General features: G+C 44.4%; 2 protein-coding genes and 1 long non-coding RNA gene across 4 annotated transcripts; 1 reads left to right on the forward strand and 2 right to left on the reverse strand.

The window, feature by feature from the left end:
- The first annotated feature begins 69,992 nt into the window (after positions 1 to 69,992).
- Positions 69,993 to 73,861, forward strand: LOC115478473. The gene is made up of 2 exons (XR_003943530.1): positions 69,993 to 73,020; positions 73,070 to 73,861. It is a non-coding gene; the product is annotated as an uncharacterized LOC115478473 (long non-coding RNA).
- On the reverse strand, positions 73,014 to 152,399 carry CCDC50 (coiled-coil domain containing 50). 2 transcript variants are annotated; one of them, XM_030215832.1, is made up of 12 exons: positions 152,239 to 152,399; positions 124,619 to 124,681; positions 118,950 to 119,079; positions 117,704 to 117,794; positions 109,344 to 109,452; positions 101,230 to 101,658; positions 100,687 to 100,820; positions 94,505 to 94,549; positions 89,668 to 89,772; positions 86,260 to 86,339; positions 80,799 to 80,896; positions 73,014 to 75,313 (listed from the first exon to the last, which is right to left on the reverse strand). In XM_030215832.1, exons 1-12 carry the CDS (start codon positions 152,285 to 152,287, stop codon positions 75,297 to 75,299), a joined length of 1,350 nt encoding a protein of 449 aa, XP_030071692.1. In that variant the 5' UTR covers positions 152,288 to 152,399; the 3' UTR covers positions 73,014 to 75,296. The 2 variants fall into 2 exon arrangements, with proteins under 2 accessions (XP_030071692.1, XP_030071693.1); XM_030215833.1 differs by having other exon boundaries at positions 100,705 to 100,820; positions 152,239 to 152,398.
- An 18,637-nt stretch (positions 152,400 to 171,036) lies between these two features.
- On the reverse strand, positions 171,037 to 189,401 carry LOC115479128 (osteocrin-like). The gene is made up of 6 exons (XM_030216888.1): positions 189,346 to 189,401; positions 187,794 to 187,911; positions 181,811 to 181,909; positions 175,097 to 175,314; positions 172,922 to 173,021; positions 171,037 to 171,398 (listed from the first exon to the last, which is right to left on the reverse strand). Exons 3-5 carry the CDS (start codon positions 181,907 to 181,909, stop codon positions 172,934 to 172,936), a joined length of 405 nt encoding a protein of 134 aa, XP_030072748.1. The 5' UTR covers positions 187,794 to 187,911; positions 189,346 to 189,401; the 3' UTR covers positions 171,037 to 171,398; positions 172,922 to 172,933.
- Between the last annotated feature and the right edge of the window lie 98,957 nt (positions 189,402 to 288,358).

The raw sequence follows: 288,358 nt of genomic DNA on the forward strand, positions 1-288,358 counted from the left end.
AAGTACCTTCTATAATTGGAACTGAAGAAGTTTGTTGAAAGTATATATTAAAAAATTATAAAAGTCATTAAAAAAGCTTTACAAAATGGAGATTTTTGACCAATGATAATATCAGAATCCAAATAGAGCCAGCATTGAGAAATTTTGTCTGCTGCCGAGCTTGGAGTTTTGAGGTGTTTTCCTCCTTTAACAACCAAAAATTTTTTTACATTACAGAAGTCTCACACAGTGGCGTTCTTAGGGGCGCTGACACCCAGGGCGGATTGCCGATGCGCCCCGCCCTCCCGGGTGCAGCGCCCCCCCCCCACCCCGTGCAGCAAGACCCCCCCCTGGCAAAAGGACACCCCCCACCCAGGCAAAAGAACCCCCTCCCCCCGGGTGCACGCCGCTGGGGGGGGGGTGCCACGCGCCGGTCAGCGGCGTTCGTTTCCATGCTCCCTCTGCCCCGGAACAGGAAGTAACCTGTTCCAGGGCAGAGGGAGCATGGAAACGAATGACGCTGACTGGTATGCGGCACCCCCCCCAGCGGCATGCACCCAGGGTGGACCGCCCCCCCCCCCCCCCCTTGGTACGCCACTGGTCTCACAGTGAGGAATTTCTTAAAGAATTTTCAGCTTGATATTTGGTTATTCATAAGGTTATTTGCTGAAATTTTGTCTATTCTTTGGGGTTCTAAATGGAATGTTGTTACTCTTTGATGAATGGAATCTTGTCAATGGGACTCGATATACCACATTTCTGTGGTTTTTGCAACTACATTCAAGGCAGTTTACGTGGAGGGGCATAATTGAACAAAAACGTCTATCTCCATGGACGTTTATCTCCGAGAATGGGTCCGTGAAGGGGCGGACCGAACCGTATTTTCGAAAAAAATAGACGTCCATGTTTTATTCGACAATTTGTGAGCTGGGCGTTTTTGGTTTTCAGTGATAATGGAAAATAAAAGCGCCCAGCTCAAAAACGAATAAATCCAAGGCATTTGTTCGTGGGAGGGGCCAGGAGTCGTAGTGCACTGGTCCCTCTCACATGCCAGGACACCAACCGGGCACCCTAGGGGGCACTTTTACAAAAACAAAAAAAAAAGGTAAAAGAGCTCCCAGGTGCATAGCACCCTTCCCTTGGGTGTTGAGCCCCGCAAATCCCCCTCAAAACCCACCGCCCACAAGTCTACACCATTACTATAGCCCGGCACCTACATGTGGGTACAGTGGGTTTGGGGGGCTGTTTGGAGGGCTCCCATTTACCAGCACAAGTGTAACAGGTGGGGGGGGGGATGGGCCTGGGTCCACCTGCCTGAAGTCCACTGCACCCCCTAATAACTGCTCCAGTGACCTGCATACTGCTGCCAGGGAGGTGGGTATGACATTTGAGGGTGAAAATAAAAAGTTGTGAAACGGCATATTTTGTGGTGGGAGGGGGTTTGTGACCACTGGGGGAGTCAGGGGAGGTCATCCCCGATTCCCTCCAGTGGTCATCTGGTCATTTAGGGCACTTTTTGGGGCCTTATTCGTGGAAAAACAGGGTCCAGGAAAAGTGCCCTAAATTCTCACTAAAAACGCATATTTTTCTTCCATTATCGGCGAAAGGCGCCCATCTCTGATCGCCCGATAACCACGCCCCAGTTCCACCTTCACCACGCCTTTGACATGCCCCCATCAACTTTGTCCGCATCCGCGACGGAGTGCAGTTGAAAACGTCCAAATTCGGCTTTCGATTATACCGCTTTATTCGTTTTTCTGAGATAAACGTCTATCTCCCGATTTGGGTCACAATATAGGCGTTTTTCTTTTTCAATTATAAGCTGGATAGTATATGCAGGTACTTATTTGTACCTGGGACAACAGGGGTTAATTGACTTGCCCAGAGTCACAAGGAGCTGCAGTGGGAATGGGAATTGAACTTAGTTCCTCAGAATCAAGGTCTGCTGCACTAAGCACTAGGCTACTCCTCCACTAGCAACAGTCCATGTAAAAGCGCAGGCTTCTGTTTCTGCGAGGCTGACGTCCTGCACGTAAGTTCAGGACGTCAGACTCACAGAAACAGAAGCCTGCACGGCCGTGTTGCTGATCTGCAATGGCAGGCTCCCACAGGAGGCGGCTTTAAAGATAGTAAAAAAGACCCTTGGTCATCAAACAACAGAAGATAGAATCTCAGTGGACTTATTGATGTCTTTTGCTACTTTGGTACTTAAACACAATTATTTTGTATTTGATCACACATTTTACTTGCAGAAGAAAGGAGTGGCTATGGGTACCGCAGCGGCCCCCAGTGTGGCGAACTTATTTGTCAACCAGTTTGAGGAAGACAACCTATACCAGTCTCACTGGTATACAGATAACATCATTAACTGGCTTCGTTTTATAGATGATATCTTTTTTGTGTGGAAAGGGACGGAAGATCAATTAGAGCAGTTCCTACAATGGTTGAACAATAAGGATAAAAATTTAAAGTTTACGATGAACAGTAGTTGCACTAACATTTCATTCTTGGACACTTTGATATATAAGTCAGGCGGTACACTACATGCTACGGTGTATCACAAACCCACCGATCGCAACACCCTTTTGTCATGGAATAGTCATCATCCACATAAATTGAAGTGGGCATTACCAATCGGCCAGTTTTTGCGGCTTCGAAGAATCTGCTCTACAGATGAGGCTTTTAAGACTCAAGCGTCTATGCTTAAATTAAAGTTGCAAGCAAGAGGATATAATCAAAAATGTATACAACAAGCATATAAAAGAGCATGGTTTGCTCAGCGTCCATTACTTTTATTGAATAAGGATAAAGAACAAATGGAAAAAATGGTTTGTGTATTGGGCTTTTCTACGCTAGCCCCTGAGGTGGCACATTTAATTCACAAACATTGGCAAGTGCTCACATTCCATGCAGCATTCCAAGAACATCCATGCATTGCATATACCCGGGGCAGAAACTTGAAGGATCAGTTAGTACATACACATCCCCACTCGGTGGTTCAAATAAAAGCATTAGGATGTCATCAACCTTGTGGACAGTGCCAATTTTGTGCACAAACTGAGCAGATTACACAATGGACTTATGCCAGGACTCAGCACACGTATAAGATTGAACAACAAACTACTTGTCTGTCTTCATATGTGGTGTACATTATTTATTGTCCTTGCTCATTATTCTATGTAGGTCGCACGATTAGATCTATGCGAATACGATTGATAGAACATAAGAGCAGGGTACATACGAAAATGTTAACAGCTCCATTAGTACCCCACTGCATAGAATATCGGCATACCTTTACTGACCTTAGATGGTTCATTGTAGAGCAGGTTTCGGAACTGAGCGGGGGAGGGGATCGCATGGCAGCCCTAACTAGAAGAGAACAATGGTGGATTCATAGGTTGCAGACAATGAGTCCTCATGGGCTCAACGAATCGGTGGAATGGAATTCCATGATCTAACTATAATGTCTAATTTTAGGGTACTTATCTGATCTTTGGAATTTAGTTTTCTTAAAACCCTAACAATCGTTTCCGATTTGTTAGGTATTTGTGCAATTCTTGAATCTGCTCATGATAGGTTAAACTAAGTAAGATGTAACTGAATTTATTTACTTATTTTATGTTATTCCTGGGGTTTCCACCAGGCCTTGATGATAAATAACTATTACCAAGGTTGTATTTTTGTTGACACAGTGACGTCATGATAACGAGACAGCACCGTGCAGCCTTTAAAAAGCGCCTATGTAAGAACAACCGAGTGCATCTGGAAGAATTATCGATGTCCGGAAGTACAGACTGTTGTGAAGGGAAGATGGGCGAGTGTTAACCCGAGTCCCTGACGAAAATGTTGAAACCCGCGGTGTCGGGCGTTTATTGAGGGAAAGCCAAAGAAGGACTCCAACAGTAATCTACACGGAGAGGAACTTAAGATAAGTCCTTTTAAACAGTTTTTTGATTTTGATTTAGAGCACTTGTAGCAGCGAGCACATGTAGTTTTGAGCACTTTTTGCAGTGAGTGTTCGCAATAGCACTATAAAATAGTTACCTAAGGGAGTGTCCGATGAGGAGACGCTATGCCACTAGGCTAAAAAATAATCATTATTGAATGTGCCGGAAGTGGTGTCTTCTGAGGATTCCCAAACATATTCTAGAGTATATTTATGCTTTTGAATCTTCAGATGTTTGGGCTTATGTTATTTTACAAGTACAGAAAATTAATAGAAAATATAGAAGAATTCCTATAGGTATATGGAGTGTATACCACCAGTTCTTTGTCTTTGGTTTGGTGTATTGGCTAGTGGAATAGCAACATTAACATTCCATGTAGAATCTCCAATAGTAGCAACATTCCATCTAGAATCTCCAATAGGGAAAGAGAACTGGGACTTGATATACGGCCTTTCTGAGGTTTTTGCCACTTCATTCAAGGAAGTTTACATAGTATATACAGGTACTTATTTGTACCTGGGGCAACAGGGGTTAATTGACTTGCCCAGAGTCACAAGGAGCTGCAGTATAAATTGAACGCAGTTCCCTAGGATCCAAGCCTTCTGCACTAACCATTAGGCTACTCCTCCACTCCAGATCATCATAGTTCTGTCTATTCAGTGCAAATGTCTAAGCCACATTACATGCAAATTTATCTCATGCATATTCATTGTGGATATGTGGAAAACCAGACTGGATTTGGTGTATCCCAAGGGCTGGGCTGAGAAGCCCTGTCTAAGCCAACCCTGCCTAACAGTCTCTAAATATACTGAATGGTTTTGAGTAATTTTTTGAAATTAATTTTGTCTCTCTTTACTTACACACGCTAAATTAACTTAAATGTGTTGACTTTTTAATAGGAAAATGCTAAAGAGAGACATAGGAAAGAGTTCTGTGGCAGTGAACAAATTCTGCATTGGAAGAATCACAGGAGATAGAAGCCCCGGCAGAAGGAAATGATTCAGAAATGTGATGGATACGTGGATAAGGAAGTGGAATTCTCTTTTAAAGTACATTATGCAGATGCTTCAGAAGGACATGAAACATTGCAAATCTCTCCAGGTCTTTACAGGAAGGTACAAGATCAGTCAGAATACGCTTGGCTTCCAGCATCCTAATGCTTCTTTTCATTACTTTGCTCCATTGCAAGGGTTCTCAACCCAATCCTTGGGACACAACCAGGCAGTCAGGTTTTTAGGGTACCCACAATGAATATTCATGCAATAGATTTGCATACAATGGAGGCAGAGCATGCAAATTTCTTTCATGCACGTGCATTGTGGATATCTTGAAAACTAGAGTGACTGGGTGTGACTCCGAGGACTGGGCTGAACTCCTGCTCTATTCACATTCTCCAAGGATCACTTCTGGCACTGGGTTTTATTCTATTACATTTTCTGGGAAAGGGCAGAGCTTGCTGAGGTAGAGGTACCCAGCTGCTTTCAAAGCAAACCTGCAGCTTGGCCCCCAAAGTACATGCCTAGTCCCTAGTCCCCCCCCCCCCCCCCCCCTCAGAGTTAACTAAACTCAAGCATGGAGGAGTAGCCTAATGGTTAGTACAACGGGCTTTGATCCTGGCAACCTGGGTTCAATTCCCACCACAGCTCCTTGTAACTGTGTGCAAGTCACTTAACCCTTCATTGCCCCAGGTGCAAAATACCCCTTAGATTGTGAGCCCTATAGGAACAAAGAAAGTACCCGTATATAAATGTATACATCTTGTAATGCTACAGAAATATCACACTTCCCAGAATAATCCCCCTATGCAAAACAGATATCAGGCATGGAGGAGTAGCCTAGTGGTTAGTGCAGTGGACTTTGATCCTGGGGAACTGAGTTCAATTCCCACTGCAGCTCCTTGTGACTCTGGGCAAGTCACTTAACTCTCCATTGCCCCTGGTACAAAATAAGTACCTGAATATATGTAAACCACTTTGAATGTAGTTGCAAAAACCTCAGAAAGACGGTATATCAAGTCCCATTTCCCTTTCCCTTATGACATCACAATATCAGAAGTGAGCCAAGTATCGGGCAATCAAGCCATTGTGACATCACTGATGAGGTTGGCTCTTATTGGTGGAATGAGTGGAGGAGTAGCCTAGTGGTTAGTGCAGTGGACTTTGATCCTGGGGAACTGAGTTCAATTCCCACTGCAGCTCCTTGTGACTCTGGGCAAGTCACTTAACCCTCCATTGCCCCAGGTACAAATAAGTACCTTTATATACTATCCAGCTTATAATCGAAAGACAAAAACGCCTATATTGCGACCTAAATCGGGAGATAGGCATTTATCTCCCAAAAACGAATAACGCGGTATAATCGAAAGCCGAACTTGGACGTTTTCAACTGCACTCCATCGCGGAAGCGTACAAAGTTGACAGGGGCGTGTCGAAGGCGTGGTGAAGGCGGAACTGGGGCGTGGTTATCGGCCGGTCACAGATGGGCGCCTTTCGCCGATAATGGAAAACAAATATGCGTTTTTAGCGAGAATTTAGGGCACTTTTCCTGGACCCTGTTTTTCCATGAATAAGGCCCCAAAAAGTGCCCTAAATGACCAGATAACCACTGGAGGGAATCGGGGATGACCTCCCCTGACTCCCCCAGTGGTCACTAACCCCCTCCCACCACAAAAAAAATGATGTTTCACAACTTTTTATTTTCACCCTCAAATGTCATACCCACCTCCCTGGCAGCAGTATGCAGGTCCCTGGAGCAGTTGTTAGGGGGTGCAGTGGACTTCAGGCAGGTGGACCCAGGCCCATCCCCCCCTACCTGTTACAATTGTGCTGCTTAATGCTTAGTCGTCCAACCCCCCCAAACCCACTGTACCCACATGTAGGTGCCCCCCTTCACCCCTTAGGGCTATAGTAATGGTGTAGACTTGTGGGCAGTGGGTTTTGAGGGGGATTTGGGGGGCTCAACACACAAGGGAAAGGTGCTATGCACCTGGGAGCTGTTTTACCTTTTTTTTTGTTTTTGTAAAAGTGCCCCCTAGGGTGCCCGGTTGATGTCCTGGCATGTGAGGGGGGACAGTGCACTACGAATCCTGACCCCTCCCACGAACAAATGCCTTGGATTTATTCGTTTTTGAGCTAGGCGCTTTCATTTTCCATTATCGCTGAAAAACAAAAACGCCCAGCTCACACATTGTTGAATAAAACATGGACGTCTATTTTTTTCAAAAATACGGTTCGGTCCGCCCCTTCACGGACCCGTTCTCGGAGATAAATGCCCATGGAGATAGACGTTTTCGTTCTATTATGCCCCTCCACGTAAACCACTTTGAATGTAGTTGCAAAAACCTCAGAAAGGCGGTATATCAAGTCCCATTTCCCCTTCCCATCATACTTTGGTCTGTACATAATGAAGATCATTTCCCAAAGCCATGACGTGAATGTGCATCATTGGGTTATATGAAAATTGCCCACCCTCTAAGCAGGTAAAAGTGGAGTCTGATGGCTGTCAGGATCAATCACTTGCTTTGACTGCAGCTGCTCCATGCATCCCCCACCTGTCCTAAGCTACTGTTTAGTTCACCTAATGGCTAAGCTGGCCCTGGGTGTAGTTATATTTATATCACATAGTTTTGGGGCATTATTAATTTAAATTTAATTTTGATTTGTAACCCATTGTTTCATCCGTAGGTTGTAGAAAGCAGATAATGATATATAAAAAATTAATTGTACATAAAAAATTTAACAAAAAATCCATCTTAAATCCATAATTCCTAGAACATGACTAATTTATGGACCTCATGGACTCTTATTACCCTTCCCTCCTTTCCCTCGTCCCTTGTAATTACTATCCTTCCTATTCACCTTACCATACTTTGTCTGTTTGTTTTCCGGATTGGCGATTGCCTATACGGACTGATGTTAGCCACATTGAGCCTGCCAATGGGTGGGAAAATGCGGGGTATAAATGTTATAAATAAATAAATAACAAAGGTCCCTGTTTACTAAGGTACATTAGCATTTTCACAGTATATGGGGTGTCTCTAGCGTCAGCACATGCTAATTTTTAGCGTGTGCTAAAACCTCTACTGCACCTAAGGCACAGCTTTGCCACGTTAGCGCTTTTAGCACACGCTAAAAATTAGTAGGGAGAGAGGGATCAGAGTTAGATCATAGATGAACTAACCGTTAGATGAGGGGTGATATGATTGAGGTTTACAAAATAATGAGTGGGGTAGAGCGGACAGATGTGAAGCGTTTGTTTACGCTTTCCAACAATCATAGAACCAGGGGACACAAGATGAAATTAGAATGTGGTAGGTTTAAAACGAATCGGAGAAAGGTTTTCTTTACTCAGCGCGTAGTTAGACTCTGGAACTCATTGCCGGAGAAGGTAGTGACGGTAGCTGGCCTTGCTGAGTTCAAAGGGGGGTCTGGACAGATTCCTGAAGGAAAAGTCCATTGATCGTTATTAAATTTTGGTTTTTTCGCTAGGTTCTTGGGGCCTGGATTGGCCGCTGTCAGAGACAGAGTGTTGGGCTTGATGGGCCTTTGGTCTTTTCCCAGCGTGGCGGTGCTTATGTGCATAATATTCCTATGGGTGTCTACACGGTTAGAACACGCTAAAAATGCTAGCACACCTTAGTAAACAGGGCCCAAATAATTAGAAAAAAAACATAACTAAAATTTATCTAACAAACATTTAAAGATTACAAAACTAATTAAATATAAAGAAAAAGTTAAATTCCGTAAATGAAATAACACATGAAAATAGAACTGCTTTTGGTGCACATTTCTGGACCTTCTGCTCGAAATGTCCCTGAATTTATTGGGCTGAGGTGCCATCAACCAACATTTGTCATTAACCCCGGGGATCCTTGGCAAGGAAGTGAGGGCTGAAACTCTCTTTGGAAGTGGTACAAAAGTGCTCTGAGCTCAACTAGCAGGAGCTGAGGATGCACAATGGCTGAGGGTCGGGGCAGCTGTGAATGCAAAACTGGATAATGCATTTCAATGCATTCAATCAGAATGCAAAATAAAGTGTAGAGCTGATCTGCAAGACGCACAGTAACAGTCATATCACAGTTTTAAGGAGACACAACCCAACTGGCAACAATTCAATGCAACTGTTTATCATAATTGCTTTGATGGTGGCACAAGGAATGCAATTATTCTTACTGAATACTGGCCAATATTTCAATAAATAATTTGGCAGTATGGAATGATCAAATTTATTTGTGGACCTGCTGCAGACCTTTTTTTTTAAGGCATTTATGTGAATGGTGCTGCGATAACCACAAACTTTTGAATATTTGGCCATCAATAGAAATCAAACAAAATAAAACATGGAAAAGAAAATAAGATGATACCTTTTTTATTGGACATAACTTAATACATTTCTTGATTAGCTTTCGAAGGTTGCCCTTCGTCCTCAGATCGGAAATAAGCAAATGTGCTAGCTGACAGTGTATATAAGTGAAAACATTCAAGCATTACTATGACAGTCTGACAGGGTGGGAGGATGGGAGTGGGTCGGAGGTATGCATGGGGACATCAAAGCATATCATTGAATATTTGGCCGAAAGTGCAAGTCACCAAGGAAAGGGTTAAATCCGTGAAATCAGATAAATGTATTAAATGAAATAATGCTACAGGGTCAGTGTTTCACTCTTTTCTTGTACTGTCCAAGATTCAAAACTTTTTCAGCAGTGTTTTTTTTTTTTTTTTTTTTCCTAATAATGAATAGTTGGCCAGGAGGGAGATAGAACAGATTGATTGCAAAGACAAAACACTTGACACAGTCAATTCATTTTCATTCCTTCTCTTTCCTGACATTTATATCCTTCCATATGACCAAACGAAGAAAGTTAGTTCTTGTTCTGTTTTCCTCCTGGGCAAATTGCTTGTTTTTTTCCTTACATTTGCACCCTGTGCTTTTCCACTCATAGCGGGTTCAATGCAGCTTACATATTATATACAGGTACTTATTTGTACCTGGGGCAATGGAGGGTTATGTGACTTGCCCAGAGTCACAAGGAGCTGCAGTGGGAATGGAACCCAGTTCCCCAGGACCAAAGTCCACCACTCTAACCACTAGGCCACTCAATGTGGCCGTGCAGGCTTCTGTTTCTGTGAGTCTGACGTCCTGCACGTACGTGCAGGACGTCAGACTCACAGAAACAGAAGCCTGCGCGGCCGCGTTGCTGATCTGCAAGGGCAGGCTTCTACATAGAATGTTGCTAGTGGAATAGCGACATTAACATTCCATGTAGAATCTCAAATAGTAGCAACAGAATCTCAATAGTAGCAACATTCCATGTTGTTGTTACATTTGTACCCCACACTTTCCCACTCATAGCAGGCTCAATGCGGCTTACATATTATATACAGGTACTTATTTGTACCTGGGGCAATGGAGGGTTAAGTGACTTGCCCAGAGTCACAGGGAGCTGCCTGTGCCTGCAGTGGGAATTGAACCCAGTTCCCCAGGACCAAAGTCCACCACTCTAACCACTAGGCCACTCAGAAATAGAAGCCTGCGCGGCCGCATTGTTGATCTGCAAGGGCAGGCTTTTACATAGAATGTTGCTAGTGGAATAGCGTCATTAACATTCCATGTAGAATCTCAAATAGTAGCAACAGAATCTCAATAGTAGCAACATTCCATGTTGTTGTTACATTTGTACCCCACACTTTCCCACTCATAGCAGGCTCAATGCGGCTTACATATTATATACAGGTACTTATTTGTACCTGGGGCAATGGAGGGTTAAGTGACTTGCCCAGAGTCACAAGGAGCTGCCTGTGCCTGAAGCGGGAATTGAACCCAGTTCCCCAGGACCAAAGTCCACCACTCTAACCACTAGGCCACTCCTCCACAATGCCTGTGTTGGCTGCTTTTGTCTTTGGTCAACATTTGGAAGTCTATTAATGGACTGCTTAGATAGTTAGGGGATCTTTTACTAAGGCGCACCTATGCACATACAACATGCATCAAATTAGAACTACCACATTTCAGTGACAGTCTAACAGGATATAAAGTTGTATTCTTCTGTTTGTCATCCTCCTGTCTCCATGCATATCTCACCTATCCACCCCCATCCTGTTAGACTGTCACTGAAATGCTTTGATGTTTCACTTATATATACTGTCATCTACCAACATTTGCTTATTTCCGATCTGACGAAGAAGAGCGACCTTCGAAAGCTAATCAAGAAATGTGTTAAGATGATACCTTTTTTATTGGACATAACTTATTTTCTTTTCCATGTTTTATTTTGTTTTATTTCTATTGATTACCTTTAAAAGTGCACTAACATGGCTAACACACCTCTCTACTCATGTTTTATTTAAAACTACGGGTTTCTAACTAGTAACGGGTAAATGTGAAAAGTCTGCTCACGCTTTCCAAAAATACTAGGATTAGGGGGCATGCGATGAAGCTACAATGTAGTAAATTTAAAATGAATCGGAGAAAATATTTCTTCACTCAACGTGTAATTAAACTCTGGAATTCATTGCCAGAGAATGTGGTAAAGGCGGTTAGCTTAGCGGAGTTTAAAAAAAGGTTTGAACGGCTTCCTAAAGAAAAGTCCATAGACTGTTATTAAATGGACTTGGGGAAAATCCACTATTTCTGGGATAAGCAGTATAAAATGTTTTGTACATTTTTGGGATCTTGCTGGGTATTTGCTACCTGGATTGGCCACTGTTGGAAACAGGATGCTGGGCTCGATGAACCTTTGGTCTTTCCCAGTATGGCAATACTTATGTACTTATGTAACTCTCACAATCGTCACACTGTCCTTGCACAACTTAATTCAAAGAACCAAAGATTAGAGGCTTTAATAAACCTTCTGATTTCTATAAAGACCTGTGTCTTTTTGCCCAACTGAATCCGAAGTACATTTCCAAAACAGGCAATAAATATTCTCTTTTCAGGTTGGCTGACGCACTAGACTATAGCCTATGGGTTTTAAAATGCCAACTAACTTCCCTTGTCAGCTCATCAATTGCAGCTCTTGGCTTGTCTTCCTCTATGTATCACAGACCGTAGCTTCTCGGGGCTAATTTGTCAGGAGGTTATTTCTCGGGTCCCTGGTTAGTAACTTTCCCAGACAACATACAGCCTTCCGTGCCAACTTTAAACCAGGGTATGTTTGTAATGGCAATAACATTGCCTTTAATGGTTTGTCTGTCTTTTTCCCAGAAATTTAAACTACTAGGTGAATTCCTCCTTATGACCCTTCCCAACAAACATAGTAACATAGTAGATGACGGCAGAAAAAGACCTGCACGGTCCATCCAGTCTGCCCAACAAGATAACTCATATGTGTTACTTTTTGTGTATACCCTACTTTGATTTGTACCTGTGCTCTTCAGGGCACAGACCGTATAAGTCTGCCCAGCACTATCCCCGCCTCCCACCACCGGCTCTGGCACAGACCGTATAAGTCTGCCCAACACTATCCCCGCCTCCCAACCACCAGCCCCGCCTCCCAACCACCAGCTCTGGCACAGACCGTATAAGTCTGCCCAGCACTATCCCCGCCTCCCAACCACCAGCCCCGCCTCCCAACCACCGGCTCTGGAACATTCCAGAAACATTGACAAATCTTTAATAAGGATCATTTCCATCAAGTTTCTACATCACTTAGGGGTTTGATAACTTCAATTCATGCCACCTCATCTAGTCATATATAGGTATAAAAAAAAAAACCTCTATTCACATATGAAAAAGTATCTGCAGTAGTTTTCTGAGGTGGAAACACTGAAACAACATCATCTACATAAGTAACGAAAAGGATATTGATTGGATGAACAGATAGGTGAAAGGGGGGGGGGGGGGCAGGAATCCTGGTCCAATTAGCGTTGCATTGTCTCTCATTGGTGCTCCAATTTGTTGTAAGATCTGGGAGGGGCATCAGAATTATGTTTGGAGCGGAGGAGTGGCCTTGTGATTAGAGCAGCACTTTTGACATCCAGAGGTACCGGGTTCAAATCCCACTGCTGCTCCTTGTGATCTTGGGCAAGTCATTTAAGGGTCCTTTTACTAGGGTGCGCTGAAAAATGGCCTGCGCTCGTGTAGGCACATATATTGCATGCGCACAGATCCAGTTTTCAGCGCACCGGTAAGGTCTCATGCGTTAAACGGGCAGTAATTGTCAGCAGGCATGCACTGCCGATTACCGCCTGGTTAGCATTGGAAAATAAAAAAATATTTTCCGGCTCGCGTATTGGAAACGCATAAAAAATGAAATTACCACCCGGGCTATGCGGTAATTCCAAATTGGCATGCATTGGATGCACGTAGGCATCTAGGCAGCTTAGTAAAAGGGCCCCTGAATCCTCCATTGCCTCAGCTACAAAATTAGATTGTGAGCCCTCCAGGGAAATGGAAGCAGGGGCGTAGCTACGGGGGGCCACGGGGACATGGGCCCCCACAGATTATGCCCTGGTCCCCTCTACATTTGACCCTCCCCACCGCCCACACCCCGTCCCAGGTACCTTGTTTGCTGGCAGGGGTCCCCAATCCCCGCCAGCCGAAGAGTTTTCTTCAGCGCTGGTCGACTCTGGTGCCTTCGTTGCGGGATCATCTGTTTCTGATGCCTTACGTCCTGCACCTTGCATGTAGCCCCGTGCAGGACGTAAGGCGTCAGAAACAGATGATCCCACAATGAAGGGGCCGGAGTCATCCGGCACTGAAGAAGACACTTCGGCTGGCGGGGATTGGGGACCCCTGCCAGCAAACAAGGTACGTGATGCGGTGGCAGGGCGGGGGGCAGGGGGCAGCGGTCCAAAGTGGCAGGGGGGCGGCAGCAGGGGGAGGTGGCTAAACAGTGTCCCCCCACCTCGGGATCTGGCCCCCCTCCCATCGAGGTCTGGCTACGCCCCTGCATGGAAGTACATAGAGGGGCATAATTGAACAAAAACGTCTATCTCCACGGGCGTTTATATCCGAGAACGGGTCCATGAAGGGGCGGACCGAACCGTATTTTCGAAAAAAAATAGACGTCCATGTTTTATTCGACAATTTGTGAGCTGGGCGTTTTTGTTTTTCAGTGATAATGGAAAATGAAAGCGCCCAGCTCAAAAACGAATAAATCCAAGGCATTTGTTCGTGGGAGGGGCCAGGATTCGTAATGCACTGGTCCCCCTCACATGCCAGGACACCAACCGGGCACCCTAGGGGGCACTTTTACAAAAACAAAAAAAAAGGTAAAAGAGCTCCCAGGTGCATAGCACCCTTCCCTTGTGTGTTGAGCCCCCCAAATCCCCCTCAAACCCACTGCCCACAAGTCTACACCATTACTATAGCCCTAAGAGGTGAAGGGGGGCACCTACATGTGGGTACAGTGGGTTTGGGGGGGTTGGACGACTAAGCATTAAGCAGCACAATTGTAACAGGTAGGGGGGGAAGGGCCTGGGTCCACCTGCCTGACGTCCACTGCACCCCCTAACAACTGCTCCAGGGACCTGCATACTGCTGCCAGGGAGGTGGGTATGACATTTGAGGGTGAAAATAAAAAGTTGTGAAACATCATTTTTTGTGGTGGGAGGGGGTTAGTGGCCACTGGGGGAGTCAGGGGAGGTCATCCCCGATTCCCTCTGGTGGTAATCTGGACATTTAGGGCACTTTTTGGGGCCTTATTCGTGAAAAAACAGGGTCCAGGAAAAGTGCACTAAATTCCAGCTACAAACGCATACTTTTTTTCCATTATCGGCGAAAGGCGCCCATCTCTCCTCGGCCGATAACCACGCCCCAGTTCCACCTTCGCCACGCCTCCGACACGCCCCTGTCAACTTTGTACGCTTCTGCGATGGAGTGCAGTTGAAAACGTCCAAGTTCGGCTTTCCATTATACCGATTTATTCGTTTTTGTGAGATAAACGTCTATCTCCCGATTTGGGTCGAAATCTAGGCGTTTTTGTCTTTCAATTATAAGGTGGTCAGTGTACCTGAATGTAACTCACCTTGAGCTACTGCCAAAAAAGGTGTGAGCAAAATCTAAATAAATGTTTGTGTGTCAGACCTTGAACAAGTCTGGGGGAAGTACAACTCCTGCTGTATTCAGTATTACATCAGACCATGCAATGCTAAAGTTATTGTACCTAGTTTAAATGAATGGCATAGACTTGCTCTGAAGTTTCCGCTTGCCCTCGCAGACTAACAGCTCATCCAACTTTATATATTTTATAGCTAGACAATGAATCATAAAAATAAGCCAGCGCTATATATAACATATACCTAGAGAGGACAACAGACCATTGATTTATCAACTGCAAGCAATACATTTCTTCGTTCAGGGACTCGGGAGGCAACGCGGTCGTTGCAAGAGACTGGAAGATATTTAATCGGGCTCTTTTTTTCCCTCTCTTTTTATTACCTAGGCTGCATCAACCAAATGCCAGCCTTGAAATAAAACAAATTATTCCCAGTATAGGCAATGAAAATTCCAAAGTTCCAGCCATTCTGAAACATGTTACTACCGTCTGTTCAAGAAGGCTTCCATATATCCCCTGTGACCACATAGGAAAGTAACTTTGCAGTTGCATTGACTTCCTTTTACCAGCACAGTTTAAGTTTGGATGCTTAATTTTTAGAGCAATTCACTGCCAAATTCATCTTGTTTACTATAAGGAATACTTAATGTGGTGTGTTCTAACCTGCTCCTTACATTGCAGGATGCTGCTCTGTTGATAGTCCTTCCTGTTTAAAAAGTGATTGCAGCTGCTCATTTCTGTCCTCGCTCATGTTAAGTTTCGATCTTATGGAGTAGTCTACCAAAGGAATTGAGACTGGTGAATGCCTTCTATTCCATAGACTACTGGAGACATATTGAGAATGTTGCTGTTCACTTTTTGATGGGCTGCAACTGTTATGAAGAAATGTCTTCAATGGCAACCTGTTAAGAGAATGTGGTAAAAGCAGTTAGCTTAGCAGGGTTTTAAAAAGGTTTGGCTAATTTCCTAAAAGTCCATAAGCCATTATTAAGATGGACTCGGGAAAATCCACCTGTTTAGTTCATTCTAAAGTGTGTGCTCTTAAATATTGATGTACCGATCTACTTAACAAGTTTATTGGTTTCTTGTGAACCCTCTTGGCTTCATCAATTGGTAGAATTTTATATGTAGTTATCCTTTCACTTAGGGGGACTCATCTTCTAGGAAAAGGATCTAGGTGTCATCATTGATGATACGTTGAAACCCTCTGCTCAGTGTGCAGTGGTGGCTAAGAAAGCAAATAGAATGTTAGTAATTGTTAGGAAAGGAATGGAAATCAAAAATGAGAATGTTATAATGCCTTTGTATCGCTGCTACTGCATCTTGAACACTGTGTGCAATTCTCGTCACCGCATCTCAGCGGAATTAGAAAAGGTAGAGAGAAGGGCGATGAAAATGATAAAGGGGATGGGACAACTTCCCTATGATAAAAGCCCAAAGTGGCTAGGGATTTTCAGCTTGGAGAAGAGATAGCTGAGGGGAGATACGATAGTGGTCTATAAAATACTGAGTGGAGTGGAATGGGTAGACGTGAATCATATGTTTACACTTTCCAAAAATACTTGGACTAGGTGGCACACAATGAAGCTACTAAGAAGTACATTTGAAACAAACCGGAGAAAATATTTCTTCACTCAATATATAATTAAACTCTGGAATTCTTTGCCAGAGAATGTGGTAAAAGCAGTTAGCTTAGCAGGGTTTAAAAAAGGTTTGGCTAAATTTCCTAAAAGAAAAGTCCATAAGCCATTATTAAGATGGACTCAGGAAAATCCACCTGTTTAGTTCATTCTAAAGTTTGTGCTCTTAAATATTGATGTACCGATCTACTTAACTAGTTAATTGGTTTCTTGTGAACCCTCTTGGCTTCATCAATTGGTAGAATTTTATATGTAGTTATCCTTTCACTTAGGGGGGACTCATCTTCTAGGAAAAGGATCTAGGTGTCATCATTGATGATGCGTTGAAACCCTCTGCTCAGTGTGCAGTGGTGGCTAAGAAAGCAAATAGAATGTTAGGAATTGTTAGGAAAGGAATGGAAATCAAAAATGAGAATGTTATAATGCCTTTGTATCGCTGCTACTGCATCTTGAACACTGTGTGTAATTCTGGTCACCGCATCTCAGCGGAATTAGAAAAGGTAGAGAGAAGGGCGATGAAAATGATAAAGGGGATGGGACAACTTCCCTATGATAAAAGCCCAAAGTGGCTAGGGATTTTCAGCTTGGAGAAGAGATAGCTGAGGGGAGATACGATAGTGGTCTATAAAATACTGAGTGGAGTGGAATGGGTAGACGTGAATCACATGTTTACACTTTCCAAAAATACTTGGACTAGGTGGCGCACAATGAAGCTACTAAGAAGTACATTTGAAACAAACCGGAGAAAATATTTCTTCACTCAATATATAATTAAACTCTGGAATTCTTTGCCAGAGAATGTGGTAAAAGCAGTTAGCTTAGCAGGGTTTAAAAAAGGTTTGGCTAATTTCCCCCCCCAAAAAGTCCATAGGCCATTATTAAGATGGACTTGGGGAAAATCCACTGCATTTCTAGGATAAGCAGCATTAAATCGATTTTACTGTTCTGGGATCTTGCCAGGTACTTTTGACCTGGATTGGCCACTGTTGAAAACAAGATACTGGGCTTGGTCTGTCCCTCTATGGCAACTCTTATGTTCTTTGTTTTAACTTGTAAACATGCATTCTCTATTGTTGGATCAAGATTGTGGAATTCTTTACCTGTTTCTGCTAGATACAAAAGTGATAATTTGTTATTTGAGGGCAAGGACTGGAGGGATGTGAATGTCAGGACCACAAATGTGAGTGTTGGCAGATGCATACCTCAGTAGGGCACAGTGGAGGTTAGCATGGATCAAGTCTTACCCAATTTCTTTCACGTCAAGTCTCACTGGCTGAACCTTAAGATGGTGTCTTGGTCATAGGTGAGGGAAATATTGCTGCCTGGGCTCTTACGATGTTGAGCAGCCTACTTCTTGCAGGCATGGACATGCACGTCTTTCCATTTTTTTTTATTTAGGTCCTCAGCATCATAGTTTTTTTTTTTTTAATTTGTTACATTTGTACCCCGCGCTTTCCCACTCTTGGCAGGCTCAATGCGGCTTACATGGGGCAATGGAGGGTTAAGTGACTTGCCCAGAGTCACAAGGAGCTGCCTGTGCCTGAAGTTGGAATCAGACTCAGTTCCCCAGGACCAAAGTCCACCACCCTAACCACTAGGCCACTCCTCCACTGTTGCTACTATTTGAGATTCTACATGGAATGTTGCTGTTCCACTAGCAACATTCCATGTAGAAGTCGGCCCTTGCAGATCACCAGTGTGGCCGCGCAGGCTTCTGCTTCTGTGAGTCTGACGTCCTGCACGTACGTGCAGGACGTCAGACTCACAGAAACAGAAGCCTGCGCAGCCTTCTACATGGAATGTTGCTAGTGGAATAGCAACATTCCATGTAGAATCTCCAATAGTATCTATTTTATTTTTGTTACATTTGTACCCTGCGCTTTCCCACTCATGGCAGGCTCAATGCGGCTTACATGGGGCAATGGAGGGTTAAGTGACTTGCCCAGAGTCACAAGGAGCTGCCTGTGCCTGAAGTTGGAATCAGACTCAGTTCCCCAGGACCAAAGTCCACCACCCTAACCACTAGGCCACTCCTCCACTGTTGCTACTATTTGAGATTCTACATGGAATGTTGCTCTTCCACCAGCAACATTCCATGTAGAAGTCGGCCCTTGCAGATCACCAGTGTGGCCGCGCAAGCTTCTGCTTCTGTGAGTCTGGACTCACAGAAACAGAAGCCTGCGCAGCCTTCTACATGGAATGTTGCTAGTGGAATAGCAACATTCCATGTAGAATCTCCAATAGTATCTATTTTATTTTTGTTACATTTGTACCCTGCGCTTTCCCACTCATGGCAGGCTCAATGCGGCTTACATGGGGCAATGGAGGGTTAAGTGACTTGCCCAGAGTCACAAGGAGCTGCCTGTGCCTGAAGTTGGAATCAGACTCAGTTCCCCAGGACCAAAGTCCACCACCCTAACCACTAGGCCACTCCTCCACTGTTGCTACTATTTGAGATTCCACATGGAATGTTGCTGTTCCATTAGCAACATTCCATGTAGAAGTCGGCCCTTGCAGATCACCAGTGTGGCCGCGCAGGCTTCTGCTTCTGTGAGTCTGACGTCCTGCACGTATGTGCAGGACGTCAGACTCACAGAAACAGAAGCCTGCGCAGCCTTCTACATGGAATGTTGCTAGTGGAATAGCAACATTCCATGTAGAATCTCCAATAGTATCTATTTTATTTTTGTTACATTTGTACCCTGCGCTTTCCCACTCATGGCAGGCTCAATGCGGCTTACATGGGGCAATGGAGGGTTAAGTGACTTGCCCAGAGTCACAAGGAGCTGCCTGTGCCTGAAGTGGGAATCAAACTCAGTTCCTCAGGACCAAAGTCCACCACCTAACCACTAGGCCACTCCTCCACTCCAGTGGTAAACAGCATTCAGGTGTTTTGTCATATTTATTTATAGCATTTATACCCCGCTCTTTCCCGCTCGATAGCAGGTTCAGTGCGGCTCACAATGTACGAGTACAAAGTGTCACAGAGATAACACAATGTAAGTACAAAGTATCATAGAGGTAATACAATGTATGGATAAGAAGTATCATAACGAGAATACAATTGTATAGAGCAGGACAGGGGAGGAGATTGAGGTATGTATGTATAGTGTTAGTGGTGTGGATTTGGACTGTAAATTAAGTTGCCTATTTAGATGGAAATTTTCTGATTTCCACTGACTCCAGTCCCAGTAGCCCCAAACATCTTTCTATGGTAGAACATATTGATTTTAAGATTTGTTGTCTGGTTTATAAAACTTTGAATGGCAGGCTCCTGAGGATTTTGTATCTTTGATTTCGTTATTGGGGTCAGCTCTTACATAGTGCAGTTATTTATTTATGTACTTATTTATTCAGACTTTCTATACTGCCTAACAAGCAGTTCAAAGCGGTGTACAGTAATCAAACATATAAATGGCAAGTGACCGACTCACCTGCAAATGCGGAGTAGAGACTTCCCTCTCTGTCCCGCCCTCGCGTCAAGACGTGATGACGTCAGAGGGCGGAACAGAGAGAGGGAAACGGAGTCGAACTGTCGGATGCTGCCGCTGGAGCCTGGAAACGAACATCGCGCGCACCGACCTCCACCCTCCCCCCATCCCTGCCGCCGCTCCCGCCCCCTCCGTATCGGGCCCCCTGCACTGACCTGACAGCGCCTCTCAGCTCCGTGTGGAAGCGCTGCAGGCAGCAGCAGAGCGATCTGCTGCTGCCTGCAGCGCTTTCACACGGAGGTGAGAGGCGCTGTCAGGTCAGTGCAGGGGGCCCGGCGCGGAGGGGGGAGGGAGCAGCGGCGGCGAGGAGGGTAGCTGGAAATCTCGCCCGTTTTAACGGGCTTAACAGCTAGTCACAATCATAAAACATATATTCAAGGAAAGGAATAGGAGCTACAATAACGAATAGGAAAGAGGAATACAGGCAAGCATACGACTGAGATTGGACAAACGCCTAGGTGAGAAAAGGAGGAGGGGTGACTCCTAACGTGGAACCTTGCATCACGTAATGGTCCCAGCACAGACCCCTGGGGAACCCCACTACCTACCCTTCTCCACTGACGATACAGACCATTTAATTCTACTCTCTGTTTTCTACCTTTTAACCAGTTTTTAATCCACAATAGAACGCTACCTCCTATCCCATGACTCTGCATTATTCAAAACCACAAGGAAATAAAGGCATGCATAAAAGTCTCAGCTCATGCAGGCTAGAGAAGGTGAAAGCCACGATGCTAAGTTGTACCTTTATAGGGTTTGGGAACAGTCTCTTTGGCAGCTTTCCATGAGAGATATTTAGTCAGTCAAGCAAAGTGACGCAACTTCGGAGTGAAAGCGCCAGCCTATAAAATAATGAATCACAATACGGACTGATTCTAATTAATATCAACAGCTCTTTCATTAATCTACTCTTCCTGTCCAAAATATAGTTTGTGAGTGTCCAATTGTACCAACGCGTCCCTGCCACCCTGTGGTCCAGTTTGAGCACTGCAGCTGGCACAGTGATCGTTTTCTGCTTCTGGATCTTACATCTGATCAAAGGATGTTAACATAACATTCACTGCATCCAGTTATTCAGCAAGTATGAATGAACTCAAACAGGAAGACACCCTGGTTTCTTTTTAGAAAGGATTTTGTGAAGGGTGTGTCTAGGTAGCGAGATCAGTGTGTTACCAGCTGCTTTGACACACCACAGTGAAGGAGGAGGAGAAATCTCAGGGGTTACCTTTGGAGCCTGGCCTGTTTCTTCTGTTGTTCTTGTTCTGGCCATATTGGCATCTGTGGGATTCACAGTCTTTGAGTCCCTGGGAGGTGCCTCGCTGGGAATGAAGGGTGGGTGGGAGATCCACGCTGTTTCATTAGCTCTCTGGGAGTGGATTCCTCTGAAGCCACTGGCAGTGAGCAGTTGCTCTAGTGCTTTTGCCAGCCCACTGGCGCTGACATGCTGGGAGTGACCCCTGGATGAGAGGAGGTTTTGCCAGGTTGATAGGGGAGGCTGAGCAGGATGGCTGCTGTGGAGAGAAGCGGTCTTTGGAGTGAGGTGAAAAGTAGAGACTATGGGCACCAACTGAACATGAATAATCTGGGAACTTTGCAACCCTTCTCTGTATTCACTCTAAAAACTTATGTGAGGCCATCAGGATATGCAGCTTTCCCTATCAGTACCAAGTCAAACATTGTCTCATCAGATTACTCAGTTATCCGGTAACTGTGTCCAAGTCAAAACCAGTTTTTTGGAAGTGAAAGAAAATGAAAGAAGATGAGGACAGAGTTTAAAAATTGGAAGTTACCTGGGCACTGCCTATATTCAGAGTGGTGCCAAATTACCTCAGTGGATAAAGTTAGGACAGACTTTTTGATGTCCTTATTCCCTTAACTAGTAGGTTAATGCCCTATATCTGACCTGCATTTACCACACAGGGCACACCGTTACTGCATGGACACCGTGTTGCGTGCCTTAACCCTCTCCACTACCAGGTCAGGCATGCAATGCTGCCTGGGTGCTAACGTGCAGCATGACAGCTTACCTATGGTGGTGCCACCCATTCCCCCCCACCCCATCAGCTATCTCATCTGATCTAATCCCTGAAACTCCCCCTTTGATCGGCATTTCCAATTCCCCCAACTCCTGATCTGCTCCTCCAATCACCTCAAACCCCACCAAGATTCACTGATCACCAAATTACCCTCTTATGGAAAGCTGACCCATAGCATATTGCCAGGGATCAGTAATACTATTTTGAATACAGAGTTGGACAGGGTAGGGGTGAAGGGGATTGTTTCTTGTTCCTTGCCACTGGATCCCAGGACATACCTGCAGGTACAGTGGTGGAAATAAGTATTTGATCCCTTGCTGATTTTGTAAGTTTGCCCACTGACAAAGACATGAGCAGCCCATAATTGAAGGGTAGGTTATTGGTAACAGTGAGAGATAGCACATCACAAATTAAATCCGGAAAATCACATTGTGGAAAGTATATGAATTTATTTGCATTCTGCAGAGGGAAATAAGTATTTGATCCCCCACCAACCAGTAAGAGATCTGGCCCCTACAGACCAGGTAGATGCTCCAAATCAACTCGTTACCTGCATGACAGACAGCTGTCGGCAATGGTCACCTGTATGAAAGACACCTGTCCACAGACTCAGTGAATCAGTCAGACTCTAACCTCTACAAAATGGCCAAGAGCAAGGAGCTGTCTAAGGATGTCAGGGACAAGATCATACACCTGCACAAGGCTGGAATGGGCTACAAAACCATCAGTAAGACGCTGGGCGAGAAGGAGACAACTGTTGGTGCCATAGTAAGAAAATGGAAGAAGTACAAAATGACTGTCAATCGACAAAGATCTGGGGCTCCACGCAAAATCTCACCTCGTGGGGTATCCTTGATCATGAGGAAGGTTAGAAATCAGCCTACAACTACAAGGGGGGAACTTGTCAATGATCTCAAGGCAGCTGGGACCACTGTCACCACGAAAACCATTGGTAACACATTATGACATAACGGATTGCAATCCTGCAGTGCCCGCAAGGTCCCCCTGCTCCGGAAGGCACATGTGACGGCCCGTCTGAAGTTTGCCAGTGAACACCTGGATGATGCCGAGAGTGATTGGGAGAAGGTGCTGTGGTCAGATGAGACAAAATTGAGCTCTTTGGCATGAACTCAACTCGCCGTGTTTGGAGGAAGAGAAATGCTGCCTATGACCCAAAGAACACCATCCCCACTGTCAAGCATGGAGGTGGAAATGTTATGTTTTGGGGGTGTTTCTCTGCTAAGGGCACAGGACTACTTCACCGCATCAATGGGAGAATGGATGGGGCCATGTACCGTACAATTCTGAGTGACAACCTCCTTCCCTCCGCCAGGGCCTTAAAAATGGGTCGTGGCTGGGTCTTCCAGCACGACAATGACCCAAAACATACAGCCAAGGCAACAAAGGAGTGGCTCAGGAAGAAGCACATTAGGGTCATGGAGTGGCCTAGCCAGTCACCAGACCTTAATCCCATTGAAAACTTATGGAGGGAGCTGAAGCTGCGAGTTGCCAAGCGACAGCCCAGAACTCTTAATGATTTAGAGATGATCTGCAAAGAGGAGTGGACCAAAATTCCTCCTGACATGTGTGCAAACCTCATCATCAACTACAGAAGACGTCTGACCGCTGTGCTTGCCAACAAGGGTTTTGCCACCAAGTATTAGGTCTTGTTTGCCAGAGGGATTAAATACTTATTTCCCTCTGCAGAATGCAAATAAATTCATATACTTTCCACAATGTGATTTTCCGGATTTAATTTGTGATGTGCTATCTCTCACTGTTACCAATAACCTACCCTTCAATTATGGGCTGCTCATGTCTTTGTCAGTGGGCAAACTTACAAAATCAGCAAGGGATCAAATACTTATTTCCACCACTGTATGTACTGGAGGTGGGTAGGGGAAGATTGAGCTGGTGACAGGAAGGAGGGGCTTTACCTTGTGGGAGGGGTTTGGCTAGGGGGTTGGGGGGATTGCAGAACCAGATTAGGTGGATGGGGAGTTTGGGAGTGGTGTATGTAGATTTTCAGAAAGCTGCTTGCCCTGGGATTTGTACTATGGAATGTTGCTACTCTGAGATTCTGCAAAGAATCTTGTCACTCTTTAGGATTCCAGAACTTGCTATTCTTTGGGGTTCTACGTGGAATGTTGCTACTCTTTGAGATTCTGCATGGAATCTTGTCACTCTTTAGGATTCCAGAATCTTGCTATTCTTTGAGGTTCTACATGGAATGTTGCCACAATTTGGGTTTCTGCCAGGTACTTGTGACCTGGCTTGGCCACTGTTTGGAAAACTCTTATGTTCTTATGTCCTAAGGAGGGGCTTTACCTTGTGGGAGGAGCTAGGCGGTTGGTGGATTGCCGATCCAGATTAGGGGGTTATGGAGTTTGGAAGTTGGGAAGGGATGTTGATCAAGGAGGGGGTTAGGGGGATCAGAAGGGGCCTTGGATCAGAGGATTGGATCAGGGTTAGGTGCTCAGCGAGATTTAACAGGGCAGGAATCTCTCCTTTTCAATATCGAGCCCAATAATTCTACCATGGTTTGTCATCAAAACTAATAATAGTGAACCAAAAAAAAGGTGGGGATTGGAAATTCAGCAACATAGCTGAATTTCCTTTTCTTTTTTTTCTGGCCCATCAAAACTTATGCCACAGAATCCTACAGGAAAGAAATTCTCTGAAGCTGCCATTTCCCCCAAATTCTTAAGCAAAGGTGAGAAGCTGAGATTTGGCTTCTGCTGTGAAGACCTTCCTACATCACCAGGAGCACAACGTGAAAGGCCCAAGTTCCCACCTGGCCAAGTTCTTGCTAAGCTGGTGTGTGAAAGAATTAAACCCAACAGTCCTCTTGGATCCCAGGGCTCCTGACAGTGGAGACGTCACTGCTGGGGACATGAAAAACATTGCTGAATGATTTACAACTCTGGTCATACTGTAAAAACACAGTATCCTGTCAGACCAGTTTTAGCTTTTCAGTTCTTTGATCTGCTGAGGGTTGGGCACATGGTAAGGTGTTCAAGGAAGTGTCTGTTTTCTAGGGTTCCTTGCAATGCATGTTAAAAATAGATCAAAGAAAGAGATTTCAATATGCTAATGACCTAGAAAATAGGTCAAGTCAAAACAGCATGTGTGGTGGGTTTCCTGAAAGCGTAGAAGGTTCAAGTTGTAGAGTCTAATTGAAACGGTTAAAATTTGACAGGAGACAGGGTACTCCGTCTCTGCAACCTCAAGAATTCCCCCTACAGCAATAACAGGACACATTGTCTTGTCCTCTCCACTCCTTATAATAAGTTCACGACCTCCACCTTAATCACGCCTGGGCTTGTCTTGCCGATTTCCGAGTCTCTAAAAATATTAGGTGTACTTGTCGACAGACACTTAACTTTGGAGCAGCAAACAAACTCTACCACCAGACAAATGTTCTTCTCACTTTGGAAGCTAAACCGCATAAAACCTTACTTCCCTAGGGAAGTATTTCGAGGTTTAACTCAGTCTTTAGTCGTTAGCCACCTTGATTACTGTAATGGGATTTATGCAGGGTGCAAAGACATGCTCCTGAAAAAAATTACAAACTGCCCAGAACACAGCTGCTAGGCTCATTTATGGTAAATCGAAGTTTGAACGCTCAAGGTCCTTGCGGGAGAAACTGCATTGGCTCCCTGTAAAGGACCGAATAATGTTTAAAATTTGCGCTTTGGTGCATAAAATTCTCTACTGTGAAGCCCCTTTGTATGTGGATGTCCTCGTCAACTTACCACCTCGAAGCTCTCATAGCTCAGCTCGTTTGTACTTAAATCTGCATTACCCAATCTACAGTGGCCTCAACTACAAAACCCCTTATGCCTCCACCTTTTCCTATATTAGCGCACAACTGTGGAATGGTCTATCTACATTCGTGAAAGTTATCTCTGACCATCCAGCCTTCAAAGGATACCTTAAGACCTACTTATTTGGAAAGGCTTAGGGTCTTGACCCGCCCCGCCCCGCTACCCATTGAACTCTATTTCTCTCCTTATTTTCCCACCTCTGCTATCACTCGTCCCTTTCCCTACATTGCCATAGATTGATGAAGATTTAATTTATGCTTTTGTAATTTATTGTGAGCCACATTGGGCCTGCCCGTGGGTGGGAAAATCTGGGATATAAATGCTGTAAATAAATAAATAAATAAATAAATAAAGTGTGATTCCACAATTTTAAGATTAAAGCTAAGGTCAAGGAGTCGCTGGACCTCTCACTGGACGATAGATCAGATGTGAAAAAGAGACAGCTAAGAAATCTGATAGTCAAATTTTCCATGTTCTTCCTTGTGAGGCCATGTGGGCAATAGGAGGGCCAGAGAGAGTTTATCAATTAGCTGGGCAAAATGTATTGGGTACAAACCTGAAGCCGATAGCTCGGTGGTGCTGTGACAGTATAGCGCCAAGGAGGTTTGATTAACAGGAGAAGGTGCGGCACCACAAGGCTGAATCGACACAATGGGACGATGATGCTGTGTGGTCAAGAAGATTTATTAAAACCTTGACTCGACATGGGTCGTGTTTCGGCCCAGTGACCTGCCTCAGGAGTCTATACATAAAAACATCAATATTACATAAATAAATAAAAGTATACAATTTTAAAAAATGTCCACTGAAAAGGGTCAAAGAAAGCCTTACAATAAACAGCACTGACAGTATTCTCCTGGAATGTGACAGTACAGACCTGATGTATCTAACATAACTGAATCCAGAAATAATTTTACTGCAAGCAACTCACGCTACGAAGCAGCTGTAGTCAGGGCTAGCTTAACTATTAGGCATGTCTAGGTGGCCACCCAGGGCAGCAGCTTCTGGAGGAGCAGCAAAGCACAGCTGCTCGCTTGCTGTCAAAGCGAACAATAGATCCTCATAAATTGAAAGAACATTAGTGCACACAGTGTGGGTGGACAGTTTACCCGGGTAAACGACTCTTGGAAATGAGCTTCATAAGCCTTTTCTGTATGTAAAACTGCTTTTTTTATATGCAAAAAATAGGTCCTTATGATATTGTCTGGGGTCAGAGGAATGGAAGTAAAGAAATTTGAAGTGCTTTCTATCTTTTGGGGGGCAATCAGCCACAAAGAGTAGTGATGGGATCAAGACTTTGGAAACCCTGGTGTGTGGACAGTGGGTCCTCCAGAGGCCATTTTACCCCCATTGCTAACATCTATCTGCACTCACTGCGAGACGTGTTAAAAGCACGAAGGGATTTTATGCCATGTGTATGCAGAAGACATTCAGATCTTGTTTCCAGTCTTCGGGAACGGAGATGACGTCCTTTCAGCAACTTGTTGGTATTTTAGAATGGGTATTGCAAAAACTTCAAGTGAATGTATCAAAGTCAGAAGTGGTATGGGTGTGTAGGGATAACATAAGACCAGTTGGTTGTCGCGCTCCTCACCTGCTACGCACCTCATCCGCTCCTCGCCCCCGCCTCCGTGAAGGGCAGTGTCGGCCATACTGGCTGAGCCGATGCTCCGACACCACCCTTCTCGCCTCCTTGCAAATGCCGGCCATTGTGGCAGCACTGGCGCTCTTGCCCACCCCTGTTCCCGCAGTTTTGGAGTGTTGGCCATTTTGGCAACGCCAGCACTCCAAGGATAGTTCTTCTCTTCCGGGCGCGGGGCCCGGGAACGTGGGAACTCTGGTCACGCCTCCGATGCCCGGATTGGTCGCTCGTGCCCGGGTTCCGCCTCCTCCTGCTGGCTGGCCTATCTATGTCTCCCCTTGCCAGCTGATTCCTTTTGTTCCTGATGGTGGGGGCTATTTCAGGAGCGTCTGCCCTCCACTTGCTTCAGCTTCTACTTCAGTGGACTATTGATGGTGCGTACCTATTCTCAAGCTGTTACCTTTTCGTTGCTGACTTCTGCCTGGATCCTGACTACTATCTGCTTGCTGCCGGACCTGACCACCTACTGCCTGATCCAACTACTGCCTGAATCCAGTTACTTTCGCCCTGCTAACTGCGGCCGTCTGACTCCTGCCAATATCTGGAAGCCCTGTCGGCCGCCTGCACCTGGGGGCTCAACCCTCGGGAAACAGTGGTCATCACAGGTGAAGCCTTGGGGTTGCTCGGCTGCCCTACAGAGCGCAGGTCGCTCCTGTGCTCCGCCCGGGCACAAGGACTCACGAATGCGACATTGGTAAGGTAATGTTAGAGGGTATGCCAGTGCCACGGGATCAGGAAGTATAGAATTTAGGGGTGAAGACTGATACTCAGTTGACAATGGAATATTTTTTTTCTCTGATTCAGTTGCCCCTTTTGCAATTTAAGATGGTTCATCAACTGTGTCCTTATCTGGCAGCTGGAGATGTGCAGATGGTAACACAGGCTTTTATGACCATGTTTAGATTACTGCAATGTTGTCGTTTTGCTTTAAAGTATGCCTGACGCAAGTGAAACAGGACATACAAGAATGTGAGCCCCATCTTAGGCCTTACACTGGTTACCAGTTTACAATGTTCACATTGGTGTTTAAAGCAGTCTATGGGTTGATGTCAAACTGAGTGATCAATTATGTGAGTATGTACTAGAAATGGAACAGAAGATCTCGAGTATGCTAGCCGCTGGATCTACTTGTACTTCTAGGATTTGAGAGAGAGTTGCATGCAATGTCTGTATGTTAAAACTAGGTTTCCAAATGAAAGTCAGACCTGTGCTAATTATTTACAGTTTTGAAGGCTGCGAAGACGTAGCTTTCTCATCAAGCCTATCATGATATTTGACTTTGTCTGTTTCGATTGAGATTTTGATGATTTCAGATAGCATACGGGGTTTTTTTTTGACTAAAATGGATTTTAACTTATGGGCCAGATTCAGTAAATGGTGCCGAAACATAGGGACTGAAAAAATTCAGCGCTATTTGCTATTCCATAAAGGACGCGTGAAATAAGATTGAAGGGGGGGCAGACTCAAGAAGAATGTCAGGAAGTATTTTTTCACGGAGAGGGTGGTGGATATGTGGAATGCCCTCCCGCGGGAGGTGGTGGAGATGAAAACGGTAACGGAATTCAAACATGCGTGGGATAAACATAAAGGAATCCTGTGCAGAAGAAAGGGATCCTCAGGAGCTTAGCCTAGAATGGGTGGCAGAGCTGGTGGTTGGGAGGCGGGGCTAGTGTGGGCAGACATATAGGGTCTGTGCTGGGGCTGGTGGTTGGGAGGCGGGACTAGTGCTGGGCAGACTTATACGGTCTGTGCCGGGGCTGGTGGTTGGGCGGCGGGGATAGTGCTGAGCAGACTTATACGGTCTGTGCCAGAGCCGGTGGTGGGTGGCAGGGATAGTGCTGGGCAGACTTATATGGTCTGTGCCAGAGCTGGTGGTTGGAAGGCGGGGATAGTGCTGGGCACACTTATACGGTCTGTGCCAGAGCTGGTGGTTGGGAGGCGGGACTAGTGCTGGGCAGACTTAAAAAGTCTGTGCCAGAGCTGGTGGTTGGGAGGTGGGATTGGTGGTTGGGAGGCGGGGATAGTGCTGGGCAGACTTATACGATCTGTGCCAGAGCCGGTGGTGGGTGGCAGGGATAGTGCTGGGCAGACTTAAAAGGTCTGTGCCAGAGCTGGTGGTTGGGAGGCGGGATTGGTGGTTGGGAGGCAGGGATAGTGCTGGGCAGACTTATACGGTCTGTGCCAGAGCCGGTGGTGGGTGGCAGGGATAGTGCTGGGCAGACTTATACGGTCTGTGCCAGAGCTGGTGGTTGGGAGGCGGGGTTGGTGGTTGGGAGGCGGGGATAGTGCTGGGCAGACTTATACGGTCTGTGCCAGAGCCGGTGGTTGGGAGGCGGGATTGGTGGTTGGGAGGTGGGGATAGTGCTGGGCAGACTTATATGGTCTGTGCCAGAGCTGGTGGTGGGAGGCGGGACTGGTAGTTGGGAGGCGGGGATAGTGCTGGGCAGACTTATAGGGTCTGTGCCAGAGCTGGTGATTGGGAGGTGGGGTTGGTGGTTGGGAGGCGGGGCTAGTGCTGGGCAGACTTATACGGTCTGTGCCAGAGCCGGTGGTGGGTGGCAGGGATAGTGCTGGGCAGACTTATACGGTCTGTGCCAGAGCTGGTGGTTGGGAGGCGGGGTTGGTGGTTGGGTGGCAGGGATAGGGCTGGCCAGACTTATACGGTCTGTGCCCTGAAGAGGACAGTACAAATAAAAAAAGTAGCACATATGAATTTATCTTCTTAGGCAGACTGGATGGACCGTGCAGGTCTTTTTCTGCCGTCATCTACTATGTTACTATGTTATATAGAATAATCCATTAGGGTTATTCTATAGTCCATTAGGGACAGTGCAAAGCACCTGCAATAGAAATTGTAAACCACATAATTGCCCCAGGGATCAGTCGTGGTATATCACATGCTGAAAATAATAATTTAAAAAAAACCCCAATTAAGGTGGAACTTTTGATTGACGGACTTACGCCTGCTAAAACCTGCCGTAAATGCCGATGCCTAAGTTAGATGCCAATAAGTATTCTGTAATCCTGCGTGCAACTTTTCAGAATGCCCTGACATGCTCATGGCTACGCCCCCTGAAGTTAGGTGCTGTGCTTTAGGGGGCCTTTTTACAAAGGCGTGCTGAAAAATCACCTGTGGTAGTGGAGACGTGCATTTTGGGCGCGCGTAAAATCATTTTTCAGCGCCCCTATAAAAAAATGTCTTTTTAAAATATTTTTGACAAAAAGGACATGCGGCAAAATGAAAATTGGCACGCGTCCATTTTGGGTTTGAGACCTTTACCGCCAGCCATTGACCTAGCGGTAAAGTCTCACGTGGTAACCGGGCCATAGTGCCCAATACACGCATCCAAAAATAAAAATTATTGTTTTGGATGCGCGTATCGGACACGCACCAAAAATGAAATTATCACAACAGCCATGCAGTAGCCGGGCAGTAACTCCATTTTGGCACGCTTTGGGTGCGCATAGACACTTACACAGCTTAGTAAAAGGACCCCTTATACTACTACTACTACTACTACTATTTATCATTTCTATAGCGCTACAAAGCATACGCAGCGCTGTACACCATACACAAAAGACAGTCCCTGCTCAAAGAGCTCACAATCTAGATAAAACAGGTAAACAGACAGAACAATTAAGGGTAAGGGAATAAAGAGGTGAGGATAAAGGACAGGGCAAGTGAGTGGTGGTTAGGAGTCAAAAGCAGTGGTAAAGAGGTGGGCTTTAAGTTTGGACTTGAAAACGGCCAAAGACGGGGCTAGACGTACAGGCTCGGGAAGTCTATTCCAGGCGTGAGGTGCAGCAAGATAAAAGGAACGGAGTCTAGAATTAGCAGTAGAGGAGAAGGGGACAGACAAGAGAGATTTAGCTACAGAGCGGAGTACCCGAGGGGGGGGGGCGTAGGGAGAGACGAGAGTGGAGAGGTACTGGGGAGCAGCAGAGCGAATACACTTATAGGTCAATAAGAGAAGCTTGAACTGAATACAGAAACGGATAGGGAGCCAGTGAAGTGAATTAAGGAGAGGGCTAATGTGAGCATAGCGACTTTGGCGGAAAATGAGCCAGGCAGCAGAGTTTTGGACTGATTGAAGAGGAGAGAGATGGCTAAGAGGGAGGCCGGTGAGAAGCAGGTTACAATAATCAAGACGAGAGGTGATAAGAGTGTGGATAACTGTTCTGGTAGAGTGCTCAGAGATGAAGGGACGGATTTTGCTAATGTTATAGAGAAAGAAACGACAGGTTTTGGCAATCTGTTGAATATGAGCAGAGAATGAGAGAGAGGAGTCAAAGATGACCCCAAGGTTACGAGCTGATGGGACAGGGAGAATGAGAGTGCCATCCACAGAAATAGAGAAAAGGGGGAGAGGAGAGGTAGGTTTAGGGGGGGAAGATGAGAAGCTCGGTTCTGGCCATGTTATGTTTTAGATGTTGTTGGGACATCCAGGCAGTGATATCAGATAGGCAGGCTGAAACCTTGGTCTGGATGCTGGTTGAGATTTCAGGGGTAGAGAGGTAAATTTGGGAGTCATCAGCATAGAGATGGTATTGAAAGCCATGGGATGATATCAGAGAGCCAAGGGAAGAAGTGTAGATGGAGAACAGGAGAGGACCAAGAACAGAACCCTGAGGTACACCGATTGGTAGAGGGATATGTGCATGCAAATTTTAGTGGATGCCTACAAAATGTTAGCACCCACTTATTGATGGTTCAGAGCTCATTATCCAATTTATTTGCACACACATCTCGGAAGTGTGCCCACAGTTGCTCAACTTCGGGCACCATATATGGAATCGAGGGGTATTATTTTAATTATATTAATGAGATCTGATTGATTTATTTTAAAATAGCTATAAACCACTCTATCCGATTGTAGTAGGTAGTGTACAGGTTAGGTGCAGTGGGTAAATAATGAATTATGACATATATAAACTGAACTGCAGGGTGGATCTTCAATTTTCATTGAGGTTATATTTTGTTCTCCTTATGATTAATGTGAATTGCTTCAGGTCTTTTTGATAAAGGCGAATAATGAGTGTTAATTAAACTATACCTTGACAGCTGCTTAGGGCATGCTTATAAGTGGTATATTTATTTATTTATAACATTTGTATCCCACATTTTACCACCTATTTGTAGGCTCAATGTGGCTTGTATAGTTCCGTAATGGTGATTACCAGTTCCGGAAATAAAAAGAAATACATAGTTAAGGTAGAGGAGACAGAATGGAGCAGGTATTCAGGAAGGAAAGTTCATCTTATAATAAAAATCGGGATAACTTAGCTTGAAACAATCATGAATATTAAACTTCAAAATTAGTATGAGCAATAGGAAATAAAGAATTAGATATTGTGAAAGTCCAGTGTACATAGTTCCCAAAGACAGAGCCAGAGAAGAGTCAAGACTTGTGCATATGTTATAAAACATGCAAAACTCATGTAAAGTTTACTGAGATATTTGTGTTAGCCAAAGAGCAGGAGCCTGTGTTTGGCAGGCAGATATGTATACAAATTCCCTATTTAAACCAGACATAACCTATGCAAAGTTTCTGCCATACAAAGTAGGCACCCTGTTCTAAAGTTATCCTCATTGCTTATCAAGGTTCATTTTATTTTATTATCCACATAGGGTCAGACTATCAAAGCAGTATAGAATTTAAAATATAATATAGATACAGCTTTAGAACAAAATCAACTTCAAAACAACAATATACACCTGGACATTACATACACATAAGTAAATAAGTAATGCCACACTGGGAAAAGACCAAGGGTCCATCGAGCCCAGCAACCTGTCCATGACAGCGGCCAATCCAGGCCAAGGGTACCTGGCAAGCTTCCCAAATGTACAAACATTCTATACATGTTATTCCTGGAATTGTGGATTTTTCCCAAGTCCATTTAGTAGCAGTTTATGGACTTATCCTTTAGGAAACCTTCTAACCCCCTTTTAAACTCTGCCAAGCTAACCACCTTCACCTCGTTCTCCGGCAACGAATTCCAGAGTTTAATTATGCTTTGGGTGAAGAAAAAGTTTCTCCGATTTGTTTTAAATTTACTACACTGTAGTTTCATCGCATGCCCCCTAGTCCTAGCATTTTTGGAAAGTGTGAACAGATGCTTCACACCCACCTGTTCCACTTCACTCATTATTTTATATACCTCTATCATGTCTCCCCTCAGCCGTCTCTTCTCCAAGCTAAAAAGCCCTAGCCTCCTTAGTCTTTCTTCATAGGGAAGTCGTCCCATCCCCGCTATCATTTTAGTACTCAGCTTATGTGCATATATTATAATAAAGATTAACCTTGTGTTATGTGTGCTCACATACGTGTCTGATGTGTAATTATAGAGGTTTTTTTTTTTTTTTTACAGGATTGTTCTGGGAGGTGCAGTGATCATGATGGAGGAGTTTAATCACCAAGGATCGACCACCAAGGTGGAGAAACTGGATCTGCTACGGAGAGCAGAACTCAGTTTGGCGTCTACTGACCACTCTCTGACCCAGAATTTTTTTCTGCACCACATCATTTACATCTACCAATCACTAGTCGTTTTAAAGACTCACGAGGCAGGCATTGTTGCCGAAACACGGTGCCATGTCGAGTCCAACCTTATTCACAATAAAAGAGTATTTCTCTACACTCCATCTCCTTGGCTTTTTGGAAGAGTCTTGTTGATCATGCTACTTCCCCGTTGTTAGAGTTTAATTACCAAAATCTCAGAGAGGGTCCATTGAAGAGTGCAAGGCTGAAGTTTGGCTAGGGCATCTAATACCCTGCACCCCCATCCCAAATGTAGTGAATGATGATCTTTGTTTTGTTTTTTTATTGGATTAATTTCATTTTGTACTCAACTGAATCCCCTGAATGGCTGGAGATTATCCTTTAGGTGCACTTTAAATTGGACAATCTCAATGCTGCCAAAGAGTACAATGGAGTCAGTAAGAATGAATATTTTGTGGGTTTAACAAGACTGTCAACTGGATCCAGGTCCGCAAGACAGGGTTGATTCAGTCCTGGGTTCACCCTGTTGCATGCAAGGACTTGTAGTTTTGATTTTCCCATTGCATTCCCTAAGGAAAGAAAGACTACAAGTCCCAGCATGCACTGGTGTAAACCCAGGACTGGATCAATCCTGTCCTGTGACTCTGGATCCAGCTGGCAGCCTTAGTTTGGCTTCAGTCTCAAGGCCAGCACCCCTTCCCTCCTCCTCCACCACTAGCTTACCTGTTTCCCCACCAATGATTATATTTACTAAGGAAGCCACTATGAACTTCTGGATGCTGTGGATTATAAATGTTTGCAAATAAAATATTAAATAAATGCCTTCCGAGCCGCAGCCCTGCCCTGCCATTTCTGAGCCTTTCAACTGGTTGAAATGGCCCTTTAGTTTGCAGGAAATGCAATTCCACATAATTAGGACACCAGAATATTTTATTTTTTTGCCAAAACTCAAACCAATAAATTATTTACAGTCTTACATTTTAATTCTACATGCATATGCAAATAGTGTGCAAGATTAGTTTCCAGTATTATTACAAGAAATACACCTCATTAGCCACATCTCATCAATCCCTTGCCGTCAAAGTCTGTGTATCATAGGAGCCAACATTTCAAAATGATTGGGGGTGCTGAAATTTTTTTTTTTTTTTTTTTTACAGGTGGTGCATTCCCCCCTCCCCCTCATCCCCCTCCCTCCCCTGTCCCCCTCCCTCATCCCCCTTCTCCCTCTGAGTTCCAGGCCCCTCCTCCCTCCCAGTTCCAGGCCCCATCCCTCCCTCCCTCCTCCCTCCCAGTTCCAGGCTCCCCTCCCTCCCTTCGAGTTCAGGCCCCCCCTCCCTCCCAGGTCCAGGGTCGTCCCCCCTGCCCCCTCAGAGTTCCAGGGTCCCTCTGAGTTCCAAGGCCCCCCTCCTCCCTCAGGTCCCCCTCCTCCCTCCCTCCAAGTTCCAGGCCCCCTCCCTCTGAATTTTAAAAGTCATCTGATCTCGTCAGGGTTACGGCAGCAGCAGCGGTGAAAAGCATGCAGGCTCGGCGCTTAGTTCAGTCTTCCCTTCTCTCTTTCTCAGCTCTGGTCCTGCCCGAGGACCTAAGCGCCGAGCCTGCACGCTTTTCACCATGGAACGAAGGGAACTTCCGGTGGGTGAAATATTGGGGTGCTCGAGCACCCACAGCACCCTCAGAGTCGGCGCCTATGCTGAGTGTACAGCGCTGCGTACGTCTAGTAGCGCTATAGAAATGTAGTAGTAGTAGTAGTTTAGCACAATATATTAGAAAATGAGCAAAGTTTAACCAACACTCAATGTGTCCCTTTCTCTGTCCTTGCTTTGCCGGAAAACTTACTGTCACTTGTCCTTGACTGCTTCGTTTCTACAGTAGATTTGATGTTGACCCATCTATTAAGGCCTGCAACCCGCCACAATATGAATTACAACTCACCTTCCCTCAGAACTCTTGTCCTTTTCACTAGGTCCCTAAAAATAACTGCAGAGAGGGAAAAACAGTGGTTCTGTTGACTTCCTTTAGCTCTTTTCAGCAAACCGGTTTTTCCTGAACTGTTGCTACATAGTTATCAGCGGAAGAAACCAAAATAAGAAAACCTAAAAATGAAACCCCCACACACTCCCTTCCTGGTGTCTTGGACATGACAGATTGACAAAAACCTACCAGTAACCCAATTTCTGAACAGCTGAGTACAGTTAGGGTATTCCGCACATGCTTGTAAAGAAAACAGTCTTCTCCTTGGGCAAATATAAGGCGAACGACTCAAGATTTTATGTGTGGCCTGAAGCTTGGGTAAGTATGGAATTTTCCTGTTGCCGCAGGTACGTTTTCTTTAGACCACTTTTTTATACACCATGGAGTTCAAGCTACATTCATACAATTGAAAAGGCAGGTAAAATGTAAAGGTTTTTAAAGTTTGACTCCTGTTTGGCAGCAGATTCTGCCACAGGATGAGTTTAACTCTTAGGTAATGAAGCTAAGATCCTTCAGCTGCTTAGCCAGCGCTCTAGACACTGAGGCATACGAACTGGATTGCACATGAGCATTTGTGTACCACCGACATTCCGGTTCGTTGTACTCTAGGCATGAATTATTTTATGTTGGCGACTGCTTGCAGGCTTTTAAATTTCTGCTTCAACCCTGTTCATTGCAATTTATGGAAAAGGAGGAGGGGGATCTCATACTGAGTTGCACTGGAGACTCCACTGCTAGCAGCTTTGTCTTTATCTCATCAGTCCCACCTTCTCCCCTTTGCATCCTGGGAATTATAGAGGTAGAACACTAAACTATTGACGCTTGTTGAAACCTACAGCTCCCCAGGGTAAATGCACTCTGATAGGCCCCACCCCCAAGAGCACACAGCCTTTTTGGTTGGTGAGCTGCTCATCTTCTGTTGTAACCCACCCCTGGGTAGGAGTAGGAAAGGGCATACACCCTCTTTGACTGGTCAGCAGGTTGGCTCCTCTTGGAACTGGTCCCTGAGTTTAAGGGGATAATGTCCCTCTCGAACGAGCAGCAGTTCTCAGCCAGCCTCAGGGTGGTGGGAGGTGGTCAGGCATACACCCCCCCCCCTCTCTCTTAAGAGTCCAAAGGATCTTCCAACCTGGAGCCAGGGTTTTGGTTCTGTTGCCTTCATCTGAGAGCAAGTCTGCTGTGCAAATGGCAAAGGCCCGATGAAGTAGTTGAGAAAGTAGGACCTGTAATTTACAAGGTGGTCCAGACTTTGGACTGTTGCTCTGCACTTTTTGGAACCCATCCCCAAGATGGGGCCATAGATCTTTGGCTAGACAGCAGCTGTTGCTTCCTGGTGTTATGAGACAGCCCTTTCCTTCTAAACACTTTGATCCCTGTTTAAGTCATCATGTTAAATGGCTGAAATTCCATAATTCGTTGAACCATGAGTCATGAAGAGTTTTAACTCTAAACTGTTGGCTTATAAAAGGCAGCTCTAATCTTTTAACCACTGCAAAGATCTTGACCTGTCATCCAAATTAATGCTGCAAGTCAACTGCTATGGTTTTCAGTCAGTTGGCAGGGAATGTTACAGTGGATAAGAAAAATACGAGAAATTCAAGTAAATATGAAATGAAAATGTGTCTTACCTTTCTACAAGTAAGGCCTAATAGTACCAGTAATTCATCAATGCTTTTTAAACCACAGCTTAATGGTTAATACAGCAGCCTGAGAACCAGGGGGGAACCCACTGCAGCTCCTTGTGACTCTGGGTAAGTCACTTAACCCTCCGTTGCCCCAAGTATAAAATAAGTACCTGTATATACCCTCGGATTCTGTATAGCATGACTTAAGTGGTGCGCACAGATCTGGTCCTATTCTGGATTTGCGTGTGCAACTTAATTAGCTAACAAGCCAATCAATGCTGAAAATTGCCAATTAACAAGGAATTGACATTGATTGGCTTTAATTAGAAGGTATGCACAAAACATCTAAGCATACTCTGTAACGTGATGCGTGTAAATTCTAAATCTCATAGTTGAAAAGGGGGCGTGGCCATGGGTGTGGAATGGGTGGGTCGTGGGCGTTCCTAAAATCTATGTGTGCGGTTATAGAAGTCACCTGGTACACACCTAATTTGGCATCAGGATTTGCACCAAGTTTTACTTGGCGCAACTGCCTGTGACTGAATTTAGTCATGGGGATGGTCGCTCGGCCTGTTCTATAAACCGCACAGACATTTAGGCGTATTCTATTCATTTGTGTTCCGCCTTTAACCATAGCTACAATGCAGATCACATTAAGACTCACTTCAAATTAGAAGAAAATTACATGAACAATACTAGTAACAATATATCCAATACTTCGCCTGACAGAAATAGTACAAAACTTAATACAGTGAAAACCAATAATTTTTTAAAAACTTTACAAAACTGTAAGTAGGAAGGTACTTACGAGAATGGTATGGGATTTGCGTTACAAGATGTATGAGGGGAGACTTGCTGACCTGAACATGTATACCCTGGAGGAAAGGAGGAACAGGGGGTGATATGATACAGATGTTCAAATATTTGAAAGGTATTAATCCACAAATGAATCTTTTCCAGAGATGCGAAGGTGGTAGAGCGAGAGGACATGAAATGAGATTGAAGGGGGGCAGACTCAGGAAAAATGTCAGGAAGTACTATTTCACAGAGAGAGTGGTGGATACTTGGAATGCCCTCCCGCGGGAGGTGGGGGAGAGGAAAACGGTAACGGAATTCAAACATGCGTGGGATAAACATAAAGGAATCCTGTTCAGAAGGAATGTATCCCTGGGAGCTTAGCCGAGTTTAGGTGGCAAAGCCGGTGGTGGGAGGCGGGGCTAGTGCTGGGCAGACTTATACGGTCTGTGCCAGAGCCGGTGGTGGGAGGCAGGACTGGAGGTTGGGAGGCAGGGATAATGCTGGGCAGACTTATATGGTCTGTGCCCTGAAGAGGACAGATACAAATAAAAAGTAGCACATATGAATTTATCTTGTTGAACAGACTGGATGGACCATGCAGGTCTTTTTCTGCCATCATCTACTATGTTACCTGATGAATATTGACCAGAGCACTGTTCCAAATTTTAGCATTTTGATACACAAAAGAGCATTCCCAAACCGACTTTAATTTAACATTTTTCAATGAAGGATAATCCAAAATTAATCTAGATCTACTTCTCAGAGATGATCGTGCAGGTGGAATTAGATAGAAGCTGGGTCACATTCTCCAAACCTAAACCATAAAAACTCTTATATACAAAGCAAGCAACCTTAAAATTGATGTTTTGCTCCATCTTCAACCAACGCAGCTTATATAAAAGTGGAGAAGCTTCCTGAAATTTATCCAACTTAAAAATCAGCCTAGCTGATGTATTTTGTAAAAATTGCTGTCTTTGCTTTAAGTTCACGTTAATGGTACTGTACAAAGAATTGCAATCATCAAGATAGGGTGTTTTAGTGGCGTAGCTACGGGTGGGCCTGGGTGGGCACAGGCCCATCTATTCTTGGCTCAGGCCCAACCAGCTGCAGTGCCAGACTGCTCTCTTCCCCCCTCTCCTCTGCGGCATCCTGGTATCTGTGTTCCGGTCTCTGAACCCCGGTGTCGGTACAGGCATCTTTGGCACTTGCAGCGATTTATTCTCGTTGCTTGCGCCGGCCTTTTAGGCTTCCATCTGCCGCGTTCCGCCAGACAGGAAACAGGCAATGACATCAGCAAGGGTGGGACATGGCAGATGGAAGCCTGTGGGGCTGGTGTAAGCAGCAACAATAAATCGCTGCAGGCGCCAAGGATGCCCATACTGACATAGGGGAGGGACGGAGTTCAGAGATTAGAGCACGGATGCCTGGACGCCGCGGAGGAGATGGAGAAGATGTGGGGTAGGTGAAAAAAAATCTATGTTCTTAAAAAATATCTCAGAGAAAATATTTGTGGTATGGTGTGGTGTGGTTGGGGGGGGGGGGTGGGGAGGGAGCACGTGCACGTGGAAGAGCCCATCCAGTTTACCTCTGGGCCCATCCAAAATACCAAGTCTGGCTACGCCTCTGGGGTGTTTGCCAAACCAATAACATGCAAATGTCTAGATTAGGGCTGTTCAGTTTGGAAAAGAGATGGCTGAGTGGGAATATGATTCAGGTCTATAAAATCCTGAGTGGTGCAGAATGGGTAGAAGGGAATCGATTTTCCACTCTTCCAAAAAAATACAAAGACTAGCAGACACTCAATGAAATTACATGGAAACACTTTTAAAACAAGCAGGAGGAAATATTTTTTCAAGCAAAGAATAGTTAAGCTCTGCAATTCGCTGCCGAAGGATGTAGTAAATGGCGGTTAATGTATCTGGGTTTTAAAAAAGTTCCTGGTGGGAAAGTCCAAGGTCTACTATTGAGATAGACATGGGGAAAACCACTGCTTGCCCTGGCATTGGTAGTATGGAATGTCGCTACTATTTGGGATTCTGCCGGGTACCTTATGACCTGGATTGGCCACTGCTGGAAGCAGGATACTGGGTTAGACGGACCATTGGTCTGACCCAGTGTGGTTATTCTTATGTTCTTATGACTCTCAATTTACGTAAATTAAAAAAGAATTTTCATACTAGCTCATTAATATGTAACTCAAAAGACAGTCTGGAATCTAAAATTACCCCCAAAACTTCAGATCTGTCCTTAAACTGAAGAATCACCCCAGAGGACAGATTAATATTAACTGATGCAAAATTCTCTATGTCACCGAACCAGAAAAATTTAGTTTTCTGTTTATTTAAGGAAATTAGACTTCATCCAATTTTCCATCATATCTATACCATTCCTCACTTTGAAAAGAGTCTGTTGTAAAGTGTTATGTTCGGGGCATAGAACAAATATATCATTTGCATAAGTAATTGAAAAAATATCTAGATCTGCCAGATATGTATTCAGAGGACTCAAAAACATGAAAAAGTTACATAGAATACACTTAGGCGTATTTTTTTCAACACTAATTTTTTAGGTGTGATATATAGAATTTAGCCCATAATGTGATCAATAGAAATCAAACAAAATAAAACATGGAAAAGAAAATAAGATGATACCTTTTTTATTGGACATAACTTAATACATTTCTTGATTAGCTTTCGAAGGTTGCCCTTCTTCGTCAGATCGGAAATAAGCAAATGTGCTAGCTGACTGTGTATATAAGTGAAAACATTCAAGCATTACTATGACAGTCTGACAGGGTGGGAGGATGGGGGTGGGTTGGAGGTATGCAAGGGGACATCAAAGCATTTCATTGATATTCTAACAGGATGGATGTGGATAGGTGAGGGGTGGGGTGATCAACAGAGAAATACAGCTTTATGGTTTATAATGGGCTAGGAACCCCCAACAGAAAGGACTTAACAAGGATCTGGGGTTCCTAGCCCATTATAAACCATAAAGCTGTGTGTCTCTGTTGATCACCCTCCCCTCACCTATCCACACCCATCCTGTTAGAATATCAATGACATGCTTTGATGCCCCCATGCATACCTCCTACCCACCCCCATCCTCCCATCCTCCCACCCTGTCAGACTGTCATAGTAATGCTTGAATGTTTTCACTTATATACACTGTCAGCTAGCACATTTGCTTATTTCCGATCTGACGAAGAAGGGCAACCTTCGAAAGCTAATCAAGAAATGTATTTAGTTATGTCCAATAAAAAAAGTATCATCTTATTTTCTTTTCCATGTTTTATTTTGTTTGATTTCTATTGATAACCTTAAGAGTGGACTAACACGGCTACCACACTCCCCTGCCCATAATGTGTAAACCGCTTTGATTGTAACCACAGAAAGGTGGTATATCAAGTCCCATCCCCTTTCCCTTAATATTGGCACACAGCACTCTTCTCAATATCAAACGTCCTTTAAAAGCTGAAATGCACAGTTCTAGCAATCAAAAACTGGAGGAGCACAGAAGTGAGTGACAGTAGATAAAGACCTGAACAGTCCATCCAGTCTGTCCAACAGTCACATTCACTGACTACCTGTCAAGGATGGTACAACATTTAAAATTTGCACCCTGGTGCATAAAATCCTCTACGGTGAAGCTCCAGCTTATATGGATAATCTTATCAATTTACCAGCCAGGAATTCTTACAAATCTTCTCGTTCGTATTTAAATCTCTACTACCCCACATGTACCGGCCTCAAGTATAAAAACCAGTTACGTATCGTAAGGAGGTTGGAGGGTCTAAGCAGGTCAGGAGGAGGTATGGGACCAGACTACATTACCCACAAGGCCCTGAGAGAAGGAATGGGGGGGGGGGGTAGGTTCCAAAACCCGGTAGGGACACCATGTGGAAGGGAGGGGGAAAAGGACTGGAAAGAGCGACTGCTATGGCAGACGAGGGCCAGAAGGGGGAGCCGTGATGACAAAGCTCAATTCCCTTGGGTCAGAAATCGGTACAAGATTCCTTCCACCTGGGAGGGGGAGGAGGTCTCCAACCAACAACCTAGCAGAGAAGCAGAGTTAATGGAGTGCTTGGAGGAAGGAGAGTCTGGAGGGCCCAGCACACCAGGTTTGGAGGAACCGGTTGACATGAACTGTAATTGTACTCTGGGGCAGAATTGCAGGGATTGAAGGCAGTGGGTGGTCACAGGAGTCAAGTAGCTGTGTTGTGGGAGGTGTACTGCCATTCTACAACCACCCAAGTGGAAAGACTTTGAAAACTGAAACCCAGGCGGTTGGAACTGGGAGAACTTGGATTTAAATGGAAGGTTTTTTTTCTTTTTACTTTGTTTTGAAACTGAATGGGACCTTAACCCCCTTGAACTGAGATTTGTGGAGGAGGGGAAATAAACTGCTTGGAACTAAAAGCTGTGTCGTCTGGAAGGACTTTGTTTGTGGACTGCTGAAGGGAGCCTACCACCCCCTGAGGGTTTGCTACCGGGATTACAGTTATTACAGCATCTACCTTTCCCTATATCAGTGCTCGATTGTGGAATGGTTTACCAAAAATCAGTAAAAGCTCCTTACGATCAACCGACTTTCAGAATATCACTGAAGACCACCTTATTAAGAAAAGCTTACGCTAAAGTCCCGCATAGCATTAGTGACTCCTGAACTGTTACTGTTATACGGATGTATTGTACTCTTTTGCACCTTTCTCTTTTCTTCCCCTCTGTCACTACTCACCAACTACTTCAACCTAAATGTATCTGATTGTTCGTTATTAGATTGATGTACGCCTTTTTAAACTGATGTAAGCCACATTGAGCCTGCCCATGGGTGGGGAAATGTGGGATATAAATACTCTAAAGAAATAAATAATTCTAGACTAAATCAACAATGAACGTGATATTATATACTTGATCATGGTCTTTCTTTGGTTTTTCTGGGACATAGACCATACAAGTCCTCCTGGCTCTGCCCTTATGCTCCAACTACCGGAGTTGCCGTCAAATTTCACTCCAGCCTATTCAAATCCGTCTTGTCATTAGCAGGACACAGACTGTAAAAGTCAGCCCGACACTGTCCTCACATTCCCAATAATTGGAGCTTCCATCAAACCTCTCTCCAGCCCATCCTAAACTGGATCGCTATATGTGGGACTCAGCCAGCCTGGCACTGAACTTTAGTTGATGCGGGCCAGAGTTGCCATCTAAGGACCACTTGATATGCAAACACATATATAAAAAACAAAATTTAAAGGGTTGCTATCATTAATTAGAGGTCTTCTGTGTTCATCCCATGCTTTTTTTTTTTATTCCACCACACCACATCCCTGAGGATGGCATTCCAGGCATCAACCACCCTCTCCGTGAAAAAGATTTTTCTGACATTACTCCTTACTACCACCCTGCAACCTCAATTCATGTCCTCTAGTTATATCATTTTCCTTTCTCTGGAAAATATGTGCGTCTATATTAACACCTTTCAAGTATTTAAACGTCTGTATCAAAATACAAAACTAAAATACAAAACAACTTCTCCTATATAAGCGTACAACTATGGAATGGACTCCCATATGCAGTGAAAACAATACATGACCACCTAAACTTCAGGAAATCATTAAAAACCTACCTCTTCAAAAAATCTTACCCCACCGATCCAACATAAATCCCCACATCCAGCAACACACCATAATCAATGTCGCTTGATTCAATTCTACCTCATTTGACATCAACCGAAATGGCAAACGCCTTAAGGTACTTTGTAAGTCACATTGAGCCTGCAAATAGGTGGGAAACCGTAGGGTATAAATGTAACAAATAATAATAATAAGTATCATATCTCCCCTATCCATAGGAGCCAACTTTTCAAAATGATTGGGGGTGCTGAATTTATTTATTTATTTTTTTTTACAGGTGGTGCATTCCCCCCCTCTCCTCAGAGTTCCAGGCCCCCTCCCTCCGAGTTCCAGGCCCCCCATCCCTCCCTCTCTTCCAAGTGCCAGTCCCAACCCCAGCTCGACCTCTTCTCCCACAACAGTCCTCCCGTCCACTCCTCGCCTTCCTGCCGCCCAGAATTTAAAACTCATCTTTCTTACCTCGGGTCCCGGCGGCAGCAGTGAAAGGCGAGCAGGCTCGGCACTTCAGCCTTCCTTTCTCTCTCACTCTGGTCCCGCCCTTGCGGAAACAGGAAATGAGGGCGGGACCAGAGCTGAGAGAGAAGGGAAGGCTGAAGCGCCGAGCCTGATCGCCTTTCACTGCTGCTGCCGGGACCCGAGTTAAGAAAGATGAGTTTTAAATTCTGGGCGTCAGGAAGGCGAGGAGTGGACGGAGGACTGTTGAGGCCGAGGGCGGGCAGGTCGGGCTGGCTGGGAACTTCCGGTGGGTTAAAATATTGGGGGTGCTCATGCACCCGCGCCCAAGTCCCTATCCCTCCTCTCCTCTAGGGTACACATATTCAAGTCTTCCAGTATCTTCTCATATGTCTTTTGGTGCATTCCCCATATCATTTTTGTCACCTTCCTCTGGACTGCTTCAAGTCTTCTTACATCTTTAGACAGATGTGGCCTCCAAAACTGGAACACAGTACTCCAGGTGAGGCCTCACCAATGACTTGTACAGGAGCATCATATAAATACCTAAATTTCTCCACAAGGATTTGTTTTCCTGCCACAGTAAGATGCAGCCCAACCTTGTCCAAAATAGTCTCTTGTTTTTCCATGTATTGCCCCATTCTCCTGTGTACCTAAAACCTTCTTGATGACACCAGGCTTTGAGCCAGCTATTTGCAAACTTTTCTCTCCCTTTGCAAATGTAGGTAGTGCATCAGAAAAAGCTACTGTTTGAACCAAAGGTTTTAACCCCTCCCTTAGCTCCTGAAAAGCTCTCTGCACTGCAAGTGGGGTATTATTGGCCAGGTCATTTGTTTCTGAACAATGATACTGAGCATACTTTGGGGACAGTATACTACACTACACTAACATTTTTGCACACGTCAGGAAGTATTTTTTCACGGAGAGAGTAGTGGATGCTTGGAATGCCCTCCCGCGGGAGGTGGTGGAAACGAAAACGGTCACGGAATTCAAACACGCGTGGGATAAACATAAAGGAATCCTGTTCAGAAGGAATGGATCCTCAGGAGCTTAGCTGAGATTGGGTGGCAGAGCCAGTGGTTGGGAGGCGGGGCTGGTGGTTGGGAGGCGGGGATAGTGCTGGGCAGACTTACACGGTCTGTGCCCTGAAAAGGACAGGTACAAATCAAACTAGGGTATACACAAAAAGTAGCAAATATGAGTTATCTTGTTGGGCAGACTGGATGGACCATGCAGGTCTTTTTCTGCCGTCATCTACTATGTTACGTCGGTTTATGGCTGCTAAAAGCATTGATAGCACACATAAGTTTGATCGTATACATTAGCAGAAGGTTAATGTGTACTAATTAGCTTGTGAGAGTTTTAATATAAAAATCTATGCTAATGAGGTCATAAGATGCCAAACAGTTTGTTACCTATTAGTAGATTATGGGCCCTGTTTACAAAGGTATGCTAGTGTTTTTAGCGCGTGCTAACCGAAAGACACCCATAATAATATTATGGGCATCTACAAGGTTAGCATAGACAGTGTTAATAAGTGAAATATAAAATGTACAGGCTGAATAGCTCACACCTGAGTTGACCTTTCGACCAACCTTTTGGCAGATGCTAGCGACAATGATGGCTAATTCCGATTTCTTCTAGCTAGAACATTCGCTTTCCCCTAAGGCAGCATTTCTCAAACTGGGCACCGCGGCACCCTGGTGCACCACGGCAAACTCACAGGGATGCCGCAGAAGGAGAGACAAGCACATGCTGATTGGTTGCCAAGACTCGGGGTTATTGCATTTTAATGTGTTAACAGTGCTCACATTTACTTTTGAGCATCGGGACCTGAGGGGCTGATGCGCAAAACTAATGCAGAATGCAGAATGCTCAAAGGGATCAAGCGTGGGCGTTAATATGTGTTCTAAACATTGCCACAAATTGTATGGAAATGCATTTAAATGGATGCTAATGAAGTCAGTTAGTATTCCTTCCCAATGCCCAATGAAAGAGCTGTAACGCACGGGAGGAAATGATGGCCCATAACACTGAAAATTTACTGCTTGCTCAGGGGCAGTGCAGAGGGTTTTCAGGAGAAGATTTCTTGTCGGTTTTTATCTTCTTTGGCAAAAGGAAGAAAGCCTGTGTGAGTTTATGTTTATATTTATGCTTATCCAGGAACTTAATCTACTGCCCAATTTGCGATACAAGTCAAGGCAGTGTACATAGAACAAATCTACTTTAAAGAAAAGAATTCCAAAACTAAATAGGAAAGACACTATCATAGCAAGAACCACTCATCAACAAAAAATCATTAGAACGTTGTAACAGTAACAATCAAATAGCGCAAAGATTATTATTCAAGTCTGTCTCCCGTCTGGCAACCCATTCGTCTCCCAAAGGCAATGTTACAAAAGTGCGTCTTTAAGACCACTTTGAGCTTAGCTAAGCTGTCTTCTGAGTGCAGGGGTGTAGCCAGACCTCGAGGTGGGAGGGGGCCAGAGCCCAAGGTGGGGGGGGGCACATTTTGGTCTGCCGCCCCTTTCTGCTGCCTCGCCACCCCCCCTCCACCGCCTCGCCGCCGCTCTCCAACCACTGCCACCGCTGTATATCTTGGCTGGCGGGGGTCCTCAACCCCCCCCCCCAACCGAAGCACTGCCGCCACTGTACATCTTGGATGAGATCCGCAGTTGGAACTGTTCCTGCATTGCCTCTACAGGGAAGACGTCAGCAGCCTCCCTTCCTACTGCTGACATAGGCATGCTTCACACCTGCTCAGTTCGACTGAGTATCCACGATGAATGCCGATCTCGGCAACAGGAAGGGAGGCTCCTGGCTTCTAACCTCCAGAGGCAGTGCTGGGACAGTTCCAACCTCAGATCTTATCACCTGGCAGGGATTGGGCATCCGCACCAGCAAAGGTAAGAAATGTGGCCATGGGGGGGGGGGGAGGAAATGTGTTGCCCCCACAGTCCATCCCTGCTCCCCCCCCCCCCCCACCAAAATCCAATACTGGCTATGCTTCTGCCTACTACCCTCATCCACCAATGCAGAAATGAGAAATAAGATACCACTTCCTGCTCCAAGAGTCAGGGCACTCGCCAGAGTGTGATCAGTCTTCTGACTGGTATGAAAGAAAGTCAAACAAAATTTATGCAATGTTATGCTAAACAGCTTCTTCCATATTATACATTTTGGTACAGAAACTAATGAAAAGATGAATTTTTACATTATTTGAATTTGATTTGTGATCACTGAGGACATGTTTCCAGTAGAAACAAGTGATCTCTTCTATACCCATTGTAGCCTGATTTCGGTGGCGAAATCAGGGTCAGCTCTGATATAATCCAGATCCGACTCTCCCTCCCAAAGAAAAATAAAGATTATTCCTGATTTATATAAATATTTACAGACTCAAAGCACTGTCAGATAGCGTGGCTCCGCATTCATCGAATGAAGCAGCAAATCGGTGAATATCTACACCTGAAGGAGACCAAAAGTATGTTTTATAAAAATCAAGCACAGATAGTTCTGATTGTTTGAGTGATCACAAAGCAGATGCTCTAAAAGGTTAATAATTAAGGGGTTCCACAATTGGAAATAAGGAGGAGTGGATTCGTTTTCCCCTTTAGTGTCTATGGAAAAAGACTTTGATGAGTCAGACCCTACAGCTGTTGCCGTCATGGCACTTTCAATAGTTGATAACGCAAGGTATTGACATGTTGAGATGAGACGCACTGTATAGCCCACTCTTGTTTTTTCAAGCTCTATTCAGAAATTAATTCATTCATTAATTCCAAGTTGAATCTGCATAGCCATTATCTTTTGGATTATGTATCTTTTCAAGGTCGATGGTGACACATTTTTGCACTTCTAGATCTCTGGCTTTATTAACTGTCAGGGAAAATACAGACAATTGTAACCCCATGTTAAGAACATATTGCATTGAGCTATTTCATCAAATCATCCCCGTTTCTACCAATTGACTCCACAAGAGTACAGAAATCGCCTACATATTTACAACCTCATTTCTAAGTGAATACACGAGATATTAATCACTGCAATTTCATGGACTTCCTGTTCCCACACCTCCATCAAGAGCTTCTTTTCCCCAAAGAAAAGCAAGGTGTTGCATTACCCCTCCATCACCCCATCTCAACACACCCAACTGTGGTGTACAAGCCACCACCATATATGCTGGTATGAACCCTGTTCCCTGTATCTTCACCAACAGAAAAGGCTGTAAGAGACCAGAATTTTTTGTAGTAGGAAATTACTAAAATGGGACCATCCTAATCCATTCCAGAATTGGTTAAGTATATGCTTACTCTACGTGACTTCAGGAAGTTTAAGAATAAATGCAAAATTAACTCCAAACCAGAGACAACAGATCGATTCTCAGCCTTTCATCTAAGAACCAAACGAAGGGTCCCAGCTATGAGCTGAGGGCAGTTTATTTCTGGCCTGTTGGTTGACATTTTGAACCCCTGTAGGATAAGAGGGATTAACACACTATGATGTGACCACAGTGGACAACAAAACAAAGTAGAGAGACAGCAAGAGTAGCAGCTCTGGGAGTACATGCGAAAAAAATCCCACACAGGTAATTGTCCAGGAGAAAACCTTTATTTGCATGAGTATGAACCAGAGACTGTGTTTTGGCGGGGAAAACCTGCCTGCCTCAAGGGGTCATAGAGACACTGATGGATGTTGGAAATCGGTACAGTCAAATAACCTGGAGTGAGTACCATATATAAATGTAGACGGACGCTGCTCTCTGGGAATGGTAAGACAAAATGGTGCTGAAAAGCCCACAATGTGTCCATGGAGTCTCAACAGGACGCAATACCATTTTGTCTTGCCATTCCCTGAGAGCAGCGTCCGTCTACATTTATATATGGCAGTGGCGTAGCCAAGGGTGGGCCCAGGTGGGCCCAGACCCATCCATTTTGGGCTCAGGCCCACCCAGTGGTAGCACACCTATGATGGCAAGGATCCCCAAGACCCACCAGCTGAAAACTCCCAACAACTGTTCCTCCTGCATACCTTGTAAATAGCAGATCTTCACCTGCAGTGAGTAGCGGACTGATACATACTGCTCAAACCAGCCCCACAGCCTTCCCTCTGATATACTTCCGCCTATGAAGAAACAGGAAGTTGCATCAGAGGGAAGGCTGTGGAGTCAACTTGAGCAGTGTGCATTAGTTGCTGCTCGCTGCCGGTGAAAAGCTGCTATTTAAAAGGTATGCAGGGGATGTTTGAGAGACCTTATGGCATGCAGGCGAGTGAGGGAGACCACTCGTGGGACAAGGCGGAGTTCTTCTGCCCACCCATCTTGGGCCCAGGCCCACCCAAAATTGGGTGTCTGGCTACGCCCCTGATATATGGTACTCACTCCAGGTTATTTGGCTGTAGCAATTTCCAATATCCATTGGTGTCTCTATGCCCCGCCGAAACACGGTCCCGTGTCAGATCCATACTGGTGCAAATAAAGGTTTTCTCCTGGACAATTACCTGTGTGGGATTTTTTCGCATATGCCCCCAGGACCTGCTACTCTTCTTGTCTCCTCTACTTCGTTTTACTGCCTTTGTGTTCCTGTAGAGGTGGTTTCCTGTTCTCGTTGCTTTCTGACCACAGTGGAGATGTGACATCATTATAATCATTACCAAACAAGGAGCCTTAAATCTCCCACTAAAAAAATAACACATAGGACAAAGTAATCCTGTAAACCGAGGATCTGCGGGGCTCCAAGTAAAACTAAAACCATTCAATTTAGCTAATGAATTCTAATTTGCTTTGATATCATGTGATGTTCCTTCACCCGGTCTCTATTCTCATTCAGTGCATCTGAGGAATATGACCCTCCCTATTCCATTTTGCATGAAACTTGCTGAAGGCTCTCTCTATTTCTAAGTTCTGGGAACAGCACATCCATTGCATTGCATTTGCCCCTTACAATTTCCATCAGATCGCATCTTGAAACATGGCTGTCTGCACAGCTATTAACTGATTAGAATGCAATAGGGAAGTGCAAGCAAAGGTTTCATAGTCTTTAAATGGTTGTATTTGTTATGTTTAAGTTTTGATTGTATGGTTTTTGATTTGAATGTTTGTTTGTTTTATTCCTTTATTTTTAAGTCTGTAACTTGCTAATTTAGTAGGCATTTATGTAACTTTTTTTATTTTAAAAATATTTTGGTTTTGTGATCCATCTCCCATAACTATTTATATATTATATATGTATTTATTTATTACATTTGTACCCCGCGCTTTCCCGCTTCTAGCAGGTTCAATGTGGCTTACACAGTAAATAAAATAAAATTACAGAGTCTTGTGAAAATTACAAACTGTAATAAACATAATAAGTGTGGTATTAAGAATAAATGAATTGGATAAGGGAAGGTAAACAAAGATAGGATAGGCAAAAGGAATAGGGATTGAGTGGGGTGTGGTAGGAAAGAATGGAGAAGAAAAGGCTGGGGGATGAGTATAAGGAGGAAGGGAGAAGGGGTCTAGGGTATTATCAGTGTCAGACCAAAGTTAAGTGGGTGGGTAGATAAGATTAAGTTGGGTTGTTAGTGTAAGCTTGCTTGAAAAGATGTGTCTTCAACATTTTTCTGGAGGGTAAATAGACGTTAATTGTTACTTGTTAATTATTATATATTTTTATTTTATTTTTGTTACATTTGTACCCCACGCTTTCCCACTCATGGCAGGCTCAATGCAGCTTACATGGGGCAATGGAGGGTTAAGTGACTTGCCCAGAGTCACAAGGAGCTGCCTGTGCCTGAAGTGGGAATCGAACTCAGTTCCTTAGTTCCCCAGGACCAAAGTCCACCACCCTAACCACTAGGCCACTCCTCCACTCACAGGTACTCTGTTTGTAGTGGGCTCGCAATTTTTACCTGGGGCAGTGGAAGGTTAACAGGTCTTTTTACTAAGGCACGCTAGTGAATCAGTGTGCATTGCACCATGCAGCCTAAAGGTATAGAATGGGTTGTGCAGCATTAAGCACATGCTAATCAGTGTATGCTAAATCCATTAGCACACCTTAGTAAAAGGACCCCTAAATGACTTATCCAGGGTCATAAAAAGCCGCAGTGAGAACGGAACCTGGTTCCCATGGTTCTCGGACCACTGCACTAACGATTAGGTTACTCCCTTGCTTTTTTATTTGGTGGTGGGGTTGATAAAGTGTAACTTGGCATGGACAACTTACTGCTAATAAACTCATTAATTTTATAAGTTGAGTTTTGAGAAGGAGAACCATTAAGTTAATGGAGAAAATAAATAAAAAGCATAATTAAAACTAATTAAAGCAAATAATGGATTCTAAGCCAACTGAGCCAGGAACAATCAAAAACCCTTTGAGAGCTATTATCTGCAATATAAAATGGAAATCTTATTTATTTATTTATTGGGAGAGATTTTTTTTTTCCCAGGATTTGGTTTTAGTCAAGCAGAATGTAACTGAATTATTACCAAGAAACCGTGAATCTTAACTCTGCCCATAAAAGTTCACAAGCCAACGTTCAGCTGCTTTAAACACTGGCTACAGCAGCCAAAAAATTATCTGGATATTCAACTCCTCTGTATGGATACCAAGAGTAAGTAAAGAGAGAAAAACTCAACCCTTGCAAATGCATAATAGATGAGAAAATGGGGAGAGAGATGAAATGGGGCAGACCCTAAACCACCAACAAATTCAAAAAAGCCAAACTGGTTTTATCAATATGATCTATATATATAAAAGGCAACCCCAACGTTCTATGAAGCCTCCAGCCGGAAGTGTGAAGCACCAGAGATATCCGGTTTCCCCATGAGTGAAGGAAAACAGCACAGCACGAAATCCCTCTCTCTGTAACAGTGAAGGACTCAGAGGGGGGAGGAGAGAGATGCCCTCACTTTCTCTAACACAAACACAGCACAGCAGGAAACTTAACACTGAAGGACTCGACTCCGAGGGGGGAGGGGACAGAGAGGACAGACAGCACAGGGGAAGGAAGAGAGGGCAGAGGGCAGGGACACACACACTCCCACATGCACACTCTGAAGAAAACCTTGCTAGCCCCCGTTTCATTTGCATCAGAAACGGGGCTTTTTTACTAGTGTTTATAATAAAAGGACAAAACAGAATCAGATCTTTATGTAAAATGCTATAAGATCTCTTACAGTGCACAGCTATTCCAGACCAAAGCTTAAATCAATTCATCAATCACTAGCCGTGGGATCCAACCTTACCATCACTTAAGTTATTTTATTAAACACGGCAAACATATCTTCAAAAAATAAGACAGAAAAACAACAGCTCCCTATCTTGAAGGTGCTTCCCGTACTCAGTGCTAGCAACAAATTCGTTCCAGCAAAAAGTCAATGGTGTTTCGGTCTATGGCCTGCATCTGGGGTAGATGGAGGTAGTCGCCAATACGATCTAAACCACTAAGGGTGCAAACGTTGGCATGGAGAACCGCTGTCTCACCAGGCTGTATAGTTTTTTTTACATAAACATCTGATGCTGTTTTATACTTTTATTATAGTCATTATATTGACATAACTAATTTAAGAACGGAAGAGTAGCCATACTGGGTCAGACCAATGGTCCATCTAGCCCAGTATCCTGTTTCTAACAGTGGCCAAGCCAGGTCACAAGTACCTGACAGAATCCCAAGTAGTAGCAACATTCCATACAGAATCCCAAAGAATAACAAGATTCCGGAATCCCAAAGAGCCAACATTTAATGTAGAATCTCCAATAGTAGCAACATTCCATGCTACCAATCCCAGGGCAAGCATTGGCTTCCTCCATGTCCATTTCAATAAAAAATTATGGACTTTTCCTCCAAGAACTTGTCCAAACCTTTTTTAAACCCATATATGTTAACCGCTGTAACTACACTAATCAAGAAATATATTAAGTTATGTCCAATAAAAAAAGGTATCATCTTATTTTCTTTACCATGTTTTATTTTGTTTGATTTCTATTGATACACCTTCCGGCAAAGAGTTCCTGAGCTTAACTATTCGTTGAGTGGCCCTGTTTACATAAGAACACTAGTGGTTTTAGCATTTGCTAAAAATTAGCATGCTCTAACCATATAGATGCCCATAGGTATATTATGGGTATCTACTCAGCATGCACTAATTTTAGCATAAGTACATAAGTATTGCCATACTGGGATAGACCGAAGGTCCATCAAGCCCATTATCTTGTTTCCAACAGTGGCCAATCCAGGTCACAAGTATCTGGCAGAAACCCATATGGTAGCAGCATTCCATGTAGAACCGCAAAGAGTAGCAAGATTCCATTCAGAATCCCAAGCACTTAAGTACATAAGTGTTGCCATACTGGGACAGACCAAAGGTCCATCAAGCCCAGTATCCTGTTTCCAACAGTGGCCAATCCAGGTCTCAAATACCTGGCAGAAACCCATATGGTAGCAGCATTCCATGTAGAACCGCAAAGAGTAGCAAGATTCCATTCAGAATCCCAAGCACTTAAGTACATAAGTGTTGCCATACTGGGACAGACCAAAGGTCCATCAAGCCCAGCATCCTGTTTCCAACAGTGGCCAATCCAGGTCTCAAATACCTGGCAGAAACCTAAACAATAGCAACATTCCATGTAGAACCCCAAAGAGTAGCAAGATTCCATTCAGAATCCCAAGCACTTAAGTACATAAGTGTTGCCATACTGGGACAGACCGAAGGTCCATCAAGCCCATTATCTTGTTTCTAACAGTGGCCAAGCCAGGTCACAAGTACCTGACAGAATCCCAAGTAGTAGCAACATTCCATACAGAATCCCAAAGAATAACAAGATTCCGGAATCCCAAAGAGCCAACATTTAATGTAGAATCTCCAATAGTAGCAACATTCCATGCTACCAATCCCAGGGCAAGCATTGGCTTCCTCCATGTCCATCTCAATAAAAAATTATGGACTTTTCCTCCAAGAACTTGTCCAAACCTTTTTTAAACCCAGCTATGTTAACCGCTGTTACTACACCTTCCGGCAAAGAGTTCCAGAGCTTAACTATTCGTTGAGTGGCCCTGTTTACATAAGAACACTACTGGTTTTAGCATTTGCTAAAAACAATTAGCATGCTCTAACCATATAGATGCCCATAGGTACATTATGGGTATCTACACAGCATGCACTAATTTTTAGCATAAGTACATAAGTATTGCCATACTGGGACAGACCGAAGGTCCATCAAGCCCATTATCTTGTTTCCAACAGTGGCCAATCCAGGTCACAAGTATCTGGCAGAAACCTATATGGTAGCAGCATTCCATGTAGAACCGCAAAGAGTAGCAAGATTCCATTCAGAATCCCAAGCACTTAAGTACATAAGTGTTGCCATACTTGGACAGACCAAAGGTCCATCAAGTTCAGCATCCTGTTTACAACAGTGGCCAATCCAGGTCTCAAATACCTGGCAAGATCCCAAAAAAGTACAAAACATTTTATACTGCTAGGAAAAACTAGTGTGCCTTTGTAAACAGGGCCCTTGTTTTTTTTTAATTCGTTGGCGTGTTAGGGTCTGCCCGGTTTCCTCATCTGTATGGACAGCAGCAGGAACTGAAGATCCGGAGAAGGTGTTCAGAAGACAGGTAAATAAGGGTCATGATGCCCTAGTCTGAGCAACTTGAAATCTGTCTTCCTTTGTCTCCTCCACCTCAACCACAGAGGCACGTTTAGCAGGGCCCAAAATCTTGCTTCTCTAACCCTTTTCCCATTGCGTTCTAGGACACCAGGTTTCTTCCCGACCTTTGGTTGTGCGCCTCACCTGAAGTAGTGCCTGGAATGACATCAGCCAATTTCAGTCATTATTTCTTGTGGAGCATGCAACCAGCTCACCTCCTGTTGGGTTCCGGATATCGACATGCATTTTAAGAGGATGAGTGGGAACATGGGAGCTGACTTACAGCAAATCGGTCAATGCCTATACTTGCAAAACAAAGACAAGAAAAACAAGTGAATGAAAAAAGCTGGACGACAAGAAGCAGACCAACAAGCAGGGAATTAGGCTACTTATTAAAACACCTGACATAGCCACATTTCGCCTGTGGGTCTGGAGCTCTTTGAGGCTTTTCCTTCAACATTAAGCTGAGAGTGTAGGTGGATCACTTAATTTGTGTTATTTTCTATATTGAAGTAGTGAATGCACACCCGTATATTTTTTTGCTAGAGTGGATTTTTTTTCCAGGAAACCAGATACATTTTTGTAGAACCTTTGCAATTGGAAACTTTTCTGACCAAGAAGAAATTCTAAGGGATCTCTGTTTTCTATATAATATTTGACTTATAAGGGGTGTTACATGTTAAATGGAGTTCTTATGAAAGAAATTGACTCTGATGGCAATACATATTATTCCCTTTTTCTTCTTTTCACATCTCTTCTTCGCTTCATAATGTGGGCTAGATTGTAAAAATTGTTTTTACAGTTTATGGATATATTTTTTATTTAGTTTCTTTGGCTTTTACTTGTATTATTTTCAGGTGATTTATGTGAAGAAGAGACATTAAAAAAATGCATAAGCAGGTATTTGTTTTAGAGCTATACAACATAATCTACACAAGGGTTGTCCAACTTCGGCTCTCAAGGGCCGCAAGCCGGGCGGGTTTTCAGGATTTCCCCAATGAATATGAATGAGATCTATTTGCATGCCTCATCTCCATTGTAAGCAAATCAATCTCATGCATATTCATTGGGAAAATCCTGCCGAGGGTGAAAGTTGGACACCCCTGATCTACACTTTAAGGAAGGAATTCAATAAATGGTGCTGAAAAAACTTGAGTGTTAGGTGCTAGTTTATAACGAGAGCACATCCTTTATAGAATAGTGTCCAGTGAGGATGCCATGCCTAACTTTTAGACACTGTACTTATGCCTCCTAAAGAGCAGGTGCAAATGCCATCGCCCAACTTGAGTGCACTTCAGGTAAGTTCTGTAAATCCGTGTTCAACTTTTTTGAAATGCCCCTGGCCATGCCTCCTTTTCAAATATGTGCAATTGAAGTTAGGCCATAGGAGCCAACTTTTCAAAATGATTGGGGGGTGCTGAATTTTTTTTTTTTTTTTACAGGTGGTACATTCCCCCCTCCCCCTCCTCCCTCTCTCCTGTCCCTCCTCCACCTCCCTCCAAGTTCCAGGCCCTCCTCCCTCTCCTCTCCTTTCCCTTCCCCCACCCTCCCAGTTCCAGGGTTCCCCCCTCCCTTCCACCCTTCGAGTTCCAGGCCCCCTCCCTCCGAATTTTAAAAGTCATCTATCTTACCTCGTCGGGGTTAGGGCAGCAGCAGCGGTAAAAAGCATGCAGGCTCGGCTCGGTGCTTAGTTGTTTTCCCTTCTCTCTCTCTCAGCTCTGGTCCTGCCCTTGCAGAAACAGGAAATGAGGGCGGGACAAGAGCTGAGAGAGAGAAAAGGGAAAACAACTAAGCACCGAGCCAAGCCTGCATGCTTTTTACCGCTGCTGCCGCCCTAACCCTGACGAGGTAAAATAGATGACTTTTAAAATTTGGAGAGAGGGGGCCTGGAACTCAATGGGAGAGAGGGAGGGAGGGAGGGAGGGAACAAACTTCTGGTGGGTGAAATATTGGGGGTGCTCAAGAACCCACAACACCCACGGAGTCGGCGCCTATGAGTTAGGCACCATGCTTTATAGAATAACATACAGTGAGACGCGCACACAAATTTTTAAGGCTGCCAATTAACATCAATAATTGGTTAGCACCCCATTATTAATACTTCTGAGCTCATTAGTCAATTTATTTGCATACACATTTCTGAAGGGTTCATAAAGTTGGGCACAGAAATTTGTGCCATCCAGGGGTAATTGCTTTTTGAATATTTCTATGAAAGCAAATAATCTTCTTAGCAAAGTCTTCAAATGTTCCACTGTGGTTTCATCCGACAAAACCTTCACCCCTTAAATGTTTCTCATAACCACTATGCAGCACATTATCCCCCAGATTCTGTAAAGGCTGCTTAAACTTGGGTGCAGACCTCTGATCGGTGCCCAAAATAATTAGCGCTTTGAGTGAGAGACTAGCTCAGACAATTAAGAGCGATTAGATCTGCCTTACAAAAAGATCTTAGAATTTTGGTCCAGGCAGTTGGACTACTGTAATTCGCTATACTCTCAGGTTAATTGTAAATTGAAAAATCAATTGCGGTTCGCATTGATAGGTGTTTCACCTCGTTTGAGGGAGCTGCATTTGTTATCTATTCAACAGCGTGTTCGATTCAAGGTGATATGTTTAATTTTCAAAGCTATCTCAGGGGCAAATGCAGAGGGTTTGGTGGATTTGTTTCTAGGAGAAATCTTTGTTATTATCGAATACTAACATTAGGATATCCTGCAATGAAAAATATTAGATTAAAATCAATTATTGAAAGATCATTTCCTTTTCAGGGGGCTCATCTTTGACATATGTTACCTTTGAATATGAGATTACAATCTTCAAATTTCTTGTTTAGGAAGATGCTAAAGACTCATTTATATGAATGTTAAAAATTGCACCTGAATTAGTCTACTTTGTTTTTGTAAACTTTCCCCTTATTGTTAGGAATATCTTTTCTTTTTGGGAAATAGATAAAATGAACTTTCAATACCTGACTACTTCACCTACACTGTCAATTACTGAACTTTAACGCAATACCACTTGATTTCGTACCCCAGAAAAACTTAAACACTTGACTACTTAATTTACTTTGTCACGTACGAACTTCACTACAATACCACTATGTATTTCTTGATCCGGAATTGCCGATCGCCATTACGGTTACAATGTAAACCACATTGAGCCTGTAAATAGGTGGGAAAATGTGGGATACAAATGCAACAAATAAATAAACCATTGTGAATCCAATCAGGAATAATAGTTGGTATACAAGACTAGATAGAATGTAATAGTTAATAGGCTTCAATGATTTAATTATTATGATCATTTAACACCAATTATGATCGGGCACATATCTGGCTTGCACTATTCTGTAACAATGAATGCCTAAATTAGATGGCGCACTAACAAAAGGGGCGTGGCATTCACAAAAGATGCATGCAATGTTACAGAATAGTAGGGAAGCACGCACAATGTGTGTGTCAGGATTTACACAAGGTTTCAGCCGGCGTATAAGTCCTCACGCCCACAGTTGAGTGCCATTTATACAATCTGTCCCGTATGGCTTTTCTTCAGTGGTCAGTCCCTATTTCCTCCCACAAAGGCCAATCTTTAAGGAGTGATCTTGAAACTGTTGGACAGTCAACATTTTGCCTAGCTTCAGCCAATGATCTCTGTGGTTTTCTTAATCTACGGCTACCAACTTTGGAGGATCCCAAGCAAAGCAATGTCTTTGCAGTTCCAATCTGCTTCCAGTTTATGGTGATGGACCTAATCATTTTACAAAGAATATTCACACACAGTCCTTAGCGCTAACAAAATGAAGGGAAAGCCAGAGTTTCTTTAGATTCATAGCCCACTAGATTACAAAGTCACGCTCAACAGGAAACACTACAAAAAAAATACAATATACAGAAACTATGTACAAACAAAATGGTCATACATAATTAACTCAAGTACAATCAGCTAATTATAGCATGATTATATAATTATAACATTAACTCAAACATGTACCAAATAGCCATGATTTCAACAATCATAAATCCAAACTTCATGTGGAAGAGAATTCTAGACAGAAGGACCAAGTTTTGTGAAGGACGTCTCCCTCATATGGACATTAACCGAGCTGGTTGCAGTGACTGTACTACTTCCAACAATGAAGCTTGGGAAGAGCGTAATGACTGAACTGGAACACAAAGCTCCAAATGGGAGAATGTATTTAGGGCCCTAGATCCAAAGACATCTAACAGCTGAGACCAACAGTTTTAAATCACAATAGTTTGCTCTGGTTTTTACCAGGCCATGGCCATTATTGGTGTTGGGTGATGTAGTGACGTTGGTGCATACACTGATGACTAATACCCTCAATTATTGTAATTATTATTATTTAATGTGGGATATAAGTGTACAATAAATAAATAAATTATTGTAATTATTATGCAAGACTTCCCTAAAGGCAATTATGACACCTTCAGATATTTCAAAAAAATTGCCATCAGGCTACTAATGGGGAAAAGCTTTCTGATCATATTTCACTTATTCTAAAGTCTTTGCATTAGTTGCCAATGGAGAAAATCAAATTCAGAATGTTATGATTGGCTTTGTCAGGCCTTATGGATGCAGAAGTCATGTTATTCAGCAGATTACGTTAGTTGCTTGTGTCCCACAGAGGCCACTTTGGTCCTCGTACAGTTAACCTTCTTCTATTTCTTTACAAAAAGTGAAAGCTTTTGCATATTTGGAACGAGAGCTGTGGAATTCTTTACCCTTGGGCTCTACGTCAGGAGAATCATTTATTTAAAGTATGGTTGTTGAACATTAGGAGTTACTTGTATAAGGGATTATATATCTCTGATGGGAGAGATCAGTGGTTTATAATGCGTTTGTACTAGGGAGATGGTGTAGTTTTTAGAGTTAGGACACAGGAGATAAGAGGGAGGTGTAGGAACATATTTCAAATTTCTAAATTTTCCTTAGGGCATTTATGATTGTTATGGCCACATCATTTTATTTTTTTACACCTTAACAAATGTTTTGATTAAGGCTTGTTATGAAATGGAATAAACAAACCAAGGCAAACAAACATACTATCACACCCATGGCCTGTGATTATTTAAAAGCAATATTCATGAGCTGGAGTGTGGAAACTGACATTTAGACATTTATATTGCAGGAATGTCTTAAATCGCAATTTTAGGAAGCCAGGATCTACACATCCGAACCAGAAACACATGCATATAGCGAGGGTGTGTGTTATGGATGTGACTAGGGTAGGGCTAAATTACAGAAGTACATTCTCCATGTCAGAAGGGGAATATATGTTTATACTAGTAAAAAAAGACCCATTTCTGACTCAAATGAAATGGGCACTAGCAAGGTTTTCCTCAGAGTGTGTATAGTGTGTGAGTGACTCTAAGAGACAGAGAGAGTGAATGTGAGAGTGTGTGTGTGTGACAGAGAGTGAGACTGGGTGCGAGTGTGTGTGTGAGAATGAGAGTGTGTGCCAGGGCCCCCCCCTCTCCCAGTTCCACGGTCATCGTCCCCCTCCCTCCAAGTTCCAGGGTCGTCCCCTTCCTCCGAGTTTCAGGGCCCCCCCTCCCTTCCAGTTCCAGGATCGTCGTCCCTCCCTTCCAGTTCCAAGCCCCCTCCCTATGAATTTTAAAAGTCATCTTCACTTACCTCATCGGGTCGTATCTCGTCACTCATTAACCGGGAGGGCGGCTAATTCGCGAGGCAGGCAGGCTTGAGCCACTGCGGTAAAGTCAGGAGGGCGGCTGTTGAGCGCATCAGTGGCGTCAGGCAGGCTCGAGCCACTGTTTTTTTTTCTTTTGCTGTCAAGCTGTATGGTGGTTCAAATATGCACGAGCCAGTTTTTTTTTTTTTTTTTTTGGGGGGGGGGGGGGGTGGATCAGCTGTGAGCCATGAATGTTTTGTTTTCTTTTTTCGCGGGTTACATCATAATGGCTATGGTGACGTCAGCCTGTGCTACGGACCCTAGCACACCAACTCCGAAGAAGTCATGAACACAGGCAGCAAGACCCATAGAACATTGTAGGTGAGAATTATTATACAGGATTCTCCAAGATCAAGGCTGGGAGGTACAGCTGCTCTCGATGTCTAGGTTTACCTGAAGGCGCTCATTTTGTGTAGTGCTCTACTGCATAGGAGAGGTAGTCCTTTTATTCTGTGGTTTTGCCCCCTCCCCCCCCCCCAAAAAAAAAAAAAATCAACACTACTGACTGATCTTGGGCTCTGTGACAGTTTGGGGAATCATATGTGTAGGTTTCTAAGATGACAGACATAATTGTGTATGTTCTGAAATACCAGCATAGAAGATGGATGTTGCCATGTTGCCCCTGTCATTTTAGACGCCACCACTTGTAAAATGGCTGCTCCCACTGCACCTAGTCTGTGTGGAAATGTCCCAGTGTTGCAAGTATTTTAGAAATAAGCTCTATAATCAGCAGAAACTGACCATCCTGCACCCAAATTTGGGCAGCCTATATAGAAATTAGGGGAATATGATGAGCTTATAAGACCCATTTAGTCTCCCAAATAAATTTTGAGATCCAGTTACCAATATGAGCTCTGGATTTTTATATCTCTGCAATTCAGAATCTCTGTGCTTATCCAACATAATTTTCATTTGGTTATTGTTTTTTGGCTCCACTAATTAATCTGGAAACCATCCTAAGAAGAAATATTTTCTGATGCTTTCTTGAGTCTCTTCCCTCTTAAACCCTTTTCTACAATATCTTTTTGCACTGAAAAATATGTCTCTGTGTGTGCATTATTTATACCGGTGACATATCTGACTAATCACACCCCTCTCCCTGTCCTCTAGGAGTACGTGTTTAAGATCTAATTTTGGAGCAGACCCACTCCTGTGCTATTTTGCTACCCTCTCTCAATCTATTATATGATGAAGGCACCATCTAGAGAACTGGAGACATTTATTGAGTGAAATCTCACCGATTAATAAATGATCTATCCATTTATAGAACTCAAAAGTTCTTTCTTGCAGTCTTCAAAAGGCTTGATCTGCAATAGATCAAACTTGCCATATCCACATCACAAAGGCACAGCATAATTTGGCTCAACTTGGGATAATTCACATATGAGAGCTACTCAGTAGAACTATGTAGCTAGGGACTGGATATATTTGCAGACTGGTGTAAAGGTTTGGGAGGTTCCAGCATGCTCTATGTCTGTACAGTCACCTTCTCCTATGAATGCACATTAACGCTAACACATTCTTTTCTCTCTTGGCCACAGCGGCTTGACTCCAAGGCCTTGTCAGAAAGCTGGAGTTCCACCCATGCCTACAGCTTAACTGTTTTACAGTCTTAACAGAAAACACTGGAAGATATTCAAATGAAAAAGGGGCACCCATTACACCTGGATTGTCGCATTCTTTTTGCGCTTCAAGATTGTTATTGCCGTACTAAAAATATGCAGACACGCCAAGGGGTAAGGGAAGGGCAGAAATCCAACCCATTCACTTCTCACCTACTGCGCTAATAAAATACCCTAAGATCCCAGCTTTGCTATAGCAGGCACACAGAAGCAGCACAGACATGCTTGAAGAAAAAAAAATATCACAGCATAGGATGCTGAAAGACTTAAAAAGCAAATTCAGCAAGTTTTAGGGGTCCTTTTACTAAGGTGTGCTAACAGATTTAGCAAGCACTAATGATTAGGACTGGCTAAGTAAGACAAGAGGTCCATAGGAATATAATTTGGCAAATTTTCCATTACTCCTTACATAAGTACATAAGTATTGCCATACTGGGAAAGACCAAAGATCCATCGAGCCCAGCATCCTGTTTCCAACAGTGGCCAATCCAGGTCACAAGTACCCAATAGTAGCAAAATTCCACGTAGAACCCCAAAGAATAGCAAGATTCTAGAATTCTAAAGACTAACAAGATTCCATGCAGAATTTCAAAGTGTAGCAACATTCCATGTGGAACCCCAAAGAGTAGCAAGATTCCATTCAGAAAGCACATAAGTACATAAGTGTTGCCATACTGGGAAAGACCAAAGGTCCATCAAGCCCAGCATCCTGTTTCCAACAGTAACCAATCCAGGTCACAAATACCCGGCAAGATCCCAAAAATGTACAAAACATTTTATACTGCTTATCCCAGAAATAGCGGATTTTCCCCAAGTCCATTTAATAATGGTCTATGGACTTTTCCTTTCAGAAGCCGTCCAAACCTTTTTTTTTTTAACTCAGCTAAGCTAACCACCTTTACCACATTCTCTAGCAATGAATTCCAGAGTTTAATTACACGTTGAGTGAAGAAAAAGTTTCTCCGATTCGTTTTAAATTTACTACATTGTAGCTTCATCGCATGCCCCCTAGTCCTAGTATTTTTGGAAACCGTAAAGACTCTTCACGTCTACCCATTCCACTCCACTCATTATTTTATAGACCTCTATCATATCTCCCCTCAGCCGCCTTTTCTCCAAGCTGAAGAGCCCTAGCCGCTTTAGCCTTTCCTCATAGGGAAGTCGTCCCATCCCCTTTATCATTTTCGTCGCCCTTCTCTGCACTTTTTCTAATTCCACTATATCTTTAACAACTTTTACATTGTTTTATTTATTTTGTTACCGACTATAAACCAATGTATTTGCAGGGTTTGGTCTGCTTCTTTGCATTGTTTACTGCATAGAACTCTTTGGGAACCTTGTGGTATAGAATTGTAAATGCCTTGTAATTTAGCACACTCTAAATGCATTAGTGCACCTTAGTAAAAGGATCCCTTAATGTTCAATGTGTATCAGGTTAAAACAAACATTTTAAAAAATTCTTGGTGCTAATCTCGTCGCCAACCCTAGGAAAATACAATAAATTAACTGAAATGGAATATGATTGGCTCATACAGTGTGTGATGCCATTTGGGATGGTGAATCAAGCAAAGGTCATAGCGTGAGGGGTCGCACCTCTCGTAAACATTGTTATAACTGGAGTCTCCTAGGTACTGGGAGAGCAGCAGGATGTCAATTCCTCCTGATCATTTCGCCTCGCAACTCACTCAGAACTAGAGAGCTGCACAGGAACGGTTCCCGCGGAGACGGAAGCAGTTCTGCAGGGTTCCCGCGGGGACGGAAGCAGGTCCTGCAGGGTTCCCGTGGGGATGGAAGCAGTTCTGCGGGGTTCCTGTGGAAGTGTAAGCTGCACTGCATCAGCCTCTCATCTACCGAGTACCTTGAGTGTTGTCTCCTCCTCCTCCTCCTCTTCCTCCTTGCTTTAACAGCACAAATGTGGAAAGTCTTCCGTTAAGGAGGTGGTAGAGACACAAATTATGATGGAATTCAAAAAGACTTGGGATGAACACAGAGGATCTCTAATTAGAAAATGGAAGTTATAAAAATCCTAGCCTTAAATGGCTGCATGTGTGTGGATGTGTCAAGTGAAGCTTAAATGGTGACTCTGGCTATGATTAACTAGGGCCGATACCGGGCAGATTTGTATGGTCTGTGTCTAATATATGGCAGTCTGGTTTAGGATGGGTAGAAAGGGCTTAAACAGCAACTTCAGTGGCTGGAACATAAGGACAGTGCTGGTCAGATTTTTACGGTCTGTATCCCACAAATAAGAAGACGAATAGACTGGAGTGGGCTTCAACGAGAACTCCAGCAGTTGGAACATAAGTATAGGGCCAGATAGACTTCTATGGTCTATGTTCCAGAAACACGAAAGAAAGTATATAACACTCGTTGATTTAATCATGAATTGATAATGAGTGTGACTATTGGGCAGACTGGATGGACCGTTCAGGTCTTTATTTGCTGTCACTTACTATGTTACAATTAATCCTCTTTGCTCCCGGGCTGATGCGCAGACCTCAGGTCTGACACCTGACCTACTGGCACGTGCATGTGGTGACCTCTCAGCATACAGTGCCAGAAATCAGAGACAAATCTTACATGTGCACACCAGAGTGTTCTAAGTTTCAGCTTCCATTCCTTCCTTGCCTACAGTGATGTGGCTCAAATCCAGAAAGAGACTGAGGGAGCTGACCAGAATTTTCTTGTATGTGCCATTAAATTCTTATGGGGATGGGTAAGATTTCTGTCCCCGTGCAACTCTCTACTCAGAACCCGTCTCTACTTGGCCTACAACATCATGACCTCACTCGTATTATGAATAAATTCCCTGAAGGAGTGGTGGGCCCCAGTTCCTGCCTGAAAAACCAAAAGTTCTTTAGTTTTCATAAGCCCTTTAAATTAAATTTGAATATTGAGTGATAGGAGCAGTCCCTTACGCATAGCTCACATTGGTCCCTGGTTCTCAATTTATTTGGGTCTTATGAAGCTTATTCCCCCCCCTAGGTTGCTCAAATTTAGGTGTAGGACATGTTAGTCAATAAACAGTTTTCTTGAGTTGGTTGTCGTTTCTCCTATAAATTTTGAGTAATAACTAGTTTTCGCTTGTCTGATCAGGTACTTGTTGTGTTCTTTTATAAGTTTCTTCCAATTAGACCAATTTTCAGAATTTTTTTTGTTTTGAACCACATTCTCGCCTGTCCTCTACACTGGTGTTTCATCATTATTTATTTATTTATTTACCACCTTTTTGAAGGAATTCACTCGAGTAAGAATAAATCAAACATGAGCAATAGAAGATCAACATTAAATCTGGGTGATAATTTCTTGTTGGGTTTACATTTCACTTTTTCTGATACAATCTGATTTAGAACTATCTTACAAGTTTATCCCACCGTTGAATGAAGTTTAAACGAAGGGGGTGAAGAGCATATAAAATGTAATGGGCTGTAGTGGAGCTTTTCAGGGGGTCAATGACAACTTCTGAAGTTTCACGACACTGCCGCGCAGACTTCTAAAGTCTATGTCCTGAAAATGGCAAGGACAGATCTCGATCAGGTATACATATGAAGTATCACATCATATCTTATGTAATGAGTATCTTGTTGGACAGACTGGATGGACTGTACAGGTCTTTATCTGCTGTCATCTCTATATTACTGTACATGTCTGAGATACATACTTTTTTTTTTTTGGGGGGGGGGGGGGAAGAGAATTCTATAAATTGTGCACCAAAAAAGTGTGTGTGAAGCACTATTTTATAAAAGGTGCACACCAATTCCTGCACCCATCTTCGGGCACCAGACTTACGCATGCTGAAACCTGGTGTAAATGCCGGCGCCCAAGTTGTGCTGAGAAGTACTGTGTAACTATTCGTGCAACTTTTCAAGATGCCCCTTACATGTCCATGCTCCTTCTGAGTTACGCAACATGCCTTACTGAATAGCATGCAGTCAGATGCAGTGCAAATTTTAAGTGCCAATTAATTCAATACTTGGCTGTTTGCACCCAATTATTGGTAGTTAAGGGCTTGTTACACAAATTTGCACACGCACAAATTTGGGTGCCATATATAGAATCTGGAATCGAAGAAAATCTATGGTTCTCAATTTTTTGAACTAGTACTTATGTGGAAGCGTTTTCTAGATGATATTTTTTTTCTTATGGACTGGGTCAGAATTAATTCTGCAGAATTTTGTAGAATGGTTGAATACATTGGATGTGAATATCTCCTTTACGATGTCAAGCAGTAAAACAGCCATTTAATTTTTGGACTTGTGGGTATATAAGAAAGATAAGAAGCTTTTAACATCTCTGTATCGTAAACCTGTTAGTAGAAATACTTTTCTGCAATTTGGGAGCTTCCATCCCTATCATTTAAAGTTCAATCTCCCAGTAAGCCAATTTTTACGGATCAGGAGGGTCTGTTCTTCAGTTGAAGATTTTAAAATTCAATCTCAAGATTTAAAATCAAGATTTCTTGCACGGGGATACCCCAAAGCTGCTGTTAAAAAAGCATACACTAGAGCCAGATATGCTTGCAGGTCTTGGCTCCTGATGGAAAAGAACAAAAGTGATGAGATGGATTGTTTAACATGTGTATTACCTTTTACTGACATTAGCCAGAGAATAGCTCAGACTATTAAAACACATTGGCACATCCTTCAACTATATCCCTGTTTTGCAGAAAAACCGCTAATATCATACACTAGAGGTAGATCAATTGGAGAGCGTTTAGGATCTAATAAGTTCTTTGATTTACAAATATGTAGACCAGGAGGAAGTCATGGAATGTGTGAACATTGTCAGTGGTGCTCTCTGACGATTTCAGGTAGCTCATGGGCAGTCCCAGGCAAGAATAAAATTTTGAAATCTACCGCACAGACTAACTGTGAGAGCAAGAATTCGATATATGCTATTATTTGCCCTTGTCAGTTGATTTATATAGGGAGAAGCTCAAGATCTGTTAAAATCCGTCTTACTGAGCATAAATCTCGTATACACACTCAAAACCTTCAAGCCCCTTTGGTAGAACATTGGCTTCAAATGAATCATCAGGTAGAGGATTTGAGATGGAGGATTATCGAACAAGTTACTGATAGGCAAGAAGGTGGATCTGTTGCTAAGATCCTAAATTTTCGTGAACAATGGTACATTTTTTCTTTACAAACAGTTCAACCTAATGATTTGAATAGTGAGCTTGAATGGGCGTCATTGATCTAGACTCTGTCCAATAAGATTTGAGGTAGAGGGGGAGGAGCTATATATGTCATTTTGAGATAGTATTTAAATCTGGCAAAAAAACGCCAGCGCCATCTTTGTTCATATTGAAACAGGGCAGAGCTGGCGCTGATATATCAATAGGGTAAGTGTTCTACTAAATATCCTTCTTGTAGATTTCCCTTGTGAAGAGAGTGAGGGTGATCTACAGGAGAATAATGTGTTTGGATTTGTTTACATGCAGGGGTAGTCCCTTGAGACAGCTCGGTCTCGGGCGAAACATATGTCGGGCTGATGACCCCCGGAGTCCGAAAATAGATGGACTCTAAAAATTCTCTGAAAGCTAAGTCATTTTAAAATTCATAAATTAAGAAATTTAATAGTCTACACGATGTGATAATGGACCGATGAAGATGATGGATGTTGTTTAACGCTGCCATTACATTAAATATGATGGCAACGGACATCGCTGAGGTCATTTAAATATTGAAATTAGCTAAATGATTTAAGCATTTCATTTTTGAAGTATTTTTGAAGTATACAACAGTTGGATATTTTGAAGCTCATTTTATATTGTTATTTGTTCTCCAACAATTTCATGTAATTTAATAGCCTTCTATCTGTTTTCTACAAGTAAGGCATGAACCCTGCCCATGCTCCACTCAGACTCCACCTACCAGTAAGATATGCACAGGCGGCCATTTTTCATATGCAGAAGCAAGTTACAAGAAGCGAACCTCTTCCCTGAAGGATTACGAAACCTGGCCATGTCGGCGGAGGTTTGACTCGGGTGAAAAAAATCACTGCCAAAGTTAAGTAGTATTTAATATGCATCTCGAATGTTAAAGCTAGAAGCTGACTGAAAAATGCTTTCTAAGGATTGCATAAAAAGAAAAAAAAAAAAACTTACAAAAAAATTGCGTGAGCTACGGCTAGATCAATGATGATGTACACAGCGCCATGAGCACATGGGGGCGCTGTTCCCAAATGGTATATATGCTGTCAGATATTCTGATGATCCCCGTTAGTAAAGTAACCAAGTTGGTTTGAAGATTTAAAAGTTGTGGAAAATTTTGGACTGTGTAAAATACATTAGTATATAAAGTAGTAAGAGTTGGAAGTGTTTGGGACAGAAGATATTGATGTCATAGTGAGTCCCCATACCAGTACTGTATGGTCTCTTTAAGCATATTTACAGAACAGCATGTAGGTGCATATTTGTGCATATATATGTTAATATTATAAACATTTACATGCATAAATCCAGGCCAAGGTATCTGCCTGCCTGACTGACATTGCCGCCTGGATGTCTCACCGCCACCTGAAGATCAATATGTCCAAAACTGAGCTCCTTATCTTCCCACCTAAACCAACCTCTCCCCTTCCCCCACTCTCTATTTCTGTGGACAACACGCTCATTCTTCCTGTCTCATCTGCTGGTAACCTTGGGGTCATCTTCGACTCCTCCCTCTCCTTTTCTGCACATATTCAACAGATTGCTAAAAACTGTCGTTTCTTCCTCTATAATATCGCCAAAATTCGCCCTTTCCTTTCTGAGCCCGCTATCAGAACCCTCATCCACACTATCATCACCTCTCGCTTAGACTACTGCAGGTCTTCCACTCAGCCATCTCTCTCCTCTTCAAACTATTCAAAATTCTGCTGCACGACTAATATTTCGCCAAAGTCGTTATGCCCATATCACCCCTCTCCTGAAGTCACTTCACTGGCTCCCTATCCGTTTCTGCATATTCAAGCTCCTCTTATTGACCTATAAGTGCATTCACTCTGCAGCCCCTCACTAGCTCTCCACCCTCATCTCTCTCCCTACACCCCAGGAACTCCGTTCACCAGGCAAATCTCTCCTAATTGCACCCTTCTCCTCCATCGCTAACTCCAGACTCCGTTCCTTTTATCTCGCTGCACCTTATGCCTGGAATAGACTTCCTGAGCCATTACGTCAAGCTCCATCCCTGGCCACCTTCAAATCTGGGCTAAAGGCCTACCTGTTTGATGCTGCTTTTAATTTCTAACCTGTCACCTGCTCGTAACCTTTAACAAGTCTTCCTGTCTGTCCTACACTTATCCCTTATTTGTACTGTCTGTCCTGATTTAGATTGTAAGCTCTTTTGAGCAGGGACTTTTTCTTCATGTTCAATTGTGGTAGCGCTATAGAAATGATTTATAGTAGTAGTAGTATAAATGGCACATAAATATTGGCATCTATATTACAAAATTATCCCAAAATGTGGACACACGCACACACCAGGCTTATATGAATCAGCATTTTAAATATGTAAAATTTTAATAAGATGTATCCAAGTCTTTCAATAGTAAAGTATTTTTAACTAATACAGTACATACCATCAAGTTATGGGACACTGTGGTTACATGCAGTACACAAAGGTAGTTAACAGCACATGCTAAACCATTAGTAATTGACCTCCAAAATGTGACAGATGTGTGTAGAATTAAGCCACGACATTTCTTTGGTCATCCTTAGGTGAAATGCTATTACATTGCTTTGTTTAACATCTGTCATCAAGTAACGCCACAACACATCATTTGCATCGCCTTTTGCTTGGAAGAATAGAATCATTGGTATAATTGGAAGAAAGACTCGCAACCTTATTGCAGCTGATCAGCATCAACGATTAGCAGCTAGCTTCCGGGTGTGAGTTCTAGATCCTGTAATCGAGTACTGATACCAGAAAGGAAGAGACTGCAAAATCCTGGATACTAAGACAGAAATAGGGATGATCTTGGGAAGCGTTTTCTCCTCCTTCTTCCAAGTTCTTCTTCCAAGCTCAAGAAAAGGGCTCCTCCAAGACCTGAGTGATGAACAGACACAAAGCGACAAGACATATGGGGAGGGAAAAGACAGAAATTAACAGGAAACAACGGTGACTCCTGGAGAAATGCAACACTTCATCTCAATGCTGCAGCAAGACGAGATGGAAAGTGATTCAGAGGCACGTTAACCTTGGGAGTGTAAGAAGGAAGAGGATGAGGGGAAAATACAGGAGTGCTGCAGTACCTCCTTGCTTGAAGTATGGGGATGCTGACCTGTGCTATAAACAGCTAGTCAAAAATGTACACCCCCTCACTCTTAAAGTGGTTTCAAACACCTTAAACAGAAAGAGGATGCACTGACTGGGATGGAATTAAAGGCACAGACTCGAGGTATGGAAGTATAATGAAAACAGGAAGGGCTGGTTCCACAAGGCTCGAGGAATTACATTTCTCCCAACAGCGCTACCTCCTGCGTCTCTCTTAATGGTAGAGCCTCTTGGGTGAAGCCAGGTTGCAGATTCAAATCCCCATACCTCTGGTTGGAAAATCAGACTGCAGCATTGGCTGGTACTAAAGTGAGTGTGAAGCCCTTACAAAAGAAAGGGAGGGAGACACAACGAGGAAGATTTTGAAAACCCTTTCAAGATGACATATCTGTTTAGCAATATCGGAGCCTTCAGCCTCTGACTACAAGTTAAGCCACAAGCTTTTCTCTTGCCTCCAACAGCCTTCACTGCATATAGACGGCACCAAAAGCTAAAGAGAACAAGCTTGGAAAGGTTGAAACGAAACATCCAACAGTCAATACTTAAAGAGGATATCTGTCAAAAAACAAAACCCAAAAGAACAAAGACACAGACAACATGTAGTGAACCAAGATGGTTTATTGAAGGAAACGGACAATGAAGCTCTCTGGTCCCGCTTAATATAATTGGGAAAACAAAACAAGCATGCCACCCTATATCTACACTGAATACTTTGGTTAAAAATTATTCAGAGGACCTATGTTAAACAACTTCAAAAAATGAAGTCTCAACAGTCAAGATAAGATTGCATAGATGGATTACCGTGTTTTACATGCAAGGGAAGCTTATCTACACAGAGAGGCGTTATGTGGCTCTGGTGAATGTTGACTGAGGCGTATGGTCTAAAAGTCGTTAGCACCAAGTGTGCCATAGGAACATCTCTAGAGATTCCTATCGTTTCTAGAAAACAGCTAAAAATCGAACAAAGCAGCTTTTTAAAATTTGTGTACTTATTGGACATTATCGACATGCTCACATTAGCTAAAAGGTTGCTACATTTGCACTCAGGTTCTACGTATTCTAAGGTATTGCAAAATACATCGATAGCCTTTCGGCACTGGTTCTATAAAGACGTTCTATTCACATTATTTCTTTATGGCTCCTATCGTAAGTTTTCATTTTGGCAATAATGAAACACCCACACAGAGCCATCTCCAAAACTACGTTAACCAAGAAGCATTCAAGATTATTAATCGGCATAAATTTAAGGGTTCTTCAGCATTTCATCTCTAAAAATACTGAAAAACGTTCGCTGTTCCTTCACCTTTCAATGATGGACAGCTGGATCTTTTACTAAAAGGAGTCTCCCACATTGTGCAATGGGCCGATGCCTGTATCGCAACAATGACTTAAATCAAAGGCGGTTGATGTGCTTGTGCCTTAAGATTGTTTTGCTTGTTTCAGTAGTCTCAGCATTAATTTTCAAATATTAGACTTTTCAAATCAGAAGCAGAATCCTGCTTGTCCTCAAGCAAATATTTTGCTGTTAGAAAACAGTCAGGTACAACTTTTGGTTCAGGAAGGAGCAGAAACCACTTCAGGGTCTATATAAAGAAGTGCACTCTGGTCCATTTCTGTGTTTAGATGGAATAAAGCCCATTACGCATGCCCAGAACTTAAGTGTGCGTGAATTTAGGTTTAAAAGATTTATCAGCTTTTGTTTATTATTAAAATCCGCTGTGTAATTTCTTCTGAACAAAAAGGGTGGAATATAAAATGTTGATATTAAATTAAAATGAAGTCAGTTGATATTTTCTCAATACAAGCTAAGGTATCTTGAAGCGTCTCCTTTTGCCTGAAAAACATTTTGATAGTCTGTCGTCATCTGCCTTTCAGTGAACTGGTCCTTTTAATTTGCTGCATATTTCAGCAAAAGCAAACTTTTTTTTTAGCATAATTGTATTGCATTAAAAAAAAACAAAAAAGAGCAACCAGAAAAACAATTATCTTAAGCAGATATGCACCATCTTCCTTGCTCTGCTCCCTTCCAGTACTGGCAGCTAAGTGAATTTGTGAAAATCCATTTTTAAAGATACTGCTGTCAAAACGCCCCTGAATAAAGTCTCATACTGCCTTACGTATGTCCACAGTTGGAGCAGCGCTTTGTACAGACATTTGGCACAACATTAGAACATGACCTTCAAGGAATATAAACCCCACCACTCGGCTTTAAGCCAAAAGTGGATTTTCCACTCAGGAATTTCGTACTCAGAACTGCAGGTCAAATTAAATACTAACAGTTTTTTTTTTTAATTAAGGTTTTTGTTAGGTCATAGCAAAAGTGAGTCTTTCAGGAGCACTTTCCAGAGCCAGCATCTTTCTGTCCCCCCCAAGGTTACTGTATATCTAGTTAGACAATTCACAGGACACAATAACCAGAAACAAGGCAAATGCTAAAGAGATACAGCCTGGACTGTGGCTTTGGTACTGCAGTCCAGCGAGGAGGCCTACGAAGCTTCGGCATGTTACAGAGGTAACTGCCACTGCAGGAGACCAACTCTCCAATCCTCCACCAGCAAGAGCCCCTGTGTTACTTAGGCAATCCCCTCCTGGGGAGAAGATAAAGGGGAAAGATGAATGGACAAGACCCCCATAAATGTCATTAAACAAGTAGATTTTTGTCTTTTAAAAGATACCTCATTTATCACCCTTCATCACTACCTAATTATTGCTTTAAAAAAAATGAACAGTACTTCCACGAAGAGCAGAAAAGCAAGCTTTCAAGCCCTTCTCAGGGAAATCTCCTCAATTATGGGAGGGAGAAAGGAAACAAGAGAGCTTCAGCAAGTTAGGGAACCTCTGAATTCCTCTCTGGAAAAAAAAAACTGATTTACAGTGAGGCATAATTATCATCCCTGACATTGAGACACAGAAGATCACCTCATCTTACATCTACAGCAATAAATACAAATTCAGGAGGTATGTAAAAACAATTCACTAAAATATAAAAATAAAACCATTTAAAATAATTAAAACTTCCTTGTAAAAATGGCACTTCATCCAGCAAATTTTCCAATGAAAAATACATTGTACATCTTTTTAAAAATCTCTGGTAGCACTTTAAAAAAAAAAATCATCAGAAGAGAACCACTGGCCAGGTCCATACGGCAGAATCTAGTAAAGTTGTAGGTAGCTTCCAGAGGAGACGGGCTATTTTGAGAACAAAGTCCTTTAAAGCACTCGGCTACGGAAACCTGGCTTTAGATTAACCACGTGCTGACAAACTGGATTCATGTCCTTTCTTATCCTGGATTTTCTGCAGGCTATGAGATCTTTAATTGGGCACAAAATGAGTATTATTCAAGAGGAGCTTTCCAGATCACACAGACCCCTTTCATCCAAGGCCTATGATGTGTTCTTGAAAGCTTACGTGCATCATTTCTTTTCAAAATTCTTTGACCAAGAAAAAAAAAAATCTAACAAAAATTCTGCTCCATTTACATTTGTCTGTCTTGACTAGACTAAGCTCCGTCTCCTACGTGTAGAAATAAGTAGTAGTAGTACTGTATGTCGTAGACTGCAAAAAACCCCACAGCTTCCTGAAGGTGATGTGGGAGGTTGAAACAAGCAGCAAAGAGGTCTGCAGATTTCCTGAAGCAAGTCATAGCCTTCTGGTCGGTATACGAGTAGTGGGCATGTTTCACTTCAAGATTCTCATTTTGCTGCCCAGCGTGGCATCACTCAAAGAAATGCAAGAATTTCATGTCTAAAACAAGGGAGATTTCCTCTGAACGAGACAAGAGGATTAAGTGTAGCCTCGTTAAAATGTTGTTGATCACTATTTACTGCAGTGTGAGAGTCTCCCCCAAAATTAAACACACTACATTTTGTTTCTCATCAATCAAATGTGAGGGGGACATTAGGAAACTTACTATGACCACTAGGAGTTTGTCTTGGGGGGACCTTCAGGGAGGTGGCTAATGGGCTGCCTGCATAGTAATGCCATCTTTTTCCTATCGTATGATTAAAATGTAGTTCCTTTTCCTTTACTGTCCTTGTCTCATATATTCTTTAAACATTGCTCTGAAAGGCTTCTCAAGGGTAGTATATCAAAGCCTCAATAAACTTGAAAAGAATTTGATAATGATGACATGATCAGTACAGCAAGGCCCATCTAAAAACCTAAACATGATGACATTTGTGCTTCTAGAAAGAGCAAATAAAGAGAAAAATCAGAGCTGAAAAAAAAAATTATCTGCCACGCCATTGGCCCATTTCAGTGATTTAGGAGGAGACGGTTGGTTTTTCCTCCTCTTCCATGTCACCAAGATAACTACGGAACAGCTGCTAGGTTATACTGTATGGGTTAAGTATATACACATGGTATGGTCGTCTCGGTATGGAGAAGAGAGATGTCCTTCTCATTGCCAGGATCACAATCAAGGATGAGGTCCTTGGAATGCAAACCATGAAGTAGAAAAACAAATGTGTCTTCTGAATTCCTTTGACTTCTGCTACAGTTTGCCAGGATCGGTGGAAATTCCAGGTGAACCTTATTAACAATGAGAGGAACCTAGGGGGGAAAAAAAAAAAAGATTTAATCCACAGCTATTGAACAGACATTTGTCAGTCATGCCTAACAGCTTCTGCTCTCATGAACAGGGATTGGCATGCTGCCTAAAACGATCGCAACCAACTAAAAGGTGACAGTTTTAGATTGAACACTCAAGTTGACCCTACCCGTTTCAGGTTCTAGGACTGCTCCAATCCATCAGGGACAGATTAGGACTCTTTCACCAACTTTATTTAATCTTGGTTTTGCTGCATTCTGGGACTTTCAATGCTCATTTCCTTAAACACCAGGCTGCAAATCCAAGCCTATTCCGGACGAGGAGACAGCTGATGACCCTCAGTGTTTTACTTCAAATTGTCTACCCTCAGCCGTCTTTCCTCCAAGCTGAACAGCCCTAGCCATCTAGCACCTCAGTTCTGGAAAGAACCACCTCATCGTTCAGCATGTAGTGTTATTTCCATTCAAATAGACTGTTCTGTTGGCAGCACTTTGACTGAAACGCAACAGGTAAGAAAGCTGGTGTTTTTTTCCCCCCCTCATAAATTCATTGTAAGGAAATGAGACTTGCATTTCTTTATCAGAATATTGATCGAATTCACAAACCTTATAGGTTTTTATTAAATTTCTTCTGCCCAGGTGTGACACAGGTTTAGGAAGCATTAAAGAGAGTATGACCAATTCTCAGATTATTTTAAGAGAGGGCAATTTTCAAACGATAAAGGAGCAATACGCCTCGGTTAGGATACAGGTAAGTTTTAGGAGAATACACGATGCTGCCTTTCAGTTCATTTTGAGGAAGTGGGAAAGGACATGTGAGCTATTCCTCATTCTGTTCAAAACTCTTTTCGTTTTGTTTTATTGTATTTTGATTTGCAAATAATGGAAGCTGCAAATAAAAAGTGAATTTCAGGGCAGTTTTTTCATTTTGCATCCAAACATATACCTATTAAAAGGTACACACATTGTTGCATATACCCACTTTTTGTGGTGGCATTCCTGGTGGGGGGGGGGGGGGGGGGGGAGGCAGGAACCATAACACAAATAGTTTCACATTTCCAAAAGTACATAACAGTGTCTACAGTTACTTTTTCCTTTGGTGATTCTCAAAGGAAAGTCAGGTACACGTCTACAGGTCTGCAAAGTATCCATGAATAGTTTTGAAAATGACCCTCAATGTTCTTTGTGAATTCCGTGCACTGAAAACTGAAGTCGTCTTTTTAACGACATGTCTGGTAAAGCAGGATTCGCAGCAGTGGTTTGACCTCCATGTTTCAACAACATGTGCATGCTGGTTTGACAAGAGTCTGCTAAAAATTGGGCAGAACTTACTCTTTCATATATTCCAACCAATTGGTTTCAGGTAGTGAGGAGTTTAAAGGCAGTTACCATATGATTCTCAGGCCATTCAGACATTTTTCTCTTTAAAACGTTTCTCAACCTTGTCCTGGGATCTCACTGCCAACTAAACAAAGGAATCCTGCTCAGAAGGAAGGGATCCCCAGAAGCTTAGCCGGTGGTGGGAGGCAGGGCTGGTGGTCGGGAGGTGGGGATAGTGCTGGGCAGACTTATACGGTCTGTGCCAGAGCCGGTGGTTGGAAGGTGGGGATAGTGCTGGGCAGACTTATACGGTCTGTGCCCTGAAAAAGACAGGTACAAATCAAGGTAAGGTGTACACAAAAAATGGAACATGTGAGTTTATCTTGTTGGGCAGACTGGATGGATCGTGCAGGTCTTTATCTGCCGTCATCTACTATGTTACTATGTAAATGTTCAGTACGTGAAACTTCATCGCATGCACCAGCAAGATTTATGGTTTTCATTTTTTGAGAGAATTTTTGAAATTTTGTAATAAAATTAATGTGTTTATATCGCAAAGTGACTAAAAGGTGATTTGAATTTATAGATTTATAGTTCGATTACTTTAAGAATGTAACCCAGTTTGATTAGATGAATATTTACTGTGGATATTCCAAAAACTCAACTGCTAGTGGGGTCCACAGAACAGAACTAGGAAATCCTAACTTAAAACCTGTTTCCATACATTGTATTGAGCTGGATATATGAATTTTCTTCAAGAAACTCACATATCACAAATCAGGGTGCTTGGATACTTAAGCAACTTTGACCTGGTACTAAAACAGTTGGAGAGCTCTCTTTTGGGATATATAATTTTGCCCAAAAGAGAGCTGTCCAGCTGTTTTAGTACCAGGTCAAAGTTGCTTAAGTATCCAAGCACCCTGATTTGTGATATGTGAGTTTCTTGAAGAAAATTCATATATCCAGCTCAATACAATGTATGGAAACAGGTTTTAAGTTAGGATTTCCTAGTGAAAGCTGCTTAAATATCTAAGCATTCTGATTTACAAGTGATAATGGCTCTTTCTAAATGAGGGTCCTCTCCTAGTTGCGGACCCAAATCAGCAAGCAAAACCCCACAATCATCAGGGTTGTTCTCTATATCATTTGCGGTCTGAATGGAAAGGCAACCCCTTTTTATTGATCTCTGGGGTAAACATAGTTCTTTGGGTTTTGGCACTTGCTTTAGCTGGACTATTGACATGAATGGTCTGCTCTTCGTCATCTTGTGCAGCGAGTGTATATTGCTCAACGTTGCCCTCTGCTGGTTTCTGGGGAAGACTGCAATACGGAACAATGATCTCTGCAGCACACCACAGCTATTGCCTCTTTCCTCTCAGCAATCGCTCCATTTACCACAACCCTTTGTTGCTTCCACTGTTGCCGCCAAGCTGAGTGGGAGTCTTCCAACTGCACTGGTGCCAGTAGGGGGCAGTGCTCCAATACTGTGTTTTCAAATCACTAGGGACAGCCAGGTTCCGTGGAATCCTGCAGAATTTGCCTGTCACTCACTATTGAAAATGTGATAGTGAAAACAGCACCTCCCACTGGCAGGACTGTAGGTAGAGGCCTTCTGCTCAGTTTAGAGGAAACAGTGGTTGCTTCTCACTTAGCTAAATTGTACAGCGCTGCGTAACCCTAGTAGCGCTCTAGAAATGTTAAGTAGTAGTAGTAGTAACTCAGTCACTTTAGGGTCTACTCCAAGGGCACTCAATGTGTATGTTGCCAATGGAGAACCATGTCAAAAGCATGCTGAAATCTAAGCATGCCACATATAGCACTCTTTCGTAATTCAATTAGGAAAATCTGTCAAAAAAATGGATTAGATTTATCTCACATGAGACATCTCTGGTTAAACTATCCTGACTGCATACACCTGACTTTAATTCTGTGGGACCACTCGTCTCTGTTTGGACAAGGTCTGTACCTGAACATAACTCACTTTTAAGTACTAACTGAAAGACATAAGCTAAATTCCACTAAATAATTTGCTACTGAAAACAACTTCTGAAAAGTAGTTCAACTTTCCTTTCATCAACTTGATAGTGAAACTATTTATCAAATATCAAGGTTTCAAAAATTTGTTTTAGATTTTTCTTTACATATATGTTTTGCATTTGTTAATATATTTTTTGAAAGATAGCTATATAGCTAACAGATTTTGATGGACCATATGGTCTTTATCCATTTCAGTGATCTGATATATCCTTTTGTTGTCTGTCCTTCATCTGTATTAAGATGCATTATTTAAAATAGTTTCCAACACAGTGAATTATTTGCAAATGCTTTAATGCAGCACAAGTTTCTTTAATTTGAAAACGATCCTCTATATGCAGTACACAACCCTCTACAATAATCTTGCTGGTACTGTACTAAAAGGTCTTTCCTGCTGTGTAGAGGACAGGCTAGGATTGTGTTTTAAGAGAAAAGAAAAAGACTGAATTTAAAAAACTACTACTACTACTACTATTTAGCATTTCTATAGCGCTACAAGGCGTACGCAGCGCTGCACAAACATAGAAGAAAGACAGTCCCTGCTCAAAGAGCTATGTAATAAAAGTGAGCCAAGTATAGGACAATCAAGCCATTGTGACATCACTGATGAGGTTGGCTCTTATTGGTGGCCTGAGGCATTATGACATCACAATATTAGCTCTGGTTACAAGAGACTACTACTACTACTATTTAGCATTTCTATAGCGCTACAAGGCGTACGCAGCGCTGCACAAACATAGAAGAAAGACAGTCCCTGCTCAAAGAGCTATGTAATAAAAGTGAGCCAAGTATAGGACAATCAAGCCATTGTGACATCACTGATGAGGTTGGCTCTTATTGGTGGCCTGAGGCATTATGACATCACAATATCACCTCTGATTACAAGAGACTACTACTACTACTATTTAGCATTTCTATAGCGCTACAAGGCGTACGCAGCGCTGCACAAACATAGAAGAAAGACAGTCCCTGCTCAAAGAGCTATGTAATAAAAGAGAGCCAAGTATAGGACAATCAGGCCATTGTGACATCAGTGATGAGGTTGGCTCTTATTGGTGGACTGAGGCATTATGACATCACAATATTAGCTCTGGTTACAAGAGACTACTACTATTTAGCATTTCTATAGCGCTACAAGGCGTACGCAGCGCTGCACAAACATAGAAGAAAGACAGTCCCTGCTCAAAGAGCTTACAATCTAATAGACAAAAAATAAAGTAAGCAAATCAAATCAATTAATGTGAACGGGAAGGAAGAGAGGAGGGTAGGTGGAGGCGAGTGGTTACAAGTGGTTACGAGTCAAAAGCAATGTTAAAGAGGTGGGCTTTCAGTCTAGATTTAAAGGTGGCCAAGGAAAGGGGGCTGGGGGGAGGAAGCCAAAGGGTTGGAAAAAAGACACAATTTTAGGAAGATTCTTATGCCACAGAATGTACTTTCCAGATGTAACCGATATTTCTGTTAACAATTTGCTCAAGTTGGATGATTAAATAAAATGTCATCTAAAACAGGGTTAAACTCAAAGATTTTAGAATTAACAGAGAAACACAGCAGGTAAAAGCCAACTGGGGCACCCAGTCTGCCCAGTTCGCATTCTTTAAAGCAAAAAAAAAAAAAAAATCATACGAATTTAAGAATACTCAACTTTCTAAACAGAGTACAGTGTCATCACATTTGACAGATAATATCACTGGGACACTGTACATGATCTGCAACTAAATTGAGAATCTCTCAAAAATTCATTCGTTATGAAAAAACTGAGGGGCATGGAGACAAAGAAAATGAAAAACCACAAGTAGTTGAGATTCTTGCTCAAGAAAAACAGAAAGGAGAAGGAAAATCAACATTATGGTGCTTGAAAAAGCTCAATTAGTAACGAGAGCTCACAGGAAGGAGGGTGTCTTGGAAAACAAGCTCAGATCTGCTCTCTATTACCGACCGTGTCATCTTGGGCAAGTTTCTCCACGCTTGCAAAGTCCACTTGAAAACGAGACAAACCTTAATCTAGCTCTCCCAAAGCACATGCTGCTGAGCCAAGATGGCTGCAAGTTCATTTCTGAGATATTACTTAGAAACACACAAAGCGATCTGGTTTGCATAAATAGTGCTATACAATATAACCAATTTTTCTTCCTACCTTTATAAGCTGATTCTGATCTGTTAGCTGGGCGAGTAGAGCCGTGTTGAGGTCCCTTGAACTCTGCATAGTCAGTCAGTGTTGGAGGTGGAGGCGGTCTAGGGAAACAACCAATTTTAATAATCTTTTTATTGAATATATGCCAGATAGTTTTAAAAAATAGTCTTAACAAAATACATCATACCCCATCATCCCCCAAAACAAAACCCAATACTAGTACTACTACTTAACATTTCTAGAGTGCTACTAGGGTTAGGCAGCGCTGTACAATTTAACAAAGAGAGACAGTCCCTGCTCAAAGAGCTTACAATCTAATAGACAAGTGAACGGTCGGTCCGATAGGGGCAGTCAAATTGGGGCAGTCTGGATTCACTGAACGGTAAGGGTTAGGTGCCGAACGCAGCATTGAAGAGGTGGGCTTTAAGCAAAGACTTGAACACGGGCAGGGAGGGGGCTTGTTGTCAGAGGTACCATAAGAACATAAAAAGCAGTTACAAATTCCATCACAATAAAAATCTAAAAAGAAATTGGTCACTGCATCCCATAATTATGTCCACAGAGGCGAAAGGAAGCAAAACGTCCAGGCTTACTCTCAGCATCCTGTATCTTTTTACAGGCAATAGAGTCTTCAGAGCATTTTGCTAACACAACTCGTATCTTGCCATAAACCAGATCATATTCCACAATACATGGAAGTTAATCAAACCTCCTTGTATCCAGTTTTGAATTAGTTTTTAGACCAAAGGCAATGAAAATATGTACATTAAGATCCCCTTCAACAGGCAGGGAGGGGCTCTTTTTGTACAGGTCAGAATACCAGAGAAATCTTTCCCTGTACTGGTTCCCAAAGAGTCATCGCTTATCGATTATTAACAGAAATCATGTGTAATAGCGCCCCCCAAACTTAAAGACTATTAAAAGGAAGACAGACGACAACCTTCACAGAGGTGCAAAATCACTCCCCAATATTCAGCCAACAGCATTTTCGTTTTGCCAGAGTTAAAACTGGAAATTCAATGCCGGGCTCTATTCGGACTTCAGCATTGAAAATAAATAAATAAATATTTTTTTTGTTTGTTTTTTAAAGCAGACTGACTAATGCATAATTGGTTAAGTTAATATTAAGACTTAACCGGCAATGGGTCAGCAGATAGGAGAGCTATTTCTATGGTCATTTTTATCTCCTAAACCTGACTGGTTACATCTGAATACTGGGATGTAATTGAACTCCGCCCACGACATAGCCGGCTTGAAGTTCAGTGCAAAGTGGTTAGTTTCAGTGGCACTAAAAATGACTGGATAGCCACGAGCAAGCAAGTTAACTGATTGGCGGCCATTCCCAGCCGGTTAACACTTCGAATATCAGCTGAACTGGATTTAAGTTCATGGGCAGATGCATTCCAATTAAAACTGAATGCAGAAAAAAAAACATAATGTCTCATCCTTTCATCACAACATAACACGAGCAAACCCGCCACTATAAACACCCCAAACTACATCTTTCCTGTTTCAGAAAATACTTGGAGTCACAATTGACCGAAATCTCACACTAGAAAACCATGCAAAAAAAAAAACAAAGAAAATGTTTCATTCAATGTGGTTATCAATAGAAATCAAACCAAATAAAACATGGAAAAGAAAATAAGATGATACCTTTTTTATTGGACATAACTTAATACATTTCTTGATTAGCTTCCGAAAAAGTGGAAACTCAAAAGAGTAAAACCTTTCTTCCCAAGGGAAATATTTCGTAGCCTGGTACAATCAATGGTGCTAAGCCACCTAGATTACTGCAATGCAATCTATACCGGATGCAAAGAACAAATCATTAAGAAGATCCAAACAGCACAAAATACAGCAGCCAGACTCATATTCGGAAAAACGAAATACGAAAGTGCCAAACCCCTAAGAGAAAAACTAAACTGGCTCCCACTTAAAGAACGTATTACGTTCAAAATCTGCACTGTGGTCCATAAAATCATTTACGGCGAAGCCCCGGCCTACATGTCCGACCTCATAGACTTACCACCCAGGAACACTAAAAGATCAGCACGCACATTCCTGAACCTCCACTACCCCAGTTGCAAAGGACTAAAATATAAATCAACATATTCATCCTTCGGAGATCACTGAAGACTAGCCAACGAATCACAAGCCAGAACTGGATAAAATGTAACTCTCTATACTTGACTACCAAGGTCTACTCTACCACGAATGAACTCTAATGCAATACCACTTTATCCCTCATTCTGAATATGTACTCTTTTACTTGACTGCTTAATCTACTATGTCAATCATGATCTTTAATACCACTTGTATCTCTCACTCCGGAAATGGCGATCGCCATGACCGAACAATGTAAGCCACATTGAGCCTACAAATAGGTGGGAAAATGTGGGATACACATACAAATAATAATAATATCATTCCTTTATTATGTACTAAATTCATAAAAGTACCAACAATCACTGTGTTTTGGCTTCATGCCTATAACAGGGACTACATCGTTACAAAACAGATACACCACCAGTTCCTATTGGCTTTGGAGACTCGCTCTACAGCAGCAGTGAAACAAAACAGCACTGCCAAATTTTCAGCAGCTCCCGAGAAAATGTCACTGCGTAGCGTTTTCTCCAAAGTGAATCTGAGCTGGTGTTGCATCACCAATGCAGGTGTGAAACTGAAACACAGCCAGTGTTGGGTCCTTAATGAATTTTGTACATAATAATGGTATGATGTTTAGAACTTCCATCCTGTGGTTTTTTTTCTGGCACCTCTGCTTTTTGGGTTGAGTTGTGTAAATGGCATCAGTACAAATATACAAATAAAATAAATATAAATGAAAGAAAGGAAAAGAGAGACAACTCTCTTGTCCAAAAGGGCATACCATAATCCTAAATACTAAACAACGAAACTCTAATAAAACTAAACAAAGCCGAACTCCCTACACCTGACTACCTCATTTACTCGAACACGCGATACGCATTATACACTACCACTCCATTTCCCATGCCGGAAATGAACTTTCTATATTTGACTGTCTAACTCAATCTTCTATGAACTTTAATGCAATACCATTTTGTATTTCTAATTCCGGAAATGGCGATCGCCATTAAGGCATAATGTAAGCCACATTGAGCCTGCAAAAAGGTGGGAAAATGTGGGATACAAATGCAACAAACAAACAAACAAACAAACTGGTGCTTTTTCTATGGTGGCATCAGTGGAATGGAACAAACTGCCCTTACGTCTGAAGATTGATCCTCAGCTCAACTCTCAAGAAAAAACTTGAGAGCTTGCTTGCCTTGTTTGGCATATTTTGTGCCTGTTGTAACTTTGTCAACCAGTTAGAATCTGGGGACGTCATCAATTTACCTTGTATATTTTGCTGCAGAGATTTTTCTCTCTTTGATGTCTGTATTTTATTATGTACGTGTTCTTTATATTCCCGCCTTGGATCAAGGCGGTTAATAAATAAATATTCGAATTCTAAGCTATACAGCCTGACATTTCCATGAAACAACAGGCAAATTTATCAAGCCAACTTAAGAGGAGATAAAGCCAGGGAGAAAAGATCCACACGAAGCCCAACAGCATATTGTCAATGCAAAAATAACCCAGACACCCGAGGACTGAACCAGGGCCACTAGTGGACTCAAAACAGGATCCAACAGCAATCCCTGAGGGACACCACAATTAAGAGGATACCGACAGGAAGACCGACAATTGATATGATCCTGAAAACATTTAGAGGATAGAAATGATTGGAACCACTGAAGCACCTTTCTTCTACAATCTCTCTCACAGAGAATTATGATCCATAAGACCAAATTCATTTGAAAGATCCAAGCTCACAAGAATGTTCACTTTACCCACATCATTAAATTCTTTGACTTCATGCAACAATGCTTTAAGGCAACACTCAGTACTACGAATTTCGTGAAAATCAAATTGATATTGATATAGCGTATTGGTTGTGAGTAAACAGGCCCGAAGTTGTGGAAGAACCTTCTCAAGTATCTTAAGAAACAAATGGAAACTGGTCAATAGCTTGGAAGAGAAGATGATGGATCTAAAGAAGGTTTTTTTTCTTTAGGGGCTGAAGAACTGTCTCTTCCGCCTAGGACTATACATCCTCTGCAAGCTATATGTGGATGGAGCCCAAGGATAGAGTTCATAACCATGTAAACAGTACTGGGTCCAAAAAAAGATGAATGACATCTATAAATTTTACTTAGCTGGAAAAAAAGAAATTGACTTGAAAGATAACCAAAAGCTGGAGGAATTAACAACTTCAGGAAATTACTGAAAACCAACTTGTTTAAGAAGCCCTACCCCCAAGACCCAAACTAATCCTCTACTTCCTGCGACACAGGAAGATATGGACTGTACTAGACTTCTATCACCATCCCCTCATTACCTCTTTGTTGCCTTATACTAATGTTCTTACATGCCTATGAATTTACTATGTGTTTACATTATTGAACCGGAGCCTACCGCTACGGTATTGTGTAAGCCACATTGAGCCTGCAACTAAGTGGGAAAATGTGGGATATAAATGTGTTAAATAAATAGATCCTGCAGGTGAATGATCCGTATTCAAAACAGCTAGATCAGTTGGTAAGCTGGGTAAAAACAAGGCAGTGAATTGGCTGCTCTAACCATAACGCCAGTTGCTAATTTACCAAAAATTTCCTAGACTTTAGCCAAGAAAAATACAGAAGGCGCAGTAATGGCTGATAACAAGGGTGATGAAGGAGATTAGATATATGAAAAGAAGTATTCTGCAGAACTAATATGAAGTACCCAGTTCTCATCCTATATAATAAAGCTCACCTCCAACGTTCTGAGGCTGCCTGGTGGCTTCCGGTGGTGGTGTCCTTCATGGAGTAGATCGTGACGTCAGGGAGAGGGGAGGAGCCACGAGTGTCCAATGTGGAGGTGGAGGAGTAGGGAAACGTCAGGGACAGGGGAAGAGCCGCGAGTGTCCAATGTGGAGGGGAAGAAGTCCTACTCCTCCCCCTGCCCAGGAATCTGAACGCAGCGCCAGTGAGGGCCAGCGGTTCTGCGTCCTCCTCTCCTGCAGCCGATACCATGGGACATTGTCAGGTAGGTGAGAAGCTCGCGCGCGCTGCAGCACATGGAAGCGTGGAGCAGGACTTGGATACCGGCGATCACGCTGATCGCGGAAAACCTTGCTAGCGCCCGTTTCATTGCTTTCTGAAAGGGGCCTTTTTTACTAGTAATGAAAGGTCAACAGTAAATAGAACATTGCATATCTATGGTCTATCTTGTAAGTTCTGGTGCTACGTAAAGGGTGGCTCAATCTTCCTGCCCATTTAGTCTCCAGTTTGTATGCTCTGATTATGAGCAGGAGGCCCTAATTAGTGCCAGACACAATGATATTAAGGCGGACCACCAAATGGCTGCAGAATTCCTGGCATAGAACACACAAGCTTACCGGGCCGGCTTATCTTTTTTCGATCCGTGCACTTCGTAGCCATCTCGGGACCTTGGATGTGTGTGTTCGACTGCATGAGACTATGAACAAGGTTAAAAAAAACAAAAAAACAAACTGTCACCTGTGCATTTAGCCTCCTCATAGAAAGTAACCATAACTGAGAATAAATCAGACTAAGCTAATCTGTCCCATTGATAAAAGTGTGACTCGCACTAAAAGAATGTGAACCCTATCCCATTCCAGTTTTCAGCTTCTCAAAGCTCTAGCGTACTCCTGATATATCATACTGAAACAAACATGAAAGGGGTAATTTTTGAAAGTGGCCTGTAACTAAATAAGGACTCAGAGCAGTGACTCCCAAACTATGGCAGAACTCCTAAAATATCAAACATATAAATGGCGAGTGACCAAACTCACTCGCAAATACGCAGTAAAGACCCTCTCTGTCCCGCTCCCGCATCAATACGTGATGACGGGGGCGGGACAGAGAGGGTCTCTACTGCGCAAGGGGAGGGACGAAACCGCCGTTGCTACCGCTCCCCCCCCCCAACGTCGCTGCCACCACTCCCCCCACCCGGAGTCGCCGCCGCCGCCACCCACCCTCCACCCGGGCCGGGCTCTCACTCCGCTGTAGAAACAGCGCGGGAACGCAGCTCACAGCTCAGCTGAGCTGCCGTCGGTCTTCCTTCCCTGCCTGTGTCAGGGCGGGACACAGGCAGAGAAGGACGGGCAGCTCATCTGAGCTGTGTGCTGCGTTCCCGCGCTGTTTCAATAGTGAAGCGAGGGCCCGGCCCGGGTGGAGGGGTGGCGGCGACTCCGGGGGGGGCGTAGCGGTGACCTCAGAGGGGCAGCGGCGAGCTCGGCGGCGGGGGGGGCCTTGCAGCGGCGGGGAGAAGGGGCCTTTCAACCCCCCGTCCTATACTAGCCCGTTTTTTACGGGCTCAACGACTAGTCTTTCATAAACTGAGAAACCCCATTTTTGCCCCCTCTAGACCACCAGCAATACGGTAAGGCCAGGGGATGGGTGGAGGGCCTGAGTACGCTTCCAGGAGAAGGGGGGGGGCGCCTTGTGTTGGGGGGGGGGGGGATAGAGTGAATCCCAGTTGCTCCTGCCCATGCTGGTTCTGCTGACAAAATGGCTGCCAGGACATCTTTAGGCAGTCTCGCGAGACTGCCCCTGGAAGTTCCAGCAGCCATTTTCAGACTGGAGTCGTCATGGGCAGCAGTAATCCGCAGGACTAAATTTAAAACTGTGTTTGATTTTCAAGATCCTCAGACAAAATGGGCCAGAGTACTTAAAGAATAAGTTAGCCCTTTACACCCTTTTGAGATCTCTAAGGTCCTCTCAAGATCATCACTATCTGTACCCTCACCAAAAGACATTGTACGATGTGATGCCCACCAGTAAGCCTTCTCAGGAGTAGCCCCCACACTCTGAAATTATGGACTACCTTTACTTTAGGAAGCAGGTGAAAGCCCGAATCTTCTCCCAAGCTTTTAATACCTAGGGTGACTGACTATACCACTCATTCTACACCTGGACTAGCTTGTTACACACACTAACTTACACCAGTTCCTTATATCTTGCTTAACTGTACAAAGAACTTGCCTTGAGTTTAGTCAACCATCTATTTACCTCAACTGACTCTGTTCTAATGCATGCTTATTGGGTGTATCATTAGTATTTTGCTAACATTGTATCCCAACTGCCTAACTGTAAAGTTTGGAACCCACTTCCCAGCTCGTGTCACCAGCATGAGCCCAACACTCTAAATCCCCCCAGAACACAAACTTCTTTAACCCTCTATGGGTTACAGTATCTCTGGTATTTGAATTTCAGTGTTGTTAAATGTGTATATTTTTTATACTGTTTCATAGTAGTCCTGTTAGATTTCAATTTTACTTAATTTATGGTATTTATTTTTAGTCGTTTTACTATTGTTATGCTGTTAACAAAATTGTAAGTTTTATGTTAAATTGTACCTGTTTGTTCAACTGTTGTAGAAGGATTTTCCCACTCTCTTTGCTTATGTTAAGCTGCACCTACTGTACCCATTGCCTTGGGCGAATCTCTTCATAAACGTAGTTAATAAATCGCAATAAACATATTAAATATTTTGAATAATGCTGTGCTTAGTTATTTGGAATAGCAATTTACAAATTGAAAATTTAAATTAAAACTTAGCTCCCTAAGGAGGTCAGCGTTGCCTGTCTAAATTATGAGTGAGCACAGGAGTGGGTTAGAAGGCTGGAACTAACTCAAGCCAGAGCAATCTAGGCATCCGCCTGCCTACTGTGTGCTCCGACAATCTACTCAACCAATTAAACTACAGTCAAGCCAACAGGCCTTTATTTTTAAAGAAGTGCTCATTTGGGCCAGCTCTTAGCAGAAGAGATTAAGTGAGGTGGCCACCTTAATCCACTGTTCCGTTCCCCCTTCAAACTGTAACTGAAGAAAAATTGCTGCCTCTGAGGTTAATTAGATGCATTTTACAAGTGTAGGTTTCCAAAATGCCACACATGCAAATGTAAGTGCCGAACGCCATGTTACAAGTGTAAGTTGCAGCTTTTCTAGGTTGTTGTTTTCCACATTTCTGAAATAGGTGTTCCCACCCAGTGCCATACCGGGGGGGGGGGGGGGGGGTGCGGTCCGCCCCGGGTAAACGCTGCTGGGGAGGGTGCCGCGCGTCTGTCAGCAACGCTTGTTCCCTGCTCCCTCTGCCCCAGAACAGGTTACTTCCTGTTCTGGGGCAGAGGGAGCAGGGAACTAGCGAAGCCGAGAGGCGCGCGGCACCCCCCCCCCCCCCAGCAGGTAAAAATGTGCCCGGGGGGAGGTGTCCGTCCTTTTGCCGGGGGTGGGGGGGATCGCACTGCACCCGGGGGGGGGGGGGGGGGGGGCGCATCGGCGATCCGCCCCGGGTGTCAGCCACCCTAGGAACGCCACTGTTCCCACCACACTTGCCACTGAATATACATGCATTCCTACATGCAGAGTAAAAGAGGTTACAAGCCGACTGACCCTTTTCTAAAATACAACAGAACACGTCCCAATCTAGATATGTAGAAATCAGAATGGATAGACATTCTACCTGAAATGGGTCTTTGTGCCTCTTGTCCCATGACTTTACTAAATTTCTTCAGGAATCTCATGAAGGACTTTGTCAAACGATTTCTGAAAATTCATCACTCTGAACCTTCCCCCCAACACCTTTTTAAATACCAGAAGATCCCCAGCAAACACCGAGCTGTGGTCAACCACCAAGTGTGAATTAATGAGGTACAGCAGTAGCTGTTCAGTGAAAGACTCCAATGAAGCAGACAACATAAGCCACTGAGCTCTCTAGTCTAGATCGACTCTTATGAGAACGTCAATTTTCTGAGCAAATGATATTAAAATAGAAGAGGTACCTGCCATTCTGGTTCCTGCCTTCTCTTGTCTGAAGGCATCTTGTCCAGCATTTTGGCTCTCTTGTATGCTTTCTTCTCCTTGGCCATCAACAAGCGAGCTATTTCCTGCAAAGGTTTTAAAGAACGATCTGGAGATGTAACATGATGAACGGTAGAGGTACAATTTCATTCTTCATCAATGCCAACGGTCATTGTTAAAAGCCCCATTCAGTATGGGATCTCAAGGAACTAAGCCTTAACCAATGGATCTCACACTCGGCAATAGTGAGTCCCCTCCCCAATAGCATCATACTGGATCCAAGCTCCCCCACAATTTGAAATTACATAGTAACATAGTAGATGACGGCACAAAAAGACCTGCACGGTCCATCTAGTCTGCCCAACAATTTAAACTCATATGTGCTACTTTATGTGTATACCTGACCTTGATTTGTTTCTGCCATTTTCAGGGCACAGACTGCAGAAGTCTGCCCAGAACAAGGCCCACCCCCCAACCACCAGCCCCGCCTCCCCCCACCAGCTAATTCTGGAAAATTTACTCTCTCTCTGCCACTGAAATACAACATATATAAAAAAGTGGAAAACTTCTCTGGCTACTCAGATTTGGCTCTCAGTAAGAGAGGCAGGTGTCCTTTCCTCCTTTTGATTTTAAGATGAACAATAAATTTATATCTCGCCATATACCTTTCGGTTCAATGCGGATCTCACATTGAATAAGACTGGGCAGTTCCAGGAATAACAAGATATAACTTAACAGAGATAGAACGTCCCTAAAATACACATTCTATTCAGCATGATTTAACGTAAACTTTTTAAATAAATAAGTTTTGATCTGCTTACGGAACAAGTTAGAGGAAATTTCAGATGTCAAGAGATCTTTAATAGCCCCTATCCAAGTGAACCACTTGATATGAAAGGAGAGCGTCTATTTTTTTTAAGAGAAGAAAGAGTATAAAGTTCAAATATTCTACTAACTCTAGTTTTGTTTGTAAAAACAAGATGGTTCAATAAAATAAATGGGGATAAACCGTACATAATTTTGTTCACATGGCAAAAAAATTTAAACAGGACCCCGGCTTGCACAGGAGCCAATGAAGCATTACATAACAACATGAAACGCTATCAAATTTTTTTTTTAAATAGAAGATCAAACGTAATGCTACATTCTGTATAGTAAGAAGTTTCTTCAGTATCTGTTTGGAAGTTCACGAACAGACAACATTACAATAACCAAGCAAACTCAAAATTAAAGCCTGACCGAAATAGTTCCAAGTTCAACGTAAATTGAGGAACAGAAAGAAAGATCTTTGAGTGTGTTCATTTGCGTTACTAAATTACAGTTATGGTCCCCATTACTTTTTCAGTTGCTTCACTCTTAGAGCTATTGAAAAACATCGTAAATGAAATAGAACGTTGGATGCTAAAAAGCATAAACTCAAATTAAATTCAGACAACAAAGTTTATGTTAAATCGGCTACAGCTCTGTATTATGATATATAAGACCCAGTATCTGTTTTCTTCATCCATTAAGATTTTGGGGGTACGGTTGGACAATAAATTATCTATCATCAGCATAGCTGAAAAGATAGACTCCCAACTTTTATAAAACGTAACCAAATGAGTGCATGTAAACATTAAAAAAAAAAGCAAATGGAGACCCCTGGGGAACCCCACTTTGGCTGTGCCAATTCTCTGAACAATTAACATCAAATCTCACTCTATAAAAACGATCTTTAACCCCCTCCCTCCCGAAAACCATTTATAGACATTGCCAGTAATTCCCAAACTGTCCAAAATATGCAAAAGAATATCATGATACACCAAATCAAACGCACAAGATAAGTCGAACTGTAGAACATTGGCCTTCATGCCCTCAGCCAAAGTTTTATGAACATAAGTACCTAAGTAATGCCACACTGGGAAAAGACCAAGGGTCCATCGAGCCCAGCATCCTGTCCACGACAGCGGCCAATCCAGGCCAAGGGCACCTGGCAAGCTTCCCAAACGCACAAACATTCTATACAATCAAGCCATTGTGACATCACTAATGAGGTTGGCTCTTATTGGTGGAATGAGCCACTATGACATCACAATAGGTTAAATCACTGCTCTATGTAATAAAAGTGAGCCAAGTAGAGGACATAAGTACATAAGTAATGCCACACTGGGAAAAGACCAAGGGTCCATCGAGCCCAGCATCCTGTCCACGACAGCGGCCAATCCAGGCCAAGGGCACCTGGCAAGCTTCCCATACGTACAAACATTCTATACATGTTATTCCTGGAATTGTGGATTTTTCCCAAGTCCACTTAGTAGTGGTTTATGGACTTGTCCTTTAGGAAACCGTCTAACCCCTTTTTAAACTCTGCCAAGCTAACCGCCTTCACCACGTTCTCTGGCAACGACTTCTCTCTTTTGTGGTAAACGTGGTTTACTTCTGTTTTGTCAAGTGGGCAAGGAAGATAAAAAAAGGCAGATGGTCATTCTTGTTAGATTGTCAAGTGGGTGGGAAAACAGCAGACGGCAAGCTGCAGTGCTGGCATCAAAGACCATGCCGGCTGTCTCCAGTCACCCACACATGTACAGAGCCACTGCCCCAAAGCACTTTTGGGCCGATGATCAGAAGCAAACGCAAGCGCTAGAGGCTGTTGGCACCATACTAGCGACTGCGTTTGCTACCGCCCCGTGATGAGAGCCCCCCTAGCGCGTGAAACAACGCGCTCGCGGGCTCTGAACACAACTAGCATGCAAATGCATGCTAAACCTATTCATCCCCAATGATCGGCTGGAAAGTACAAGGGCTTACAGAGGAACATGGCACATTAACATAGGTGGACAGATCCTTGGTCAGTGTTATCTGATAATATGGAAGCGAGAAAGGGCAGTGGAATGAGACCAGCTTAATCCCTCACTGTGAAAAAGGATTTTGAGAATAAAGCGCACACACTGCGTAGACCAACTGGCCTTCTTCAGCAATCATTCACTATATTTTATTTTTGTTACATTTGTACCCCGGACTTTCCCACTCATGGCAGGCTCAATGCGGCAGGCATGGAGGGTTAAGTGACTTGCCCAGAGTCACAAGGAGCTGCCTGTGCCGGGAATCGAACTCAGTTCCTCAGGACCAAAATCCACCACCCTAACCACTAGGCCACTATAGGGTTTAAAAATAGCTTGAGCATGTGAAATTAACTTCTCTATATTTGTATTCAGCCAAATTAATTTTAATAACCCCTAAAGAATACAATTCGGTTTAAGACTGGGTAGGAGGAGGACGCTGAAAAACATGAAGACCTCCTTTAGAAAGGTGATACAATCTGGTGTGTGACTTAACGTAACCATAGCAGGGATGCTCAGACTCATATGCAATGTTTTAAAGAGTTTAGCACAATTAGGAACACTTATGCAGTCAATGGTATCAAGGCAACCGTACAAGTGACAGTTTTAAAAAATATATTTTTGCACCCATGTGTATATATAACTTTTGGCTGTTTTCAAGTAAAATGTCTATGGGGCCCTTTTACTAAGCCACGTAGGCGCCTATGTCAGGAAGTATTTTTTCACGGAGAGAGTGGTGAATGCTTGGAGTGCCCTCCCGCGGGAGGTGGTGGAGAGGAAAACGGTAACGGAATTCAAACATGCGTGGGATAAACATAAAGGAATCTTCCTCAGAAGGAAGGGATCCCCAGAAGCTTAGCCGGTGGTGGGAGGCGGGGCTGGTGGTTGGGAGGTGGGGATAGTGCTGGGCAGACATACGGTCTGTGCCAGAGCCGGTGGTGGGAGGCGGGGCAGACTCATATGGTCTGTGCCCTGAAAAAGACAGGTACAAATCAAGGTAAGGTATACACAAAAAATGGCACATGTGAGTTTATCTTGTTGGGCAGACTTGGTGGACCGTGCAGGTCTTTTTCTGCCGTCATCTACTATGTTACTATATGCGCGCTCAACGCGCATCAGTTTTGAGTTACTGTCAGGATACCGCATGGACCTCGTGGTAATTTCATTTCTGATGAACGTTTGGTATGTGTGCCTGAAAATATGATTTTCTCGGGTGCGGGCGGTAATCGCGATTTTACACGTGTAGACCATTACCGCCCCGTTACCACGCAAGACCTTACCGCTAGGTCAATGGCTGGTGGTAAGGTTTCAGAACCAAAATGGATCCACGTCAATTTTCATTTTGCCATACGTCCAATTTCAGCAAAATATTTTTTTTAAAAAAAGCATTTTTTACAGCTGCGCTGAAAAATGATTCTGCACACGCCCAAAACACGCGTCTACACTACTGCCGGCCATTTTTCAGCGTGCCTTTGTAAAAGGGCCCCTATATTATGTATTTAGAAAAGGAGAATGCTTAGGCCGACCAAGAGCACTTAAAACACATGTTTAGTTGTAAAATTCAGCTGTCAAAGTGGTGAAAAGTACTGATGCACACATAGTTAAGAAATCGATTTAAAGTTAAATGAATTATCAGCATCAGCTGCACTACTGAATAATAAAACAGTAGACTTTTTGAAATACAAAAAAAAAAAGAAAAAGAAAACCATCTGCATGATACAGAATTTGTAAACAAGTCACACGCTACCATTTTTCAATTTCTCAAACTTCAGACAAGTTCTGCAAATTACAGGGCGTGATGACATCCCTTTCTGTTCCACACAGCTGCACTTGGCACGTGGGGACACCGTGGTCACAAATTGAGGTCACCACATTTTAGAAACAGCCCATCTACCAGATATGCAAAGGAGAACTCCGAAGTGTTCCTCTATCCACATGGCTGTCATGGCTGCATCCATCCACCAGAGGGTGACAGAGAGAAAACAGGGCATGCACTCACCTCGTCCTGGGCCACCTGAGCTGCCTGCATATCAGACCTGGTAGCCTAAAATAAACAGAAAAAAAATCTAATTCAAACACACGCCTGAAACCCCCCAGACAAACCAGCGAAAAACGCAAGGATGCTGGAGAAGGACAGAAATAAAAGCTACTGGAAACATATTCCGTTTTGGGTTTTGATACATTTGTGTGCTTGCTTCTGGTGAAGGATAAAAGACAAAGAATAAATCAGTCTTGGTTCTGCACCAGCTTCAGCTGAAACAAAGTTACATTTGGAAACATCAATCAGCACAAGAAACACTACCCTCATCTTTACAGGCCAAATTACTGTCAAAATGGGACACTTGATTAATTCCGCCTCAGTAAACTCCGATTATAATAAACAAATAAAAGCATGCTGACATATTATGGTTTCTGCGCCAACCTAATTATCCCATAGATTTTTATTAAAAAAAAAATAAATAAATGGTTGAATCCAGCCAATCTGAGTCAAATCCAAAGTTGTACACCCTACTGTAGTAGAGTGTTGCAGGGTCTCAGTTTCAGTAAAAAGGCAGGACGGAGACAACCCTCAGACTACAACTGGCCTTCACCTTAGCCAGACACTGATCAAAAATACTGGATCAGAGCATAGGAGCCAACTTTTCAAAATGATTGGAGGTGCTGAATTTTTTTTTTTTTTACAGGTGGTGCATTCCCCCCTCCCCCCCCCCCCCCAGTTCCAGGGTCCCCCCCCCCCCCCTCCAAATTTTAAAAGTCATCTATCTTACCTCATCGGGGTTAGGACGGCAGCAGCGGTAAAAAGCATGCAGGCTCGGCGCTTAGTTCAGTTTTCCCTTCTGTCTCTCTCAGCTCTGGTCCCGCCCTCATTTCCTGTTTCCGCAAGGGCGGGGACCAGAGCTGAGAGAGACAGAAGGGAAAACTGAACTAAGCACCGAGCCGAGCCTGCATGCTTTTTACCGCTGCTGCCGTCCTAACCCCGACGAGGTACGATAGATGACTTTTAAAATTTGGAGGGAGGGGGCCTGGAACTCGAAGGGAGGGAGGAAATGAACTTCCGGTGGGTGCAATATTGGGGGTGCTCGAGCACCCACGGATCAGAGAACAAGTTGCTCTCACATTTGCAGCTACGTTTTCAGGTGTTTGGTCTCTCCATCTTACTTCTAAATTCAGTTCTCAAGCCAGTCCCCTCAGGACACACCTAACCAGTCAGGTTTTCAGTATATCCAGAATGAAAATGCATGAAACAGATTTGCACAGAATGAAGGTAGTGCATAGAAATTTCTCTCATGCGTATTCACTGTGGGTATTTTCAAAACCTGTGTCTCGAGGACTGGGCTGAGAACCCCTGTTCTAATTCATTGGGGGTGGGGAGTAGAAATACAATTTTCTGCCGACTGTATTTACCCACCCTTCCCCCCTCAGCAGAGTGAACCGTTTGCAGCACTGAAGCAGGGCAGGCCAAATTACTTTAGTTTATGGAGGGGTAACTTATTGGTTAGAACAGTGGGCTCAGAAATACAAGGGGGTTTAATGACAGGAGATGGCATGAGACTATCTGGGCTGAAGTCAGTGGGCGCAGCTTGCCATCATATTGGCTTGTCCAAAACGATAGCAAAATAGTCAGGTTTATATTGTTTTATTAAACCTCCTAGGTTTTGCATTCTCTGTTAGGAGGGGATTGGGGGGGGGGGGAGGTTATGGAGTTTGAGGAGGAGTCTGTGAAAGGGGGAGGGGCAAAACGTAAATGAAGGATACTGCAGGATCCTCGGGATTCTCCCCGATCCGCTTAGTAAACCTTTAAAAAGTTTACTTTTTAGTTCCACAATCGTTGAGATGTGGACCTTTTTACATATATTCTCTCCCCCCCACCGAATATCTTTAAATGTTTTTATCACTGTGGACTATTCTCCAGGACTCTCCTGCTATCCTGTACCATTCTTGTACTCCTTAAAAAAGTCGATTGCAGTGAATCCCCTTTGTTTTTTTGCAATACTCTATTGTGGATTTCAGTGCTGTGTAAATGTCATCTCCAAAAGACAGTTCCAGCAGCACCCATGGCCCAGGTGCGTCTGTCTATCCCAGGATTAGACTCTATCTGTCCGATGCAAAGTGATTTAACTGGGCAGAAAAGGCTCCTGCCTGGTTAAATCGCTTGTAGTGTGGACTGAACGTTGACCGGAAGGTTTCAGTCTCTCTCTCTGTGGCTCTGTCTCCCACACAGAACCCCCTTCCTCTTGGAAGCCTTTCACCACTCCACATGCTCTCTGACAGCTTTTCTATTTACTTGAAAGCTTCCCATATGTAGTTCCTCTGTGTACATCCCTATGCTGCACAAGCTGGCATGTTTCTAAATATAACCGAGATAAAATAATGAACAATGTGGATGAAGCAGCTGATAAGAACATAACATAAGAACGTATGAACAGCCATACTTGGTCAGATCCAAACAGTGCCTAAAAGCCAGGTCACAAGTACCTGGCAGAAACCCAAATCATGGCAACATTCCATCTAGAACCCCAGAGAATAGCAAGATTCTGGAATCCTAAAGAGTGACAAGACTTCATGCAGAATCTCAGAGTAGCAACATTCCATGTAGAACCCCAAAGAATAGCAAGATTCTGGAATCCTAAACAGTGACAAAATTCCATGCAGAATCTCAAAGACTAGCAACATTCCATGTAGAACCCCAAAGAATAGCAAGATTCTGGAATCCTAAAGAGTGACAAGATTCCATACAGAATCTCAAAGAGTAGCAACATTCCATGTAGAACCACAGAGAATAGCAAGATTCTGGAATCCTAAAGAGTGACAAAATTCCATGCAGAATCTCAAAGAGTAGCAACATTCCATGTAGAACCTACTACTACTACTTGACATTTCTAAAGCGCTACTAGGGTTACGCAGCGCTGTACAATTTAACATAGAAGGACAGTCCCTGCTCAACGGAGCTTACAATCTAAAGGACAAATGTACAGTCAGTCAAATAGGGGCAGTCTAGATTTCCTGAAAAGTATAAAGGTTAGGTGCTGAAAGCAACATTGAAGAGGTGGGCTTTGAGCAAGGATTTGAAGATGGGTAGGGAGGGGGCTTGGCGTAAGGGCTCAGGAAGTTTATTCCAAGCATAGGGTGAGGCGAGGCAGAATGAGCAGAGCCTGGAGTTCGCGGTGGTGGAGAAGGGTACTGAGAGGAGGGATTTGTCCTGTGAGCGGAGGTTACGGGCAGGAACATAAGGGTAAATGAGGGTAGAGAGGTAATGAGGGGCTGCAGACTGAGTGCATTTGTAGGTATATAGAATAGCAAGATTCTGGAATCCTAAAGAGTGACAAGATTCCATACAGAATCTCAAAGAGTAGCAATATTCCATGTAGAACCCCAAAGAATAGCAAGATTCTGGAATCCTAAAGAGTGACAAGATTCCATACAGAATCTCAAAGAGTAGCAATATTCCATGTAGAACCCCAAAGAATAGCAAGATTCTGGAATCCTAAAGAGTGACAAGATTCCATACAGAATCTCAAAGAGTAGCAATATTCCATGAAGAACCCCAAAGAATAGCAAGATTCTGGAATCCTAGATTCCATGCAGAATCTCAGAGTAGCAACATCCCATACTACAAATCCCAGGGCAAGCAGTTGATTCCCATGTCTGTCTCAATAGCAGACTATGGACGTTTCCTCCAGGAATTTGTCCAAACCTTTTTTAAACCCAGATCCACTAAACGCTATTAGTTTGTTTTGGACATACCAAGATGGTGGCTGCTGGGGCAACGGGCTTCAACTTTTTGACATCATGCCGTCTCCTATCATTAAACCTCCTTGGAGAAATCAGACCGCACCAGAGTTCAAACCTCATTTCACTTACAGAAGGGGTGGGGGGGCGGAATTACTGTCCCTGAATATCACCATTGCATAGTGCTGTATATGCTCAGTAGTACTACGAAACAAACAAAAAAAATCTAGGGATTATCACTAAGCTTAAACAACATATAAACTATATAAATAGTGGAGGAGTGGCCTAGTGGTTAGGGTGGTGGACTTTGGTCCTGGGGAACTGAGGAACTGAGTTTGATTCCCGGCACAGGCAGCTCCTTGTTACTCTGGGCAAGTCACTTAACCCTCCATTGCCCCATGTAAGCCGCATTGAGCCTGCCATGAGTGGGGAAAGTGCGGGATACAAATGTAACAAAAATAAAATGGATACTATTGGAGATTCTACATGGAATGTTGCTACTATTGGAGATTCTACATGGAATGTTGCTGCACCACTAGCAACATTCCATGTAGAAGGCTGCGCAGGCTTCTGTTTCTGTGAGTCTGACGTCCTGCACGTACGTGCAGGACGTCAGACTCACAGAAGCAGAAGCCTGCGCGGCCACATTGGTGATCTGCAAGGGCCGACTTCTACATGGAATGTTTCTAGTGGAATATCAACATTCCATGTAGAATCTCCAATAGTAGCAACAGTGGAGGAGTGGCCTAGTGGTTAGGGTGGTGGACTTTGGTCCTGGGGAACTGAGGAACTGAGTTCAATTCCCACTTCAGGCACAGGCAGCTCCTTGTGACTCTGGGCAAGTCACGTAACCCTCCATTGCCCCATGTAAGCCGCATTGAGCCTGCCATGAGTGGGGAAAGTGCGGGATACAAATGTAACAAAAATAAAATGGATACTATTGAGATTCTACATGGAATGTTGCTACTATTGGAGATTCTACATGGAATGTTGCTGCACCACTAGCAACATTCCATGTAGAAGGCTGCGCAGGCTTCTGTTTCTGTGAGTCTGACGTCCTGCACGTACGTGCAGGACGTCAGACTCACAGAAGCAGAAGCCTGCACGGCCACATTGGTGATCTGCAAGGGCCGACTTCTACATGGAATGTTTCTAGTGGAATATCAACATTCCATGTAGAATCTCCAATAGTAGCAACAGTGGAGGAGTGGCCTAGTGGTTAGGGTGGTGGACTTTGGTCCTGGGGAACTGAGGAACTGAGTTCAATTCCCACTTCAGGCACAGGCAGCTCCTTGTGACTCTGGGCAAGTCACGTAACCCTCCATTGCCCCATGTAAGCCGCATTGAGCCTGCCATGAGTGGGGAAAGTGCGGGATACAAATGTAACAAAAATAAAATGGATACTATTGGAGATTCTACATGGAATGTTGCTACTATTGGAGATTCTACATGGAATGTTGCTGCACCACTAGCAACATTCCATGTAGAAGGCTGCGCAGGCTTCTGTTTCTGTGAGTCTGACGTCCTGCACGTACGTGCAGGACGTCAGACTCACAGAAGCAGAAGCCTGCACGGCCACATTGGTGATCTGCAAGGGCCGACTTCTACATGGAATGTTTCTAGTGGAATATCAACATTCCATGTAGAATCTCCAATAGTAGCAACAGTGGAGGAGTGGCCTAGTGGTTAGGGTGGTGGACTTTGGTCCTGGGGAACTGAGGAACTGAGTTCAATTCCCACTTCAGGCACAGGCAGCTCCTTGTGACTCTGGGCAAGTCACGTAACCCTCCATTGCCCCATGTAAGCCGCATTGAGCCTGCCATGAGTGGGGAAAGTGCGGGATACAAATGTAACAAAAATAAAATGGATACTATTGGAGATTCTACATGGAATGTTGCTACTATTGGAGATTCTACATGGAATGTTGCTGCACCACTAGCAACATTCCATGTAGAAGGCTGCGCAGGCTTCTGTTTCTGTGAGTCTGACGTCCTGCACGTACGTGCAGGACGTCAGACTCACAGAAGCAGAAGCCTGCACGGCCACATTGGTGATCTGCAAGGGCCGACTTCTACATGGAATGTTTCTAGTGGAATATCAACATTCCATGTAGAATCTCAAATAGTAGCAACAGTGGAGGAGTGGCCTAGTGGTTAGGGTGGTGGACTTTGGTCCTGGGGAACTGAGGAACTGAGTTGGATTCCCACTTCAGGCACAGGGAGCTCCTTGTGACTCTGGGCAAGTCACTTAACCCTCCATTGCCCCGTGTAAGCCGCATTGAGCCTGCCATGAGTGGGAAAGCGCGGGGTACAAATGTAACAAAAAAAAAAAAAAAAACCACATGCCCTGTCTGAGGGTTACAAAAGCAGAGCTGGGACTATCAAACAGTTACATTCTCTGCATCGTCCCTTGCGCCCGGGCTATTGACGTCCCCTTCGTTTCATGTCCTACTTTAATTATCATCTTCACCCTCAGTTCTTCCTCCTGCAGCTGCCTGGCAATCTGTGCGTCTTGCAGTTCCAGCTGCTTCACATCAGGCCGCATCTTGCCGTAGGTAGCGTCTCTTATTTCTTTCGACCCTGTTCCTGGAGAACCAATAAATGGAAACAGCATCAAATCTCGTACAGTTGAAACCTAATAGACTGCATTTAATTCCTAGATAAAAATATATATATATATTTCCAAGTCTGACCACAGCGTAACAGTAGCAAAAGTAAATTGAATTCAAGCCTTTCACACTCACAACAAAATCAGATTAACAGCTAAGAATAATTTTTCCCTTGAAATTAAATCTTACAATGTAACCTCTTCTGGGGAAACCCTGCAACTTGTCCTTGATAGTAACATGTACATCAAAATTCAATAATTAAGACTGCTGCGTTAGCTAGTACTCCTAAAATATTCAACCGTTTGCGGCTGACGCACATTACCTGGATCTTGGCAACCGAAAGGGAGAAGGGTATCTAAGTGAGTCTCTCTTCTCAGTGCACTCACCCTTCCTATATTCGCTTCTCTTCAGTGCCTCAGAGTCGTGCCGCTTGCCATCCTGACAGGCTCTTGAGCACAGATCGTCTTGGCTGTGAGATCTGGGTTTGCCCGAGTTCGTCAACGGCTGCCTAGCTGCATGCTCAGCATCGACGTCAGCATCTCGAACAGATCTTGGAGGGGGTGGCCTGATGGGCCTTTCATTCCAGGAGTTTGATCTGTCACAGTGCTCTTCATGCCTACGAGGTCTTCTGGCCTCCTGATCTCGACAAGGTTTCCGTGGATTCTCTTCTACACATGGCTGCTGATCAGACACATCCGTGTAGAACCTGGATTGAGAGTGTTTGCTTTCACTCGGGGGTTTATGGTGCCTTTCATGACTCCGATGCCTGCGGGGTCTATCGTGCTCGTATTCCTTGTGCTTACCCCTCGAGCGGTCTGAGTGGAGCACCGGGGTTAGGAGAAGATGGGGATATGACAAACAATGAGGGATGCAGGTTAGTGATGCGAATGTTAAGGCAAATACAAAGACTGTAAAGATGTATAAGATTCAACATGAAACATCTAAAAAAATAAATAAACATACATTTAAATGATGATCACCCATGCGGAAAAGCAAACCTTGATGCAAGCAGCACGGCAGCTTTAAACACGACACAGAACTATGGAAATGGCACACACAAGGAGGCAGATAATGTGATGGAAAACATGAATCATCGCATTAATACATGTCAGAGAGGTCTGGACACACATCTAATTCCAAATCTAATAATTTGCTGGAGTGCCTGCGAGTCTGGAAACACATCTGGAAAAAAGAGGAAGATTATGTGGCAGATTTCCTTCTTCCTCCTCTCATTCCCACTGAAGGATCAGACTGACACAACGAGGGATCAAGCAATCAGGGGCCTTTTTTACTAAGCCACGAAGGTGCCTACGTGCGCCAGTTTGGAGTTACCGCGTGGCCAGGCGGCAATTTCATTTTTTACGCAAATTCGAAAATAATTTTTAATTTTCAGAAACGCGGCGAAAACTGGGCGGTGATCGGCATTCTACGCACGTAGACCGTTACCGCCCGGTTGCCGCGTGATACCTTACCGCTAAGTCAGTGGCTGTCGGTAAGGTCTCAGACCCAAAATGGAAGCGCCAATTTTCATTTTGCCGCAAGTCCATTTTCAGCAAAAATTTTAAAAAACGCCTTTACAGGCGCGATAAAAAATGGATCTGTGCCCGCCCAAAACACGCGGCTACACTAGCTTAGGCCGTTTTTCGGTGTGCCTTAGTAAAAGGACCCCTCATTGAAGTTATATGCTCCTAAAAACAAAAAAAAGGAAATATTGCCATGCATGAAAAAGAAAAAAAAAAAAAAAGTGTGTTAATGGGGGGAGGGGGGGAGGGGAAAGGGAACATGCTCAAAAAGTGTATTTTAGAATTCAGACAGATTCTTTTTTAGTAGTATTTGCTGATCACAGTAGCCCCTGAAGAACACAGTGCTTCTCCGTGCAGGGACAAGAGCTGGAGAGATCCAGGCACTACAGCAACCGAATGACTTCTTATGGTCCACTTTCTTGGGTGCTGCTGTTCCGAGACTTGCAGGGTGCACTGGACAAAACACAGGTCAGTATCCGGCAAAGGCTAATTACTAGTCTTGATATTGATCTGTGTTTTCTCCAGTCCACCAGCACCCGGACCCCCTCACCAAGGAAAACGTTACAACTGTCATCCTGCTGCCATTTGAAGAATTCTAACTTTTAAAAAAGGACCTTAATTATTATTATTATTTGTTGCATTTGTATCCCACCTTATCCCACCTCTTTGCAGGCTCAAAGTGGCTTACGATACATCATGAGTAGTGGAAGAGTGTTAGTAATATAAACATTTAGTATTGCATGATCTTAGTCAGCATGATGATAATAAGCAAAGAATTCCTCTTTCCCAAGTTAAAAGTAGAGGAGTGTGGTAGCCGTGTTAGTCCACTCTTAAGGTTATCAATAGAAATCAAACCAAATAAAACATGGAAAAGAAAATAAGATGATACCTTTTTTATTGGACATAACTTAATACATTTCTTGATTAGCTTTCGAAGGTTGCCCTTCTTCCTCAGATCGGAAATAAGCAAATGTGCTAGCTGACAGTGTATATAAGTGAAAACATTCAAGCATTACTATGACAGTCTGACAGGGTGGGAGGATGGGGTGGGTCGGAGGTATGCAAGGGGACATCAAAGCATATCATTGATATTCTAACAGGATGGATGTGGATAGGTGAGGGCAGGGTGATCAACAGAGACATACAGCTTTATGGTTTATAATGGGCTAGGAACCCCAGATCCTTGTCCCCATGCACACCTCCTACCCACCCCCATCCTCCCACCCTGTCAGACTGTCATAGTAATGCTTGAATGTTTTCACTTATATACACTGTCATCTACCACATTTGCTTATTTCCGATCTGAGGAAGAAGGGCAACCTTCGAAAGCTAATCAAGAAATGTATTAAGCTATGTCCAATAAAAAAAGGTATCATCTTATTTTCTTTTCCATGTTTTATTTTGTTTGATTTCTATAGATTCTACATGGAATGTTGCTATTCCACTAGCAACATTCCATGTAGAAGTCGGCCCTTGTACATCACCAATGTGGCCGCGCAGGCTTCTGCTTCTGTGAGTCTGACGTCCTGCACATACGTGCAGGACGTCAGACTCACAGAAACAGAAGCCTGCGCAGCCTTCTACATGGAATGTTGCTAGTGGAATAGCAACATTCCATGTAGAATGTCCAATAGTAGCAACATTCCATGTAGAATCTCCAATAGTAGCAACATTCCATGTAGAATCTCCAATAGTATCTATTTTACTGTCATAGTAATGCTTGAATGTTTTCACTTATATACACTGTCAGCTAACACATTTGCTTATTTCCGATCTGACGAAGAAGGGCAACCTTCGAAAGCTAATCAAGAAATGTATTAAGTTATGTCCACTAAAAAAGGTATCATCTTATTTTATTTGCCATGTTTTATTTTGTTTGATTTCTATTGATAACCAAGTTAAAAGAAATCTCCAGTGTACTGGTTTCAAATCTAAAACAAAACATGAAAAGGCTCAACTAGATCTAGAATTTGTTGGGTTTTTTTAACCTGGAAAAGAATTTTCACTTCTTGCCTAATTAAGCTATTATTACAAGCTGAAAACGGCTGAAACTGTTATATAGCGGGAATCTTACCACTCTGCGTGAGCTGACGGCTATAAGAGAACAGCCCCAGACTGGCAAGCCGGGGACAGAGTTCTGATTGGGCCTGAACAAAATCCAGGTGCAATAGAAGGGAAAAGTATATATATTTATAATTCCACTTTCCAGTGCATTTTTTCTGGCGGTGATCACTGAGGAACCCACCTCACAATAGCCAGGCCCCCTGCAACCAGTCACAGAATCTATGACAAGGCAGAATTGGTGTGTAGAGCCTGAGCTTTCTACTACTACTACTTAGCATTTCTATAGCACTGCTAGGGTTACGCAGCGCTGTACAAGTTTAAACAAGGGGAAGGACAGTCCCTGCTCATTAAAACTTGAGGTCCATGGGTCGATTTTAGCAATGGAAAAGGTGCCGGTACTCAAATGCGAGGCCACCCTAGAGGGCTGGGGTGATCACTGAGGGACCCACCCCACAATAGCCAGGCCCCCTGCAACCAGTCACAGAATCTATGACAAGGCAGAATTGGTGTGTAGAGCCTGAGCTCTTTCATTAAAACTTGGGGTCCATGGGTCAATTTTAGCAATGGAAAAGGTGCCAGTACTCAAATGCGAGGCCACCCTTCAGGGGTGGGGTGATCACTGAGGGACCCACCCCACAACGTCCAGGCCCCCTCCAACCAGTCACAGAATCTATGACAATGCAGAATTGGTGTGTAGAGCCTGAGCTCTTTCATTAAAACTTGGGGGTCGACGGGTCAATTTTAGCAGACAATGGAAAAGGTGCCGGTACTCAAATGCGAGGCCACCCTTCAGGGGTGGGGTGATCACTGAGGGACCCACCCCACAACGTCCAGGCCCCCTGCAACCAGTCACAGAATCTATGACAAGGCAGAATTGGTGTGTAGAGCCTGAGCTCTTTCATTAAAACTTGGGGTCCATGGGTCAATTTTAGCAATGGAAAAGGTGCCAGTACTCAAATGCGAGGCCACCCTTCAGGGGTGGGGTGATCACTGAGGGACCCACCCCACAACGTCCAGGCCCCCTCCAACCAGTCACAGAATCTATGACAATGCAGAATTGGTGTGTAGAGCCTGAGCTCTTTCATTAAAACTTGGGGTTCGACGGGTCAATTTTAGCAGACAATGGAAAAGGTGCCGGTACTCAAATGCGAGGCCACCCTTCAGGGGTGGGGTGATCACTGAGGGACCCACCCCACAATAGCCAGGCCCCCTGCAACCAGTCACAGAATCTATGACAATGCAGAATTGGTGTGTAGAGCCTGAGCTCTTTCATTTAAAACTTGGGGACCTTGGGTCGATTTTAGCAGACAATGGAAAAGGTGCCGGTACTCAAACGCTAGGCCACCCTACAGGGCTGGGGTGATCACTGAGGGACCCACCCCACAATAGCCAGGCCCCCTGCAACCAGTCACAGAATCTATGAGAAGCAGAATTGGTGTGTAGAGCCTGAGCTCTTTCATTAAAACTTGGGGTCCATAGGTCTATTTTAGCAATGGAAAATGGTGCCAGTACTCAAATGCGAGGTCACCCTTCAGGGGTGGGGTGATCACTGAGGGACCCACCCCACAATAGCCAGGCCCCCTGCAACCAGTCACAGAATCTATGACAAGGCAGAATTGGTGTGTAGAGCCTGAGCTCTTTCATTAAAACTTGGGGGTCGACGGGTCAATTTTAGCAGACAATGGAAAAGGTGCCGGTACTCAAATGCGAGGCCACCGTACAGGGGTGGGGTGATCACTGAGGGACCCACCCCACAATAGCCAGGCCCCCTGCAACCAGTCACAGAATCTATGACAATGCAGAATTGGTGTGTAGAGCCTGAGCTCTTTCATTTAAAACTTGGGGACCTTGGGTCGATTTTAGCAGACAATGGAAAAGGTGCCGGTACTCAGTACCCCCAAGTACCCCCTCAAAAAAAGCCCTGCTACTTTCTATCTTATGTATGTAAACACACAGGGGAGAAGGATGGATTTTATGAAGAGCCAGATGTAGAATCTTTAAAATGTGCTTCTTTATAAAGGCAACATTGGCACCCATATGTCCTTACAAAATAAACACCGAGATCCAGTATCAGTAGTCCACAAATTCTCACAAACCAAAGGTATAAATGTGTGTACGTACACATATATTTCATAATACAAACATGTGCATCATTCCACCCATTACTCCACCCCCAGGAGAGCTAGCCAGGCCTTTACTGGAAGAAGTAACTAACTTGTTAGTCTCACTCACACACACAAGGATTGACTCGGGCTGCACATACTGCAGCGGGACATGTTTATCCACTCCTACCCTAGCTGAGATAATATTTAACCATTTCTCTGACCTCATGTGCAACTTTCTTTAAATCAATCACCTTACTTTCTAACCCTCCTATATGTTACATCTTTGCTTTACCCTTCGCTATCACCTATAATGTTGTATTACGTATTGTGTTGACATTGTAAATAGTATTACCATGCCATATTTTGTATTGTTACTTGAATATTTTTACTGCTGTAATTGTCTGTTGCTCATGTTTGATCTATTCTTACTGTACACCGCCTTGAGTGAATTCTTTCAAAAAGGTGGTAAATAAATCCTAATAAATAAAATATTTTATAAACTTACACACATACTTTTTCCATCTGCCTAAGCGCACGCTCCCTGGCCAAGTATGTGACATCATATCAGAGCATGAACTTTGCCGCCAGTCGGGATTCTATGAGGTCATTTATGTGCATCATGACTAGATCCCGCCATTTCCAGGCCTTCCTGACGTCTAAAACTTGGCAGCTCCTTATAGAATAACCCCCAGAATGGCAGCTCACCAACAAAAGTGCACAGACACGCACACATGCACGTGTCACAGTGTGATTTTTTTCCCACAGCTCAGTCAGAAAGAATGTTGCTAGTGACTTTTCAAAACAAGAGAGCAGCTGTTAGTTTAGTAACACTGCAAACGTCTTCCTCCTTTCTTGTATTTATATCTTAATTTTTGCGCTCCACTAAGCATTGTAAGCCACTGTGATGTGCACCATTGAGCATCTGCAGTGGGTTCCTGAGCCTTAAATTACTAGCAGAGAACTAGATTTTCAAAAGTTTAGTCTGTTTTCTACACAGCATCAATTCAGTTTCAATTATACCGAACTAAAAAGACCGAGCCTGCAGCCAAACGGAGCCAGCGAGAGACTTCGCCCACTTTGGAAATTTTAGACTAAGACCTCCAAAACCACAAAGGTACACGTTTCAGCAACGGGGCTGCCCTCTGAACCAGCCGCCATCTAGGACAGAGAAGAGGAGAAAAACAACAGTTTCGTGATCCAGACACAAGCCGTGCCCCACAAAAAAAAAAAAATCAAAGCAACTGGTACCAGCTCAGAAGGGTCCAAGATCAGAATCAGAAGCCGGCCAGCGAAATTCAAAGAAACTTCGAAAGCGGCCCCCTAGATTTCATTGCCAAAGGCGGGAAAATAAATCAGGTAACAGGCAAGAGAAAGAAGGAAAAACAAAGTTTCTTTTTTTTTTTTTTAAACAACCTTCTTCACTAGTGACAGGAATAAAGGCTTACCTCAGAGGCAAAAATTCAGATATACCTACCACCACATAGAGAAGAACCCCACAGGGGAGACAAGTTACTCCATGCCACAATCAACCATCACCGTGCTAGAAAGACAGCCAGGGGAGGAAGGGGAGGGGAGGGAACCAGGGTCACTGGATATCCCCCTAGCTGGCAGATGAGGAACTCAGGACCACTGAGTATCATCTAAAACTAGCCCCAACACGGCTACCAGCACATACCCCTGGCTCCACTGTCACAAGAAGAACCTGGGACAGGAGCTACCAGCCAGCAATCCAGAGCAGCTGCACGATCCGTCCACCATCCGCTAGGAGACAGCGAAAATACTGAACATTCCAGGCTGCACGATACCCTTAAGGGGCGGTTTACTTGGAACTATTTTCTCTGTCTCCTTCCTCTGGTAGATGGACACAACCCATTAGTCTGGACTGGTCTGGTATAGATGACAAGGAAATGTGCGTACTTTTGCATTGAAAGTTATCCCAGGAACTCTAGGCATACGTGCGTTATGCTTGAATTTTCAGACTTATAAACTCTACCCCAACCCCCCTCTCAGTCAGGCCTCTTCAAGCAGTGGACACACTTGAACACACACAGGTTATATACACGAAGGTTAGAAAGATATCATGCAGACATTTGTAATAAGGTATTTCTGTGGGTATTCTTTAGCAACAGAAATACCTCTGCAAGTTATCCTCCAGTAATGGAGATGGGAAACATCTCTTGTCCAGATGTATTACAACAGTGACCAATGTATAGCTGTGTATTCTTCCTCTCAAGAGCTTTGCTAGTATCAAAAAATGGTGTGAACCACTGTTTGTGGGTGAGGACAGTGTGAGAAACTTCTGTATGAACCTAGCTGGGGGAAGGGGGGGGGGGGGGGTCAAACTAAGGAAACTGGGCAGATTAATTGGCCTTAAGTCTTTTACCTGTTGCCTCAATCTTTGTTACTGTTGCTACGTGTGGGTCTGATGAATCCTGAGACAGCAAATGAACTTGGCCTAAAACCAACTTCCAAATGACGGACAGATTATCTTCTAAACAGCGATGAAACCGGACTTGTTTGGAAGAGTGGGGAACACCAGGGCTGAATTTGGGAACCACTGTTATATATGTCACAGATGCTGTGTTGGGATTATTGTAGTGCAAACCTCAAAATATCTGGAATAATATTTGGGGAATTAGTGGTTCAAAAATAGGAGAGGAACCCACTCCCACATATGTCATTTAAACTTACCCACTTGTAACCAGTACAAGAGAGTCATGCAACGCTGCCACCCATGTCTATTCCTTAAACAGAAAGTCGCCCCCCTCCCCAGATATCCTAAAATGAGGCCTTTGCCCCAACTGTTACCTCTGGTCTCCTGATAGTAGCCATCTTCAAGCAGCTCGTGGCCCTGGCGCTCCGTGGCCTGCTTTGTCTGCCTTTTCTTCTCCCTTTCTTGCAGTTTCCTAGCGATATCCTGGCAGAAGGCAGAAAAGGAAGGAAATATACAGAGTTTTACATTTTGCTCATTACTGCTTTAGTGGAAGGTGACTGGTACCACCTAATACAAGGGCCAGCAAGCTTCTGGGGATGAATGCTTAAACAAACAAACAAAAGCCATTGAGGGAGGAGGCATATCCCCCCCCCCCCACACACACACACAAACCTATCCCCTTGATGAAACGCTGCTGTGCCGAAAGCTAATTTCATCATTTGTTTGTTACATTTGTACCCCACATTTTCCCACCTATTTGCAGGCTCAATGTGGCTTACACAATACCGTAAAGGTGTTCGCCAGTCGGTTGATAACAAATACAGGTTGTGTTGTGGTCCAATTAGGTAGGTACGTGTCAGGCACCGTGATGGTCAAAGGGAATGAAGATTGTATATTGTTCAATACGATCATTGGTTGTGCTGTGTTGCCGGGTGTAGGGATTTACGCTGGATCGGTAGGGTAAACCTTTTTAAAGAGGTTGGTTTTTAGTGATTTTCTGAAGTATAGGTAGTCCTGGATTATTTTTACAGCTTTTGGGAGTCCATTCCATAGTTGTGCGCTTACGTAGGAGAAGCTGGATGCATAAGTTGTTTTGCATTTAAGTCCTTTGCAATTTGGGTAATGTAAGTTTAAGTATGATCGTGATGATCAGATTCTGTTTCTGGTCAGTGGATCTATAAGGTCTGTCATGTATCCTGGGACTAAGCCGTAGATAATTTTGTGAACAAAGGTGCAGATTTTGAAGATGATCTGCTCTTTGACTGGGAGCCAGCGCAGTTTTTCTCGGAGGGGTTTAGCACTTTCGAAGCGTGATTTACCAAATAGCCTGGCAGCTATATTTTGGGCAGTCTGGAGATTTTTTGCAAGTAGTTTTTTACATCCCGCATAGATTACATTGCAGTAGTCTGCATGGCTTAGGACCATTGATTGTATTAGATTGCGAAAGATTTCCCTCGGGAAGGTTTTATTCGTTTAAGTTTCCACACTGAGTAGAACATTTTCTTTACTATTATCTACCTAAAGAGATCCCTCCATATGTCAAAAGTTTTAGAAATGCTCTCATTGGAGTGGAGGAGTAGCCTAGTGGTTAGTGCAGTGGACTTTGATCCTGGGGAACTAGTTCGATTCCCACTGCAGCTCCTTGTGACTCCGGGCAAGTCACTTAACCCTCCATTGCCCCTGGTACAAAATAAGTACCTGAATATATGTAAACCACTTTGAATGTAGTTGCAAAAAACACAGAAAGGTGGTATATCAAGTCCCATTTCCCTTTCCCTTATTGCTGGCAATTTTCAGTGGCTGGCATACCGACACCAGCTGGCACACATGCCCACGTGTTGTCAGCCCTTAAATTAGTATATCCGTGTTGGGTCTCATGCTTTACTGTTTTCTAAATTTAGAAGAATTAGAAGCCAAGTGTGACAATTTTACATGCAAATGCAGTTCTACAATGCTGCTAACTGGAGCGGTGCACATATAATTAAAGTGTAGTACTCGGAGTGTGGTTTGGACAGTCCAAAAAATGCACGTTTCCCTGATCTTGCATGGGAACACAAATCTCTATCTATATATCTTAAAAAAAAAAAAAATGTCCTCAATGACTTTTGCACTTCTTTGAAGGCACATGCGAGAGATAGCAAAATACTTGCTTCAGCCAGGGCTTTACAAGAACGATTGTAGGAGCTCACTTTCAGTTTACGCACAATTGCTATACTGTCTTTATAGTCCGTCACAAGGTAGTTTGACGGTTCATACAAAGGAAACGCTAACTAAAACACAGTCTTTACAGAAGAACAAAGAGAGCAGCCAAATTAGACAGATCTCGCATAAAAACAGGGGAACAGTGACCCATCAGTTAAAAATACAGAAATTGGGAAGGAACAACCATAAAAGGAAACCGACTAGCCCAGATGGCCATTGTACACCTTTGCGAAAATAAAGTAGATAAGATGGCAAAGAACTCAACAAGGATGGAGCTAGAGAATAAAAAAAAAGACAAAACAGCAGCAAAAAGACAACCCGACACGGCTGTGTTTCGGCACAAAGTCCTGCCTCAGGGGTCTCTTATGTTATGGCGCAACCGCTAAACAAGAGTGTCAAATCCAGGCTGTGGAAATCCTATAATATCTTCAGGAGAACAACACCGCTGAACTGCAAAAACGCCAAACCGGCAAATGTCAGGGGCGTGAATCCCAAGCCTGGATTTGACACTTGTTTAATGGTTGCGCCATAACATAAGAGACCCCTGGGGCAGGCCTTTGTGCCGAAACACAGCCATATCGGGTCATCTTTTAGCTGTTGATAATAAAGACTACTAGATATCCTCCTGGCATCCACCTCACTTTTTTTGTCGTTCATCTTTACACGAGGTCTTCCTTTTCGTTTGGCTAGGGAATAAAGGCCATCTGACGAGCAGAATCTAGTTGCGCACAAGGCTGAAAGCAAAGATTGGCTGCTTGTGTACCGGTTGATTGATTTGATGTCAGTGGGATCAAGCGATTTGTCAATAAGCAAGAGTTCCAGTAAAATAAGCCGAATGAGCTAACGATAAGATGTTAAAAGTTGACTCAATAAGCAAGTGGGAGCCAGTGTTCAGCGAAGAGCAAATGAACCAAGCGACTTCGGACATACTTCTCTGCAGCACAGAGCAAACGGACTACACTGGATATTCTGAATATATTTCCTAGAAGAAAGCTTTACATCTCAAACAAACTTATCACAAATCGATGTGACCGGGCACTAATGAAGGTCCTTATGGCCTGATGATCACAGTGGATTTGGCACAGTATATAAAGAAAACGAAAAGCTGGCCTTAACTACTGTTCTTAGATCTCCGATATTTAAAAAAATAAAAATGTAAAAGTTTTGCTTTTAGAAATTTGGCTGGTCTTGCACATATAATATTCTGGGATATGGATCCTAAATGTATAAAGCCCAGAACTTAACATGTATGTAGTGAAATTCAAAACTTGTACACAGAAGGCACCAAGTAATGTTGCTCTTTTTGTAAATGTGTATTTTTATAAAAATGTTTACTTCTGCTGCACATTTAGTAAAATTACATACATATTTTTTTTGTGGCCCTGTATGTATTTGTAAAAAGGTTCTGCATTTAGTGAGCCTTTTCTGAAACTTTGTGAACATTGAACTTCATCTTGGATATTCCATTTCTAATCTAGATACCTTATATAAAAAAATGGTGTTTTATGCCTACTGGTTAGAGCTTCAGGCTGTGTGTGTGTGTGTACAATTCTGGTCGCTGTATCAAAGAAATAGCAGAATTAAAAATGGTTCAAAGAAGGGTATATTGATATCTCCGTTGAAGTTAAATCTCATGCACTTTGATGGTTATAATGAATGATTATAGGTCTTTTGTATAATATTATGGAGTTCTTAGGTAGGCTGTTTAAATTCTGTATTTTGTCTTTTGGTTTTATATTGAATTGTAAACCGATTTGATCTACTCAAGTTTTAAATAAACATTAAAAGGATACAACCAGTGGTGTGCTGGAGACAGGCTCGCAAGAGTCGGTTGTTAAGTTTTTAAGAATTTTGGGAGCCGGTTGTTAAAGTAGGGCCCTCCATGGCTACTTTAACAACTGGCTCCCAAAATGTGGGCTTGGGCCCCCTGCTGAATTCTCTTTTACTTTACTGGTGGGGATGCTCAGCCCTGCCAGCCAAGTAAATAGACTGCAGCTGCTCCCCACTCCTTGTTTCCATCTCTGAGCAGCAGGCTAGGACTTCTCCAGCATGTGTGAGAAGTTTCAGCATGCTGCTCAGAGCAAGACGTTGGGAGTGGTGGCAGTCCATTTATTGGTTGCCAGCAAAGGTATGCCTAGCGTGCCAGCACGAAGGGAGGGAGGAGAGAGCGGCAAGTGTTGCTCCCCCCCCCCCCCCCCCCCCCCCGTCACCCTTGGCCCTTCCAACTGCAGAGCTGGCTACATCCGGAGAAAGAGCCTGTTAAAAATGTATCAGCACACCCCTGGATACAACTCCTCTCATATAAGGACAGGCTTAAGAGGTTAGGACTCTTCAGCCTGGAAAAAGACAGCTGAGGGGGGATATGATAAAGGTCTATAAAATACTTCGATTTTTACTCTTTTGAAAAGTACAAAGACTACGGGACACTCAAGGAAGTTACACGGTACTACTTTTAAAAACAAATAGGAGATATTTTTTTTCACTCAACAAATAAGAACGCTCTACAACTCATTGCCAGAGGATATGGTATCAGCAGTTAGTGTATCTGGGTTTAAAAAAAAAAAAAAAAAAGTTTTGCCCAAGTTCCAGGAGAAAAAAAGAAGCCATACGAGGCCAATGGAGCATCATCATGCAATGTCTGATGGCCCATAAGCTCCAATTGATTTGATGAAATATAGCACTGCTTACAACGAGGCGTAATTTAGAATACAGGTTCTCAACCCAGTCCTCAGGACCAGGGGCGTATCTGGACTCCGGCGGTAGGGGGGGCCAGAGCCAGAGGGAGGGGGCACATTTTAGCCCCCCCCCCCGCCGCCGAGCCCCCACCGCCGAGCCCCCACCGCCACCAATGACTCTCTCCACCCCCCTCCCGCCGCCAACCCTCCCCCGCTGCCGTTCTTACTTTTGCTGGCGGGGGACCCCAACCCCCGCCAGTCGAGGTCTGCTTCCACCTGCCGCTGCCGTAAAAACTTCTTCAGCCGGCGGGGGACCCCAAACCCCCGCCAGCCGCCCCGCGGTGTTTAAAATTCATCTTCGGCCTCCGTGGCCGTGCTGCTGTGATAGGCGCTGTTGAAATCCACTTCGGAGTCTGACGTCGTTGTACGTTGTACGTGCTGCGACGTCAGACTCCGAAGTGGATTTCAACAGCGCCTATCACAGCAGCACGGCCACGGAGGCCGAAGATGAATTTTAAACACCACGGGGCGGCTGGCGGGGGTTTGGGGTCCCCCGCCGGCTGAAGAAGAAGTTTTTACTGCAGCGGCAGGTGGAAGCAGACCTCGGCTGGCGGGGATTGGGGTCCCCCGCCAGCAAAAGTAAGAACGGCAGCGGGGGAGGGTTGATGGCGGTAGGGGGGTCCAGGGCAAAATCTGCGGGGGCCCAGGCCCCTGAGGCCCCACGCGGATACGCCCCTGCTCAGGACATAACCTAGCCAGGCAGGCTTTCAAGATATCCACAATGAATACGAATGAGAACTTTGCATGCACTTACGTCTCTGTTGTATTCAAGTTTATCTCATGCATGTTATTTTCTGATTCACTGTGGATATCCTGAAAACCTGAGCGGCTGGGTGTGTCCTGAGGACTGAGCTGAGAATCCCTGCAGCATTTCGCAGAGAGCACTGGTCAACTGTTAGAAAAAACTGGAAGGTACAAGCGGCTGACCTGCTTTCAGCTGGCAGCACTGAAGAGATTTATGGGGAAGTGACTGAAGCTGCTATTTCAGCAAGGGGTCAAGTGTTCCATTTTACTGATTGGTTCCTGTCAGGAAAGGAGGCCTGAACAGTGCAGTCATGCGATTAAAACACACAGTCATGAGAATGCTCTTAACAAGGCCTTTCACAGATTTTGCAAAAATCATGTTTCTCTAACATTCTACCTTCCAACAAAAACAGAAAGAGACAGACAAGAGACAGAGCGAGAAAGAGAAACAAGAGACAAGAGATTTCAGTGGCACATGGCGCAACCTAATGGCAGAGTTGGCAGAAGCCAAAACTGTGCATCAATTCCAAGTATGCCTTGGACAGATACTAAAGGAAAGGTGGGTGGGGGGGAATAAGAAGCCTAGGTATTGATTTATATGTGGGTTTATTCTTCTCCTCTTCTTAATTTACTAGTAAAAAAGGCCCGTTTCTGGCTGAAATGAAACGGGCGCTAGCAAGATTTTGCGCGGAGTGTGTATGTTTGAGAGAGTGTCTGTGAGAGTGAAAATGTGCAAGTGTGTGTGTGTGACAGAGAGTGGGTGTGAGTGTGTCTGCGAGAGTGCGTGTGTGCGAGTGCGTATGTGAGACAGTGAGTGTCCTTCCCTGTCCCCCCTGTCAGGTGTCAGGACTGGGGGGACTGTGGACAGTCATGAAGGCAGCCCCTACCAAAATAATGAAAGCAAGACCATTTGTATAATAATCACTGCATTCCAGAGAACAAAATGGAGCAAGTTCCCACATGCTATCTTTTGCTTTCTGTATTCAGTAGCTGACAGGCTTGCTAGACTTACCTAAGTGGCTACAGCTGCAATACAGTGAAAAGAAAGCAAGGAAACCTATGAGACGTAGATACGGCCGTCCCCTTGGCCTCTGACGCTCCTCCCTTCTTCTATTTGACTTCCCTCTGATAGGTCCGTCATTCGGTGTGACGCTCCTCCCTTTTCCTGTTTCAGTTCCCTTTGATAGGTCAGTTGGCCTCTGACGCTCCTCCCTTCTTCTATTTGACTTCCCTCTGATAGGTCCGTCATTCGGTGTGACGCTCCTCCCTTTTCCTGTTTCAGTTCCCTTTGATAGGTCAGAGCTGTGCAGCTGTGACACTCCTCCCTTCTCTGATAGGTCAGGGTGGGACAGAGATGTAGTGTGCTTAAAAATGGTTACAGAGCTTCGAACATACGAACTATTGAAGCCTCAGAGTGTGCTTTAGAACGTTGAGGGTGCTTTTTATGTGCAGATGGGGCGTGGCCTACGGCCCAGATGGGCGTGGCTGAGACTGAGGGTGAGTAGTCCGAATAGCCTAGCCTACCAGGCAGGGGCGTAGCCAGCCTTCCGTGGGAGAGGGGTCCGAGCCCGGGGGGAGGGGGCACATTTTAGCCCTCCCCCCGGCGCCGCCCCCCCCACCGCCGACATTGCCGCCCCCCCCTCCCGCCGCGAACCCGCCTCCGCTGCATCCTACCTTTACTTTTGCTGGCGGGGGATCCCACTCCCCGCCAGCCGACGTCTTCTTCTTAGTCGCTTCCCGCTCTTCAATTTGTTTGCTGACGTCCTGCACGTTGTACGTGCAGTACGTCAGACTCAGAGAACAGAACTGTTCTCTGAGTCTGACGTCCTGCACGTATAATTACGTGCAGGACGTCAGCAAACAAATTGAAGTGCAGGAAGGACTGAGAAGACGTCGGCTGGCGGGGAGTGGGATCCCCCGCCAGCAAAAGTAAAGGCAGACGGCGGCGGGGGCGGGTTCGCCGGGAGGGGGGTCCTGGGGTGAATCTGCGGGGGCCCCGGCCCCCTCAGGCCCCACGTAGCTACGCCACTGCTACCAGGAGGACAGGAGTTCAGGACAGATGGAGTGAGCTTCAGAACGTCTGAGGGGAGATTTTATTTATATAGATGTCTACTGATAACTCTGCACTTTTAATCTCTTTCTTTAGTACGAAAGGAATATGGTTCAACTGCCCAGGAAGGCAGATGATTAATGATGGAAGATGGCAGTAAAAGACCAGTATTAGGACAAACAGCGGTGGTCAAGCTTGTATAGCTGACAACTGGGAGATATACTTAAGTTAGACCTGTGTAGTGCAGACAACTGAACAGAGTGGATGGCTCAATTTGTCCTCGTTTGCCAGGGCTTACTATTTCTACCCTGTTTCCCCGAAAGTAAGACCTAGTAGAGGTTTTCCTGAATTGGTAGATATAAGGCCTCCCCTGAAAGTAAGACCTAGCAAATTTTTGTTTGAAAGCAGGGCCGCTGAGAGCTGGACAAGGCCGCCCCCCCACCCGAGGTCGCCGGGCCCCCCCTCCACCCACCCTCCGTCGCTCCCGGAACTAACCTTAAACGCCTCCTTTCACCTTCGCAGCAAGCAGCAGCAGGGCAGACCTCTCCTTCCTTCCGTACGTCGCCCTCGTGGACGTTACGTCAGGCGAGGGCGGGACACGGAAGGAAGGAGTGGCCTGCCCTGCTGCTGCTTGCTGCGAAGGTGAAAGGAGGCGTTTAAGGTTAGTTCCAGGAGCGACGGAGGGCGGGCAGGCCAACCCCGATCCAACCCCGATGTTTCACTGAAAAATAAGACAGCCCCTGAAAATAAGACCTAGCGCATTTTGGGGGGCAAAAATTAATATAAGACAGTGTCTGATTTTCGGGGAAACACGGTATGTTAATATCCAACAGATTTTTTTGTTTTGTTTTTAACTCACATTTTGCAAAAATTACAATATTGGAAAAAAAAACCCTGATGTCATTCTTCCTTCAGAATTTAAGTCCTTGTAAAATTAACTGCTACTGTTTTGAACACATAAATTTGGAGCTCAGGAATGACTCATGGCGCAATTATTCCTTACCTCATCCTTTTCCTCCTGCCTAAGTCGTTCCTCTGCTTCTATCACCAGCTTCTCTTGGATTTCCTGAGCAATTTCAGAGTCTTGATGTTCCCTGGGACAGAGAAAGGAAATGTTGCTCATGAAAGCTAAATTCAGGAATTTGAGCAAGGGAAAGAGAGAGAGAGAGAAAGTCAAATTCTGTGTGATTTTCCCCTCGTTTATGGCTATTTATAAAGCTTGTCTCCTTATCTGCTGTTGAAAGCGATTTAAGAGGACAGAGTTTGCTAAGATCACCTGCTCCATCATTTGACAACTTACATAAATTATCACTATGCTGAAAGCTCATCTCTTTAAGCAAGCCTACCCAAATGCCCCAACCTAATCTCGCCAACCTCCACCCCCAATTCTGTTCTGACTTAAATACCAACCTCCTATCCTTCTCTTTCCATCTCTCCTTAATTTTATCCCTCCTTACACTATCCTATCCTATCTACCCTCTTTTATCCTAGTCATATATTATCTAGCTCAACTTATCATACACTACTAAGCCCGACTTGACATTGTTTCATACTGTTTTATTAACATTCTATTAACTTTGTATTTCAAATTACTATGTAAGCCGCATTGAGCCTGCATTACGTGGGAAAGCGCGGGGAACAAATGTAATAATAATAATAAAAAATAACAACAATAATCCTAGGGTCACTGCACACAGTCTCCACCCTAAACCTGCCACCGGAATGCCCCTGCTGAATGTGGGCATGACTATAGGCAGGGAAATTTTAAATGGGAGGCAGGGCTGGTGGTTGGGAGGTGGGGATAGTGCTGGGCAGACCTGTACGGTCTGTGCCCTGAAAAAGACAGGTACAAATCAAGGTAAGGTATACACAAAAAATGGCACTGAGTTTATCTTGTTGGGCAGACTGGGTGGACCGTGCAGGTCTTTTTCTGCTGTCATCTACTATGTTACTATGTTACATGGGTAAAGGGCATCTAATTGCCCTCCAAAGGAAAACCAGCTTTTGGCATCTAAATCTATCACTGAAATTATGGCAGGAACCTCAAGTTCATTACTTCTTCATTTGGAGAATGTGACCTCACATACAGAGGACGAAGCCTCCAGACGTACCAAACTTAAGACCCAACGAAAACCGATTGAAGTACACTAAACGTGAGTGGGGGTTTGAGGAAGTGAGCGTTACAGTTGGCTTCAGGAGGAGTAATTCCCAGGACCTGGGGGTGGGGGGAGGTGGGGCATTTCACTCACAAGTCTTTGTGGCGCTTCTGGATCCGAGCTTGTGCCTTCAGGTCCTCTTCTTCCTGCAACTTCTTTGCCACCAGCAAGTCATGTTGTACCAGACGAGTTCGCTGAATGTTTGATGCCAAGTGATTCTCAACTGCAAAAAAAAGATTAAAAGTGCAGAGTGTCAGTAAACAAATTAAAAGGAGAGAAGGAATGAGAACAGTGGCTTTTAAGGAGCAAGAACAATGGAAGCATCTACAATGACCCAAGTTAGAGTTGAGCTCTCCTCCCAACAAAGACAAAATTGCTCCTATTCTTTTTCCCCAAGAGAAGACATCATATTTATACATCGCATGAGTCAATGCAACAACCTTAAGAATTTCCAATGAGTACCAGAAAAGCAGCATCCACAATTCACGCATTAGTTAAGTAGGAAGCACTCTAGGAAACACCACTATCTCCAAAAGAATTTTTAAAATCCCACCAAAAACATTTGTCAAGCTGCAGGCCATCATGTAGCACTTCTTTGCTACATGCTTTACCACCAAAAGCCATCCAGAGCCTGGTTCAATATCAACATGATCCAGCATTAGCTGAACCCTTATCAAAAACACAAACTCTGCCACCCAGTATCAAAATAAAACTCATATTCCTATCACCAACACTCTGCTCTCTCTCAAAAATTCTTAACAAAACACATTTCCATAATGATACATACAGATGTGTGTGATATTTCCCATCCAGGTTGATACCATACCCAACTCAGCTCATGAATAAAAAAGTAGAAGTGCCAGGTCACCATGTCAGTTAAGGGACCCTTTTACTAAGCTGCGCCAAAAGGTGGCCTATAACTATTATTAACGGCCACCCTTTTAATACCGGGGTAACGTGGACAATTTTTATATATCAGCAATAAAGGCCACACGCTAATTCTACTATTAGCACATGAGCCCTTAACTACACCTATTTTCAAGGTGGTAAGAGTTCGTGCACCAATGCCCACAGGCTAACCCCATTGGTGCTGAGCACGCCTAACTCTGCCCCTAGCACTAAAAATGGGTTATGCACTCCTACCAGCAGATGGAGTCTGAGAAACAGAGAGTTTCACATAAACCTATAAGTGAGCTGCGCAGTCCCCTGAAAGTCGGTCTACGAATAGCCAAGCAGAATCACCAAAGTGGAGAGAAAAGAAACAGCAACATGAACTGCTACTGCCCAGCCCAGTAATGACTACCAGCGCTGAAGAGTCATTCAACAAAACTGACCCCCTCGGGTAGATACCTTGTATTGTTGCCCTTCTCTCATTTTGTTTTTTTTTTTAGTATTCAAAGGAGCAACACAATGTTCTTGGACCTCTTAAGTAAAAGCAGCCAACTACCAACTCCTCATTCATTAACTTGCAAGGAGCACCACCAACGACAATACTCCATACCACTAACACAGATGATCTGGGCAGGTTCTTTGCCGGTTTAGATTAGCAGGTAAGACCTAATGTCTTCTTCCACAGCATCCCTCTAGACCGGCACAGATGGGAAGTACCAAAACAGTGGCCATCAACTGTGGGGCCTCCTAAGCCCTGCCTCCCACGTAAGTACTCCAAACACCACATCCTGATGGACCTGCACATCCAATCTATAATGACGCACAACAACAACAACAAAAAAACAATGAAGTCCACACCGCTGCCTTGCGGATGTAAGGCTGCTACTTCTACTTTAAGCAACAACAAGGCCAGACCTTTGTTCAGACCTGCCTGCAAAAAATCCAGAACCCGAGGCAATGATGCATTAAGGGGCTCATTCTGCCGACTGGCACACCAATCCTCAAAAGACATGCCATACCCGCACCTAAGCGATGGAAGTAGACCACAGAAGTGTAGCAATTACTGACGAAGAATAACCTCTCTTTCTCAAATATGCCCTCTCAAGAGCCAAGCCGAATTGGGTAGCAGCACCAGGCCCTGACACAGCAAGTCTTCCATTTGAGGCAACCAAAGCGGCTCCTCCACCAGGAGATGAACCGAGGTCTGTGCAGCCAATCTGGAGCCACCAGAACCACGGGACCCCAGTGATGCTCTAATTGCTGAATTACCCTGCTGACTAGAGGCCACGGCGGAAACACAAAAAGGAGCCCAGACACAGGCAAAGTCTGAAGTAGAGCATCCATGCCCTCTGCTGCTCCATCTCTCCTCTGGCTGAAAAAAGATCGAGGAACCTTGGCATTGCAAGAAGTCACCATCAAGTCCATGATGGGCAAAGGCCACTGGATTCAAACCCACTCCCCCGGATCTAGGAGATGTCCTCTGATGTAGTCTTCCTGGACATTGTCCACCCCTGCAACATGTGCTGCAGAAAGATCAGACAGATTAAGCTCCACCCAGGAGAGAAGCAGAGCAGCCTCTTGAGCCACCTATAGACTTTTCGTGCTCCCCTGCCGACTGAAATAAGCCACTGCCGTGGAATTGTCCAACAGGACTCGCACCGCCTTGCCTATGAGAAGGGACTGTAACAAGAGCAACGCCAAGCAAATGGCCCTGACCTCCAACACATTGATCGAGAATTGCGTCTCCTGAAACCAAATCACTTTACCCACACAGTGGCCCCCCCACCCCCAGCCCAGGAGACTGGCATCCATTATCAGCATCACTCACTGAGCAGTTTCCAGCCATGCTCATTTCGAGAGGTGACTGGGCCACGCCAAACACTAAAGGGGAAGCCAGGCCTCCAAATCTTATGACTGAGGTGACAACAGGACAGAAGAGCTGACAGTGGTCTCATGTGAGCTCTGGCCCATAGCACCTCCAACAGAACTGCTGCAACCTTGCCCCTAACGGAACCGGAAGCTGGACCCACACACCTACATTGGGAGGTCCGTCCAGGAGCGATTGCCAAGAGACCAGAATCTCTGCCCCCTCAACAACTTCCCCTCCCCCCAAAAAGGGCTGAGACCTCTGAAAATAGCAACTATGCTGAGTATCATCACCTCAGAGCCTCCCAAAATCTACCTTTCCCAGAGACACCTCTACTAGACTGTTTAGGTCTATCTTCTGGAAGCCAAGGAAACTTGGTCTCTCCTAGGCTCTTCACCAATTTATCCAACTCCTCACCAAACAAGAAAGACCCATGAAAAGGAAACTTGCTAAGTCTGGATATCGATGCCGCATCCACAGACCAGCCCCACAATCTCAACAAGCATCGAGCAGCCATTCTGAGCGTTATAGACTTAGGCAAAGTACGGAGAAGATCATAAAGAACATCAACAAGGAAGGATGAACCCATCGCAAGTTTAGTCACTTCCTGATCACAAGGGACCTATCATCTGACTCGATGCAAAAGATCTTCTCCGCCCAGTGAAAACAGGCCCGCTCAACAAAACTTCTGCAGATAGCCCCTTCCACCACCAAGGTCGCAACATCAAAACTCTGCTTTAAGACAGCCTCCATTCGACAGTCCTGAGAATTCCGCAGCGCAGTGTCCTTGCCCACAGGGACAGTATTATTCTTCGTTACTGCTGAAACCACAGCAGCCACTATTGGAGGACGTAGAGGTTCCCTGTCCTGCTCCTGAAAAGATTAAAAGGCGGACCATGTACCGGGCCACCCGAAAAGGAGAGTTCACAGCCTTCCGCTGGGTCTGAATGACATCCCTAATGTCTTGATGCATGTGTAAAGATCGCGAAGACTTCCTGATGCCTTTTAAAAGAGGGCCCACCATCCGAGGAGCTTCTTGTGAAGCCTCCTCAAATTTTAAAACAGAAGAAACCTGAGAAATAAAGTTCCTGGAACTCCTCCCAGTGGAAAATACGGACCACCAAGGCATCCTCCCCAGGAGGCAAGTCCTTCGTTCAACTATCAGCCCCTAAACCATGCTCTGATTCTAAAACCTCCTCATCTGCTCAGTCCTGATCCGCCTCTGACCGAGGAGAGGCACCGTCCAATAAATCCTCTACTCTCGCCTCTACCCACTGCTTCTTAGAGAGAGGAAAAGGAAGAGCAAGAGGAGAACAGTCCTCGTGTGCTGTTCCGTGTAGAGGTTGCAGAGACTGGCTGTGGCTGTCCTCTTTAGAGACAGAAGGCCCCTATACACGGCCAACACGAATTGAGGGGAAAAATCCACCCCCGAACACAGAGGACATCGAGGACTCCTATTCAGGGCCGGCGAGAAACATAGGTACCAATCAAGGGGGCTGATCTGAAGCTGGCGCAGTTTTCAAGATGGTGGTGGTTCCCACTGAAATCAGAACTGCCGCCATCGAGTCCTCTGCTGCCGACACTGAAGAGGTTGCCATCACAGCCATGCATGACGGCCCCCGCCTGTGCCTCTTGACTCCAGAGCCTGCAGAACTGCTGCCGCTGTCTCCCTGACTGCACAGACCGAGCAGTGACCCGTGAAATCAACAGCCTGATGCTAACAGATCGTACAGCGCTTCAGGCGCTAGGAGCATATGTCAGCTGTTGCAAAACTCTGAGGAACGCTAGGGAAACACAAGCGGCCCTGGAATCCCCCTCTTCCCCCCTCCGACGGTGACGAGTACACAGCACAAGCTGGCAGGGGAAAAACAGTAGGTTGGCTAAACTTAAAAAATAAATAAATAAAAACAGTTTAACAGCCTTGCCAACAAAGGCCAAATGCCTATGGGCAGACCCCTCAGCCTCTCAAGACAGCCTATCTATCAGCAGGCAGAGGAGGATAGCTCGGGCCCCAAGACAATTATCCAAGAAGGAGGAGGAAGGGACTCTGCCACCTGAGTAGCATCCTTGGGGCAAAAGAGACCCCCCCCTCCCCCATGGACCTCAACCTCTGTCTGTTCTCTCTCTGCGGCTGTAAAGTACTTTAAGCATTTCTTACGATGAGTACTTTTTGAAGTTTTTGAGCTAATTTTTAGATTTAAAAAAAGTGGGTTTGCACTGTGAGTAATGATATACCAATATAAAAAATAATATTATATAGTGCCTGATCAAGGAGGAGGTTGGTGTCGTAAAGCTTGTAGTTAAAGTTAAATACCAGCAAGTTACACCACTGAGATCTGAAAGTATATTATTACTGACCAATGTGGAAATATTTGTGTGATGCGTTAGAGAGTAAGTCATGTATGGAGCTATGGCTACTAATTTGCCTATGAAGCTAGAGGGAAGGTTGGTTTGTAGTCCACCGAGTATGAAGAGAGAAAATAAAGACCTCTCTATACTGAGCTCTGCTAAATGGCGAGGCCCTCTGCTTAATCTTTGGTGTGAGGAAGGCTTTATCCTACCTCCTGAGGAGGCTCTCATCACTTCTATCTAATACATATACATAGAAACACCTGATTCAGGACAGACTCTGAACTCTGCCCTTAATTCAAGTGTCAGATACTCTCTCGTCTAGAGTCTGGGGCCGTCACATTTATTCCTCTCTATATGCGTCTTTTATATCCACTGACGTCACTCCTGTTGATTAGCCAACAGGAAATGATATTCCATAATGCACAGGAAGAGTGGCTGGAAACTGGAAGAGTCTTGAGATACGTACTTGCTAAATGCTGGGAGGTGACAGTGGCAGCAGGGGTGGGGAAAAAAGTAAGCATAGGTCTTCCGAGTTAGTAGAACACCTCACTGAAAAGCTGCACCCACACAATATAACAAGAGCAGGCTTTGTTCCTCTGTGGGTGGATGAGATGAGAGCAGGGAAATTTCACAGAATGGGTCCAGCACTTACTTTCTTGTTCCTGCAGATTGTATGCCAAGGTATGATCCTCCAGAACTGCAAAGTCTCGACACACTACAAAACAGGGTAGGAACAGGAGAGAAAAATAAGACAACACAATGGGTTAGACGAACAGAAAATGACAGTAGATGAAGACCGTGGAGGGGCATAATCGAACGGGGACGACCATCTCTAAGGACGTCCCGGCGAAGGGGCGGGGAAACTGCTATTATCGAAACAAGATGGGCGTCCATCTTTCATTTCGATAATATGGTCTGGGACGCCCATATCTCAACATTTAGGTCGACCTTAGAGATGGTCGTCCCAGGTTTTGGACGATAATGGAAACAGAGGACGCCCATCTCAAAAACGACCAAATCTAAGGCATTTGGTCGTTGGAGGAGCCAGCATTCATAGTGCACTGGTCACCCTCACATGCCAGGACACAAACCGGGCACCCTAGGGGGCACTGCAGTGGACTTCAGAAATTGCTCCCAGGTGCATACCTCCCTTACCTTCGGTGCTGAGGAGTGGCCTAGTGGTTAGGGTGGTGGACTTTGGTCCTGGGGAACTGAGGAACCGAGTTTGATTCCCGGCACAGGCAGCTCCTTGTGACTCTGGGCAAAGTCACTTAACCCTCCATTGCCTGCCGCATTGAGCCTGCCATGAGTGGGAAAAAGCGCGGGGTACAAATGTAACAAAAATAAAAAATAAAATAACCCCCCCCCCCCAAAACCCACTCCCCACAACTGTACACCACTACCATAGCTCTTATGGGTGAAGGGGGGCAACTACATGTGGGTACAGTGGGTTTCGGGTGGGTTTTGAAGGGCTCACATTTACCAGCACAAGTGTAACAGGTAGGGGAGGATGGGCCTGGGTCCACCTGCCTGAAGTGCACTGCACCCACTAAAACTGCTCCAGGGACCTGCTTACTGCTGTCATGGAGCTGGGTATGACATTTGAGGCTGGCAAAAATTTTTTTAAAGTTTTTTTTTAAGGGTGGAAGGGGGTTGGTGACCACTGGGGGAGTAAGGGGAGGTCATCCCCGATTCCCTCCAGTGGTCATCTGGTCAGTTTGGGCACCTTTTTGAGGCTTGGTCGTGAAAAAAAATGGACCAAGTAAAGTCGACCAAATACTCATCAGGGACGCCCTTCTTTTTTCCATTATCGGCCGAGGACGCCCATCTCTTAAGCATGCCCCAGCCCCACCTTCGCAATGCCTCCAACACCCCCCCCCCCCCCCCCCGTGAACTTTGGTCGTCCCCGCGACGGACTGCAGTAGAGGATGCCCAAAATCGGCTTTCGATTATGCTGATTTGGGCGACCCTGAGAGAAGGACGCCCATCTCCCGATTTGTGTCGGAAGATGGGCACCCTTGTCTTTCGAAAATGCCCCTGCATGTGGTCTAACCAGTCTGCCCATCAAAAACAACATCTAAGCTCTACAAGCCCTTCCTCTTCCTCAGATTGTAAGCTCTTTGAGCAGGGACTGTCTTTCTTCTATGTTTGTGCAGCGCTGCGTATGCCTTGTAGCGCTATAGAAATGCTAAATAGTAGTAGTAGTAGAGGTTAGTGCAGTGGACTTTGATCCTGGAGAACTGAGTTCGATTCCCACTGCAGCTCCTTGTGACTCTGAGCAAGTCACTTAACCCTCCATTGCCCCTGGTACAAAATAAGTACCTGTATATATGTAAACCACTTTGAATGTAGTTGCAAAAACCTCAGAAAGGCAGTATATCAAGACCCATTTCCCTTTCCCTTATGACATCACAATATCAGAAGTGAGCCAAGTATCGGGCAATCAAGCCATTGTGACATCACTGATGAGGTTGGCTCTTATTGGTGGAATGAGTGGAGGAGTAGCCTAGTGGTTAGTACAGCGGACTCTGATTCCCTTTCCCTAAATCAGAAATATATCAAGTTAGACCAATACACAAAACAAAAAGAAACACACGGTGACTATATTACTCCATCTTTACAAAATACACGTCACCTTAATGGCATTAGTCACAGAGCTCAGTGGCATTGTCCCTCTAATATCTGAACTAGTCCAGTCAGACCTTACGAAGACCACTACAGTTTAAATCCTAAGCTACTCAAGGAGTTGAGAAACAAGCCAATATCTACTTGTAAAAACTGTAGCACATAACACATTCCAGGCTCAGAGCACATTGAAGTAGGAATCTCTTGTGATGGGAGTTAGAAATATTATTGTTACATACTGCAACTGCGATCTTACATACAAGAATTACCCTGGTTAGATCTCATAAAACACTGTTTCAGGAAACTTTTGAGCAGTCCGGGTTTTTAAATTTGTTGTTCATTACATTTTGTTATCTCTTCCACGCCACCCCCCCCCCCCCCCCCAAAAAAAAAAAAATAAAATAAAATCAGCACTACAGGCATAAAAATGCATTAAAAGGGGGTGTATGAAAAGACAGACCAAGCGCTTCCCTCCCAGCCTTGTTTCATCAAAGCCCTTCACTGTGCCACACGAGTTATTCTTTCAGCTTCTGTATCGTGCGGTGTGTGCACTCTGGGAAGGAAACACAGCTGGGCAGAAAAGATAACTTTATGTACTAAGGAAATGGCCAAGGTTGGCGTATGAGCTAATGAAATCTGACAGAGCAGAAAATGGCAGGGAGCCTAAAAAAAGGAGATTAAATCTGTTATTGTACAAAAGATTTCAGGAATTCAGCGGTTGCTGCCCATCCCTCATCAATCGGCAGTGCTTTCAATTAAAAGCTTATAATAACAGGGCAAGCGTTAATGTAAGACGTTTAAAAGCCCTCTTCTCCAAAAATTAACCCTCTGGGTCTATAATCATGCATGCTCATTTTCATCTTAGCACACTAAAATTGTGCTGAAGTTTTTAGGATAGTACCTGTTACATGACGTTCATGGGCTAAGTAAGTAGAAATTAAACCTAAACCAGTAACTGGTTAACACTGGAGTTAATCAGTAGTAATATGTACTTAGGTGTTATTCTCTAACCCTGGCACCTAAATTCAGTAGTGTGCAACTGTGAGAGGGGTGTGGGAAGGGCAGGGGGGGTGCAAGCACTGACAAGCATAAACTGCCACATTTAGGTGTAAGCACTTACATGCTCATGCCTAAAAAGTTGTGCATGTAACCGAGGACTTATGCCAGAATTCTATGATTATATACTAGAGTGGAGGAGTGGCCTATTGGTTAGGGTGGTGGACTTTGGTCCCGGGGAACTGAGTTCGATTCCCACTTCAGACACAGGCAGCTCCTTGTGACTCTGGGCAAGTCACTTAACCCTCCATTGCCCCATGTAAGCCGCATTGAGCCTGCCATGAGTGGGAAAGCGCGGGGTACAAATGTAACAAAAATAAAATAGATACTACTGGAGATTCTACATGGAATGTTGCTACTATTGGAGATTCTACATGGAATGTTGCTATTCCACTAGGAACATTCCATGTAGAAGGCTGCGTAGGCTTCTGTTTCTGTGAGTCTGACGCCCTGCACATTGGTGATCTGCAAGGGCCGACTTCTACATGGAATGTTACTAGTGGAATAGAATCTCAAATAGCAGCAACAGTGGAGGAGTGGCCTAGTGGTTAGGGTGGAGGACTTTGGTCCTGGGGAACTGGGTTCGATTCCCACTGCAGGCACAGGCAGCTCCTTGTGACTCTGGGCAAGTCACTTAACCCTCCATTGCCCCATGTAAGCCACATTGAGCCTGCCATGAGTGGGAAAGCACAGGGTACAAATGTAACAAAAATAAAATAGATACTATTGGAGATTCTACATGCAATGTTGCTACTATTGGAGATTCTACATGGAATGTTGCTATTCCACTAGGAACATTCCATGTAGAAGGCTGCGCAGGCTTCTGTTTCTGTGAGTCTGACGTCCTGCACGGGAGGGTATGTGAGGACTTATATGCTTTCCACAGAGAACACCTGCTACAGGTAAGTAATTTTGATGGCTCCAAGGATAGTAAGTTCTCACAGTACATGTCTCCCTAGCTACTGTCTGCCTTCCACAGAAAAAAAAAAAGGGGGGGGGGGGGAGAAAACAAGGCAATCCAAAAAGTAAATACAAACATACTTTTGTGGGCTACTATTCTTGAAAGGGGAAAAAAATGAGCCTAAGGGGAACGGAGTTGCATTCTAATCCCCAAAAAGATTCTGAAGGACTGACTAGCCAAACCTTGTGTCAGGAATCCTTTCCTAAACAGTACTGGGCTGTGAAATTATGAACTGATGTCTATGTTTCGTCTCTTCAAATTTCCTTTATGGAGACATGTGGGTTACTGATGCCACCGCAGCTTTAACATTGTTAACTGCGACAGGATTCTCACGAGTCAAACCTGCCACAGCATAAGCAAAGGAAATACATAATAGCAGATCGCGTTTGTTGATGGTAGCCCTCTACCCCATTTGGATCAAAATAATCTAACTTAGGTCAAGGATTTCTTGCAATCCAAATGTGTGCATGAGTCTTTACCTTTGTGGGCATGAGGCATAGAAAAAAATGTTGGCAGGAGACTAGACTGGTTAAGATGGAAATCTGATAAGACCTTAGGAAGAAACTTGGGATGAATGAACAAATCCACCCTGTTAAAGAAGTTAATGCAAGGTGGATCAGTTACTAGAGCCTGGAGCTTACTCAATCTGTAAGATAAAAGTCACTATCAGCGAAATTAAGACCTTCCAGGTATGGAGTGGCTGAAAGGGAGCTTTGTCAGCTGGGTTTCATACCATGCTGAGGTTCCATGACACTGAGCGAGCAGTGTTCACCTTAGAAATTTTTGCCAGCTGGGTGGCATGAAGGAATATCAGATGTGGGCAAGGGATTACCTCATAGTTTATAAAATGTTCTGTTAAGTTATCCGGGTGGTGAGTAAAATCAGCTGGGTGGCACGCACAAAAATGTTCTTGGGAGAACTTTGGAGAGGCTTCAACAGAAGCAAGCCTAACATGAATCCAACTAAAGGCCATACAGAGATGGGTTTCCTTTTACATTCTGGCAATAAGCACCAGTTGCAGAAAGGTGTACCTTAAGGGAGATGGTCATCGGATGTGACTCAGCCAAAATATGGAAAGCATTCAAACAGTTTTTATGTGGGACAGAACAAGGATCTAAGGGCCTGTGTCTCACCAGACTACAAACTTCCTCCATTTAAACTTATAAGACCATATAGTGGAATCTCTTCTGGAAGCCAGAAAGACTCGTGACACACTATCAGGTAAATGCAAATAATCTAGTGTCATCCTTTCAAAATGCAACTGAAGAAGAGGGACTCTATACTGGGGTGAAACAGAGTCTCTTAAGCTTGTGTGATCGGTGATGGGGAATTCACCAGTTGTATGGGTTTTCTTACGGCAGGTTCCACAAAGGGAACCATAATGAAGTAAATGATGGTGATCGTTTGTCATCTGAGTTTTAGGAGAGTTTTCACTATCAAGGGAATTGGAGGATACACATATAGAAGACCTTCCTCTCAAACAGAAGGAAGGTGCCTGAAGATGTGTCCCTACCCTGCCCCATACTATCCGTATTCTGAGTAGTGAAAACATCCATCCAGGGGGTGCTCCACTCTTAAAATATCTGAGCCACAGCCTTGTCCATGAAGATACATGTGGTCATAAAACATAACTCAGCTTGTCCACCAGGGACTTCTTCTCTGCCAAGCACGTGGCTCTGAGGGTCATTCCACGAGAAACGGAAAGCGGTCAGGATATGAACTGGGACAATATAGAAGATATGATCCTGTTCACCCTGTTTGAGGTAATATATCACCACCACCTGACTGTATCAATATAATTTTTTTTTTTTGCAAACCTGTAAACCTTTAGAGCAGTACTTTGCAAGCAGGGTCAAATATGCCACATTTGGGGTTGCGATCTGGGCAGCCACTACATAGGCATCACATTAGGATATGCCTTAGTAGGGTCACAGGCATTGCTTTGACCATAAACATGAGGTCACAGCCTCAACTAGTTTTAGCAACACTCCATACTGCTCTGAATTCCAGGAAATTTATCCAATAAAGTTTCTCTTGGTGGGACTATGAACCCCAACTGTGAAGCCCATGTACATGTGTTCAAACTGAGCGGGAAGCTCGTATGTCATGAGGGTTTAATACTGTAGGATTTGGAAGGGAATTCCTTTTGCCCCATTGTCATTTCTATTAGAAGGTCCTAATGTCCCAAGGTAAGAAGTAACCAGTTAGCAAGAGACTTGGAAAAGTGGACTGAACAAAAAGAAAAAAAGGGAATCGTAGTAGTATCCACAAGGACAGAACAGACAGATGAACAAATGTTTACAGAAATGAGGAAAGCTGGCAAATTGGGCAACATTATAATAATGGGCGATTTCAATAACCCCAATATTGGCTGGGTAAATGCTACATTAGGGAGCGCTAGGGAGATAAAAACCTTAGACGTAATAAATGACTGCTTCATGGAGCAACTGGTCGAAGAACCGTCAAGGAGGGAAGCTATTTTAGATCTAATCCTTAGTGGAATGCAGGGCATGGTACGAAAGGTAACTTGGATCCGCTGGGAATCAAATCTAAGCTGATATCGAAAGTGAAGTCACTATACTATAGCAGCATTCAATCTTCAAAAGGGTGACCATGACAAAATGAGGAAAATGGTTAAAAAGAAGCTGAAAGGGTCAGCCGCAAAGGTTAGGTCTTTAAAATCTGGAGCGGACAACGTGTAAAAATACCATCATGAAAGCCCAGGCCAGATGTATTCCACATATTAACAAAGGCGGAAAGAAGAGCAAACGATAGCCAGCGGTTAAGAGATGAAGTGAATGAGGCTATTGGAGCCAAAAGAGCGTCCTTCAAAGAATGGATAAAGGAGCTGAATGAAGAAAAAAAAGAAGCAACATACACAGTGCCAAGCTAGATGCAAAGCACCGATAAAAAAGGCTTAAAGAGAATAAGAAACTTGCCGTGGAGACAAACTCATAGTAACACCTTTTTCAGGTACATCAGAAGCAGAGAGTCTGTGAGAGAATCCATGGGACCATTATATTCATGAAGGATCCAAAGGGGCTCAGGGATGACAAGGCCACAGCGGAGAGACTGAATGAATTCTTTGCTTCGGTCTTTACGGAAGATGTAAGAGATCTACCTGTACCGGAAATGGTTTTCAAGGGTGAAAATGCGAAGAAACAAAAATCTCATTGAACCTGGAAGACATACTGAGCCAAATTGACAAGTTAAAGGATGATAAATTACTTGGACCAGATGGCGTACACTCCAGGGTACTGAAAGAACTCAAAACATGAAATTGCTGATCTGAAACCCGTCCTTTAAAATCATTCATACTACCTGAAGATTGGAACGTAGCCATTGTAATGCTGATTTAAAAAAAAAAAAAAAAAGTTTCAGAGATCTGGGAAAATTACAGACTGGAAAGTCCGATTTCAGTGCTGAGAAAATTAAAAAGTCATGGGCTAGGAGGCAATGTCCTTCTGTGGATTAGAAATTGTTCATTGGACAGAAAACAGGAAGGGGCTGGTGGTTGGGAGGCGGGGATAGTGCTGGGCAGACTTATACGGTCTGTGCTAGAGCCGGTGGTGGGAGGCGGGGCTAGTGGTTGGGAGGCGGGGATAGTGCTGGGCAGACTTATACGGTCTGTGCTAGAGCCGGTGGTGGGAGGCGGGGCTGGTGGTTGGGAGGCGGGGATAGTGCTGGGCAGACTTATACGGTCTGTGCTAGAGCCGGTGGTGGGAGGCGGGGCTGGTGGTTGGGAGGCGGGGATAGTGCTGGGCAGACTTATACGGTCTGTGCCAGAGCTGGTGGTGGGCAGCGGGACTGGTGGTTGGGAGGCGGGGATAGTGCTGGACAGACTTGTACGGTCTGTGCCAGAGCCGGGGTTGGGAGGCAGGGCTGGGGAGGTGAGGATAGTGCTGGGCAGACTTATACGGTCTGTGCCTGTGCCTGTGCCAGAGCCGGTGGTTGGGAGGTGGGGCGGGTGGTTGGGAGGCGGGGATAGTGCGGGGCAGACTTATACGGTCTGTGCCCTGAAGAGCACAGGTACAAATCAAAGTAGGGTATACACAAAAAGCAGCAAATATGAGTTATCTTGTTGGGCAGACTGGATGGACCGTGCAGGTCTTTTTCTGCCGTCATCTACTATGTTACTATGTTACTATAAGTAGGGTTAACATGCCATTTTTCTCAATGAAGGGGGTGTATAGTGGAAAGCTACAGGGATCAGTACCGGGACCGGTGCTATTTAACATATTTATAAAAGATCTGGAAATGGAACGACAAGCGAGGTGATTAATTTGCTGATGACACAAAACTATTCAACGTTGTCAAACACGCATATTGTGAAAATCGCAGGAAGACCTTAGGAAACTGGAAGACTGGGCATCCAAATGGCAGATGAAATTTAATGTGGACAAATGCAAAGTGATGCACATTGGGAGGAAGAATCCGAACCATAGTTACCTGATGCTAAGGTCCACCTTAGAAGTCAACACTCAAGAAAAAAATCTAGGTGTCATTGTAGACAATACGCTGAAATCCATTCTATTCTGGTCACCTTATCTCAAAAAAAAAGATATAGTGGAATTAGAAAAGGTTCAAAAAAAGAGCGACCAAAATGATAAAGGGAATGGAATTTCTCTCGTATGAGGAAAGGCTAAACAGTTAAGGCTCTTCACTTGGAAAAGAGATGGCTGAGGGGGGAATATGATCAAGGTCTATAAAATCCTGAGCAGTGTAGAATGGATAGAAGCAAAATCGATTTTTCACTCTTTCAAAAAGTACAAAAACCAGGGGACACTTCATGAAATTACATACAAATACTTTTAAAAAATTGTTGTACGCTATCCCCCAGATTCTACAGTGCGCTTAGATTATTCTATATACCGTGGGTAACTTAATTGGCTTAACAAGTTAATAAGCTCTGATAACAGCACTTAAATAATGACCACTGATTGGCACTGATTAGAATTTAGGCGTATAACTCGCCAAGCGTCTTCTGTAACGATGTGCGTCGTACTTCTAACATGCGGAAGCAAAAAGGGGTGTGGTTATGGGCATTCTAAAATCTAGGTGCCTAGTTATAGAATATGGCTGGCCTAGTCTGCCTAAATCTACGCGTCGAGATCTACACCAGGTTTTTGTTGACGTAAATGGATGTGCACCAATATCAGCGCTGAAATATCAATTAATCTCCTCCTATGTGTATTTGTTTTTCCCTTGTCCTGAGTTAAAGATACATTAAAAAAAAAGAAAAATAGGAGGAAATATTTTTTCACTCCAAGAATAGTTAAGCACTGGATCTCGCTGCCAAGGGATGTGGTAACAGCAGTTAGTGTACTGGGTTTTAAAAAAAAGTTTTGCACAAGTTCCTGGAGGACAAGTCTATAGTCCGTTGTTGAGATGGGCATGGGGGAAGCTGCTGCTTGCTCCGGGATCGGCAGCATGGAATGTTGCTATTAACTGGGTTTCTGCCAGGTACCTATGACCTGGATTGACTGTTGGAAGCAGGATACCGGGCTAGATGCACCATTGGTCTGACCCAGTATGGCTATTCTTATCTTCTTAAGACATTGCTTTCTTAATTTCCAATTGCTAATTACAAATAAGTAAAACAAGAATGCTGCATCAATTCCGGTTCAACACGAGCAGGGTAAGGCTTCTGTGGTTGAATATTGATCAAGGGAGTGACTCAATTGAAGGAGCAGGGATGAATGTTGAATTAGCTGATGAAAAATTATTTAAATTCCTAGAGGGAGAGAGCTTGCTTGATTTTTTTTTTTTTTTGCCTAGAGGAAGGGGTACAAAAAAATACACCAAAAGGACTAGGGGCTCTGGCAGGGGTTCCCAAACCTGTTCTGGGGGAACCCCAGCCAGTCAGGTTTTCAGGATATCCACAATGAAAATGCACGAGATAGATATTCATACTAAGGAGGAAGTGTATGCAAATCAATCTCGCGCATATTCATTGTGGATATCCTGAAAACCTGACTGGCCGCAACTCCCCCAGGAATCACTGGGCTCTGGAATCGAGCAACAGAGTCAACGTTTGTACCCTTGGGCTGAAGCACGAAGCTAGGCAGGTCTCAAGGAGAACGAGTCACATGCAACATTTAACCTGTAATAACAAGAGATTATATGCACTAGCAGGAAGTTTCTGCTCACTCCAGCTTACAGTCTGTCAGTACAATACAAAAGAAAATGCAAACACGCACACAACTGTGGCAGCAGAACACAGAGTGCGGCAGCAATCAAAATAAGCAATTAGAACATTAAGAATTGTTCAGAAAGGAATACAGAATAAAACAGAATGTGTCTGTATTGATTCATGGTGCATAGGTAGCTCTGACTGGCTTATCTCAGAAGATGTAGACTCAAGAAAAATGTCAGGAAGTACTTTTTCACGGCGTGTGTGGTGGATGCTTGGAATGCCCTCCCGCGGGAGGTGGTGGAGATGAAAACGGTAACGGAATTCAAACATGCGTGGGATAAACATAAAGGAATCCTGTTCAGAAGGAATGGATCCTCAGGAGCTTAGCTGAGATTGGATAACAGAGCCGGTAGTGGGAGGCGGGGCTACTGCTGGGCAGACTTATACGGTCTGTGCCAGAGCCGATGGTGGGAGGCGGGGATAGTGCTGGGCAGACTTGTATGGTCTGTGCCCTGAAGAAGACAGGTACAAATCAAGGTAAGGTATACACAAAAAAGTGGCACATTTCTTGGGCAGACTGGATGGACCGTGCAGGTCTTTTTCTGCCGTCATCTACTATGTTACTATGTAACTTGCACAAGTACATGAAAAACAACAAATAATGCTGAAGGGATTGGAACAACTCCCCTACGAAGGAAGGCTAAAGAGGTTAGGGCTCTTTACCATATATAAGAGACAGCTGAGAGGGGGTATGATAGACATCTATAAAATTATACCTGGTACTCAACAGGTTAATATGGAAACTTTTTATCCTTTGAGGTCAAAATATAAGACTGGTAGCATATTTAAAATATGCAGTCACTGTAGAAACTGCAGCAAGAACTTGTGGTCAAGACTAACAGTGCAAGTAAATTATTTTTTTTTTAAAAAGGGAGTTGTTATGGACAAATTTGTGAAAGACATGTCCACCAGAAATGCCATCTCTAACTTATGGAGGTAAGATATGTGGAACGGACCTCTCCATTATAAACTTAAGCTTGTGATACGGTTGGACAGATGTGGGATACAAGCCATAGAGGGTGACCAAGGAGCCCGATTTAAAGCAAAGTGGGAACCCATGTGGTTAAAATTACCATCGAAAGGAAGAAGTTATATTTTGAACTTTTAAGACAATGTGCATGCGGGGGAGGAGAGGGGAAGGGTGTAAGGGGGAGGAACTAGGCGAGGGCTTAATAGGGGAGTTGACTAATAAAAGTGACGATGTTCTTGCAGAAGCAATTTGTAATGCAGGTGTAAACTGTATGAACGTGCCGTTTATATGTTGAAATATGTAAATGATCATCAATAAAAATGATTGAAGATAAACTTAAGCTTGTCCAGGTGGCCTCTGATGGACTCGGTCCGTGGTTTGATCAGCATGGCGTGTACTTATGTAGCTCCTCGATGAAGAGAGAGGATTCTGACATTCCACATCATGAACCAGAAAACCGAGAATCCAAACTTGTGCCCTCCCTTGATTTAGAGGCCCTTTTACTAAGCTGTTAGGTGCCAGCATGCGCTTTACCCAGCAAAAAAGCGTAGGGCAGGATACGCTCTAGGTGTCCTGCAGTCATTTTGAAATCTGAGCAGGCGAGCCACGCACAAACTATTTTGGGGGAACGGGGTGTGTCAGGAGCAGAGAGTGGGTGTTCCTGTGTCAGCACATCTACATTATCGCATGATAACTGGGTAGCGCATTGATAAGGCAGACGCCCGAACTGCCTACAAATCGGATGGCTATAAGTTTTCATATAGTAATTTTTTTTTAAAAAGCACTTTTATGGCTGCAATTAAAACCTGCATAGGGGTGCACTAAAACCACTTTTTAACCGCACCTTAGTAAGAAGGACCCATTATTGAAAAACTGCATTATGACGATCAAAACCAACACCTTTCAGGATTTTAAAAATTAGGGGGCAGGTGTAATTTTGGACAGTTGATATTCAGTCTGACTGCTCCCTATTTCGGATTAAGTGGTATACCATGAATCACAAACCTAGTAATTTATACTTGAAAAAGCTCATGTTTCCCTCTGCAAAGGTACAATACAAATTGCAGAGCTGCACTGCAACCAAAATTATACGAGGTCCCCACCATCCTACGATATGTCCAAATATCAGTGGCTCATTTCTCTAAACCGAGTATTTCATATCACACAACTGAAAGCACTCATTTCTGTATCCGTTGTCGACGCAGCACTCTTGAAGTCCCCTCTCCCCAGGGCTTTGCCAGAGAACTGACTAAAAATGAAAACCTGAACAAAAGCAGATGGAATTTTTTAAATCGCTTCATCAAAAAGACACAGACCGTTATTTCCAGCTTGACAGAAGAAACTCTCTCAGCAGAAAGGTGATTTCCAGTGTACAAAGAAGCAAAGACTTGCATACTCGAGGCCACTTTTTCAGCACTCGGGACAGATCTACTATAATAAAACTCACCCGCAACGTTCTGAGGACACTGACGTCAGGGAAGCCAAGCCCTGACTTCCTTCAAAAAGGTTCGAAGGTTCGTGGTGGTGAAGCCACCAAAATCGCTCCGGGCCCCGCCCTCGAGGGCGGAGCAATGGCAGAACAACGAATGGGTTGGCAGGGAGGCGGAGGGGGTGGGACATCGCTCCAGGCCCCGCCCTCGCGTCAAACGTCATGACGTTGGGGGCGGAGCAATGGCAGAACAACGAAGGGGTTGGCCAGGGAGGGATGGGGGTGTTGGCGACAAAAACCTTGCTAGCGCCCGTTTCATTTGCTCTGAAACGGGCCTCTTTTACTAGTTTCTAATAAAAGCTTAGACTCTCGCCCTGAGGTTCATACCGGCCATCCCTTTCATACATGTAGCAAGTGTTTTGTATGGCTTGGCATTTTTTTTTTGCTGAATTAGTGAATCTGGCCCTCATTGCTTCCCCCCACCCCAAACACACAAGGCTATGTGATTCCACCATTAGTCTTCCCTTTGTCCTCCCTCACATTCCATTCCAGGACTAAGACAGAACCCAGCTCAGTTCACATCACTCTGTTGTCTGATGAAGTGGACGCCCAGCATTTCAGAAGAGGACTGTTCCAGAATTTTAAAAAGGCATGGGATAAGCATGTGGGATCGCTTAGGAAGAGTTAGGGGTTACAGAGGATGGTCAGACTGGATGCGTCATATGGCCTTTTAGTGGGGGAGTAGCCTAGTGGTTAGTGCAGCGGACTTTGATCCTGGGGAACTGGGTTCGATTCCCACTGCAGCTCCTTGTGACTCTGGGCAAGTCACTTAACCCTCCATTGCCCCGGTACAAATGTAGTTGCAAAAACCTCAGAAAGGGGGTATATCAAGTCCCATTTCCCTTTCCCTTATGACATCACAATATCAGAAGTGAGCCAAGTATCGGGCAATCAAGCCATTGTGACATCACTGATGAGGTTGGCTCTTATTGGTGGAATGAGTGGAGGAGTAGCCTAGTGGTTAGTGCAGTGGACTTTGATCCTGGGGAACTGTATTGGGCAATCAAGCCATTGTGACATCACTGATGAGGTTGGCTCTTATTGGTGGAATGAGTGGAGGAGTAGCCTAGTGGTTAGTGCAGTGGACTTTGATCCTGTGGAACTGAGTTCAATTCCCACTGCAGCTCCTTGTGACTCTGGGCAAGTCACTTAACCCTCCATTGCCCCTGGTACAAAATAAGTACCTGAATATATGTAAACCGCTTTGAATGTAGTTGCAAAATACCACAGAAAGGGGGTATATCAAGTCCCATTTCTCTTTCCCTTCCCTTTATCTGCAGTCATGTTTCTATGTTTCTAAGAGTGATTTACAAATTTAGGGCCCTGTTTACTAAGCCACGCTAGAGGCGAACTAGCATTTTTAGTGCGTGCTAACTGTATAGATACCCATAACATTCCTATGTCTACATGGTTAGCACACGCTAAAAAAGCTAGTGCATCTTAGTAATCAGGGCCCTTAATATATATGAACCATTTTGCTTTCAGATGCCACCAACCTGTTATTCACACGAAGTTGATACACTGCTGGATATAGCTTTTTCTGGGAGGAAGTGTAGTAAAGCTTTGGGGCCCTTTTACTAAGCTGCGTAGGCGCCTACGCACGCCCAACACACGTTAAGTTTGAGTTACTGCCCGGCTACCGTGTGGCCCTTGTCATAATTTCATTTTTGATGTGTGGTAATCAGCATTTTACGTGTGTAGGCCATTACCGCCCGGTTACCGCACTAGGTCAATGGCTGGAGGTAAGGTCTCGGACCCAAAATGGACGCGCGGCAATTTTCATTTTGACGGGTGTCCGTTTTCGGCACAGATTTTAAAAAGGCATTTTTTTTTACAGGTGCGCTGAAAAACGATTCTGCGCGCACCCAAAACATGCGTCTATGCTACCGCAAGCCATTTTTCAGCACGCCTTTGTAAAAGGGCCCTTGTATTTCCAGTAATCTGGCAGAAGATCCATAGCAATTTTGCTCAGTTTTTTTTTTTTTTTTTTTTTTTAAGGGTGGAGGGGGGGGGGGGTTGCTCATCCATCATTCACGGCGAGGCCCCGGCATTTATGTCAGATCTGATAGACTTTCCAACCAGGAACACAAAAAGGTCAGCACGTATATTCTTGAACCTCCACTACCCCAGCTGCAAAGGACTTAAATATTTAAATCAATATATGCATCCAGCTTCTCCTACATCAGCACGCAACTATGTAATGCACTACCAAATGTCATAAAAACAATGCATGACCTAGCAACCTTCCGAAAATGACTAAAGACCAACCTGTTCAAAAAGACATACCACAATGATCGATCCTAAATACCAGACAACGAAACTCCACCAGAACCAGACAAAACCGAACTCTGCATACCTGATTGCTTCAATTACTCTGTCACTAATAAACGTTAACGCACTACCACCGTATTTCTCACGCCGGAAATGAACCGATTATCTATATTACTTATTCTATCACTTATGTACTTTAATGCAATACCACGTTGTATTTCTCATTCCGGAAATGGCGATCGCCATTACGGCATAATGTAAGGCACACTGAGCCTGCAAAAAGGTGGGAAAATGTGGGATACAAATGCTACAAATAAATAAATAAAATTACTGCACCTACATGTATTTTGACTTTTCTTTTCTCTCTAGTTTGCTTTTTCACTTTTTAAATTTATTGAGGGGTTGGCAAGGACAATTAAAGTTGACGTGATTACTGAATGTCTATATAACCAAAGCACAGAGGTCAACAAAAAGGTCTTATTTCTATATGACAAAGGAAAATCATATTCATGCTTTCTCAACAATGTTAAAGAAAAGGAATCTCTGACCCGAAAAATGTTAGGTACTGTACGTTCTGACTCAAGTTTAAAAGTATGATGACAGGAGTGTGGGACATTCAGATCACCACAAATCACTTAGGGTCATCACGTGCCATCTCTCAAGGGCTCTTTATAGCTTGTTTCCAATGACAAGAAGTTCATCAGAGAAAACAGAACCTTTTGGTAAATAAAGATCAAAGGGCTTATGCAGTCTGCTCAGTTTTTACTCGGAAATTTCAACACGATACAATATAGATGGTAACGCAGCAAAAACGTCTCAGAAAAATCACTGAATCAATACATCCTGAACAAGGAAGCGGGAAAGGGAAAAATTCACAAAAACGAACAGCAAAGAGCGAAAAAGAAATGAACTTTATACCACCCTTAACTAAGGGGGCCTTGTACTGAAGCTTAGCATGTGTTAAGTGCTACTGTACGTGGCCCCTAGGTATAAAACAGGACATGTGGAATACAGCACATGCTTTTTAATAACAGGATCCCTAAAATGGTTATTCCAACCCAGAAAATTGTAAGGGAAATCCTGAAGCTGAGATACATCCAGAAAAACTTCACTCCCTAGAGGTTTTGTCAAACATTTGCATAGACATTTTAAACAAAGCGGCCCCAGCTGCAAGTACTGAGGGATTCAATTAGAGTAAAGCCCTTCCTTCAAATCTGCATTAACCTTAGAGACATTTGGAAACACATTTCCTTGCCATAAAAAAAAATCACTTATTACAAAACGTAAAAGAGGCCCGTTTCAGAGCAAATGAAACGGGCGCTAGCAAGGTTTTCGTCGCCAACACCCCCCTCCCTCCCTCCCTGGCCAACCCCTTCGTTGTTCTGCCATTGCTCTGCCCCCAACGTCATGACGTTTGACGTGAGGGCAGGGCCCGGAGCGATTTCCCACCCCTCACCCCCGCCTCCCTCCCTGCCAACCCCTTCGTTGTTCTGCCATTGCTCTGCCCCCAATGTCATGACGTTTGACGCGAGGGCAGGGCCCGGAGCAATTTCCCACCCCCACCCCCTGCCTCCCTCCCTGCCAACCCCTTCGTTGTTCTGCCATTGCTCCGCCCTCGAGGGCGGGGCCCGGAGCGATTTTGGTGGCTTCACCACCACGAACCTTCGAACCTTTTTGAAGGAAGTCAGGGCTTGGCTTCACTGACGTCAGTGTCCTCAGAACGTTGAGGGTGAGTTTTATTATAGTAGATATGCTTTCAATACCTTAATCTTATTTCTTGCAGAGGAAGGTCACTAGAAGGGTAACCGTAGAAGACAAACCAACGGTATTCCTCCATACACTTTTAGGGGGTAAATCAGGGGTTCCCAAACATTTTCGGTTCACAGCTCCCTTCCCCCGGCCACATGGGTCTCCCTTTCCCTGCAGCCCCCTCATCCCAGGAAGTCCAGCACACCATTCCCTGCAGCCCCTTCTCCTCCCATAGATTAGCATCCAGCTTTTCATATTTGAGTTCGCAAATGTGGAATGCTTTACCACTTGACCTGAAAATAAGTCACAACGTAATTAACTTTCGTAAGGCACTAAAGACTCATCTCTTTCACATAACATACCATAAGGACTCATAATGGGAACCGTAATTCACCATTGTTTACTTAACAATCGGATTATTTTCTCCCTATATCGTATTTTTTAACTTTATCATGCAATCCATGTTCAATTTATGATACCAATTGTATGTTTTCCCTTTTCCACCTGTTTATGATATCATCCATGTTATATATATATATTACTAATTGTATTTGTACTCTGAAATGACATAAGTCATGACGGAAAATTGTAAGCCACATTGAGCCTACAAATAGGTGGGAAAATGTGGGATACAAATAAATAAATAAATAAATAAATAAATAGGTCCAGCACACCTCTGCCTTCCCCAAATCCAGCATCGCTCGCTACCTTCCTTCCTGCAGGTCCAGGATCACTGCCGCTTCTTTCTCCTTGGCCCGCCGCCGCTGTAGTGCTTGCAGCTTACATTTTCGGGCCGCGATTCACACGGGCAGGGACTCTGGGGCCTTCTCAGTCTGCCACGTCCGGCCCACTCTGATGCAACTGTCCTATTGCGAGGGCCGGACGTGGCAGACGGATGTCCCCGCAGTGCCTGTGCGAATCACAGATGACCCAAAAATGTAAGAAAGCGCAGCAGCGGGGGAAGCAGCAGGAAGTGGCAGATTATGGACCCGCGGGAGGGGAAAGTAGGGAGCGATGCTGGATTGTGGGCGGCGGGATGGAGATCAAGATTTGCCGTGGCACCCCTGAGAGTTTGGGAAACGCTGGGGTTAAAAAATAGAATTGGGAAACTGCAATACCTTATTCATTCTTCAATAGCTCAATGGGAGACAAAAGCCTAATTCTAGCAGAGGTCAAGAACTTTTCCACAGATTCAGCAGCCTGCCTCTGAAATAGCAAATTTGTTTCACGTTGGCAGTCCTAGTAATCTGAAGATCAGGGCCTGGGATTCTAATCTTGAAATAGGCATTTCCACCTGACAAATCCTTCCTTCATGCTCATTCAGTTTAGCCACCGTCTCCATAGCGAAAACAGAAAGTTCTATCCAGAAACCACTAAGTAAACCACCAGTATGGGAAACGACCTTCCAAATACCAATTAAGGAAACATTACACACTGCTGTACTGACAGGAGATGACTCCAACACTGAGGAAAAAAAAAACACGTATCTGTGGAACTGCAACTTGATTCTCACCCAAAACTGTAGCAATTCCGGAAGCTGTCAGAGTACAGCAGTCCCAAAGAGGTCTGACAGCAAAAATAGGGGATTTATTTATTTTAGTTACATTTGTACCCCGCGCTTTCCCACTCATGGCAGGCTCAATGCGGCTTACATGGGGCAATGGAGGGTTAAGTGACTTGCCCAGAGTCACAAGGAGCTGCCTGTGCCTGGAATCAAACTCAGTTCCTCAGTTCTCCAGGACCAAAGTCCACCACCCTAACCACTAGGCCACTCCTCCACTGTTGCTACTATTTGAGATTCTACATGGAATGTTGCTATTCCACTAGCAACATTCCATGTAGAATCTCCAATAGTAGCAACATTCCATGTAGAATCTCCAATAGTATCTATTTTATTTTTGTTACATTTGTACCCCACACTTTCCCACTCATGGCAGGCTCAATGCGGCTTACATGGGGCAATGGAGGGTTAAGTGACTTGCCCAGAGTCACAAGGAACTGCCTGTGCCTGCAGTGGGAATTGAACCCAGTTCCTCAGTTCCCCAGGACCAAAGTCCACCACCCTTTATTTCCAGAGGTCTGATATACTGCCATTCATATCACAGCACAGCTAAGAGGTTAAACTTTACATGTTACAATTCAAATAAATTCACTGATCCCAAAGGTGTTGGCAAGGGGGCTTAATGTCCCAGACAACCAAGGGACCCATGCTGAAAACTACTGCTAGCGTTACGTTATTGTGTCAAATGCGCAAATGGTTTCAGCATAGGTAGTAACACACTGAAGCCATTACCACAGACCATATTAAAATGAATGTTAAAGTCATGCTGGGGGGGGGGGGGGGGGGGTGAACCACATAAAGGAATCCTGTTCAGAAGGAATGGATCCTCAGAAGCTTAGCCGAGATTGAGTGGCAGAGCCGGTGGTGGGCGGCGGGGCTGGTGGTTGGGAGGCGGGGATAATGCTGGGCAGACTTATACGGTCTGTGCCAGAGCCAGTGGTGGGAGGCGGGGCTGGTGGTTGGGAGGCGGGGATAATGCTGGGCAGACTTACACAGTCTGTGCCAGAGCCAGTGGTGGGAGGCGGGGATAGTGCTGGGCAGACTTATACGGTCTGTGCCAGAGCCGGTGCTGGGAGGCAGGGCTGGTGGTTGGAAGGCGGGGATAGTGCTGGGCAGACTTATACGGTCTGTGCCAGAGCTGGTGGTGGGAGGCGGGGCTGGTGGTTGGGAGGCGGGGATACTGCTGGGCAGACTTACACGGTCTGTGCCCTGAAAAGGACAGGTACAAATCAAGGAAAGGTATACACAAAAAAGTAGCACATATGAGTTTATCTTGTTGGGCAGACTGGATGGACCATGCAGGTCTTTTTCTGCCATCATCTACTATATTACTTGTTGGAATGTAATTGTATTTTACATGCATTGCCTGTCACCTATTATTTCTCTGTGATTACTCTGTGACCTCTGATGTGAATTACTTAGAGAGGTCACACAGCTATGCAACTTCCTGTGGGGGTTAGATGCAGCAGATGCAGCACATGGAGCACATGGAGCTCATGTTCTCTCCTAACCTGAGAGGATCTATGGTGGTGTGAGCATCCATTACCATCTAAGCACATGGAAGGAGCTGATAATACAAATGTATAGTAATATGTATATATAAGCCTGTCTGATTATAATCTAACTACAAACTGTGAGTAAACAGATGTTTTGTTACTTCAACTTTAAAGAGACTCAGCAGTGAATTATTCAGGGGTGAATGAGAGAGAGATGAAGAAAGAAATTAACATTTCTAAAGCTGAAGCTGTGTGTACTAAAATCTGCTAATTATTTACTACAAATAATCCAACAAAAGGGTTATGGGCCCAGGGCTCAGGAATTGAAAAAGAAGAGAAATATTACCAGGCAGAAAAAAAGGCCACATTTTTCTCTTAAGTTTTAAAGGAAAGATTCAGTCTGTCTCTCTCTCCCCCCACACAGCAGACAGAAGGCTAAGAAAATGGCTGAGGGAAGAAATTCACCATTGTTCTATTCTCTCAAGGTGCCTAAATTAACTGAGTTTAATTATCAGCAGTGGGAATTAAGATTCATATGTCTCCTTCGAGCAAAAAGATTAAATATATGCTTAGACCAAGACAGAACAGCTGAAAATATGACTGAATGGGACAATGCAAACTATTATGTGAAGTGCATGCTTTTGGAAGCTCTCTCAGAGAAACAAGCCATATTAGTGGAGGGAAAAGATACACCAAAGGACATTTTATATAAACTGAGAACTATGTATGCAACTACATATGCAAAGCAGCAACCAATTTGGTTGGCAGAGTTGAATGAAACCAAATTAAGGGATAAAAGTAAATGTAATGATCACATTATGCATCTTATGTCTTCATTTCAAAAGCTAGAACTTTCTGGAATTCCCATGTGTGATGCATTGAAAAGAGCATTTCTTTTTACCTCACTATCAAAGAAGTTTGATGTTTTTAGGTCTGTAAATGAGGCCATTGAAGGGCAATCTTTTGAACAGGCAACATCAAAACTAAGGCAGGAATGCATAATAAATGATTCTGAGGAGATGTGTTCTCAAAGCAAGTCAGAGAGAAATGAAACAAATTTCTTGGCAAAGAACAGAGGAAGGCGGAGCTATGGGAAAACTCCACCCAAGGGCAAGCTGATTTGCTACTCATGTGGAAAGGAGGGACATGTATCTAAATGGTGTAAGGAAACACAAAACACTCCCTCTAGCTCACCTAAGCCAATGGAACTAAAGAATTTTCAAACCAGGAAATGTATGAAGGACAAAGATAAACACAAGGGCTTTCTAATGGCAGAAAAATCTTTGACTATGGTAAATAATAATTCAAATGAAAGTACTTGGATTTTGGATTCGGGGAGCACATGCCATTTAACCAATTGTAAGAATTTCTTTCAGGAAATGTGTCCAGAGGAAGGTATTCTTAAAACTGCAAACGCAGGGACTGCTAAGATCCAAGCAAAAGGTATTGGATTCTTAAAATGCAAAGTGTCTAATGAAGTTAAAGAAATTCCTGTAAGTGATGTCTTGTATATTCCCCAAGCAGTTTGCAATATGCTTAGTGTATCTACATTAGATAAGAAGGGATTTGTGATTCATTTTGAAAACAGTAAGTGCACAATCTCTAAAAATGATGAAGTGTATGCTGAAGCTTTTATGCATAATGATGTTTATAAGCTGAACATTTCAGGTGAAGCCTCACATATGGCGCAAGTAAGGAAGAATGATGGTAAATGTAGTCTGGAAATCTGGCACAGCCGCCTGGGACATCGTGATTCTAAGGTGATCCAGGATCTTTACAGTAAGCAACTAGCCACCGGCATTCAGATAAGTGCAGATGCTGGTAAAATGGAGAAATGCATAGACTGTGTTACTCAAAAAGGTGTGAGACCCTCATTTCCTGCATACACAGGAAATAGGAGTAATAAAGTGCTGGACTTAATACACAGTGACTTATGTGGACCGTTTAATATCCCATCATTGGGAAATAACAGATTTGTGCTAATATTCTTGGATGATTTCTCTAGATATTGTGTGGCCTATTTGCTGAAAGAGAAAAGTCAAGTCACAGACATGCTGAAGAAATACGTAGCCATGGTGAGAAATAAATTTGAAAGAAAACCAAAGGTTCTTCAGACCGACAATGGTGGTGAGTTCACTTCACAAAGCATGCGCACATTTCTAGAACAAGAAGGCATTCAGCATATCACAACAGTAGCTTATACACCAGAGCAAAATTCTGTTGCAGAGAGAAAATTTAGGTCACTTGTGGAAATGACCAGATGTATGCTGTCAGATAGCAATCTCCCTAAAAGACTATGGGGGGAAGCCATTCTCACAGCAGTGTACCTACAAAACAGAATGCCAACTAAAGGCGCTGAGCGCACACCACATGAGACATGGCATGGTAGGAAGCCAAACCTGTCAAACATAAGAACATTTGGAAGTACAGCATATGCTCATGTACCAAAGCAAAGAAGGCATAAGCTGGATTCCACAACAGAAAGGGGCATTTTAGTTGGCTATGCTCCAGGACACAAAGGATATAGAATTTTGAATCTGAAAACTGGCATTGTTGGCATAAGACATGTTACATATTTTGATGAAAACAAAAGGGTTGATAAAGGCTGGATTATCCCAGATGAGCCTTATCATCCAGAATATGAAACTAGAACCATAATAGACATGCCAGTGTATATAAATGCCATACCAAGGCAGATGTCTGAAAGCAACTCATCTGTATCTAACGAGGAACAGGCAGAGGAAGCAGACACAGAAAGGATCATTGAAGAAGACAGTACAGTTGGAGAAGGGGAATCAATTGGAGAAGTACTCTCAGATTTAGAGGATGCGGAAAGGTCAGACCAACCTGTTGTCAGACGCTCATCCAGGGAAAACAAAGGTGTTCCACCCCCAAGACTGTCTTACCTAACAAAGTCAGCAGAAGCTCAAGAGCCCTTAACATGGGATGAGATTGAGAAAATGCCAGCAGAAGAAGCTGCTGAATGGCATAAAGCTGCACAAGAAGAAATTGATGCATTGGATAAAAATAATACTTGGATTCTTACAAAATTACCTCCTGGCAAGAAAGCTATAGGATGCAAATGGATATTCAAGTTAAAAAGGAATGCACAAGGAAAAGTGGAAAGGTATAAAGCAAGATTAGTCGCAAAGGGATATCTTCAAAAATATGGAGAAGATTTTGATGAAGTGTTTGCACCTGTAGTGAAACACACGACAATCAGAACACTTCTGAGCATTGCAGTCTCAAAAGGCATGCAAGTCAACCACATTGATGTGAAAACAGCGTTTCTTCATGGAGAAATAACTGAAGACTTGTACATGGAACAGCCAACAGGTTTCATAAATACAAAACAAAGACAGCTAGTGTGTAAATTAAACAAAGGTCTTTATGGATTAAAGCAAAGTGCAGAATGTTGGAATGAAAAATTGCATGAAATATTGACAAATTTAGGATTTAAGCAAGGTGAAGCAGATAAATGTTTGTACACTAGGTGCACAAATGGACAATATGCATACATTTTAGCTTTTGTTGATGATCTGCTCATTGCAAGCAAAAGTGAGCAAGAGTACAAGGACATTGTAAAGTGTTTAAACCACAATGTTGAGATAAAAGAACTTGGTAATGTGTCATACTATCTTGGTATAGAAATTGAGAAACAAAATGATGGTTCTTATCTTCTAAGCCAGAAGCAGAAAATAAATGAGCTTATTGAAAGTTTAGGTATGCAAGATGCCCAAGTTGTAAGCACTCCCATGATCACTGATTTTCTGAAGGATGAAACAGTAAGAGAACCTTTACCAGATAACATCCAATATAGATCAGCCATAGGTAAGCTTTTATATCTAGCTACCACATACAGGGCTGATATAGCAAATGCAGTAGGAATTTTGAGCAGAAGGGTCAGCTCACCTACCAAATCAGATTGGACTGCAGTTAAAAGGATGGTAAGGTATTTAAAGGGTACCATTGATTGTAAATTAAAGATTTCAGCCAATAGTAATCCAAAACTAATATGTTACTGTGATTCAGATTGGGCAGGGGATCATTCTGATTATAAATCCACAAGTGGATATGTGTTTATGTATGGAAATGTACAAATTTCATGGGCCAGTCATAAACAAAGTATTGTGAGTTTGTCTTCTACAGAAGCTGAATATGTGGCCGTATCGGAAGCGTGCAGAGAACTGATGTGGATTGAAAATCTTTTGCTGGATTTCGGAATAGCTGAAAAGAGACCAATCCAGATAATGGAAGATAATCAGAACTGCATCCGACTGTCACAGAATGACAAGGTTCAGTCACGCACCAAGCACATCGCAACGAAATACCACAACGTGCGAGAGTTGGTGAAAGAAGGGGTCATCAGTCTACACTATTGTCACACCAGTGAGATGACAGCTGACATCATGACCAAACCGTTACCCAGAGAACATTTTGTGAATTTGCGTATAAAGCTTGGACTTTGTATGAATAAATAATTGCATGACAGTTATGCATGAGAAGGGGTTTGTTGGAATGTAATTGTATTTTACATGCATTGCCTGTCACCTATTATTTCTCTGTGATTACTCTGTGACCTCTGATGTGAATTACTTAGAGAGGTCACACAGCTATGCAACTTCCTGTGGGGGTTAGATGCAGCAGATGCAGCACATGGAGCACATGGAGCTCATGTTCTCTCCTAACCTGAGAGGATCTATGGTGGTGTGAGCATCCATTACCATCTAAGCACATGGAAGGAGCTGATAATACAAATGTATAGTAATATGTATATATAAGCCTGTCTGATTATAATCTAACTACAAACTGTGAGTAAACAGATGTTTTGTTACTTCAACTTTAAAGAGACTCAGCAGTGAATTATTCAGGGGTGAATGAGAGAGAGATGAAGAAAGAAATTAACATTTCTAAAGCTGAAGCTGTGTGTACTAAAATCTGCTAATTATTTACTACAAATAATCCAACATTACTTGCGCGGGGAACTTTTTCATTGGCTCCAGGAAATCAGCACCCCTTCTCTCGCTCATTCTAGTCTGACCGCCCTTCCCTACGATGTGCAACAGCCCCAAACCACTCCCTCCTTTTCCCCCCAAACACTAAAAAATACCCTGGTTGTCTAGTGGACCCCCAGCCCCCTCCCAAACCGACTTCCCCTCCCCTAGTGTTTAAAAAAATGCTCTTGTGATCTAGTGGACTCCCTCCTCCCTAAGTTAAAAAAAAAAAATCTCTGGTAGTCTAGCAAGACCCCCATCTACACAAGCCTAGCCCCCCCCCCCCCATACTACAAAGGAGACAGGAGCGATTCCCCCTCCCAGCACCACCATCTGCAAGATGCTGGTACCCCATCCTGCCCGGCTCCCAACTGTGGTTCGTGACCTCAAATGGGGTCACAAACTCAAAACAAATGACTTCACCTGCCCAACTGCAAACACGTACCATACAAGTCCACCTAACACAGCGGGATTCAGCTACCTGGGCTTAAAATGGTGGAACTCCATTCCCATAGTCATAAAAAGCATCACAAACCACCTCCAGTTCAGAAAAGACCTAAAGACCTACGTGTTCAGGAAATTCTAGGAGTAAAATATGCACTAATCATTCTCTCCTCCTTCCTGTACACATTAATTGATTTGATTTGCTTTTTTTTTTTGTCTATTAGATTGTAAGCTCTTTGAGCAGGGACTGTCTTTCTTCTATGTTTGTGCAGCGCTGCGTATGCCTTGTAGCGCTATAGAAATGCTAAATAGTAGTAGTAGTAGTAGTCTCTTGTAATCAGAGGTGATATTGTGATGTCATAATGCCTCAGGCCACCAATAAGAGCCAACCTCATCAGTGATGTCACAATGGCTTGATTGTCCTATACTTGGCTCACTTTTATTACATAGCTCTTTGAGCAGGGACTGTCTTTCTTCTATGTTTGTGCAGCGCTGCTTACGCCTTGTAGCGCTATAGAAATGCTAAATAGTAGTAGTAGCAGTAGTCCTGAACAACAATACACAACACAACCTGTAACTGTAATGCATCTTTTCTTTTAAGAAATGAACAAAGACATATCTTCTCAAGAAATCCAAAGACTATTCCATATGAACAAACAGTTATCTTACAAACCACTGTCAAACACAGCATCGTGCAACCTTGTAAATGTAACTGAATCAATGTATTCTCTAACAACTGTTAAATGTAAGCCACATTGAACCGAAACTCGTTTTTGGATAATTGTGGGATACAATTGTGGGATTCGGTCATGAGAGAGAGAGCTGTCACCCTCCTCCTTTGGGCCTCCACTGCAAGTAGCTACCAGACACAGAATCATCAGACATTCAAGCCTTTATCCGGTCTTCTTGCACCGGATTCTATATTAGACTGGAACTGCAGAGGACCAAGTACCTGAGTACAGGAACTCCCATCCCTTGCTGAATACTTCTCTACTTTGGGTGGGAGCTAAGGCGTGGGAGAAGAGGTCTACTATTTCGCTGGCCAGCGACTAACGTGTGCATCTTCAAGTGTAAAAAAAAAATAAGGATTTGCTTGGAAAATTACAGAAACATCTACTAGAAATCATAGGAGCCAACTTTTCATAATTACTGGGGGGGGGGGGGGGCTAAGACCAATGGAAATAACCCCTACCTGGACTCGTACAAGGAATTTTCTCAATACTGGGGGGGGGGGGGGGGTGCTGAAGCACCCACAGAGCCGGCTTCTATGCCAGAAATGGAAAACAATGGAAGTTAAAACTAGAAGGAAAGATCTGAAGAGAAACTTTATGTGGAACTAGTAATACTTTATATGTAGATCTGGGGGCAGATCGAACGCTCCCCCAAACGTCTTCATGAGTAGGGCACTCTCTGTCCCCACCCCCACGGTTCAGGAAATCCTCCAAGAGTCCCCCCCCCCCCAGAATGTTTTTTTTTCTTGCAATGTTGTTTGTTGTACGGCTCTTCCCAAATGTATATAGTTCACTGCCTTCTGCAAAGAGTTTGCTAATCACGGGGTCTGTCTGTGCCTTTGAACAGAACAAGTACATTCCTGCAATAAGCATTAATTTCGGCAGCAGGTCCTGGCATCCTAAGATCTCAGTATTTCTGGGAAAGGGACGAAACACGCTAGATGAGGACGGGAGCAGAACCCACACCCCGATTTATAACGGGGAGGGGACGGGGCCCGATTCGGGATCTAATGATCTGGAGAAGCCCCTGTTGTCCTAAACTCCAAAGCCAAGGAGCAGCTCGTGCACTGGGCGCCTCATGCTTGTAGCTTGCACTAAAGTGACAGTGCACAAGGTTAGTGCTGCGTGCTCGCTGGCTCTCATCAGGAGCTCATCGGACTGATAAGAGGAGCAGGGGGAAACACGGCTGAAAGAAGGAAATTCCCAAACAGCATTACAAAACCCTCCTTCCCCCGCCAAAAAGAAACAAAACAGAACGAGATCCCTGAGATCGGCGGGGTCCGTAGTATCTGTGTTTTTCCCGGACCCGATAAGTAACCCCCTAACACCCCCCCCCCCCCAAATCACTCCCTTCCCCTCCCATAAAAAAAACAAAACAGAAAGACAACCAACCCCGAAAACCCTCACTCTCCCAGAAAAGCGAAAACAAACAAAAAAAAAGACATCCCAACCCCAAGAAAAAAACAAAACCAATCCTAAACTCTCCCCAAAACAAAGACAATAACCCCCAAAGATCCCCTCCCTCCAAAAAGCAAAACAAAGACAACTCTCAAATCTCTCCCCCCCCTAAAAAAACACAAAGCAAAGGGACAAACCCCAAATCTGCCCTCAAATCCCCCCCCCCAAATAAAAGAAAAAGGACAACCAACTCCACCGTTAAAAAAAAAGGGGGGGAAAGAACAGCCCCCACCTGCCCAGCATGAGAGACTCCCTCCCCCCCTCCTCCTACCTTCCTTCACTCCGGGCAGCTTGGACTGGTCAATACTGGGGTCGGTCATGGCTCCGACAGGCGCGACACGGGACAGTCCAGCCCGATCGTCTCGGACCCGCCGCCTCTCCTTCGGCAGGAAACGGCCGCTACGGGGCCCGAGAGCGGACACAAAGGAGGAGGGGGCGGAGCGGCGGAGGCAGCCGCGAAAAGCCGGAGTCCGGCCCCGACCGGGAAGGGAGCCAGGCGGAGAGTTCATTCACTTAACTAAGCTTTGGAACGATATGCAAATGAGGCCGCCTCCGCTCTGCGCATGGCTGCACCTGCTCCTGCTTGCAATGCTTTTCAAGCAGGTCCTGCAGATGCCAACCCCCCCCCCCCCCCCCCCGAATAGGGATGAAAAGGGTTTGCATAAGGAATCTAGCTCATGCATATTCATTGTGGATATCCTGAAAACTGGATTTCCTAAATGATGGGGGAGGGGGGAGACAACCTCAAGAGTGGCCCAGCTTAAAGCTGAAGATAAATTCTTTTTTTTTTTCCCTACCTTTGACTTCTGCTTATTATTTTTCTAATGGGACTGTCCCAGGCTCAGGTTTCTGCTTTCCTCTGTCTTCTCTTAACTTTCTTGCCATCTTTTTTGTTCATGTCCACGTTTTAATGTTACAGTATCAAAAGAAAAGAAAAATAGTTATCCAGTAACACTTAGCTATTTACTTTACACTAAAGTTACTTTAATTTATAGTCTGTTTTGCCCTGTGTTTTATACTCAGACTTTTTTACCTATAATATATCATCTTTTCATCTTCTCTCGGAGTTTCTTGTTGGGCAGACTGGATGGACCGTACAGGTCTTTTTCTGCCGTCATTTACTATGTTACTATGTTACCATTCACCTTCTCTGTGTCCCTGTCTATGCTACCCAGCATCACCCCTGCTCCTTGCCTCTATCTTCCTGCTATATTGAGCATCTCCCATCTCTGTGTTGCTATTTTTGCCCCCCCCCCCTCCACGAGCCAGCATCTCTCTCTCTCGCCTTACCCCATTCCCCACCCCACCTCCCAGGGGTCCAACAAGTGCTCCTTTCTCTTTCCTCACTCCTGTTCTGTCTCTGCGTTACAGGTCCAGCACCTCTCATTCTTAGAACCTGACATCTCTTCTTCTCCACCCCCCCCCCCCCCCCCACCATCTTGGCATCCTTTCCCTTCTCCTTTATCAACTCTCTCTCCCTTTTCTTCCATCTGTGTGCAGCATTTCTCCCTATCCCTTTCCTCCAATCCAAGTGCACCATTTCTTTCCCCCTCCCTTCCCTTCATACACATTCCCCCCCTCCCTACCTTTCATCCATGCGCATAGTGCAGCATTTCCCCCCTCTCCCTTCCCTTCCATCCAATTGCAGCATTTCCACTCTTTCCTGCCCGGAGCGCTGCCCTGCATGCATCCTTCCTGTTGGTGATCTCGGCACTGATTCAAAATGGCCGCCGAGAGTTGACGTGACCTCGCGAGACTTCAACTCTCGGCGGCCATTTTGAATTGGCGCTGAGATCACCAACAGGAAGGATGCATGCAGGGCAGTGCTCCGGGCAGGAAACAGGGGGCTCTTTCCTGCCCTGAAGAGGTCACTAGTCCATCAGGGCAGTAGTAAGGTAAGGGGACGGGGTGACGGGGAGGGGGGTGACGGGGTGTGTGATAGGGGGGAGGGGAAAATGTGACGGGGGCAGAGCGAGGGCATGAAAGGGGGCAGGGTGGGGTGTGTGGTGGGGGCGGGGCATGTGTCCTCTTTTTTGGGGGACAAAATATGGTAACCCTAAGTTAGAGTGGGATATGGGCCTGGGTCCCCTTCTTTACAGTGTACTGGATCGACCACTAGGCTACTCCAGGGACCTGCTTGCTGCTCTATTAGGACTGGCCAGAACATCTAAAGTTTTCATACAGCCTGATATGTACTGTTTCTTTTACATCTTTGGGGAGCAGGAGGGGGTCGGTGGGAAGTAAGGGGGGAGGGGTCATGCCTTAATCCCTCCAGTGGTCATCAAGTCATTTAGGGCAACATTTTGCGACTTAGTCGTGATCGAAACAAGTCTAGACTAAAATGTCTAACTTTTAGCTTTGGATGTTTGTGCTTTGTTCCGTTATGGCAGAAAACCGTCCAAGTTTTGGGAACGCCCAAATCCTACCCCAACACGCTCCCCCAATGGGGCCCCTTGTGATTTGCATGCACTGCAGAGAATAACATTTCAAATACGAATGTTAAAAATTTGCAATTTGGACATTTTTTCAGAGAAAAACATCCCAATGCCACTTTATGCCGTTTTTGAGAAGTTTTCTCATTTGAAAATGAGCCCCTAAATCATCTCGCATATGATATGTTTCTGATTACATTTATGCTCTTCCAAAATGTAGATTCGCTTTATGGTTTACCTATATAAACATTACTGTCTACTTTTCTTTCTCTCTTTTTCTGGGTTGACGGGTGAATTTTATTCGTATAGCGATTGAGAGCTGTTTAATCTTCCAAATGCTTGAAGGAGCTACTGGGACGTCCTTGGTTCTTTATTTTAACTAGGCTAACAGTTTTGATGATGGGAATACTGATTTGCTCACTTTTCATTGATTTTACTGCCGCTATACCATGCAGCGTCAATGCTAATTACTCTGTTGGGTATACTGCTTCAAGCTTTCTGTTTGTTTGGGGTTTTTTTAACATGATTTGATGTCATTCTTTTTGTAGTTTAGCCTCATACCGAACAGAGAGGGTAAAACAGCATACATAGAAAGTACACACACAAAAAAAGCAACACTGGGCCTTCAAGACTGAGGCAACAGGAGTATTTTATTGAAAAATGACCCGACATGGGCCGTGTTTCGGCGTTAAGCAACGCCTGCGTCTGGGGTCAGGGTTTAGATGTAAATTGTTTATAATGTATATGTGTCCAATGCCTCCGGAAATGGACGGGGAAAATCTTTAAAGCCAAGCTTGCCTGTCGAAAAGGACAGCCGCGATGTAAAGAACTCCTGTGTTAGCCTTGTCTGTTGCAAAACCGTCTCTCACCCACACACTCTCTCTCAAACATACACACTCCGAGGAAAGGGGGGCATGGAACACGGAGGGAAGAGGAGGCCAAGAACTCGGAGGGGAGGAGAGAGAGGGAGGAAAGGAGAGGGAGGGGAGGGGGCCTGCACTTCGGACAGAAGGGGGGCCTGGAACTCAGAGGGGAGGAGAGGGAGGGAAGGAAGGAGGGGGTCATGGAACTCGGAGCCCCCCCCCCCCACACACACACACTCTCTGTCTCTCACATACACTCTCTCACTCACTCTCTCTCTCACACACACACACACACTCTGTCTCTCACACACTCTCTCTCTCTGACACACACACACTCTGTCTCTCTCTCACTCATTCTCTCTCTCACTCACACACACACTCCATCTGTCACACACACTTTCTCTCTCATGCACACACTCTCTCTCTCTCTCTAACATACACACTCCGAGGAAAACCTTGCTAGCACCCGTTTCATTTGTGTCAGAAACGGGCCTGTTTTACTAGTATATATATATATATATATATTTTTTTTTTTTTAATCCAATGACATCTCCTCTCATTGCACCTCTGGATAATGGATGGCTGCCTGTGGGACTATCTGATGATGGCTGAGCCTGGGCTTCCCAGTCCCGCTCTCATCTCCTTTCTTCTACCTCATTGTCTTGGTCTTTGTTGTTTCCCTTTTCTCTTTCTACTTCTCATCATCTCTTCGTCTATCTAGCTGGCTGACGGAGGCAGTGAAGCATGAAAAAAAGTTGCAGGAAGTTTAGGCTGGCACAAAAGGAAAGGAATGTGTGTTATTTACCAGAGGTCTCATTTTATACTAATGCTATTAGTATTCTATAATGCAGTTGCACATTTTAACAAATTTTAGCCCTTTTGAAAATCATTTTTTTTCCTATGTATGCTGATTTCTCACAGTTTCAGACCTGGTAGTGCAGATAGGGCACAGAATTAGATTGTAAGCTCTGTCGAGCAGGGACTGTCTCTTCATGTTCAAGTGTACAGTGCTGTGTATATCTAGTAGCACTATAGAAATGATAAATACTAGTAGTGGTAGTCTTTGGGATACCGGAATCTTGCTACTGTTTGAGATTCCGGAATCTTGCTACTCTTTGGGATTCTGCATGGAATCTTCCTATTCTTTGGGATTCTAGAATACTAGGACTAGAGGGCATGAGTTGAAGCTACAGTGTGGTAAATTTAAAACGAATCGGAGAAAATTTTTCTTCACCCAACGTGTAATTAGACTCTGGAATTCGTTGCCGGAGAACGTGGTACGGGCGGTTAGCTTGACGGAGTTTAAAAAGGGGTTAGATAGATTCCTAAAGGACAAGTCCATAGACCGCTATTAAATGGACTTGGAAAAATTCCGCATTTTTAGGTATAACTTGTCTGGAATGTTTTTACGTTTGGGGAGCATGCCAGGTGCCCTTGACCTGGATTGGCCACTGTCGGTGACAGGATGCTGGGCTAGATGGACCTTTGGTCTTTCCCAGTATGGCACTACTTATGTACTTATGTACTTATATCCCTTATTTGTCCTGTTTGTCTGTCCTAATTAGATTGTAAGCTCTGTCGAGCAGGGACTGTCTCTTCATGTTCAGGTGTACAGCGCTGCGTACGTCTAGTAGCACTACAGAAATGATAAGTAGTAGTAGTCTTTGGGATTCCGGAATCTTGTTACTCTTTGGGATTCCGGAATCTTGCTACTCTTTGGGTTTCCGGAATCTTGCTACTCTTTGGGATTCCGGAATCTTGCTACTCTTTGTCTTTATCTCTTATTTGTTCTGTTTGTCCTGATTAGATTGTAAGCTCTGTCGAGCAGGGACTGTCTCTTCATGTTCAAGTGTACAGTGCTGCGTACGTCTAGTAGTGCTTTAGAAATGATAAGTAGTAATAGTAGTCTTTGGGATTCCGGAATCTTGCTACTCTTTGGGATTCTAGAATCTTGCTACTCTTTGGGATTCCGGAATCTTGCTACTTTTTGTCCTTATCCCTTATTTGTCCTGTTTGTCCGTCTTGATTAGATTGTAAACTGTGTAGAGCAGGGACTGTCTCTTCGTGTTCAAGTGTACAGTGCTGCGTACATCTAGTAGCGCTTTAGAGATGATAAGTAGTAGTAGTAGTAGAATTGCTGCAGAAATCTCAAGGGTTGACTGGAAAATCCTTTTTCTATTTTGCAAATGATAAGTCGGATCCTCAGAATACCAGTTTGTCTGAAGTTCTTATTTTGCCAGTGGCAAGATAACAAATTATATTTTCCATAAATTTCAGGTCCTGAAGGTATGGTACCAAGATATTCCAATAAATAAAAATAATTAGACTCGCTGAATATGTGATCCTGTGCCGTCACTGGCAAGGTAATTGCAGAGCTGAGCTGAAAATTCTCCTTAGAGATTTTTACAAGCCAGGTTGCGTAGATAAAGGACAGAGTCAGAGAAACAGTAACATTGCTGCCAGAAAAAGTGCCAAGATTTGATGCTGTGAGACGCTATTAAAGCTCTCAGGTTTCAGATCTGTGCTAATTAAAACTTATTTATGGGATGTAATTACTCTATGATTCCAACATATGAGGTGAACTTTCTGTTGGACGTATTGAAGTAAGATCAGAGAAAAGCTCCGTAGAGACTGAAAACAAGAAAGGAAAAAGGAGTGTGATGTTATCCCCACCTAATAGGTGTATTTCACAAGTAACATCCATAATGAAATCAACTCAATTTAGTTGTCAAACTTTGGGGCTCATTTTCAAAAGAGAAAAATGTCCAAAAAAGTGGCATAAATCTGGATTTGGACGTTTTTCTCACAAAAAAGTCCAAATTGGTATTTTTGCGACCAAATTTTAGGTGTTTTTCTATGCAGTCCATCTGCCTCGCCTCACCCTATGCTTGGAATAAATTCCCTGAGCCCATACGCCAGGCCCCCTCCCTGCCCATCTTCAAATCCTTGCTCAAAGCCCACCTCTTCATTGTCGCCTTCGGCACCTAACCTTTATACCTTTCAGGAAATCTAGACTGCCCCTATTTGACTGACTGTACATTTGTCCTTTAGATTGTAAGCTCCTTTGAGCAGGGACTGTCCTTCTATGTTAAATTGTACAGCGCTGCGTAACCATAGTAGCACTCTAGAAATGTTAAATAGTAGTAGTAAATGGTAGCAACATTCCATGTAGAATCCCAAACAGTAGCAACAGAACCTCCAATAGTAGCAACATTCCATGTAGAATCCCAAACAGTAGCAACAGAACCTCAAATATTAGCAACATTCCATGGAGAATCTCAAATAGTAGCAACAGAACCACTGCCCGTTCTTGACTGACTGTACATTTGTCCTTTAGATTGTAAGCTCCTTTGAGCAGGGACTGTCCTTCTATGTTAAACTGTACAGCGCTGCGTAACCCTAGTAGCGCTTTAGAAATGTTAAGTAGTAGTAGTAGATGTGTGTTCAAATCACAAGGGGTGTGTGTCAGGGGAGTGTTATTAATAGCTCTTAACAAGCAATAATGAGCACTAATTAGTAATAATTAGAATTTACACGCATAACTCGCTAAGTGCATTTTGTAATGAACTGCGCCTAAATTCTAATGCATGCAGTTCAAAAGGGGCATGGCTATGGACGGGGAAAGGGGCGTTTCATGGGCATTCCAAAATTTATGCGCATAATTATAGAATATGGCCCAGAGCACATAAATCTATGTGCATGGATTTATGCCACATTTTCATTGGTGTAAATGGAGGCACTGAGGTATCAGAGTGGCCTAGTGGTTAGAGCACGGGTTTTGCCATCCAGAGGTGGCCGGTTCAAATCCCGCTGCTGCTCCTTGTGATCTTGGGCAAGTCACTTAACCCTCTATTGCCTCAGGTACAAACTTAGATTGTGAGCCCTCCTGGGACAGAGAAATATCCAGAGTACCTGAATGTAACTCACCTTGAGCTACTACTGAAAAAGGTGTTAGCCAAATCTAAATAAATAAAGATTCTAGAATTCTAAAGAATAACAAGATTCCATGAAGAATTTCAAAGTGTAGCAACATTCCATGTAGAACTCCAAAGAGTAACAAGATTCTTTGGGGTGGAGGAGTGGCCTAGTGGTTAGAACACCAGTCTTGCAATCCAGAGGTGGCTGGTTCAAATCCCACTGCTGCTCCTTGTGATCTTGGGCAAGTCACTTAACCCTCCATTGCCTCAGGTACAAACTTAGATTGTGAGCCCTCCTGGGACAGAGAAATATCCAGAGTACCTGAATGTAACTCAGCTTGAGCTACTACTGAAAAAGGTGTGAGCAAAATCTAAATAATAGATAAACTATGTGTATTCTGTCTAAATCTAGGCATCGCTTACAGAATACACTTAGGTAAATTATTACTTTAAAAGGAGTGAAGCCTATGAAAACTGGGATTACTTTAATCCATGGGATTTAAATTAGAGACTTAAGTATATGTATTGTTAAATAACTTCTGGTTTTTAAAAGAGAAAGAATGTAATCAGATGTATTATTTCTAACTAATATTGGACAATAAGTATGTTTTTCAATGAAATGATTTGACTATACACCGTATTGGCCTTGGAGAAGCCAATCAGATGATCAATGTGGAATAATGAATTAGACGAGTAATATCTGGGGATAATCAGGTTAATACCACAGGGTTTTTTTTTCTGTTTACTGTTTAATTGATCTCCTTGTCTTGTTTCACTCTCCGTATTTAGTGATCTAAGGAAGAGAATAGAATTACCTGACTGAAATAATTCCTACATATTACTTTCTCTGTATTTCCAGCAAGTTGTTTTATCGCTTGTAAAAATTTAAATGGATATAAATAAAAAAAATTTAAAATTAGAATACACTTAGGTAGAAATGTTTACTGTGCAGATGTTTTGGCGGCCTTTATAGAATCTGACCCTCTGCACCTAATTTAGGTGTTGAGATTTACGCCAAGTAAAAGTACTTTTTGGTCATGTGGAGAGGCGCTCAACATTATTCTATATACTGCACAGAAATTTAAGCCTATTCTATAAAATTTAGGCATAATTTACAGAATATGCCTAGGTGTATATTTTTTCCATGCAGAATTTTCTGGCGCTATATATGGAATCTAACCCCAGTCACCTAAACTTAGGTGACCTTTTGGGAATTAGTCCCATTGTGTTCAGTCCTAAGGTGACTATTGTCGAAATCAGTATTGTAGGAAACAACAGCCAATCCCTAATCCTCAGAGGTAAAGTCTGAAGTTTGCCTAATCCCCACCCAACATGTGCCTTGAAGTAAGGAGATCCGTGTTCCAACGATTTCCTGCTAAGACACCCTGGTTGCCACTACAAAGTGACACCAGGATGACAAAAAAATGCCCTATTACATGCCAATCATCTCTTTGCCTGATCTCACTAAAGAGCTAAAAGACAATGCACATCAAAAACTAATATGATAACATCAACATCAGATTTCCTCCCAAATCCACATGTTATCAATGAAATGAATATAATAAATATGAATCAGTGGCAGTTGTATTATTATTGCATTTAGGAAATGAGACAATGTCCCAGAGGCTCTGCAGGCTGAAGATAACAGCTCCTATGAAATGGCCAAGAAACACGTCGATTAAATGTCTTCCTTCCTCAAACACAAGTCTGAATTGATTGATTGTGTTAAATGAAAAGTACACAAGCCTAACTGTAATTAATATACATTACCAAATGGCTCTCAGAGATGCCAAGGGTGAACTATAACAAAGACAGAAATTGAAGGCCAAAGAATAAGATTTTTCAAATGGTGCATCCAGGGTATAAATCTATGAGAAAGAATTAAGGGTAGTAGTATTTGCAAATGAAGAAAACACAGAGCATAAAATGATAATTGCTTTTCTGTGGAGCCTCTGAAAGGATACAGACAGGGTGAAAGCAATATGGGAAAATTCCTTGAGCTATAAAGTGACCTTGACTCAGTGACTAATAGTTTTCAGAGCACATGCGTTCGTAGATGTAGGGAATAGAGAGCGGAAAGGGGGAGGCAGTAACAGGACAGTGTGCCCAGATTTCTTTCTACTGGTCGGGCCACTTGACGTTTTCTTCTATTAGACTTCTCTCTCGTGAATGTAGTGATCAGGATCGGTGCACTGACACCGAGGCTCTAATGAGTGAGGGAAGAGTGTGAGAGACCCTTTGAATGGATCATTACCACCCGGACTCTTTACCGCTAGGTCAATGGCTGGTGGTAAGGTCTCATAGCTAAAATGGACGTGCGACAATTTTGAATGTAAGTATTAGGCCCGGCGCGCGCCTAATACTTACGCCTACACTGCCGCAGGCCACTTTATACCGTGGCTTAGTAAAAGGACCCCGTAGACTCCATAGACCAGTGGTTCCCAAACCTGGTCCTGGAGGCATCCTAGCCAGTCAGGATTTGGGGATATCCACAATGAATATTCATGAGAGATTTTTGCATGTACTGTCACCATTGCATGCAAATCTCTCATGAATATTCATTGTGGATATCCTGAAAACCTGACTGGCTGGGATGCCTCCATCACTGGGATTATAAAATGGAGGAAAAAGAGCCTCACAGAGCTCCTGGACAATATAGCTGTCTATTGGAGCTAAAACGGATCTTAAATTGATCCTCTGTTCATCATTGGCTCTGAAAAAACCTCCAAATTAGTACTACCACAATAGTGACAAATATAATGGTTCCATTCAATTGTTGCCCCACAAAATATTGGAACTAAGTGTAAAATAAACACTTATCTATAACTCTAGAAGACTTCAAACACTCTTCTTAAGGCGCTCCAAGCCAACGTGGCCAGCGTTTCGTAAAAAACTGCTTCAGGGCTTAGGTAGCGGTTTTCATAAAATTAGCGCTACCTAAGCCCTGAAGCAGTTTTTTACGAAACGCTGGCCACGTTGGCTTGGAGCGCCTTAAGAAGAGTGTTTGAAGTCTTCTAGAGTTATAGATAAGTGTTTATTTTACACTTAGTTCCAATATTTTGTGGGGCAACAATTGAATGGAACCATTATATTTGTCACTATTGTGGTAGTACTAATTTGGAGGTTTTTTCAGAGCCAATGATGAACAGAGGATCAATTTAAGATCCGTTTTAGCTCCAATAGACAGCTATATTGTCCAGGAGCTCTGTGAGGCTCTTTTTCCTCCATTTTATAATCCCAGTATGACATACTGATTTTTCTGTATCATTCTAGTGCAAGGAAAGTGTAGTATTTTGATATATTTTTTGAGTCTTACTTTTCCATACCTTGTATACTGTTTTTTAATGCCTCCATCACTGCCATAGACTCTTCTGTGACTTTCCTGTGAAGTCTTTGTCTTACTGTATATATATATATATATATATATACACACACACACACACACACACAATCCAAAACAACCGTTGTTCATTTACTATTAAATCTTTATTCAAATATTGCACTTAAACATTTCACTTCATTATCCATTTACTTATCATAAAATCCACATTACAAACCAAACACTCTTCACCATATTGTGAGTTTATCTTGTTGGGCAGACTGGATGAACCGTGCAGGTCTTTTTCTGCCGTCATCTACTATGTTTGTGTAGCTCAGTTCAATCCTGCTCTGGTCCCCTCACAATTATAATGAATTCAGCCTTAATAGGAAGCAGTTGCCCATCCCTAAAACAATAGGATTAGAGACCCTTTGGGCCTGTTCACGCAGGCACGCAAAAAATGAGCACGCAGTAACTGTGTAGACGCTCATAGGAATATTATGAGCATGTGCATGGTTAGCGCGTGCTAAAGACGCCAGCGTGCCTTTGTAAACAGGGCCCTTTGTTTGTAGGTGGATAGGAAGGTAAGTATAGATTTTTTTTTGTTAGGTGGAAAAGCTTTACTAGACTAAAAGTCAAGTAAAAACACTTGACTTTACCAAACAGAATTCCACCAATTGAAATATTTACAGTTTTGTGGAATTTTTCAGTCGTTTTAAATACTCCTCACTGTTTAATGGCTGTAAGTTCCTGGAATTGTTGGGAGAAGGGATATCCTGCTGCTCTTATTTGTAGGCCGAGCCTTAAAACAATTTCCATCAATGTTCTGTAGGCGTGGTACAGCCCTTTCTTTGAATTTTATCTTTGTTACAGTACAGGAGCTTGAAAAGGAAAGTAGCGGAAGCTGAACTGGTCAGAAATTGCATCTGACTGTTAACAGGTCTCAGGCTCCTTTATTCAGTTTTTGAAGTGTCCAGGACAATAGTATCTGTGTGGTGTCCTGTTATCTACTTCGTGAGCTTGTTATCGACAAGTCAATGACCCAGACATTTCCCATACATTACACAAACATCCAGTGGCGTACCAAGGGGGGGGGGGGGGCGGTCCGCCCCGGGTGCACGCCGCGGGGGGGGTGCTGCGGCGCGCGGCTGTTGTCCTGTCGCAGTCCGAGTTCGCAATTCGCATGTGTTCACGGCTCCCTCTGAGTCTGCCCCGGAACAGGTTACTTCCTGTTCCGGGGCAAACTCAGAGGGAGCAGTGAACACATGCGAATTGCGAACTGGGAGACAGGGCAACAGGCGCGCGCCGCGGCACCCCCCCCAGCGGCGTGCACCCTGGGGGGTGTCATTTCGTAGGGGGGGGGAAGAGGTGTCATTTCGCCGGGGGGGGGAGGGGGTCGTGCTGCACCCGGGGGGGGGGGGGGGGGGCGCATCAGCGTTCCACCCTAGGTGTCAGCTAGGGTCGGAACGCCACTGCAAATACCTTGGAGTGAGTCCAACTCAACTGGTAAACTCATACCCAGTATACCTGAATGTAACTCACCTTAAGCTACTACTGAAAAAGGTGTGAGCTAAATCCAAATAAAAAAATATTTGCACCCTAATGTAGCAGGACACCAAATGGTGATGAAGAGGATCGGGATTTGGGTGTGATTCTATGTGATGATCTTAAGGTCGCCAAGCAGTTAGAAAAGGTGATGGTGAAACCTTGAAGGATGCTTGGGTGCATAGGAAGAGGAGCGACCATTAGGAAAAAATAGGTGATGATGTCTTTTTATAAGTCTCTGGTGAGACCTTATTTGGAATATTGTGTACAGTTCTGGAAACCGCACCTTCAAAAAGACATAAACAAGATGGAGTTGGTCCAGAGGATGGCTATTAAAATGGTCAATGGTCTTCGTCTTAAAGTGTAAGGGGACAGATTTAAAGATCTCAATATGTATACTTTGGAAGAGAGGCGATTTTACGTTTTCTGTTACAGTCTTTAACTGCCCTCATTTTTCTCTGTTTCTATACAGAGCAACATTGTGGAAACCCAGCTCCTGAACTGACCCACCTAGTCCACCTAGTGGACAGGCAGGGCACTGCATCTGCAGGATGAGCCCCCCCCCCCCAAAAAAAGTAACCCCCTAAAGTTTTTTGCTGTTTTCTCAGCAACCACTTGGAATTTCAATGTGAAATTTTACAGCTTTATTTGGAGTTACTGTCTACATTTATGTGCTGGATGGAATGAGATTATCTTTAAACATGGTGAAGTTACAGACTTTTTAGCATGATCACCCAGGGGTCCTTTTACTAAGCTTCGTAAGCGTCTACACGCGCCCAACGTACGCCAAAATGGAGTTACCCTGACTACCGCGTGGCTATTGTGATACGCGCATCTGGAAAATATTTTTTATTTTTGGGTGCGCATAACGGACGCGCGCCAAGTGGCATTTGGCTCACGTAGGTCATTACCGCCCGGTTACCGCATGAGACTTTATTGCTAGGTCAATGGCTGATGGTTAGGTCTCAGACCCAAAATGGACGCGCAATGATTTTCATTTTGCCGCACGTCCATTTTCGGTAAAAAATTTAAAAGGGCCTTTTGTACAGGCGAGCTAAAAAAATGGGTCAGCGTGCATCCAAAACCTGTGCCTACACTACCAAAAATGGATCCTCGGGAGCTTAGCCGAGATTGGGTAGCAGAGCCGGTAGTGGGAGGTGGAGCTGGTGGTTGGGAGGCGGGGATAGTGCTGGGCAGACTTATACGGTCTGTGTCAGAGCCAGTAGTGGGAGGCGGGGCTGGTGGTTGGGAGGCGGGGATAATGCTGGGCAGACTTATACAGTCTGTGCCAGAGCCGGTGGTGGGAGGCGGGACTGGTGGTTGGGAGGTGGGAATAGTGCTGGGCAGACTTATACAGTCTGTGCCAGAGCCGGTGGTGGGAGGCGGGACTGGTGGTTGGGAGGTGGGAATAGTGCTGGGCAGACTTATACGGTCTGTGCCAGAGCCGGTAGTGGGAGGCGGGGCTGGTGGTTGGGAGGCGGGGATAGTGCTGGGCAGACTTATACGGTCTGTGTCAGAGCCAGTAGTGGGAGGCGGGGCTGGTGGTTGGGAGGTGGGGATAGTGCTGGGCAGACTTATACAGTCTATGCCAGAGCCGGTGGTTGGGAGGCGGGGCTAGTGCTGGGCAGACTTATACGGTCTGTGCCCTGAAGAGCACAGGTACAAATCAAGGTAGGGTATACACAAAAAGTAGCACATATGTGTTATCTTGTTGGGCAGACTGGATGGACTGTGCAGGTCTTTTTCTGCCGTCATCTACTATGTTGCTACTATGTAATGTAACACCTAACACTGTAGACTGGCTAACAATTACACCCTGTTGTATCGGTGTGAGTACTTATGCTGCGTTGGGAATCGTAAAAAATGACTTCCATTGGTTGCAGCATTCCCTCAGCCCACCTTCTGGCTTGTCCTTCAGGGACAGGCTGAATCAGTTCTATTTTATAAATTTTACTACTACTTGACATTTCTAAAGTGCTACTAGGGTTACGCAGCGCTGTACAATTTAACATAGAAGGACAGTCCCTGCTCAAAGGAGCTTACAATCTAAAGGACAAATGTACAGTCAGTCAAGAACGGGCAGTGGTTCTGTTGCTACTATTTGAGATTCTCCATGGAATGTTGCTACTATTTGAGGTTCTGTTGCTACTATTTGGGATTCTACATGGAATGTTGCTACTATTTGAGGTTCTGTTGCTACTATTTGGGATTCTCCATGGAATGTTGCTACTATTGGAGGTTCTGTTGCTACTATTTGGGATTCTACATGGAATATTGCTACTATTGGAGGTTCTGTTGCTACTGTTTGGGATTCTACATGGAATGTTGCTACCATTTACTACTAGTATTTAACATTTCTAGAGCGCTACTATGCTTACGCAGCGCTGTACAATTTAACATAGAAGGACAGTCCCTGCTCAAAGGAGCTTACAATCTAAAGGACAAATGTACAGTCAGTCAAGAACGGGCAGTGGTTCTGTTGCTACTATTTGAGATTCTCCAAGGAATGTTGCTACTATTTGAGGTTCTGTTGCTACTGTTTGGGATTCTACATGGAATGTTGCTACCATTTACTACTAGTATTTAACATTTCTAGAGCGCTACTATGGTTACGCAGCGCTGTACAATTTAACATAGAAGGACAGTCCCTGCTCAAAGGAGCTTACAATCTAAAGGACAAATGTACAGTCAGTCAAGAACGGGCAGTGGTTCTGTTGCTACTATTTGAGATTCTCCATGGAATGTTGCTAATATTTGAGGTTCTGTTGCTACTGTTTGGGATTCTACATGGAATGTTGCTACCATTTACTACTACTATTTAACATTTCTAGAGTGCTACTATGGTTACGCAGCGCTGTACAATTTAACATAGAAGGACAGTCCCTGCTCAAAGGAGCTTACAATCTAAAGGACAAATGTACAGTCCAAACTGCCCCAATTTGACTGCCCCTATCGGACCGACCGTTCACTTGTCTATTAGATTGTAAGCTCTTTGAGCAGGGACTGTCTCTCTTTGTTAAATTGTACAGCGCTGCGTAACCCTAGTAGCGCTCTACAAATGTTAAGTAGTAGTAGTAGTAGTACAGTCAGTCAAGAACGGGCAGTGGTTCTGTTGCTACTATTTGAGATTCTCCATGGAATGTTGCTACTATTGGAGGTTCTGTTGCTACTATTTGGGATTCTACATGGAATGTTGCTACTATTGGAGGTTCTGTTGCTACTGTTTGGGATTCTACATGGAATGTTGCTACCATTTACTACTAGTATTTAACATTTCTAGAGCGCTACTATGGTTACGCAGCGCTGTACAATTTAACATAGAAGGACAGTCCCTGCTCAAAGGAGCTTACAATCTAAAGGACAAATGTACAGTCAGTCAAATAGGGGCAGTCTAGATTTCCTGAAAGGTATAAAGGTTAGGTGCCGAATTAGGTGCTTATTTTATAAATTTTAACTGTGTTGGCTGCACAGATGTGTGATTCAGGCTTGTACAAAGGAAACAAAATCACACTTCCTTCATCACAATGAAGCAAAGTTTCCCCCCCCCCTCCCTTTAAGTAAAGGCTAAATTAGTTTTTCTCTGATAACGTAATGCCATCTGCTACTACTTGTAAGAAAGCACATTGACAAGTAGGAATCAAATCTATACAAAGTGCCAGTAAAAGTCAATTTATTGGACAGGTATTTTTGCATCCAGACATACAGCCCGATACAGTATCTCACAGACTTCACTCTTTCTTGCCGCCTTGGGTATGGCGTATATACAGAACAATGTCAGCTGAAAGAGCTTTTGGAGTACAAATGTACAATTCAGAGCAATTCATGTCTACAAGCAATCTGTACAACTATAGCATCCAGCTATTCTAGGGGGGGGGGGGGGGGGGTCTTTGAACTTGACTTTTTGAGGCACAGTACTGTAGTGGTTAGAAACTGGAATATAAACAGTCAGGGCCGGTCTTAACAAGTGCGGGGCCCTATGCAGACCAATTTGGTGGGGCCCCATCCTAGCCCCGCCCCTACCCTAGCTCCACCCCATTGATAAGATTATTCCATTTTTAGAACATTTTTTTATTTACGAAATTTCAAATAAAGACAAATGAAGCTAAACTTGTACAAAAAAAACCTGATTGAAATAATAAGCACAATGCTATCATGAAACCTCCCCTCCCCAGAAATTATTCAGTTCAAGTCCACTACAATTAGTAGCGGGCCCAAGCCGGGGGTGGATGCTGCGCCGGTGGTGGCGTGAACGGAGTGGCCGAGCCGCGGGAATGGGGATCATCTCAGGCGACTAAGGCGAGCAGCGGCGGAGGTCGGAGCGGAGGCACGAGTGAGGCAGAGTTGAGGCGCTGCGCGGGGCCCCCTTAGGCGTGCCGTGCGGGGCCCCCTTAGGCGCGGGGCCCTATGCGGTTGCCTTGGTCGCCTCTGCCTAAGACCGGCCCTGTAAACAGTGAAAGAAGGATGACTAGGAAAGAAAGGGACCCCTTTTTCTAGCTGCTCAAAGAAGAAACTATTTCTATACATCTTACAGAAAAAGAGGTTGTGCCAATGTACAGTCTGGAGATTTTAAAACTCATATTTTAGTCCAGAAATGAGAAGGAACACATACACCTTTGAAAGTACCCATCAGGTTTCAACACCTCAGGAAAACAAGATTATAATAATATTTTTCTGCAAAAAGAAAAGAGGCATGACCAGAACTGGTATGACCAGAAGCCAGCCCAGTAGTTCGACGGCTTATTTTTCCAATTGTTCAGCCACCAAGAACAAGGACATGAAAGACTTGGGTGCCACAGACAAAGGTTTGCTGCTATTTGTGAAAGAGATGGATGGGCAAGATAGATGTGACCCCACTGAGATCGTGGTCTTCACTGGTCTACCTTCCAACCAACTGCAATTGAACCTATTACAAATCTGCATAACAACTGGTCTTCACAAGTAACCTTCCTACTCCCAAAACATAGCTGAGGTTTGTGACTGTTGTCACGTCGCGTTCGCCGTAAGGAGAGGATGAATGTACTCTTAAAGGTCTCATCAAAGCAAATATTTTACCTAAAGGTGAGGAGAGATCTCTGGTGCCAGAATCTTACTATCCAAAAACCCAAAATTTTGAGTAAAAAATTAAGGGGCCCTTTTACTAAGCCACGTAAGCATCTATGTGCGCCCAACGTGCGCCAAAATGGAGTTAACGCCCTGCTGCCACGTGGTTCTTGTGGTAATTTCAATTTTGGCATGCGTTCAATACGCGCGTCTGAGAAATATATTTTATTTTTGGACGTGTGTATCGGACATGTGTCAAGTGGCATTCTACACGCATAGGTCATTCCCACACGGTTACTGCATGAGACTTTACCACTAGGTCAATGGCTGGAGTAAGTTCTCAGACCCAAAATGGACGTGCGCCAATTTTGATTTTGCCGCACGTCCATTTTCGGCAAACATTTTTAAAAAGGCCTTTTTTTTTTACAGGTGCGCTGAAAAACGGACCTGCGCGCGCCCACACTACCGCAGACCATTTTTCAGCGCACCTTAGTAAAAAGGACCCCCTAAGAATACCGCCAGTCTCAAAGTCCTTTCCTCACAAACTGGGCTTCTCAAACTCCAGGGCTACCAAAAATATTCCTACCAGAGCTGATGAAGCAGCCACTTTCAGTGATCTGGGGCCAAGGACTGCATCATCAGGCTGGGGAATACAGACATTGCGTTGGGTCATTCCATGTCAAGTGGTCTGGTGGTCCCTGCGCGACCATCACGGATTTCGATGAAATTTTCTGTGAACATTCATACATGTCCCCAATGAACATTGGTAAAGTTTTACGTTCGCCGATGCAATACTTGCTGAGATATAGTAATCTGTTTGACCCCATACTGCAGCCTTCGCGCAGGGGTCACCAGACCACTTGACATGGAATGACCCGTAAGTGTCTACGCATGCCCAATGTGCGCCAAAATGGAGTTACCGCCCGACTACTGCGTGGCTCTTGCGGTAATGTCATTTTTGGCACGTGTCCGATATGCGCGTCTGAAAAATATGTTTATTTTCCAGCGAGCGTAACGGACGCACGCCAAGTGGCATTTGATGCGCATAGGCCATTACTGCCTAGATTCTTTACCGCTAAGTCAATGGCTGGTGGTTAGGTCTCAGACCCAAAATGGACGCGTGGCAATTTTGATTTTGCTACACGTCCATTTTTTCTGCAAAAAAAAGGCATTTTTTACAGGCGCGCTAAAAACAATGGATCGGCGCACGCCCCGAACCTGCGCCTACTCTACCGCAAGCCATTTTCCAGCGCGCCTTTGTAAAAGGACCCCCTAAGATTTCCTACAGTGATAGTTAAACCAGTGAGAATGATTTTCAGGTTAACCATGACAACTTTCCAAAACTGTTAATCAATGTTAAGAGTTTCAGGTAAGGAAGCGGAGGAACTGGATAAATTCTGTACTGGTTTAAAAAGCCCCTGGACCATGGATGCAGATCAGATCTAGGTCACTGGAGCTGACCCTAATTTTAGTCAACATTCACCAAATGGGGATATTGTCTCGGTGAGATAAAGCAGGGAAAAGGCTATTTAGGATTTTGCTTTTTTGCCTCTGCCCATTCACACCACAATATAACAGGTATTCATGGGTCCTTTTACTAAGGTGCGCTGAAAAATGGCCTGCGGTAGTGTAGACGTGTGTTTTGGGCGCACGCAGAATTATTTTTTAGCACACCTACAAAAATTGCCTTTTTTTTTTTTTGGCTGAAAATGGACATGCAGCAAAATGAAAATTGCCGCGCGTCCATTTTGGGTCTGAGACCTTACTGCAAGCCAATGACCTATTGGTAAGGTCTCACGCGGTAACCGGGTGGAAATGGTCTACGTGCGTCAAATGCCACTTCACTTGCATAGCTGCTGCGCGCCAGAAAATAAAACATATTTTTCAGATGCGCGTAGCGGACGCACGCCAAAATTGAAATTACCACAGGGGCCACACTCCAATTTGGCGTGCATTGGGCGTGCGTAGACGCCTGCATGGCTTAGTAAAAGGGCCCCTCAGTTTCTGCTGACAGGAATTACATTTTGTTCCTAAATTCTTCCATCTTCCAGATAAGCCTTTAAGAAATATTAATTTCCATGCAGTCTAACATATGTATCTCTGTGCTCTTTGTAATGGAATGAACAGGCCTAGCGAAAGAAGGATCTGACTGATGAACAGAATTCCTTATTGTTGGAAAAGACAACCAGAAAGACATTTACATCAGGTCAACTCAGACGTCAAATCATTAGTCAACAAGGAAGGTTCTCTGAAGTGTCTCTTCTACATTTCTGTGACATTTCAAATCTATTATGGATCATCCAGGCGAGAAGAGCCTGAAAGAAAAAGAAATAAAGTCTATAATTTGGCCAGGTGGAGCTAGTTAATAAAGTTATTAAAATGCCTTAATAAAAATATTGGGTGTAAGAAAAAGCTGCCCTTTTCCCAGAGATGCAAACTCTGCTAGACTCCTGTATAGTACTGGATTTATTATGTAAGACTAAATTTCACAAGACATGTTTAGAGCATTGCCAGGACTGGGAACTTGATTGCATGTTGGGAACATATAAATTTCAGAACATATGGGCAGACTTATACGGTCTGTGCCAGAGCTGGTGGTGGGAGGCGGGACTGGTGGTTGGGAGGCGGGGATAGTGCTGGGCAGACTTATACGGTCTGTCCCAGAATCGGTGGTGGGAGGCAAGGCTAATGGTTGGGAGGCGGGGATAATGCTGGGCAGACTTATACGGTCTGTGCCCTGAAAAGGACAGGTACAAATCAAGGTAAGGTATACACAAAAAGTAGCACATATGAGTTTATCTTGTTGGGCAGACTGGATGGACCGTGCAGGTCTTTTTCTGCCATCGTCTACTATGTTACTATGTTTTCATGTGGAGGTGTCATATGGTTAAAAGGTGCATATCTGAGCCCCCCCCCCCCCCCCCCCAGCAGGCATCAAATCCACAGTGGACCAATGGCCTTGAAGCTCAACCCTCAGTCCTGTTTCGGGGCTCAGTATCTAAAAACGTATGGGTTCCCTTTGTGATATGGTATCACTTGATTAAAGGGCTACTGGCTGCCATGATCCTCAGGAATTCTGAAATCCTTGGTGAGCCAGTGACCCCAAAGCCTACTTGAAGCCTTGTTCTGGGGCTCAGTGTCTTACAAAAAGGGTCCAAGAAAGCTTTTCTACCACTGCGATACCTTGCCTTGATTACAGTTCAAAATTGACCCCCCCCCCCCCCACCCAGGGCACTGTCTTGGCCCTCCTGCCTTAAAACTTACCTCAATGGTACCTACTGCATTACAAAGCAGAAGTATCCACACTCAGTCCTGAAAACATTTTGAATTTTCTACCGCATGGTTCTTACCCAGCGGTAATCGGACGTTGACCCCCGTTGAACGCTTACCACCCGGTTAGCACGTGAGACCTTACCGCTAAGTCCATGGGTGGCGGTAAGGTCTCAGGCCAAAAATGGATGTGCGCTGGTTTTAATTTTGCCGCACGTCCATTTTCTGGCACAAAAAAATGCCTTTTTTCCAGGTGCGCTGAGGAAATGGACCAGCGCGTGTCCAAAACAAGCGCCTACACCAGCAGTCAGGCAACTTTTAGGTGCGCCTAAATAAAAGGACCCCTTAGATTGTGAGCCCACCTGGGACGGAGAAATATCCAGTGCACCTGAATGTAACTCACCTTGAGCTACTACTGAAAAAAGATGTGAGCAAAATCCAAATAAATAAATGCATTTTAGAAATGACCAGGCTGTAATGGCATTAAATAATTGTGAGATAGAACCATTTTGAACCGCTGGGAACTGCCAGACTCACAACACAGAACGTTGCCTAGGGAAAAACTCACCCATCCAGCCTGTTAGCCTCTACTGTTAGACAGGCGATTCATTCCAATCCTGTCTAGCGGAAGGACCCCAAATCGCCTTTTTGGTAGCTCCACCACTTTCCTGCGAAGAAGGAAATGGATGTATTAGAAGGAAGCATGTGGAGGGAAAGACTGCCTATGTACAAAGTGCAAAAAGCACTTGGAGCAACGTGCTAAGCTGCGGACATGAACGTCTGTTCATGAGCAAGCATAAATAATTGTAGATACAAAACATTTATAATATACACATGCAAACTGGGACTGCCTTCGCTTTGCTCAGATCGTGCCTATACACAGCTTGTGCAAATGCACATACTTTGGCATCACATGTAATGTTCACATCAGGGATATAGCTACGTGGGGCCACGGGGGCATGGGCCCCCATAGATTAAGCCCTGGCCCCCTCTACAATTGCCGCCACTCCAGCTGCCGACCCGCCTCTGCATCAGGTACCTTGTTTGCTGGCGGGGGTCCCCAACCCCCACCAGCCGAAGAGTCTTCTTCAGCGCCGGTCGACTCCAGCGCCTTCGTTGTGTGATAATCTGTTTCTGACGCCTTACGTCCTGCACGGGGCTACATAAAGGATGTGCACGGTGCAGGACATCAGGAGTTCAAAACAGATAATCACACAGCGAAGGCGCCGATGTCGACTGGTGCTGAAGAAGACTCTTCGGCTGCCGGGGGTTGGGGACCCCCGCCAGCAAACAAGGTACCTGGCGGCGACGGGGGAGGATTTTTGCGGTGGCGGCGGCGGGGGGGTTGCGGTTGCAGGGGGTTCCAAAGTGGCGGGAGGGTCGGCGGGTTTCCAGGTTGGCTGACTCACAGGCAGGGGAGATCGGAGAGGAGGCTTTTTGGGGGGTCAGGGGTTAGAAAAAAAAAGTTATGCGGGCCTCAGCCAATATTTAGCCAGAGGCCCCCTTTTGTGGGCCCCGGCTGAATATCGGCTGAACCTGCATAAGCTCCAGAGCCCAGCCTGCCCATAGTTAACCCTCAATATTCAGTACCAGTTCACGGACATGGCTCGGTACTGAATACTGGGGGCTAATTTCGCCGGCAACAGTAAGTGTTTAAAAAAACGCTGAGCGTCACGGGCTGAAAATCAGAAGGATACTGCTTTCTCACCCTCTTATCACCCAGCTCTCCCTGTTCCTCACCTATCCCTTTCCACCCTCTTCCTGCGAGACTGTCACTGGAATGCTTTTGTGTTTCACTTATGTATTCTGATATTTATCAACATTTGCTCATTTCTGATCTGAAGAAGAAGGGTTACCTTCGAAAGCTAATCCAAAAAATGTATCATCTTATTTTCTTTGTTATGTTTTATTTCTATTTATTACTTTTAAAAGTGGACTAACACGGCTACCACACTACTTTACTCAAACCAAGGATTGTGCTGTTCTAGCGAGCCATCTTGTGGAAGCCTATGTAAATGACACCCTTTCCTTCACACCAGTAACTGGAGTCTGTAGCCTGCAGATCTCACAGACTGGTTTCCTTTATAACCAAATGTTGAATTTACAAATCACAAAGACTTCCACGAATACATCTATTCTATTCTACTCATTAGTCTTTTATACCACTTCTACCCTTAATAAAGGTCCCAAAGTGGTTTACAAAAGAAATAGACTACAGGATACAATACCTAAAGAACCAGAATGAATAGAGAGAAAGGTATCAGTGAAATAGAAAATCTTTAAGCATTTTCTAGTTTATACAATATGAGTCAACAATCTAATAACCTCAGGAAGAGTATTCCCAAGTTGAAGCCACCTTGTAAGAAAAGGAATTCTCCAACGTTCTCTTTAACTGGACACCTTTAAAGGAGGGAAACTTAAGCTTAAGAATTCTTGACCATCTACCCTCCTCGTTCCAATATATCTGTTCCAGGAATCATATGCTGTATGGGAAATTTCTTGATCTATAGGTTGATTTGGGATCAACATCATAGATCATGATTTTCCGAGCCCTCTCTATTATCATGTAATCCCAACTCTTGCATCTCTGAGAAAATTACAGGGTGGAGAAGACCCTCAGCAAAGAGTCGACCTCTCTGACTTGGTACTGAGCTGTATCAGCTCCCTTCCAGGAATGTGAATGAAAGGGACCTGCTCCGACTGCAGTACAACATCCGTTTACTCTTTGAAAAACAAAACTCACCTCTGCTTGCCCCTGAGTTCTGTGGAGCCCACCGAAAGCCTGTCAAGGGGAGACCCGAAGCTGGAGAAACTTCTTTTCTTTTTGGTTTCCATCACATCGTTTTCCAGAGACACCAGTTCATCCAGGAGTAAGAGCTTGGTTGCCAGATCAGAGGCCAATTTCTCCTCACTGGTTAGCGATTGAGACTCCATATCCAAGACAATGGAGGGGTCAAATGACTGAAATAAACATTCCGCTATTATGGGAGAAGACGGACAACTCAAGCCGCAGACCAGGTCTTCTTTCTTTGGTCAAGATATCAGCATGAAGACACTCAAGATGGTTTCCTCCAACAACTTACAGAAGGAAATCTCAACCCAGTTCTTGGGACACCCCAAGTCAGACAGATTTTCAGGATACCCACAAAGAATATGCATGAGATTAATTTTAATGCACTGCCTCCTTTGTATGCAAATCTACCTCATGCATATTCATTGTAGATATCCCAAGAACTGGACTGAGGTCCCTTGAGACTTGCAGGTCTAATACAACTTGGACAAACTTACCCAGGTTTACAGTAGCAGACCTTTTATTTTACTGGTCAGGAACATTTGTCCAGTAAAGACATTTCACAAAGGTCACTAAACAAGCCATGAGTCTGTGATCTGTAAAATTAAATTCTCTCAAAAAGCACACAGGCAAGTGGTCTGCTAGATCCAAAACAGCAGAAAAAGAAAAGCAGACCCACGTGGTAAAATAAAACAAAATGTATTCAACACAGATACGTAAAATCAGCAAATAACTTTCCACTAACCTCTCAAGGGCTCCATCAGGGGCTTAACATGAAAGACATAGCACGAAGAATAAGTCTCCCAAGCAGTGATCTATCGCACTAACCAAACAGGGAAAACATTGGACTGTTCCTGATGGCTTCATGCTAAGCCCCTGACGCAGCTCGTGAGAGGGTGAAGCATGGCCAAGTTGGGCAGTTAGAGGAAAATTTTACATGCTGATTTTATGTATCTGCATTGATCCTCAGGAGCTTAGTCAAGATCGGGAGGCGGGGCTGGTGGTTGGGAGGTGGGGATTGTGCTGGACAGACTTGTACGGTCTGTGCCAGAGCCGGTGGTTGGGAGGAGGGGCAGGTGGTTGGGAGGCGGGGATAGTGCTGGGCAGACTTATACGGTCTGTGCCCTGAAGAGCACAGGTACAAATCAAAGTAGGGTATACACAAAAAGTAGCACATATGAGTTATCTTGTTGGGCAGACTGGATGGACCGTGCAGGTCTTTTTCTGCCGTCATCTACTATGAATACATTTTGTTTTAGTTTACCAAATGAAATTATCTTACATTCTGAATAAAATTCAAATAATTGAGTCCACAGAGTGGCATACTTTCCATCAAGCATCCCTGCAGTGTGTGTATGAGGGGTGCGGGTGGGGGTGAAAGAAAGATGGGGGTCTGTTTACAGCTGTGTTTGAATCTTCTGCACCCAGATTTAATGCTAAAAAATGCAGGGCCATGCACTTGGGTCGCAAAAATCCGAGGGAATGGTACAGTGTAGGGGGTGAAGTGCTTCAGTGTACGAAGGAAGAGAGGGACTTGGGGGTGATTGTGTCGGATGACCTTAAACCTTCCAAACAGGTAGAAAAAGCGACGGTCAAAGCCAGAAGGATACTTGTTGGGTGCATAAAAAGAGGGATGACCAGCAGGAAAAAGGAGGTGATAGTGCCCTTGAATAAGTCTCTGGTGAGGCCCCATTTAGAGTTCTGTGTGCAGTTCTGGAGACCGCACCTACGGAAAGATATAAACAGGATGGAGTTGGTCCAGAGGGCGGCTACAAAATTAGTAAGCAGTCTTGAACACAACAAATATAGGGACAGGCTTATGAACCTCAACATGCATAGGAGACAACTTTTCAAAATTATTGTGGGTGCTAAGCCCAGTGGAAATAACCCTTCCTTGGACACACACAGTGAATTTTCTCAATATTGGGGGTGCTCAAGCACCCATGGCACCCACAGAGTCGGCTCCTATGTCAACATGTATACGCTGGAAGAGAGGAGGGAGAGATGATACAGACATTTAAATATCTCAAGGGCATTTAAGAGCAGGAAGTGAGCCTTTTTCAACTGAAGGAAAGCTTTGGAACAAGGGGGCACATGATGAAGTTAAGAGGGAATGAGCTTAGGAGGAATCTAAGAAAGTACTATTTCACGGAAAGGGTGGTGGAGGCATGGAATGACCTCCTGGTGGAGGTAGTGGAGTCGAGGACTGTGTCAGAATTTAAAAAGGCATGGGATAAGCACATGGGATCGTTTAGCAAAAGGAAGAGTTAGAGGTTACAGAGGATGGGCAGACTGGATGGGCCATTTGGCCTTTATCTGCCGTCATGTTTCTATGTTTCTATGCCCCATGTTGCTTGGGGGGGGGGGGGGGGCCTTAATTTAAACTTAAGCTTCTAGTTCTGGAACATAACCTGTGGATAGTAGAAGGATTGTACAATCACTAAGAGGTTCTTTAACTAAGCTGTAGTAAGCACTCATGTGTGTTTACCGCAACAAAAAATGAATTACAGTGGGGCGGGCTGAGGCGTCCTGCGGTAATTTTTGGATGTGTGTGCGCTATCCACAAGCTGAGCAGGTCTGAGGGTGGAGAGTGGGCGTGCTCTGTGCTAAACAGCACACGTACACTGCCACGCGCTAACCAAGTAGCGCAAGCTCAGCGCACGAGTCCTTACCACCTACATAATGGGTTTGGTAGAAGCTTAAGATGCTAATAGGAAAATTAGTCCATGGCCATTAATACTAAAAAGAGAAAAATCGACTGCAGGAAAAATGACCTTAGCGTATGACCCGTGTTCCGTGTAAGGATGCGCTAAGGCCACTGTAGTTTGGTAACTCCTAAATCTATTCTTCTCCTTTTTCAAGGGTGTGGATGTAAGTTGTCACACTTGCGGAAGTTGCGTCGTCGTACTTTTACACTTTGAACTGCTGGGGTACCTAACATTTGTAGACCTACAGTGAGGCTGGTATTCAGATGCATTTCCAGCAGTCATGCAAGCTTCTGAGTAGAGTTTCTCTAGGCTGAAGGTAAGGTTTATTGTCTGAGATCTCTACCACACTAGTTGCTGGCGTTTAGGGAAGATGGCTCAGACTTGTAAGACTGACAGCTTGTACACAAAAATGTGTCATTCAATATTATGACGAAAGGCAGAACGTGCTGATTTCCTGCGAAATTATTTACAAAACAACAACAGATTTGTTGCACTGCCTTCAGGATAAGGCTCTGGAACTTGGTTAATTGAGGCATCTTCCAGAAAGAGGTTTAACACGTAATCCAGAAGCAGATGGCCGACAGGTCCACCCAATCTGCCCCCAGTTGTTCCCATCTATGTTGCTCTGGGTAAGGATAGCTCCCAACTCTCAGCTGAACGAGCTTGACCGCCACTATCCAAATCTGGTTTTATTTATTTATTTAAATTAATTAAATTAATGTATGAACTGCCCAATTTGCATTGGTTCTTGGAGGTATACAATGAACATATACCATCAAAAATCAGCATAGCAGTTAGCTCCTCAACCCAATTTCAACATCTCATTTGTTATAAACTTCAGCAAACAGAAAAGTTTTTAATGACAATTTTTTTTTGTTACATTTTGTACCCCGCGCTTTCCCACTCATGGCAGGCTCAATGCGGCTTACATGGGGCAATGGAGGGTTAAGTGACTTGCCCAGAGTCAAAAGGAGCTGCCTGTGCCTGAAGTGGGAATTGAACTCAGTTCCCCAAGACCAAAGTCCACCACCCTAACCACTAGGCCACTCCTCCACTGTTGCTACTATTTGAGATTCTACATGGAATGTTGCTATTCCACTAGCAACATTCCATGTAGAAGTCGGCCCTTGCAGATCACCAATGTGGCCGCGCAGGCTTCTGCTTCTGTGAGTCTGACGTCCTGCACGTATGTGCAGGACATCAGACTCACAGAAACAGAAGCCTGCGCAGCCTTCTACATGGAATGTTGCTAGTGGAATAGCAACATTCCATGTAGAATGTCCAATAGTAGCAACATTCCATGTAGAATCTCCAATAGTATCTATTTTATTTTTGTTACATTTGTACCCTGCACTTTCCCACTCATGGCTGGCTCAAAGCAGCTTACATGGGGCAATGGAGGGTTAAGTGACTTGCCCAGAGTCACAAGGAGCTGCCTGTGCCTGAAGTGGGAATTGAACTCAGTTCCTCAGGACCAAAGTCCGCCACCCTAACCACTAGGCCACTCCTCCACTCAATTCTGTTTGTCCATACCAGCATGCAACATGTTATGGGCAGTTGTGTTTTTTGTACCAGCCTGGTAGTATGCTTTACCAATTAATAACATGGGCAGAAAAGCAGCTTGGCTCCAGTACCTTCTGGGTAGATGAACATGCAGGCTGGCATATGGGAAACAACATCCAGGATGCCATCCCCCGTTCCATGTCTCTTCACTGTTCTTTCACCTTGTTCTTAATTCCCCTACAACGTTGAAATTCTAATACAGTACAATGTTCTACCACTTCCGCTTGTAGGTTATTCCCAGCAAGCGCCCTCTCTGTAATCTGAATTTATATGATTAAATTAACAGATAGTGAAATGAATCAAGACAATGGGTGTCTAGGACACGTGAGGGGTCCTTTTACTGTGGTGCGCTGTAAAATGGCTTGCTGAAGTGTAGGCACAGGTTTTGAGGCCGCGCCGATCCATTTTTCAGCGCGCCTGTATAAAAGGCCTTTTTAAAATTTGTGCCGTAAATGGACGTGTGGTAAAATCAAAATTGCCGCACATCTATTTTGGGTCTGAGACCTTACCACCAGCCATCGATCTAGCAGTAAAGACTCACATGGTAACCAGGCGGTGATGCCTAGGCGTGTCAAATGGCACTTGGCGTGCGTCCGATACAAGCGTCCGAAAATAATTACATTGGATGCGCACCAAAAATGAAATTACCGCAACAGCCATGTGGTAGCCATGCGGTAGCTCCATTTTGGCTCATGTTGGGCACGCGTAGACACTTACACGGCTTAGTAAAAGGGCCCCTTAGGTGGGAATTATATAAGAGGCTGCCTCCAATGCTGCTCTGATACTAGGCGACCAGATTTGATTAGAGAATACTAGTGTAATCTGGGATCAGTGCAACCAACATTTAGATGCCTGCAGTTACGCCAGCCATAGCTGGGGTAAGTATGGGCGCCAAAATGCAGCAAAGGTACCTATAACATACAGTATTCTGAAAGTTATGCACACCCTGCTCCCTCTAATCTGAACGAGTGTCCTCCAACTATATATAGTCCTGCCAGCGGGTGGTGCAGTTTCACGATCACATTTTCAATAGTGAAGGACAGACAAGCTCTGCAGGGCTCCAGGGAACTTACACGTCCCTAACAACCAAAACAGAATATTGAAACACCATTCCCCACTGGCAGCAATGTAGTTGGAGGCAGGGGCGTAGCTCCTGGGGCCACGGAGGCATGGGCCCAAACAGATTACTCCCTGGCCCCCTCTACATTTGACCTCTGTCGCCTGCCCCCCGCCGCATCATCAGGTACCTTGTTTGCTGGCGGGGGTCCCCAATCCCCGCCAGCCGAAGAGTCTTCTTCAGTGCCGGTCGACTCCGGCGCCTTCGTTCTGTGATCATCTGTTTCTGACGCCTTATGTCCTGCACCGTGCATGATCTGTATGTAGCCCCGTGCAGGACGTAAGGCGTCAGAAACAGATGATCACACAACGAAGGCGTCTGAGTCGACCGGCGCTGAAGAAGACTCTTCAGCTGGCGGGGACTGGGGACCCCCACCAGCAAACAAGGTACCTGATGCGGCGGTGGGGCAGGGGGTGGGCAGGCGTGGGCAGGGGGGTTGTGGTTGCGGTGGCGGGGGGGGGGGGGGGGGGGGTTGCGGTTGCGGCAGCGGGGAGTCCAAAGTGGCGGGGGGAGGTGGCTAAACAGTGCCCCCCCTCCCGCCGAGATCTGGCTACGCCCCTGGTTGGAGGACTCCTGATCAGCTCAGAGGGAACAGGGAGTCCTGGGAGCCTGCTTATGCCCCTCCCACGTTCCTCTTGCATACTTTAGCATTTACACATGCCCTTACAAAATCCCACCTTAAAGACTAGTGCTATTTTTTGGTGCATTTATGCATGCAAAAGGACGCCTATCCGCAGGTGCCTAGTTATAGAACCTGTCTTTCAAAAGAAGACGTTCACAATCTATGGGGCCCTTTTACTAAGCCACGTAAGCGTCTATGCATGCCCAACATGCACCGAAATGGAGTTACCGCCCGACTACCGCGTGGCTCTTGTGGTAATTTCATTTTTGGCACTCGTCCGATACGCGCTTCTGAAAAATATTTTTTACTTTTGGGCGCGCATAACGGACGCGTGCCAAGTGGCATTTGACACATGTAGGTCATTACCGCCCGGATTCTTTACCGCTAGGTCAACGGCTGGCGGTAAGGAGTCAGACCCAAAATGGACACGCGGCAATTTTGATTTTGCCACACGCCCATTTTCGGCAAAAAACAAAATGGCCTTTTTTTACAGGCACGCCCAAAACCCACGCCTACACTACCGCAAGCCATTTTTCAGTGTGCCTTAGTATAAGGACCCCTATGATTTTATGCTCCAGTGTTACATTACTCTCACAATGCAGTAATGGCAACCCTCAGTGAATTGGAGAATCACTTTCAGGCAACCTTTCTCTTACCTGTGGAGCTGCATCAGCCAGCAGAGCCCTGTTCACACTCCATTGTGTCAGAGCCAGAGCTAAGATGACATTTAGGATTGCAAGGTGACACCCAAGCATCTGGAATAAAGGACAAGCACTGGAAAAGTCACACATGGCACAAATCCACAACAATAAAAGAAATAAGAAAGATGAAAGACTCGAATGAGACTTTCTTAGGCAAGATTATTTTTAAAGTACATTTTCGAAAAAAAAAAAAAAAGACTATTTAGTCCACAGTACTGTATGATTGGACCACAATCAGTGGTACATGGTGGGATGCTGAACTTTTTAGGGGACTCATAGATCTGCCATTGAGAAACACTGTCTTCTGCAGATAAGTGGTTACAGTCTAAGACAACAGAACCTGGAGCAACAGGGAGTAAAGCTATAACAATCCACTGAATGTGTAATTAAACTCTGGAATTCGTTGCCAGAGAATGTGGTAAAGGTGGTTAGCTTAGCAGGGTTTAAAAAAGATTTGAATGGCTTCCTAAAGGAAAAGTCCATAGACCATTATTAAAATGAACTTGGGGAAAATCCACTGCTTATTTCTGGGATAAGCAGCATAAAATGTTTTGTACTTTTTTGGGGGATCTTGCCAGGTATTTGTGACCTGGATTGGCCATTGTTGGAAACAGGATGTTGGGCTTGATGGACCTTGGGTCTGTCCCAGTATGGCACTACTTATACACTTATGTAACACTGCAATCTGATTCATTTTTTCACCACAAAAGCATGATACAATTTCTTCATATTTTGTTGAATTACGTTGGTTGCCTATAGCGGCGAGGATTATGTTCAAATTCTTTTGCCTTCTATATCAGATCCTAAATGGCGAGTGCCCAATTTATATAATGGATCATATGGAATTTGATAGGAATAGAAGGTCATTTCTCAATTCACTTTTTGTCCTTCCATCTATTAAGGGCGTAAAGAGATTTAAAATGTTTGTTAGACTTCTTGCAGTTGAAACATCGAGGTCCTGGAGTGATTTTAATATTTGTTTTGCTGCCCAGTTATCTTTTTTTTCTTATTCAAGAAAAAAGCAAAAACCTATCATTTTAAGAAGTTTGTTAAAATTAGCTCTTCAATAAGATTCTCTAGGGGGTCTTTTACCTCTCCCCCCAAAATTGATAGTGCTGAATGATTGCAGCCTCTGCCAGTGGCGTTCCTAGGGGGGGGGGCAGTGGGTGCGGTCCGCTCCAGGTGCACGCCGCTGGGGGGGTGCCGCGCGTGCCTGTCCTCTGTTCGTTCCATGCAGAGAAGAAGCATGGAACGAACGGAGGACAGACGCGCGCGGCACCCCCCCAGCGGCATGCACCCGGGGGAGGTTCTTTCGCGGGGGGGGGGGGGGGGGGGTCGCGCTGCATCCGGGGGGCGCTGCACCCGGGGGGCTGGGTGCATTGGCGATCCGCCCCGGGTGTCAGCTCCCCTAGGAACGCCACTGGCCTCTGCATTTAGTTGGGAGCAGTTAGACATGTAGGTTTCCAAACTGATAAACATACATGTTTATGTGCTGCTACCACATATCTAGGTTCTGAAATACCAACTTAAACATCTAAGTTGTCGAGTTTGCTCCCCTGACATTTTAAACTGGGCCACACATGCCAACCTGCACATCTCAGTTTCTTTTCTTAGACTTAACTTTAGAAGTCTTCCAATGTTACGTTTTGCTGACCATTGTCATCCGCAAGGAGACGGGATGAGACAGGACAGGATTTTGAAATAGCTATCCTTTTGTAGTCCCCGAGGGGTGCGTTTGCGTGCTTGCATGGGTGGAGAAACGGAAAAGCGTGCCAGCCTATTACTTCTCCAACGACCACATCCTGCTTATTTGGATAGGAGGGCACAAAAATAAAATGCACAGCTTAAATACACACATTTCATCTGGCTAGTGCTTATTCATCGAAAAGACCAAACAGTCAAAAATAGGCCCCGGTATACTAACAAAAACAAACATTATGAATCTGGCCACACAGAAGATACTTGATTAACCGGTTGAAAATAGACTTGTCTAAAAATGGGGTTCAGGTTTTGAAGTAATGTAATAGCCTACCCTCCATTTTCCTTCCCTTCCACTTCTGAAAAAAAAAAAAAAAATGTTGAGCTTAATTCTAGCTTGACGTGCTGTCCAGGCTGTATTATATCAAACCTCAATAATATTTATATGATTTTGGTATACGGAAGAGGTCTAAGGCGGGGTAATTAACTGAAAAAGCAATTTTGTTAAAATAAATAACTCAGGTTAAAAATAGGTTGGCCTTTTTCAGTCTTAGATGTAGAACTGAGAAGAATCAAGGCCTGCTCTCTGCAATCTAGGAACTCTGGCAAATGTCTACATGGTCAGTCCAATTATGGGCTGAGTTGGTTGAACGTTTCTTACATCCCAGATTGGTGATGGTGTGTTGTTAATGACAGGATGGTCTATCACTGCCCTTGCCTAAGTGATGCCACTGCTGTCAGCTCCACAACTGCCAATGTTGCACATAAGAACATAAGAGTAGCCATACTGGGTCAGACCAATGGTCCATCTAGCCCAGTATCCCGTTGTCCAAACAGTGGGCAAGCCAGGTCACAAGTACCTGGCAGAAACCCAAATCGTGGCAACATTCCATGTAGAACCCCAAAGAATAGCAAGATTCTGGAATCCTAAAGAGCGACAAGATTCCATGCAGAATCTCAAAGAGTAGCAACATTCCATGTAGAACCCCAAAGAACAGCAAAATTCTGGAATCCTAAAGCGTGACAAGATTCCATGCAGAATCTCAAAGAGTAGCAACATTCCATACTACAAATTCCAGGGCAAGCAGTTGCCCCCCCCCCCCCCCCCATCTGTCTCAATAGCATACTATGGACGTTTCCACAGTGGCAAGGGGTCCACTCTCCCCTAGCTTCCATGTAATCACTTTTGATTGGTGTTTAGGGGCCCATGACCCTTTTTGATTTAATTCCAAGTACAGTAGAATTTTATAAGGGACCGTGATATAAGGGACATTCTGATATTGTAGACTAAATTTTTAGCCCCGGCTGAAAGGATAGGACATCCCATGTATTTCAGTTCAATTGTAGTGGACTTGGTTATAGTGGTCTTCTGGTTATAAGAGACATTTTGCACAGCCCCAAGGCTTCATTGAACCTTTTCCTTTACATATACTGTACGTTTTGTTGTTAACAATAAACCGAGGATGAAACAACAGTAGGCTGTGAGATGTGATTGAGTAAACAAGTTCGTTTGAATACAAGGGACCTGGTAAATAATTTTTATCAGTCCCCAGAAGTCCCTTATAATGAAGTTCTACTGTACACTGTATTATGGTTAAAAAAATAAAAAGAGAGACGGCACCAACCCAAAAGGAATCAAATGATTTCCCAAAAAAGCTGGTATTCTTACTATACTCCTTAAAAGAAACTTGATTTTATTATATACTAGTAAAAGAGGCCTGTTTCAGAGCAAATGAAGCGGGCGCTAGCAAGGTTTTCGTTGGGAACCCCCCCTCCCTCCCTCCCTCTCTCCCTGGCCAACCCCTTCGTTGTTCTGCCATTGCTCCGCCCCCAACGTCATGACGTTTGACACGAGGGCGGGGCCCGGAGCGATTTCCCACCCTTCCTGCCAACCCGTTGGTTGTTCTGCTATTGCTCCGCCCTCTAGGGCGGGGCCCGGAGCGATTTTGGTGGCTTCACCACCACAAACCTTCGAACCTTTTTGAAGGAAGTCAGGGCTTGGCTTCACTGACGCCATTTTAGAAAGATAGGACGCTGCATCTTTTCAGTACAGGAAGATCTCAAAGATAAACGGTACTGCTCCTTAAGAAGCTGTTGGCGAAACGGGAGCTCGCTGTAGGGCGTGCCGGGAGTCCTGTATGAGAAAGCAGCAGAAGATAAGTGTACCTTTTAAGTTGATTGAAATAAAGCGACACTATTAAGGATTAAAAAGTTAAAAAGTTTAAAAAGTATGCAGAGGTTTTTTGGCTAATGAGGATGCTCGTGGTAGGCTAAGTTTGCAGAGAGATTGAAGCCGCCAAACGAGTCAGTGAGCCCATAAATTTAAAAGATCAGCTCACTGAGCGTCTGAAGCCTTTTCCTCTGTAAAAAGAAAATAGAGGGAAATTGTCTTGCTTTTTGATGATATTTTGGTGAAAAGTGTGAGCAAGCTCCATATTGAGTATTAATCAGGTACAAATCAAGGTAAGGTATAAACAAAAAGTAGCACATATGAGTTTATCTTGTTGGGCAGACTGGATGGACCGTGCAGGTCTTTTTCTGCCGTCATCTACTATGTTACTCACGTTAGATTGGATGACTACTGGTTGAGCGTATTTTATGTTGCAGGTGCAAGCTCGTTGGAATTCTATTCCACAGGAGTTACAATGAATGGGTTTTCTCCAGTTCCAAAAGTTGTTGAAAGCTTTTTTTTTATTTCGTGAAGCTCTTTAATGGTAAACATATAGTTAATTAACCATCTATACATTGATTTTGAATGGGAAGAATTAATTAAATGACTATTAAGTGCTTGCTTGTAGAATGATTTTCAGAGGATATGGTTGGAGTATATGACTATATTTTATAAAGATGTGCAGGACGTCAGACTCAGAAACAGAACGAAGGAAGAAGAGGACCTCGGTTGGCGGGGGTTGGGGTCCCCCGCCAGCAAAAGGTAGGCGACGGCGATGGCGGAGGAGGGTTGGTGGTGGGAGGGGGGGGTCGAGAGGGTCATCGGCGGGGGGGGGGGGGGGGGTCAAAGTTGTTGGTGGTGGTGGTGGCGGCGGGGGGTGTTGGCAATGGCAGGGGGTCGGCGGCAGTGCTGGGGGTGGGGCTAAAATGTGCCCCCTCACCTCAAGCTCTGGACCCCCCTCCCTCTGAAGTCTGGCTACGCCCCCTGGTACCATTATACTGTCTGTGGCTGGTTCTCATATTTCTTTCTCCCTTGTCCCAGTTTCTCACCTCCTTGTTCTTCATAACACAAGAAGGCAGATTTTAGAAATGATGCCCATCTCATAAAAAGGATGTCCTAGTTATGGGCAAATCATATATGGACATCCATTTCTCATGCATTTTAGAACAGGATCTACCAAGAAATGGCCTCCAAACGATGGTTATGTCCAGCATAAAACTGCAGAGAAGTAGAGGACACTGGTTCAAATCTCACGGAAACTGATTCTAATTTTCTTTTTTTCTTTCTCCTTTTTAATTGTAAGCCTTCCAGGGACAGAAAAATACGCACTGTGGCTTCCCTTACTCCATTCACTGGATAAATGCTCAGTTGGAGCACCTTTCTGTAACCTGGATGGGCCTAAATACAGACGTCCATCTGTTTGGACATGGTCATCCCTTCCCCTTCTGAAACTGGAGTTGGAAATCTATATTTTGGCCTAGTCCCGCCCAAAACGCACCCAGATCACACCCCCTTGCCATATGGATGAGTGGAAAAAATAATGAGTGGAGTTGAACAGGTAGATGTGAAGCATCTATTCACGCTTTCCAAAAATACTAGGACTAGGGGGCATGCGATGAAGCTACAATGTAATAAAGTTAAAAAGAATTGGAGAAAAGTTTTCTTCACTCAACGTGTAATTAAACTCTGGAATTCATTGCCAGAGAATGTGGTAAAGGCGGTTAGCTTAGCGGAGTTTAAAAAAGGTTTGGACAGTTTCCTAAAGGAAAAGTCCATAGAACGTTATTAAATTGACTTGGGGAAAATCCACTATTTCTGGGATAAGCAGTATAAAATGTTTTGTACATTTTTGGGATCTTGCCGGGTATCTGTGACCTGGATTGGCCACTGTTGGAAACAGTTTGCTGGGCTCGATGGACCTTTGGTCTTTCCCAGTATGGCAATACTTTTGTACTGCCATTTTATAAAATTGGAATTTAGACGCTCATATACTATGGACATCTAAATGTTCTTTTTCAAACATCCAAAACACGAACAGAGCTTCTAAAATAACCACCGTAGCCTCGTTACCTTGGTCTCTGCTAGCGCAGTTCCTTCCTGTCCGTATTCAGCCAATTCAAGAGACTCCTGTAGCAGCAGCAGCAGCAGCGCCCAGACTTTGCAGCCTCCCAAGGAAACCTCCGGCAACCTGGGAACATAGTAACATAGTAGATGACGGCAGAAAAAGACCTGCACGGTCCATCCGGTCTGCCCAACAAGAACAGGCGGAAAGCAAAAGGCACATCAAACGGCCATGGCTTTACGTTAAGAAAACACAAATGTCACGTTGCAAGTCAACATCTACCTGAAAAGACAAACACAGGCTGGCACCGAGCAAACGGACACGTTCTTTCTTAGCACAGCTGACTTGGAAGGCAAAGGCCAATGAAGAGCAAACAGCTATTTGTGGTCATTACAAATCAAAAGGAAGTTATTGAACGAGGCCCTTGACGTACTTTCCCACTGCCACTAAGTGCTGTAGGTCTTACCACCATAGTAAAATAAACAACTACTCACCAATCACTCTGCTATGCGCCCCCGACAAACAAACTGAGCTATCCTATTACCTACTGCCAGCAAATTTTCAATGACTACAGCTACTCACTTGTGCAATGGTCTCGAAATGGTTTTAGTGGAACATGATAGAAGCACAGAACAAATTATAGCAGTGGAGCTGAGTACCAGGGGAGCCGGGGTTCAAGTCCTGCTTCTCTCGCTGACTTCAGGAAGTCATTGCACTCTCCACTGTGGCACTGTAAGCCCTTGGAGGCAGGGAAGTGACTATAAGAACGCTCCCTGAACTAGACTCTGGAAAGGAAGCAATTAAATCTAAAATCCAAACCCAAACATTTACTTTCCTGGATTTCCTCAGTGTAGTTGGTTACAGGAGCAGGACACTGTCTATCTCTATTTCTAAGCACATCTGTCTCCAAACTGACTAATGAAAGTGAAATAAATACAGACTGTTGGAACAGGGAAGATTGTGCAGAAAGCACCAGTTCCACTCACAACTTTTAATGACTTAGCAAAAAGCCCATTGCCAAGGGCTGTTGTGATCAGTGGAAGAGGAAGCCACATTGTTCACGCATGAGACGGTATAAAGCCGCACTGCATGTAAGCTATTTCAGCTGAATCTCACAAAACATAAATATCTTTTTCTAATGAAAATGTTGTCATTCAGAGAATGTCGTACATTGAGCATGCCGCATGCATCATCAGAAGTTTGAGATATCCTTCCTGTCACTCAAGTGAAAATAACTCACTTTTAGAGGTTTGCAAAAGGGTGCAAAATTCAGAGTAAGTGGATTCAGCAGTGAGCTGTCAGAGTGCTGTACATACAAAAAACACATTTCCTTTCCAATGAAATGAGACAAAACCTGTCTGACACACTTGGTTCTGTAGTTACCAGCTTTTTCCTTTGTTTCTCACATTGTTTTCTGCTTTAACGCTTTCCTTGTATATTTTTCCTCTTTCATTTCATTCATAGGTTCTGAGTTCAAGCAAGAGTAAAACTGCCCCCAAATATTAAGACAGGATGTCTGTGAGTCTGGCGTACAAAAGGAATTAAACACATTGCACTCACCTTCTGCAAACAAATCCAACCTGGAGGGCTTTTTTTTTTCCCCTCTGTTGGTTCCTCTTAAGTGAGCCCCGATGCTCCCAGCCAACATTCAGGGATTTATATCCCTGGCTTTCAGCTCCAAACTCCAATCCCTAACTTCCCTCTCTCTGACATCATTTCTAGAGATTTTCCACTGATCCTTGCCCTCACCCTTTCCCTCTCCCTCTTGTCTTCCAGACATCTGTGATATGTGGTGCTCTGATCAGGGTGATCTGGTGTTTGGTTGGATATTTTCTTAAAATGATTATTATTTTTACTAAGTTGTAAAACTGGGAGGGTAATGGGGGAGTGAAATGCATTATCACCTGCTCTGTGAGTTTCATTCTGGCACTGATGTTAATTATGCATGAAAAAGATAATGTACCGGGGAGAGGGGAAAGCAGGTATTGGGCAGAGAACAAGGGGTAAAGGCAGGGGCATAGCCAGACTTTCAGGTGGGAGGGGCCAGAGCCCAAAGGGAAGGGGCACATTTTGGTCCCCCTCCCTGCCACCCCCACTGCCCTATGCCCACTCACCGCCGCTGCTGCTACACAAACCTTGGCTTGCGGGGATCCCCAACCCCCGCCAGCTGAAGTGCCTTTTCCAGCGCTGGTCTCCGGAGCTGCCGCAATTCTTGCCCTGCTCTATCTTCCTCTTATGTCATGTCCGTCATGCTCATTTTAATGAAATCAAGCATGCGTGCATGCTCAGTTTCACTGAAACAAGCGTTCTAAATGTGAAGGGAAGAGAGAGCAGGGCAGGAAATGCGGCGGTGCCGGAGACCAGCACTGGGGAAAAAAACGCTTCAGCTGGCGGGGGGTTGGGGACCCCTGCCAGCCAAACCAGGGGCACAGATCCAGTTTTGGGGGTCCAGGCCCCTGTGGCCCCCCCCCCCCCCCCCGTAGCTACGCCAGTGGGTAAAGGTAGTAGGCAGTTTAGTACTTACAGGCAGAAAGCACTCAGGGGTCCTTTTATCAAGCTGTGGTAGAAAGGGCCCTGTGGTGGGGGGTCATTTTTTCCACAAGCTAGGATTACTCTTACCGTGTGGCCATGCAGCGGGGAGCACTTACCACCACCCACTGAGGTGGCAGAAAGGGGAGCGACTACTGCTGGGATAGCGCCACAGTAAAAATGAAAATGGCACACGCTCGAGGGGGAACTACCGCCGGCAGTTGATTTGGGCAGGCGGTACTTCCGGGTTGCCGCACGGCAACCCTTTTATAAAAGGGTCACTCAATTTCTGACTGTCTCTGGGCAACGTTGACTAAAATAGCAGATCCTGAATGACAGAATGGCCGATTTTTCATGTCACAGGTCCATAACCCTTTGACTAGAGTAGCAGATCCCGAATGACAGAATGGCCGATTTTTCATGTCACAGGTCCATAATCCGTTGACTAGAGTAGCAGATCCCGAATGACAGAATGGCCGATTTTTCATGTCACAGGTCCATAACCCTTTGACTAGAGTAGCAGATCCCGAATGACAGAATGGCCGATTTTTCATGTCACAGGTCCATAACCCTTTGACTAGAGTAGCAGATCCCGAATGACAGAATGGCCGATTTTTCATGTCACAGGTCCATAATCAGTCTGAAAAGTTACGGGTTTGAACTTCTGTAACTTTTCATTTTTTTTTCACATAAAAGGATGGGGTTTGGATTGTTGTATTAGAAACTGTTTGCTCTAGCAGAATTCATTAAAACCTCATTTTATGTTTCCAGAGACTTTCGTCACTTTTTCCCAGAGAGGATCACATTTTCTTATCACTAACACTATGAAAGAAAATGCACCATATGTTTGATGTTTGCATTTATATGTTTAATAGAAGCTATTTTCATGTGCTAATTGTACTTAACAGCAGGGGCGTAGCTACTACGGGGCCACGGGGGTCTAGGTCCCCATAGATTTGACCCTGGACCCCCTGCCGTGACCCTCTCGACCACCCTTCCCGCCACCAACCCTCCACTGCCGCCGTCGCGTATCTTTGCTTGCGGGGGACCCCTTCCAGCAAAGGTACGTGGTAGGAGAGGGTTGGCGGCGGGAAGGGGGGGGTCGAGAGGGTTGCGGCGGCGGCGGGTCAGCAACGATGCGCGGCTGAGAAGTATCTACCAGACAGATACTAAAGCTTTAAAGGGCCATTTTACTAAGCTGTGTAAGCGTCTACGCCCACCCAACATGCGCCAAAATGGAGTCCGACACGCACGTCCAAAAAATAATTTATATTTTCTGCCGCACGTATCGGACGCGCGCCAAGTGGCATTTGGTACACATAGGTCATTACCAGTCGGTTACTGCGTGAGTCTTTACCGCTAGGTCAACGGCTGGCAGTAAGGTCTCAGACCCAAAATGAATGCGCGGCAATTTGGATTTTGCCGCACATCCATTTTCGTCAAAAATTTTAAAAAAGCATTTTTTTTACAGGTGTGCTGAAAAATGATTCTGCACGCGCCCAAAACCCACGTCTACACTACCGCAGGCCATTTTTCAGTGCGCCTTTCTAAAAGAACCCCTAAGATTATTTGCTCATTCTGATCCTCCCTAATCTAGACTACAGTAATCCCCTATTACTGGATCTGACAACACTTCAATGGCATCGATTGCAATCGATCCGAAATAGTGCTGTGAAACTCATCTTATTAAAAAAATTGTTTGTGCAGCTCCTCTGCTCTGCAATGAACATTGACTACCAGTTTCATAGCAAATTCCTTTCAAAATTCTCATAATAGCACCAGGGGCGTAGCCAGACTTCGGCGGGAGGGGGGTCCAGAGCCTGAGGTGAGGGAGCACATTTTAGCCCCCCCCCCCCCCCCCGCCATTGTCGACCCCCACCACCGCCAACTTTGACCCCCCTCCCGCCGACGACCCTCCCCCGCTGTCAACGTCACCGTGGGCTACCTTTGCTGGCGAGGGACCCCAATCCCCGCCAGCCGAGGTCCTCTTCTTCCCACAAAGGCTTTGTTCTGTTTCTGACGTCCTGCACGTTGTAAGTGCAGGACGTCAGACTCACAGAAACAGAACGAAGTCTTGCGCCGGAAAAAGAGGACCTCGGCTGGCGGGGATTGGGGTCCCCTGCCAGCAAAGGTAGCCTACGGTGGCGGCGAGGGAGGGTCGTCAGCAGGGGGCTCCAGGGCCAAATCTACAGGGGCCCAGGCCCCCGTGGCCCCACTGAATAGCACACAGGTCTTTCACACAGGTATTCCCTCTTCCTCAGTGGTGCCCATATACACCATCCCACCCCCTCTGTTCAGCCCACCAGAATCGTTTAGTAATTTCCTCATGCCGTATACTATAGCAGAGCTGCCAAGTTACCCATTCCAGGAGGGTGACTTTTTGGCCGGTCCTGGATTTCTGTCAATCTCATCCTGGTGCATTATGGGACCTACAGCACTGATTTCAAAGGATAGAATCATGGACTACAAATACTACCTGCTTTGGGATGTAAGTTTAAAACCAGGACTAGCCAAAACGTCTCCCTCCTGGGAAGGGTAACTTGGTGGCTGTGCTATAGTCAAAGTTGAATCTCACCAAAATTCTTGTTTCAAAGTAGAAGCCAAATCTCTATGAAATCAGCTACCCTTGGACATTGGACATGAGCCTATTCACAAGAGCTTTAAACAAAAACTTATTACTTTACCAAAGCATTACTCCTGCAGGTCTTGGCTCTATTTCTTACCCAAGGAGCTTGGATTAACAGAAGATGGCATGACATCAAAAAGTTGAAGCAGGTTTCCCCAGCAGCAGCCATCTTAGTTTGTCCAAAACAATATCAAACTAGATTTTGCATTCTTTCTGTTAGGAGGGGATCAAGGGGGGGGGGGGGGAGAAAACAAGCTGCTGCCCATGCCACCACTGTCACTGAGCCAGGCCGCAGAGGGATGAGGGCCCCCTGCAGCCAGCCCAGCTTGGTGACAGCGGTGACGTGGGCAGTAGCTCATTTGCTTCCACAGACTCCTCGAAAGCTCCTCAACCCCCCCCCCCCCCCACAACTCCCTTACATTCTTCCTCCAATGCAATACGGACCATAAAGTAACAGTGGCTAGACAACATGTGAAGATGGGGGTAACTATTAGCAGAAAAAAACCCTCAAAGATATAAAGAGCTTAGAGATACAGGAAGGTCAGGGGAGAAGAGACAATGAAAAGCTTGGGCTAACAAGATTAGTTCATGAGGCACAACACGGCATCGTAGAAGCTTCTTCAAAGCTACAATAGGCTTCGAGAAGACAGACTAGCAGGATCCCCAAATCACAACAATATTTTCAGCTGTGAAGGTAGAAACAATTAATAGATTAGCTAAGTCAGAGAAAGCAAAGCAGGAGAACATTGAATAAAAAGTTTGCTTCAATCAAGACCGTGCGTAAGACAATGGTCAGATGTCCAAGAATTGAATCAAATCTACACATCACAGATTTTTATCTCATGTACTTTGCAGAGAAATATGAGCCTTGCTTTATATCACATCCTGTAACTGACTGTGAAGAAGTTTCTATATTACCTCACTCATCGACTCTGAGAAGCCAGGTTTAGCTCACACAGAAAGTTGGCTTTATTGGTTCAGGTCTTTTCTTTTTTATATATTAGTTTCTGCTTAGACACGTTTTTGGCAGCATTCGAGAATAATCTCTGCCAAGAAAGCATTATCTGGAAGAAAGAAACAATTATAGTTTGCAGCTCTGGAAGCAAAATAGGAACACAAACACCCCCTGATTCATAGTGCGACTTGAGTTGCGCTTGCAATTCATGTCGTATTCTGTATTACATAGTAACATAGTAGATGACGGCAGAAAAAGACCTGCATGGTCCATCCAGTCTGCCCAACAAGATAAACTCATATGTGTATACCTTACCTTGATTTGTACCTGCCTTTTTCAGGGCACAGACCGTACAAGTCTGCCGAGCAGTATTTCCTGCCTCCCAACCACCAGTCCCACCTCCCATCACCGGCTCTGGCACAGACCGTATAAGTCTGCCCTCCACTATCTTCGCCTCCCAACCACCAACCTCTCTTCCCCCACCTGCTCCTATTGCACGCTCAACTTAATTATCTTAAGCCAATCAGCACCGATAATTGCCAATTAACAAGCAATTGTCAGCACTAATTAGCTTTAATTAGAATTTACGTGCGCAACTTGCTAAGCGCATTCTATAAACTGGGTACGTGTGAATTCTAATGCGTGCTGCCAAAAAAGGGGGCGTGGAATGGGCGGATCGTGGACGTTTCTAAAAATGATGCGTGCTGTTATAGAATACACCTGGTCCGCGCCTAACTTAGTCCCCAGCATTTACACCAGAGTTTTACTTGGCGTAAATTCCCACGACTATATTTAGTTACATGGATGGACCCTAAGAGTATTTTATAAACTGTGCCTGAAGTGAGCCCTTCAAAACCCATGAAAAAACTACTGTACACAAGTATACACCACTTCAGTAGCCCTTATGGCTGCAGATGTCACATGTCACCTCTATGTAGATACAGTAGGTTTTGGGGGGGGGCTGACACTTTCCACCACAAGTGTAATAGTTAGATTGGATTATGGGCCTGGGTAACCTTCTCTATGGTGCACTGCATCGACCACTAGGCTACTCCAGGGACCAGGGCCGCCGAGAGAATGCGCCGGGCCCGCCCCCGAAGCCGCCGCAGTCCCCGGTCTCCACCCACCCAGCCCCGTCGACAGCCCCCCTCCGTCCGCCATCGTGCCCCCTGCATTCAAATCACAGCGCCTCATCTCCGTGTGAAAGCGCAGCGGCAGATCGCCTCCCTTCGGGCCTTCCCTCCCTGTGCCCCGCCCTCGTGGAAACAGGAAGTTACATCAGACAAGGGCGGGACACAGGGAGGGAAGGCCCGAAGGCAGGCGATCTGCCGCTGCGCTTTCACACAGTGGTGAGGCGCTGTGATTTGAATGCAGGGGGCCCGGTGGCGGACGGAGGGGGGGCTGTCGACGGAGCTGAGGGCGGGCGGGTGAGACCGTAGAAGCGGCGCCGGGCCCCCCTTGGATGACCCGGGCCCAGGGAATGTTGTCCCCCCTGCCCCCTCCCCCCTTGGCGGCCCTGCCAGGGACCTGCTTACTGCTCTAATTGGACTGGCCATAACACCTGAAGCTGTCATAGAGGCTGGTATGTACTGTTTCATTTACATCTTTGTGGGGAGGGAATGGGTCAGTGACTACTGAATTAGTAAGGGGGTTCTCATTCCTTTATTGATGCAGTGGTCATCTGGTCATTTAGGGCATGTTTTGTGGCTTATAAAGCAGGTCTAGACGTCCAACTTATAGCCCTGGATGTTTTTGGTTTATTTCATTATGGCAGAAAACCATCCAAGTGTTAAGAATCTCTGAAAACCCATCTATTCAAGGAAGCTTACCCAAACGCCACGTCCTAACTCTACGAATCGATCTAGTCATTACCTGGTCCTGCAACAACGATAATGACTCAGACCACGTCTCGTCCAATTTTCACTATGCTTACCCTGACCCTATTCCCTGATTATCTAAAACTAGCACCGCCTCCTACCGCCTTACCCCTTCCCCTCATATTAATACCTACCTACACATCTCCATTACTCTGCTAAGCTACTACTACTACTTAACATTTCTGGAGCGCTACTAGGGTTACGCAGCACTGTACAAAATAAACAAAGAAGGACGGTCCCTGCTCAAATGAGCTTACAATCTAAAGAACGAAATGTCAAGTTGGGCAGTCTAGATTTCCTGGGTAGAGGTGTAGAGGCTAGGTGCCGAAGGCGACATTGAAGAGGTGGGCTTTAAGCAGAGATTTGAAGATGGGGAGGGAGGGGGCCTGACGTATGGGCTCGGGGAGTTTGTTCCACGCGTGGGGTGAGGCGAGGCAGAAAGGGCCTGTACTTAGCCTGTACTCTCTACACTTTCCTTTGTAATCCTGCTACTATGTAAGCCGCATTGAACCTGCTATGAGTGGGAAAGTGCGGGGGTACAAATGTAACAAATATATAATAAGCATGCCCAGATACGCCCTCTTGTGATTTGAATGCGCTTCTGACGGACTTCATAGAAAAACTTGGTTTTGTGAGAAAAACGTCGAAATGCAGATTTATGTCATTTTTGGACATTTTCTTTCTCTTTTGAAAATGAGCTCCGTAATAGTAACCTATAGAACTTTGTAAGTCTAAGGGCTTTGAAAATGGTCATTTTTGACCAAAACTTAAGTAACCTTTTAGCCAAAATTGAAACCGAGCAGAAAAAAAAAAGATTCTGGGCTGGTTTTTGGTGCTATAACCAAACAAAGTAAAACATGGAAAAGAAAATAAGATGATACCTTTTTTATTGGACATAACTTAATACATTTCTTGATTAGCTTTCGAAGGTTGCCCTTCTTCGTCAGACTGTTAGACTATCTCTGAAATGCTTTGATGTTCCCATGCATACCTCCTACCCATCCCCACCCTGTTAGACTGTCAATGAAATGCTTGGAAGTTTTTCTTATATATACTGTCATCTACCAACATTTGCTTATTTCCGATCTGACGAAGAAGGGCAACCTTCGAAAGCTAATCAAGAAATGTATTAAGTTATGTCCAATAAAAAAGGTATCATCTTATTTTCTTTTCCATGTTTTATTTTGTTTGATTTCTATTGATAACCTTAAGAGTGGACTAACACAGCTACCACACTCCTCTACTGGTGCTATAACCAAAACTTAAAATTTGTCAGCCTCTGTAGCCAAGACCCACTGTCATTGTTTGAAAATGGCACTTGAAACTCGGGCAAGGATGAGTCTGAGCTGGAATAAGTCCGTCAGAGGCAGGATCAGAACTGCTATAAAACCCACTCACCTATCTCGAATCAATTTAGATCAAACAAAATACTTGAATTCCAAGAATAATAGAGACCATGTAATGCTGACTTCTGACAGTACAATTAGAAGCAGCTGCCCAGGTTATAATACTTGTGACTATTTTAAGTATAAGGATGGTAATTTCTTAGTGAGGAACGTATTATTCTTAATAATAAAAGGACCCTGTTATACCTAAAAAAAAAAAAAAAGCAAGACTTGAAGACAGATGCCAGTTTCCACGGATCATTATCGTCTGTTCACAGCATGCGATGACCTTTGCTTGGGTCAACAGAAAAACAAATTCCATCCCGTGAGCACCTGTTCTATTAATATATTAAACTCTGCTGCACTGGGTTTTGTGTAGCTTTGGGCAGGAAGCTTGAAAATTAGATATTCATGTTGACGTTTCTAGATAATGTATGTAAGTAAAACAGGAAAACGTATTCCTAGGACCTCACACAATTATGCCTGAGCAGTACAAAAATACTATCAAATCAGTTGGTATGAACTGCACAGTGATAAGTCTGCATTGTTAAAGTCATGCAAAAATGAGACAATTTGAGAAGCTATTTTTCCATTCTATGCTGCACAGTTCACGTAGCTGAGGTTAAAAAAAAAGTTTGGACAAATTCCTGGAGGAAAAGTCAATAGACTAGGGAAACGTACTGTGTCTCGTCTTTGCTGAAGGAAGGGCTCCCGGAATTGGCTGAAGCAGCCGGCTATTGGTGATGGTGCTGGCACTGCAGACACAGATTAATTGCACCAAGAAGAGAATCGATTGGTGGGGGGGGGGGGGGGGGGGGGGGGAAGGGGAGGACAAAAAGGGAGAGAGGTTCTGCATCATGATGAGGGCAAGGAACGAGACAGGTGCTGCATTGTGGAAGGGGAATGAGGGAGAAAGGTGCTGCATCATGGGAGGGGGCAATGAGAGAGATAGGTGTTGCATCGGGGGGGGGGGGGGGCAATGAGGGAGGCAGGTGCTGCATTGTGGGGGACCAATGAGGGAGATAGATGCTGGACAGGAGAGTCAGGTAGAAAAAAGAGAGATCCAATGAGGGGGGTGACGAAGAGAGGGGCAACGGAGAAGGAAAGAGGTGCTGGACTTGGGGAGGAAAGGAAAAGAAAGCAGAGAGGTGCTGGTCCTGCAGAGGGAAGCATAAGCAGTCTAACTTGTGAAGTCAGAGAAGTGACTATGGTTTCTGTGCAAAAGCCACTGAGAAACCTTGATTGGGAAACGGTCAGACACCACCACCTGTATCACTTCCCAATCTTCTTTGCCGCTGCACAGGGTGTTCAACAGCTTCCTCCTTTCTCATAGACGATGCAGGAGTTTGAAGCAGAGAACTCTGCTCAGAGGAGACCAAAGGGTTTCCAATCCATGAACACTTCTACTTCTCTTCGTTTTTATGGATTATTTGCCTCATTGTTTTCTTATCCCTATTTTTGTACATTATTGGAGAGCTCAATAAATGCAAATGTTATTATAATTAAGAATCATCTCCCATTTATCATTGTTGCCCTCGATATACGGTGCCAACTTAATATTACATTTAAACCTGCCATTAATCCAGCGGTTCCCAAACCTGGTCCTGAAGGAACCCCAGCCAGTCAGGTTTTCAGGATACCCACAATGAATATTCATGAGAGAGATTTGAATGCAAATCTCTCTTATGAATCTTCATTGTAGGTATCCTAAAATCCTGACTGGCTGTGGTGCCTTCAGGACCAGGTTTGGGAACCAATGCATTAAACTGTGTGCAGACGAATGAAGTTTGGGTGAATTGGAGTGGATTACTAGATTCCACAAAATCCTCAAATCATTCCTATTCAAACAAACCCTCACAAAGAACAACCATATCTCAAACAATTAATTATTACCTGAACTGGTTATTACTCTATTTAGCATTACATTTCTCTTTGCTTCATGTACAATGTGTCATTCATAATAGATTTTCTAAACGTTAAACTTCCATAGTTATCCCAGTACGTTTATGATACTGTATTGTAAAATTGGATTCTTACAACAAATTACTTTCTTATGCATTATTCTTTGTTATGTATCCTCTACTGTTTATTGTAAACCATATTGAACTCAAACTTGTTTGGGATAATGTGGGATATGAATGTCACAAATAAATAAGTAAGGTGTATTTGCAACAGGGTTTTTGGGAATAAAATGGGCGGCAGGTAACATGCTATTTTTTTATTTAATTATTTGTTACATTTGTATCCCACATTTTTCCATCTATTTGTAGGCTCAATGTGGCTTCATACTACTACTACTTATCATTTCTATAGCGCTACTAGACGTACGCAGCACTGTACACCTGAACATGAAGAGACAGTCTCTGCTCGACAGAGCTTACAATCTAATTAGGACAGACAAACAAGACAAATAAGAGATAAGGGAATTACTAAGGTGGGAACTGAACGAGTAAGGGTTAGGAGTTAAAAGCAGCATCAAAAAGCTGGACTTATAGCCTAGATTTGAAGACAGCAAGAGAAGGAGCTTGACGTACTGGCTCAGGAAGTCTATTCCAGGCATATGGTGCAGTAAGATAAAAGGCGGCTGAGGGGAGATATGATAGAGGTCTATAAAATAATGAGTGGAGTTGAACAGGTAGTGTACCGGAGAGGGCGTTTGCAGACTCCGGTGTGAACAAATACAAAGCGATGTTGTGGTAAGATAAAGATCATGTGGCACAGCCACACTAGGGAATCGTACAATGGAAGAGTTGTGTTATGACCATTAGGTTCTCTAGTTTTGTTGTGTTGCAGAGATCAGGCATTTATGTTGGATCGGTAGGGTTTGCCTTTTTAAACAGGTTAGTTTTTAGTGTTTTCCGGAAGTTTAGGTGATCGTATGTAGTTTTCAAGACTACGTTTTGTAAAAAAAACTCCCTAAATTGTACACTGGCCTCAGGGGTAATATCAGAGAGGTTCGTTGCATATGCATAATGATGTGAATAGTACCCCCCCCCCCCCCAGGGCAAGGTATAAATTTGTGCGAGACAATTTGTACACCACTGTAGATATGTACTTCATAAAGGCACATAGGCATGGATGCTGTTTATAAAATAATAACTATTGGCAGTCTCTCTCTCTCTTTGGAATTATTCAAACATCCATAAACTACAAACCCACCTCTTCATTGGCCATAACAAATCATTTCTTTTCCCTTTTTTATCTTTTTATATCTAAACCAAACTTCCTAGAGTAACAATACTTCCAAACTTTCTTTACACCATCAATAATATTTCAATAAATTACTTATCTGAATGATGCATTAGTATAATGACAGGTCTGGGAAAGATTACGTGACTTGATTAATGTTTCACCCCTGCTGTCTCAAGGATCTATCTATCTATCTATCTATCTATTTTTGTGTGTGCGGAGTTGGTTTCTGGATGTTTTTTTAATAAAATAAGCTTGTTTTGGGTCATTTTTAAAGGTGTCCTGTTGTAATATACTGACATTCTATTTTCTGGAAAAATGCAAAACCTGCAAAGAGACCACAGGCAAATAAATAAGTAAATGGATGAAAGCCTTCATGACACATTATTGAAGCTGCCTTTTAGCCACTAAATGCATCGTATGTACCAATAAAGCTTTGATGGACTGGTACAGGCTGTTAGGAATATAAAGTCCTTGCATTAAATGGGTTCTGAACGCTTTTAGCAGGATGCTGCACTTTAAATGAAGATAACTCAAGGGAAATATTACTGAGCAATTGACCGTCATTCATTGTGTTATCCTGGCAAATCAAACTCGGGTATACATATAAAGTTTCGATACCATGTATAATGAGTTTATCTTCTTGGGCAGACTGGATGGACCGTTCAGGTCTTTAAAATCTGCCGTCATTTACTATGTGATCACGTTACGCTCTGTTAGACAATATTTTGACCATGACTCCCTTCACTCTCTTATCGTTTCTCTCCTTACTTCTAGAATGGATTATTTCAATATCATTCTATTTCGGCTGTCCACGTTCACGTTTAAGAAAGTTACAACCTCTTCAGAACTCTGCCATATGCCTTCTACTTCATATGACTTGTAATTTTTATTGTTACTATGTAAGCCGCTTTGAGCCTGCCATATGTGGGAAAGCGCGGGGTACAAATGTAATAAATAATAATAATAATAATTAATCCCATATGGAAGGTTATTTAAATCGGGACACCTAGATTGTAAAGGCATGTAGAAGTATATAGGACTCAACTCAGTGGTCCTTTTACAAAGGTGCGCGTGCATTTTTAGCGCATGCTAAAAATAAGCGTATGCTAAACGCTACAGATGCCCATATATTCCTATGGGTGTCGCTAGTGTCTAGCGTACGCTAAAAACGCTACTGCACCTTTGCAAAAGACCCCCTAAGATGGTCATTTATAGAATAATGCTCAGCGCCAGGATCCGTGCCTTAAGCTGTGCTAACGTTGGCACTTGATGCTATGTTTAACCCCTTTACTAATGACAGGTGGTAATGAAATGCAAATGAGGCAGACATTAATGCAGACAGCATTAAAGAATCACCTGAAGGGAATAAAAAAAATTTCTGCCTCAAATTCTTCAATACATTAAGTGATGTATTAACAAATGAAGCTCTAGGAAAATGTACAAAATGCAAATTGTGTCCAAGTTATATTTTTGAGCTGTTCCAATTTGCGCTGTATGGATACTACCTCCATTATATGCAGATGTATCTCATGCATATTCATTATATGAACCACGTAATCACTATTATCAGCTATTCAATCTGTACAATGCAATAATCCAAACCTGACCTCATTCATACAACATTCATTCCCATTCTTATCTAATCATGTTGTACGACGTTGATTAATTACTCTTCTCTTCCGTAATTGCTCATGTACCTTCAATTTATAACTTTTTACACAAGTAGGTATACAGATAACATATTTGTTCTTAACTATTACACTATATAAATGGAAAAGAACTATATTGTGTGTGATCTGCAAGGGCAGGCTTCTACATGGACTGTTGCTAGTGGAGGAGTAGCCTAGTGGTTAGTGCAGTGGACTTTGATCCTGAGGAACTGGGTTCGATTCCCACTGCAGCTCCTTGTGACTCTGGGAAAGTCACTTAACCCTCCATTGCCCCTGGTACAAAATAAGTACCTGAACGTATGTAAACCGCTTTGAATGTAGTTGCAAAAACCTCAGAAAGGTGGTATGTCAAGTCCCAGTTCTCCTTATGACATCACAATATCAGAAGTGAGCCAAGTATCGGGCAATCAAGCCATTGTGACATCAGTGATGAGGTTGGCTCTTATTGGTGGAATGATTGGAGGAGTAGCCTAGTGGTTAGTGCAGTGGACTTTGATCCTGGGGAACTGGGTTCCATTCCCACTGCAGCTTCTTGTGACTCTGGGCAAAAGTCACTTAACCCTCCATTGCCCCTGGTACAAAATAAGTACCTCAATGTACTATTTAAACCGCTTTGAATGTAGTTGCAAAAACCTCAGAAAGGCGGTATGTCAAGTCCCAGTTCCCTTTCCTTATTTGAGATTCTACATGGAATGTTGCTATTCCACTAGCAACATCCCATATAGAAGCCTGCCCTTGCAGATCAGCAATGCGGCCGCGCAAGCTTCTGTTTCTGTGAGTCTGACGTCCTGCACGTATAGGGCAGGCTTCTACATAGAATGTTGCTAGTGGAGGAGTAGCCTAGAGGTTAGTGCAGTGGACTTTGATCCTGAGGAATAGAATAGAATGTTGGGTGTTATTAGGAAGGGTATGGAGTCCAGGTGTGCGGATGTTATAATGCCGTTGTATCGCTCCATGGTGCGACCGCACCTGGAGTATTGTGTTCAGTACTGGTCTCCGTATCTCAAAAAAGATATAGTAGAATTGGAAAAGGTACAGCGAAGGGCGACGAAAATGATAGTGGGGATGGGACGACTTTCCTATGAAGAGAGGCTGAGAAGGCTAGGGCTTTTCAGCTTGGAGAAGAGACGGCTGAGGGGAGATATGATAGAAGTGTATAAAATAATGAGTGGAATGGATCGGGTGGATGTGAAGCGACTGTTCACGCTATCCAAAAATACTAGGACTAGAGGGCATGAGTTGAAGCTACAGTGTGGTAAATTTAAAACGAATCGGAGAAAATTTTTCTTCACCCAACGTGTAATTAGACTCTGGAATTCGTTTCCGGAGAACGTGGTACGGGCGGTTAGCTTGACGGAGTTTAAAAAGGGGTTAGATAGATTCCTAAAGGACAAGTCCATAGACCGCTATTAAATGGACTTGGAAAAATTCCGCATTTTTAGGTATAACTTGTCTGGAATGTTTTTACGTTTGGGGAGCGTGCCAGGTGCCCTTGACCTGGATTGGCCACTGTCGGTGACAGGATGCTGGGCTAGATGGACCTTTGGTCTTTCCCAGTATGGCACTACTTATGTACTTATGTACTTATGTACAATTCCCACTGCAGCTCCTTGTGACTCTGGGCAAGTCACTTAACCCTCCATTGCCCCTGGTACAAAATAAGTACCTGAATATATGTAAACCACTTTGAATGTAGTTGCAAAAACCTCAGAAAGGCGGTATATCAAGTCCCATTTCCCTTCCCCTTCAGTGCTCCAAAACAGCCTCTTCCGACTCTAGTTCTTATAGTGTCCTCTGAAGAACATTTTCAGGGCCCTGTTTACGAAGCAGCGTTATAGGCGCGTTAGGATCTTTAATGCGGGTTAACCATGTACGTGCATTAACTGTGGACGCGCCTACAATATCCGTATATGCGCCTACACAGTTACAGCATGCGCTAATTGTAGGCGCATTACAATTGCTATTGCGCCTTAGTAAACAGGGCTCGTAGTTACAGAATAATTCCGAAATACATATCTTGACTCTCTTACAGAAGCAGGTTTTGAAATTACACTGAGGCTACATCCTGTTTTCTCCCGAGTCCTGGCTTTATTAGAATTTATTTTTGTGCTTTTTTTTTAAATAATGTAAACCACATTTTGTATATAATTCCCTTAAAGCAGAGCACTGAATCTACCTTTGTTTTGATTCTCTCAATCCTCTGAATGGAAAAAATGTTCTTCTGTTCAAACTGTTAGCTCATGGAAATATGTGAGCAAAACAACAAGGAACAGAATCTAGCGTTTGGCAGAGAAATGCCTGCACTTCATTTCTCCATGATTTTATCTTCAGAAGTCCAAACCAATGCCCTAATGTAGTAAAAGAGATAATGTTACAACATGGGCCCTCAAGTATAGGGTTACCATATGGCTCCAGAAAAAGGAGGACAGATTGAGCCAGCCGGGTTTTACTTCCATTGCTTTCCATTGAAAGCAATGGAAGTAAAACCCGGCTGGTTCAATTACTTCCATTGAAAGCAATGGAAGTAAAACCCGGCTGGCTCAATCCGTCCTCCTTTTTCGGAAGCCATATGGTAACCCTACTCAAGTAGGACCTTAGAATTGACTTGACTTAGATGAGTAAGATAAGGAAGAGAGAAAAAAAAATGGCCTCCTAGCTCGATTTCTGCATATGGTTGATAAAGTTGATCTTTACGGGTCATCTCGCCACAAAGATGACCTTCCTCGTGCCAACGTAACATGGAGAGATTGAATTACTAAATTAAGTTTTAGGCTATGTGCACTTCTGCACCTCCCAACGTCCTGTCTTGACCTTGTTTGCTTCAGCATGCCATTAGTTATCTGGATGTAGATGAAAAGGTCGTATGCAATCGCTCATTTGGCAAAGGTAGGTCACTAGTGATGTCATCCACTTCACGGCAGGGTAATTCCATTAGAATAAAACACTTGACATTTGAAGAAAAAGAAGCATCATTCTAATTGAAAATGTTAACTGCTGGCTTGGCAATTCCTGGCTCAGAAATGTTTGTATTTCTTTTTAATAGATATGTCCTTAGTCTAAAAGATGTTTGCATAATCTGTAACAATGCTTAAAGCGATAGATACATCAGTAAAACCTATCGGGCCAATATTCTGAGAGAAATAACTGGGAAGGAAGACTCCAAACTGGTTATCTCCGAATTTTCAGCAGCATACAACAAAATGGAACGCTGAAGATCTGGGGAGACCACTGTGGCACTGTCCATTAGTGCTGGGGTGATTAATGGGTAGGGTCAGGCAGAGCCGGAGATTATTTGGTTAGCCATCATATTCAGACCACTAACTGGACAGCAAGCCAGCAAAAGTTAGGACAGCAAAAAGACTGTCCTAAGTTTGGAGGCCTTTCACTAAAGTGTGGTAAAATCTGGGCAGCATTAAATTTGGGCTTTTTCATATATTTTTTTTAAGGTTGTGTTATAATGTTCCCATTAGCATGTGGTTCCTACAAAAAAATAATGTGGGAACCCTTAACGCCTTCCATTTAGGAGGGGCTAAGTACTCCCTCGTTAACCCTGCATTTTCCAGTTAGCGTGTGGTAATCCTAATGTGCTAGCTGGATAATGTGGCAATGTTCACTCTCCGCCCATGACACACCCACTCCCAAACATATTTTTAACAAATACATAATGTATGAGGTAGCGCACGCAAACAGGGCAAAATTCTGCAAAACACTTTAACCCGTGTTGCGGTGACCTGTTTTCCTGCGCTAATGCTGCATTAAGCACATAACACCCTTTAGTAAAATGGTCCCTTTATTAGCTTTCTTACCCAGGCACGAGTTTGAATATGAGTTCGCTCCCGGATAACTTCCACTAGGTGTTGCGGCAGCCATTTTGCAGTGGCCTTGGATATGGGTCAGATCGAGTGGGCATCATTCCTGCCATTTGTCACTGGACTAGGGTTACCATATGTCTGTATTTACCTGGACATGTCCTCCTTTTGAGGGCATGTCCGGGCAACCGGGCGGATTTTGCCAATCTGCCCGTTTGTCCGGATTTCTGGACAAATGGGCAGGCTGGTGGGCGGGCCGTCCTATAGGATTGCTAGCCTCCCCTCCCCTTACTTACTAGTGCCCTGGTGGTCTAGTGACCTCTTCTGCCTTCGGGGCAGGAAAGCGCCCCCTCTTTCCTGCCCGGAGCGCTGCCCTGCATGCATCCTTCCTGTTGGTGATCTTCGGCACTGATTCAAAATGGCCGCCGAGAGTTGAAGTGGCCTTGCGAGACTTCAACTCTCGGCGGCCATTTTGAATCGGCGCCGAGATCACCAACAGGAAGGATGCATACAGGGCAGCGCTCCGGGCAGGAAAGAGGGGGCTCTTTCCTGCCCCGAAGAGGTCACTAGACCACCAGGGCAGTAGTAAGGTAAGGGGAGGGGAGTGACGGGGGGGGGGGGGGGCGACGGGGTATGTGACAGGGGGAGGGGAAAATGTGAACAGGGCGGAGCATGGGTCCTCCTTTTTGGAGGACAAAATATGGTAACCCTACACTGGACCACCAGGGGTTCTTCAAGGTAGACCCAAGGGTGGGCCTAGGCTTACCTTCTTGTATCTTCAGGGGGTGGTGGGAGGGGTGGATCGGGCCAGTGGAGGATTGTATCCATTCTGGGGGGGGGGGGTGGTAGGAGGAGGGATCAGGAAGGGCAGCTGGAGCTGCCACCTGGAAGGTAACCAGGCACCAGCTGTTATTTGGAGCACCTGCCCGTTCATATTCACCACATAAAGTCAGATCAGCCTTTTTTTCTGTCCTAACATTATGTGGGTTAGAGGGCTGATTAGAGGGCTGGTTAGAGGCCTCGGTGTGTAGGAAATATACATTGGGGAAATGTGACTCTCAGTATAAATTATGGAAAAATATGAATGTAATATAATTTTTGAGACTATTTATTTGGATTAAGGACATAATCAAATAGTAGCTCACTCATTTCCATTGATAACTCAAAGTGAGTTCCATTCAGGCACACGAGGTGTTTTACTGTCTTCAGAGGGTTTATAATCTAAGGGGTCCTTTTACTAAGGTGCATCAATGCATTTAGTGCGTGTTAATAATTAGTGCATTGTAAATGTTGCACAGTCCATTGTTTACCTGTGGGATGCATGGCACTTAACGCACAGTATTTCATTAGTGCACCTTAATAAAAGAACCCCTAACTTTGTACCTGCGACAATGGAGGAGTGGCCTAGTGGTTAGAGCACTGGTCTTGCAATCCAGAGGTGGCCAGTTCAAATCCCACTGCTGCTCCTTGTGATCTTGGGCAAGTCACTTAACCCTCCATTGCCTCAGGTACAAACTTAGATTGTGAGCCCTCCTGGGACAAAGAAATATCCAGTGCACCTGAATGACTTTCAGCTACTACTGAAAAAGGTGTGAGCAAAATCTAAATAAATAAATAGAGGGTTAAGTGACTTGCCCAAGGTCAGAAGGAACAGCGGTGGGATTTGAACACTGGTTCCCCTGCTTCTCAGCCTGCTGTTCTTCCTTCAAAAAGATATGAAAGATTGTGGAGAGGTTGTAGGCAAAATATTAAAAAGAATGAAAAACTGAGGGGATCTTTTACTAAGCCGCGTTAGCGTTTTGAGCTCCTGGTAGAAATCAGCTGGTGGTCAATGCCGAGATGTCCATTATATCCCTATGGTCGTCTCTGCATTTACCGCCAACTGATTTCTACCATGAGCTAAAAACGCTACCACTGCTTAGTAAAACACCCCCAGAATAAATCTGTGTACAACATATTGGGCTCCTTTTACAAAGTGACGCTACCGATTAGTGGACACTGAATGTGACAAATCCCATGGGAACTGAATAGTTTTTTTTTGCTTTCAGCACGATGATAATCGGTAGCGCTGCTTCGTAAAAGGAGCCCATGGACGCTAGAGAGGCTTTGTTTTGTATTATTTCGCATGTCGTTTCCGGGAATATTGATTTATACCTTCTTGCGTCCCCTGTATGTTGTTGCAGGACCGATGTCATCGAGAGTGTATGCTATTTGCAGAATAATGTGCACTCTTTAGAACATAGAAACATGACGGCAGATAAAGGCCATATAACCCATCCAGTCTGCCCATCCTCTGTAACCCCTAATTCTTCTTGTTCCTAAGGGATCCCACATGCTTATCCCATGCCTTTTTAAATTCTGGAACAGTCCTCAACTCCACCACCTCCACCGGGAGGCCATTCCACGCCTCCACCACCCTTTCTGTGAAATAATACTTCCTTAGGTTACTCCTAAGCCTATTCCCTCTTAACCTTGTCATATGCCCCCTCATTCCAGAGCTCTCCTTCATTTGAAAAAGGCTCTCTTCCTGTACATAAATGCTCTTGAGATATTTAAACGTTTCTATCATGTTTCCTCTCTCCCTCCTCTCTTCCAGCGTATACATGTTGAATTTCATAAGCCTGTCCCTATAATTTTTGCATTCAAGACCGCTTACTAATTTCCCCACTGACGACCTCCTTTTCTTCAGAGCAAGCTCCATTTACCACTACCCTCTGTCTCCTACCATTCAACCAATTTTTAACCCAATCAATTACTCTAGGTCCCGCACCGAGGGCACTCAATTTATTTATCAGTCGCCTGTGCGGAACCGTGTCAAAGGCTTTGCTGAAATCCAAGTATACCAGATCAAGCGCCCCTCCCACATCCAACTGTTTGGTCACCCAGTCGAAGAAGACAGTCAAGATTCGTCTGACACGACCTGCTACTAGTGAAGCCATGCTGCCTGGGGTCCCGCATTCCATGTAGTTCAAGAAATGTCACAATCCTCCTCTTTAGAAGCGTTTCCATTAGCTTACTCACCACGGAGGTCAGACTGACAGGTGTTATGACTGGAGAAATGTGAGCCCTTGTGCCCTGACTGAGCACGGCTAGGATGGAGTGACACCGCACTCGGTCAGGCAGCCAGACAACCCCTAGCTTCACCTGGGGAGCGACCGCCGTTCCCTGGGAGTTGAGCCCCCAGGTTCGGGCAGCCACCAGGACTTCTGGAACAGGTGGGGTTGCACGACCACTGACCAGACAGGCAGGCAAACAGACACAGTCCAAAAGCCAGGTAAATCCGTAGGGCAAAGAGTAGTCAAAAACAGTCCAAGGTCAAGGCAGGCAGCAAAACAAGCGAGGTCTGGGAAACAAGCCGAGGTCTGGAACACTGGAACTGAAAGCAAGGAGCATCAGCGTGGACCTCAAACACAATTGAGGCCAAAGCAACGAAGGACTGAAGGCAGGGCCTTAAGTAGTGGAGGAATTAGGCTCAAGCATGTGCAGCTGATTCAAGATGGCTGCCCCCATCAGCAGAGGTGCCTACGTCCAAATATGGGCTTCCTTCCTGACCTCGTTACTCCAAGATGGCTGCCCCCTCCTGAGCTAGCCAAGATGGCTGCTGTCCTTGATCCAACCAAGATGACGGCTGCCAGAAACAGGAAACAGAAACAGACCCATCCTGGAGAAACCACATCCAAACTAGCTGGCTATCTCAGCCGGACCACACCTCGCCGGCGAATCGGCCGCGCAGGCCTGGAACCAGGTGAGGATCATAACACAGGTCTGTAATTCCCAACCTCCTCCTTACTTCCACTCGTGCAAAGGAACCACATCCGCCCTTCTCCAGTCCACCGGGACCACTTTCCCGGCATTGCGCCCATTCACGCGCTATTTTTGCGTCCATGACTATTCACACATTTGCACACTATTGAGAAAGAGTTCACATTATTATTATTGGCAAATGAAAAAATACATAATGTGGGGTTTTTGGGAGGCTTTTCTGCTTGTTTTCATTGTTAATGATGTATGATATGGGATATGTCATTGCAAATGACAGCAATACACAACAAGGAAGGATTCGCTACGGTAAACGTACTGGCTCATTTATTAAGCATGTTTCTTTTTAAGAGTGTTTGTACTCCTACATCATGTATCCATTTTTATGTTTTTAGGTATTTGTGTATGTAGGTACTCTTGACTCCCGAAGCAGGCATATTTTTGCCGAAACACGGGACCGTGTCGAGTCCATTGTATCTGGTGTTTGGTAATAAAGATTTTTATCCACCTATCTCTGGAGTCCTGCCTGGTTTGGATGTCCTGCGTCCCTTCCCTACTCTGTTGGACAATGCAAATGACAGCCCATCCCCAATAGACACCGTTTTTTCTAAACAGGATGCACGGCGAGAGTGCCTTAGCTAAGCATAACACATAAAAAATATAATACAAACAGTAATAAATATAATTTACTTCACCATTCCTTGAATACTAGGGCACATCCACAGGAAACAAGAATACTGTGAAATTTACAGAAAACCTAATCCTTCTGTGAAATCCATCATCTCCCAGGCAGACAGACTTCTCCTCTGTATCACCCCATGTTCTGTATTAGACAGGTCATTTCTCCACAGAAACACTGGCTGTGGTTTCACATATTTTCCTAATCACACGTTGCACAACTTTCTGTAACAACTCAGCAAATGTACAGAAGTGAACAGACTATGGAATGGAAACACGGAGTCCTTGAGAAAGTGGGATACCCCTTGCACAGGGTCTAAAGCAAAGAGTTTCCATGAAATTGCAGATGCTGAGCCAGTCAACCGTGGGGAGACAGAATAGGCTTTTATTTTCCTGTTATCGATTTTATGCATACACGTATTTATTTATAAAATTGTGCATCCCAGGATCTAACAGAATGGGTATGGTGTTTTGTTTTGTTTTTTCACATCGCTAGACTCAAGTTTGTTACATGCTCTGTAGAGGAGTAAATTTGTCTCTATGACATTAGGAAACATCATTGATTTGTTCACACTGAGATTCATGCACATAGTAACATATTGTAACATAGTAGATGACGGCAGAAAAAAACCTGCATGGTCCATCCAGTCTGCCCAACAAAACAAACTCATATGTGCTACTTTTTGTGTATATCTCACCTTGATTTGTAACTGTCATTTTCAGGGCACAGACCGTACAAGTCTGCCTAGCACTCTCCCCGTCTCCCAACCACCAGCTCCGCCACCCATGCTTAACGTAACACCTAATGGGAATAATTGACTCCTGACGCAGGCACCATCGCCGAAACACAGCCATGTCGAGTCTTGTTCTCCAGTTGTTGTGTTTTCTTTAAATGCCTTTGGATGCCTGGACTTTTTTTCATCTGACTTAGACTGATGAATAAAATGAATGTAACTAATTACAGAAGTACACAACTGTGGAACGCTCTACCCAAAACCTTGAGATCTATTCATAGCCATCTCAACTTCAGGAAATTACTGAAAACCATCTTGTTTAAGAAGGCCTATCCCCCTGACCCAAATTAACTTTCTACTCCTGCGACACAGAAAAACTATGCACCGTATTGGACTTCTATCAACAGCCCCCTCTCTATATCTTTGTTGCTCTATGCTTATGTTTCTTCCATTTTGATTGTGTCAGTGGCGTAGCCAGACCTGACATTTTGGCTGGGCCCAGAGCTAATATGGGTGGGCACTATATATATATATAGGCATGAGTAGTGTGCCCTACTTCTAGCATTTTTCTTCTCTCTCCCTCCTTTCATCCAGCATTTCTCCTGTTTCTCTCTCCATCTGACCAACCAGGGTCTCACCCTTGCTCCCCTTCCTTCTCCCCAACAGCTTGTCTCTCCCCTGCCCTTTTCCATGTCCCCTCTTTCTCCCACCATCTTTCTCTCTGTACCCCTCTTCTATCCAGCATCCCAACTCTTCTTTCTTTCCATCCAGCTTCTCCCCCTCACCTCCATCCAGCATGTCCCTTTCTCTCTCTCCCTTCCACCAACATCTTCCCTCTCTCTCCACCTTCTGTCCAGTGTCTTCCTCCTTTCATCCATCTCCTCTCTCTCCCTCCTTTCATCCAGCATTTCTCCTGTTTCTCTCTCCATCTGACCAACCAGGGTCTCCCCCTTGCTCCCCTTCCTTCTCCCCAACAGCTTGTCTCTCCCCTGCCCTTTTCCATGTCCCCTCTTTCTCCCACCATCTTTCCATTCATCTTTCTCTCTGTACCCCTCTTCTATCCAGCATCCCAACCCTTCTTTCTTTCCATCCAGCTTCTCCCCTCTCACCTCCATCCAACATGTCCCCTTTCTCTCTCTCTCCCTTCCACCAACATCTTCCCTTGCTTTCCACCTTCTGACCAGTGTCTTCCTCCTTTCATCCATCTCCTCTCTCTCCCTCCTTTCATCCAGCATTTCTCCTGTTTCTCTCTCCATCTGACCAACCAGGGTCTCCCCCTTGCTCCCCTTCCTTCTCCCCAACAGCTTGTCTCTCCCCTGCCCTTTTCCATGTCCCCTCTTTCTCCCACCATCTTTCCATTCATCTTTCTCTCTGTACCCCTCTTCTATCCAGCATCCCAACTCTTCTTTCTTTCCATCCAGCTTCTCCCCTCTCACCTCCATCCAGCATGTCCCCTTTCTCTCTCTCTCCCTTCCACCAACATCTCCCCTCGCTCTCCACCTTCTGTCCAGTGTCTCCCTCCTTTCATCCATCTCCTCTCTCTTCCTCCTTTCATCCAGTGTCTCCCCTTTTTCTGTCCCCAGCCAACATCTTTGGTCTCTCTCCCCACCCCTCCACCATGCAACATACACCCTGACACACTTTCTTCCTCCTCCCCTTCCAAACAAAATATTTTTTCTATGCTCCTCCACCCCAGCCTACAGAAAAATAATGCCCATGTGCTTGAGAGATCCATGAATACTGCTGTAGATTAACACACCCAACCCAATGTGGATAAAAAGAAGCTTTACCTTAGTTCCCCAGGCACCCAAACGGCTGCTGAGCTCACCAGGGAGGTCAACTGCATCCCTTCGACACGCTGCCACTGTGAGCAGCCGCCCTCAACAAAAGAAGAAAGTGAAGCGCAGGGCTGCCGCCGCAGCAGCCTTCAGGCATGCGCTGTTGGTCTGCCGGTCCTCAGCCCTCGGAACAGGAAATTGACGTCAGCGGGGGCAGAGAATGGCGGAGCCGACAGCGCATGCCTGAAGGCTGCTGCGGCCCCGCGCTTCATTTTCTTCTTTTGCCGAGGCTGCTCACAGAGACGCAGCGGTGGCGGTAGCGGCAGAGCGGAGGATCATCGCAGACTTGGCAGGCGGGCGGGCGGGCCTGAGCCAAGATTGGGTGGGCCTGGGCCCACCCAGGCCCACCCGTAGCTATGCCCCTGTTAATTGTGTATTTGTATTTTATCAAACCGGAGCCTGCCTCTCCGGTATTGTGTAAGCCACATTGAGCCTGCATCTAAGTGGGAAAATGTGGGATATAAATGTGTTAAATAAATAAATAAATCTATTCAACTCCTTGGCTTTTCCTGTTTTTATCTCACTGTACTTTTGGTTCTGGTTTTTTTTTTCACCTGTTTTGTTCTACAATTTACATAATGGGCCACATATAAAGCCAATGCATTCTTTTTTTTTTCTTTTTAATCAACACAAGTACAAGTTTTCATGCCAATATAATTCCCTGAATCTGGATTGCTCATTTATATATGAAAAAACGTTGCACTATAGAGAACACTATCCAGCTTATAATCGAAATAGAAAAACGCCTATATTGTGACCCAAATCGGGAGATAGACGTTTATCTCACAAAAACGAATAAAGCGGTATAATCGAAAGCCGAATTTGGACGTTTTCAACTGCACTCCGTCGCGGATGCGGACAAAGTTGATGGGGGCGTGTCGAAGGCGTGGTGAAGGCGGAACTGGGGCGTGGTTATCGGCCGATCAGAGATGGGCGCCTTTCGCCGATAATGGAAAAAAAATATGCGTTTGTAGCGAGAATTTAGGGCACTTTTCTTGGACCCTGTTTTTCCACGAATAAGGCCCCAATAAGTGCCCTAAATGACTAAATGACCACTGGAGGGAATCGGGGATGACCTCCCCTGACTCCCCCAGTGGTCACAAACCCCCTCCCACCACAAAATATGCCGTTTCACAACTTTTTATTTTCACCCTCAAATGTCATACCCACCTCCCTGGCAGCAGTATGCAGGTCACTGGAGCAGTTATTAGGGGGTGCAGTGGACTTCAGGCAGGTGGACCCAGGCCCATCCCCCCCCTCACCTGTTACACTTTTGCTGGTAAATGGGAGCCCTCCAAACCGCCCCCCAAACCCACTGTACCCACATGTAGGTGCTCCCCTTCACCCCTTAGGGCTATAGTAATGGTGTAGACTTGTGGGCAGTGGGTTTTGAGGAGGATTTGGGGGGCTCAACAACCTGGGAGCTGTTTTACCTTTTTTTTTTTTTTTGTAAAAGTGCCCCCTAGGGTGCCCGGTTGGTGTCCTGGCATGTGAGGGGGACCAGTGCACTACGAATCCTGGCCCCTCCCACGAATAAATGTCTTGGAGTTATTCGTTTTTGAGCTGGGCACTTTCGGTTTCCATTATCGCTGAAAAACAAAAACGCCCAGCTCAAAAAAAGATAAACGTCCATGTTTTTCGAAAATACGCTTCGGTCCGCCCCTTCACAGACCCGTTCTCGGAGGTAAACGCCCATGGAGATAGACGTTTCCGTTCGATTATGTCCCTTTATGTATTTCACTGTTCTGTTTATCCTACGTGTTTTTCTTCTGTATTATGCCTGAATTATTGCGGGAAGCTTATTTTAACAAATGTGCAGCAAGGAGCAGTTCTGATTTCTCTAGTTTGCCTGTACCACAGGTTCCTCTTTCCTGACTTATCTGTGACTATCCAAGGCTGATAGGACACTTTCAGAAAGCCCTCATTTTCTGGGTGACTTCCTGCACTGGTGTAATCTGCCAGATGCTAAGACCTCATCAGAGAGTGACTCATTAACCCACAATAACCATCAAATGCTTCCGAATTGCCTGAATGATTTATGGTCGCTATAGTAAAACCATTCTAGAACCAGGAAGACTTAGAATGAAAATAAAGTAAAGGAAGCTCATTACTGATCAAGTTGAAATGTCTTCTGTATCATAAAAATGAAATAATTTCCACATGGGCTATTCTTACATGACTAAGGTTAAATACGTCATTTTTGTAAGTCCAAAAGGAGAGACGTGCCGTTACTTCAGTTTGGAATAGCATCCCATACTAAGCAAGTGTAGCAAAGCAATGGATACTGAATGTCTTTTGGTCTTATTAGTATCACTATAATATTATTTTCTGTCACAAACAGAAAAGAGAAAGAAGAACCAATCTCCACAAAAAGCACCAAACAATGGAGACAACCGTTAAACAACACAATACAGTGTGCAAATGAAGTTCTTAGAATTTCCGCTATTAAAATAAATGGTATTCAGTTGCTGTGGAGGACACGGCACGGTTCGTGTTTCGGCATTGTAGCCTGTATCAGGTGCCCACGGTCAATATACTAAGCCGAACAGAATACTGATGCATCAAATGGGGTAGCAAAGAAAGAACAGGACTGCGAAAGAAAGCTGAAGCGAGACGTCAATAGCACTAAACTTCACAAGAACATGTTTTAATGTGTATTGTGTTGACATTAAATATTCACTAGGGGGCTGAGTATCCTCTAAAGGTAACCACAAAATATATACTTAGGAAAACTCCATCTATCGTAAGCACATAGGTGATAAGGGGGGAAAAGCCTCGAGAAGCTCCTCTTCAATCCACAACTGTGTTAAGAGAGCTAGGACTTCTTCATCATGGGCAAAACACCTCCTAATTTTTTTATATATAGTATATGGCCTCGTTCACCGCATTATTAAAGTTCAAGTGAAACCAATTTCAATCGGCACTTAGCTTAAAGAATTGAATCACGCCGTTGTTCTGTCTCTTCTATTTCTTCTATTTTAATGACCGTGGTCAACGTTGGCCACCGTTTTGCCAATCTGCATCAGAACCAGTAGTCAGATTGTCGAAGTCCGTTCAGTATGCCGATGGTCGCATTCTGAATGGACTTCGACAATTTGAAATGGTGGCCAACGTTGACCATGGTCATTAAAATAGAAGAGATAGAAGAGACAGAACAACGGCGTGATTCAACTCTTTATTTATTTATTTTTTTTTAATTAATTTCCAATAACATAACATATACAAGAAATCTTGTTTCAGAAAATCAGACAGAAAAACATTAATGTCTTTTTTATATCACAAAAAAGAGGGGGGCATTACTAAAGTATATGGGGAATACATCAAGCAAAAATAACCGAAGAACAGGCTTCGCACGCAATATCTATCCTATAATATTCAATTTGAACCAATTGCTAGAGCGTGGACTTTTATACCTTTCTTGAATCAATGAACACTCTTAACTGTTCCGGCTGGAAAAATATATAGTTTAACCCTTCATATTTCACTACACATTTACTTGGATAGTTCAAAAAGAAAGAGGCTCCAAGCTCCTGGGTCTCTTTTCTCATAGTCAAAAACTTTTTCCTAATCTCTTGTGTTTGTTTTGTAACGTCCTGAAATATATGTATTGTTTTACCATAGAATAAATCATTAATTTTCCGAAAATACAATCTTTTTATAGCTTCAACATCTTGGTGAAATACGAACTGCACCATTAAAGTCATTCTCTCTTAATGTTCTGATAATGTCACTTCCAGCAATTCGGATAGATTTAAAGTTGTTCTTCCCACCTCATTTATAGGTTTATCAGTTGTAGACACACCTTCAGGAAAACTTTTATTCCTTATATAATATATTTTATTAACTGGAGGCAAAGATTCTGAAGAATATTTCAATATTTCAATTAGATATATTTTTAAAGGCATCCAGAGCTGTGATTCAACTCTTTAAGCTAAGTGCCGATTGAAATTGGCTTCACTTGAACTTTAATAATGCGGTGAATGAGACCATATATATAAACAATTAGGTGGTGTTTTGCCCATGATGAAGAAGTCCTAGCTCTCTTAACACAGTTGTGGATTGAAGAGGAGCTCCTCAAAGCTTTTTCATCCTTATCACCTATGTGCTTACGAAAGATGGAGTTTTCCTAAGTATATATTGTGTTGACATTGTCATAATGTGTACTGTTATTTGAAAATTTTTTTTTACTGCTGTAATCTCTTACCCGTGGACTCTACATATGGGGCTAGATTCTATATATCACGCCTAAAAAATTGGCACAGAAACGGAATACGACTAAGCCTAAATTTTTGTGCGGTTAATAGAATATGTTGAGCACCCGTCTATGTGACTAAATTTACTTGCGAGCAGTTACGCCAGTGCGTAACACAGTGTGCCTAAATTCTAATGCATGCAGTTCAAAAGGGGCGTGGCTATGGGCGGGGAAAAGGGTGTTTCAGGGACATTCCAAAATTTACGTGCACAGTTATAGAATATGGCCCAGTGATTTCCACCTAATCGTATTCTATATTCCTCGCCTAAATCTAGGCACCGTTTATAGAATACGCTTAGGCGGAAATCTTTACTGCATGGATTTTTTTAGACGAGCGAAAAAGAAGGAGTAGGGTGAGCTGGCTCTTTCCAAACAATAAAGGAGACATATATGTGGTCCAAAATGTTTATTAAAACGACTCAACACAGCTGCTGTTTTTCGGTGCCTAAGCAACTGCTTCAGGAGTCTTACAATACAGCGGATTCATGTTCGCTTGTAATACAAAATCGAATCTAATGCTGCGAATCCAGAGTTTTGATTTACTTTTAAAGTCCACCGAATGAAGTACGAAAAGCCCTTCAGTGGACCTTAGAAGTTTATTGAAACTCTGGATTCGTAGCATTAGATTCATTTTTGTATTACAAGCGAACATCAACCCTCCTTTTTTGCTTGAGTGACTTATGTAGGGGTTCAGTGCACTTCCACCACTGCAGTGGTTTTCTCCTTGGATTTTTTAGACGCCATGTATAGAATCTTTCCCAATGAGCTTCGGTGGGATTTGAACTCTGGCTTGCCTGGTGATCAGCCTAATGCTCTAACCACTAGGTTATGCTTTTCAATCAACTTTTTTTTTTTCAAACTCTCGGAAGCATTCTGTGCTTTACATAGTACATAAGTATTGAAACACTGGGACAGACCAAAGGTCCATCAAGCCCAGCATCCTGTTTCCAACACTGGCCAATCCAGGTCACAAATACCTGGCAAGATCCCAAAAAACTTCAATACATTTTATGCTGCTTATCCCAGAAATAAGCAGTGGATTTTTCCCAAGTCCATTTTAATAATGGTCTATGGACTTTTCCTTTAGGAAGCCGTCCAAACCTTTTTTAAAACCCTGCTCAGCTAACCGCCTTTACCACATGTAACTAATCTAAATAAGTTGACTTATCTCCTGTAACAGGCTTTCAGTTCTCTTTACTATAAATGATTTTGAAAGACGGTGTTATTTTAGGCTATAGGATGAACTCTTTTCTTCGTAGGAAGATAATAAAAAAATGAAGCTGAGGAGTATCTGCAAGATCCTGAGATTCTGAGAGCAGGTAAAATTATAAATGTCTTGAAAAATAGCACGATGAGTGCGGGGTGGGGGTGGGGGGCTAGTTAGAAGGAGCCAGCAGTCAGCTGCCAGAGAACTGGAACATTCCAGTTAGATCTAAGATCCTGTCACAGTGTACCGTGCCTTTGGCAAGGCTGCAAGAACCCCAGGAAATCGACGTTCCCTTCCTCCGTACACCAGCACAAAGACTGCAGGCTCTGGGCTCTGTTTGCACTGATCAGTGCTAGCATCTAAAAGTGTACAAGATACACTGCCAGGACTAACTTATCATGTGAGTCACACTAAAATCCAGAGCCTTGTTATATAAAGCGTTTATGCTCTATCCTTGCACAGTACCCCCCCCCCCCCAGAGTCTATATAGGGTCCCCAAATTTAGGCACACTGCCGTGACGCGTGCACAACTTAATTGCGTAATGAGTCCTTAATTACCAATAATTGGGTGCTAACAACCTTTATTGATGTTAATTGGCACTCATTAAAATTTCCTCACACATCTGGCTGCGTGCTATTATATAAGGCCTGGCACCTAACTCTACTAGCACGTAACTCAAAAGGGGGTGTGACCAGGGGGGTGTTCTGAAAAGCTGCACAAGTAGTTATAGAATACTACCTCAGCGTGCCAAACAGGCGACAGCGAGGGCGGGACAAGGCAGATGGAAATCTGCGGGGCCGGCGCAAGCAGCAAGAATGAATTGCTGCAGGTGCTGGGGACGCCGGGGAGTGATGGGGGTTCAGAGACAGGAGCGCAGATGCCGGGATGCTGCAGAGGAGAAGAAGGAGATGTGGGGTAGGTGAAAAAAAATTTCTGTTCTTAAAAAATATCTCCAGAAAGATATTTGTTGTATGGTGTATGGGGGTGGGGGACATATGTATATGGAAGGACTCATCCAATTCACCTCTGGGCACATCCAAAATATCGAGTCTGGGTATGCTTCTGCTATAATCTAGAGCATTACAGTACTCTACAATGGGCTAGAGTGTACATTTTAAGAGAATTCGTTGTTAACTTCAGGAAGTTTAGTACAAGAACAGTGCTGGGCAGACTTCTACGGTCTGTGCCCTGAGAAAGGCAAGGTCAAATCAAACTCGGGTATAAAGTATCACATACCATGTAAAATGAGTTTATCTTGTTGGGCAGACTGGATGGACCGTTCATGTCTTTATCTGCCGTCATTTACTATGTTACTATGTTACTCTTTGGGGTTCTACATGGAATGTTGCTACTAACTGGGATTCCGGAATCTTGTAACTCTTTAGGATTCCAGAATCTTCAGAACATTTAGTACAGGAACAGTGCTGGACAGACTTCTACGGTCTGTGCCCTGAGAATGGCAAGGACAAATCAAACTCAGGTATAAAGTATCACATACCATGTAAAATGAGTTTCTCCAAAGACAAGCAGGCCAATATTCTCACTGATGGGTGACGTCACGTCGGCCCGGAGGACTTTCCAGCAAAGTCCATGACAAAACTAAAAATGTCCCCCGTCGCGCGGGCGGATGCAGTGCGCATGCGCGCGTCCACTTTCCCGCCCGCTGCGCGGGCACATTCCTCAGTTTTTTCTTCTCCGCGTCTGAGGTGACACGGAGCTCGACTGTTCGTCTTCGTGTTCCTCCTGTGCCCGGAGGTGAAGAAAGAAGAAAAAAGCGAAGTATCCTTTTTTTGTTATCTTAGATTGTTTTCGTTTATTAAGTTTCCTTTATTTTAGTCTGCGATTTTATTTAAATCGCTCGGTCGGGTATTTTTCCCGTCTTTTCTTTTGTTTTTCTGTGTCATCTTTTCTAGACACAATCGCGTCTTTTGATTTGGCAGGGACAATTTTTCCCGAGATGTCAACGAAGACGCCCAGCGGCTTCAAGCCTTGTGCCCGCTGCCATCGGGCCATCTCTGGCACTGATACACACTCGTGGTGTATTCAGTGCCTTGGGCCGGATCATCGCTCGGAGAGTTGTAAATTGTGTCTCGCCATGAAGAAGCGGACACTCCTCTCTCGAGACGCCCAGAGAGAAAAGATTTTTGGGCCCGGTGCTTCGGCGTCGGCGCCGTCGACGTCGTCTAAGTCGGCGCCCTCCAAACCGGCGCCGGGCAAGTCGGTGCCGGTGAAGTCGGTGCCGTCGAGGATGATGTCTTCGAGGCCGGCGTCGTCGAGGTCGACGGGAGACAGGGGACAGGCTGCCATTAGACCCATGCACGCTGGGAGCAGTGATGCATCGAGTGGGTCTCCACCCGCCTCGGCGCCTCCTGCTGTGCAGGCCCCCCGGGACCGTCCTGCGTCGGACCCGGCCCCGAGGAGACGTGTGGATTCCACGTCCTCCTCTCCGGTGCCGAGGAGTCTCGATGACATGCGTCGGGCGAAGGCCAAGAAGCATCGTCGTCGATCTCCTTCGAGACACGGCGCCGGGAGCTCCGGGTCATCGATACACTCGATACCCGAGAAGCGTCGGTGCCGAGAGGATCGCTCTCCCTCTATTACTGAGGTTCCGACGCGTGGGGTCCCTGACAGCCGAGTCCCCACTCCCCAACCTCAGCAGACTTTGCCTCCGACACCTCAACCGACCCCGCAGCCTTTTCCGACACCAGCTCTGGATGAGAGTATGCAGGCCATGTTCCCATTTTTCATGAACATGATGCAGCAGTGGCAGTCGGCATCGAGGTTGTCGGTGCCGACGGCGTCGACGGGGCCGGTGTCGATGCTTTCAGAGGCACCGGTGCCGACGACGTCGAAGGTGTCGACATTGCCGATGCCGGATGTTCCTGCATCAGGCCTTCAGCCTGTGGTGAGGTCTGTCTCACCGGTGCCGTCTCCGGTGCCAGTGTCTTTGGCTTCCCGAGTTGACTCTCCCGAGGCATTGGAGCAGGAAGCTTCCCCGGAGCCTCAGGGACCATCAACTTCTCGGCACCATCATAGAGGCCATCAAGCCTCTTCGTCGAGACGGGCTCAGATTCGGGCGGCTCTGTCTGAGCTTTTAGCCCCATCTGATGATACCTCATCCGAGGATGATGAAGGAGTGCATGGGGAGTTCTCTGGCGAGGATTCTCAAGGCATTCCATCTGACTCCACTCCCTCGCCACAAAGGCAGCTGTCTCCTCCCGAGAGCTTGTCTTTTCCATCTTTTGTTCGGGAGATGTCTGAGGCCATCCCCTTCCCCGTGGAAATTGTGGACGAGCCCAGAGCCAAAATGCTTGAGGTTCTGGACTATCCATCTCCACCTTCATCTTCTGCCACAGTTCCTTTTCATGAGACTCTTAAGGAACTTATGCTGAGGAACTGGGAGAAGCCTTTTTCTAGTCCAACCGTCCCTAAAAAAGTCGAGTCCCAATATCGGATCCACGGGGAACCCAGTCTCATGCAGACCCAATTGCCTCATGATTTAGCGGTGGTGGATTCTGCCCTCAGAAGAGCCAAGAGTTCCAGGAATTTCTCCTCGGCGCCCCCGGGGCGAGAATTTGCAACTCTGGACTCTTTTGGGAGGAAGGCGTATCAGGCTGGTCTGCTCGCTTCCAAAATCCAGTCTTACCAACTCTTCACGAGTGTGCATTTACGGAACTCTGTGAGGCAACTTGAGAGTTTAGTAGATACACTCCCTGAGGAGAAAGCTGAACCCTTTCGCCAAGTGATCAGGCAGCAGAAGGCGTGTCGCAAGTTCCTGTCCAGGGGCATTTTTGACACTTGCGATGTGACATCTCGCTTTTCCGCTCAAGGTATAGCGATGCGCAGGCTCTCATGGCTGCGTGCCTCTAACCTGGAGGAACGAACTCAGCGGAAGATAACAGATATCCCATGCCGGGGGGATCACCTTTTTGGAGAGAAGGTTGAAGAGATGATTGATCATCTCTACCAGCGTGATAACGCTATGGACTCTCTCTCCCGCCGGGCGCCTTCTGCAACCACTTCCACGGCTAGGAAGGTTTTTAAGGGGAAAAGAAGTGCTCCCTACGCTTCTAGAAATCGTAGGTACACTCCTTATTCCCGTCAGCCGGTTCAGGCTCGACCCCAGCCCGCTCGCTCTCGTCAGCAGCGGGCACCGAAGCAGCCCCCTGCAGCTCCCCAGCAAAAACCAGGGACGGGTTTTTGACTGGCTCCAGCAGAGCATAGCCGAAGTCAAAGTGCTTGTACCGAACGATCTGCTGGTCGGAGGGAGGTTAAAATTTTTTCACCAAAGGTGGCCTCTCTTAACCTCCGATCGGTGGGTTCTTCAAATAGTCCGGTGCGGGTACACCCTCAATTTGATTTCCAAACCTCCAAATTGCCCACCAAGAGCTCAATTTTTCAGCTCCTGCCACAAGCAGGTACTTGCAGAGGAACTCTCCGCCCTTCTCAGCGCCAATGCGGTCGAGCCCGTACCACCAGGGCAAGAAGGGCTGGGATTCTATTCCAAGTACTTCCTTGTGGAAAAGAAAACAGGGGGGATGCGTCCCATCCTAGACCTAAGGGCCCTGAACAAATATCTGGTCAAAGAAAAGTTCAGGATGCTTTCCATGGGCACTCTTCTTCCCATGATTCAGAAAAACGATTGGCTATGCTCTCTGGACTTGAAGGATGCTTACACTCACATATCGATACTTCCAGCCCACAGGAAGTATCTTCGATTTCGGCTGGGATCACAGCACTTTCAGTACTGTGTTTTGCCTTTTGGCTTGGCGTCTGCACCCAGGGTTTTTACAAAGTGCCTGGCAGTTGTGGCAGCGTCGCTACGCAGACTGGGAGTGCATGTGTTCCCTTATCTGGACGATTGGCTGGTGAAGAACACCTCCCCGCAAGAAACTTTGCAGTCCATGCGGATGACTATTCAGGTGCTAGAGATGCTGGGCTTTGTCATCAATTACCCCAAGTCCCATCTCGTCCCAGTTCAACAATTGGAATTCATAGGAGCTCTGTTGTGCACACAGACAGCTTGTGCTTATCTCCCAGGACCCAGAGCAGACAGACTTCTGTCTCTGGTTTCCAAAGTACAAGCATCTCAGCAGATCACAGCTCGGCAGATGTTGAGATTGCTTGGCCACATGGCCTCCACAGTTCATGTGACACCCATGGCACGTCTACACATGAGATCGGCTCAATGGACCCTAGCTTCTCAGTGGTTTCAGGCCACAGGGAATCTAGAGGATGTTGTCCGGCTGTCCACCAATTTTCGCAATTCCCTCACTTGGTGGACCATTCGATCCAATCTGGTCTTGGGGCGCCCATTCCAAATTCCTCAGCCTCAAAAAGTGCTGACGACGGATGCATCCCTCCTCGGGTGGGGAGCGCATGTAGATGGGCTTCACACTCAAGGAGCTTGGTCTCTTCAGGAGAAGCATCTCCAGATCAATCTCCTGGAATTGCGAGCGATCTGGAACGCTCTGAGGGCCTTCAGAGATCGGCTAGCCAACAAAATTGTTCTCATTCAGACAGACAATCAAGTGGCAATGTATTATACCAACAAGCAAGGTGGGACCGGATCTCGTCCTCTGTGCCAGGAGGCCGTGCAGATGTGGCTATGGGCCTATCAAAACGGAATGTTTCTCCAAGCCACTTATCTAGCCGGTGTAAACAACGGTCTGGCCGACAGGCTGAGCAGAGTTATGCGGCCTCACGAGTGGTCCTTGAACATGACTATTGCCAAAAAGATCTTTCGAGTTTGGGGAACTCCATCGATAGATCTTTTTGCTTCCCAGGACACTCACAAGGTTCCTCAATTCTGTTCCAGACTCCAGGCCCACGGCAGACTAGCGTCGGATGCCTTCCTCCTTTTTTGGGGGACAGGACTCCTGTATGCTTATCCTCCCATCCCTTTAGTGGGGAAGACTCTCCTGAAACTCAAGCAGGACCACGGAACCATGATTCTGATAGCGCCTTTTTGGCCCCGCCAGATATGGTTTCCCCTTCTTCTGGAACTTTCGTCAGAAGAGCCTTGGAGATTGGACTGTTTTCCGACCCTCATTACTCAGAACGAGGGGGCGCTTCTGCATCCCAACCTCCGGTCTCTAGCTCTCACGGCCTGGATGTTGCGAGCATAGAGGTTGCCTCCTTTGGTCTCTCTGAGGGTGTCTCCAGAGTTCTGTTTGCTTCCAGGAAAGATTCCACCCATAAGTGTTACTCTTTTAAATGAAGGAGGTTTGCCGTCTGGTGTGACAGCAACGGTCTAGATCCTTTCTCTTGTCCTGCACAGACCTTGCTTGAATACCTTCTGCATTTATCCGAGTCTGGTCTTAAGACTAACTCGGTCAAGGTTCATCTTAGCGCAATCAGTGCTTATCATTCACATGTTGATGGCTTGCCGATTTCTGGACAGCCTTTAGTCATGCGTTTCATGAGAGGTTTGTTTTTGTCAAAGCCCCCTATCAAACCTCCTCCAGTGCCATGGGATCTCAATGTCGTTCTGGATCTCAATGTCGTTCTCACCCAGCTGATGACAACTCCTTTTGAGCCACTGGATTCCTGTCATCTGAAGTACTTGACCTTGAAGGTCATTTTCTTGGTGGCTGTTACTTCAGCTCGTAGGGTCAGTGAGCTTCAAGCCCTGGTAGTTCATGCACCATTCCTTGTCTTTCATCATGACAGAGTAGTCCTCCGCACGCACCCAAAGTTTCTACCGAAGGTGGTGTCGGAGTTCCATCTGAACCAGTCAATTGTCTTGCCAACATTTTTTCCCCCTCCTCACATGAGCCCGGGCGAAAGCAAGTTGCACACTTTGGACTGTAAAAGAGCACTGGCCTGTTACGTGGAGCGGACGCGCCCCTTCAGAAAGTCCGCCCATCTGTTTGTTTCTTTTAATCCCAACAAGAGGGGAGTTGCTGTCGGAAAACGCACCATCTCTAATTGGCTAGCAGATTGCATTTCCTTCTCTTACGCCCAAGCCGGGCTGACTTTGGACGGTCATGTCACGGCTCATAATGTTAGAGCCATGGCGGCGTCACTGGCTCATCTAAAGTCAGCCACCATAGAAGAGATTTGCAAAGCTGCGACGTGGGCTTCGATCCACACATTCACATCACATTACTGCCTTCAGCAGCATAGCCGACGCGACAGTCGGTTTGGGCAGTCGGTGCTGCAGAGTCTGTTTGGGGTTTAGAATCCAACTCCACCCCCCTAGGCCCATTTTATTCTGTTCCAGGCTGCACTCTCAGTTAGTTGAATTTGGTTTCAGGTCAATTTTGTTTTTGTCCTCGCCGTTGCGGGACCCAATTGACCATTCTTTGTTGTGTTGAGTGAGCCTGGGGGCTAGGGATACCCCATCAGTGAGAATATTGGCCTGCTTGTCTTTGGAGAAAGAGTAGTTACTCACCTGTAACAGATGTTCTCCGAAGACAGCAGGCAATATATTCTCACAACCCTCCCACCTCCCCTTTGGAGTTGTATTCCTCTAATTCTTGTAATTAACTGAGGAATGTGCCCGCGCGGCGGGCGGGAAAGTGGACGCGCGCATGCGCACTGCATCCGCCCGCGCGACGGGGGACATTTTTAGTTTTGTCATGGACTTTGCTGGAAAGTCCTCCGGGCCGACGTGACGTCACCCATCAGTGAGAATATATTGCCTGCTGTCTTCGGAGAACACCTGTTACAGGTGAGTAACTACTCTTTATCTTGTTGGAGCAGACTGGGTGGACCGTTCAAGTCTTTATCTGCCGTCATTTACTATGCTACTATGTTTCTCTTTGGGGGTTCTACATGGAATGTTGCTACTAATTGGGATTCCGGAATCTTGTAACTCTTTAGGATTCCAGAATCTTCAGAACTTTTAGTACAGGAACAGTGCTGGGCAGACTTCTATGGTCTGTGCCCTGAGAAAGGCAAGGTCAAATCAAACTCGGGTATACATATAAAGTATTAAACTAAATCATAGAAAGAAGTTATCTCCCAAAATCAATTGAGTTTAACTTATATCAAATCAACAATAGGGAGATAATTATATATGGCGTTATCAAACAACTCTATTTATTTAGTCTTAACATTTGTGAAGATTAAATGCCTATTAAGAGGAAAAAGCCTCTAGAAGCCTCCAGTGAATACTATTTGTTTTTGTATTTCACTATGGAGAGCTGGACTTCATCATCGGCTTACAAAAAACCTCTTTTAAGCATCATAGTTAAATGTCATTATTTCTTATAACATGGAACTAGCACTAGTGTTTTAATTAGCTACTTAGCTTCGGGCAGACTCTTTTTTGTAAGCCGATGATGAAGTCCAGCTCTCCATAGTGAAATACAAAAACAAATAGTATTCACTGGAGGCTTCTAGAGGCTTTTTCCTCTTAATAGGCATTTAATCTTCACAAATGTTAAGACTAAATAAATAGAGTTGTTTGATAACGCCATATATAATTATCTCCCTATTGTTGATTTGATACATATAAAGTATCACATACCATGTAAAATGAGTTTATCTTGTTGGGCAGACTGGATGGACCGTACAGGTCTTTATCTGCCGTCATTTACTACGTTACTATCGTTACAACCCCAGGACAAAAAGACTACCTCAAAGCAGTAATTTTATTTTGCATATTTTCAGTAAAGAGAGTTGTGTTACCCCATAACTGTCTCTGAGTAATTATTTAAGGGACCTAATCCCTGCAACTGGGAAATCTTTGATAGCAGAGACTGACCAAATGCCATCAATAATGACGAGGGGAGTAAAGCAATCCATCATTCCGTTAGACTGAAGTCAGATAAAGTAAAATAATAAGTTATGCCTGGAGACTGAATACGCTAAAGTGGAATTTCAGCTGTTTAAATCTAGGGGGAAAAGTTCAAAATGAAAACACAAAGTAGCTGTCAACTAACCCAGGTACAGGAGATAGATTTTAGGCCAGTCCTGCATTTCTGGCTTCCCTATTCTGATGCATTATGGGACATGCAGTACTGAGATCAAGGAGTAGAATCAGGGACTACAAATACCAGGAGCCCTTCCTAGCTGGTTAAACGGTTTTAAATATCCAACATTGTGTATTTTTAGGCATGACCTACTTTTTTAAAGAGACATTTCACATTCAAGTAGGTTTATAAAAGTACCTCCTTCGTGTATATATATATTATTGATACTGATTAATAATTTTGGGCCTGAAATTCAAAGGGGTTCAGGCAGGAGAGGCTCCTGATTGGTTAAACCCTACTGAGCTGGCAGGCTGATGATATTCCTTAACCAGGAGTGCTGCTGACTACTACTACTACTATTAAACATTTCTATAGCGCTACTAGACTTACGCAGTGCTGTACAAATGAACATGAAAAGACAGTCCCTGCCCAACAGAGCTTACAATCTAAATTGGACAGACGAACAGACAGCTAGGGGTGGGGAAATTGCAGTGGTAGGGGTGATAAGTGAGGGTGTTGAGTAAGAGAGTCATGGTTAGGAGTCGAAAGCAGTAGCAAAGAGGTGGGCTTTAAGCCTAGACTTGAAGACAGCCAGAGACTGAGCCTGACATATCGGCTCAGGGAGTCTATTCCAGGCATAGGGAGCAGCGAGATAGAAGGAACGGAGCCGGGAGTTAGCAGTGGGGGAGAAGGGGGACGACAGGAGACATTTACAGTACCCAGCGAACGGAGTTCACGGGGAGGATTGTAGGGAGAGATGAGAGCGGAAAGGTACTGAGGAGCTGCGGTGATTTAACCAGAGCTGACATTGTGATGTCATAATGCCTCAGTCCACCAATGCCTAAGAGCCAACCTCATCAGTGATGTCACAATGGCTTGACTGTCCTATACTTGGCTCATACTACTACTACTACTATTAAACATTTCTATAGCGCTACTAGACTTACGCAACGCTGTACAAATGAACATGAAAAGACAGTCCCTGCTCAACAGAGCTTACAATCTAAATTGGACAGACGAACAGACAGCTAGGGGTGGGGAAATTGCAGTGGTAGGGGTGATAAGTGAGGGTGTTGAGTAAGAGAGTCATGGTTAGGAGTCGAAAGCAGTAGCAAAGAGGTGGGCTTTAAGCCTAGACTTGAAGACAGCCAGAGACTGAGCCTGACGTACTGGCTCAGGGAGTCTATTCCAGGCATAGGGAGCAGCGAGATAGAAGGATCTATCTCATCTAACTGGCCATTCCCTAACCAGCTATGTTAGGGGCTGAGTTTGGGTGAAGGTACTATGTAATCAGTTAGTTCATAAGCACATTAGCACTGCCACGCTGGGAAAAGACCAAAGGTCCATCAAGCCCAGCACTCTGTCTCCGACAGCGGCCAATCCAGGCCCCAAGGAATCTGTCCAGACCCCCTTTAAACTCAGCAAGGCCAGCTGCCGTCACCACCTTCTCCGGCAATGAGTTCCAGAGTCTAACCAAGCGCTGAGTAAAGAAAACCTTTCTCCGATTCGTTTTAAACCTACCACATTCTAATTTCATCTTGTGTCCCCTGGTTCTATTATTGTTAGAAAGCGTAAACAAACGCTTCACATCTGTCCGCTCTATCCCGCTCAGAGATATTCGATCCTCTAACCACTTAAGTAAACACCTTACCACTAAACCAATGGGTGGCGGTAAGGTCTCATGCCGAAAATGGATGCGCACTGGTTTTAATTTTCTCACACATCCATTTTTGGCCACAAAAAAAAAAAAAAGGCCTTTATTGCAGGTGCGCTGAAAAATGGACCTGCACGCATCCAAAACTTACGTCTTCACCTGCACAGGCCGTTTTTCGGTGCATCTTAATAAAAGAGCCCCAAAGTTGGGACAGCACAAAGGTTCTCTTATCGTTATTAATTTATTCATTTTATTTGTTGCATTTGTATCCCATATTTTTCCACCTATTTGCAGGCTCACCCCTACACCCCTTCCCGTGCACTCCGCTCCATGGATAAATCCTTCTTATCTGTTCCCTTCTCCACTACTGCCAACTCCAGACTTCGCGCCTTCTGTCTCGCTGCACCCTACGCCTGGAATAAACTTCCTGAGCCCCTACGTCTTGCCCTATCCTTGGCCACCTTTAAATCTAGACTGAAAGCCCACCTCTTTAACATTGCTTTTGACTCGTAACCACTTGTAACCACTCGCCTCCACCTACCCTCCTCTCCTCCTTCCTGTACACATTAATTGATTTGCTTACTTTATTTTTTGTCTACTAGATTGTAAGCTCTTTAAGCAGGGACTGTCTTTCTTCTATGTTTGTGCAGCGCTAGATTTAAAGGTGGCCAAGGATGGGGCAAGACGTAGGGGCTCAGGAAGTTTATTCCAGGCGTAGGGTGCAGCGAGACAGAAGGCGCTCTTTCCATTTAGGTAGAAATAGAGCTGCACGATTGTTTTAGTCTCTTTGCCACCATTGTGTTGGTGCATTTTGGATCTGAAATTGTGCTTTCCTTTCCCTGTGTTTATAAATTTGGACTTTGCCTCCGAAGGCCCTTCCGTGACAGAGTCATTTGTGTTTGTCAAACTGAAATGTGTTATTACAGGGGACCATCACATTAGTGAATTCTAGCTTGCTATTTACTGCAATTTACTTCTCTGATGCTTTAATAGTTCGGGAAGCCAAGCTTCATTAATTATGAGTCCACAGTCATGATCTCACTTTTATTATTCCATACGTAAAATTTAAGATACTGAGCTATCCGTTCTGGTTGTTACAGTGATAGGTGACGTGTGTACAAAGAAGCATGTGGGATAAACTGCCACCAGTTTTCAAGATGGCGCCAGTAGGTCAGCAGCAAGGGTGGTTGATGGATGGGATGAGCTTGGGAAAACCACATGGTGGTGAAGGCAAGGGAAAGAAGCCACGAGTGGGGGGGGGGGGGGGGGGGTTAGGTTTTTCTAGGCAGGCAGAACTCCTAAAAGGACTATTTTTACTGAGATGGAAATAGCGTGCAGTGGTTTACGGGAACTTCTGTGCTTAGGCCCCTCTGAGGAGAATTTTTGATATGACGTCTAAATCTGAATTTTGAACGTTTTATACAAAACGTCCAAATTCTGAACAGGAAAGAAGGTCATTTTCAAAAAAGAAAAACGTTTATCTTTTTTTTTTTTCAAAAATACTATGGGCGTTTTGTATTTTGTACGTTTTGTTTTTTGGTCCATTTTCGAAAAAAGAAACGTCCAAGTGCAAAATGTATAAAATCAAGCCACTGGGATGTAGGTATTTTTAGTAGACTGGTCCCCCTGACATCCCAGGACAGCAATAGGACACCCTAGGGGGCACTGCAGTAGACTTCATTAAAAGCTCCCAGGTACACATCTGACCATTGCTCCCTTACTTTGTCTGCTGAACTCCCCAAAACCCACTACCCCCAATTGTACACCACTACCATAGCCCTTATCGGTGAAGGGAGCACCCATTTGTAGGTAAAGTGAGTTTCTGGTGGGTGGGAGGGGGTTAGTGACCAATGTGGCAGTAAGGGCACTTCTTCGTGTGCAGTGAAGGAGTATCCTAGTGATTAGTGCAGTGGACTTTGATCCTGGAGTAGTGGGTTGAATTCCCACCATAGCTATTCATTATAAAAACAGGTCTAGCTTAAAACGTCTAAGTTTTCGTCCTAGACGTTTTTGTTTTGTTCCATTATGGCTGAAAAACGCAGTGGCGTTCTGTGGTTCACTGCTACACGGGGCGGATCGCTGCTGCGCGCACCCCCCCCCCCCGACAGCAGGGCAACACAGCACCCCCACCCCCTCGGCATAACACGGCACCCCCTGACTCAGTCCCCACCTGTCTACCAGCTCCGTCCACCCGGCGCCTCGCGCGACTCTGCACTGCTGTAAAAGAAGAAAATCGCCTTGTCGGCCCTCCCTCACTGTTTCCCGCCCTCTGATGTAATGTCCTGTTTCCTCGAGGGCGGGACAGAGTGAGGGAAGGGCCGACGAGGTGATTTTCTTCTCTTACAGCAGCGCAAACGCAAGGCGCCGCACCACACAGCTGCCGGGTGGATGGAGCTGGTAGGGACTCGCCAGCAGAGCACCCCCCCCACCCGCTGACACCCAGGGCGGACCGGCCCCACCGCCCCGCCCTTGGTACACCACTGGAAAAACGTCTAAGCCTTAGGAACACCCAAGTCCCACCTTGAACATGCCCCTGGCACACCCCCTTGAGATTTAGATGCACTTCTGATGGACTTCAAAGAAAAACATCTAAAAAGTGGTTTCGAAAATACTGATTTGAACGTTTTTGTGAGAAAAAACATCCAAATGCAGTCTAATGTCACTTTTTGGAAGTTTTTCTCTTTTGAAAATGAGCCTGTTTGTCTGCACCAGTTTTCAAAGCAAGAGTGACACACTTTCACTTTCAGATATGCAATGGGAAAAAGCACCTGCTTCTTCTGTGAGTAATTTTCATGGAAAATTATACTTATAGAGTTGAAAATGAATGAATATGTCTATCTTTCCTCCTCTGGGCCATACACCTCTAGGGGTGCCTCTATTAAATGCCACTTTTAGTTGGATTGAGGAGAAGCAGTATTCAGACGTGTAAAAATGGCTTGGAAAAAATAAGGAAAATTGGGATAGGAGGCAATATCCTTCTGTGGATTAAGAATTGGTTATTGGACAGAAAAGAAAGGGTAGGGTTAAATAGCCATTTTTTTTCAAATGGAGGAGGGTGAATAGTGGAGTGCCACAGGGATCTGTACTGGGACCGGTCCTATTTAACATATTTATAAATGATCAGAATGGCGAGTGAGGTGATTACATTTGCAGATGACACAAACTACTCAAGTTGATGTTAGGGTGGTGGACTTTGGTCCTAGGGAACTGAGGAACTGAGTTTGATTCCCACTTCAGGCACAGGCAGCTCCTTGTGACTCTGGGCAAGTCACTTAACCCTCCATTGCCCCATGTAAGCCGCATTGAGCCTGCCATGAGTGGGAAAGCGCAGGGTACAAATGTAACAAAAATAAAATAGATACTATTGGAGATTCTACATGGAATGTTGCTACTATTGGAGATTCTACATGGAATGTTGCTACTGTTGAAGATTCTACATGGAATGTTGCTATTCCACTAGCAACATTCCATGTAGAAGGCTGCGCAGGCTTCTGTTTCTGTGAGTCTGACGTCCTGCACGTACATGCAGGACGTCAGACTCGCAGAAGCCTGCGCGGCCACATTGGTGATCTGCAAGGGCCGACTTCTACATGGAATGTTGCTAGTGGAATAGCAACATTCCATGTAGAATCTCAAATAGTAGCAACAGTGGAGGAGTGGCCTAGTGGTTAGGGTGGTGGACTTTGGTCCTAGGGAACTGAGGAACTGAGTTTGATTCCCACTTCAGGCACAGGCAGCTCCTTGTGACTCTGGGCAAGTCACTTAACCCTCCATTGCCCCATGTAAGCCGCATTGAGCCTGCCATGAGTGGGAAAGTGTGGGGTACAAATGTAACAAAAATAAAATAGATACAATTGGAGATTCTACATGGAATGTTGCTACTATTGGAGATTCTACATGAAATGTTGCTATTCCACTAGCAACATTCCATGTAGAAGTCTGCGCGGCCACATTGGTGATCTGCAAGGGCCAACTTCTACATGGAATGTTGCTAGTGGAATAGCAACATTCCATGTAGAATCTCAATTAGTAGCAACAGTGGAGGAGTGGCCTAGTGGTTAGATCAGAATGGCGAGTGAGGTGATTACATTTGCAGATGACACAAACTACTCAAGTTGTTGTTAGGGTGGTGGACTTTGGTCCTGGGGAACTGAGGAACTGAGTTTGATTCCCACTTCAGGCACAGGCAGCTCCTTGTGACTCTGGGCAAGTCACTTAACCTTCCATTGCCCCATGTAAGCCGCATTGAGCCTGCCATGAGTGGGAAAGCGCGGGGTACAAATGTAACAAAAAAAAAAACCACATGTGGATTGTGAAAAATTGTAGGAAGACCTTAGGAAACTGGAAGACTTGGTATCAAAGGGCAGATGAAATTTAATGTGGACAATTGTAAAGTCATGCACATTGGGAAGGATAATCCGAATTATAGTTATCTGATGCTAGGGTCCACTTTAGGAGTCAGCACTCAAGAAAAAGATCTAGGTGTCATTGTAGACAATACGCTGAAATCTTCTGCCCAGTGTACGGCGGCAGCCAAAAAAGTAAACAAGATGCTAGGAATTATCAGGAGAGGGATGCAAAATAAGACCAAAAATATTATTAATGCCTCTGAATTGCTCTGTGCTGCAACCTCACCTTGAGCATTGTGTTCAGTTCTGGTCACTGTATCCAAAGAGGATGCTGCAGAATTAGAAAAAGGTTCAAAGAAGAGCGACCATAATGATAGCGGGGTTGGAAATGCTCCCATATGAGGAAAGGCTAAAGAGGTTAGGGCTCTTCAACTTGGAAAAAAGACGGCAGAGCAGGGATATGGTTGATGTCTATAACATCCTGAGTGGTGTAGAACAGGTAGAAATGAACCGATTTTTCACTCTTTCAAAAAGTTCAAAGACCAGGGGACACTCAATGAAATTACGTGGAAACACTTTAAAACAAATAGGAGGAAATAGTTTTCACTCAAAGAATAGTTAAGCTCTGGAACCCAATGCCAGATGATGTGGTCACAGCGGTTAGCATATCTGGGTTAAAAAAGAAAAGATTTGGACAAGTTCCTGGAGGAAAAGTCCATAGTCTGTTATTGAGATGCAGTGGCGTTCCTAGGGGGGCTGACACCTGGGGCGGATTGCCGATGCACCCTGCCCCCCGGGTGCAGCGCCCCCCCCCCGGGTGCAGTGCGACCCTCTCCCCAGTGAAAGGACACCCCCCCAGCGAAGGAAACCCCCCCACGGGTGCACGCCACTGGGGGGGGGGGGGGGTGCTGCGTGCCTGTCAGCTTCATTCGTTTCCATGCTCCCTCTGCCCCGGAACAGGAAGTAGTAACCTGTTCCGGGGCAGAGGGAGCACAAAACGAATGTAGCGGACAGGCGCGCGGCACCCCCCCCCCCCAGCAGCGTGCATCCGGGGCGGACCGCACCCCCCCTAGGAACGCCACTGTTGAGATGGACATAGGGAGAGCTGCTGGTTGCCCCAGGATTGGTATCATGGAATGTTGCTACTATTTGGGTTTCTGCCAGGTACTTGTGACCTGGATTGGCCACTATTGGAAGCAGGATACTGAGCTAGATGGACCATTGGTCTGACCCAGTATGGCTACTCTTATGTTCTTATGTAACAGCTTAAACTGAGAACAGTTCAGTTACTTTCCTATTTTAAATAAACACAGAGCACCAGCCTTGGTTTCCTGGCAAAACATGATTTCCCTTCTCAGTCTGGCGGAGAAGCAGAGCGATACATTCCACAGAGTAAAAATCAGCTTTGATTTCATTTCGCTGCTATGATGGCTGGTGTCAGGCTCACATTGTAATGAGTTCTGCTCATGCTGCAAATGTTTGCCCCAGATGAAGAAAAGGTATCTGACTTTCCATGTTAAAATTTCGTAGCAATGTAAAGAGCAATAATCGGATGAATAAAAAATCAGGGGTCGGAGTTTACTTATTAGTGCTTGTAGATTTTGGATGTGGAGTGGGTGGGGGGGGGGGGGGTTCCACTTCCTCTTTGCCCCGTAGTAAGCTGGTTTTCCTAGAGTACAGAGCTGCCAAACAGTTCTGGATTATTGGTACTGTTGTACTTCCTTGAATTAATACGGATAGCAACAGGAAGGTTCCTGAGATTTTGGTAATTGAGTGGTATAGGGGTTGGGATGGAGGGGTTGGGGAGGGGAGGGGGGGGGTGGGGGGGGGGGGGGGGGGGGGGGAATGGGCGGTTTACAAGCTGTATGGTTCATGCATTGTATCTTATTGTTTGTAAGTTGGCAATATTGAGTATGTTGTGTGTTGTGTTGCTTAACTTTGAGTTATCAATAAAAAAATTAAAAGAGAGAAAAAAAAAAGCATCTTGGTGTATTTCCCAGCTGCTCTTTACATTGATCCTCAGAAGCTTAGTGGAGATTGGGTGGCAGAGCCGGTGGGGGGAGGCGGGGCTAGTGGTTGGGAGACGGGGCTAGTGCTGGGCAGACTTCTACGGTCTGTGCCCTGAAAATGGCAGATACTAATCAAAGTCAGGTATACACAAAAAGTAGCACATATGAGTTTATCTTGTTGGGCAGACTGGATGGACCATACAGGTCTTTATCTGCCGTCATCTACTATGTTACTATGATACATTTGCATTTGTGATTTCCTGGTACCCCTTCCTTTCATGGAAAACCTTCAATGACATGTAAAGAGGAATAGAAATGGAAACAATTAATCACGACTGGAAAAATTCCCGTTAAGCAGCAGTTTGTGCTTCTGGGATTCATTGGGTGGGTTCCATGTACTATTGTCACCATAGACTCTTTCAGACAAGATACCCAGCTTTTACAGTGCTCTGAGTAAGAAACCACCCTTGGTTCCACGTTATTCCATGTTCTCCTGTTATCAGGTTGTATCTGCAGCTTATACAGCACTCTGAATCCGAGCTATCAGGTAAAAAACATCAGCCTTAAAACACGATCTTACACATATTACACAAAAATGTCAGGAAGTATTTTTTCACGGAGAGGGTGGCGGATGCTTGGAATGCCCTCCCGCGGGAGGTGGTGGAGAGGAAAACGGTAACGGAATTCAAACATGTGTGGGATAAACATAAAGGAATCCTGTTCAGAAGGAAGGGATCCTCAGGAGCTTAGCCTTGAATGGGTGGCAGAGACGGTTGGGAGGCGGGGCTAGTGCTGGGCAGACTTATACGGTCTGTGCCAGAGCCAGTGGTGGGAGGCGGGGCTGGTGGTTGGGAGGCGGGGATAGTGCTGAGCAGACTTATACGGTCTATGCCAGAGCCGGTGGTGGGAGGCGGGTCTGGTGGTTGGGAGGCGGGGATAGTGCTGGACAGACTTGTACGGTCTGTGCCAGAGCCGGTGGTTGGGAAGTGAGGATAGTGCTGGGCAGACTTATACGGTCTGTGCCAGAGCCGGTGGTTGGGAGGAGGGGCTGGTGGTTGGGAGGCGGGGATAGTATTGGGTGGACTTATACGGTCTGTGCCAGGGCTGGTGGTTGGGAGGCGGGGATAGTGCTGGGTAGACTTATACGGTCTGTGCCAGAGCTGGTGGTGGGAGGCGGGGCTGGTGGTTGGGAGGCGGGGATAGTATTGGGTGGACTTATACGGTCTGTGCCCTGAAAAAGACAGGTACAAATCAAGGTAAGGTATACACAAAAAACTAGCACATATGAGTTTATCTTGTTGGGCAGACTGGATGGACTGTGCAGGTCTTTTTCTGCCGTCATCTACTATGTTACTAAGTTACTATGTTACTATCTCAACTTCCAAAGTAGTTGAAAGACCTTAACAGACAACACTTGGATATAGGGTTCAAAAAAAATTGTGATGTTTAAGGTTACCCCCCCAATATTATCAGCTGTGATTCTAGTTTATAGTTAGTTCCATCAAGTACTACCATATCAACTTGATTCAAATTACAAGGGTGAGTAATCTGGAAAAAAATTGGTCTTTTCAGTGTTAATTTTCAATTTAGTGGATCTAGCCCAGGACTGCAAACAATCTAGTACCTGTTTGATTTTAATTGTTATACAGAGTAGAGAGGTGTGATAGCCGTGTTAGTCCACTTTTAAAGGTAATCAATAGATATAAAACAAAATAAAACATGAAAAAGAAAATAAGATGACACCTTTTTTATTGGACATAACTTAGTACATTTCTTGATTAGCTTTTGAAGGTTGCCCTTCTTCGTCAGATCGGAAATAAGCAAATCTTGGTAGATGACAATATATATAAGTGAGGCTTCAAAGCATTTCAGTGACAATCTAACAGGGTGGGGATGGAGGTGGATGGGTGAGACAGGGGGATATGCATGGAGACAGGAGAGTGACAAACAAAGCAGTACAGTTTACAATTTTATGGCTTATAATGGGCTAGAAAGCCTAGATCTCTGTTAAGTCCTGTCTGGTGGGTGTCAAAATATTTAATCATTCTGACTTCAAAGGTCTTAAGTTCCTGTATTGTTTTAAAGTTACCTTTCAGGATTCTTACTATGAAATCACTAGTACAGTGTTCTGTTTTTGTAAAGTGTTGCCCCACAGGCGTGGCATCCTGGCTGGCAATGGCGTTTTTCTTGTGATGTCTATGTAAGTTAAATCTTGTTTTTAGCATCTGGCTTGTTTCTCCAATATAGCATCCTTGGTCACATTTTTTACACTGGATGATGTATACCACACTGGAAGATGAGCATGTGAAGGATTCCTTTATGTTGAATGTTTTTCCTTCCTCCCATCTCACCCATTACTTCCCTCACCCGTAACTGTCTTGTTTGTCTGTATTACTTAGATTGTAAGCTCTTTTGAGCAGGGACTGTCTCTCTTTGTATCAGGTGTTCAGCGCTGCGTGTGTCTGGTAGCGCTATACAAATGCTAATAATAAATAACTAAATAATTTTCTTTTTCATGTTTTATTTTGTTTTATTTCTATTGATTACCTTTAATTGTTATACAGGAAATATCTCCAGCTACAGGAATAAAGGTGGTTAGATCGTCTGGATACATGGACTGCATCTAGCAGCTGCTATGTTTCATTGCCGACACAGTCCATTCAAAGTGAATGGGCTGTGTCGGCATTAGCGCATGGCAGCCGCAGGCGTGGCTTAGTAAACAGGGGGCAAGTAAGCTTGGGGATAATGTGGTGCCCTGGGGGACACCACACAAAGATGTTATCTATTCCTGAGAACATTTTCCCTTCATTTCTACTTGATACTAGACTTTGAGCCCGTAAAAATGGGCTATTATAGGAAGGGGGGGTTGAAAGGCCCGCCCCCACCGCCGAGTTCGCCGCTGCCCCTCCCCCTCCGAGTTCGCGCCCCCCCCCCCAACCGAGCCGTCACCACCCACCTTCCACCCGGCCGGGCCCTCGCTCCGCTATTGAAACAGTGAGGGTCCGGGAACGCAGCACTGAGCTCTGCTGAGCTGCCAACGTCAGCCTTCGTTCTTCTTCTCTGCCTGTCCCGCCCTCGTGTGACGTAACGTCGTCGAGGGCGGGACAGAGGCAGAGAAGAAGAAGGAAGGGCGATGTCGGCAGCTCAGCAGAGCTCAGTGCTGCGTTCCCCGGACCCTCGCTGTTTCAATAGCGGAGCGAGGGCCCAACCGGGTAGAAGGTGGGTGGCGGCGGCGACTCGGGTGGGGGGAGCGTTAGACGGCAGTGTCCCTCCCTCAGCAATGCGTAGTACACACCCTCTGTGTTCCGCCCCCCGTCATCACGTATTGACGTGGGGGCGGGGCAGAGAAGGTCTCTACTGCGCATTTGCGAGTGAGTACGGTCACTCGCCGTTTATATGTTTGATTTCCTTTTGGTAAGGAAACTTCTCAACCATTCCAACACTGCTCCAGTCATGCCAAACCTGCTTATAAGATTTAGCCCCCCCCCCCCCCCCCTTTTTACAAAGCCTTACTAGCAGCTGCTGGTGCACTAAAGCCAACACAACTCATTCAAAGTGAACGGGCTGTTTTGGCATTATTGTGCTGGTTTGTAAAAAGTGGGGGGGGGGGGCGGTTAATAAGCTGTTATGATCAACTAAGTCAAAGGTGCTTGACATGTCAAACAGGAGCAGCAAAACTTCTTAACTCAAACAAACCTACATAAGTATGTAAGTACATAAGTATTGCCATACTGGGACAGACTGAAGGTCCATCAAGCCCAGCATCCTGTTTCCAACAGTGGCCAATCCACGTCACAAGTACCTGGCAAGATCCCAAAACAGTACAATGAATTTTATGCTTCTTATACTAGAAATAAGCTGTGGATTTTCCCCAAGTCCATTTTAATAATGGTCTATAGACTTTTCCTTTAGGAAGCCATCCAAAGCTTTTTTAAACCCCACTAAGCTAACTGCTTTTACTACATCCTTTGGCAATGAATTCCAGAGTTTAATTACACGTTGAGTGAAGAAATATTTTCTCTGATTTGTTTTAAATTTACTACTTTCTAGCTTCATCGTATGCCCCCTAATCCTAGTATTTTTGGAAAGTGTAAACAAGTGATTCACGTCTACCCATTCCACTGCACTCATTATTTTATAGACCTCTATTGTATCTCCCCTCAGCCATCTTTTCTCCTAGCTGAAGATCCCTAGCTACTTTAGCCTTTCCTCATAGAGAAGTCGTCCCATTCCCTTTATCATTTTCGTCACCCTTCTCTGTACCTTTTTTAATTCCACTATATCTTTGTTGATATGCGGTGACCAGAACTGAACACAATATTTGAGGTGAGGTCGCACCATGGAGTGATACAAAGGCATTATAACGGCCTCATTTTTGTTTTCCATTCCTTTCATTATAATACCTAATATTCTATTTGCTTTCTTAGCAGCCGCCGCACACTGAGCAGAGGGTTTCAACGTATCATCAACGATGACGTCTGCATCCCTTTCCCAGTCGGTGACTCCTAATGTGGAACCTTGCATTACATAACTATAATTCGGGTTCCTCTTTCCAACATGCATCACTTTGCACTTGCTCACATTAACTTCTAATATTGGCCATTAATGTTGTCATAACGGTTTCAGTACTATATCCGCTTCTCAACTCAGACCGGGAGTAGTGAAGAATTTCATACTGATCTAGAAACTTAGCTAATTGAGCTGCCACTATTCCCACTGTCACCTTGGTTAGAAGAGGTATAGATCCAATTGGTCTGTAATTAATTACTTCATTACTGGGAAGAGGAGGATTTTTAGAAATAGCCGTTAGGATAATTTTCCTGTCCTCCCCTTTTTGAAGTTTCTACCAATTGTTTCTGTAATTGAACTGGCAAATTTTGGAGAGACCAGTTTCATCAATGATGGTGGACATACATCAAGCATGCAATAAGATGTTGACAATTTTTTAAGATAAACAGACACTGTCTGCATAGTAGGTGGAGAAAAATCAGACCAAATCCTATCTCCTGCTATCCCTTGACTACTCCCACCTTCATGTTCCCCCAAAGGTTCTACTTAAAGCAAGGACCAATGTTCTGACGTTTTCTGTTTTGCTTCTGAAGAAATTTGCCAGTTCTTCAGCATTTGGTGTTTCCTGAACTTCAGAATGACCTGCTGGTATTTTATAAGTATATTTATTTAGATTTTGCTCACACCTTTTTCAGTAGTAGTTCAAAGTGAGCTACATTCTGGTACACTAGGTAGTTCCCTCTCCCCGGAGGGCTCACAATCTAAGTTTGTACCTGAGGCAATTGAGGGTTAAGTGACTTGCCCAAGATCAAAAGGAGCAGCAGTGGGATTTGAAGCGGCCATCTCTGGATGTCAAGACTAGTGCTCCAACCACTAGGTCACTCCATCTTCAACCAGTTAATATAAAGCTTAAAATTCAGCTTATCTTGACCAATTTGCTCTTAGAAGACCAATTTAGTCTACTTTTCCTTCAATCTGTAGCTGTTTATGGCTAATCTCCAGATCCTCTTACTATGAGGAAAGGCTAAAGTGGCTAGGGAACTTCAGCTTGGAGAAAAGACAGCTGAGGGGACATATGACAAAGGTCTCTATAATACTGAGTGAAGTGGAACAGGTAGATGTGAACCGTTTGTTTACTCTTTCCAAAAATACTAGGATTAGGGGGCACGCAGTGAAGCTACAAAGTAGTAAATTTAAAATGAATTGGAGAAAGTATTTCTTCACTCAATGTGTAATTAAACTCTGGAATTCATTGCCAGAGAATGTAGTAAAAGTGGTTAGCTTAGTGGGGTTTAAAAATGGTTTGAATGACTTCCTAAAGGAAAAGTCCTTAAGCCATTATTAAAATCCACTGCTTATTTGTAGAATAAGCAGCATAAAACATATTGTACTGTTTTGGGATCTTGCCAGGTAATTTTAACCTGGATTGGCCACTGTTGGAAACAAGATGGTGGGCCTGATGGACCTTCAGTCTGTCCCAGTATAGAACTACTTATGTACTTACGTACTATCTTCAGTTTGAGATTACATCCAATGTCGTCTTGTAATCAGGTTGTTCTTTTGTAATCAGGATGTATCCACAGTTTATACAGTGCTCTGAGTGAGAAACCACCCTCTGGTCCCACAATATTCCATGTTTTGTAATCAAGTTGTATCTGTAGCTTCTACAGCAAAAGCCACTTTTTAAGGCGCTCTAATGAACCAAATTCACGCTAACAAATGCATGTCCCTATCAAATGTGTATTGTACATTACGCTACAGTAACCACCTAATGCTGTGTCACAACTTTGTAAAAATAATAAAAGACTCACAATGCATTAACACTATTTATTCCTTGGTGCCTATTGGTGTAGAACCCCTATTGCAAGATGTACTTCTAATAATTCATCACATTTAACTTCACAAATCTAAAATCTTCCAATAATTCATCACATTTAACTTCACTCATCTAAACGTGGAACTGTGCATTGCTGTGGATTAAGAAGAAAGATCCTTAAGTTAATGAAGCTTTTAATTTGATAGAACTAAGATAAGATTGAATATTTAACGACTTTGAACTCAGGAAAACAGATCAATTAAAATTTTGGATTTTGGATCACAGTACTAAGGGGGAAAAGTTATCATCGAGGGCTACCATTAAATAGATTGATTTACCAGAGGTCCCATTTTATATGCAATGAAACCTGGTTACTAATGACTGGGGTTAACAGTATAATAATATAACTTAACAGTAGCCCATGTTGATAACTTTCCTCCTTAATTAAAGAAAAAATAAATGTCTCTAGAAATCATTGCTTTATGTAATAAAAGTGAGCCAGGTACAGGACAATCAAGCCATTGTGACATCACTGATGAGGTTGGCTCTTAGGCATTTGGTGGAACGAGACATTATGACATCACAATGTCAGCTCTGGTTACCAGAGACTGAAACTTCAAGTATAGGGCAGTCAAGCCATTGTGACATCACTGATGAGGTTGGCTCTTAGGCATTGGTGGAACGAGACATTATGACATCACAATGTCAGCTCTGGTTACCAGAGACTGAAACTTCAAGTATAGGGCAGTCAAGCCATTGTGACATCACTGATGAGGTTGGCTCTTAGGCATTTGGTGGAACGAGACATTATGACATCACAAAGTCAGCTCTGGTTACCAGAGACTGAAACTTCAAGTATAGGGCAGTCAAGCCATTGTGACATCACTGATGAGGTTGGCTCTTAGGCATTGGTGGAATGAGACATTATGACATCACAATGTCAGCTCTGGTTACCAGAGACTGAAACTCTTCAAGTATGGAGCAGTCAAGCCATTGTGACTTCACTGATGAGGTTGGCTCTTAGACATTGGTGGAATGAGGCATTATGACATCACAATGTCAGCTCTGGTTACCAGAGACTGAAACTCTTCACATTAACCCCCGGATTCTATATATGGCGTGCATTAAATTGTGTGAATGGCCAATTTAACACATGCTACTCAATTCGTTAACGAGCCTCTTAGTGTCGATAACTGGCAGATAATGACTAATTATCAAAACACTAATTGGAGTTTACATGTATATCTCTTTAGGCATATTCTAAAAAGATGCATCAATTACTAGGTGATTACACTGGCAAAACATTTTTATTTTATTTAGGTTTTTTTTTTTTTTACATTTTATTTCCTTTCTTTTTTTTTTTCATTTATTTCATATTGCTTTGTTTTGTTGTGATTGTAACTGTGTCTTTTATGCTTGTAAATCATCTTTATCCTCAGGTGGAGGCTCAAGGTACTTGTTTTCCAGTGTGGGACCGCAGGAGAGAAGGAACCAGACCTTTCCCCCCACTTACTTCTTTGGAAAAACAGATCCCGTCATTTTGTTTGTTTTTCTGCTTTGCACATGAAGCATGCCCAGCTGTTGGAACGACATCTACATAATTATGGAAAAACAACCACGGAAGTAGCTCTGCTTCCGTTACACAGATGCAAGATCTTTGGTATGATGGAACATTTCATTCTCCTGAGATCAGAGAGATGATAAATGCTGGTTAGGCTCCTGGTACAGCCTCACAACCTAAAAGAGGCAAATACATTAGCATAAAGCTGTTCTTGTTTTCTGTCCTTATTATAAAGCACAGATTGAGTGACCTGTAAACGGAAGCAGAACCTTCTTCCATTTGTTTTCATTTACAATAGAAACAGCCTTTATTATTCTGAGAATCAACATTGTATTGTGGAATCTGTTAGGAACGATGGTTTTGATTAGCTCCTGGCCAAGGAGACCGATGTAATCAGTGCCCAAGGAGAAGGAAGGCGAGTTTGAGGAAGGTACCTAGCATTGGCCAGCAGGGAATTTTTCACTTAGCATTAATCAGAATTTGAGAGACACACCATGAAATCTGATTCATGGAAAATCTATAAGCTTGTTCAGAAAGTGGCTGCACTTGCATATCATGTCAACAGCAGATTGCAGGACTAAGTATCTGTTGTCCTTCTGTTCTTGTTACAGGAGCTGCTAAAGTTATGGAGCTTAGTCTGCTATTGAGACAGACATGGGAAGCAACTGCTTGCCCTGGGATTTGTGGTATGGAATGTTGCTACTCTTTGAGATTCTGCATGGAATCTTGCCACTCTTTAGGATTCCAGAATCTTGCTACTCTTTGGGGTTCTACATGGAATGTTGCTACTCTGAGATTCTGCATGAAGTCTTGTCACTCTTTAGGATTCCAGAATCTTGCTACTCTTTGGGGTTCTACATGGAATGTTGCTAGTCTTTGAGATTCTGCATGGAATCTTGTCACTCTTTAGGATTCCAGACTCTTGCTATTCTTTGGGGTTCTACATGGAAAGTTGCTACACTTTGAGATTCTGCATGGAATCTTGTCACTCTTTAGGATTCCAGAGTCTTGCTATTCTTTGGGGTTCTACATGAAACCTTGTTACTCTTTAGGATTCCAGAATCTTGCTATTCTTTGGGGTTATACATGGAATGTTGCCATGATTTGGGTTTCTGCCAGGTACTTCTGACCTGGCTTGGCCACTGTTTGGAAAACAGGATACAGGGCTAGATGGACCATTGGACTGACCCAGTATGGCTACTCTTATGTACTTATGTAAATTCTAAACCATGGTGCCAAGATGTAGGCGCCAGAATGAACTGCACTTAGCATCAATTCTACAATGGCTACAGTTTACAACCTAAACTATTACAGAATCTAGTAATGCAAAGCTGCATTAGCATGCCTAACTATAGACACGCCCACTTATGGCAGGCCAATGGCTGGTGTATGTTGGCAGGCCTAAGTGTACCATGCAGTGCACATGGCTGATAGTATTCAATAAATTGCATGCAATGCTTGATGACACACCCATGGCCAACCCATGCTGTGCCTCTGTGTATGCCTCCTTGCAGCTATGTGCTAAGTGATTTTTATTTGTTTTTATTTGCTCACACCTTTTTTCAGTAGTAGCGCAAGGCGAGTTACATTCAGTGGAGGAGTGGCCTAGTGGTTAGAGCACCAGTCTTGCAATCCAGAGGTGGCCAGTTCAAATCCCACTGCTGCTCCTTGTGATCTTGGGCAAGTCAGACTCACAGAAGCAGAAGCCTGCGCGGCCACATTGGTGATCTGCAAGGGCCGACTTCTACATGGAATGTTGCTAGTGGAATAGCAACATTCCATGTAGAATCTTAAATAGTAGCAACAGTGGAGGAGTGGCCTAGTGGTTAGGGTGGTGGACTTTGGTCCTGAGGAAGTGAGTTCGATTCCCACTTCAGGCACAGGCAGCTCTGGGCAAGTCACTTAACCCTCCATTGCCCCATGTAAGCCGCATTGAGCCTGCCATGAGTGGGAAAGTGCAGGGTACAAATGTAATAAAAAGTATGTTCTAATTTAAAACTTGGTAATAGTAACAGATTTGTAGTCTGTGATGTTTATACAGTGTCCACTAGATGGCAGCATTTCTTCGGTTTTCTGAGATACGGTGCTAAGAAAGAGACAGACCCTCCTTGTCATAGGTCCATTACTGTCTGAAGCCTGGAAGTGAGAGGAGGACCTTGACAGTTCAAGTGCATTTAAAGAGCAATGACTGAGTAGGTGGCCAAAGATGGCATCTTAATTAGGCTAGTGAGTGGGTTTCCTCCATTCTGTGCTTACAAAGGAAAGGTTGCTTGAAAAAGAGACATACCCATGTTCTGAAGTCCAACCCTGGTTTTGCCCCTTACATCTGTGCAATTATAGGTTTAATAAGCTGGCAATTTTCAAAGCCATTTACACAAGTTAGTTGGCATAAATTGCGTGTCTGAAGTTGTTCATTCTTATCATGTAATATTATTATTTCAATCTTCCCAAAAGCATGTGTTCCCATAAGTATTCTCAGGAGTATATTTTCCGCAGGAGTGGAACATGATGTGCAGAGAATGAGATTGTAGTTTCCAATCTTTATACATGGGGTTGGCAGCTTAACATCATTAAGGCATATGGACAGTTATCCATATATCTGTATATGGACTTTTGTAGCCCTATGTCTTGACACATAGACATCTATGTAGCTATGTTTCCTTTGCTGATATTATCCACATTCATATTTATAAAATGGATGCTCCCCGCACATGTAACTAACATAGTAACATAGTAGATGACGGCAGAAAAAGACCTGCATGGTCCATCCAGTCTGCCCAACAAGATAAACTCATATGTGCTACTTTTTGTGTATACCCTACCTTGATTTGTACCTGTCCTTTTCAGGGCACAGACCGTGTAAGTCTGCCCAGCACTATCCCCGCCTCCCAACCACCAGTCCCGCCTCCCACCACCGGCTGGCACAGACCGTGCAAGTCTGCCCAGCACTATCCCCACCTCCCAACCACCGGCTCTGGGACAGACAGTATAAGTCTGCCCAGCACCATCTCCGCCTCCCGCCACCAGCTCTGCCACCCAATCTCGGCTAAGCTCCTTAGGATCCATTCCTTCTGAACAGGATTCCTTTATGTTTATCCCACGCGTGCTTGAATTCTGTTACCGTTTTCATTTCTACCACCTCCCGCAGGAGGGCATTCCAAGCATCCACTACTCTCTCCTCAATATGGAATTATACTCTGGAATTCATTGCCAGAGAATGCGGTAAAAAATAGCAGTTAGCTTAGCAGGGTTAAAAAAAAGTCCATAAGCTATTATTAAGATGGACTTTGGAAAATCCACTGCTTATTTCTAGGATAAGAAGCATAAAATCTGTTTTACTCTTCTGTGATCTTGCCAGGCACTTGTGACCTGGATTGGCCACTGTTGGAAACAGGACACGGGGTTTGATGGACCTTCGATCTGACCCAGTAAGACAATGCTTATCCTGTTCTACAATACTGTCAGAATTGTATACGTTCTGACCTGAATGCTTCAGACAGCAGCACACTTCCCTCTGCCTCCCCGAGTTCCAGGAAGGTAGACAGAAAATCATTGTCAGTGGTAGGTATATCAGTCAGAGACACATATACAACTCTATGCAAATGGAGTCCTGTTTTAGGGAAAGGGGATGGGACTTGATATCAGGAGCGTAGCCAGACTTCGGCGGGAGGGGGGTTCAGAGCCCAAGGTGAGGGGCACATTATAGCCCCCCCCCGGCACCGTTGACCCCCACCACCACTTTTGACCTCCCCCCCCCCCGGCGGCGGCGCCCCTCCCCCATCCCTTTCGACCCCCCCCCCCCGCTGCCGCCAATCCTCCCCCGCCAGCCAAAGTCCTTTTCAGCGCCGGAACGTGCAGGATGTCAGGACTCACAGAAACAGAAACCAGATCAGCAACACGCCAGACTCGGAGACCAGCGCTGAAGAGGACTTTGGCTGGCGGGGGTTGGGGACCCCGCCAGCAAAAGCACTTGATGGCGGCGGGAGGGGGGTTGAATGTGTTGGGGGGAGGGTCAATGGTGGTGGGGGGTGAAAGCAGGGGGGCAAGGCTAAATCTGTGGGGGCCCATGCCCCCGTGGCCCCACCTGGCTACACCCCTGCTTGATATACCACCTTTCTGTGATTTTGCAACTACATTCAAAGTGGTTTATGTAGTATATACAGTATTTATTTGTACCTTGGGCAATGGAGGGTTAAGTGACTTGCCCAGAGTCACAAGGAGCTGCAGTGGGAATTGAACCCGGGATCCCCAGAATCAAAGTCTGCTGCACTAACCACTAGGCTACTCTTCCACTAGCAACATTCCATGTAGAACCTCAAATAGGGTCCCAAAAAAACAACAAGGCAAATAGGGAAAGGGAAATGTGACTTGATATACCACCTTTCTGTGGTTACAATGAAAACAGTTTACATACTATATACAGGTACTTATTTTGCACCTGGGGCAACAGAGGGTTAAGTGACTTGCCCAGAGTCAGAAGGAGCTGCAGTGGGAATGGAACCCAGTTCCCCAGGATCAAAGTCCGCTGCACTAACCACTAGGCTAATCCTCCACTGGTGACATTCCCTGTAGAATCTCAAATAATAGCAACATTCCATGTAGAATCTCAACTAGGGAAAGGGAAATGGGACTTGATATACCACCATTCTGTGGTTTTGCAACTACATTCAAAGCGGTTTACATATATTCAGGTACTTATTTTGTACCTGGGGCAATGGAGGGTTAAGTGACTTCACCAGAGTCACAAGGAGCTGCAGTGGGAATCGAACTCAGTTCCCCAGGATCAAAGTCTGCTGCACTAACCACTAGGCTACTCCTCTACTAGCAACATTCTATGTAGAAGCCTGCCCTTGCAGATCAGCAATGCGGCCACGCAGGCTTCTGTTTCTGTGAGTCTGACGTCCTGCACGTACGTGCAGGACATCAGACTCACAGAAACAGAAGCCTGCGCATCCGCATTACTGAACTGCAAGGGCAGGCTTCTACATGGAATGTTGCTAGTGGAATAGCAACATTCCATGTAGCATCTCCAATAGTAGCAACATTCCAAAATCTCAAATAGTAGCAACTGCAACGTTCCATGTAGAATCTCAAATAGGGAAAGGGAAATGGGACTTGATATACTGCCTTTCTGAGGTTTTTGCAACTACATTCAAAGCGGTTTACATATATTCAGGTACTTATTTTGTACCAGGGGCAATGGAGGGTTAAGTGACTTGCCCAGAGTCACAAGGAGCTGCAGTGGGAATTGAACTCAGTTCCCCAGGATCAAACTTCTCTACTCCACTTAAGTGCTATCACAGGCCTGAAGATCCTTCAACTTCTCATTGAAAATATCAAATTTTCTACCTATCTTCCTCTGCTTCAAACCTCTGCCCATCCCATGAGTTTACAAACCAGACCCCATCCCCAAAGTCAAATCAATCATATTCACCAGAGATCTCTCCCTCCAAAGACACCATCTAACCTATGGGCCTTTTACTAAAGGACATTAAAGGGAGGAGAGAAAAAAAATTGTGTCGGAATTCAAAAGAGCGTGGGATGAACATTTTATGTAAAACATTACTACCTACCCAGCAACCATGAGGAAAGTAATGTCACTGGTTATCATATTACTCATCTTCTCCATGGGAGGCTTCCTGAGCCCCTACGTCTTGCCCCATCCTTGGCCACCTTTAAATCTAGACTGAAAGCCCACCTCTTTAACATTGCTTTTGACTCGTAACCACTCGCCTCCACCTACCCTCCTCTCTTCCTCCCCGTTCACATTAATTGATTTGATTTGCTTACTTTATTTTTTGTCTATTAGATTGTAAGCTCTTTGAGCAGGGACTGTCTTTCTTCTATGTTTGTGCAGCGCTGCGTACACCTTGTAGCGCTATAGAAATGCTAAATAGTAGTAGTAGTAGTAGGCTGATTGAGTGAATGGTAGAAACAATGATGTTTGTTACATCTGATAACGATCCCTTTGATGTTATGAGTGTGGTGGGGAAGGAGGAACGGACTCCCTGAGCCATACACCAGGCCCTCTCCCTGCCCATCTTCAAATCCTTGCTCAAAGCCCACCTCTTCAATGTCGCCTTCGGCACCTAACCACTATACCTCTACTCAGGAAATCTAGACTGCCCCAACTTGACATTTCGTCCTTTAGATTGTAAGCTCCTTCGAGCAGGGACTGTCCTTCTTTGTTAACTTGTACAGCGCTGCGTAACCCTAGTAGCGCTCTAGAAATGTTAAGTAGTAGTAGTAGTAGTGGGGAAGGAGGATTCTCCTGGCACTGATGAGCACCCAAGATCTGCCAACCAGTAATTAAGGGGACCTTTTACTAAAACGCATTAATATCTGAGCCGCAGGTTAGCTTATCCCGTGCCTGCTTTCCATAATCCATACAGCTGATTAACTCCCTCTATTGCAACCGTCACCCTTTTGCCTCAAGCGTTCTACTTCTTAGTATTAAGTGTCAATATCAGAAAAAAACTGCAAATCATACAGAACGCAGCTGCAAGACTAATATACAGATTGAACAGATGCTTGGATCACCTGTTACAGATAGGAGGGTTGAAAAAATCCTTCTGAAATCATTTACCCCCCCCGCCCCCTGTATATGGCACTTAAATTTGCAGGTGCTATTTCGGGTGTGCGCCCAATTTGCGAGTAATAAGACAATTAAAACCAATGATTGGTGCTAATTGGCAACAATTTGGATTCACACATGCATCTTGCTAACTGCTATTCTATAAAGACCCACACGTAAATCATTTAGTGTGCAACTGAAAATGGGCGTGGCTATGGGAGGGGCATGGGCAGGTCAGGGGCATTCGCCCAAGATGCACACACTATTATAGAATTCAGGGGATCGGTTGGCGTAAAAGCTTGTGCCCCATCTTGGCCGCAGATCTCGGCGCTATGTGGTATTCTATAAATGGTGCCCAACTCGGAGTGCTGTTTATAGAATTGCGCTCAGGGCTCATTTTTTTTCAGTATCTAAATTTGGACACCAGTTACTGAATCTAGTCCTTGATGGATAAATCCATGGATCTTCCATGAATCTAGCTTCAACGTGAAAATGCTGCAGGTCGGTACTAAAGCTGCTGGTTCTGTAGATTTTGGCAGATTCACAGATTTTGCCACAGCCATGGCACACAGATTAAATGCATATGTAGTTTTAGTCATGCCCTGTGGAAAAATCCAGGTCGCCTTTTAGTAACTAAAATAAATCAGTCTGTGCCATCCCAGTGTAAACTGAGAATAGAAACACCATTCAGCCTGGGTCTATTAAAACGGTCTGCCCCACGGCATTCCCATGTCCAGGACGTGCTGTGTGACCTTGAGCAATGTCCTTAACCTCAGAGAATAACCAAGTGGTGGGAGTGGACCAGGCTGCTAGGATCTAAATCCCCAAACTTAATTTTCGATTGGCAGCAGTTGTAACAAGCAGATTTAAGGTAAAAGCATTGCAACAAAGGTCTGACTTTAGATCATTAAAAGTGGTTTTCAAGGGACTGGCTGAAATGGAGGCACATATAATTGGTAATTGAAGACAAATTATTGTACAGGTTCCCTGGTGGAAATGCAGTGTTTGTCTGCTTCGGATTTCTGGTCATGATTCTTCTCCATCCTCTTTTCTTTCCGTCGCGTTGGGGAGCAGCTCCCAGGGCTTGGACTTCAGCCAGACCCAATGAACCCAAGATTTTTCTTTCTATTCATACTTAACTTGTGGACAAAATAAATGCGAGCATTCAGTCATCGCTCTCAGGAGAGGTTTGAGAGCGGGAGCTTAAGCTAATCTCCTCGACTGCCTGGCTGCCCCTTGCTAGTGCCCAGGCGCAGCCAAATGAGGCACCGCTGGAAAGTGTAGCAAAATGCAGCTCGCTAATAACCTTGGGACATTGCTCTTGTGAGGTCCACTATGCCACTTCCTTAGATTCATGTGGTCCGATAGGCTCCAATTTCTTTTCCTACACGTATCAGCTGTAGAAATACATGTTGAAATGTTTGGAGATGGATTCCTGCATTTAGAAAATGAGGTGGGAAGGGGGGGAGGAGAGGGATGAAGGCCTTGGATTCGTTCGTTCGTTCGTTCGTTCGTTTCGTTGATGTTTCAGGACCTGGGTGACTGCAGGAGGAGGGTATTGTAGTTTAGGAGATAAATACTGTGAATTTTTTAAGCATTGTCTGGTTTTCTTTTACTGTTTTTCCACATCATTGTAGACGCTAATTCAGCGTGATCAGACATTCTAGAACTTTTCCCCCCAGTACTTTGGGTTTCAGGTCACTTAGGGCCCTGTTTACTAAGTCGCGCTGTAGGTGCGCTAGCATTTTTAGTGTGTGCTGAAAATTAGCGTGCGATAATGCTAAAGACACCCATGTATTCTTATGGGTGTCTCTAGCATTGGTGCGTGCTAATTTTTTAATTGCACGCTATAAACGTTAGCTCACATTAATAAACAGTAAAAGGCCGACTTGAGCCTATCGCTGGTGATTTGGAGGGAACAGTTGATCCAGCAAATGAAACTGGAGAGATGTGGTATACAGGCCTTGGACACGGTACTGGGGGATAAATTTCGAGCGCAGTGGGAACCTTTATGGTTAACCCTGCCTTCGGCTGGGAGAAGCTATATTTTAAATATTTGAGCAGCTCATAAGAGGGAGGCTGGGAGGGAGGGCGGGTAGGTTCCTTATTACAGGAAGGAAGGAATGGTGGGTTTAGTGAGGGTGGGGGGGGGGGGGAGGGGTAGTTGTAGTCTTTAGAGGCATCTGTTTGTTAAAACCTCATTGCTAGTTCCTCTCAATGTTATGTAATGTTATATGCACTGTCTTGTATGTATTTAGCAATGTTGGCAATAAAAATGATTGAGCATAAACAGTAAAAGGCCCTGGGAAGCTCCACGCTAAGATATTCTAGAAAGTTCACTCTGTGCAGAGCGCCCTATGCAGAATACTAACTTGGACATGGATCTCGCTCCTAACTTTGGGTGCGGCATATATGCCTGCTGAAACCTGGTATAAATGTTGGCAGTTGGGCGTGTGGAGGGGCATTTTCGAACGGGGACGACCATCTCTAAGGGCGCCCAACTCTAAGGACGGTGCCGCAAAGGGGCGGGGCAACGTATATTATCGAAACAAGATGGACGTCCATCGTTCGTTTCGATAATACGGTCGGGGACGCCCAAATCTTGACATTTAGGTCGACCTTAGAGATGGTCGTCCTCGGTTTTCGGCGATAATGGAAACCAAAGCTGTCTATCTCAAAAACGTCCAAATCCAAGCCCTTTGGTCGTGGGAGGAGCCAGCAAGTTTAGTGCACTGGTCCCCCTCACATGCCAGGACACCAACCGGGTATCCTAGGGGGCACTGCAGTGGACTTCATAAATTGTTCCCAGGTGCTTAGCTCCCTTACCTTGTGTGTTGAGCCTCCCAAACCCCCACCTCCAGGTCCGCCTGCCTGAAGTGCACTGCACCCACTAAAACTGCTCCAGGGACCTGAATACTGCTGTGATGGACCTGAGTATGGCATTTGAGGCTGGCATAGAGGCTGGCAAAAAAGTATTTTTAAACTTGTTTTTTATGGTGGGAGGGGGTTAGTGATCACTGGGGGAGTAAGGGGTGGTCATCCCCCATTCCATCCGGTGGTCATCTGGTCAGTTGGGGCACTTTTTTGAGGCTTGGTCGTGAAAAAAAAATGGACCAAGTAAAGTTGGCCAAGTGCTCGTCAGGGACGCCCTTCTTTTTTCTATTATCGGCCGAGGACGACCATCTCCTAATCACGCCCCAGTCCTGCCTTCGCTACGTGCTGACACGCCCTCGTGAACTTTGGTCATCCCTGAGACGGAAAGCAGTCAAGGGTGTCAAAAAATCAGCTTTCTATTATGCCGATTTGGACCACCTTGCGAGAAGGACGCCCATCTCCCGATTTGTGTCGAAAGATGGGCATCCTTCTCTTTCGAAAATAAGAGTGATAATGACCCCTATTCTATAACATTGCGCCCAAATTCTGGGAACACCCCTGACCCTCCTATACCAGTGACCCCTTTTCAATGGCACACTATGAAATTTAGTTACATTGTTATAGACTGGGTGCAGACCACATCCACAAGTAACTCCTAAGTTTTACTACTACTACTACTACTTACCATTTCTATAGCGCTACCGGACGTACGCAGCGCTTCACACTTGAACATGGAGAGACAGTCCCTGCTCGATAGAGCTTACAATCTAATTATGACAGACAGACAGGACAAGTAAGAGATAAGGGTTAGGACAGACAGGACATATCAGGGATAGGGGACAGTTGAAGGGTTAGGGTTAGGAGTTAAAAGCAGCATCGAAGAGGTGGGTTTTTAGCTTAGATTTGAAGATGGCCAGAGATGAGGCTTGGCGTACCAGCTCAGGAAGTTTATTCCAGGCATACAGTGCAGCAAGACAGAAGGAACGGAGTCTGGAGTTAGCGGTGGAGGAGAAGGGTGCAGATAAGAGAGATTTGCCCAGTGAGCGGAGTTCCCGGGGAGGAGTGTAGGGAGAGATGAGAGTGGAGAGCTACTGAGGAGCTGCAGAGTGAATGCACTTATAGGTCAATAAGAGGAGTTTGAACTGTATGCGGAAATGGATAGGAAGTGACTTCAGGAGAGGGCTAATATGAGCATAGCGACACTGGCGGAATATTAGTCGTGCAGCAGAATTTTGAACAGATTGAAGAGGAGAGAGATGGCTCAGTGGGAGACCTGTGAGAAGCAAGTTGCAGTAGTCTAAGTGGGAGGTGATAAGAGTGTGGATGAGGGTTCTGGTTGCATACTCAGAGAGGAAAGGGCGAATTTTGGTGATGTTATAGAGGAAGAAACGACAGGTTTCAGCAGTCTGTTTGCTAATTAAGTTCCGGTTAACTCCACTCATTGATTGTCAATTGCCTGATTAACTAATTAGTTTGTGCAGGGACCTTGGATCTGCGCCAACATTTCTATGCCCAACTTGGAATGCCATCAGTAGGATCTGCAAGTTAACGCGTGGCGCCGTAGAACAGAGCCGGGCATCCCGCAAAGCAAGGTGGAGGGCGAGGCTCTGCGAAACATTAGCTCGAAATGACATCCAGACGACGCTAGGCATCAGGAGGGAGAGGAGGGGGCTATGAGCTGCAGGATGTCACCTTTAGCAGGCATCAACCCAACAAAGGCAATTGTGCTAAAGCCAAAAGACCACATGTAATCTTCACATGCCTGTTGGTGGTACTGAATGGTTACATCGCATGTTGGTGAAGTTGATGGAAGAGTATAAATTTAATTATGTCTCAAATTGCATGAAGCGTGGTGAGACGGGATAGGATTCTAGGTAAGAGCCTAGGAAGAGGAGGGTGTGCAACCCAACACGCTTCACATGTGTAGGAAGGGGAGAGCAAAGCAAGTTAATCTTAGCGACTGAAAACAGCTGTCTAATTAATTCATGCAAGTCAGTCATTCAAAATAGAACAAAGCAAGGCTGGAAACTGCTGTGGGAAACATATGAACCCCCCCCCCTCCCCTCCCCTCCCCTCCCCTCCAAGACACATGGAAGGAAAATCCAGCAGAAGGCCAGATCATAGTTTTACCTTTTCTGCTTTTTATTGCCTGGGATACAGTGAGGTAACGGTCACACCGGGCCATCTATGGGGGACGTGGGGTGTGGGGGGGCCAAGGATTTTAGAAAAGAGGTCACAAACTGACTTCCAGAAGCAATGAAATCCCCTCTTGTGAATAGAAACATTAAAAATGAACACCATTGTTATCTGTAAATAGAGCCTTGTGAGAGCCGAGTCTGCAGTGCCAGGTTTTTGCTTGGGTAAACTCACCATATACCCGCTGTGGCAGCTCTGGGTGCCCATCAGCTGACTGCAACGTACACTGAATGCCTGGGCATTACCTCATGCCCCAGAGAGAGCCCGAAATGGACTGCCAGCCGCTTCTTGGGGCGACCTCTCTCTTTCTTTTTTCGGCCCATTTCTTTATTTACTTAGGAAGGGAAGATTTTCTCTGTCTTTTCAGACTGCCAGCTCTCCTCCTGGCTGAGGGTTACTCAAGAGCAGGAATCTGAAGACAAAAAAAAAAAAAGGGGATTTTTGTTTTTTGTCATGTGAGGGGAGTCCAAGGAAAGCGTGAGTTAGAAGACAAATTCTGAGATTCCAGTCCAGGAGTCTTAACGGAAAACAACACAAGGGCTGGCTGAGCAGTGCAAACCTTTTCAAGGGTCCGCAGAGAAATGATTGTTTTGCATCCAAGGGGGAACCAACCCTCCTTCCCCTCGGCATTCCATTCAAGCACAAGGAAAAATGAAAATTACAGGAGGGGGGGTGGGAAGGCCATCAGCCTTTTATGCAAGCTAAATAAACAGAGGAGAAGACAAATGAGGTGGAACAGAGCCCCTGTCTTCTCTAGTTTTTGGGGGGTTTTTTTCTGAAGGGAAATTTGATTAGCAAAAAGTGAAGTGACGGGTCAGACCACAGGACTGTGTCCTCGCTGTGTGAAAGAGGCGAGAGAGAGACGTGAGCTCAGATCTCCTTGTGCGCAGTAGATGGTTTTAGCTGGAAATGAAGCTCTGCACTCGTTCCCTTTACTGTGCGGCAGGAGAGAGGGAGCTGTAAGGCTGTTATTTTGATTTGTTGCATTTGTATCCCACGTTTTCCCACCAATTTGCAGGCTCAATGTGGCTTACATTATGCCGTAGTGGCATTCGCCATTTCCAGATAGAGACGTACAGTGTTATTGCATTAGGCGCATTAATGGTAAAAGTAAAGTACAACTTGGTGTTGCATTAAAGTTCCTGAATGATAGAGTGAATTATACAATAGGTTAAATAATCAACTATAGAAAGTTTGTTTCCGGCATGAGAAATTGCGTAACTTTCATTAGTAACAACGAAGGTTATCAGTCTAGTGTAAAGAGTTTGGTTTTGTCTAGTTCATGTAGAGTCTAGTTGTCTGGTAGTTTAGGATGGATCATTATGGTATGCCTTCTTGAACAGGTTGGTTTTCAGTAGTTTTCGGAAGATTGTTAGGTCATGAGTTGTTTTTATGGCCTTTGGTAGTGCGTTCCATAATTGCGCGCTTATGTAGGAGAAGCTGTATGCGTACGTGGATTTATATTTAAGGCCTTGTCTCCCCAGAAGGAAGAAGAAGGAAACTACTTCACTGAGGGGCCCTTTTACTAAGCCACGTAAGCGTCTACGTGCGCCCAACCTGCGCCAAAATGGAGTTACTGTCCAGGCTACCGCGTGGCTCTTGTGGTAACTTTATTTTTGGCGCGCATCTGATATGCGCGGCCGAAAAAGTTTTGGACGTGCGTATCGGACGCGCGCCAAGTAGCATTTGATGTGCATAGGTCATTACCGCCCGGTTTAGACTTTACTGCTAGGTCAATGGCTGGCGGTAAGGTCGCAGACCCAAAACGGATGCGCGGCAATTTTGATTTTGCTGCACGTCCATTTTCAGCAAAAAATTTTTTAAAAAGGCCTTTTTTACAGGCGCGCTGAAAAATGGATGGGCGCATGGCCAAAACCCGTGCCTACACTACCGCAAGCCTTTTTCAGCGCACCTTACTAAAAGGACCCCTTAACAACTGAAGAACAGAATAGTGAGGAAATTTGGTCCACACATTTAAAAACTTTATTGATATCCGCGAGAAAGACAAGAGACTTCCATTTTACTGCAAATGTTCATGACATGAAGAATCGGACAGTAAAAGGACTGAACGCGGCCGTGTTTCGGCAATGATGCCTGCGTCAGGAGCCACTCGGTCTAGAAAGAAGATATCTACCTCACGAATAAATGGAGGAAAAAGCGTATCAAATCAAGTCAATTCTTGTATACCGCTAATATCCTCTTTCCAGGATTCAGTGTGGTTTATATTCTAGGTGAGACAAAAGCTGATAATGTTAGCGTGAGGTATGAGAACAATTAGAGACAAAATCATATAGGATTAAAAATAGAAACATTTTGATAGCCAATAACAATATGAATACTAAAACAAAAGACTGTAAAATCTAAAAGCATGGAACACATGAATGTTAGCAAAAAAAAACAGGGGCAATAGCAATAAGAATTAAAAATAGAAAATTACATAAAGTGCTATTTCAAAATATATCAACAAAGTGATTTACAAATACTTAGAAAGGTTAGCCTTCTGAAGGGACAAGCATCTCTTCTGCCACTAAACAAAGACCTCCCAATTAGGAGTCACCAATCAGGAAAGGGATCTAGGTGTTGTCGTTGAAGATACGTTGAAACCTTCTGCTCAGTGTGCGGCAGCGGCTAAGAAAGCAAATAGAATGTTAGGTATTATTAGGAAAGGAATGAAAAACAAGAATGAAGACGTTATAATGCCTTTGTATCGCTCCATGGTGCGACTGCACCTCGAATGCTGTGTGAAATTTTGGTCAGTGCATCTCAAAAAAGATATAGTGGAATTAGAAAAGGTGCAGAGAAGGACGATGAAAATGATAACGAGGATGGGACGACTTACTACTACTACTACTATTTAGCATTTCTATAGTGCTACAAGGCGTACGCAGCGCTGCACAAACATAGAAGAAAGACAGTCCCTGCTCAAAGAGCTTACAATCCAATAGACAAAAAATAAAGTAAGCAAATCAAATCAATTAATGTGTACAGGAAGGAGGAGAGGAGGTTACAAGTGGTTACGAGTCAAAAGCAATGTTAAAGAGGTGGGCTTTCAGTCTAGATTTAAAGGTGGCCAAGGATGGGGCAAGACATAGGGACTTCCATATAAAGAAAGGATAAAGTGGCTAGGGATCTTCAGCTTGGAGAAAAGACGGCTGAGGGAAGATATGAGAGAGGTCTATAAAATAATGTGTCGAGTGGAACGGGTAGACGTGAATCGCTTGTTTAGTCTTTTCCAAAATACTAGGACTAGGGGACACACAATGAAGCTACAAAGTAGTAAATTTAAAATGAACCAGAGAAAATATTTTTTTACTCAACATGTAATTAAACTCTGGAACTCATTGCCAGAGAATGTAGTAAAAGAAGTTAGCTTAGCGGGTTTTAAAAAAAGGTTTGGCTGGCTTATTGCAAGTCTTTGAACGAGCAGAAATGCACGGTTAAGAGGCAGCTGCAAAGGTAGATTACATTTGTGTTATTATAGGTGTTGCATTTTATACTTCCATGGAGTTATTCTTCACGTTTGATCTATCATGAGTCATGGAGAAGGGCAACCATTAAAACAAGCCCATATGCTCCGTAACAGTTTCTAAACAAACAAATTTGCACTGTACAAACGGTCTTTTCTAATCCTGTCAAAGAAGCCTGAAGACAGAGGGGCTCTGTTGTCTGAAGCCTTTTCAGCCGTTTGGTAATGATAATTAGAGATGCCTGAGAGTTTCCAACTACTTGTGTCCAGGGAAGTATCCACTAGACCTTGGGTGCATTAGACAGTACTAGAATGAGGCCAACAGCAGGGAGTGGAACCCATGCTGGAGCTGGGGGAGGGGGAAGTAGAAGGTGGTCGCATTTTATGCTCTTGGAAGCTTCAAAATTTAGATAAAAGATAATGCCAACCTGTTTAACCCCCAATGAGCTTGCACCTCCCCAATCAGGGTCTCTGTCCTGTAGGGAGATGGGGGGGGGGGGGTCCCAATTTGCTGATTAATTCCTCCGCTAGAGCCCTTGCATCACTGTGTCTACAAGCACTCTCTAGGTGACTGGCCCTCTGTCAGCGGGATTGATTTCTCCTCATGGTCCCTGGGTGTGCCTATTAGTTACTGAGCTCTTGCCCCAGAGGGCATCAAACTATCTCCACATTACGAGCCAGGATAGCCCAGGCTGGGCAGCCATTTTGCTCTTCATCTAAAATGTAGCCAAGGCTTACCTCCAAAGAACTGAGCATTCAAGGAGGGAGGGGTATTTAGCCACCAAACTTCAGGTCTATAAGGTACCCCTGCTCTGTTTAATTAAATCTGCATTAAAACTTGCTAATCCAAAACTAAACACTTAATAATGCCCAAAGCCTTTCTTTCCTGTGATCTGCTGACAGCCCGTTATTTAAAGAGACAAACGTCCTGCACATCTAACCCAACCTGATTGCTCAACCTACTGATGTGCCTTGGGGTGGGTGGGTGCTGATGGCTGGTGGCTGTGATTTGGCCCCACAGTAAACCAAATTAGTGTGGGGAATTTATTATGAGTTTTCTTTCCTCTTAATATGCTTCATCCACTTACTTATCTAAACCTGCAAAGAGAAAGAAACTGTTAATAACCTTCAGGTTCAACACAACCCCACTGGAATTCAATTTCAACTTATCTCATTACTGGCTTACAGAAAATGAGAATGTCTTTTCATCTGATGGATTAAATTCTCTAAGGGATCAACGTCAGTAAATACATTTCGTCAGCATGTCAGGACCTCCACAAATACAGTAATATAATTCATATAAATCTTAATCTACATTTCAGTCAATTACAATGCTTTAAACCAGACACACCAGTTGCTCTTCAAAATATCATTTATCCATTCCTTGGACCTGTTTTTTCTTCTTTGAGTTTTATGCCCACGTCTTCTTCATGTATTTTATTTATTACATTTGTACCCCGCGCTTTCCCACTCATGGCAGGCTCAATGCGGCTTACATGGGGCAATGGAGGGTTAAGTGACTTGCCCAGAGTCACAAGGAGCTGCCTGTGCCTGAAGTGGGAATTGAACTCAGTTCCTCAGTTCCCCAGGACCAAAGTCCACCACCCTAACCACTAGGCCACTCCTTCACTGTTGCTACTATTTGAGATTCTACATGGAATGTTGCTATTCCATTCCACTAGCAACATTCCATGTAGAAGTCGGCCCTTGCAGATCACCAATGTGGCCGCGCAGGCTTCTGCTTATGTGAGTCTGACGTCCTGCACGTATGTGCAGGACGTCAGACTCACAGAAACAGAAGGCTGCGCAGCCTTCTACATGGAATGTTGCTAGTGGAATAGCAACATTCCACGTAGAATCTCCAATAGTAGCAACATTCCATGTAGAATCTCCAATAGTATCTATTTTATTTTTGTTACATTTGTACCCCGCGCTTTCCCACTCATGGCAGGCTCAATGTGGCTTACATGGGGCAATGGAGGGTTAAGTGACTTGCCCAGAGTCACAAGCAGCTGCCTGTGCCTGAAGTGGGAATCAAACTCAGTTCCTCAGTTCCCCAGGACCAAAGTCCACCACCCTAACCACTAGGCCATGTATGCATTTATTTCTCCTATTTTCCCAGTTTTTGGAACATGTGCCCACTGTCCCCAAGCTACTCACCTCCTGCCACTCTGACTTTCCTGGATGGACAAATGGAAGGGGGATGAAGGAGAACCAGGAGACAGAAGAATGGAAAGGGGGAAGAAAAGAACCTTAAAGGTAGACAGAAAAAAAGAGGAGCCTGACGGAAGGTCAGGCACCAAGAACTACTGCTAATCATTTCTATTTTGCTACTAGACTTATGCAATGCTGTACACATTAGATACAGGTACTTTCTCTGTCCCTAGGGGGCTCACAATCTAAGGTTATTGGACCTGGGGAAATGGAGGGTTCAGTGACTTGCCCAAGGTCACAAGGAGCTGCAGTGAGAATTGAACCAAGGCTGCCAAGATCAAAGCCCACTGCAGTAACCATTAGGCTACTCCTCCAGAAGACCGTGTGCAGATATGTGTGTACTGCCAATATTCCAGTTATGTCCTATTCTATAAGTTGGCAATTAAATGAGATGGTTGTGTCACGTAGAGTTTGGCATGTGTCACCAGTCCTAACCATTTGAGAGGTTCATTTCACACAAGGCCCCTGCATCATGGCATAAGTGACCCCTGTGTTGGAAGTTCTGTACTGTAATCACAGAGCTAAAAATCCCTCCATAAAGTGTACCCCCACCCCAAGGCTTACCTTACAATCCCACAAGAAGCAATATCCCAGAGCTGGAATGGACAGGAATACCCGGGGACCACTCCTGCCCCAACTACACCACAGGTGGGAGTGGGAGGCCCTCAGGGGAGGGTCTGGGAAGGGGGCAACTCCTATTTGGGGGTAAAGCTGCATTTTATGCCTTCCGATTTGTCCAGTTAACTTCGGGGTCTTTTACAAAGGCTTGGTAGCGTTATTAGCATGCACTAATGATTAGTGTGCGCTAAATGCTAGAGACGCTCGTAGGAATCTATGGACATCTATAGCGTTTAGCGCATGCTAAAAACATTAGCGTACCTTTGTAATAGGCCCACTTAAGTGGTTAAGGAGGTCTTTTACTACTACTACTACTTAGCATTTCTATAGCGCTGCCAGGGTTACGCAGTGCTGTGCATTAGCATTTATATCTGGCGTGAAACACTAAGATGCTAATGGGCGTCTCAGTGTTTAGCATCAGCTGATTTTTAGTGCAAGCTAAAAATTCTAGTGCAACTTAGTAAAGGACACCCTAAGTGCCTAATATCAGCACTTAACTGCATTTGTGCCAACTGTGTCCTCAGACCACCCTCAAAATAGCCAAATCCCAAAGAGTAACAAGATTCTGGAATCCCAAAGAGCAGCAAGATTCCGGAATCCCAAATGTAGCAACATCATTCCATGCTATCAATCCCAGGGCAAGCAGTGGCTTCCTCATGTCTATCTCAATAGCAGACAATGGATTTTTCCTCCAGGAGCTTATCCAAACCTTTTTTAAACCCAGATATGCTAACCGCTGTTACCACATTCTGTGGCGACGAGTTCCAGAGCTTAACTATTCATTGAGTGAAAAAAATATTTCCTCAATTATTGTAAAAGTATTTCCATGTAACTTCATCGAGTGCCCCCTAATCTTTGTACTTTTTGAAAGAAGTGATTTAACTGGCCTGGAGCCTGTCCTACCTGGTTAAATCACTTTTAATAGGACCCCAAAAGGATTAGGTGCAATAAAAGTATCTAGTCACACTTCAAAATTATAAAAAGACAGAAAAAAAGTAATGTAAACTGAAGAAGACAGAAAAAAAGAACAGTTTCTAAAATGAAAACAGACGGGGCCATGGATCTAAGAAAGGAGAACAAGGAGTGCGACTGATTTGTACTCTTCACAATGGACTAAACAATAGATTTCATTTGAAGCTCTTTACTGAGAATGAAACAAACATGTACAGTAACAGTTAATTATTAACAGTATCTGCATAATCTATGAGCCTACATTTTTTAATTCCCCCTATATCTTAAGTAGAGAGGTGTGGTAGCCGTGTTAGTCCACTCTTAAAGGTTATCAATAGAAATCAAACAAAATAAAACATGGAAAAGAAAATAAGATGATACTTTTTATTGGACATAACTTAATACATTTCTTGATTAGCTTTCGAAGGTTGCCCTTCTTCCTCAGATCGGAAATAAGCAAATGTGGTAGCAGATAGTATATATAAGAGAAACAGAGTTACCCTCCTCTCACCTACCAACACCCATCCTGTTGGAATATCAATGAAATGCTTTGATGTCCCCATGCATACCCCCACCCTCCCACTCTGTCAGACTGTCAAAGTAATGCTTTGATGTTTCTCTTATATATACTATCTGCTAACACATTTGCTTATTTCCGATCTGAGGAAGAAGGGCAACCTTCGAAAGCTAATCAAGAAATGTATTAAGTTATGTCCAATAAAAAAGGTATCATCTTATTTTCTTTTCCATGTTTTATTTTGTTTGATTTCTATAGATTCTACATGGAATGTTGCTATTCCACTAGCAACATTCCATGTAGAAGTCGGCCCTTGTAGATCACCAATGTGGCTGCGCAGGCTTCTGCTTCTGTGAGTCTGACGTCCTGCACGTACGTGCAGGACGTCAGACTCACAGAAACAGAAGCCTGCGCAGCCTTCTACATGGAATGTTGCTAGTGGAATAGCAACATTCCATGTAGAATCTCCAATAGTAGCAACATTCCATGTAGAATCTCCAATGGTATCTATTTTACTGTCATAGTAATGCTTGAATGTTTTCACTTATATACACTGTCAGCTAGCACATTTGCTTATTTCCGATCTGAGGAAGAAGGGCAACCTTCGAAAGCTAATCAAGAAATGTATTAAGTTATGTCCACTAAAAAAGGTATCATCTTATTTTCTTTTCCATGTTTTATTTTGTTTGATTTCTATTGATAACCCCTATATCATAAGAATAGTTACCTCCCCTCTCATCTCTACTTCCCTCCCCTCCAACTTGTTCAATCTACTGCGGTTCGCTTACTTTATCGACCAACTCCTTTTGACTATGTTACGCCAGTACTCCAATCAATCAGAACACTGGTTATCTCTCTCTGCCCGGATTCAATTTGAGCTGCACATTTTAGTTTGTAAATCCCAGCTTCAAAGTGCGCTGGATTATCTGTCAAGTCTTTTCATACCATATACACCCTCTTGACAGCTTCGTTCCTCTGCATCAGGTTCATTCTGGTTACCCTTTCCCTCTGTTATGCTCTTGATATTCCTCGTTCTACTGCCATTAGCTAGGCCTGACCTCGGCTCTTTAACTCACTCCCTGTCCAACTCCATCTGGAAACCTCCTAAATTCAGTTCAAAGCAGCACTGAAAAGATACCTCTTCATTTCTACCTATTTGTCCAGTCAATAATAAGTACATAAGTATTGCCATATTGGGACAGACCTAAGGTCCATCAAGCCCAGCATCCTGTTTCCAACAGTGGCCAATCCAGGTCACAAATACCTGGCAGAAAAACAAAGAAAAGCAACATTCCATGTAGAACCCCAAAGATTAGCAAGATTCTAGAATTCTAAAGAATATCAAGATTCCATGCAGAATTTCAAAGTGCAGCAACATTCCATGTAGAGCCTCAAAGAGTAACAAGATTCCATTCAGAATCCCAAGCACAGAAGCACATACGTGTTGCCATGCTGGGACAGACCAAAGGTCCATCAAGCCCAGCATCCTGTTTCCAACAGTGGCCAATCCAAGTCACAAATACCTGGCAAGATCCCAAAAAAGTACAAAACATTTTATACTGCTTATCCTAGAAATAGTGGATTTTCCCCAAGTCCAGTTTAATGTATATGTTTCTCTGAAGTACAATGTACCTTTTCTTAAGACAGTTTTATTTTCATTGCAAACCACATAGAAGCCAACTTGGCACTTTGTGGTATAGCAAGTCTTTGTAAATAAATAAATAAAAACCAAGCAATGTTAATAACTATGCCAAAGTGAAGTGCTTCAGTGTACGAAGGAAGAGAGGGGCTTGGGGGGTGATTGTGTTGGATGACCTTAAAGCTTCCAAACAGATAGAAAAAGCAACGGTCAAAGCCAGAAGGGTGCATAAATAGGGGGATGACTAGTAGGAAAAAGGAGGTGATAGTGCCGTTGTATAAGTCTCTGGTGAGGCCCCATTTGGAGTACTGTGTGCAGTTCTGGAGACTGCACCTACGGAAAGATATAAACAGGATGGAGTAGGTCCAGAGGGCGGCTACGAAATTAGTAAGCGGTCTTGAATGCAAAAATTATAGGGACAGGCTTATGAACCTCAACATGTATATGCTGGAAGAGAGGAGGGAGAGAGGAGACATGATAGAGACGTTTAAATATCTCAAGGGCATTTATGTACAGGAAGAGAGCCTTTTTCAAATGAAGGAGAGCTCTGGAATGAGGGGGCATATGACAAAGTTAAGAGGGAACAGGCTTAGGAGTAACCTAAGGAAGTATTATTTCACAAAAAGGGTGGTGGAGGCGTAGAAAGGCCTCCCGGTGGAGGTGGTGGAGTCGAGGACTGTGTCAGAATTTAAGAAGGTGTGGGATAAGCATGTGGGATCGCTTAGGAAAAGGAAGAGTTAGGGGTACTTTTTGGGGATCTTGCCAGGTACTTGTGACCTGTATTGGCCACTTTTGGAAACAGGATGCTGGGCTTGAAGGACCTTTGCTCTGTCCCAGTATGGCAAAACTTATGGGTTACAGAATATGGGCAGACTGGATGGGCCATTTGGCCTTTATCTGCCGTCATGTTTCTATGTTTCAAAGGACTACGTTCTTATGGCCTCCCGCTAAGCTAACCCCCAACACCCCTCCCCCCCCCCCCCGATCCTTATGATTATACCTTCCCAAATCTTCAAAACACCCAAATATACCTAATAGATAATCAAAGCAGCACGGAGTTGCTTGAAAATAAGGGATGAAATCAAGCCAAAATGTGTACACTTGATTTTAAAAGGATTTTTCCTTAGTGGCCTGTATTGTAATTCACATCCCTCTCCTCCAGATATAGGCTTTCATTAAGTGTCAGCAGCTCTGGCCCTCATGCAGATGTCTCCACGTGCTCACTTAATGCCCACCCTGAGCATGGAAGGTATTTGCTGACACAGAACCTCCACATCGCTCTCCCACCTGGCCGTCTTCACCAGTGCCCTGCAGGGAAAGCTTCATTACTTCTTGACGAAGGTGGATTCAGGCTGCTGAACTCTGTGACTGCAGCACGTCTGCCATCTTGTATGTAATCTTGCCCTCCAATGCCATGAGTTGGGAAATTGAACTTAAGAGTTCCCACCTGCTGTAGTTTACGATTATCGGCAGCTGTGGTTGCTGCTCACGCTTCACTTTAAAACTGTGATGTGTAAGACAGCAAGACCAATAATTATATAGCAGCTGCGAATGATTATTTTGTATATATGCAACACTACAAGATTGTAAGCTCTTTGAGCAGGGACTGTCTTTCTTCTATGTTTGTGCAGCGCTGCGTACGCCTTGTAGCACTATAGAAATGCTAAATAGTAGTAGTAGTAGTCTCTTGTAACCAGAGCTAATATTGTGATGTCATAATGCCTCAGGCCACCAATAAGAGCCAACCTCATCAGTGATGTCACAATGGCTTGATTGTCCTATACTTGGCTCACTTTTATTACATAGCTCTTTGAGCAGGGACTGTCTTTCTTCTATGTTTGTGCAGCGCTGCGTATGCCTTGTAGTGCTATAGAAATGCTAAATACTAGTAGTAGTAGTCTCTTGTAATCAGAGGTGATATTGTGATGTCATAATGCCTCAGGCCACCAATAAGAGCCAACCTCATCAGTGATGTCACAATGGCTTGATTGTCCTATACTTGGCTCACTTTTATTACATAGCTCTTTGAGCAGGGACTGTCTTTCTTCTATGTTTGTGCAGCGCTGCGTATGCCTTGTAGCGCTATAGAAATGCTAAATAGTAGTAGTAGTAGTAGTATATCCTATTTTACAGTGGTTCCCAAACCTGGTCCTGGAGGCACTCCAGCCAGTCAGGTGTCTAGGATAACCACAGTGAATATTCATGAGAGAGATTTGCATGCACTGCCTTCACTACATGCAAATCTCTCTCATGAATATTCATTGTGGATATCCTGAAAACCTGACTGGCTGGGTTGCCTCCAGGCCCGTGTCAAGGGTCTATGCCGCCCCCCCCGCAGAAGAACAGTTGGCGCGCGCGCGACCCTCTCCCCCCCCCGTGAAGATGATCGCTGCGCGCCCTTGGGGCCTTTAAATCTTTTACTTGCAGTCGCAGCAGCGTCTGTGAAAGCGGAGCGCTGCCGACGTCTCCCTTCCCTTCGCGCTCTTGGTTCCCTCAGTGTCCACCTTCTTCTGACGTCAGAAGAAGGCGGGACACTGAGGGAACCAACGAGTGCAAGGGAAGGGAGACGTCGGCAGCGCTCCGTTTTCACAGACGCTGCTGCGACTGCAAGTAAAAGATTTAAAGGCCTCGGCGGCACGGGGCGAGGGTAAGCACTGCGGCGGTGCCCTCCAGAGGTGGGCGCCCTCCTGCGGTGCTTACCCCGCTTACCGCATCGGCACGGCCCTGGTTGCCTCTAGGACCAGGTTTGGAAACCACCAGTGGCGTTCCTAGGGGGGGGGGGGGGGCGGGTGTGGTCCGCCCCAGGTGCACGCCGCTGGGGGGGGGGGTGCCACGCGCCTGTTGGTGCCGCTCGTTCCGTGCTCCCTCTGCCCCGGAACAGGTTACTTCCTGTTCCGGGGCAGAGGGAGCATGGAACCAGCGAAGCCGACAGGTGTGTGGCACCCCCCAGCAGGTAAAAATGCACCCGGGGGGGTGTCGTTTCACCGGGGGGGGGGGGAGGTGTCGCTTCATGGGGGGGGGCACTGCACCCGGGGTTGGGCACATCGGCGATCCGCCCCGGGTGTCAGCCACCCTAGGAACGCCACTGGGAACCACTGCCTTTTATAGAATAAGCTAATGGTACAGTATAAAACTCACAGTGCCAATAATTATTAATTGGTATTGGAGAAGTCTCATACGGTCACTTAGAAAGAAAAAAAGAGAATATAAGTGCAGTCATATCATTAGAATGTGAGAAAGATGTGAAGACATGCAAGATATTGTGAGCAATTAGGATCACAACCTGTACAAAAATTTAAAAATACTAAAAAAAAAGATAAAAAGAATTAAAAGAACAACAGCAAAAAAAGAACACTTGACACTGTTGCACGCTACACTGTATTACGGAAGGTTGGAGGTTGTCGATGATTATAAATTGTTACGCTATATAGGCTCACCTGATTGGTGGTAAAAAAGTTGCCTAAGTGACCGTATGAGACTTCTCCAATACCAATTAATAGTTATTGGCACTGTGAGTCTTAAGCTCTACCATTAGCTAGTTTTGTAAGTATTAAAGTTGTATTGGTAGACTATCGCCACACTCATTTTGACTATTATAGAATAAGAGCAGGCCATCGGGTTTTCAGGATATCCACAACGAATATGCATGAGATACTTTTGATACCAAGGAGGAAGTACATGTCAGTCTATCTCATGCATATTCATTGTGGATAGCCTGAAAACCTGACTGGCTGGGTTGCCTCTAGGACCAGGTTTGGGAACCACCAGTGGTTCCTAGGGGGGGGGGGGGGGGGGGGGGGGGGGGGGGGGGCGGTGGTATTAAAGGTATCTCATGCATATTCATTGTGGATATCCTGAAAACCCAATGATGTGCCCCGAGGATTGGGGTGAGAAGCCCTGAACTAGAGGCTGACTGAAACTGCTTAAAAAAAAAAAGTTTGGGCTGAAACTGAATCTGTGGCTGAAATTCACCACATGGTTCTGGCAGGAGCTGAAAACAACGGTATGCACTCCCCCCCCCCCCCCCCCCCCCCGAACAAAAGCAGGCTTCACTCTGCCTCCCCCTGAACAAAATCAGCCCCCGCCCCGACTTCCCACGGCAGTGCATATACAACCCATCTTGAACAATGATTCCACTTTCACAAAGTCCTTGGATGGCATGCCTATCCTGGGATACCAACCTTAATGTCAGATACTCACCAGTAAGCACCAACTGGTAAAAATGGCGCCCACTCAGGGATCAGACCCTGTGAGAAATCTAGATGCAAATTCACCCAGGACACAGCAACTGAAAGAGTAGCCAGTCTTGACAACCAGTCTTGACATTCAAAGGGGGCCGGTTCAAAGCCCACTGCTGCTCCCTGTAATCTTGGGCAAGTCACTTAACCCTCCATTGCCTCAGGTACGAAATTACTACTACTACTACTTAACATTTCTAGAGCGCTACTAGGGTTACGCAGCGCTGTACAGTTTAGCAAAGAAGGACAGTCCCTGCTCAAAGGAGCTTACAATCTAAAGGACGAAATGTCAAGTTGGGGCAGTGTAGATTTCCTGAATAGAGGTATGGTGGTTAGGTGCCGAAGGCGACATTGAAGAGGTGGGCTTTGAGCAAGGATTTGAAGATGGGCAGGGAGGGGGCCTGGCGAATGTGCTCAGGGAGTTTATTCCAAGCATGGGGTGAGGCGAGGCAGAAAGGGCGGAGCCTGGAGTTGGCGGTGGTGGAGAAGGGTACTGCAAGGAGGGATTTGTCTTGAGAGCGGAGGTTACGGGTAGGAATGTAGGGGGAGATGAGGGTAGAGAGGTAAGGAGGGGCTACCTATTATGAGCCTGACAGGGAAATACCCAATATAACACACCTTGAGTTACTACTGAAAAAGGTGTGAGTAAAATCCAAAAAAATGAAAGTGCATTTGTGTTTGGAAAAAAAGAAGCCTGATAGCATTGTGTAGCGCATGATCCAAGACCCACTTCCCTCCGTTGCACTGTGTGAAAAATTCTAGATAGCTGTACCCCATAGTACCAAGGTCCATGTACATCGAATGAGGCCAGAACAAGCCTTGTTTTGCCAAACCGGTACCAGCTGGTCTCCCTTAACACCTTATTTTGAGCGAATTCCTTCAAAAAGGCGGTAAATAAATCCTAATAAATAAATAATTTGGGGTCCATTTCAGAAATGGATTTTTCCTCTTCAGTGCTTATGGTTCCTTTCTACTGTGACAAAGTGTGAGTATGTGTGTGTGTGTGTATTGTTGGGAGTAACCTGAATCTCCTATATTCAGACCCCATAGTGAGAATTATCTGACCCCCCTCTTCCAGGCTCCAGTGTCTGACGTGGGCGATAGTTGTCCAGCTTAATTCTCCACTGAGAGGCTAATTCAGGTACCGCTTTCCTCATGTTATGCTATTGTATACAATGGATTTTATTTTTTTTGTTGTTGTCTGCATGCCTTACAAAATGTTCCTTAAATTCCAGCACAACTTAAATACCCCTAGTCCTATTGTGAACGAACAATGCTGACTTATTTTTTTTTCTTCTAAAGAAACGTTTGTTTTGTTAAATGCCTTTTCAGAAACAGAGCCCCCACGAGACTGGTCAGTTGTTATTAATGTGGTATTCAGATCTCGGATGCCAAAGGGGGTGTTACAGTACCGTTTGGAAAGTTTCTCTAATTTGGAAAAGGAGGGGCAAGTTCTTGAGCCCTGAATACACAGTTTACACAGGCTCTGGTAACAAAAAGGATGAGATTACATGTGCTAGAGGGTATTTCCTTTTGAATTAGATGGTCCTTTATTTCTCTTTTATTTAATGCTTTTACATTTTTTGCAGGACAGGAAGAGCAAACCTTGTTTAGGGCAGGTTTCTTATTGATCTGTCCTACAGATCCACATTGGCTTCTGAGCGGTAGCAGAACCTCTGTCTGAACCCTCCTGGTCTTGGACCTTTCTTCGTTTGAGAGCTTAGGAACTGTAACTAATCTTGCGTGACCACAAATATCCAAGCAGGTTAGTAGCTGCCTCCGTGCAATGCGTGATGTGCCGGACACCCTGTGAGGCTTTTGTAGTGAGGCAGTAATAGCTCAGAAGAGTCTAGAAATATTGTAAGTGTGCCAGCCCCACCTTAGCCATCATCCTAGACTTCCTGTCTCAAGAAGTAAGGTGTGGTGCCTTATAATGTTTCCTTGGCAAGGGAGCCGCGCTCATATCCATTCCTTATACAGGTGATGGGGGGAGATCGTGTCCTTTGAAATCCCTAGTGCTCAGGGCCAAGATTCTACATATAGATTCTATATATCACACCTAGATTTAGGCGTAATTTTTAGAATACACGTAAATTTCCATGTGGTGTATAGAAAACGCTGAGTGCCTGTCCGCGTAACTAAATTTAGCCACGGGCGGTTATGCCAAGTAAGTGACGATGCCTAAATTAGTTGAAAGACTTTGCGCAAACTAGGACTTTGGCAGATTATTTGGAAAATCATGCTGGATTGCGTACCTTGAAACAACGACATGCGAAACATGACGGGACCCAGTGAACATTATAAGATATGTGATTTTTTTTTTTTGGATTACATAAGTACATAAGTAATGCCATACTGGGAAAAGACCAAGGGTCCATCGAGCCCAGCATCCTGTCCACGACAGCGGCCAATCCAGGCCAAGGGCACCTGGCAAGCTTCCCAAACGTACAAACATTCTATACATGTTATTCCTGGAATTTTGGATTTTTCCAAGTCCGTTTAGTAGCGGTTTATGGACTTGTCCTTTAGGAAACCGTCCAACCCCTTTTTAAACTCTGCTAAGCTAACCGCCTTCACCACTTTCTCCGGCAACGAATTCCAGAGTTTAATTACACGTTGGGTGAAGAAACATTTTCTCCGATTTGTTTTAAATTTACTACACTGTAGTTTCATCGCATGCCCCCTAGTCCTAGTATTTTTGGAAAGCGTGAACAGAAGCTTCACATCCACCTGTTCCACTCCACTCATTATTTTATATACCTCTATCATGTCTCCCCTCAGCCGTCTCTTCTCCAAGCTGTATAGCCCTAGCCTCCTTAGTCTTTCTTCATAGGGAAGTCGTCCCATCCCCGCTATCATTTTAGTCGCCCTTCGCTGCACCTTTTCCAATTCTACTATACCTTTCTTGAGATGCGGCGAGAGTTTTAGCGTTTGGTGAAATACCACACGTTTGGGATTAAAAAAAAAAGTTTACAAAAAGTTTAAAATGTGCAATGATTGAAACAAATGAATTTTTCATAAGATCTAGAGTCTGATGATTCTGTGAAGAACTATGATCACATAAAAAAAACAAATGTTTCTGTAACACACTATAGCATATGAATGTGTGACTTACTCAGTGCATTTTATCTAGCAAAAAAGGTGTCGGTACTCAAACGCTAGGCCACCCTTCAGGGGTGGGGTGATCACTGAGGGACCCACCCCACAACAGCCAGGCCTCCTGCAACCAGTCACAGAATCTATGACAAGGCAGAATTGGTGGGTAGAGCCTGAGCTCTTTCATTAAAACTTGAGGGCCATGGGTCAATTTTAGCAGACAATGCAAAAGGTGCCTGTACTCAAATGCGAGGCCACCCTTCAGGGGTGGGGTGATCACCGAGGGACCCACCCCACAATAGCCAGGCCCCCTGCAACCAGTCACAGAATCTATGACAAGGCAGAATTGGTGTGTAGAGCCTGAGCACTTTCATTAAAACTTGGGGACCATGGGTCGATTTTAGCAGACAATGCAAAAGGTGCCTGTACTCAAATGCGAGGCCACCCTACAGGGGTTGGGTGATCACTGAGTGACCCACCCCACAATAGCCAGGCCCCCTACAACCAGTCACAGAATCAATGACAAGGCAGAATTGGTGTGTAGAGCCTGAGCTCTTTCATTAAAACTTGGGGACCATGGGTCGATTTTAGCAGACAATGGAAAAGGTGCCGGTACTCAACTGCGAGGCCACCCTTCAGGGATGGGGTGATCACTGAGGGGATAGTGGCCCCTAAGCTGTAACGCAGTAGGAAGTAAATTTTAGGTTCAATAGTTTTCCTCACCTGACTGAAGTTTTTCCAATACTCTCTCCCTCCCTTCTGCCCCCTGGAACATTACCAACCCACCCTTCTGATCCCCACTCCCTACTTCCCAGAATGTCACATTCATTCCTCCATTAGACCACCACCAAAAACTAAGCAGGTAAGCCTGGGAGGCCCCCCCTGGGGAGGGGAAGGATGCTTTAGGAGGAAGAGAATGAGGGAGGGAGAAGACTCAGGGGGGGGGGTGTTCTGAGAGCAAGGATGATCTGAGGCAGGGGAGAGGGTCTTGGTGATGTTCTGGGAAGGAGGCCTGTCAATGGTATATTGACAGAATTGAAAAATGAAGCAGAGCAAGGTACCAGAGGATTGGAGGGATTTTAAAAAGGGTTCCAGATGTGATCTGGGAAATTATAGACCAATGAGCCTGACATCAGTGCCAGGTAAAATGGTAGAGAGTACTGTAAAATTACAGAGCACATACATAAGCATGGATTAATGAGACAAAACCAACTAGTCAAGGGAAATCTTGCCTCACCAATCTACTGCCTTTCTTTGAAAGGGTGAACAAACATGTGGATAAAGGTGAGCCTGTTGATATTGTGTATCTGGATTTTCAAAAAGGTGTTTGAAAAAGTACTTCATGAAAGACTCCAGAGGAAATTGGAAAGTCATGGGGTAGGAGATAGTGTTCTATTGTGGATTAAAAACTGGCTAAAAGAAAACAGAGAATAGGGTTAAATGGTCAATATTTTCAATGAAGAAGGGTAGGTAGGGGGGTTCCTCAGGGGTCTATGCTGGGACCGCTGCTTTTTAACATATTTATAAATGATCTAGAGGCAAGATTTCCCTTCACTAAATCCGTGTTGGCTTTGTCTCATTAATCCATGCTCTGTAATTTTGTTCTTCATAATAGTCTCTACCATTTTGCTCAGGCTCACTGGTCTATAATTTCCCGGATCACCTCTGGAACCTTTTTAAAAAATCGGCATTACATTGGCCACCCTCCAATCTTCGGGTACCATGCTTGATTTTAAAGATAAATTACATATTACTAACAATAGCTCTGCAAGTTCATTTTTCAGTTCTATTAGTACTCTGGGATGAATACCATTCAGTCCAGGTGATTTGCTATTCTTCAATTTTTCAAATTGCGCCATTACGTCTTCCAGTTTTATACAGATTTGAATACCATTTCTGGCACCAGTGTCTCTCCCAAATCTTTGTCAGTGAAGACTGAAGCAAAGAATTCATTTAATCTCTCTGCTATGACTTTTGTCTTCCATGAGTGCCCCTTTTACCCCTCGGTCATCCAGCGGTCCAACTAATTCTTTTGCCGGCTTCTTGCGTTTAATATGTCTAAAAAAAGTTGTATATGTGGATTTGCATTTTAGGCCATGGCATCTAGATAAGTGGAGGGTAAGGTATTATCTTACACTTTTGGTTGTGTCGTGAATTGGTAGATCTATTAGGCTGGTCATGTAGCCCGGCAAGATAAGATCTTGAAGGATATGCGTGCTTTGATTGATAACAGGTGTAGTTTTCGGAGTAGAGGACTCGTGGTTTCAAATCAGGTTTTTTCCGAATATGAATCTAGCTGCTGTATTTTGTGCTGTTTGTAATTTCTTCAAGGTTTGTTCCTTACATCCTGCATAGATTCCATTACAGTAGTCAGCATGTGCGAGGACCATGGTCTGGATAAGGGAGCAGAACACATCTCTTGGAAAATAGTTTTTTATACATTTGAGTTTCCAGATTGTGTTGAACATTTGTTGTGTAGTGTCGAAGGATAGGTTGCGATCAGTGGTAACTCCTAGGATTTCCAGTTTGTTTGCTATTGGGAGGGATGGTCCCATGGTGTTGATGGTTGTAAAGCGTTTGGTATTTTGTGGTGATGCAAGTATCAGGCAGTGCGTTTTTTCCTTGTACAATTTCAATTTAAAGGCAGATGCCCAAGATTCCATGATATTTATGTTGTTCGTTATTCTGGATGTAATTTTGGATAATTCATTTTTAAAAGGAATAGAGATGGGCACATCATCAGTGTAAATGAAGGGGTTGAAGCCTTGTTTGTATAGAGACTGGGCTAGGGGACCACCATTAGTTAAATAGTATTGGCGAGACCGGTGAACCCTGGGGGACTCCACACTCCGCTTTCTGAGGGAGGGGAGATATTACAGAATTTGACTTCACTTGATATTATCTGATGGTCAAGAAGCCCTTGAACCATGCAAGTACCTTCCTTCCAATTCCAAATTTGTCAAGTACTTGTTGTAGGATTTGGTGATCAACCATGGACAAGTCAAACTGGAGTAGTAGGATGTTTTTGCCTGTTGTGATTTCCTGTTTGAATTTAGCCAGTAGTGTAATCAGCACCGTTTCTGTGCTGTGGTGGGTCCTAAAGCCTGATTGGGAGTCATGCATTATTGAGAATTTGTTGATGTATTCGGTGAGTTTGTTGGCTGCTAAGCCTTCCATTATTTTGGTTGTTAGAGGTATGGATGCTACTGGCCTGTAGTTTGAGACGTCTTTAATGATTTTCTTGGTATCCCTTGAGATTGGCATGAGCAGTATGTTGCCCTTATCCAGTGGGAATCGGCCTTCCTGCAACATAAAGTTCAGGTGGGATGTGGATAGGACTTGATATGCTGCCTTTCTGGGGTTACAATCAAAGTGGTTTACATATTATATACAGGTATTTAAGTGACTTGCTTAGAGTCATAAGGAGTTGCGGTGGGAATCAAACCCAGTTCCCCAAGTTCTCAGACCACTGCGTTAACCACTAGGCTACTCCTCCACTGTTGGTCTATGAAACAATTAGGAAATGCTTTCAAGATGTAATTGGAACATGTGTTTAGCATGCAGTAAGCCTTGGAGAATTTTGTTAACGCTTGTGATACTGTTTCATTGGTGAGTTGGGTGAAAGTCGACCATGTTCTGGGAATTCCTCAGGGGGGGAGTCGAGTTTGTCTAGAAAGGTTTCAAGGTCAGTATCATCCATAGGTGGACTTTTCCGTAAGCTGATGATCTTCTCTTCAAAGTATTGCTGGGGAGGGGGGAGTTGTTGCTCGTTGTTGTCAGTAGTTTGGTGTCCATAGTTTTTTTCTTTATTTGTAATCTGAGTCAACCTTACTTACCTGTTCCAGAAAAAAAAAACATTCAAGAACGTTCAAAATGAGGTATCACTATAGATCCTGACATTTATCATATTTTTGCGGTATGATTGTTAAATGTATGTTATATGTTTATATTTCTGAAACTGTATCAAGTTAGTTCTGTTAGTAACTATGGGGGAGATTCTATATATGGTGCCTAAAAAAATTGGCGCTGAAATCAGTGTCGATTAAGCGCCTAGATTTAGGCGCCATTTATAGAATACACTTAGTCGATACTTCAGCGCCTAAAACTACATGCATCCATTGACACCAACAAAAACATGGCATAAATCCCGGCATGTAGATTTAGGCATGGAAGTTGCAGAATGCCTATGAGATGCCCATTTCCCTGCTCATAACCACGCCCCTTTTTGCCTGCACATGGTAGAAGTTCGGTGCACATCATTATGGAATACGCTTAGTGAGTTGTACACCTAAATTCTAATCAGTGCCAATTAGTGCTCATTATTGCTTGATAAGTGCTGTTAGCACTCATTAGCTTATTAAGTTACGTGCATTTTTCAATTTCAGCACAGATCTCTAGGTACGCTATATAGGATCCGGGAGTATTCGTCCATTTATTTTTCTTTCTCCTGGCTAATTCTTATCTGTACTATAGAATTTGGCATTCCTTTCTTTTATGACTTTTATTATAGACTAGTAAAAAAGGCCCATTTCCGAAACCAATGAAACGGGCGCTAGCATATGGTCCATTTCAGGCCGGCTGCAGGGGAATGCTGGAACATGCGCCGTCTTTTTCCGGGTGCTCGGGGAATCCCCGAGGTGGGAGACGGCTTGCCTGAGGCTGGGGATGGTTGGGCACGGCTGCTTTGGCAAAAGGGGAAGAGGAAGGGGGTGGGGAGTTACCTGTAGCTGTGTGAGAAAACGGGTATTCTTTGTTTTGTATTATTAATTTGCATTTCTGTTGAAGAAAGAGTGGATGCCTTTTGAATGATGGAGGTGGTGCGTCGGTGTGCGGTTGTTTCGTTAGTTTGGCAGCCAGTCTCCAGCGATTCCTAGGCAGGGAAGGAGTAGGGAAATCCTCCCCTTCCTTGGTCGCTGTTTGCTGCTGGCTGGGTCGCGGGTAATCCTTCCGGCTGGGCCACAGCTTGTCCTGTTCGCCCACGTCCCAGATGGTGACGGGCACATTGTTTTCCGGCTCCTCTGACTCCATGTCAAGCGATCCCAAATATAGTCTTTGCTATGGGCCCTCTGGCACTCTTCAGTACTGGCATTAGGCATTTAAAAATTTCTCTTCCCCCCCCCCCCCCCCCACCGGTCTATTTTTGCACATACCCACAGCAGGAATATTCTTCTCTCGTTCCAGCGGTGGTTCTGTGCTCTCCGTGCTGCACAGATAATGAGCCATTCTGCTGGGGAATGCTCCTCCCTTATTGTCACGTAGTTTCCTCTGATTGGTCCATCTTACGTTGCCTAGTGTTGCCTGGGAACGGTGTTGTGATGGTCCTTTGTGTTTCAGAATGTTGAGGGTGTTTTTTCTGATTGGTCCGTCATGCGAGGGCGGGGCAGAGAGACATGGTCAGTGTTGTGGCTTCACCACCATGAATCCATGAACCCTTCAGGGAGTGACTGAGTGACTTCAAAACGTTGTCTTCAGAACGTTGAGGGTGAGTTTTATTATAGTAGATTGTTAACCAAATTGTAAACTCTCTGCTGTTATTGAACAAAGGGTGGTATATTAAGCAAAATAAACCATAACCATATTGTAAAACAGACATTGAAATTATGTTTATTCTACTCTCAGTTCCAGTGTAGCAGGTGTGGTATGATGGCTTGGTGTGAATTATGGATGTGTGCAGTAGCTTGTATCTTTGCTGATTGATTGTATAAGGTAGCACTACTACTGTTAGGAATGGTTAGCGAAGGTGAGCCCTGGAGCAGGAGTAAATATTTCGGGGTCTGAATATTGCTGCAGATAAGTAAAAGAGGAAAAAAGCACAGCTGGGCCTTCAGGACTGAGATAAACGGAGTCCTTTAATTCTAAAAAAAAAGACCCAACATGGGCCATGTTTCGGCATGAAACACCTGCCTCAGGGGTCCAGATTGTTCTTATGGATATAAAAATGCAAGATTGGAAAAACCAAGCGGTCAGGGTATATCGCCCAAAGAAAAATAAAAAACAAGTATCCAGGCTATCGTGCAGAACGCTGTCGGTAAAAAAATCGCCAAATCATTTGACGTATTTTTACCGATGGCATTCTGCACGATGGTGTGGATACTTGTTTTTATTTTTCTTTGGGCGATATACCCTGACTTCATGTTTTTTTCCTATATTGCATTTTTGTATCTATAAGTAGAGGAGTGTGGTAGCCGTGTTAGTCCACTCTTAAAGGTTATCAATAGAAATCAAACAAAATAAAACATGGAAAAGAAAATAAGATGATACCTTTTTTATTGGACATAACTTAATACATTTCTTGATTAGCTTTCGAAGGTTGCCCTTCTTCCTCAGATCGGAAATAAGCAAATGTGCTAGCTGACAGTGTATATAAGTGAAAACATTCAAGCATTACTATGACAGTCTGACAGGGTGGGAGGATGGGGGTGGGTCGGAGGTATGCATGGGGACATCAAAGCATATCATTGATATTCTAACAGGATGGGTGTGGATAGGTATCTATAAGAACAACCTAGACCCCTTAGGCAAGCGTTTTCACGCTGAAACATGGCCCGTGTCAGGTCTTTTTCAGAAGTAAAGGATTCCATTTTTCTCAGCCCTGAAGGCCCAGCTCTATTTTCTTCATCCATTGCTTGTGTTTGTACGTTGTTCTACCTTCTCTTTTGTTACCTTGCAGATAAGTAAAGACATGCAAGTATTTAGATAAATCATTATTTGTTTTTCCAACATTTATTAATTAGGTTTTCTCATTATTCGTATGTAGGGTGCAAAAGGTTTTAAAGGGAAATTAAGCTCCATTACAATAATGTGCAGAGTATTATAACTACTTAGATGAAGGTTGGTGGGTAAATCAGTCATGGAACAGCAGATGGTCATGTCTTTTCCACCCAGCACAGGTGCTCCTGGCAACACCGAGGACCTGCTTCTGTCGGGAAACTCGCCATGGAGCTGGTCCGGCCTGTAAAGGAAGAGGAATTTGTGAAGTCGTTGGTCCATATGGCTGCCAGCGAGTTAATCTATCTGAGCCTGAGCAGCAGGTAGCATGAGCCAGGCTGTCTACCGGGGGCCTGCTGTAACCTAGGGGCAGATCAGGAACCAGCGGGGAAGGGGCTCAATCCAGACTGCAAATACAGTCAGGAATGTGGCAAGGAAGGAGTTTTTGAAAGCACATTCTGAACTTTAATTTAAGTATAATAGTATCAAAATGGATGTGTTAATGTATGGACTAAAATGTGTATTTCTATGTACACGCACGTACGTTACTAATAAACCTGAGATGTAATTTTCATCTGCTAATTGAACATGCTTACGTTACTTTTCAATGTGCTTTTATTTCTATGATTATTTTTTTAACTCCACAAAATCCAATGGGATCTGGCAGAAATCATAAAAGGGCACTTTTACTAAGCTGCTTAAGCGTCTATGCGCGCCCAATGCGCGTCATAATGGAGTTACCGCATGGCTACCACTTGGCTCTTGTGGTAATTTCATTTTTGGTGCGCATCCGATACACGCATCTGAAAAATCATTTTTATTTTGAAACGCACGTATCAGACCCATGCCAAGTGACACTTGACGTGCGTATGTCATTACCGCCCGGTTACCACGTGAGTCTTTGCTGCTAGGTCAATGGCTGGCGGTAAGGTCTCAGACCCGAAATGGACGCGAGGCAATTTTCATTTTGCCGCACGTCCATTTTCGGCAACAATTTTAAAAAAGGCCTTTTTTTACAGGCGCACTGAAAAATGGATCGGCGTGCGTCCCAAACCCCACACCTACACTACCGCAAGCCATTGTTCAGCGCGTCTTAGTGAAAAGACCCTAAAGTTCACAAGGTGTGCACAGACAACTTTCAGTGTGAAATACGAATCGTTGTAAATGGTGGCAAAAACCTCCGAAATAACGATCAGTATTCAATAAACAAATATTTCAAATTGGGAGCCTGGGGTACAGACTGTATGGGTGCATTTTATACATTTTGACAAAGAAAAAAACTACCCTCAGAGGTTTGCAACTGCTCTGCCTATGCTTAATTTTTCAGCAGAAAACAAGGTGAAGAGTTTTGTATATTCAATTCTAGGGGCATTGTTCAATTCCCCTCCCCTCTCTGCCCCAGGGGCTGCGTCTGCAGTCTGTGGACCAATGTATGCAAGTGGTTTTTAATCAACGCACAGATTTTTAACTGCACACAGGTTGGATAATATCAAAAGCCTTGATTTCCATGAGTAAAATTATTTCCACCTGCAAGAATTTATTTATTTTATGTATTTGTTGCACTTGTATCCCGCATTTTCTCACCTATTTGCAGGCTCAATGTGGCTTACAGTGTACCGTCATGGCTTTGAGAATTGTTTTATTTAAACATTTCTAGTCTGCCTACAACTAGGTGGATCACAAATCAACATACGTAATAAAGAAACAAGAAGACAGCAGACACTAGAGTATACAATATTTTAAAAATAACAGACAAGATCAGTCCCATGCGTGTTCAAACAGAAACGCAAAAAGATCAGCAGGCACGTTCCTGAATCTTCACTACCCTAGCTGTAAAGGTCTAAAATATAAATCAACATATGTATCCAGCTTCTCCTACATAAGCGCGCATAGGGTTACCATTTTGTGTCCTCTGAAAAAGAGGACACATGTCACGCCCCCTACCCCGCCCCCGCCACGCCTCATGCCCCGCCCCTGCCATGCCCCCTTCAGGTCCTGTCCCTGAAGCACTTTTAGTGGGTAATGCAGTGCACTTCAGGCAGGCGGACCCAGGCCCATCCCCCCCTACCTGTACCACTTGTGGTGGTAAATGGGAGCCCTCTAACCCCCCAAAACCCACTGTACCCACATGTAGGTGTCCCCCTTCACCATTAAGTGTTATGGTAATGGTGTAGAGTTGTGGGGAGTGGGTTTTGGGGGGGGGATTTGGGGGTCTCAGCACCCAAGGTAAAGGAGCTATGCACCTGGGAGGTAATTTAATGTTTTTTCCTATTTTTTAAAAGTGCCCCCTAGGGTGCCCAGTTGGTGTCCTGGCATGTGAGCGGGACCAGTGCACTATGAATCCTGGCCCCTCCCACAACCCAAAGCCTTGGATTTGGTCGTTTTTGAGCTGGGACGCTTCGGTTTCGATTATAGCTGAAAAACGAAAACGCCCAGCTCAAACAAATGCCCACATCTCAAAAACGCCCACATCCAATGCATTTGCCCGGCACAAACCGTATTTGCAAAACTAAAGATAAACGTCCATCTTTTTCGAAAATACGATTCGGCCCACCCCTTCATGGATCCGTTCTCGGAGAGGACGTTCTTACCCGTGGGCGATAGGTGCGCGACTGCTTTCTGCACCCTCCAGCAGCCAAGAATGCACCCGGGGGGGAGGGGGTGTCATTGCGCTGGGGGGGGGCTTGATGTGCCAGGGAGGGGGTGTCATTGCGCTGGGGGGGGGGACTTGATGTGCCAGGGAGGGGATGTCATTGCGCCGGGGGGGTTGTGCTGCACCCTGGGGGGACGGACGCTGCTGTACCCGGGGGGGGGGGGGGGTGCGCAGCGGCAATCCGCCCCGGGTGGCAGATGACCTAGGATCGCCACTGCTGCCCGGTTGCCCGAATGGTTAGTCCGCCCCTGTGTCTATTGTTTTGCTTGTCTTGGATCTCTCGTGGAGGACTTTTCTTCTGTGTTCATTTCTGCCTGCTCATTATAACAAGCGCAAAATCAAACTGATTTCTTATTATGCACACACACATACAAACACATATATGCACTCATACACCCCTACCTTTAGGGGTACACAGCATAAGAAAATATATTCTACCCTTTTTGCTTGCTTAAGGATTCCTAAACGTACATCTCTTTCCAGACCTTTACAAAGCGGGACCTCCTGAGTTCCTCGGAGAGGTTTTCCCTTTATCCCAACAGGTGGGCTCCCGGGCTTTCTAAGCAATGTAGCTGCTGTACAGATCTCCCCTTTCTTGCTGATCCACCCTCCTGCCTCCTCCTTCACCCTCTATTGTAAGAGGACTCCTTAAGCTATATTTTCAGTAGGGCGCTGACATCCAATTAACTAGCTGACAGTGTTCTAGTGGCCCCCACTAATTCTGCCCAGCTCTGTTTACAAACACAGGCTGTTGTGCCTGTCAGGCAGGGGCTAGGTTAAAATCCCCCCACTGAGCCAGTTTGTTCAGACTCATAGGCTGCCTTACACAGGCCATTGTGCAGCAAAGGGCTGACATATTGCTTGCAGCAGGATGCAACCCACCCCGACGCTGTGCATCCCATTTGGCGGGAATGAGGCCATCAGGTCAGCAGCTTCAAATGGCCGGTTAGGAAAACATGAGGTTCAGATGGGGAAATTACATTTCATTTATGTTTTTGTCATTTGGGATTAATTTAATTGTAGAACAGCAACAAAGAAAGCCTCTTTCATGTGCAGTTGAATACAAAATGCATGATCTCTTCATGTTCATTTCTCTATGAAAGCTTCTGGTATTGTTCAGTGTTTAAAACTGTAAAGATGAAATAGATAAGGCCTACAACACTTCAAGGAGTTAGCTAAACGTCGTAATTTTATGAGCGATGCATAATTACCCATAATTTAGTACTAGAGCTGAGAATCGGTGATCCATATCCTAAACTGCATTAGTGTGAACGCAAGCATTAACAAACGTAAAGGGCTGGGGACTCGACGATCCATTCTCCGCGCTGTTCCGAAACAGCGTCATAAAAATAGTGCCGGAACAGCACAGGGAATTAACTTCCCAATGGTCAACGCTAATAACATGCAAATTGAGGCGCATTATTAGTGTTGATCATTGGGGAAAAGTGCGGGAGAATTGTGCCTGGGCCTGTCAAACATTACAAGGGTCTGGAGGTCCGGTAGACCCCCGGACCCCCCCCAAAAGGCAAGGCCTTGGTAGCCTAGTGCCCCCCCCCCCAAGCCCCGCCAGTGAAGAAACAGGAAATGATGTCATCGAGGGCAGGACACAGTAGAGGGAAGCCTGCAAGGCTGGTGCAGGTTGATTACAGGAATCACTGGTTCCACCTAATTTCCACTAAGCTTCTTTGAATCCATTCCTTCTAAACAGGATTCCTTGACCATTTTCATCTCTACCACCTCCCATGGGAGGGCACTCCAGTTATCTGCCACCCTCTCAGTGAAAAAATACTTTATTTATTTATTATCTCATTTGTACCCCACAGTTTCCCAACAGTGTCAGGCTCAACGTGGCTTCCTGAAATTATTCCTGAGTTGGCCCTCCTTCAAACTCAATCCATGCCCTCTAGTTCTACCATGATCTTCCCGTCTCTGGAAAAGGTTTGTTTGCAAATTAATACATTTCAAATATTTGAACGTCTGTATCACGTCACCCCTGTTTCTCCTTTCCTCCAAGGTATACATGTTCAGGTTAGCAAGTCTCTCCTCGTACAGTTTGCAACGCAAATCCCATACCATTTTCGTAGCTTTTCTTTGCACCGCTTCCAGTCTTTTTACATCTTTAGCAAGATACGGCCTCCAAAACTGAACACAATACTCCAAGTGGGGCCTCACCAACGACTTGTAGAGGGGCATCAACACCTCCTTTCTTCTGCTGGTTATGCCCCTCTCTATGCAGCCCAGCATCCATTTGGCCATGGCCACCTCCTTGTTGCATTGTTTCCTCATCTTGAGATCCTCGGACACCATCACCCCAAGGTCCCTCTCCTGAGCCAAGTTTACCAATCTCTCCCCTCCTATCCAGTACATCTGTTTTGTATTTCTGCACCCCAAGTGCATCACTCTGCTCTTCTTGGCATAAAGTTTAGCTGCCAGACCTTTTGACCATTCTAATTTTTGAGATCTCATCTCATGATTTCTTCTCCCTCCAGGGTATCCACTCCATTTGCTATTTCGTGTCATCTGCAAAAAGGCAAACTTTTCCTTCTAACCCTTCAGCAATGTCTCTCACAAATATATTAAACAGAACTGGCCCAGCACCGACCCCTGAGGCAACTCCACTACTGACCTTCCTTTCTTCCCAGCAGATTCCATTTACCACCACCCTCTCCGATTGGGTTTTACATATTGTACTGTGGGAATGTTTTATTATATTGTTATATAAATTCTTTTTTTTTTGTTATAAACTGTCTTGAACTAGTCTGGCAGAAGCAATTATAAAAATGTCAATTTAAGTTAAATTAAAGGACTTGATGACAGATAGATGGATAAACAGAATTTGAAAACAGGTGCACTGATTGAATTTACAGAATAGGAGTTGACTAGCGAACACAAGAAATAAATATATTACATGTTTATAATTAAAATCTAAACTTGTCGCATTTTTCTCAGATTAGATGGAAAAATAGAGTGTCGATTTCTGACAATACCGAGACCAGATGAAGCAAATAAACATGAGAGAGAGAGAGACAGTAGAGAAGCCGAAAGCTGGCAGGTGCTACGCATAACGAGTGGGAAAATGGAAACGAGAGGGCTGCTGTTTAATGAATACCCCCATGGGGAGGGAAGGTGTACCATCAGTGAATCATTAAATGAGTCTGCTGTAACTAGCAGTCATTCTCTTTATTGCCAGAGCACAGCTGTGAGGATGTGGTGGTGGGGGGGGGGGGGGGGGGGGGGGAGGAAGCATAACCCTACTGGCATGTTCTATAGTGCTCTAGGGCTGGTGGATGGGTTATAACAGTGGTGAAGAAGAAATACCTAACAGAAAGAATGGTGCACTGGTTGTGAGCAGTTTCTTCATTGCATTGCTGGGCCCTGCTTTGAGAGACCCAGTTGAAATTGGGAAGAAGAGGAAAGGTAAAGTGGAAGTGAAGTTGGTGTCTTCATTGGGTCTAATCTTGCAACATCTCCAATGAATGGCCTGGGGCAGGGCCGCCAAGAGACACAACCAGGCCCGTAGAGAGACCTCCCCCCACCTGAGCAGCCGTGACACCGCCCCTCACACTCGCAACACCCCCCTCCCCACATTCGGGCCACCCATTCTGTTACCTTCTGCATCTGACTGCTCCTGCATGCTGGCCGAGACCCGGATGATTGCATTAATGCAATATCCCAGGTCACCCAGGTTATCGCGTTAACGCAATCATCCAGGTCCTGGCCGGCATGCAGGAACAGGAGAGAGACAGACCCGGAAAAAGTTTGCTGGCGTTGAGCCCTCCCCCCAATTGGAAGCTGGGCCCAGGGAATTTTGCCTCCCTCTGCCCCCCAGTGGCCCTGGCCTGGGGTCCACCACATTAGTGGAGACTCATGTTGTCTGATGCCTTCCTCTGCTCTGGGGTTTGAGTTACCTACCACTCCTGGAGAGACCAAGAGAATTATCAGCTGGTCTTCTATCCCCCCCCCCCCCCCCCCCCCCCCCCGTACAAGTAGATGATGTAATCAGCAACTCTGTAGAGGAATGATAAAGGGGATGGGATGACTTCCCTATGAGGAAAGGCTAAAACAGCTGGGGCTCTTCAGCTTGGAGAAAAGAGGGCTGAGGGGAGATATGATAGAGGTCTATAAAATAATGAGTGGAGTGGAATGGGTAGTCCAAAAATACTAGGACTAGGGGGCATGTGACGAAGCTGCAAAGTAGTAAATTTAAAACGAATCGGAGAAAATGTTTCTTCACTCAACCTGTAATTAAACTCTGGAATTCGTTGCCAGAAAATGTGGTAAAGGTGATTTGCTTAGCAGTTTTAAAAAAGGTTTGGATGGCTAGCGGCTGTCGTGCGCTGTCTGTATTGCCGCATAGCAACTGCTACCGCAGCTTTGTAAACAGTGGGGGGGGGGGGGGGGGGGGAGGGGAAGTGAGGAGAACAGCACATGCTAACAATTAATACATAGGCCAAGATGCACATTTTTGCCCAAAGAAGTCTAAGAACTGTATATATTCAGTAACCTAACTTCTGTCCCATTTTCTCGTCTCAGCTCAGATCTTGGCTTAGCGGAGTTTAAAAAAGGTTTGGACGGCTTCCTAAAAGAAAAGTCCATAGACCATTATTAAATTGGACTTGGGGAAAATATTTCTGGGATAAGCAGTATAAAATGTTTTGTACTTTTTTGGGGATCTTGTCAGGTATTTGTGACCTGGATTGGCCACTGTTGGAAACAGGATGCTGGGCTTGATGGACCTTTGGTCTGTCCCAGTATGGTAATACTTATGTACAAAGGCATTATAAGATCCTCATTTTTGTTTTCCATTCCATCCCTAATAATACCTAACATTCTATTTGCTTTCTTAGCCGCAGCAGCACACTGAGCAGAAGGTTTCAACGTATCATCAACGACGACACCTAGATCCCTTTCGCTTAAGTACTTTTCTAATGTGTTCTTCATTGTACTTTTATTTTTATTTGATTATTAAAATATACATTTATTTTAATTTTACTTAAGTGCTTTGACCTAGTACGATGAGCAACACTGTCAATTGCTGGACAGCTGGCTATGGGGTCCTTTTACTAAGGTGCGCTGAAAAATGACTTGCGGTAGTGTAGGCATGGGTTTTGGACACGCGCAGAATCATTTTTCAGCGCACCTGTAAAAAAGGCCTTGTTACAATTTTTGCCAAAAATGGGCATGCAGCAAAATGAAAATTGCTGTGCATCCATTTTTGGGTCTCAGACCTTATCGTCAGCCCTTGACCTAGCGGTAAAGACTCACGTGGTAACCAGGCGGTAATGATCTACATGCGTCAAATGCCGCTTGGTGCACGTTGCTGACGCGTGCCAGAAAATAAAATGTTTTTCGGATGCGCATTGCGGACATGCACCACAAATGAAATTACCTCAAGAGCCATGCGGTAGCCTGGCTGCAGAATTGGCGTACATTGGGTACTTACGCAGCTTAATAAAAGGGCCCCTGTGTTTCCTCTATTCATCGTTCTCAATCAGATGGACAAAGTAAGAGAAAAATCAGATTTAGAGCAATATCTTGGTTGCCTGCCCAGTTATAATCAGGGTGACTAGACCAGACTCCCCTTAGGGATGGGGAACTTTAAGCCCCCTCCCCTTTTCTCCCAGTTAACTGCTTAATCTTCTCAAAATTATCCTTTTAATAATGATATTGTTGTCTTCAGTAAAGTGAGTTGGAGTACCACATATCTGTCTCTGAGTGGTTGCTTGAAGTGATCTCTATGCCATGGCTTTCCCCCTAGAAAGAACCAGCTCCCCTGGAAAGAATGTGTATGCATGAGTGAAGAGGGGAGTGGACTGGGAATAAATAAATGTTCTGTGGGGCCCCTGGGGTTGATGAAACACCCCAAAATCGGGACACTGCTCATACATACAAAAGCTAAATTTGAGTTGGTATTCCAATATTCTGGTCAAAGGTAACATTGTAGATTTCTCTCTTTCTCTCTCTCTAGTCTAATCTTTCTTTACTTCTAAGCTGTTTTGGATCAAAGACTGTTCAGCTCCTATCACTGATCATCATTTCATAAAAGCAAACAGGATGCTACGAATTATTAGGAAAGGGATGCAAAATAAGATTGAAAATATTATAATGCCTCTGTATCACTTCATGGTGCGAGCTCACCTTGAGTATTGCATTTAATTCTGGTTGCCGTATCACAATTAGAAAAGGGGGTAGAACTCCTCCCATATGAGGCAAGGCTAAAGAGGTTAGGGCTCTTCAGCTTGGAAAAGAGACGGCCGAGGGGGGGATATGACTGAGGTCTTCAAAACCCTGAGTGGTGTAAAATGGATACAAGTGAATCCATTTTTCACTCTTTCAAAAAGTACAAAGACCAGAGGCCACTCAATGAAATTACATGGCAATACTTTTAAAACAAATAGGAGGAAATATTTTTTCACTCAAAGAATAGTTAAGCTCTGGAACTCGTTGCTGGAGGGTGTGGTAACAGCAGTTGGCGTATCTGGGTTTAAAAATGTTTGGACAAGTTCCTGGAGGAAAAGTCCATAGTTTGTTATTGAGATAGACATGGGGAAGCCATTACTTGCCCTGGGATTGGTAGCATGGAATGTTGCTTCTCTTTGGAATTCTGGAATCTTGCTACTCTTTGGGGTTCCGGAATCTTGCTATTCTTTGGGATTCTCTATGGAATGTTGCTACTATTTGGGTTTCTGCCAGGTACTTGTGACCTGGATTGGCCGTTGTTGGAAGCAGGATACTAGGCTAGATGGACCATTGGTTCTCACTCAGTATGGCTATTCTTATTACGAAAAGTAGTTACTATGACCGTTATCACTATTGGTATGTTTTCTGTTCCTGATTTCTACAAACGCTGGTTCTGCCTGCATTAAAAACATGTTTGAACATAAGTAATACACTCTTTGCTAGTAATATCATTTTGTTTAAGAGCTGTGTGTGATTAATGTTTTCCCCTGACTGTAGCTCTTCAAATAGTTAATAGGATATCTTTTATCTCTGGTATTCCCAGCAGGGGTGCCTATGCATCAGTGATTACTGATTACAACACATCCTAAACTGAATTTACTCTGAAACTAACTTTGAAATCATCAGTTGGCCTTGGGTACCCTTTCTTGTCTGGTCTTGGTCAGTAGTGAGCATCAGAAAGAATAAAGATAACATCCCAGAGAAATACATCGCTGATTGCAAGAACGGCTAGTCCAGATATAATGAAGGATTGCAATGTCTTGTTTTCAAGTAAATGTATAACATTAAAATGTGATATTCATGAAGATAGGCATTGGAGCTGACTCTGTGGGTGCTGTGAGAAGATTCCTTGTATGTGTCCAGGGAGGGGTTATTTTCATTGGGCTTAGCACCCCCAATAATTTTGAAAAGGTGAACGTGTACGGAAGGATCAGATTTATTATTTATTCGATCTTGGTTTTTCAGGCAAAATACAGATAAAACAAAGAGTACGTGAAATTGAAAGACGTTAGTGTTGTTTCTGGGAAGAGAACAAGGT

Source organism: Microcaecilia unicolor, chromosome 10, assembly GCF_901765095.1.
Source record: "Microcaecilia unicolor chromosome 10, aMicUni1.1, whole genome shotgun sequence".
NCBI lineage: Eukaryota > Metazoa > Chordata > Amphibia > Gymnophiona > Siphonopidae > Microcaecilia > Microcaecilia unicolor.

Coding starts and splice junctions, on each gene's coding strand:
- LOC115479128 (XM_030216888.1), bottom strand. CDS start 181,909: ATGCTTGGGTGTCACCTTGCAATCCTAAATGTCATCTTAGCTCTGGCT. Junction 175,315..181,810: donor TGGCTGATGCAGCTCCACAG/GTAAGAGAAAGG, acceptor TGTTTATTTCAG/TCATTTGACCCCTCCATTGT. Junction 173,022..175,096: donor GAACTCAGGGGCAAGCAGAG/GTGAGTTTTGTT, acceptor CCTTCTTCGCAG/GAAAGTGGTGGAGCTACCAA.
- CCDC50 (XM_030215832.1), bottom strand. CDS start 152,287: ATGACCGACCCCAGTATTGACCAGTCCAAGCTGCCCGGAGTGAAGGAA. Junction 86,340..89,667: donor GGCAGGAACCAGAATGGCAG/GTACCTCTTCTA, acceptor CCTTGTTCATAG/TCTCATGCAGTCGAACACAC. Junction 80,897..86,259: donor AAAAAAGATAAGCCGGCCCG/GTAAGCTTGTGT, acceptor TTGTTTCCCTAG/ACCGCCTCCACCTCCAACAC.